This window comes from Eptesicus fuscus, chromosome 19 (genome assembly GCF_027574615.1).
Source record: "Eptesicus fuscus isolate TK198812 chromosome 19, DD_ASM_mEF_20220401, whole genome shotgun sequence".
Taxonomy (NCBI): Eukaryota; Metazoa; Chordata; class Mammalia; order Chiroptera; family Vespertilionidae; genus Eptesicus; species Eptesicus fuscus.
The window spans coordinates 12872902-13161259 of NC_072491.1; the positions used below are offsets into that span (position 1 = coordinate 12872902).

The window sequence follows — 288358 nt, forward strand, 5'->3', positions numbered from 1 at the left end:
GGAAATATGCTAATTGACCATCACGCCCTCACAAGGATGGCGGCACCTACAGCCAATAAGGAGGGAATATGTTAATTGACTGCCACGCCCTCAAAGATGGTGGCGCCCAGTCCCCTCAGCCCTGCTGGGGCGGCAGTCACATGGCACGGCCAGGCCTGCCCCCAGGCGGGTCTGGCCGCTCCACGCACCTGCCTCCGGAGTCCCCCAGTCCTCTCAACCCCCCAGCTGCCCAGGGCCAGCCCAAGGCACGGGCAAGCCTCGGATGGCGGCTGCCGAGCCACCCAGGGCCGCTTGAGGCTCAGGTAAGCAGGGCCGGCTGAGGCTTGCACTGCCGGCAGTGGCAGCAGCAGAGGTGTGATGGGGGCGTCACCTTCCCCTGATGACCAGGTCGCCTCCCGCCCCTGAGGGCTCCTGGACTGTGAGAGGTGGCAGGCCGGGCTGAGGGACCTCCCCCTCTAGTGCATGAATTGTCAGGCACTGGGCCTCTAGTAATTATGTAATAAAGACATCAAATTAAGCAATGGGAGGTCAATCTGCAGTCTTTCATGCACATAAAATGCTTCTGTAAAATCTTATTTTATTTTTTTAAAGGAAATACGTATTTTCCGTACAGCAACACTTTATTTATATGGCCTAATGGTGCCACCTTGTGGTCTACCTGGGCTTCAAGTGCAACTTGAGCATCTAGTAAAGGTATAGAGCAAGAAGAATGCCACTGAAGTTTCTCTAATTTCAGTTACTTATCATAATCCTCACTAATTCTGAATCTGTGAAAATTTAGAGTTGGGATGAAGTTAAATTTTCCTTTTAAAAAGTTTACCAAACAAATTAGTATCATAAATATGATTCCAGGCCGATTCCGAAATCTAAACCTCATTGACCCCACTTCAGCAGATTTCATTTACACAGAATTAAAGTGCTACAAAAATGGCATTCTTGCTTATTCATTTATTTGGTGTTATTTAAAAATATAGGAATTACAATGTTTGCAAAGAATTCCTTGCAAAGAATTCCTTATTTTCTAAATGGTCCACAAAATTTAAACCATGTTTCACCTACAATAGTTTGAAGGCACACAGGATTGTGCTCGTAGGCGAAACTTAAATATTTCCATGAAAATTCAGAGGTGGAATGGTCATCGAGGATCTTCTAACCCGATCCCCTTATTTTGCAGATAAGGATACCAAGAACCAGAAAGGCTGTAATTTTTTTTTTTTTAATCCTCACTGGAGGATATGTTTATTGATCTTTAGAGAGAGAGAGGAAGGGGAGTGGGGGAGGGACATGATGTGAGAGAGACATTGATTGGTTGCCTCCGGCACACGACCCCAACCCGGCTGGGGATTGAACCTACCTGCAACCCAGGTATGTGCCCCTGGGCGGGGGGGGGCGGGAATCAAACCCGACTGAGACCCTTCAGCACATGGGCCAGTGCTCTCATCACTGAGCCACACCAGCCAGGGTGCAGAGAGACGTTTCAATGAAAGAGGCAGTGCCACTTGGCGATAGGAAAAGCTGACTGATATTAGGACTAAAAATGCCACCAAAGTTAAAAAAAAAAAATGCCTAGATGACCTGTCCTAACAATGTCACGCTCAGGACTTAAAAAAAAAAAAAAAAAATCATGTAAGTTCCAGGTATACAACATGATTAATTTAACATCTGTATACTCTAAAAGCAATCACCCCTGGCCCTAGCTGGTGTGGCTCAGTGGCTGAGCGTGGACCTGTGAACCAGGAGGTCACAGTTCCATTCCGGTCAAGGGCACATGCCCAGGTGGAGGGCTCGATCCCCAGTGTGGGGCGTGCAGGAGGCAGCCGACCCATGATTCTCTCTCATCATTGATGTTTCTCTCTCTCTCCTCCTCCCTTGCTCTCTGAAATCCATATACATATACACACATACTATGTGCATATGTGTATATGTACCAGTATGTATATGTATGTATGCATGTGTGTGTGTGTGTGTGTGTGTGTGTTGTGTGTGTTGGAAAATCTGGGGAGTGAGCAACCTGCCTCTCAGCATCGCATGTTGATTACGGGGCAAACGCTGTGTTTTTAACCGGGGCACCGGGGCGAGGGGCCATTCCGGGCATCCACCCACCTACATCCCAGCGGCTACAGCGCTCGCGCGGCCCAGGCCCCGGACGGAGGCTGGCGCGGCTGCGGCTCGGCCCGGCCCTCGGGGTCCCCGCGCCCCCGCGGCCGGCGAACGCAGGCGGACTCCCTCCCGGAGCGCCACGGCCTCACCGCAAACGCAAACAGGACGCCACGGCCCCCGCAGGCCTTCCCCGGCCCCGACAGCCGCACGGCCGCCCCGGCCCCCGCACCGCCGGCCCGCGAGGACCGGTCCGATGCCCTGCGGCCGCCGCGTAGGTGCGGGAAGCCCGGGCGGCCTCGCCCCGCAGGCCCCGCGGCCAGGCCCTGGGCCGCCTCTCTCCGGCGCTTCGGGGCTGGCAGGGCAGGTGTCCGTGGCTTCCGCCCTGGGCGGTCCAGGGCCCCCTCCCGAGGTACCTGGGAATCGGCGAGCAGATGTGACAGCGGCGGCACCTTCCCGGCGGCGGCGAGGAGGACGGCGGGCGGAGGTGCGAGGCGGCCACCGAGACAAGCGGAGCCCGTCGGGGCCAGAGCGGCCTCACGCTGCGGCGGCCGCGCGCCCCCTGGCGGCGGACGGCGCGCACGGCGGCTCGGACGGCTCTCCATCAGAAACTCCTTCGGTCTCCTCTGAATTAAGCAAAGTACCCCCGAACTGCGGCTTGGGAGAAGGGGAAAGCGACCTAAAAAACGTGTCCTCCCATCTGAGCCCGGGAGCATTTTGCAGCTTTCACGTGCTTCCCTAAATATACATCCTACCCTCTCAGCTCAATGAAGGCCTCCAAGGCAAGGACAGTTGTATGAAGATCCATAGGCATCAATGAACAATTGCTGCCCGCTAGGTAAGTCGGCCCTATAACCCAAATAGATATATTAGTGTTAGCAACTAATGACGGAGTGCTCTACCTCTAAAATAGGACCTTGAATTTTTATTTTTTTCAAAAACGGTTTAAATATTTACATCCCATTTTTTAGGACTTCCAGACTAAATGCAACATACATGTGTACGGCCAAAACTAAAAATGGGGAGACTGGGGGGTGGGAGTTCATTAACTGAAAACAAGTCCTACCGCCAAGAAGACTTCCCTCTGCACAGTGGTCATCCCTCCCCTGAATTCTGGCGTCCTTGCCCACCCAGGCCACCCTCATGCCCACCCAGGCCACCCTCATGCCTACCCATTCAAGGACTGTTATTCAGTCTAACAGTTTGTTCTTGAAAATGTCATGTAACTCTTTTTAAAAAATATATATATTTTATTGATTTTTTCACAGAGAGAAAGGGAGAGGGATAGAGAGTTAGAAACATCGATGAGAGAGAAACATCGACCAGCTGCCTCCTGCACACCCCCCACCGGGGATGTGCCTGCAACCAAGGTACATGCCCTTGACCGGAATCGAACCTGGGACCTTTCAGTCCGCAGACCGACGCTCTATCCACTGAGCCAAACCGGTTTCGGCGTCATATAACTCTTTAGGATTATTGTCCAATTTGAGAAAACCTCTATCAAATTTCTTTCGTGTAAGAATTATAAGATTTCAGGGCATTCCACATTTTCTTGTGCAGTGAGTGACTAATCACAAATATTGTTCTTCTAATTGATGACACTTATAAATCAATTTGTCATGGGCATCTTTGTGATTGTGTGTTACGTCTATAATATTTTCATTGATGCCTGTTAATTATGTCAAATCAGCCAAGAATTTCAGCCTTTTTCCCAAAGTGTTCAAACAATTCACTCTTCTTCATTAATTGGTCTATTAAACAATCTTGAGTCTATTCACTACTTCTGTTTAAATGTACCTCTCCTCTCCTTCTTCATGAAGTACTGTTTTTGTTTGATCTGAAAAATGTAGGGACTATGCAGGCAGCTTTTTTTCCTTGATGAGACTAAGGGAATGAATTGCATGCTACACATAGGTTGTGACGCCTTCATATCACCACACCTGGGGACTTTAGCACGGCGGGATGGGCGTGAGGACTATTTAAGGAAGCCACTCCCACACCCCAGCAATAAGTTAGCACCTGGTGGAAGCGACCACGAACCACAGAATCTTATCCCACTAACCGCAAACCAAAGTACCCCAACTGCATGTATGCTCAGCCAGAGATCCAGGATGTTGGCAGCTACTCCACGCTACTCAACCGAAGGCGAGGAGAGTCTTTGAGCAGTCTGAGCGAAGAGACAGCCACCTTCATCAACTGCAGTAGAAAACATTTTAATTTTGCAATTTCATTGGACCCTGTGAACAAACTCCCAGGGCCCCTGTCAGGCTCTTGGAAGAGGGTTGCATAAGGGAGGCTGTCCTAGTTCCCTCGTGTCCCTGTAACAAACGACCACAAACTTAAAGACTGAAAACAACACCAATTGATCCTCTGACAGTTCAGGAGGTCAGAAGTCCAAAGGAGTCTCACCGGGATAAAACCGAAGTGAAGGCGGCGCGGCGCTCCTTCCGGAAGCTCCGGGGGCATCCGTGTCCTTGCCTTCTCCGGCTCCCGGAGGCTGCGCACACTCCCGGGCACAGGGCGCCTTCCTCCGTCTTCCAAGCCAGCAGCGTAGCCCTTTCTCTCTGACCTCTGCTTCTGGCCTTGCATCTTCCCTTAGTTTGACCCTCCTGCTTCCTTGTAAGTACCCCTGGGTTATGTCGGACACACCTGGATAATCCAGAATACTATTTCCATCTCAAGGCCTTTAACTTAATCACATCGGCAAAGTCCTTTTTATCGTGCAAGATAACACAGTCCCTGGCTCTGGGGGATTAGGACATGGACATCTTGGAGGGGATGTCATTCAGCCCATCACAAGGACCCTGGAGCTTCAACTCCATTCCCTTCAGGTAAATCTGCCTCTTCTTCCTCATCACCAAAATCTAGTTGGTGCTGAGTTCTGATTGCGAGAGTCCCAGTGGGAAGGAATACCTGTAACTACACCTGGGACGAGTGCTATGGAGGAAAAGAGAAGAGATGCTAGGGAGGTAAAGAATACTCCAAAATACGGGACCTAATTTAAATGGAAGGGCAGCAATGTCTCTGAGGAAGGAATACATCTGAGATGCAAAGGATGAGGAGTTCATTATGCAGTGGACAAGGGAAATGTTCCAGACAGAGGGGGCAAGCTGTGTGGCCTGGGAAAGGGTGATGTCAGAGGGTCAGTGCAGCGAAGCTGTATCCCGGCCATTAAATGCTTAGCACTTACCACAATGAATGGCACACAGTAGGTGATTAGTAGTTCTCAACTCCGGCAGCACATTCCAAGCAACACAGGAGCTTAAAAACACCAACACCCAGGCCCTAGTCAAGACCAAGTCAGAATCGTTTGAAAGTACAATACAGACCAGTATCTATATTTTTCAAAGCTTCTCGGGGAATTCTGGTGCACAGCCAGGGTTCAGGATCACTCTATTAGATACAAGTAAATGAGTGAATGGATGGATGAATGGATGGATAGATGGATGGATGGATGGATGACAGAAAGCATTTGCTTGGGGTAGGATTTTCTTTTAGGAGGTTTTCTTGTGCGTAAGGAAAAGAAGGATTTTGGCTATATTGGATTATATTTTCCGAAAATGCAGAAAAGACTTTCAAAAACATAATGAAATGCTCATCGGAAGAGACTCAGAATGATCTGGCAATCATCTCAGGGTAACCAGTTGTCGCTGCATAAAAGACCTGTGTTGGAATGGAAAGGTGTTTTTTTTTTAAAAGCATCATACCGGACGTGCAAAGGAAGGGGCACTTCTTGTTAAGCTCTGGTTACAGCCCAGAAGGCATTTTGGTTTTGGTAGTACTAACGAATGACCATCAGAGGGAGACATGCTCCGAAACGTGTTCTCCACGGGTGCCCCATCTCCCACAGAACTGGAGTGCATCAGGCGTTTCTTAAGGCGGTGGGATCTCAAGGCAGAACCATTCAGTGAGTAAGTCTCAGGGTATGAGGCCAGTGGCATATATTTATCTGCTCCAGAGTTAGATTCATTTCAGTTCTCCAACAGTTTAAACAAGTAAACCACTGAGGACAGGGGGTGGGGAGTGGGGGGAGGATGAAGTGTGTATGTGTGCCAGCACTGTATTGGCAAAACTAAGGGGAAACTTGGAAGACTTAGACTTAGAGAATCACATTTTCCTCCAGCAGCCAGCACAACTAGGAATTAAGTATTCAAGCAAAACCCCTCTCCCTTTGTTCATCTATCTATCTATATCTCTATCTCTATCTATATCTCTATCTCTATCTCTCTCTCTCTCTCTCTCTCTCTCTCTCTCTCTATATATATATATATATATATATATATATATATATATATATATAGAGAGAGAGAGAGAGAGAGAGAGAGAGGTAATAAGCAAATTAGGCCAGGACTCCGTTGCGGGTCACAACCAGACAGGAGGAGGTTGCGTGTGCAGGTGAGGCCCACAGCGGAGAGGGAGACAGAGGCAGGGGGGCCTGCCCGAGCTGGCGTGGCAGCTCACAGCCCCGGAGCGGACACAGGCAGGGGGGCTGGGGGACACTGCGAGTCAGGGGGGGTCCCGGCCCCCCCACGGGGTGCCTCCTCGCACGGCAGGAGGCGGGGCGCCTCCTCGCGTGATTTCAGTCACTCGCTGGGCCTCTAGTTGTAAAATAAGCATCTTAGATCGCCTTGCGTTTGTGGAGTTACCGAGACAACAGCTGGATCCCTGGAAAGAAGAAAAGAGCTTGGGTCCTCACTGCAACACCCAGTTGTTGTTTTTCTCTGCACTTGTCCACTTATGCCAGAACCGCACAGATTTTCACACGTATATTAGACAAAATGTTGTATATAAAGGACTAGCCTCGATTAACCTTCCATTCTAAAAGTTAACTGATCATTAGTAAAGGGATACTTTTTGCAAAGTTGGAAGCAAATACGTTGCTTCGCAAAGCCTTTACAGGTGACTAGTGAGAGGCTGGGTTCGGGCAGGGAAGCCTTTACAAAACTGTGATGCCTAAGGCAAGGTGAAGGCCAAGGCTATGCCACCCTGAAACTACTGTCTGCAAATACACGGGACTGATCCAACTTTTGAACCTAACACTCCCGGCCAACAAGTGCAGACATTTTTACATTTTTATGGGGCTGGAGAAGTGAGTAAGTAATGCAAATTGCTCTTAGTCTGTGCATTTGTTCTAAGGCACACAGAATGAGAAAAGACTTACAGATGATCATGTTTCTTGAAAAACCTGAGAAATGTATTTTACAGTCTTATCTTCTAAGCGTACAAGGTTCATTTTTTAAAAAATGGAGTTAGTTGCTTTTAGTTTTGTTTTTGTCTGTTTGTTTGTTTTGTCAATAATCCAGTAGGATTTATTTTTTCAAGTCCCAGGTAAGGGAGTTTGCAATAGAGCTGTAAGGTTTTAGGACTTTTCTACAGTTAATTCGCTGTCTAAGGTCTCAGCCCCTCTTCATTGTGACCCCCAGACTACATGTCACCAGCTTTAATTTTGACAAAGGGAAAAGAGGAGAGGAGGTAAGAAAAAGGGGAAACAACCCATAGTTCATTGCAAAAGACTAGCAGTACTTCTATACATAATTGATGGAAATCCAGTTACCTGCGAGAATCTTGGGTTTAACCACTGTCATGCGGTATTCAGTCGATACAAGAAAATAAACTCGGAAATACAATCTTCTTATTTTCTTCTGTAACCTGGTGCTATCCAGGGGCTGGGCCGGATCTGCTTTCCTTCTGCATAGGAGGTGGACTTGTTGGCCTGGTGCCTCCTGAAAGCATGATGCTCCACCATGGTGCAGGCTGGGCTGAGGGGACCCCCCCCCCCCGCTTCCCGGCCGCCTCCACCACCAGCTATTGTGGAGCAAAGTCTGGAAATCAGCTCTATAGTTAACTGAGTTTTGATTAGAACTTGTCCCCAAGTGGTTGCCTTTTGCAACGTTTATGTTGAGTAACTGCCATTTCACTCGTTCTACTCGTCATTTTTGTTCTGCTGAGAATCAATTTCTGCACTTCCCTTGACTGGGACCCAGAAACAGCAGATTTGCATCATCTCTTCCTCTGCACACTAGACCCTGTTCCAGAGGATTGGGGCACCCCAGAAATTCTGCAGGGCCCAGTTCCCGGTGAGAATCAGAGCGCGCATGTGCACAGCAAAGCCAACTCACACGTACCATTTTCAGCCTGCTGCTCCGGCGTCTCCACCCCAGACAACTGCTGCATCGCAGTGTGTGCTCATGGGGACAGATGGAAATCCCATTAGGAAACACAGCCAACTCTGTGTTCCCACATTTTTTAGGAGAGAAACCACATTCGGCGCAAGAACAGTGCAAAAGCCCTAGTGTCGGTGCCTTTAAATCAACTGAATGTCTAACCTCTTCCAAGATATTACACAAGCAAAGCCCATATGGTGAGCTAAAGACTTTGCCCTACAGAACAGGGCCTGGGCTAGGTAGGGCTAGACCAAAGACCCAAGTTCACCATGTACTTTTCCTAAAGCTCTAATTTTTCTTGCCTGGAAAATCATTATACAAATGACTTACTTCTTAAGAATACAACAACAACAATAACAAAGAATACAACAAATAACTATTATACAGTAACTTATATGCCAAGTGCAATTATACCTCAATAAAGTGTGTGATATGTAATACTTTAACAATAAAGATTTAAAAAATAATCTTATATAATAAATAGGTAATATGCAAATTAACCCTCACACCCTCACAAGATGGCTGCCTACGACCAGGACAGCAGGGGGGTTAGTGAGGGATGACCAAATGACTGAACAGGCTGCGTGGGAAGACCAGGCTGGCAGGTGGGGGCAGTTAGGGGCAACCAGGCCAGCAGAGGGGGGCAGTTGGGGGCAACCAGGCTGGCAGGGGGAGAAGTTAGGGGTGATTAGGCAGGCAGGCAGGTGAGCAGTTAGGAGCCAGTGGTCCCAGATTGTGAGAGGGATCTCCAACTGCCGGTTTAGGCCCGATCCCTGGGATCGGGCCTAAACCAGCAGTCTGACATCCTCCAAGGGGTCCCAGATTGGAGAGGGTGCAGGCTGGGCTGAGGGGACCCCCCCCCACCCTATGCATGAATTTCATGCACCGGGCCTCTAGTAAATAAATAAAACAATAAAAGATTAACAAAGAAAAAAAAATAAAGTGTGTGTGAGGGGGAGGGGGGACTACAAATATAAGGATTAAAAGCCATTTTATAAGGGATTATCAGTTACCCATCCCATATTTTTTGTAAATTAACTCAGCACATCTTATTTTGGGGTGATGAGAGCCATCAAAATACACCTAACTTCTGGTGTGGCTCAGTGGTTAAGTGTCAAACCTATGAACCAGGAGGTTACTGTTTCGATTCCCAGTCAGGGCACATGCCCAGGTTGTTGGCTTGATCTCCAGTAGGGGGTGTTCAGGAGGTAGCCAGTTAATGCTTCTCTCTCATCATAGATGTTTCTATCTCTTTCCCTCTCTCTGAAATCAATAAAAACATATTTAAGAAATTACACCTAATTTCTTAACTTTTTTTTTTCTGGGATCACTGATGATAGGATTGAGATCAGTCTAATAAAGGAGAGAAGTTCTTTTCATTCCATTTCCTGCCATCCCGAGTCCTCAGCAGCCCGGTGGACCACATTCCTCCTCCTGACCATACACTGCAGGAGGAGGAATGACCGAGAAGCATCCGGAAAAGCAGAGTGGTCTCCTTTGCTGAGTTTTGTATTTTAGGATCAATTTGGCCACTGTTTTCTCACCAAGGCTTGGAACCTATTTGGTTTTCCACAGATTAAGATCACTTAGCTCTTCTCAAATTTACTTTGAGGGTGAAATTAAGGTGATTTCTAACTTAGATATTTCACATAAAATTTTATCCCCCATCATCCGTGTGGGGATGTGTGCAAGCCATAAGCTTACAGCATACTGCCCTGGCTTTGGCGAGCACGTCAGATCCTCAGACAAAGCCTGCATGTGCCTCCTGCCACAGGACCCAAAGCGCTCAGGCCTTGGGCCTCACCACAGTTTAATCAGCTCTGCCCTTTATTCTCATTATGATTCTTGTGAAATTTCCGAACTCAAGTGTGTTTGTCCATGGGCAGAGAGCTTGTGCCAGTTTATTTTAGGAGTATGAGCAGCAGTAGAAATGAAGATGCATGTCTGGAAGATGTGAGAGAAGTGATACTGGTGCATGTAAATGTATCGAGAGAAAATCTGGCTGGCTGGGGACCATTTTGCAGGAATAATGAGGAGCGAATCTATAGACTTAAGGATATACTGGTAATTTCCCACGCCATGCCACACCCCTTAGAAGTGACTTGAAGGATTTCCAGAGTTACCTACGTTTTTATTATTACTACCAGTAGCCCTGCGCATGAATCTGTGCACCAGTAGCTCGCTGCCACCCTCCTGTAGCTCTCCGCTGCCCGCTTGTAGCTCACTGCCCCACCCTCCTGCTGATCCGTGATCTGGTCGTTATGCGGTCGGTCGTTACGCTTCACGGCGTAACGACCATTTGCATATTACATCTTTATTATATAGGATTTTAATTTTTTGTTGTTAAATTATTTTTCCACTGAGGATATTTTCCCATTGATTTTTAGGGAGAGTGGGAGAGAGAGGGAAAGAGAGAGAGAAACATCAATGTGAGAGAAACACATAGATTGGTTACCTCCTGCACGCACCAGGACCAAGGCCCGGGCCAGAGAGGAGCCTGCAACCAAGGTACGTGCCCTTGACCAGAATGGAACCTGGGACTCTTTGGTCCGCCGGCCGTTGCTCTACCCACTGAGCCAAATCGGCTAGGGCCAGAGTTGCCTACCTTTATAAAGGTCATGCGCTGCCTGATGTCTTCTGTGCCGTTGGGAAGGTCACGCCCCAGCGATACCACCTGGAGACTGAGGTCCTCGCCGGGAGGGGTGATGGGCGTCTTCTCCCAGGGCCTGCAGCGGGGAAGGCCACTCTGGCAGTTGGAGTTCAGACTTTTTCCCCAATAATGGTATGGGTTGGCCCAGAGGTGATCCCAACCCGACTTCTAAGTGAAAATAGGCCCAGTAATCCCGAAAGAGGCTAACGGCCCTTCTTCTCTCACAGAACTGTTAAGGAACGTGCCATTTTTGCAAAGTAAATTTTGAATTGTTTTCTACTATCCCAGATCCTGTATTCTTCACAGAATATACTGCGAATGCCCTTCATTACTTGTATTTTTCTTCTCATATTCTGATATATATTGATGATAACCTCTACGTGTTAAAAAAAAATTAACAAGTACCATGCTTCAGTGCTTGCCACCCTCAAATAAGGGATAAACTGCTTGACTTACGTGAGGAGGCTGCTGCATTCGTGCATGCACCCTGGTCCCTCTTCCTCTTAGCATCATCTCCGAACTGCTCCCTGAACCTAAAACTTGGCTAGCACGGAGCGGCTCATTCTCCCACTGGGGTCTACCTTTTCCCTTCCTGTGTGTGCCCCAACTCTGCCTCCACGTGGCTGCACTCTTTCTTCAAAGTCCCTGTTCCCCTTGGGCTTTCTTAACCGTCCCCAAACTCCCTTCACACACAGGCCCGTACTCCACGTTGGACCCCTACTTCGCGCTGCCTGGGGTTCCTCACTCTTATGTGTCAAGTTGAAACATAACAAACTGACAACATTCAACTATTTTTGATCTCCACAATAGCAAGTGCATATAGTTCAACCTAATATATGCATCTCCTCACCCCACATACAATTTGTCTTTACATTCCCAGTGTCTACAATAGTCCCTTACACAGAGTAGGTGTTTGCTTAGCTCAATGAATAGAGCGTCAGCCTGTGGACTGAAGGGTCCCAGGTTCGATTCCGGCCAAGGGCACATGCCTGGGTTGCGGGCCCAATCCCCAGTAGGGGGTGTGCAGGAGGCAGCCGATCAATGATTCTCTCTCATCATTGATGTTTCTATCTCTCTCTCCTTCTCCCTTCCTCCCTGAAATCAATAAAGAAATATATTATTTTTAAAAAAGAAGAAGAAACAGGCTTCAACTATTCTTAAGTTAGCCAAATGGTAGATAAGTTTCCATTTTCATCTAAAAATGCATTCTAACCCCGTAATACACTTACCACGGACCATGTGGGGTGTTTATGATGCCCCCTGCCAAAATTACCTACTAAAGTCTAAGACAGAAATATAAAACTTTATGGTACTAGAAGTTATGGCTAGAGGCATTGCTTTGTAAATACTATGGGCTTTAATAGATTCTATATTTCAAAATTATTATTCGGAGAATTTCCATCAGTAAATTCTATATTCACTGGAATATATTTCATATTTATTGCATAATTAAGTTACACAACCCAGTTAGAAAAGAACATCAGAATATGACACTTCATCTAATTACATTTCATAGATTCTTCTGTCCTTCTCCCTTATTGTGGTCATAATTCTCTATGTATTACATTAATTATCATCATAAACTGAAACTGGATAAGGAAAAAATCTAGTGAATAAGTATACATATTTGTAATGCTAAGAGACTTACAAGGTATCTGATACTGATACCCATTGCTTTCCAAAATAAAAATAATCAAAATAGCATGATGACCACTGAACTGGATTTAGTGTTCTAAGGGCAGAATACAATGACAAGAGTGGAGAAATGGAGAACTCTGTATTACTTTGAGTACATCCACAGCAGTAGGCTCAGAATTATGTAAGGAAATAAATCAATATTTCCTCCCCGCTCCTTGCTCTGCTGCTGTGGACACATCAGTAAAGTCCAAATTTCTTTTTCCATGATTCCATTTCCTAGAGCCACCTCTTCCTCAGCTGATGAGTCATCTTCCGAACTTAATTCCAAATGCGTTTATAGTGCTTAAGGCTGAGCCTTTCATTCGTGTCGTGTCAGAACATATAAAAGACGTCACGGAGCCAGGTAAACATCTCTTTTAGGGGAAGGGAGGGAAGAACAAGCTTCTTACTAATTGATTTGGATTTGCCACTTGTCATGTATGAGTCATTAAAACAAACAGGATAGCCGAAACCCTCTCTTCCTCTCTGTAAAAAATCAATAAAATATATTTTAAAAACAAAAAAACAAACAAACAGGATAGCTTTGGCTCGCATTTCTTTTTCATCTTGAGTTTAACAAAGTTCTGAAGTCGTCTTGATGAAGAGGGTCCATCTTAATGTCACAAAAATAGGAAGGGGTCAAATTTCTTTTACTGATGGTAGGAAGCTCATTTTCAACGCTTAAGCACTGTCAACACAGCCTTAGAGGACATTTTAAAAAGTGAGTGAGACTTTCTCTTCAAAGACCTTCTTCCTCTGTGGTCCCCGAAACACAGTCACCTTCTGCTACCTTCATCTTGCTTGTCCTTGGTAGAAAACTAGAATAGTCTTTCTGCTGTGAAGTAAACAGAGAGGTCAGAAATATATATGGGAGGAAATAACTTCCATAACAACAATAACAAAGTCAAGGATTCTCATATTTAAAAGGCAACAGAAAGTTACATCTGTTTAAGCAATGGTTATTCTAAAAGGTTTTAGAAGCCACACTTAGGGCTGAGAGCGCCCCCTGCTGGTATGCCCAGGTAGCCCTTTCCAGACCAACCCCAGGCATTGGGATGTCTCCAGGAAACACTTGAATCTGCCTCTCCTGTCTTTTCCCCGTCCCTTAGAGCCATGTGACTTTCCACGTTTAACTTCATCCCAAATCTTTACTATACATTTTAAGAGGTTCTGATTGCTATAAACCGATTGGGACTGGGAGAGAAGCCCTGATCAGCCCGATCACTGGCCAGGTCAAGGGACCCCACCCGTGCACAAAATTGTGCACCGGGCCTCTGGTTACGATAAAAGAGAAAGCTTTGCATTTCATCTGTTTTAAATTTTCTGGGCTTATTCACTCAAGAAAGGACCGTATATACTTATACATACCATCCCTATATACTAAGTATTTTTCAAAATATCTTTTTATTGATTTCAGTGAGGAAGGGAGAGGGAGAGATAGAAACATCAATGATGAGAGAGAATAATTGAATAATTGACTGGCTGCGTCCTGCACGCCCCCCACTGGGGATCGAGCCTGCAATTGGGCAGGGGAATCCAACTGTGACCTCCTGATTCATAGGTCGACACTCAACCACTGAGCCACGCCAGCCACGCTGTACTAAAATATTTTTTATATACACAGCAGACCTTGTGACAGGAGCTGGACCAATAATAAATTCCATTCAAATGCTACTAAGAGGTCACCTTTATTTCATTCATCTACTCCAGGATTTGAACTTAGAAAGAGTTAGCAAAAGTTACGGGCATAGCTCTGGAGTCAGATGCCTGCTTCCTTCCACCACTGATTACTGTGCAACCTGGGGCAAGCCATTTAACCTCTCTGATTTACAAGATGGTGGGGAGGATGAATGCGTTAATCCAGCAGTCGCCAACTGGTGGTCCATGAGGTCTGAAAGGTTGGCGACTGCTGGTTTAAGGAAACCTTTAGAGCAGCGGTCGCCAACAATAAACAGGCTACACTTCTTGGCCTAGCCTACATGGAAGAGCTTCTGAAAAGGAGAATTCTGGCTTATTATTAAAAGTAGAATGACTTTGGTTATTGAAAGGGGGGAAATGGCAGATGTATCAAAATGGTAATGTATCAGTTACATAATTTTACTCACAGACCTGGCTTTGTTGACTGTGGTATTTTCTACTTCTGCCTTGTTCCGGAACTTCAATCTGCTAAAGAGATTAGGAAAATGTCGGTCAGTGCAGCCTGGAGAAGCAAGCACACAAATAACCTATTTAACTAGCACATTCCCCCTCCCACAATAATCCTCTTAAAGGCCCCGAAGGCTGCCAGGCACGCCTACTTCTTATCTGCAAATTCCCCCTTTATTTGCAAGTGTCTAAGCGATACAGTAATTGAGTTGCCAAAAGTAAAGTGAAGCTTAATGTTTAACATGGGTAGTTGCCTACGGACATTGTGGTTTAACACAGATTCTCAAGGGTCTTCACCCAAAATAAAATGAACTTCTAATCCTGAAATAATTCACAGAGCTCCCATCCATATGCTGAATCAAAGCCAGAAGGGGCTCTGATTAATCCAAAGGCACCATGAGTCAAGGGAAGGATCAAACTGAAGTTCAAGACACTTGCATCTACCTCATCCTCATAAGGTAAACTTAACGTAACAGCCAGGATCCGAGCAGAATTCAGATGGCGCCCTCTTGGGGTGATTGAGGAGAGTTTTCAAAAGCAACTATTTAGTGGAGGTGTGGGCAGGATTAAAGTGCATCAATGAAGGGGTATTGGAGTCCCCCGGGACTAGGGTGTGGGGGTGATTCTTCTCCCCTCTAGGCCTGAAGGGACAATGAGAGCAGGTGGTACTGGAAGGGGAGTAGCAGAGAGGAGAGCCCCCCCCCCCAAACAGGAGCGTGACCCCTGTACAGGGCTGTGCCATCGGCGGAGACCCAGCGGGGACAGAGTGGAGAAATAAATCCCCCATCTCACTTTTCTCCCACCCTCCACGGCCCCTGGGCTTCCCCAGTGGTGAGCATGATCCAAGGTCGGAGATCGGAGGGCAAGGTCACAGTACACAAAGGTCAGTCTCCAGGGCATGGAGAGGTTGGAAGAGAGTGAAGAATGAACCTGGGAGGATAAAGAGACAGTCTGGCATAGCCAGTATACTTGACGTAGCCAGGGTTTGGGAGAAAGAGTTCTTTAGGCTCATAAGAAAAGAAGAGAATTGCTATGAAACAATGACATGCATGTCTCAGCTCATCACTCTGTAACTGTAAATGTCTCTCCACTAATTGCCTTTCTCCTCCAACAAATAAACTCCCTGGTGCTAAATCCCCAGTTTCTAACCACCGCATGGCAAACACAGGCATTCAGAAAGGATGGAATGAGGGGTGATTTAATTAAGTTGTTTGTTATTGCTTATTATTCATGAGAGTATAGAGCGGGACATTTCCAATTAAGTGGGATAAATAACATTGACACCACAAAAGAACATTATTTGTTAACTATGGTTAACTTAATTTTGTTATACAATATATTGCTTTGAAATACGCATAGGACTTAGATCAGTATTGCTAATAGAAAGTTCATATATTTGAGGCCTATTTCAGCAATTTAAAAAAGTCAGTTATTAAGTTTCAGTAATGAGAAATTAATGCTCTGATGTTGTATGTGTTTTACTATTATGATGATTATTCTTGTACAACATTACATCATAGCTTGTAAATAATCTTGTGCAAAGAACTACAGAGTTGGGGGGAAACTCAGAATTGTTCTCTCTCCTAGTCTCATTCCCCTCCCCCTCCCTAGGTAAAAATAAATAAAATAAAACCCACTACAGATGTTAAGCGATTTCTGATATAATCTATTTCCTTGTTTCAATAAGGCTTTAAATATCTTACATCCTAGAAGGAATAAAGTTGGGAGGAAAGCTAATTCTTTTTCATAAGGCAGTATTCCGGCACTTTCTCCTTCATCAACAGAGCAGTTTCTATTAACAATCTAGCCACTTCCTCCCGCAATCATTCTTCCCCCTGGCTCTCTAAAACTTTGTCCTCTGTATGTTCAGGCCCTTCTCATGACCACTGCAACATGTCTGTACTTCTGTTTTCTGAACTGGGCGAGCAATGCAAAGGCTGGCATTGCTGCGACATCAGACAGCACTGCCCCTGGTGCGTTCCCTCCTTACCACCTGCCAGGAACACACTTCAAAGCACCCAGCTCTGAGCCCGGCAGCCTTTTCCGTGGTCTGATCTTACCCAAGATGAAAGAGAAGTGGAGAGAAAAATAGTATATATGTGATGGTAGTCTGGGAGGGGGTGAGAAGTATGAGGCAAGCAGGAAGCAGAAGGCCATCTTATTCTCTGCCGTTTCTCAGAAAACCGATTTAGAGAGTCAGATGCACTTCAAAGTGAACAAACTAATAAAACAATCTAAGTATAGATTATTGCAAATGTAAAATGTTTTTCGGTATATTTTTAAAAGTTGATTTTAGAGAGAGAAAGGGAGAGATAGAGAGGAACATCCACGTGAGAGAAACATCCATCAGCTGCCTGCCACCCGGGCCACGACTGGGGATTTAACCCGTAACCCAGGTATGTGTCCGACCAGGAATCGAACCAGCTACCTTTCGTGGGTGTATAGGACGAGGCTCCAAACAACGGGGCCACATTGGCCAGGGCAATGTTTTTTATTTCTTTTTTTAAAATATATTTTTATTGATCTCAGAGAGGGAGAGAGAGATAGAAACATCAATGATGAGAGAGAATCATTGATTGGCTGCCTCCTGCACACCCCACACTGGGGATTGAGCTCGCACCCAGGCATGTGCCCTGGTCGGGAATTGAACTGGGACCTCCTGGTTCATAGGCTGATGCTCAACCAACCACAGAGCAATGCCAGCCGGGCCTGTTTTTTAATTCAGAAAATTATTCATCAGTGTATTCCTGATACCGCTCATGTATTCATTATGGTTCAATATACAAAATTGAGAAACTCTCAAACACATCTACTGCAAAAAATACATGTTTCCTTTTCTTGGTGTCTTTCATACATTTTATAAAGTTTTTTTTTTAAAAATATATTTCATTGATTTTTTACAGAGAGGAAGGGAGAGGTATAGAGAGTTAGAAACATCGATGAGAGAGAAACATCCATCAGCTGCCTCCTGCACACCTCCTACTGGGGATGTACCCGCAACCAAGGTACATGCCCTTGACCAGAATCGAACCTGGGACCCTTCCGTCCGCAGGCCAACGCTCTATCCACTGAGCCAAACCGGTTAGGGCATCATACATTTTATATTTGCTGGTAGCTTACTCCATTATCCATTCTGTCCTTCTTTCTTAGTAATGTGGGATTCAGAAGGAATATATCTGCTGAGAAGGACTCCTTGCGATTAATTGGGCTCACATTCATAATCAGAGTCTAGGAGTCATTGTTTACAGAAGCTAACACACATGCTGCACATTAGGGAAAAGCCACAGACTGAGCCGCCAAGTCTCCTCCTGCACTGCATTTTCTGCAGTCTGAGCCTACGCTTACAAAGGAGTTCCTGGAATCATATTTTGACCAATGAGCTGAGACCTGCCCTGTCCAATTGGAGCTGTGCAGCTATATCCTCATTTGCATCTTTAACAACCGACCAGAGAGGCTCCATAATAACCAATCTGTATGTCCAGTTCTGGCCAATCAGAACAGTGCTATTTGGACCAATCACACTGGGCAAATTTAGATCCCTCATTTGCATAAAAATGAACCAACAGGGACCAGGACTGGCCTCCCCTTTGCTTTGGTGGAGAGCACTTTCAGTTTCCACTGGAACCTGCATTTCCTTAGTTTGCGAACTGTTCATCTACATAAACTTCCTCCTCCTTCTGCACCCCAGGTTGGGAATTCCTGTTGGCACTCAATTGGTGACAGTGACCTTTTGTTGACAGTAATAACACCTGAATTTATTTTGAGAAACAACAACATACCCTACAAAATGCCTAAATAACCCAGCTCCCTTGCACCTAGATGTGGGCTGGTGGTGTGACTAACACTTGGCCAATGAGCTGTAAGCAGAATTTTGTGGGAGGCTTCTAAGATGAAGTCTTAAAGAGAAGAGATGGGTCCTGCTTCACACTTTCCTGACTTGCTGCCTAGAATGTGGAGGTGATGACTGGCGCTCAAGCAGCCATCTTGAGCATGAGGTGAAAGCCACTGAAGATGGCAGAGCAGAAAGGTCTCTGGTGAAATCATGGCGCCACCATGTCAGCCTGGACTGCCTACCTCTGAGCCTCTTTTGGATGAGAGAGAAGCAAACTTTTCTTTTGCTAATGACACTTGTTTGGTGTGTTGTGTGTGTGTGTGTGTGTGTGATATGTAGCCAAATCTATTCCTAATATACTCTATTTTCAAATAAAATAATCCTTGTAATTCTGTTCTAGCTAAAAGCAAATATTAACAACATTTCTTTAGGCATTAGTGTAATTGCATTTTTTATTCCTTCTGGTTTGCAGTTAATATTGCCTTTAAGAGTTTAACACGACTTTTATATTATTGACTGTTTCCATTTTTTTCTTTAGCACATTTGTTGGACTTCAAATTTTAATGATCTCTTCATAAATGTTTCAAATCTACCTTGGAAAGCACTGCCTAAAGCTAACTAAGCCAATTAACTTTAAGTTGGCACTAAATTTCTTCTTTTCCCCTTTCTTCTTACTGGGATAAAACAGTACCGTTTAATATGCATCCAGGGACCATCTGCTTTATTTACGGCTCGTTTGGTTATAGTTTCCTCAGTTTATCTGGCCCTCCCCAGATTCTTCATGATTATCAAACTCTTGGAATCACCCTGCCCAGGTGGCTCAGTTGGTTAGAGCGTCCCAAGCATGTCAAACTTGCCTGGCTGGCTGGCAGGTAGGCTGCCTGCCTCGTTTATTTGCCACCAAAAAGGTTTTGGTTCCATTCCCCTTGAGGGCACACACTTAGGTTTCCAGTTTGATCCCCCCGTTGGGGCACATATGGGTGGCAACCGATGGATGTTTCTTTCTCACATCAATGTCTCTCTCTCTCTCCCTCTCCCTCCCTCTCTTTCTCCAATCAATAAAAACATATCCTGGGGTGAGGATTTTTAAAAAAATCTTGGAATCTATTCTGCCTTGCAAAATAGAGACCTCTGTATCTTCGTCTATATCAGTGGTTCTCAACCTTTTTAATGCCGCGACCCCACAGGTTGAGAACCGCTAGCAGGGTCGCCTAAGACCATCGGAAAACACAGATATTCACATTACGATTCATAACAGTAGCAAAATTACAGTTATGAAGTAGCAACGAAAATAATTTTATGGTTGGGGGTCACCACAACATGAGGAACTGTATTAAAGGGTCGCGGCATTAGAAAGGTTGAGAACCACTGGTCTATATGAACCTTCTTTAGGTGATATGCATCAGTTTAAACTTTATGTGGAAGTGAATTTCACAGTCATACATTTATTGTTTTTTATTTATTTTTTATTGCTGACAATATTATAGCTGTCCCTCACTTCCCCCCACCTGTTTGCCCCCCTCCAACATGTCCCCACTCCACCCCAGCAGTCATACATTTATATGGCTCCTTTAAGCCACAACATGACTTGTTCTCATCAATTGTACTTTGAGAGGAGGCCCAGAGTCAGTTGAAGTTCAAACAGCTAATCTGATTTTTCCCCACCAGGGTCCCATTCTTCCCAGGGATTTGTAGCTGAAATTCCAGATTGAAATGTGGACTACCCCTACAACATCCTCTTGAAAACCCAATTTTCAAGAGGAAGGGTCTTAACCTGTCTTTTTAAGAACAAAAATAAGAAATAAATAAAAAAAGTCTGTGGAAATAAAACTTGAGTATTTGGATAAAGCAATATAAATACTGGCTAGTATGCCGATTTTGCCATTAGCCATAGGGATAAACTGTACCTTTTCATTTGTGTGCAGCTCTAAGGAATGTAGTTAGTATGGTTGCTTTTCTTGAAAACTTGAAATAGATGACTACCTTCTCCTATTGTTGAGCAAACTCTTCAGCTAGTCATTGTACAAGTATTTCCTTGGCATCAAGTAGCTTACATTTTATTCAACTACACTTGAGGGCACTTGTCCCTTTTAATGGGACTACTTCAGCTAATTACTTTTCTCTTTCTTCTTCTCCTTTTTACATACATAATAATTGGAGCCTAAAGGGCTCAATTTTATTACTCTTTGAAAAAGAGCATCCTTGGTTCTTTTATTCCTTTGCTTTGCTACTCTAGTACATTTTGAATTGTTTAAACACCAATAGGCAAGTACATTTTCTTTTCCCTGGGAAAACATTTTCAGTTCCAAAAGAGAAATAAAGATAAAATGAAACTATTTTCTTAGGAAAAAATCTGCAGTCAAGAACGAGCAAGATTAAACTGAAGGTGTCACCCACCCTCTCATAAAGGACTACATTGAAATGAAAACATTAGAAAACATTTCCAAATGCTCTCTGTTGTATTTTTAAAGGTCGGGGTAATATCCTGCAAAAGATTTTTCTTTTGTTTATAAATGTCAACCAGGCATTGGTATTTGTGAACACTTAAAAAAAATCAAACTATCCTGTCTTATTAGGGGCATCCTTATCTCATAATGTGACAAAGCAAGTAGAAGAGTAACTCTATCTCAGTAAGCCTTTTTACAGCCGGCCACCAGCCCTTGCAATGAGATGTCAGGCCTTTCATAAACTTGCAAAACCAAGTTTAATTTCACATCGAGAAATACGATGGGCTCGAGAGCTTGTTTACTCGATGTCTTCTCCCAACGGCTGCAGGCATTTGAACTTGGCGCCGTGGAAGTGTGGGGAGGATGGGGTTCTTTCTAGGGACACAACTGTAGAGCTCATTTAGGATCATTGCTGCCGTGTTATAGACTTCTCAAGACCCCGACTTTATCATGTAGCTTTTATGGAGAAGGCAGAAATGCAAGGGTTCGGCATAGAACAGGGATGGGGACTGTCCGGCCTGCATAAGCGCCATCAAATCATTTGGTCTGGCCCCGCCAAGGCATTAGGGGTGAGTTCATTAAGTGTTTGACCAAATATAGCAGGCTCATTTTTAAGCGGATAATTTTGTATGGCCCGTGAATGATGTTAAAAATATCCCAATGGCCCTTGGCTGAAAAAAAGGTTCCCCGCCCCTGGTGTAGAGGGTTAGAGAGTTCTCAGCAACCCAAGAATGATTCTTGTTGGGAAAACGGCTTGAATGCTAAAGCATGAGCCCCCCAGAAGGCAGAGGAAGGAGCTCACTGCTCAAGCCCTCTCTCCAGGCCCAGGGAGTTGATCAGCCTCGTTTAGAGTCAGCAGATGGTCGGAACTTAAAGTGAAAAATATACCCAGATCGGAGCACTTACCATTTCGGGATTCTCCGCGGCCAGCTTTACCATCTTTTCTGAGATCATTTTTTTCAAGCAGCTACTCAGCAAAAAAGCCTAAGAAATCCAGAGAGAAAGGAGTCTCTCAGTGAACGAGATCTTTCTCCTCTTCCTTCCCTCCTCACACCACTGGGCAGATTTTGAGCTCTGCCCTTCAATAGTACGAATTTATATTTCTTTCTTAACTTCCATGAATTTGCATAAGATGTAATTAACAAGTAACAAAACATTTTCTCAATATGTGGATATATTTAGAGTACATTTTTTTAATGAGGCCAGGATCTCATTACTAATCATTTTTCCTCTTAAAACTTACCCCTCACATCACATTTTTTTTCCCTATTACTTTGTAAGCATCTCATGTTTTTACAATCAACAAATAGTAAAAACTAGTACTTTTTATTGTAGCCAAATGAGCTGAAGTTGGGCGATCTTATAGTTAACTGTTTGCATAGTAGGAGGCATAAATAGCAACCTGTCTCTTTGAAAGAATACATTAACACCCTATGGCTTTTACTGAACTAAAAAAAATTAGTTGTTTTTCTTCACTTCCTTATTTTTCTGGTACCTTTCATTATTCACTTTCAACCCTGACAGCTGTCCCCAATATCACCTGGGGCTTTGCTGTTGGCTTATCATGATTAGTCCAAGACACACGTTACATATCGTATTGCACAAAAGCCAGGGTTTCCTGGTTACAGGATCCTCACCCCCATTTGCCAAATGCAAGGTTCCCTGTGATTTTCCCACTTGCTCCGTTCCCACTGACCTTTTTTCTCTCTTGTCCTGCTCTTAGTTCTCTGCTTGCTCTCTTTTCTTTTGGCCCTACCAATGTCTGAGACAAATGAAGCCCCAAGCTTGAGGTTATAGGACCTTAGTATAAGTTTGTGCTCAAGGATGGTCACTTTACTTGGGGGGTGCGTGTGGGGGGGGGGGTTGTGATAGAGAGGAGGAAAGAGAAAGAAAACTCAGGTTAGGGTAGCAGCCCCTGTAGAAAACTCTGAGAGGAGAGTTCATAGAAATACTTAGAAGGAGAGTGGGCTACTTAGAGGGAACAACCCAAAGTCTTGCAGGACTGTGGAGCATGATGGGAACTCATTTCATTTTAAAGGGAGAGAAATGTGGGAAGAGGGAAGAAAGGCACTGACACTAATAAGAAAACCACTCGTGGTTTGGTGAGGACTAACCCTGTTGATCTGTGCACATATGTAACCTACACAAAATCGGGGTATGGAATAGCTCAACAACACCCCGAGCTGATGCAGCCAGGAAGGATGCTTCATGGAGTCCCACAGGTCCGGACTGATTCCGTGTTACTATACAATGTACATAGATATGTAGGTTAGGACTCTGCTATACACCAGGTAAGGTTTATTACATATCAAGGGGCTGAGCTTTTGTGTAAGGACCTAAAGGAGGTTTGAACCGAAACCCTCACTTGTAGTTAGTTACAGGTGAGGCACACGAGCCACATTCCTGCCTTTTGCAAAAGCAGTCCCTGAGTGCACATCAATAAACCCACACTCCAAAGGAGGTAAGACCTCACTAGGAGTCCTTTAAATGGTTATTGCCCCTCTCTAGGGTGGTTTAAGCTCATTTGCTACAGCCTAGATTAAAAGACCATAAAAATATTTAACTATTGCACTTAGCATTCTAGGTGAGGAAGGGTGGTTTCCCTACCAGAATCTCTCTGTCTCTCCAAGTGACTGCAAATCTTGCCTCAGCAAACACCCTCTCTTTTCCCTGAGAGTGTTTCATATTATTGAGTAGTTGCAACAGAGACCAAAGGAACCTCAAAAACCTAAAATATTTACCATCTGGCCCTTTGAGAAAAAGCTCACTGACCCCTGCTTCAAGCCACTGTGAGGCAGGGGCGAGGCACGTCTGGTCTGCAGGCCGTCTGGCCCTGCCAAGGCACTGGAGGTGAGTTAATTAGATGTTTAACCAAATATAGCAGGCCAATTTTTAAGTGGATCATTTTGTATGGCCCGTGAATAACGTTAGAAATAGCCAAATGGCCCTTGGCAGGAAAAAGGTTCCCCACCCCTGTATGGCAACTCAATTCCTTTCGAATGGATACGAAGGCTGTGGTGACTAGCAAAAGAAAACAAAATTTTTAAAAAAAAGAGTGCTATAGCCCTAAGAGAGAGAGTGCACAGCCTACGCTGGTCATTAGCAAGGCTTAGGGTGATGTGCTGTGTCCACCCCAGCGTGCAAGAGGCATCTCAGCCCACATTTCACACGCCTCCCCGAGAACTCACCTGTTTGGTGTAAAGGACAAACCACTGCCAGCGACTGTCCTCGCTGTACTGGAATCGGAGCTCCAGGTTCTGGTTGAGGGTTCGCTGGGGCCCATCCATATCCAGCAGAGTCCCCTACGGAGGAAAAGACATTATTTGATACTAGAGGCCCCATGCACGAAATTCATGCACTTGGAGGGGTGGGTTCCCTCAGCCTGGACTGCACCCTCTCGCAGTCTGGGAGCCCTCAGGGGATGTCAGACTGATGGCTTAGGCCCGCTTCCCATAGGGAAGCATCCTTAGAGGCTCCCACCACTGCTGCTGTGCTCGCCAGCCATGAGCCCCACTTCTGGCTGAGCGGCGCTCCCCCTGTGGGAGCACACTGACCAACAGGGGACAGCTCCTGCATTGAGCATCTGCCCCCTGATGGTCAGTGCATGTCATAGCAACCGGTTGTTCTGCTGTTTGGTCAATTTGCTTATTAGCCTTTTATTATATAGGATTTGATAGAAGTTTAAGTGGCACAGGCTGCAAGGCATGCGGGGGTGAGAGAAGAGGCTTAGAGAGGAAGGTGAGGGCAGATCCTGAAAGCCCGGTACAACCTCATTTGTTATTATTCTCCCTGATTTTTGCTTTACAGCATCCATCCTTCTTTCTCCTAGTGATGGAGTCTCATATTCCCTTGGGAAAGCCATCTCTCATCCACTGTGGCTATGTAGATAGGATCATCAGGGAACGCTGCCTCCCTGAAGGGTATCACATGACCCAAACTCAGACCACTTGAACAAATACTCCCTGTGCCCCTCATTTAGTTCCACAGCAGAGCGACCCAAGGAGGAGGTCCTGATGAGGAATCCCTAGAAACCCTGAGCTCCTGTGGTTCCTGACTTTCCTAAGCCTCTGTTTCAACCTTCCCTTTATGTCAGTGGGTTCCCCATATCCCTCCAATAAATCCCTTTTTCACTGGAGCCACGGTGTTGTTTTCTATTGCTTGCCACCCAACAACCCTAAGTGGTACAGGTTTTATAAGCTAAATTAAGGAGCCTGGACTTGATCTTCAGGGCAATAGGCATTTATTAAAAGATTTTAAAAGCTATATAATAATACAATTATATTTATATTTTAGAAATATTGGTCTGACAGCATCAATGTAAAAACTGAACTTGGAAACAGCTGTTTTCTGACGTCGAATGACAGATGATATAGAACTGGTAAGTGAGGGAGAATAATAACAAGTGAGGAGAGCTCTACAATTACCCAGCTTACTACCTGGAGGACTTTCCAGGATGCGGCACAAGGAGGGGAACCCAAATAGAGCCCAGGGGTCATGCTGAGTTGAGGAGAAGAGAGAAGCATGTGAAGAAGTTCAGGTTAGCATTTGTGGAGCAGACAACCAAGGACAAGGGCTTTCTACAGAGGAAAAGCTCCAGAGAGCTCATGTCAAATCTTTGGCTGAATAATGATAACGTGCATGTATGGGATGTACAGATGTTCATGCACATCTGTGCATGAGAGGCTGGGGAGAGAACCACTGAAAAGCTGTAGGTTGAACAAATCCAGGAACTCACAAATTGGGCTGGAAATGGGTTTGTGTTTCTATCAACCAGAGTAGAGAGACCATAAAACACAAAATATTGGGAGAGTCCAAAGAGCGACGGCTAATGAATGACAGCTAATGAGTAAAGGATTAAATTAGCCCTCAAGACTGTTCTTGACTTACCTTAACAGAGCTTGAAAGCAAGCCTATAATGAATTAATTTAAAAACCAATCCCAAGGAACTTAATTGCATGCCAGAACAAAGTCTAATTACTCTTTAAAGGAATACCACAAAATCCAGCATTCAACAATGCAAATTCACAATGTTCAGCACACCAGAAAAAATTACCTGGCTTGCAAAATAGGAGAACGTGTGCTCTGCAAACAGGAGAAGAATCAATCAGTTAGAAACAGACTCCGAAATTACAGAAATAATGGAATTAGTAGACAACAATATTAAAACAGTTACTTTGAATATATTCCACACACTCAAGCATTTAGAGAAAAACATAGAATGACAAGGGAAAAAATGGAGATGTGAAAATGACCTATATGGAACTTTTAGAGATGAAAAATACAATAATAGAAATAAAAGATCAATAACCTTAAAACCATAGCAACAGAAGCTACTGAAAATGAAGCACAGAAAGAGCAAAGACTGAACTAAAACCACAATGAGATACCACTTTACTTACATTAGGCTGATTATTATTTTAAAAATCAGACAATAACAAGTATTGTCAAGGATGTGGAGAAACCAGAACCCTTATGTACTGCTGCTGGTGGGGATGTGAAATGGAGCAAATGTTTTGGAACTTCCTCAAAACCTAACCATAGAGTTACCACTAGGGCAAAGTTACCAGAACTTCCACTCCTAGGCATAAACCCAAGAGAGATGAAAACATATGTCCACATAAGAGTTGTACACACATGCTCATAGCAGCATAATTCATAACAACCACAAGGCAGAAACAACCCAGATGTTCCTCAGTGGATGAGTGGACAAACCGCATTTGTTATATTTATACAATGAAATATTATTTGACCATAAAGAGGAATAAAGTGCTGATGCACACTACAACAAGGATGAACCTCAGAAACATGTTAAGTGAAAGGATCCAGACACAAAAGACCTCATAGGATTCCATTAACATGAAATGTTCAGAAGAAGCAAATCTATAGATACAGAAAGTAAATTAATGGTCTCTCAGGGCTGGTGGGAATGGGGGGATAGAGAGGTAACAGGTAAAGGGTGTGGGGCTTCTTTTTGAGGGGATGAAAGTGGTCTAAAATTGATTGTGGTGATGGTTGTACAAGTCTGAGAATATGAGAAATGCCATTAAATTGCACATTTTATATGAGTGAACTGTATAGTGTGTGACTTACATCTCAATGAAGTTATTACAAAGGGAGAGAATGATGGTGTGGTATTGATGGAGGGAGAGAGACATAGGTCAGTGGAACAGAATAGAGAACCTAGAAATAGACCCACACAAATATGCCCAACTGTTTTTTGACAAGGATATGAAAGTAATTCAATTGAGGAAAGATAAATGGTCCTGGAGCAACTGGACTTCCAGCAGCAAGAAAAGGAACCTTGGCCGAAACCAGTTTGGCTCAGTGGATAGAGCATCGGTCTGCGGACTGAAAGGTCCCGGGTTTGATTCCGGTCAAAGGCATGTACCTTGGTTGCGGGCACATCCCCAGTAGGGGGTGTGCAGGAGGCAGCTGATTGATGTTTCTCTCTCATCGATGTTTCTAACTCTCTATCCCTCTCCCTTCCTCTCTGTAAAAAATCAATAAAATATATATTTTTTTAAAAAGGGAACCTTGTTCTATGATCTACACCCTATACAAAAATGAACTCAAAATGGATCACAGACTTAAATGTATAACCTATAATTACAACACTTTTAGGAATAAACTCCAGGAAAAAAACCTTCAGGATCTAGAGTGTGGCAGAGTTCTTAGACTTGACACTGAAAACACAATCTATAAAAAGAAAAACTGATGAATTAGACTTCATCAAAATTAAAAACTTTAGTTCCACTGAAGACCTGTTAAGAGGACAGAGAAGAACTATAGAGAAAGTATTTGTAAACCACATATATCCAACAAAGGAATAATAGCTAGAATTTATTAAGTGCTCTCAAAATTCAACAGTAAAACAATCCTATATAATAAAGGCCTAACATGCTAAGTGTCAGGTCATCCGGTTGGTCGTTCAACCAATCAAAGCGTAATATGCTAATTATATGCTAAGGCCACTCAACCGCTTGCAATGATGTGCACTGACCACCAGGGGGCAGACACTCCGACTGGTAGGTTAGCTTGCTCCTGGGGTCCTGCTGATCAGGACTGAGCAAGATGGGCTGGACACGCCCTGGAGCCCTCCCGAGGTCCCTCCCCAGCTGGCCAACCTCCCGCATCCCTCCCTGGCCCTGATCATGCACCGGTGGGGTCCCTCGGCCTGGCCTGCACCCTCTTGTAATCCGGGACCCCTCAGGGGATGTCAGAGAGCAGGTTTTGGCCCGATCCTGCAGGCCAGGCTGAGGGACCCCACTGGTGTACTGATTCATGCACCAGGCCTCTAGTCCAATTAGAAAATGGGAAAAAGATATGAAAAGAAGATAACACAGATGGCAAATAACCACATGAAGAGATGTTCAGCATCACTAGCCTTGAGGGAAATGCAAATTGAAACCACAATGAAATGCCATTACACACTTATCAGAATAATTAAAATAAACAATAGTGACTGTGCCAAATGTTGATGAGGATGCAGATAAACTACATTACTTACACATTGCTGGTGGGAATGTGAATTGGTACAACCAGCCACCCTTGAAAACAATTTGGCACTTTCTTAAAGAAACTAAACATGCAACTTCCATATGACACAGCAATTGCACTCCTGGGCATTTATATGAGAGAAATAAAGACTTGTGATCAGACAATAACCTGTACAGGAATATTTATAGGAGCTTTATCATAGCAGCTAAAAACTGGAAACAACCAATACCTTTCATTGGGTGAATGGCTAACCAAATTTTAGCCATTTCATACCATGGACTACTACTCAGCAATAAAAAGAAACAAACTACCGATATATCCCAACAACCTGGGTGAATTTCCAAAGAATTATGCTGAGTAAAGAAAAGCCAATCCCAAAAGGCTACACACTGTAGGATTCCATTCATCTAACATTCTTAGCTTTTATATACATTTTTACCTCCTAAGAATAGTCAATTTCTATTATTCACGGTAGTCATGTTCTATAAAGTCACTGTAAACTAAATACTGAATTGTGCATAGCCCCAGAGGAAATACAGGTTTAGGTTCCTGAGAACCTCGGATCCCATTTTCATCAACTGATCAAATACATAGCCTCTTTTTATGTGCAATTTTTTAAAAACAGTTTATTGATGCATAATATGCAAACGCTGCACATATTTAATGTATACAGTTTGATGAGTTTGGGCACATGCGTACATCCATGAAACCATCCCCACAATCAAGGTAATGAATATATCCATCACCTCCAAAAGTTTCATGTCCTGTTCTTGAAATGACACACTATGGAAATGGCAAACAGATTAGTGGTTGCAAAGGGTTAAGGAAGATGTAACTATAAAAGACCACTCGAGGTACTGATTCAAATGGCAGACCTGTCTCCATGTCAGCGGTGTCATCCAGAAACAATAGGATTTGGCCCTAGCTGGTTTGGCTCAGTGGATAGAGTGCTGGCCTGGGGACTGAGGGGTCTTGGGTTCAATTCCGGTCAAGGGCACATACCTCTAGCCCGGACGCGTGCAGGAGACAACCCATCGATGTGTCTCTCTCACATGGATGCTTCTCTGTCTCTGTCTCTCCCCTTCCCTACCATTCTCTCTCTAAAAATCAATGGAAAAATGTCCTCGGGTGAGGATTAACAATATATATAATGCACACACATACATACACACACACACACACACACACACACACACACACACACGCACAGAGTGGCCAGATTATTATTATCTCTGAACGCATAATAATCTGGCCACTCACTATATATATTAGAGGCCCAGTGCATGAATTCGTGCATGGGTGGGGTCCGGCCAGCCTGGCCAGGGGGAGGGGACATGGGCAGTTGGCCGGCCTGCCTGCTAGTCGAACTCCTGGTCGAGGGAACAATTTGCATATTAGCCTTTTATTATATAGGATATACACTGAGTGGCCAGATTATTATGCATTCAGAGATCATAATAATCTGGCCACTCAGTGTATGTGTGTGTGTGTGTGTGTGTGTGTGTGTGTGTGTGTGTGTGTTATATATATAAAACAATAGGGTATAGGGTCTTCAGTCATGAGTGGAAACGTTAAATCATGGGTGAGGCCATGCCAGATACTCACCAGGAAGGTGACCTGCCAGCACTTCACTCTGCTCAGCTGGAAGACGACCTGCTGGGTCTGGCTGTCGGGCAGGGTGACGCAGCAGCTGATCTCGTTGTTGCCAACAGAAAGCACAGCCCCGCAGCCCGGTTCCGGGTAGTCACAGGTACAAGGGTCCAGCTGCACGTAGCCGTAGTGCCGCACCTCCCGGGACAGCTCCAAAAACTGCTCCAGAGGGAGGTGTGGGGAGGGAGGAGGAAGCAAGAGACCACTTGAAACAGAGGCAAGCCTCATGTGAGAAGCGGCGGCCACCCTAGAAGGCCACGTGCCACTGAGGGGCGGGAGGGTGCCTTTTTCTTCTGCCCAATGGGAAGGAAGACAGTGCCCCGTGTGCTCGCTGACAGCGAGGCTGGGGAAGGTCAGGGGTGGGTCCTGCCGGGGCAGGGACCACTTCTGCCTCATCCACCATGTGTCCTGCTCCCGTCACAGTGCTCAGTAATAGTGGGAATGAAAATATTCGATGGCTGAATGGTGAGTGAGGAAGAGCGACTCGACTGAGAAGATATAATTCTATCTCAGCAAAATGAGCAAAAAATGTACATTTAAAATGTCGTCTTTTTGAGGGCGGGCTAGAAGGGGTCGAGTGGGGGAAGGATACATGTAATACTTTCAACAATAAAGATTTAGCTCCACTGGTGTGGCTCAGTTGAGCATCAATCCAGGAACCAAGAGGTCACTGGTTTGATTCCCAGTCAGGCCACATGCCTGGGTTTTGGATTCTAAATCCCCAGTAGGGGGCGTGCAAGAGGCAGCTGATGGATATTTCTCTCTCATCAATGTTTCTATCTCTCTGGCCCTCTCCCTCCCTCTCTCTAAAATCGATAAAAATATATTTTTTTAAATGTTGAGGGTCTGTATTAATTAACTTGATAAAGGACTCACTGCATATTATCTGTATTTTTCAAAATCTTTAAACAAAAAGCCTTTATTAACTTTATAATCAGAAAAATCAATAAAAGTGTTCTCATGCCCTAACCGGTTTGGCTCAGTAGATAGAGCATCGGCCTGCAGACTGAAGGGTCCCAGGTTCGATTCTGGTCAAGGGCATGTACCTTGGTTGCAGGCACATCCCCAGTGGGGGGCGTGCAAGAGGCAGCTGATCGATGTTTCTCTCTCATCGATGTTTCTAACTCTCTATCCCTCTCCCTTCCTCTCTGTAAAAAATTCAATAAAATATATTTTAAAAAGAAAAAGCAAATAAAAGTGTTCTCATTGTGTAAGACTGTTGTCAGTGCTGGTGGGTTTATAAATTATAGAAACAGCCCCACTCCACTCGGTTTCTTTACGTCCCTCCCAGGGGGGTTCCTTTGGTGCCACATTCGATCCACCTTTGTTTGCTTGTCTTCTTCCTGGAGAGCCTCTAGTTTCTGCCTCTGGGCCTGTGTGGGTTTGGCCCATCCTCTCTGAATGTCCTGGATGGCCTTAACACAACATAAATTGCAAAATTAGCAAACTTAGAAGAAATGAATTCATCCGACAAAAACATACTCATGGATGAAAGGCTAGAAAAACAGACCCAGCTATACCCAGTATGTTTTAAAAGTTACTTTTCAAATTAGTAGAAAGAGGTGGTTCAGTGGTTTGGGGACAACTGGCCACACTTGGGAAAGAAAGTAAAGTTAGCTCTTTCCCCACACCACCCATCAAATAAATCCAGGCACATTAAAGATCTAAGTGTAAAAACCAGAAAAGAACCAGGAAAAAAAAAAAAAAAGGTGACTATTTTCTATTTTGATTTTGAGGTAGGGAATAGCTTTTTAAGATACAAAGACAAAATGTCATAATGAAGGAATATATCATACAGAAAATATAAAACTTCTGCCTATAAAAACCATGTGAGCCAAAACCGGTTTGGCTCAGTGGATAGAGCGTCGGTCTGTGGATTGAAAGGTCCCAGGTTCGATTCCGGTCAAGGGCATGTACATTGGTTGCGGGCACATCCCCGGTGGGGGGTGTGCAGGAGGCAGCTGGTCGATGTTTCTAACTCTCTATCCCTCTCCCTTCCTTTCTGTAAAAAATCAATAAAATATATATTTTTTTAAAAAACCATGTGAAACAAAACCAACAAGTAAATGTCAAACCAGGGAAAGTGAGGGTACCATATGAGGCAAAGAGTTAATATTATTTATAAGAAAGCTGTAGAACAATGTAAACCTCCTTAGTAGGAAAATGGACAGGGACTATGGATCACCAATTGACAGAACGGAATTACAAATGGCAAATATGTATTTAACCTCACCAGTAATCAAATAATTTTTTTGCCTCTCAACTTGGCAAAGACTAAACTATATGTGATATTCAGGGTTGACAAGGATTAGGGGAAACAGTTAAAGAAAAGCTAGAGTGTGCCAGCTAAGAATCACACAGCGTAAGCGTCGCCTAGAGTAAGTATGGTTAAATTCCCTTTCTACATCTTCTATATCCAAGCCTACTCTAGCTTTTGTCTTTGTGTCTCTCCTTCTTACAAACGTGGAGGTTGTCAACTGCCTTGCAGAGTTATTGTGAAGCATCCATGAAACAACACATTTAAAACAATCACAGGGCTTCATGCCAATGTCATGCCAGGAACAGTTATAGTCTGGGGAGACAGCCGTGAGCCAACAAATGCCTGCTTTCATGGAGAAATCATTCTAGCCGGAAGAGAGATAGTAAACAAATATTTTTAAATACATATATAAACACGTATATACGTGTGTGCGCGCGCACGTGTGTGTGTGTGTGTGTGTGTGTGTGTGTGTGTGTGTGTGTGTGTGATGGTGGAAAAGCTAAGAAGAAAATAGATCAAGTATGGCAGGAATTGGGATTTGGTCTGAGTGAGAGGAAAAGAGTTGGGAGGGTTTGAACAGGGTGAGAATCAGGCCGGCCACCTGCTGCTGTGTGAGAGCAGACTGTGGGGTGTTGTCATGGAACTCCTGAAATGAAGCGACCTCTCTCCCCCTCCCAGAACCGGGAAGCCAGGCCTTGGGAAGGAACAGGCCTCCCATGATGCTGGCCTGGTGGCGGGAACACTCGCGGGGAGCTGGTGACGCGAGGGAGAGCTGAGATGGGGATATGGACGTGCATCCTGCAGGCAGTACCTGCTGACCGCTCCGCTGCTTAGCAGAGCCTTTGCCCTGTGAGTTGGGGAAAGAAAAAGAGGCCAGACTCTATTTTACTTTTCTGGGGGTTGAGGAGGAGGGATGGGCTGGACCAGCTTCATAGTTTGCAGGGCCCGGTGCAAAATGGGAATGTGGGGGCCCCTTGTTCAAACATTATTAAGAATGTTATGAGCCCTAGCTGGTTTGGCTCAATGGATAGAGCATTGACCTGCAGACTAAAGGGTCCCGGGTTCGATTCCAGGTTGCAGGCTCGATTCCCAGTGGGCGGTGTGCAGGAGGCAGCCGATCAATGATTCTCATCATTGATGTTTCTATCTCTCTCCCTCTCCCTTCCTCTCTGAAATCAATATATATATATATATATATATATATATATATATTTTTATATATTTATTTTTTTTTTAAAGAGTGTGTCACGATAGCAGAGCGTTAAACAAGACTGAGGCCTTCGGAGCCCAGGCCCCTGCAGCTCCTCAGGCCGCCTGCCCACGAAGCCGGTGCCGGGCAGCTATGCTACTTGTTGGCTCCGGGGAAAAGACAGTAAACGCCAAGATGTAGGAACCACTGACTGCACATGATCAGGGATACCCTTCCCAGGCTCGTGGAGATTAGTCTAGATCTGTGGTCGGCAAACTGCGGCTCGCGAGCCACATGCGGCTCTTTGGCCCCTTGAGTGTGGCTCTTCCACAAAATACCACGGCCTGGGCGAGTCTATTTTGAAGAAGTGGCGTTAGAAGAAGTTTAAATTTAAAAAATTTGGCTCTCAAAAGAAATTTCAATCGTTGTACTGTTGATATTGGGCTCTGTTGACTAATGAGTTTGCCGACCACTGGGCTAGAATGATGAGTGTCAGTTGCAAATTCGGACCGTGATGGTGGAAATGGAGGTAGGATTCTTTTTCCCCTATAAAGTCTCCCCCCGTCCCCCTGTGGTAAAATACACATAACACTTTTCACGTGGACCACTTGTAAGTGTACGATCCAGAGACACTAAGACATTCACAGTGCTGTGTCACCATCACTACTCTCTACACCTAAAATGTCATCATCCCCAGCAAAAATCCTGTACCCTCAAGCAGTCACTCCTCCCCTCCCATCCCCAGCCCTGTTCTACTTCCTGTCTGTGAATTTGCCTATTCTAGGTAGAGAGGTAGAATTCTTCTCTACAATTTTTTTTCTAATGGTTTACACCCAAAGGGCCTATACTATGTGGTGTTCTGATGGCTCCTGGTTACCCTCACCTGCATGTAGATCAGATTCACTGCTGCTCTGCAGTCCATCAGCATGGAGTCGAGGGATGGGTCCATGTACCTGCACGATTCAGGAGCATTTAGTTAATTCATAGGGCACGGCTCTCGGGCCTGCGGACTGAAGGGTGCCTGCGTGCTCTCCGCAGTAATGGCCCTCTTCCTTCTGAACCAAGGCCCCTTTTCTGGCAAAGCCCCACCCCTCTACTTGCCTGGCCTTTAGTTTGTCCCTCCACCTCTTCTGTCCCCTATTTTCTTTATTCTGTAAGCTCTTGCCTGGTGGGCACTGAGAGCGAAGGTGCAAAAATATAAAACGTCAGGGGAATGGTGCGCGTCCCTGTTCACACACAGCCCCACTGCGGGTCACCAAGTCCTGCGTGGGTGTTCCCCACCCCACAATACCCGGTGCTCTCACTTGCCGGTACCCACACTCGTATGACTCCCGGTGCCCAGGCCACCCTCCTCCCTTGCCTGAGCTGCTCTGGTAACCTCCTCCCCAGACCTTCTGCCTCAGTCGTGTTCCCTCATCTCACGCTCCACATTCTAACAGGAGTGGTCTCTCCTGGGTAACCTTTCAGACCCTCCTTGCCAGAAGTCAGGTCATCTGTCCTGCTCCCCTCCAAGGCCCTCCATAGGACCCCCACTTTCATTTCCAGCTCCAGCTCTTACCCCACTCCCCTCCCCGACCCTCTCCAGCCCAACCACCTTTTCTCTCCTCTCCCTCTGCCTGGAAGGCCACTCGCCTCACCAACCTCCATCCCTGACCTGTCTGCTCCTCTTGGTGAGCCATGCCCTCACGTCCCCTCCTCTGTGCTTTCTCAGCACCCCAAGTTCATCCTGAGCACTGCTCTGATCAAACTGATCTTGATACCAAGTGTGAGGACCCTTGAGCCCAGGGCCTGGGTCCTCTTCAGAGTTTCCCCTCTGGGCCTTGGCAAAGTGACTTGCAAATAGTAGGGCTCCATGTCTGACTAACGGATCCAGCGTCAGCAGGATGAACGGAAATGACAGTCACGGTATAAGCACAGTCGCATGCTAAGAATCAACAGAAAATCAGAAAAGGGTGAAGGCAGAGGTGAGCAGAACCACTCAGATTTGTAGGGTGAATAGATGATGGAATTGGCTTAGACTAGGAAAAGGATGACAATTCTAGTTGAAGACCAACTTCATTCTGGGGTGTGGGACAAGCAGCTGAAGCATTCCTACTTATAAGCTACTATTTCACTCATGCAACCCGGGGGCAACTGTTACATCAGAGAGTTAGAGAGCCCTCAGACCCTTCCCAAATTGGGGCTCAGAGAGGCCAGGGCGGGCATCCTCTGTTCTGGAAGGGACCATATCCTCCTTGGAGAGGGAATTCATGGGCAGAGGAAAATCCATAAGACTAAGGTGATTGTTGGGAATCCCCCAGCTCGTGGCAATGGAGCTCGCCTCCCTGCCCCCATCCTGCAAGACTTCACCCCCCAAGTGGACCAGGCACCTGCAGGATCCTGTGCCAGGCTCCCCCCGGCTGGTCACCTGATCCTCGCCTCTAACAACCGAAGTGAGACCTCCTTTCCTCCCAGTTCCCATGAGCCAAGGCAATCTGCCCGGATGTGAGATGCTGGCTTGTAGGTAGACATTTTATCTTGCACTTAGGATCGAGAATTTACCAGTTTCATGAAGACATAGGCAAAGAAGAGTGTTCTATTGAAGCTTCAAGGTGAGAAACAGAATCCTCAGCTCTCCTCTGATCTCATGCTCTCTGAAGAGCTCATGAGCAACAAGTCTAAGCCCCAGGGATTGTGGTGGTTGTTGTTGTTATCATCATTATTATGCTCAAGATAACAATAATAAACAAGGCCAATATGTATTGAGCACATGGGATCATTTTATTTAACCCTCACAATAATCCTGTGAGGTAGACTCTATTCTTCTTCTTCCCATTTTACAGATAGAGAAACGGAGTCTTAGAGAGCTTAAATAATTTGGCTAAGGTTATTTGGCTAAATCCTGAGAGAGCTGAGACTTAGATTCCCATACTGTGTTCAGGAATAACTGTGCTCAGCCACTCGTTATACTAAGCAGCTTCCAGAAGAACAGCTACTCTATAGACCCTTAGATGGAACTGCTAAGGGTTTTTCCTTTTCCCTTCTCAGCGTTCCAGATTTTGACCGTTTCTCAGAATACTTCTGAATAACCGTAAATGAACTTCTAGCCTTGCTGGGAATACGTTTCCAAAATTCAAAACCGCAGACCAGAGTTCTCACAGGGCATCACAAGGTCAAGATAACTGCTATTCCTAGATTTCAAAATGCCTTTCTTTCAAGCTTCTGTGCTCAGATTACAGAATAACTGAGCTGGGAGAGAGTGAACCAAAGATGCAATCCAATACAGCCTTGGTAATGACTACAGGTTATAGGTTATGTGTGGGGGTGGGTTAGGGGCGCGTCCTGCTTCTTTTTTTTTTTTTTTTTTTCTGTTTGTTCGCTCTCTGTAGGGCCCTCTGTTTCTGGGGGAAATGGTAGTATTTTCTGCCAGGTGCCCTATTGATCTTAGGAACATGGCTGGTCCTGGCATAGATGCGCTTATTGTTGAAATCCTTTAGGAATGAAAGCTGACCACTTAGAGTTCAGATGCACTGCAGGTTGGCTGAGTCCACCCTTTGCCTTCAGGGAATACCACAGTTCAACAGATGAAGTGATCTGCTTGCCCTCCTCAACAAATTCCTTCCATCAATACAGTCAGTAATGCTTACTCACCACTTCCGGAGTCCGACCTTGCAGTCTTCCAGTTCGGAACTTCGGAGACTCACATAAGGGAGTTCAAAGTCCGCTAATTTTTTCATGACTAGAGAGAGGGGAAGGGGCATCTCATTTGGTTAAGAGAGCACTGGTAGTCTGTTTTACATCCAGGGCTTTAAAATGAGAACATAAAGCATTACTATTGCAAAGAGTAAAGTATAATAATAATAAATATATTCTCTTGCATTTGTATGTAATTTTTAGCTTTCTAAAGTTAATTCGAAAAGTAACTTTTTATCTTCATAAAATACCAGCATCTTGAGTGAGCTATATGTTATACTGGGATGCAGATGGAGAGACCGGCACACCACCATCCCCTCGGCCAAGCCAGCTCACAAAGCCCTTAACTTCACCTGCAAGCACCTCCCACATGGTGGACAAATGTAAAAAACTCTGAGATAATCTACAGCATTTCACAACTAAAAAACTTGCAGTATCTAGAAATGCACTGTAGAGAAAGCAAAAGCTACGTGAGTGGGACTGTCATCTTTTACTATCTTGTTATATCTTTTTTAAAAACCTAAGAACTTAGTTATGTCAGCTGAACTTTTTAGCAAATATTCCTTAACAAGGAAAAGTGATGGTGTGATGAGACGTCCCGATGCCTGGAGTCCTGCACTCCATTCAGAAGGGGGTTCTGGGGTGTCTTGAGGTCAGCACAGGGCGCATGGGTAAAAGTGAGACAGACATCGGATTGGGACTGGGGCTGGCACAAGAGGAAGTACAGTCACTGGAAAGACCCGACTTCCTGCTCCTGTCCATGCCACCTCCCGAGGGCTACGTGACTCCAGCTCACCCTGAACACAGACACAACCTCTCGCCCCCAAACTTTCCATCCAGGAGTGGAGAACAGCAGTAGGACCACACACTGGGACTTCCCCTGAGGGGTGCCCGCCCCTCAGCTGCGCCCCTGCATCTCTGGGCCGAGCGCCTGCCCGCGTGGCATTCCCTCTGCCCTTACCAGAGAGCTTGCCCTCCTTGCAAAACCGAATGAGAAAGAGGCCGAAGTAGCCCAAGAGCTCCCGACACAGTCCAAGTTTGTGTGACACCACCTTTAACCAAAGACAAGAAAAAGGGGTAAAAGTTAGAAGTGTCCACCATGTCTCCTGTGATGTGCAGAATTTGAAATTGCCTGTAAACACAATAAAGAGCTCTTCAATGGGCTAGCAGACCTTAAAAGAAATGTTTCCTAAATCGAAAATGGTATATACTGGTTTTAGAAAATTTAGAAATTAAAAAAAAAATAGAGTGAAGAAGAAAACAATAAATCTGTCCCACCACAATGGACACCAGCTGGCCTCAGCTGAGGCTGGTTGTCCCATCTCAGACGTGGGCGTGCCTCCCGGATCATTTTTTGGACTTTATTGTCCACTGGAGGGCAGCACTCATTCTCCGTGGACATCTGTCCTGGGACATTTCCCTTCCTGTGGGCTGAATTACCAGATATTGGGAAAAGGGATAGTCCCCACTTCTTGGCTGTCACATGAAGGTCTATGAGCTATGAGTCTTTGATACCCCAGGCCTGCTTCTCCCTGATGTCTCCAGTGAAGTTCAAGTCTAATTTGCATGGTGCTTGCCCAGTGAAATCCTCGGATCCCAGGCAAGAGCTGCCCTCATTTCATATTCCTTTTTGACCTTAACATCAAAGGGTTTTCATGTCAACACCAATGGGTGCGTTTTTACCAATGGGTTGGTCACAAGGCCGCAACGTTCCCTTCACAGGAACTTCCATCCCCACCCACCCAGCCCGCCCGCTGCCTCCATAGGACTGGCTCCTGAGTGGTTTCCTTACACACCCCACCTGAATTCCCTAGGTCACCTCTAACCCCCCAGGAACATTCTCTAACACGCCTTCACAGCACCGTGCGTGAGCCAACACTTCAGCCACGGCTCCCGGTTCTCACGGTGGAAGTGGTAGATACCAGGCTCAAAGGAGGACTTTCCTCACCAAACATTCCCTCGTGCGGCACTCTTGTGAGGGGGACGGCCTGAGTGGGTGTTCTCCGTGTAGCCTTGCAAATAAAGAGCCTGGGCACTTTTCACAACTTCTCCCCAACACTTACCCCTTCTCCCATTCTCCTTTCTCCCTCACTGTCTTTCCCACGCCCTTGCAGAAAACAAAAACCAAAAACACACGACTCCTCTACTGGGGGAGAGTGTGCTGGTAACAGATGATATCTCCTCCTAAAGTAAATATGACCCATGTCCACTCGAATTAGTTTTCTCTCTTCTCTGACTCATTCGGTGAAAACACAAGCTTACATGCCAACGCAGAGGAGTGCGGTAGAACGGGGCAGCTTTTATAACTTAACGGAGACCTAAGTACAAGCATCTTTTTGAGCGGAGCAAGCATCTAGGGAAAAAAAAGACCGTAATATTTCTGTGGAGAGCGGCTACAGTGTTTGGACAGGTCCAAGCCTTGGACTGATGAGAGGGCACAGTCCTCTCGTGCCCACGTGCAAGTCCCAGCCTGGAGGGCAGAGCCCTCCCCGCACAGTGATAGCCAACAGCTGGAGTTGTCAGCTTGAACCTCTGGTCCGAACATGTGGCCCCACGTGCCTGAGTGATGTAGGCTGCAAGTAAACAAAGCTGGATCAGGTGCATGTAACTGAGTAGGATCGAAACCCACGAGAATGCTGAAAACATCTTGACCACGCCCTTACTTTGCCTCGTGGCATCTGCTATAAAATAAAGACACGGCTTGTAGTCCGTGATGCTGTCTCTCCACCAGAGAGGCAGCGTCCCACCGAGACCCAGCTTTCATTCTCTTGTCTGTCCTTTCTCAATCCTTCACTGCCCCCTCTCAGGGTCACCCTTGGCCGTGCTGGCGCGGCACATATTTCCATCTCAGCAAACGTTAACGATGCTCCAGAACACAAGCACCGGCTATAAAATGACAATAGCACAAATGCATAAACAACAACAAAAGATGCGTTAGCTTATTGCTGGTCCTTAAAGGGCCCAGGAGGACGGGGGCGAGGTGGTCGGCAACAGCAGAGCCAGAGTGGCGGCAAGTGCTCTTGAGAAGACACGGACTGTGATTTCTAATGACAACATTTAAATGGCTCTTTCATTCCAGCGAGAGAGTGTCCAGCCCCCAGAAGAGAAGACACATTCCTGCCTGGCCACGCGCTCACTTCCCTGTGGTGGGAGTTCCACCACCGTGAGGGTAGGCCCTCCTGGGGGACGTACCTGAGGCCGATCATGTCCGTGCCATGGGTTGCACTTCCTCCCAAGCCGATGTGATTGGAGAGAAAGTACGTTTTTCTGAGATCACAAATGTATCTAGTTAAACGTCTGCTATTCGTTACCAGGGGAACTGGACGAAACAGATGAGATTGTGGAATCCTAGTCTTACCGCCCAAGTCAATACGTATTCACAGTAGCTCTAATATCAGTAACAACACCAATGATCATCCGCAGCCAAAACCACCACTGTTGATGGAGCATGGGATATTTCTAGAATTACTCAGACACTGTCTTGAAAGGTTCAGTGACTTCCCCAAACTCACACAGCTCCGATGACATTCAAATGACACCACTGCCATTTGAATCCAGGACTTGTCCTCACCCCAGCACCTGGGAGACCCGGCAGGCCCCCCGGCAGCCAGCTCCAGCTGCAGGTGTGTCCAGCGTGGCCCGGGAGCCCAGCGTGTGAAAACATGTCCATAATGACGTTGGCAGGCAGGGCAGGAGCTCCCCAGGGCTCCAAAGGCCCAACCACGTCCAAATCATCTTACAGCCGAGGCTGGGCCTGAGTTACCGGCCCGTCCCCAGAGGTATCTGTATTCACGGTCCCCACCCTCGCCATTACCCCCCTTCATTTATGGATCTGTCTCCCATTTTGTAGGTCCTGGGAGAGCAAAGGAGGGAACTGTGGTTTGGGGTTGGTATCAATTCTCTCAAGCATTAAGTATCAAGTTCTTTGATGCTGTTTAGGAAGATCGTTCTGGAAATCTGTGCAGAAGATGAGCAGGGAGACTATTTGCGGGGGGAGGTGCTGTAGAATGATGAGGATGATGAGGACTTGAACTAGGGGTGCGGGGGTAGAAAGGAGAAAACAGGAGAGGGGGCTGACTAGGAGAAGCCGAGGGTCACTTCTCAATGGATGGCCTCAGCCACCAGGTGAGTGCCATGAGAAGGGTGGGGTGGGGTGTGTGCAGTGACTTTAGCAGGAAGAAATGTCCAAAATGATGGTGCCAGGCGGAGCCAAGATCTTCTGAGGCCAGGAGGACACGAGCAGGCTTAAATCTCTGGGCTAGAGTCACGATGTGGAGAATTTCACACACACACACACACACACACACTCACACACACACACACGCACACACGTGCTCCAGGTCTTAGGTGAAGGCCACCTGAGAGCTGGGGGCCCAGCAGGGAGCACTTCTGTCCACTTCAGCTCAGGAGGCATCAGATGCCGTGACCCCAGCACAAGAAGGTCCTGCCTTTGGCGGGTTGGTCCTAGAAACTTCCCGCTTCCCCCTGCTGATAACTTTATATTCTGTGTGTATGTTTCCCTGCGGGATTAGAACGAAAACCCTCCAAAGAAAAGGGGGGGGGGGCCTGGGACAGTGTGGGTGTGAGGAGATGGTGTCCCCGCCCCAGCCCAGCTCAGAGGGAGGACAGGCCCAGGGCGGAGCTGAGCGCGGCCACGCCTGGCGGAGGGGCCAGTGCTCTCTGGGTCTCACCCTGGAGTCCTCAACGAACTAGGACTCAGGTCCGGCTCAGAACCGGACCTGCTGGGCTGTTGGCTTCAGGGTTTTCGCTGTGAGGGAGGAGGGACGACTGGTTTTGCCTTTGAGAAACCCGAGTCACTCTCTCCCAGAACCTGTCGCAGCCCACCTGGGTGCGGCCTGTTCTGGGCCCCACTCTCCTTTCTGTCCCCCGCCACGGAGCACCCCGTAAGGAAGCGCTTGGCGTGTTCCCAGGGCACATCCCCGGCCCAGTGCCAGGGAACGGACAGCTGGCGTGGGAAGGCCTAGGAGACGCTGGAAAGTCGGTGCCCACGGGGAGGGTGAAAGCAGAGGCCTGGGGCGCAGGCTGGAGCTCGGGTTCCAGGCCAGTCTCCCAGAAAATCCCGGCATCTCTACAGGTGGATCACCCAGCGTGGAAGGGCAGCGGGAAGCTTCCAGAAGGTGACCGTATCCTGGTCCCTGCCTTCCAACAGTGCTCCCCGCCTCCCGTTCCTCCCGGGGCTGCAGTGTGGGTCGCGTTTACCTCCAGGACCCTTTCGGCGGTGTCCGAGGTGAGGATCTCGACTTCAATGCTCCTCCCGTCGGGCAGAAGTATGTCCAGGGAGGCTGTCTTGGCGGCGATGCCGAACGTGTCCTGCGAGCACAGGGAAGGCACGGTCAGCGCGCGGGTCCCCAGTGGGGCCCTCACAGGGGGACAGTCATCAGCGTCCTCTCCCGGCCCCGAGGGTCACACCCAGAGGCACACGAGATCCCAGGGCAGAAATTTGGGGCATGGAGTTTGGGGAGGGGGTGGGGGCGGGCAGAGCAGGGGTTGGGAGGGGTCTGGAGAGGTGCCAAGGCAATGCGATGACATGGAGCTGGAATAACTTCCAAATAAACAACACGGCATCCATTTTAGGGGAAAAAATCATCCACATGACCTTGGTGGTTTCAGATTTTAACTTGCTTTTAATATTCCCAAGCATCCCTGTCAGGAGCCAAGAGTTGGTCAAAGGATTAACTCTGACCTTACTTCAGTAAGTTACTGAAACAGAAACTCACGGGAACTAGGCCCACCTCCTCTTGCCTGAGGACAAAGCATTCTTTCCATAGTTGCCCCTCAACCGCCATATTCTTTATCTATAGTCAGCACCCTTTACGACCTTAGTCAATTATCTAAGTCCACATGACCCGTTCAGCCCCCATCTCTCCTAGACATCTCCCCTTCTAGAAACCACATATAAGGAACGATGTAAAAATAAAATTTCGAGGCTTGATCAGAAACCCCTTTGTCTTGCCTCCATTCTTTGCGTCCCTTGTCTGTCTCTCATTCTCTTAGGTGCGCCGCCTCGGTACCCCCATTAGAAGACCCCGCTGGCCGGGGCACATCCCGAAAAGTCCATAGAACGCAATAATGTAGGATTCTGCTACAGCAAAAGCCTACGTGTGTGAGCTGAGGCCTGGATGTGGAAGCAAGCTGCCATCTGTGTGTGGGCGCCCACTGAGGGCAGCGCCCCAGCTCGGCACAGCTCTGCCCGTGTGCACGATTCCCGAGGGCATGTGGGATGCTCGGGCGGAGTCAAACCAGGGGCCTGTGCGGCTCCTGGATGGAGCGCTCTAAACTATCAAGGTCACACCAGGGACACCGAGGCCCTCGGGGTTTATGGAAGTTCGAAGCTGAGAGTGACTGGTGTTCAGCTTCTATAGAGAGAGGCCCTGGGAGGAGGCACGGCCAGGGGCTGCCCCGACGGGCCCCACAGGGTGGCTGTACCCGGTGGGGTGCTGTTTCTAGCACCTCCCAAAGGGGGTCCTGTCAGTCACAGAGCGGCCTCATCTCTGGGGAGGCTGACCCAGGTCACGGACTCTCACCCCGGTCCTATGACAGGCTGAAGCCCTGATCCCTAAGCTCCACGCTGTGCAGCGGGTTCACGCTCTCCTGGGCGGTTAGAATGGCACTCGTCATGGCGCATCCTTGGTAGCACTGGGAGCCCCTCAAACCACGTTCTGTGTTCCGAGCCAGAGTATTAGTAACACAGTAATAGTAACCCGGGGGCGGAGTGGGTGGGGGGGAATCTCATTTTAGTGACTAACTTCTTTGCGTCCAGCCCAGGTCACCTTCCTGCTTGGCATCAGGAGAGGAGCCCAAAGGACCGTCTGAAGCTTGTTTGGAGACCACAGAGTTGGGGCTCAGGTAGGCTGACCAGGCGAAACCCTCCCCCCTTAACAGGCAAACTCCCCTTTCCTGCACCCGCCGCCCACCCCCACCCCACTCACAGACACAACAGGTGAGACAGCCGGCTTCGGAGGGAATGGAGGAGGGATCCAAAACTCAATCACATCGCCCAGTTACCTCCAAAGTCCAATCCCCCCACACTGGTGACAGGCTTATTTTTTCTAATTTTGTTATCAAAAGGCAAGCTTTGACTTTAAATTTTAACTCTCCCCCTTCACCCCAATACTTACAATTACTAAGTGTCTATGAGTCTGAGCCTAAGTGCTTTAGAAGACAGAATCTACTGTTTTCCAAATTCGAAGGATTGGTCCCCCCAAAAAAACAAGATGTATTTTTGTTTTGTTATCCTCACCTGAGGATATTTTTTCCATTGGTTTTTAGAGAGAGTGGAAGGGAGTGAGGAGAGAGGGAAGGGGAGGGGGGCGGGGGAAGAGAGAGAGAGAGAAGAGAGAGAGAGAGAGAGAGAGAGAGAGAGAGAGAGAGCAAAGGGGTAGGAGTTCCCCCAGGGCAGATAGTCCCTTTCTAGGTACACCTGGGTTCTTAAAGGCTCTTGGCCCATAACCACAAACATCTCTTACCTCAGGGGAAAACCACTCACGAAATGAATGGGGGAAAGTGTCACTGATTTTTGATAAGATTCTAAAGAAAAGCTAGTGTTCATTTAGGTTACCTCAAGGTAACTCCCAAGGCAAACCAGATGGCAGACCAGTAAGACATCTAAACTACAGGAACAGTTAAAATGATATGAATGCACGTCTTTGTTCAATTCTCCTGCAAAAGAAAAGCGAGGAAGCATTTGGATTGCTAGAGCGAGTCAGATTGTGGGTGGTCCTGACATCAGGCGATGGAGGGTTTTATTTAAAAGGCACCTGGTGGTTCTGGATAGGGAAGGGGAGGGCAGGGGGGAAGGGCAGTTACAGGAAGGTTTGGCTGGCAGCGGTGAGGATGGGCTGGAAGAGTCTGGAGGATGGGGGAGGCCAGGGAGGTTGGCTGCAGTACTCGGTGTGAGCGTCTGGGCCGGACCACCTGGTTCCGAAGCACCATCCGCACAGCGGACGGCTTGGGTTGCCAGCCTACCTCCCGCATGCGCTGCATGTGACCTGCGAAAAGCTGGACAGGGTACCTCCCTTGTGTCCCTCTTCTTCGCTCTAAAATAAAGTTGTGGGCTTGATTCCCAGAAGGGGGCGTGCAGGAGGCGGCCGGTCGATTATGTTTCTCTCTCATTGATGTTTCTCTCCCCCTCTCCCTTCCTCTCGCTCTTACAAAAAAAGCAATATGCCCTAGCCGGTTTGGCTCAGTGGATAGAGCGTCCGCCTGTGGACTGAAAGGTCCCAGGTTCTAGTCAGGTCAAGGGCACATGCCCAGGTCGCAGGCTCCATCCTCAGTAGGGGGCATGCAGGAGGCAGCAGATCAATGATTCTCATCATTGCTGTTTCTCTCTCTCTCCCTCTCCCTTCCTCTCTGAAATCAATAAAAATATATATTTTTAAAAAGCAATGAAAACATCTTTAAAATAATTAAAATGCTAGATCACGATATGAGGAACTGTAGTTGATGGTTTCACTGCTGCACACTGTTGGGCCCTGAGGGCAGAAATGAGACAGAGTCGGATGACTGAACTTCAGCTCCTCCCCAGCACTACGTGTCCGGGAACAGCTGGCTCACCAAGCACAGAACCTTCAAAATTGAGGGACTGCCCGGGAAGACCTGGCCAGGCACCTGGCCAAACCCTGAAATAAAGGAGGAAAGAAACATGACCAACTAAGGGTAAAACATATGCCTCCAAAAAATGATGCCACCGAGGCGATGAACATGATGGATGTATTAATAAGAATATGGCTTCTCTGAACTCAGATCTCTAAGAACAGATAAAAGCCTCAGGAAAGAGGCAAGATAGTCAAAGGCTATAAAAGCAAGCTGGCAAAGTTCACAGAAGAAATGAAAGGGGAAAATAAAACCATCGTGAAAATCTTATCGGAAGAAGCAAGAAGAGACGCTGTTGAACGCAGCTGTAGCACAAGGCGTGGGCAGAAAGGAATAGAGGGAAATACTGGAGCCAAATCAGGTAAAAATCTTTCACGTTACCTGGAAAAACAGGCATTCAGAGCTTCGATACCCTGGAATAGTTTTTAAAAACCATATTGCACACACAAAAAGATGATAGAATCAAGACCAAACATCCCTCTGTGTACTGACAGAGAATGATTAAAATATAAGGTTCAAACAGTGCGTAGGTGTGTGTGACTATTTGTAACACAAAAATGATATACATACATGTGAATGTTTGTATGTGTACAGACATGTGAAGAACATACATTAAACTGTAAACCAGAGTTGACTCTGAGGTGTGGGGTGGTTACTTTTATCCTGGACCCTTGTGTGCTGTTTGAATGTTACCACTATCATCACCTCCACAACTAACTTTTCAAAGAAAAGGAAAGTGTGTGTGTGTGTGTGCGTGTGTGCGCGCGCGCGCACGCACGCGTGCATGTGTATTTTTATCCTCACCCAAGGATACTTTTATTGACTTGAGAGAGAGAGAGAGAGAGAGAGAGAGAGAGAGATTGAGAGGTATAGGAAAGAGAAACATCAATCGGTTGTTTCCCGCACAGGCCTGAACTAGGGATCAAACCCACAACCTTTTGGTGTATGGAACAATGATTCAAACAACTGAGTCACCTGGCCAGGGCTGTGTATTTCTTAAACGATCAAGTATATGTGTAAATACAAATGACTACACAATAGAAGCTCTACGGTCATTTCTTACATTGAGTTGACCAGTATATACACTGAGTGGCCAGATTATTATGATCTCTGAACGCATAATAATCTGTCCACTCAGCAGTGTGTGTGTGTGTGTGTCTGTGTGTGCGTGTGTGTGTGTGTGTGTGTGTATATATATATATATTAGAGGCCCGGTGCATGAATTCGTGCATGGGTGGGGTCCGGCTAGCCTGGCCAGGGGGAGGGGACATGGACAGTTGGCCGGTCTGCCTGCTGGTCAAACTCCTGGTTGAGGGGACAATTTGCATATTAGCCTTTTATTATATAGGAGTATTATATAGGATATACACTGAGTGGCCAGATTATTATGCATTCTGAGATCATAATAATCTGGCCACTCAGTGTATATCAACACAGTTAAATGACTGAATAAATAAAATTTGCTTCCACGTTTTACAAATCAGATCAAGGTATCATTCTTCCCCGAACTAGGGACCCAGTTCAATGCCACCACATCATTGTGCAACTAAGCCTTTCGAAGTTTTTCCATTCAGTCAAGAACATACCGTCAGGCAGAAAGGTGTTCCCATATGTACAAACTAGAAGGAGTGGTGTGCTCAACAACGTACTTGGGAAAGTTTCAGCCTCTCTGTGTACTGACATGGAATGTGGTCACGTGGGCAGTGGTTTAGCCCAACAAAGGAAAGTGAGCTGCTGTATGTCACTCTGTTCAGATGGATTTTCTCTGTGATCCACTTATAATACAACTAGTGTCCCCGTGCACGGATTCGTGAACATTGGAAGGAAATTAATTAGAAGAAATATTTTAATATCGCTATTCACCCTTTCTCTATAATAGAAGTGTCAACCAAATTCACGATTGACAATGACATATCGAAACACACGTGTGCGATTGGCACCAGCGAGAGCTTTATATGTATCTCGCATGTGCGAGTCAACTTAGCCATATAGATAGATAGATAGATAGATAGATAGATAGATAGATAGATTAGGAGCAGAGAATGTACAAGTAATGGTGGCATGGCCATTACTGCTGCCCTGCTGGCTCCACCATAACACATTTGGGAATTTCAGCTACAGAAGTGGCATCCTGCCCGGCTGACAAGGCTCAGTGGCTGAGCATTGACCTATGAACCAGGAGGTCACATTTTGATTCCTGACAGAGCACATGTTCGGTTGCGGGCTCGATCCCCAGGAGGGGGCGTGTGGGAGGCAGCCGACCAATGATTCTCTCTCATCATTGATGTTTTTATCTCTCTCTCTCTCTCTCTCTCTCTCCCTCCCTCTCTCTCTGAAATCAACAAAAATTTTTAAAATCAAAAACAAAGAAGTGGAATTCCTGCATTATCATGGGGCCCTTCATGATACAAGGCTCTCGGACCAGTTTTGAAGTGTACAATACTTAAAAAGGTAGCTGCTTTATTAAATGAGCAAAGTCAAGTGACACACTTAATTTTCCATCCAGAATCTAAACGTCCAAAAGAACAAAATAGGAACCACCCTCCGAAGTGCTCCAAGTGAACGTGTGTTACCCGAGTCCAGGCTCCGTGGGGCCGGAAACACACGCGTGGTTCACGTAGAGACCTGTTCCGCAGCGAAACAATGACCTTAACAAAGAAGAGCAAGCTTACCAGCTGCACCCGCTTTAAAAAATCAACGAAGACATCACTTCTCAACATGTTTGGGTCCACGGTCACTGAAAAACATGGACATGGAGCCAGGTTAGCATGGGGCTGGGCTAACTTCCCTATTACCCTGCTCTGACCTTCGGGAACGCTCCAGGCCTTGCTGCCCCCTTGAAGGCAGTAGAGCTTGTGACCTCTCAAATACATCAAAATCTGCACAGCTTGCTTCCCCCAGGCAGCCCGGACGACAACACGAACCCATCACAGCAAGCCCAGGGGACCGTGTCCAGGAATCTCACTGTACTCGTGCAAACCCGAGTTGCTCACTATCCACCTGCCGAAGAGGAGGCACGGGTCACGCCGATGCCACGGGTAAAGGCCAGGCCTGGGCACTGACCCCGTAAGCGCTGTGAGCACCTCTGAAAGGGCCAGCGGTGAAAGGAGCATGTCTCTGAGATGTGAGGAAACAAACCGAGAGAGAATGAAAATTCAAAACTTATTACATTTTGAGCTTGAAAGGGCTTATCGAGCAGGTCTGAAAGAGAGAGGTATATTCTCCATTACAAAAGACAAATGGGAAATAGATGACTTCTAGAATTTTCATTGGCTATGCTTAAAAAAAATATGCAGCCATGAGAAATAAGGAAATAAACGGCTGACCTAGAATGATCTGTAAAATATATATTTTAAGAGGGAAAAAACAGCATACAAAAGAAAAAAACTTTTTTTCTTTTGCTATGAAGGACATCAGTGGGATAGTTGGTGAGGTTTGAATAAGGTCTCTACGTAACATTATTGTATCACTGTTAATTTCCTGATTTTGATAACTAACTGTACTGTGGTTATAGAAGGGAATGTCCTTGATCTTAGGAAGTACACACAGAACTATGTAAAGGCAAAGTGGCTTGTGTGTACAACACAAGTATCTCAATAAATTATAGACAATATATATGAATATGTAGACACACGTGCGGGGGAAGTGAGAGAGAATGATAAGGCATATGTAAAATGTTAACATTTGGGAAGTCTGGGTGAAGAGTTCACAGACATTTTTGCATTACTTTTTGCAACTTTTCTGTAAGTCAGAGAATCTTTCAGAATAAAAAGCTTTTAAAAATCAGATACAGACAAATGTATAGAGTAAGTTTCAATTAGTGTTGGACAAACAGAGGTGTACACACACAACAGTATACACACAGATGGTTTCTGAGGAATACACAAGCCACTTGTAATAGCATGTGCTTCTAAAAGTTTGGAGGCCTGGGGTGGGAGGGAATGTACCTTTCATTGTATACAGTTGACCCTTGAACAATGCAGGGGTTAGGGGTTCTGACCCCCATGCAGTCGAATATCACAGTATAACTTTTGACTCCCCCCAAAACTTAACTACTAATACCCTACTGTTGACCAGAAGCCTTACTGGTAAGATAAACAGTCGATTAACATGTATTTTGTATGTTATGTGTATTATGTACTATATTCTTTCTATAAAGGAATCTAGAGAAAAGAAAGGTATTTTTAAAATCAAATATAAATACATATTACATGATTCCATTTATCGGAAATGTGTCCAGAAGAAGCAAAGCTATAAAGACAGAAATGAGTGTAGTGGGTGACTGCCGGAAACCGAACATTGACACTTTGTAGTTAAATATGAAAAGGGAATCCGGAATGCTTTGGTCAACCTTAATCGCTCTGAATGGTCAGAGCTAGTCACTCATTGTTTAGTTGAGACATTGGTAGTTAAAGAATCTCTCACCTGTTAATCATATGTAAATTTTTGCTGATTGTCTTTTGTTGTAATTTCCTGCCTAAAGGATATGGGTGTATCTCAGAACCCCAATAAAAGGGATGGCAAAGGCCAGACCAGTGAGCAGTCCTCCCCCTAGAGATGGACTCCCGCCTGGCCCCCATTTTCCCAAATTGATTCTTTTCTAGCTTCTCTTCATTTTGATTGCAGCCTTCTCCAGAAACCGGACCTGAACGGGATCTCTGAAACACGCGGGACGTGACAAGGGATTCCCACAGGTGACAGGGGCTAGTAGGGGAGAGGACTAGGGGGTGACTTATAATAGGCATGAGTTTCTTTTTGGGGTGATAAAAATGTTCTCAAATTAGACCATGGTGACAGGTGCACAATCCTGTAAATATAACCACGGAATTGTACACTTTAAATGAGTGGATTTCATATTGTGCAACCTACATCTCATTAAAACAAACAAAAAAATCCAAATACCTACCATTTTGCAAATAATGTTCCAACTGGTCCCTCCTCTCATTAGCCATAGATGTGGTCATCGCGAGGTAGTACTTTGGTGGAAAGGGAGGCAGGCAATTTCCAAAGACCCGTCTCAGCTGAAAGATCCAGAAAACACACATTTATGGCAAAGAGCCTCCAATTCAAGGTTGGTGAGGTACCAAAGACGCCTCTTAGGGCACATCTCATTCCAGCACTTTACTTACAATTAACTCTTCCTAATGAAGCAAAAGCAAGCAAGCAAGCAAACAAACCTCCTAGGTCAGTGGTCGGCAAACTCATTAGTCAACAGAGCCAAATATCAACAGTACAACAATTGAAATTTCTTCTGAGAGCCAAAAACCGACTTCTGCGCATGGGCCACGAAGTTTCAATCACACTGTATGCGCGCGCCCGCATGTGGTATTTTGTGGAAGAGCCACACTCAAGGGGCCAAAGAGCCGCATGTGGCTCGCGAGCCGCGGTTTGCCGACCACTGTCCTAGATAATAGTATGGTGATTACCATATGGAAATGGGGAGATATAGGCAAAGGGTGCATGAATTCGTGCATGGGTGAGGTCTGGCCAGCCTGGCCACGGGGAGGGGACATGGGCGGTTGGCCGGCCTGCCTGCTGGTCGAACTCCTGGTCGAGGGGACAATTTGCATATTAGCCTTTTATTATATAGGATATACACTGAGTGGCCAGATTATTATGCGTTCAGAGAGCATAATAATCTGGCTACTCAGTGTAGCTGTGCTTTACACACATGTATTCCTTACTTTGTCAGCTGAGGGCCTAGAAACAACAACATGGCAGTGGCAAAAAACACAGGTAGTGCCCGGATCGGGGTTTCTAATACTGTTCTCCAATAAAAGCTACCAGTGCTCCATGGAGAAATGGCTGACCTGGGACTGAGGCAGGAAATATGCAAGATGAGTCTGAGGCATCTTGTAGCACCAGAAAATAGGGAAGTGCTCAGGAAAAAAAAAAAGAATCAGCAATAGGGATATAGCAAAGAGACACAGGAGCAAACTGAAAGAGTTCCCATGCGCTGGAGCTGGAACAAGCTGAGCAACAAAATAGTCATATTGAAGTACAGCCCAAAGGATAAAGTCACTATCCAGGAGTCCATACAAATATAAATGATTGAATAGATAGATAGATAGATAGATAGATAGATAAGAGAGAACAGACAAGTCTTCTGTGCAGAAGAATCTCAAATAATTTATGTAGACACTCATCCCACAAGGAGAAAGAGTATAACTCCCAACCCTAAGCGTGGGCTACACACAGTGACTTGCTTCCAAAAATACACTGTGGAAGGGGAGATAAGAGTCAGTTTATAGTGGCCAACCCCGCCAATCACGACCTCAGCCAGGAGATCCAAGTTCACACCCACAGTGATGAGTCCCGCTGATAGTGGCTGCCCTTTATAGGATCTGATGACAAGGGCCCTTGACCTCTGTGGTCTGCCTCCCAAAAACACATCACCGCAGTCTAGGCATGTGAAAACATCAGATTCCAATAGAGGAACAGTCCTCACAATACCTGACCAGCACGCCTCAAAACAGTCCAGGTCAGGCGTCCTCAAACTACGGCCCGCGGGCCACATGCAGGTGTTTTTGCCGTTTTGTTTTTTTTTTACTTCAAAATAAGATATGTGCAGTGTGCATAGGAATTTGTTCATAGTTTTTTTTTTTAAACTATAGTCCGGCCCTCCAACGGTCTGCGGGACAGTGAACTGGCCCCCTGTTTAAAAAGTTTGAGGTCCCCTGGTCCAGGTCATTCATAACAATGAAACCTAAGAAACTGTCACAGTGAAGAGAAGCCTTAGGGACGTGACAACTAAATGTAATGTGGTGTCCTGGTTGGGGTCGTGGAACAGAAATAGGACACCACGCCCTAACCGGTGTGGCTCAGTGGATAGAACGTCAGCCTGCGGACTGAAGGGTCCCAGGTTCGATTCTGGTCAAGGGCATGTACCTCGGTTGTGGGTACATCCCCAGTAGGGGGTGTGCAGGAGGCAGCTGTGTTTCTCTCTCATCGATGTTTCTAACTCTCTATCCCTCTCCCTTCCTCTCTGTAAAAAAATCAATAAAATACATTAAAAAAAAAAAAAGAAATAGGACACCAGGTAAACACTGAAGTCTGAATAAATTATAGACTCCAGTTAATAATATTATAGCAACACTGGTTCATTAACTGTAACAAATGCACCATTCTAACGGAAAACAAGAGGGAAAACCGGGTACAGGGTATCTAGAAATTCTGTACTATCTTTGCAATTCTTCTGTAAATCCACAGCTGGTCTGCAAAACTAACGTTTATTTTGAACAAACTGAATTCTGGCTTCTCTTGAAAAATCAGAAGGTCTGGAATCACTGGGTTCCCATTCTCTCAAGCAACCATCCCCTTCAGAGACCAGGCAGTTCCACCTCCCCCGTGCCTCTCACCTGAGCTGTGCCTCTCATTTAAATGACCAGTCTGACTCCTGTAGCCATTTAAGTTTGCAAACTTTCTTCTAAATCTGGCAGTATAAAGTTCTGTTTCTTTTCCATTCACGGACATGTTCCTGCCATGTCAGAGACTGTCCAAAGGCATCTGCCCCACAGGACAACTCAAACTTCCTGGGATTTATACACCCTCCCCTCCCCTCCCCCCAGCATCTCTGCTAACTCCATTAAATAGAAGCAGAACCCTGTCTTCTTTGCATGCAATTATTACTTTTTTATTAACTGATTAAGTGATCTTTAAAAGGTGATTGTCTTCCTTGGCACATGCTCATAAATGGCGCAGGTGCTCCCAAATTGCTTGGGATCACAGCAGGGCTGTCTGGGTTAAGCATCTCCAAGAGAGCATCTTGCAGCAGCCTCCACCCTCAGGCCAAGATCTGGGGAGAAAGTCAGCAAGAATTCAGGTTCCAATACCCATCACAGAGCAAAAACTCTCCCAGCAGGTTTTACAGCCTGAGCTGATTTCTCAAAGAATCCTTCCCCTCCCTTCTCTAATACTGCTGGAAGGGGGAAGATAAACATACAACAAGCTGTAGGTAAGTCTGCCAAAAGTCACTCACAAGTTCTTCAACTCTATGGAAATAGAGCATTTCCTACTGGCATCAGACAGCACACAGTTTAGGTATAAAGCCCAGCAGCATCCTGAGAAAGAATTACCTGGTATGATCGTTTAGCCTACTCTTTCAAAAAATTATTTCAAAAGAACAAAAGGAAAACACTTCTTCTGTTCTTGTATTATGACATGTTTTTGTTTGGACATTTTTTAAAGACAATGTTCAGATAATATGTACTTTAAAATATATATTTTTATGGATTTCAGAGAGGAAGGGAGAGGGAGAGTGAAACATCAATAATGAGAGAGAATCATCGATTGGCTGCATCCTGCAAGCCCCCTACTGGGGGATTGAGCCCGCAACCTGGGCATGTGCCTTTGGCAGGAATTGAATCTGGGACCCTTCAGTCTGCAGGCCGACGCTCTATCTACTGAGCCAAGCTAGCTAGAGCCAGGTAATATGTACTTTAATCCCAGCACAATCTCTTGCCCCAGTTTCTCCATTGTGCAGTTCTGCCTTTTAACAGGAAGACTTAACTGGCCAACTGTGAAATATCACCTCCCTCCCACTCTATGCACTCACAGCCCCATACCCACCCCAGAGCACTGACCTGGGACCAGTGAAATTACAGACACAAACAGTGGCCTTTCTACATCTTTATTTCTAATGTTGACTCATTCATACCACTACTCTGAGACCCCTTATAATAAAAATCCCAGATTCTTGGGATAAAGAGACAAAGCTCAAAGCAATCTGGGCTGTGGCATCTGATACCAAAGACCATCAGCCTGAAGCTTGTATATCATCCTATTTAGTCTTCAAACTGCCCCCTGAGTTAGATGATCATCATCACCATTAACACATCCTTCCACCTTGATGAGGGTACCTGACAACATTCCTCCACCTTGACATTACTTGACAAGAGGTAACCTGAAACTCGGGGAGATAAAGTGACTGAAACCAAGGTGCTACAAGCTAATGAGCGGCGAATTTGGACACTGTCTTTTCACTACGTTTTCCTTCTCCTCCCCCTCATTTTTTTTCTCCTTCCCCAAATCCCTAGTGAGAACCTACTAAAGTAGGATTCTGTGCTGGGTATGCATGCCTGCCGCCTTCATTCATTCCTTTATTTAAATACTAGAGGCCCGGTGCACAAATTAGTGCACCAGTGGGGTCCCTCTGCCTGGCCTGCAGGATCGGGCCTAAACCAGCTCTCCAACATCCCCCAAGGGGTCCCGGATTGCAAGAGGGCACAGGCCAGGCCGAGGGACCCCACCGGTGCACAATCAGGGCCGGTGAAGGATGTGGGAGGTTGGCCAGCTGGGGAGGGAACGTGGGAGGGCTCCAGGGTATGTCCGGCCCATCTCACTCAGTCCCGATTGGCCGGACCCCAGCAGCAAGCTAACCTACCAGTTGGAGTGTCTACCCCCTGGTGGTCAGTGCACATCATAGCAAGCGGTTGAGCATCCTTAGCATATCATTCGCATATTACACTTTGATTGGTTGAACAGCTGACCAGACAACCGGACACTTAACATATTAGGATTTTATTATATAGGATTTGGGTTTTGCAACTAAATAATGAGGGGAGACAAAATACACAAAAAGAGAAGCATGATAAGGTCTAAACATGAAGTAGCATAGGAAGCAGGGAAAGGTATATTATGCCCTCAAGGGGGACTTCCCAGAGAAGCTGAGGCCTGAGGTGGGCCTGAGAAAGGGCTGGTCCCTGACTAGTGGGCCAGAAGCAGAGGTCTTCTGAGGAGGGGGAAGTGGGCCGGGCAGAGGCCATGAATGGGCCAGCCTGCTGCGAATAGAAGGTCTGCATGGGAGAGGGGGAGAGAGAGCCAGGCTGGTTGGCACCAGGCAGGAGGAAGACTGAACCAGGGCATACCATCTTGCACAACCCTCCTCTCCCACTGAAGGATTTTTTGCAAGTGTCCACAGCTTGTCCCCACTGCCAGGTCTGATTCTGGCAGAAGGTTCGCAAAGAGGCAAGCATCCTTTCATAGAGCTCAGGATCACACAGATCGCCCTAACCCTTGGCAAAATGAATCAGCTACCTGTTTTCTTCACAGATTTCATTTGCAGGGGCACGGGCAGAGCCATACATCACACTGACTTTATTCATCTGAAGACACAGAAGTACAAAGGGGACATCTATAATACTTTCAACAACAAATATAATTTTTTTTAAAAGATGCATGTGGACAAAAGCGGCCACATGCTGACCTGACAAGCTCAGGGAAGGCCTGCATGGCCGTCTTGCAAACTCAAAGACCTAAAGTAACCACAAAGGATGGTCTGGGATTAAACTTTAAAAGCAGTTATGGTGGGTAGTCACCTCTCAGGCCGGTATCTTCACTGACAAGGTCAACCTTTACCTTAACTGAGCCTACCTGTCTTTTTGCATCTGTGATAACATATCCTTGAAATGTCTGGGTAACTTGTAACTTCCCTTTTTCCGGACCCCTTGGGGCACAACCTAATGTGCCTGGACGTCAGGACAGATACCACAAATTCCTTCATTGTTATCATGTTAATTGACTGTTGGCTATCCTGCACCCACCTAAGTATGTGTCTACCATTTTACTTTTTATCCATTCCCAGAGGGTTCCCCCAACCCCCCGCTTTGCTTTCTCCCGCCTCTCTAGTCTATCACCAGTGGATTTCATGTAACCCACCTACATCCTTTTCTTGGAATGCAATGTTTAAAAATAGATGCGAAACCGCCTTTCTCTGGAGCATTATCTTAATCTGTTGAGGTTCTGCTTCTCAGCAATTGTGGACAGTTTGGCTCAAATGAACTCACAAAAATTCTTTACAGGTTTGAATGTTTTTACGTTAACATACAGAAGAAGCCAGGCAGTTCACATGGCAGAGAGATGGGCAGCATTCATCAGCAGAGGGGCACGCTGCCAGGCCTCAAGGGAGCCACACTTGGGGACAGGGCTGTGATGGCTTAGGAGGGCTCAGTCACAACCGACCTCTTGGAAACACCACCATCTGCCCAGGTTCAGCTTATTGCATCAGCCTCCACATAGCTCAGCTGAGAAGGAGCAGGGGCCAGCTCACCTGAGCCAGGTGCTTCTCAACCTCAGAGTTATCCAGTTTGCAAAATAGAAACCCAATTATTCTTCTTTTCTGTTATTGTTGTTAATCCTCACCCAAGGATATATTTTCCATTGATTTTTAGAGAGAGTGGAAGGGTCGGGGAGAGACAGAGGGAGAGAAACATCGATGTGAGAGAGTCACATCGATTGGTTGCCTCTTGCATGTGTCCTGACCGGGGCCAGGGATTGAGCCTGCAACCGAGGTACATGCCCTTGACTGGAATAGAACCTGGGACCTTTCCATCCATGGGCCAATGCTCTAACCACTGAGAAAAATGGGTGAAACCTAGTTCTTAAAGCCAAAAATCTCATGTGCTCAAGTCAGAGTCTTCACTTAATCCAACACAGTTCATGGCATCTAATAGAACTCGGTAAACATTCTTAAGTACATGAATAAATCAGTTAATTCTTTTTTTAATATATTTTTATTGATTTTAGAAATGGAGAGGGAGAGAGAGAGAAACATCAATGATGAGAGAGAATCATTGACTGGCTGCCTCCTGCATGCCCCCAGCTGGGGATCGAGCCCACAACCCAGGCATGTGCCCTTGACCGGAATCGAACCTGGGACCATTCAGTCCGCAGGCTGACGCTCTCTATCCACCAAGCCAAATCAGCAAAGGCGAGTCGGTTAATTCTTAAGACAAAGTTTCTATTCTATGAGGATGCAGAACTTCCCAGGAAACCAACCGAAAATACTTATACTTAGCGCGCGCACGCACACACACACACACACACACACACACACACACGGATGGGGCTTTTATATTGTTTCCTTCTTTATAGTGCTTTGTATTAAATCAGATTAAAAACCCCGAGCTATTTCACATCTTCCATAGACTAGGAAGAATAAAATCTAGACGAGGCGCGGCTACGAGAGATCACCTTTTCAGGGTCAGACTCAGGGTTGCCAGATAAAATGCCCAGTGAAGCTAGTCCCAAATACTGCTTGGGACATACTTATTCTAAAAAAGTGTGTGCTGTTTATCTGACATGGACTGGGCGTCCTGTGTTTTTATGTGCCATGTCTGTCAGCCTTACTATCTGTAAAACGGGGGGGGATGCTGAGGATGCAAAATCAGCCTCACAAGGGCTTGCTGAGCAGCTGGAGTGAAATCAGAGAGAGAAAGCAGAGCCTGGTTGCCTGGGGCCAGAGGTGGAGGGAAGGGATCAAGGGCAAAGGAGACAAAGAACTTTTAGAATGCAGGGCCTGCTCTCTGTCTTAATTACGGGTGGTGGTCATTGTATACATTTACCGAAATCCATCATCCTGAACACTCCAGATTTTACTGGGCTATTCCAACATAGAGAAAAGCATGGCAGTTTAGAACTCAAGCATCTGACTCAATCCTTTTACTGATACAATTTATTTTGTCAACCTTGGTCAAGAAAGAAAAAAATCTAACGGGTCCAAGCAATGATAAAGGTAAAATTCTGCCTCTGACATTGACCAGCAGTATACCCCAGTGTTCTCATCTGCTAAGTGGGGCTAACTAGTCCTAGACTCTCCATTCCAATAATTACAGGCTGTTGTTGTTCCTTGTGATTAAGCCCCTAATCTAGCTCATAGGACTGTCACAAAAATTGTAAGCACACAATTCCATGCAAAGCTCGTGGGCATCAGTAACTGCCTAATTGTTATTGTTTTAAATTAATAATAAATACCAGCCCTAGCCAGTTTGGCTCAGTGGATAGAGCGTTGGCCTGTGGACTGAAGAGTCCCGGGTCCTAGGATCAATCCGGTCAAGGGCACATGCCCTGGTTGTGGGCTCGATCCCCAGTGGGGGACATGCAGGAGGCAGCCAATCAACGATTCTCTCTCACCATTGATGTCTCTATCTCTCTCCCTCTCCCTTCCTCTCTGAAATCAATAAAAACATATTTTAATAATAATAATAAATACCAATAGCCACCTAAGATCTAACGTTTCTTTAAAATGGAGTTGATTCTAAAGAAAAGGGAACAGTAAGTGCAAGGTGTGAGGGGCAGCGGCACCGTGGGCCCACTGAGTTCTGAGCCAAACCACCCACAGCTGGTCCTCCCCACCTCGCTGTTGGCCAGATCGGGCGCCTGAACCGCTTTAAGGGCCCAGAGCCCACGCGGCGCACGTTCCTCACCTGCGCGCGGTGACCGGGCTGGGCCCGCCTGGGACGCGCTCACCTGTTCGTTCCACCGGTGCAGCTGGCTGTAGCGCACCCTGCAGAACAGGAGCCCGTCCAGGTACACGGAGTACAGCTGCCAACGGAGACGCGGTCCGGGTTAGCCCTGCAGCAGGTGAGCCCCGCCCGGCACCCCCTCCCCTGCCCCAGCGGGAACCCGGCTCCCGCGCACCGTGTAGCGGCCGCCCAGCGCGTCGGGCCGCTGCTGGGACACCGGGATGCAGAAGTGCATTTTCATGGTCCGCGGTCCGGGTTGGGTCGCTGCGGGGAAGCCCGGCCTGCGGTCCTAGGCTCTGAGCCCCGAGCGGTGGGCGCAGCCGGGTGGCCACGCCGTCGGGGCGGAGCCCTGCTCCCGCTTCCCCCCAGGGCCCCGACGTCCGCAGGTGGGGCCGGGGCCGCCGCGCCTCCTCCTGGTCCCCGCCCGGCCCTGACGGCGCTGCTCAGGTCCCTGGACCGGTGGAGGGTGGAGCGTGTCTGTGGGCAGGAGCCGAGCCCCGCAACACCGCCCCGCCCCCGTGCCCCCCACCGCCGCGGGCAGCCAGCGCGGGAGGCAGGGCTCCCAGGTGCCGGGCAGGGCCTGGCACGGAATTCAGGGTGGAGAGACCGACATCCGAGAGGGTGCCAGAGCCTCTCTCCGGCCAGGGGTACCCCCTGGAGTCTGGAGGCTCCTGGGAGTGTGTGTGTGGGGGGGGGGGGGGGGGGGGGGGGTAACTGTGCGTAGATGAGTGGGTGGGGAGATAGAATTCCTCTGGGGAGCAGGTGCAGGGTTTCTATCCGACTTTCAGAAAGGGGGGAGAAGTTAGAAATCGTTGCTCCAGCAGCACAGATGTCCTGAACACTAACTGCTTCCCATCAGCCCCCAAATCTCAGCGTTGGCTACTTGCTGGAGGTTAGGGGTTCTGGGGTGCCCAGCCGGAGAGAAACCGCCTTCTCCAAGCGTACCCTTCAGGGCCCACTCTCATCTCAGGCTTGCAGAATGTCCAGCGCCCCCCCCCCCCATGCCCCCCGACGATGGGTCCACCCTGAAGGATAGAGACAGAGGTCACCTTCAGACCCACCCTCAGACTACAGATGTCGGGGCCTTGAAAAGAGTTTTCTCCCATCACCCGCCAACACTGCCTGCAGGGCACTAGGAATTACGATTTTCTCAAAAAAATGCATAATTCGAGTCATTCCTCTGTGACTGCCGCAGTTATATTAGGTTCAGTTGTTCGTGCTAACATTTGTTAATATAACTCAAGGATTTAAAACAACAACAACAACAACCATGTATACGTGAACCAATGCAGTTCAAACCCGCCTTGTTCAAGGGTCGCCTGTATTTTGGATGTGAGGTTGGGAATGCAAGTATTCAAAGGGCTGACCCTTTATACCTGAATTTTCAACTGTGAGGTGGGGCCGGTTGGCACCTCTCACCTCACCCCAAGCTCGCTGGTCAAAAGTCAACTGTATTTGTTATTACCCTGCTCTAGTATTTGTAAACTGCTAAATATTTTTCTTTTAAAAACAAACAAACACAACAACTTCTTTTTTAGAAATTAACGATGAAGATTTTTTTCAAGGGTCTTAGGGTTTGCAAAGTGAAAGCACAACTAGGCAACCCCCGGGGTGTTCCTAAGAAAAAAGAAACGCTGAGGTTTCCCCGGCCTGCGGGGTCTTCTAACGGGGGTACCGAGGCGGCGCACCTAAGAGAATGAGAGACAGACAAGGGACGCAAAGAATGGAGGCAAGACAAAAGGGGTTCTGATCAAGCCTCAAAACTTTATTTTTTACAGCGTTCTTTATATGTGATTTCTAGAAGGGTGGATGCCTAGGAGGGGTGGGGGCTGACCTAGATAATCGGCTAAAGTCGTAACTATAGATAAAGGGTGTGGCAGTTGAAGGGCGGCTACAGAAGAAATGCTTTGTCCTCGGGCAAGAGGAAGTGGGCCTAGTTTCAGTAACTTACTGAAGGTCAGAGTTAATCCTTTGACCAACTCTTGGTCCCTGACATCTCCTCCCTCTCTGTTTAAGAAACGGGAGTGGGCATTAATCGACCGAGGAGACATTGACCTGGTTCCTCCCGTGGGCTTTGCATACCCACCGTGTGTGGCTCTTGACATCTTTTGGGGAGGAGAGGCAGAGCCATTATTTTTATCGATGTCAACCTCTATGCAAACCAGGTATACTCTCAGGGAAATCCAGAGGAGGTTGGAAAAATATCCCAACCTTCCCTTGCAATGCTTTGCTCTGCACCCGGTTCGATACCCATACCTCTGGCTCTGGCTAGAGCATAGGTAAGCATCCCTCTGGTTAAGATGCTGTCCCCGTAGGGAAGGAGCGAGTCTGGGTCCGGAGGTGCTCGTGCTCTTGGTAAACTGAGTCCCACCTATCGGCCATTTCCAGGCGTTGATAATGAATCTGAATGGGTTTTGCTAAAGCTGAATCTATTTGCTGTTTTACGAGGTCGGTTATTTTTCTAAATGCCCAAAGGCCAAATGTAAGAATAAGGAGAAAACCAACAAGGGGACCAAGGATGGGGAGGAGGTAGGGGAGTCCATTAAGTCCACTCCAGAGAGGGTTCTTGTAGCTTCTTGATCTTGTCTCGGACGATGCCAGACTTGTTGGCGTAGAAGCAGCAGGGTTCCTGTAGAGCCAAACATATCCCTCCCTGTTCTGCCGTGAGCAAATCTAACCCTCAAATGCTTTCCTTGGGGGCCTTCCACACAGTGGAAGGGATTAAATCCTTTCATGTACTTATAAATTGCTGCCAAACATTCAAAGAATTAATTTGTAAGTTTGTGATAACTGTACAATATGCTGTTGTAAAATATCAAAAATTATAATGAAATTATAAAATATCATGTAAGAATATTCTTTGTTCTAGGCCATGGCAATTCAATCTCAAACTGGCTATCAATTTCTTTTTGTATAGAAAAGGTTTTAACCAGTTAAAGCCTCCTAATAATTTCTAAAAGTAATTTCTACACCTTCTGAGGCCTAATGCATTGGTTATCAATTACAATCTGTAAGATATTTGAAGGAAGCCTCTCTATTTCCTTCCAAAATAACTTTCAGGTTACAGAGTTTCATTTAAGATTCTTTGTCTTTCTTTTTATAACAAGCAATCAGTATGGTTACAGTTTGAAAGACAAGCCTCAGGCGACTAGCTAGCTACATTACAAGTACTCTTACAGTAAGGCTGACTACTAATTTACTTTCAGATTTAACATTTTAACAATAATCTTAGTTTACACTGTAAATACTAGTGAAAGAGAATTTAAAATTTTAAAATTTCTCCTTTTTATAAATTTATAATTTATATATTTTAAGGTATCCTCTTAAGCTTATTTGCATATACAGAGGGATCATGGGAAGGCTTCAGTAACTTTCTTAGAAGATTTATTTAAATTGCTTACAAAGACATTGGCTTATTTAAAGAAAGGGGTTGGCCTTTGTTATTTCAAGATGGCGGGCAGTAACCACGTGGCCAGAGGGGCAGGCAAGATGGCAGCTGTCTCACAAGCTGCAAATGTTGCTCCTCCTCTAGCTTAATTAAGAATGCAGGCGGCTACGAGTACTTTACATTCTTAAAAATGGCTATTGGCGGGAACTTGCCTCCCAGAATGCTGGGGGAAGGGCGACTACACCTTCCTGCATTAACAAGGGCATAGCCAGTCTTTATCTGGGCTACTTTATTTTTATATTTTTCAACAATTTTGAGTTTCAAATCCAATTACAATTGTTTTAAGGCATTTACTTTGAATAAATTTCGTCTTGAAGACCTTAAGGTTAAATTTTTATGGAAATGCCAATCTGCTGCTGGAACTAGCCTGTTTTTTCCTTTTGGTCAAATCTGCCATTTTTCTTAGGAAAAAAGGTTCTGGGTTTTTCATTTTTGTAGCCTTTTCATGGTTAGAAAAGAGACTTAAACTTTCAGAGCTTCAATTTTTCAGGTAGCAAATCAAATACTTAGCATTTCTCAAATCAGTAATACTTTTACATTTTTAAGGATACATTTCAAATAAAATATAAGGCATATTCAATTAATTAACTTATATCATCTAGACTTCATACTAGGCATACTCAGATCAACATTTCATTATTTTAAATTTCAATACATTTAGATCATTTGAACTTAAAAGTTTTAAATTTCCAGCCAATAGGCTTGGCACAGCCACTAAATTTTTTAAAGAATTTTTCCTGCTGAGGAAGTCAAGAAACAAACCCATAGCTATTCACATGTAAACTTGCTTTCTACTTCCTGGTGGTTACCTGCCTCTGGGCGGGAAATTTCAAGAGAGCCTTGGGAAGCCTGCCTATATCTCTTTCCCCGGTTCATCTCTTTCCCCGGTTCATCTCCGCCATTTTTAAGGCCAAAACAGTCTCGGGTTTTTATTCTGTACACAGCAAAGAGTTAAGTTCAGCTCAAAACTATGCGCACTCATTTTTAAACTGGCCTTTTCCCCTTACATGTGCACAGAAATCCCGGATGCATTTATGAATTCGTAAAAGCTTTAAGTCATTAGCTGGAAAATAAATAAAGATGGTGAAGAGGAGGCCTTTCAAAGTGGCTTTCTTGGGGAGTGGCGTCCATATTGGATCACCACGTGTCTCCCTTCCCCCACCTCCTTCTTAGGGGGAATATTCAGTAATGGTCTGGCATCTGTTTTTATTTTCTGATCTTCCGGGGAGAATTTATCATCTAAGGGGGTCTTTTTAAACCTTTAGGGATTTTCTCTGGGTCAAAAGTCTACTCTTTTCCATCGCTTTGAATCGATGGTGCCCACTAGTGGAAACCAGGGACATGCCTTTCTTTTTACCCTTACTCCTTGCGTCCTGAGGGACTCCTTGAGCCCACCGAGGAATACCTTGTGAGAACAGAGAGGTGCCCATGTTGATGTGGGAGCTTCTCAATTTTTTGCCTCCTCCGCGTAAGCCTCTGGGACGTATAAACCCCGTGCCAGGTCAGCCCTGAGTTTCCGATGCCTAGGACAGTTGTCTCGTCAATGATCTCTGTTTGCCCAAAGGCCCCTGCTCACGTATCATAGGTCGGGATGTATAAGCCCCATGCCAGGTTAGCGACCACTAAGACAAAATGAGCTCAGGGTTTGCGAGAGACGTGATGAGGAACCAACCAGAGACAAATTACTCCTCAGGGGTGATTCAGAGTTCTCGCTCAGCCAGATCGCAGTACCCTTAACTCTTCCCGGATAGGCGAGACGAGTGCTTATTAGCGGACTGGAGGTTGAATCGAGAAGCTCAAAGTGTAGGAAATCCGTCAAAGGGCACAAAAACTCATTCTCACAAGGAATTCACTCTTAAATCTTGTCTGAAAAAATCATCTGCAAAACTCAACTGCAATCAGATCATACTCACGGACGGGCAGCTCCGCGGCGATCAAGGGACAGAGTCTTCACTCGCGGCGTTCCGCGGCGACTCAAGAGGCGAGTCTTCACTCGCGGCGTTCCGCGGCAACTCAAGAGGCGAGTCTTCACTCACGGCGTTCCGCGGCGACTCAAGAGGCGAGTCTTCACTCACGGGAGTTCCGTGGCGACTCAAGAGGCGAGTCTTCACTCACGGTGCATTCCGAGGCGACTCAAGAGGCGAGTCTTCACTCACGGGAGTTCCGCGGTGACTCAAGAGGCAAGTCTTCACTCACGGGAGTTCCGTGGCGACTCAAGAGGCGAGTCTTCACTCACGGTGCATTCCGCGGCGACTCAAGGGTGTCCGGCCGGACCGATGTGCAGATGTTCCCCGGAGAGCCGACTCTCGTGCCCCACGTTGGGCGCCATTATTTCCCCGACCTGCGGGGTCTTCTAACGGGGGTACCGAGGCGGCGCACCTAAGAGAATGAGAGACAGACAAGGGACGCAAAGAATGGAGGCAAGACAAAAGGGGTTCTGATCAAGCCTCAAAACTTTATTTTTTACAGCGTTCTTTATATGTGATTTCTAGAAGGGTGGATGCCTAGGAGGGGTGGGGGCTGACCTAGATAATCGGCTAAAGTCATAACTATAGATAAAGGGTGTGGCAGTTGAAGGGCGGCTACAGAAGAAATGCTTTGTCCTCGGGCAAGAGGAAGTGGGCCTAGTTTCAGTAACTTACTGAAGGTCAGAGTTAATCCTTTGACCGACTCTTGGTTCCTGACACTGAGGGGTTCTTACAATAAAAAGTACGTTTTTGAGGAAAATGGGTCCTGCCTGCTTAGCCTCCAGGTTGGTCTGAGATGGCAATCCTTAAATGTCAGGTGGCCTGGCTACATGCGCATTCTTTCCTCAGGTCTTTGGGGGTAGCCAGGGGGTTATCTGGAGGTTTGATGTATAGCCAGGCATTGCTGCAGGACCGGAAAGTTCAAAAGTTGAAGTTCCCACGCTTGTTAAAGTAAGGATGGTCTCCTTGTGCCTTACGCTACAATATTTTTGCTAATTTAGCAGCTTGACTATAGTGACTCCATTTTATTTATCTCTTTCCTCACAGGCCAGGCCTTGCTTGGTTACATAACCAACGTTTGCTGTTTGAATTATTATTATTTAAAAAGTTTAATGTTGACGTTATTGTAGACTGCCCTCATCCGTCCCCTCTCCCTTTGCCCACCTCCCCCTCCCCCCACCTTCCCCTCCTTTGGCCTTTGTCACACTATCTTCCATGTCCATGGGGTATGCATATATGTTCTTTAGCTAATCCCTTCATTTATCCAGGCATCCCACTTCCCTCCAGTCTGTTCCATGTGTCCATGCTTCTGGTTCCATTTTTTTTCGTCAGTTTATTTTGTTCATTAGATTTCACATGTTAGTGAGATCATATGGTATTTGTCTTGCTTTGACGGGCTTATTTCGCTTAACATAATACTCTCCGGGTCCCTCCATGCTGTCGAAAAAAGAGTTCCTTCTTTTCCTATAGCACGTAGTATTTGATTGTGTAGATGTTCCTTTTTTTTCATTAATATACCAGGAACCTCATTAAATGGAAAAGGCTTAGGTCTCTCTTGATCCCCAAGAAGCCCTGGTTTTAAATAGATGTCAGCAGCCAGTTAGCTGGGGTCACAAAAACCCTTTGTTTTCTGGACTAAGCATCCCAAGTTCTCTCAACAGTCTCTCATTTTTTTAAATTGATTCTCTCTCTCTCTCTCTCTCTCTCTCTTTCTCTCTTTCTCTCTTTCTCTCTCTCTCTTTTAGAGAGAGGAGAGGAGAGGGAGAAAGAGCCACCTCCTGCTCTGTTTGAGGTTTTTTTGTGTGTGTTCTTTTTAAGATGTCACATATGAGATCATAGAGTATTCAACTTTCTCAGTCTGACTTATTTCACTTAGCATAACGCCCTCAAAATCCATCCATGTTGTTGAAAAATGGCAAGATTCGGGTGAGACCATGTGTCCCTGGATCCGGATGAGGCCTCGTGCTCCTAGGCCCGGGTGAGCCCAAGTGGCCCTGGGTCTGGGAGTGGCCAAACGTTCCTGGGTCTGGGTGAGACCATGTGTCCCTGGATCCGAGTGAGGCCTCATGAACCTAGGCCCGGGTGAGGCCACGTGCCCCTGGGTCTGGGAGAGGCCAAGCGTCCCTGGGTCCGGGTGAGACCATGCGTCCCTGGATCCGGATGAGGCCTCGTGCACCTAGGCCCGGGTGAGCCCAAGTGGCCCTGGGTCTGGGAGAGGCCAAGCGTCCCTGGGTCCGGGAGAGACCATGTGTCCCTGGATCCAGGTGAGGCCTTGTGCAACTAAGCCCGGGTGAGGCCACATGCCCCTGGGTCTGGGAGAGGCCAAGCGTCCCTGGGTACGGGTGAAGCCAGATCCTGGGTCCGGGTGAGGCCGTGCGCCCCTGGATCCATCCGGGTGAGGCTGGGTCCCAGGCCCGGGTGAGACCACGCGCCCCTTGGGTATGGGTGAGGCCACATGCCCCTTAGTCCGGGTGACGCCATGCCCCTGGGTTCGGCCGAGACCAAACCAGAGGGAGTCGGACCTCCATTACCACCATTTGTCCACCATCCAGAGCTGAGGGGTCAGTGCTGACATGTACACATAAGGAACTACTGGACATCGAAATTGGGTCTCAAAAGAACTGTTGGTCCAGGGGGAAGCTCGCTACAGATTGATTCATTTGCTTGTCAGCATAAATATTATTGCTCGTCTCACATTCAGTTCTTATTAGTATATATCTAGTGACATTTGATCTCGTTCATCTAGAGGAAATGATGAACAACATAGACTGAGGAACAAGAACAGAACCAGAAGCAAGGAGGCATCGATCGGACTATCGGGCCTCAGAGGGAGGATAGGGGAGGGTAGGGGGAGGGTGGGGGGAGGGGGAGAGTTCAACCAAAGGACCTGTATGCATGCATATAAGCCTATCCAACGGTTAAGTTCAACAGGGGATTGGGGCATGCGTGGGGAGAGGGGTGGGATGGGAATGGGGGGATGAGGACAAATATGTGACACCTTAATCAATAAAGAAATTTAAAAAAAAAAAAGAAAAGAAAAATGGCAAGATTTCCTTCTTTTTATGGCCGAATAATATTCCATTGCATGTATGTATAGACCACATTTTCTTATCCGTTCATTCTCTGATGAACATTAAGGTCGCTTCCATGTATTGGCTACTGCAAACAGTGCTGCAGTGAACATGGGGGTGCATAGATCCTTTGGAGTTAGTGTTATCTCCTTTGAATAAATATCCAGAGGTGGAATTGCCAGATCATATGGCGGTTCTATATTTTGTCTTTATTTTTTAGGACACACAGTATCTCGCCCTAGGTTACCCAGGCTGAACCCCACAGCCGGGATTTGCAATTTGACTCCTTGGGTTCTGCAGGGGACACGGCAGAAGCCATGAGGCAGGACAGCGGGGCACGGCCAAGTGGACCTTTGTGTGAGCACACGTGGGAGCTTCTGGGAGTCCCCACACTTCTCAGAGGTTCTCTGCAGTGGGTCCGGGTTTCCGCTGAGCAGAGAGGGCGTGAACCAGTGACAGCTGCATCATCACCCACTGGCTGATAGGTTTGGGGGGCTCAGGATACAACACAATTGCTTTCGAGCTGAGCGGTACAGGCAGAAAACATGTCGATTTAACAATTTATATTCATGTACGGATTACAGAGCGAGATCTGGCGATACAGGACATAAAGAGGCTTGGGGACGTCACTGCCCTCTCATTGTGTGTCAAGGGGCACAGCAGGGGCTCCCTGAAACCACCCCGTGGCACAGCTCTCCCAGACAGATGTCTGAGCTGGCAGGTCACACGGGGGCTCGAGGCATTTTATTTCTCTGTTTGTTTGCAGCTGATGATTATCATTATTGGTTAGAGGTAGCATGAATGTTTCTTACTTTCTGGAACAAAGGTAGCAATTCCAAACCAGAAACACTGTGGTTTTGGTTTTTAGTTGTTGTTGTTTTGCTTTTGTTTTCTTATTGCAAAAAAAAAAAAAACACACAAACAAACAAAAAAAACCAATAGCCACTCATTGTAGAAAATACAGGTAAGCCAAGAGAAGAAAGCGAAAAGCTTCCCCAACTCCAGGTCTAAAAATAACCATGGTTAGTGATTTGGTTTGTACCCTTGTACATCTGATACAATTTTAGTTTGTATCTTCCTAGTCTTTTTCACTCTGGGTTTATGAACTCCCTCCAACCTCCACAATAAGGCCTATTACGTTGTTTCCTGCAACCGCCCTTGCAGGCTCTCTCCAATGAGACTAAATCCTTTTCACACAAGAGGTTAAGCCAGGCCCAGCCAGCCACCCAGCACCGGGCTTTAACTCATGGAAGTTAAAGGAAGGAAGAAGCATCCACAGGTGGCAGGCTTTCTGCCTGGGAAATGCCTTTACACAGCAACCCCTGCTAACCCTGGCTGGCCTCTCCAAGTGCCCTGGCCTGCATCCCCCTCAGACTCAATAACCCTAAATCCCTTCCCTCCACAGACCTGGATGATAAATCGCAAAAATGAGCTAACAATGGTGTTCATACAAAAATCATAAATCTGAGTCAGATTTATAAAGGTGCTGCTTTAAGAGGTACTTAGTATCAAGTTCAGCTGGCAGACTAATTCCTGGAACACACATTGAATACTTGAACTCCTACATCATGTATCATCCCCTTACGTTTGCCCAACACCAGACAGTGTTTTAAAGCACTTTGACGAACAGTCAAGCATTCAACCTTCACAACACTCTAGAAATGCAGGTTGATATTATAATTTCTATGTTACTGGTGAAAAACATTGAGGCTCAGAGAGTTTCAGAGACTTGCCTAAGGTCAGAAGACTAGTCAGTTATAGAATCACTAGAGGCCCGGTGCATGAAAATTCATGCAGTGGAGGGGGGGTCCCTCAGCCCGGCCTGCCCCCTCTCACAATCCAGGCCCTCAGGGGCGGGAGGCAACCCAGCGATCAGGGGAAGGCGACGCCCCATCAAACCTTTGCTGCTGCCACTGCCAGCAGCACAAGCCTCGGCCGGCCCTGGTTACCTGAGCCTCAGTCAGCCCTGGGTGGCTGGGCAGCCGCCATCCAAGGCTTGCCTGTGCCTCGGGCCGGCCATGGGCAGCTGGGGGGCTGAAGGGACTGGGGGACTTTGAAGGCAGGTACGCGCACCTGCCGCCCCGGCGGGGCTGAGAGGACTGGGTGCCTCCATCTTGTGGCTGTGGGCGCCGCCATCTTTGAGGGTGTGGCAGTCAATTAGCATATTCCCTCCTTATTGGCTGTGGGCGCTGCCATCTTTGCGATGGCGTGAGGGTCAATTAACATATTCCCTCTTTATTAGATAGGATAAGTTTTCATAAGTGGGAGAGAATCAAGAGATTTATCTGATCAGGGAACACCAATAGGACTAGAGTTGTGTTGACTCTGATGCAGTAGGGATCACCTGGGGCAGTGTGTTAACAAGGATGGGTAATAGTAATGGCTAATATTTCTTTTTATCCTCAACAGTTTTATTGAGACATAATTGATATACATACAACAACTCGCCCATATTTAAAGTGTACAATTTGATAAGTTTGACATATGTGCACACTCATAAAACCATCACCACAACCAAGGTAGTAAACATATCCATCACCCACAAAAGCTTCCTCCTGCCCCTACATAAGCCTTCCCTCCGGCCTCTCCCTGCCTCCCAGTCACGATGTGCCTTCTGTCACTATGGGTGAGTTTGCACTTTCAAGAGTTGTATGTAAATGGAATCATGCCCTAGGTACTTTTTTGGTCTAGCTTTTTTTTCTTTTCCCCACTCATTTATTTTGAGATTCATCCAGGTTGTTGTGTATGTTAACAGTTTTTTTCTTTTCATTGCTGAGTAGTATTCCATTGTATGGATACACCACAATTTATCTGTCTTCTTATTGATGGGCACTTGGTTTGTGTCTAGTTTTTGGCTTAAGAGTTTACTATTTCTTGTATTTACTTTGGGCCAACACACCTCTAAGTGCTTTATATATGAAATCATTTAGTCACTTGGCCAATGTTATGACCTTAGGTAGTTAATCTTCTGCTTCTTTATTAATGAGCTAACTGAAGCACTGCCTGGTTGAATAAACTACCCAAGGTCATGCAGCTGTTAAATGGCAGAGCCAGGATTCAAACCCAGGCGGTGTGATTTTAGAGCCGACATTCTCAACTGTCCTGCTAAACTGCTATGTTTAGCAATGCCTATTATGGGCGGGGCTGGGAAGATGGCAGTTGTGCCATGTGTTTGCAGTACCCAAGCTCTTTTCTTTCTTTCAATCCTCACCTGAGGATATTTTTCCATTGCTTTTTTGTTTTTGTTTTTAGATAGAGTGGAAGGGAAGGAGAGAGGAGAAGAGGGAAGAGAAAGAGAGAAACATTGATGAGAGACACATTGATTGATTGCCTTCCACAACATGCCCCAACTGTGCTGGGAAGTAACTTGCAACTCAGGTACATGCCCTTGACTGGGAATTGAACCTGTGATCCTTCGGTGCAAGGGCTGATGTTCTAACCACTGACCCATACCATCCAGGGCTGCAGTACCCAAGCTCTTAATAACTGTCACCATTTGACATCTAAACTGCCCTACCACAAATCTAATTAACAAAATAAACTGATGAACGGAGTGGATCCAGAGACATGGAAGCATGGAACAGAGGGGGAAATCTCAGAGGGAAGGCAGGAGAGGGTGTGTGGGAGGTAATCAACCAAAGACTTTGTATGCATATACGCATAGCCCATGGACACAGACAATAGGGTGGTGAAGGCCTGGGGTGGGGGATAGGGTGGGGTGGGGGCAGGCTGAAGGGTGTCAACAGGGGAAAAAGGGGGGACATATGTAATACTTTCAACCATAAAAAATTATTTAAAAATGAATACATAAACTGTCCTACCATATGTTTAAGTCCCCTTAAACATCTATTTCAGCTGTACATAGAATAGAGAACATTTCTAGGTATGAATTTATTCAGCACTAGAACTTTCTATCCCAACAACAAAGTTGGCCTTATTTCTTTAAAAAAAAAAAATCTATTTTTTTACTTTTGAAAATAAGTCAGTGTAAGTTAGGGACATGTGTTTGTCACTAAGGAGTATCTTGGTATTTGAAAGTTTTAAAAGAGAACTCACTGCACAGTACTACTGGGAATGACTCAGCCGCCCCTTTTCTGCGTGCCCAGGGCTTTTGAGGAATGCTTTTCAGAAAAGTTGTTCTGTTTGATTTTGGTTCTTTTTTTGTCTCCCCTTCCTCTTTCTCAGCTGTGAGGATGCTGTGTGAATTGCAGCCACACCTCACCGCTCTGAAACAGAGCCGGGCTTTCTCTGCCATTTGTAACCCTATTGTGTAACGGTTTATAGAAAGACTTTGTTCCTTTAACAGAAATGAGAGCCACAGATCTATATATAGCCGGGGATAAAGGAAGGGCATTCCTAGCCATGCCAGCACACACCATCCTATATAATAAAAGCGTAATGTGCAAATTGTCCCCTCGATCGGGAGTTCGTCTGGGAGTTCGACCAGGGGGCAGAGCTGGCCGGGGGAAGGGAGGGAGTACCCCTGCTAGGGACCCTATCAGTGCATGAATTTCGTGCACTGGGCCTCTGGTAAATAATGACACGCCTGGGTTTGTCCCACCTGCTGAGCCTGTCCTACTGTTCAGCTATCAGACTTTGATTTCAGTAAATCAACATGAACCTGGGGACAACCAGCTTCTCTGCATCTCTGGTTAGGGAGTTGTAGGAACAAGGTTGAGCTGGCAGTTCCGGCAGTGAGCTTGTCAGGCAAGGTGGACTGGTATTCAGCCGAGAGGGGAAAGAGTGGTTAGGGATATCTGCTGTGTGTCTGGCCCTGGGCCTGGGCTGTGGGCACTGTGGTGGACAAGCCAGAGGTCCCTGTGCTCAGACAGCCTCATGGGGAAGCCAGGTATTCAGCGAGAAAGAGTACAACTGGAACAGACTCCAAGTGTGAGCCGTTCTGTGGAGGACAAGCATGGAGGGCAGAGCACAAAGCATGTGCTGGATTGGGTTGTGAGTCAGGGGAGCTACTCTGAGTCGGGGCACAAGGAAGGCTTATCTGGATCAGGGCCATTTAACTAACACCTTATTCCTAGAGGTATTCTAGTTCTCTCCTCACATCAAATTAGATCACCGGGAAGCCACCCAACAGGGTGAGGGTGGGGGTGAGGGGGTGGGCCATCCCCTGCAGAATCACCTCCGGGGTCTGGGACTGGGAGTGCAGAGGTCATGTGTAGCACTTGGCTTTAATCAGAGCTCACGCAAGAAAGGACTCCAGGTTTTCGTATTCAAACGGGCTCTGACCCTCATCGGCTGTGTCTTTTTAGTTATATTTGTAGCTTCTTTCTCTCGCCATGAGAAGCCTAGCACCAAACAAGATCAATATATTTACTCCTCTGTTTAATTCTACAATACACATAAATTTGTTTCAGAATAACTATACCCAAACCACTAGTAACAATAAACCTACTAATGTGGTAAGTCAAATTCAAGTTTTCTTTGCAGTTCTTTCTGTCCTTTTATCTTCAGGCTGAGGGTGAAAGTACTGTAGCTAAAAGTTATTTGGATTCCTTTCTATATATTTTTTTTAATATGGTTGTTTCCTATTTGATATATAGCTAACTTCATTTGCTTCTGTTGGTTTCCAACTTTGAAGTTAAAAAATTCTTGTTGGTTTAACTTTTTACATATCAATTATGATGTGTCTTGGTGTGGGCCTCTTTGGGTTCTTCTTCTTTGGGACTCTGTACTTCCTGGACTTGGATGTCTTATTTCCTTCACCAGATTGGGCAGGTTTTCAGCCATTATTTCTTTAAATCTGTTTTCTGTTCCTTTCGGTCTCTCTTCTCCTTATGGGACCCCTAATTATTCAAATGTTGGTACTCTTGATGTTGTCCCAGAGGCCTCTTAAACTATCCTAATTTTTTAAAGTACTTTTCTATTTTTTTGCTCTTTTGATGGGGAGATTTTCACTACCTTGTCTTTTAGCTTGCTGACTCATTCTTCTGCATCAACAAATCTGCTGTTGATTCCCTCCAATGTGTTTTTCATTTCAGTTATTGTAGTCTTCAGTTGTGATGGGTTCTTTTTGATATGTTCTCTTTGTTGAAGTTCTCACTGAGCTCATCTATTCTTCTCCCATGTTATTGAGCATCCTTATAACCAATGTTTTAAACTCCTTATCTGATAGATTGCTTGTCTCTGTTATATTTAGTTCCTTTTTCAGGTTTTGTCCTGGCCTTTCATTTGGAACACACTTCTCCATCTCCTCATTTTGGCTGTCTCTCTGTGTTTGTTTCTATAAATTAGGTGAAACAGCAACCAGGCTTGAAGGAGTGGCCTTGTGTAGGAGCTTCCGCTATGCAAGCTGCATGTGCCAGGTGTCGTTGGCAGGCCAGCTGGAGCTAGAGCATGTGAGGCAGTGGGAAGTCACAGGGGTTAAGACCCACTGTGACCTGGAGCTGGAGTTGAAGTGAGCACAGGCCAAGGGAAGTCCCAGGGAAAAGCCACTCTAGGGAAGCCAGTTGGAGTTGTAGCTAGTGTGTGCTCGGGCCTCTGGTAGTCCTGGGGGCCAGCCATACCAGGGCCTAGAGCTGAAGCTGGAGTGGTCCAAGCTGCAGGGAGCCCCAGGGGTAAGCCACGGGAGCTGGAGCTGAAGTGAGTGTGGTTTTCAGGAAGTCCTGGGGACAAGTTGTGCATGGACTGGAGCTATAGCTAATGTGGGTGCAAGCTGAGGGGAGTCCTGGGAAATAAACCACCAAGCTGCGATAAGCCTGGGGCCCAAGCCGCACTGGGACAGCCTTGGCTTGTGGTTGGAGTGCCTGGATAAGCTCCTGCCCATGAAATCATTGGGGATGGGAGGACCATCAATGGTGCTCTGGGGCTTCTGACATGACACTAGAGAGCATGGCAGAGGGAGAATGCTAAGATTGCATCCACCCTCTGAGTCTCTAGAGAAGATCACCGCGGCCTTAGATGTGTGTTTACCTAGCCTTCCCATAGGTTTGCAGCTAAGAAGATAAGCTAATAGGCCTCTTTCACAGAACGCCTGGGCTCCTCAGTATGTCGTCTCTCTGCTGCTCTCGACGGGTGTGGCAGCTAGAAAAGAACACGTTCTCTATTTGTTCTAGTCCTGTGGACACACAAGTATTAGCCCCACTGGCCGCCAGAGCCAGGTGATCTAGAGGTGTTCTCTAGGGGGCAAACACAAAAATTGGGGGGCCAGGCAAGTGTACAAACTCCTCTCCAAGAGATACCGGAGACCTGGAGCAAAGCAGATGGACAATGCAAAGTTGGGCATCCCCCTCCTTTGTCCCCAGAGAAAACCTCAGTAGGCCCCTAGATGTGTTGCTTAATTGTAATGTACATTGAATTCTTCATGAATACTGCCATGTGTAAAGTGCGGGGAAATTGTACTCTCTTTCACTTCAAATTTTAACAAGGGCTGTTCACTATTTCAGATATCACATCACCAATGGTCACGAATGGTATTAGAGGGACCATACAGCTCACCTACACACACCACCGTCTGCCACTGCCACCTCATGGTGATTCAACATGTTTGGGGCAAGCATCTGGCTATGTTATTATATAAAGTGTAGGTGGGCCCATGCATTTATATATTGATGCATTATTCATTTATTATGAACTACTTTTGTTGTGCTCTTTTTACAAGCTATTTTTATTTCTCTTTGGTATTAGAGTTAGGAGAGCCTATTGTTTTTTTAATGACATATCTCTGAATTCCCTTTTAGTATATTAAAGGGATAATAAAGTAATTGCTTATAAAAAGCAAGTATTCATTCTAAGAACCACCGTCTTGGAGGGAGAGGGCAGTGTGCTCCCTCGTAGTGAGCATTGATTTGTCAGCTCATAGGGAGGAAAGACCCTGATGGTCTAGGATGGGTCAGGACCCACCTCTGAACCCAGGCTCACTGTGACCTAGGGAAGGAAGTGCTCTTCTTGGCTAGCCTGGTAAGCTGAGCACCAGGGACAAGGAGGGCAGGAGGCAGGTGAGGCAAGACTCCAAGTTCCCCAGCCCCACTAGGGCCACCTGGAGATGGGGAGGGGGTCCCACAGTAAAAGTGGAGAGCGCTTACTGCATGGAAGCAGAAGGGAGGTTTAACTGGCTAATGTGACAGTTACCCGCCAAGACCAATACACACCGACTTAGCACCCAAGTAATGGAAAAGGGCTTACGGAACCTTCCCTACCACGGCCTGCAGAGCTTACAAAGCAAACCCACAACAAACCAGACTGCTATGGAAAAAGAGAAAAGAAAGCTGTCCTTAGGATGCGAGAAAAACTGCAAAAGAAAGCCACGAGCCACTCGCAATAACAGCGATGATGCAATGATAACAAAGCTCCCACCTAACCTTGGCAGGAATCCCGACTGTGCCGCGCACACGCACAGCGGGGGATGGCAACACCGGGAGCAGTGTTTGACAGCCTGCTCCTTGGCTGAATGTTAAATCAGACCCCAGGAGACACTAGCAAAGCACTAATTTTGGAAAAACCCTTGACGGCATATAAGCAGTTGTACATAATAACGGCACTCCAGTAAGAGCCACTTACTTGTAAGCACCAAGAAAAAGACTTGCATTGTTCTGATCCATTGGTGGCCCATCTGACGTTCCTTCTCATGGGCTGCAGACTATATTTTCACAAAACAAAGCCTCGGGAGAGCTCCATAAATGTCACATCTCCCCGTTGGGTTTTGCATGGAACTAGGGAGTGAAAGATTAAGCCCAGAATACTGATATTCTAATTTGCTGGTGGAGGAGCGATACTTAGTTAATGATTAATTTTCCTTTATTTAAGAAATGCTTTTGAACATATTCGATGGCCTGACGCAGTGCCTAGGGATACAAAGACGTGAGCCTCAAACTCTAGTGGGAGATCACAGTCCACACGCATATGTGCTGGGCTACTCCTCCGAACCCCCCTTCACTCCACCCCGTGCATCCTCGTCCTCTTCTTCCTGGACCAAGCAGTCTTCTGCCTCAGAATCTTGTGTTTTGCTGTTCTCTCATGCCCAGATATTTGATGGATCCATCCCTCTCTTCATTCAGGTCTCTGTACAAATGTCACCTTCTTGGACCGCCTGACCACCTCAGCTAAAATAACAACCCTCACTTTTCCATCCAGTCTTGTATTCTCTCACTCATGCCTCTTTTCTCTCCCAGCTCAGTTTGGTTTGTCTTCATAATAGTATCGGTATTTGATGTTAAAATAATGGTTAAAGTTATTGCTTTCCGATCTTTTAACCAAATACCCCAATTCTTTCATGTTATTGTCAGGCTACCTCTCTTAGATATTAGATACAGAGCACAACTTAGGCCTTAGTTCAAGAAGGCCCTGCCACCTCCTCTCTCTCACTTCTTACCCCAGACCCGTGGTCGGCAAACAGCGGCTCGCGAGCCACATGCGGCCCTTTGGCCCCTTGAGTGTGGCTCTTCCACAAAATAACACGGCCTGGGCAAGTCTATTTTGAAGAAGTGGCGTTAGAAGAAGTTTAAGTTTAAAAAATTTGGCTCTCACCCTAACCAGTTTGGCTCAGTGGATGGAGCGTTGGCCTGCGGACTCAAGGGTCCCAGGTTCAATTCTGGTCAAGGGTGTGTGCCTTGGTTGCAGGCATGTCCCCGGTGGGGAGTGTGCAGGAGGCAGCTGATTGATGTTTCTCTCTCACTGATGTTTCTGACTCTCTATCCCTCTCCCTTCCTCTCTGTAAAAAAATCAATAAAATGTATTTTTTTAAAAATTGGCTCTCAAAAGAAATTTCAATCATTGTACTGTTGATATTTGGCTCTGTTGACTAATGAGTTTGCCGACCACTGCCCAGACCTATTGAATCACATTCTCCAAGGGTCAGGCCCTGAGAATTGGGCAGGTGTCAAAAGCTCCCCAGGTGATCCTGATGCAACTGGCAGCTTCTCCAGTATTTGAGAATCTCCACCAACCCCATTATTCTCCCCAAATCTCAGGCTGAGTGACAGACCTTTTTATTTTATTTTTATTTATTTTTATTTTTTACAGAGAGGAAGGGAGAGGGATAGAGAGTTAGAAACATCAATGAAAGAGAAACATCGATCAGCTGCCTCCTGCACACCTCCTACTGGGGATGTGCCCGCAACCAAGGTACATGCCCTTGACCAGAAGCGAACCCCTGGGACCTTTCAGTCCACAGGCCGATGCTCTATCCACTGAGCCAAACCGGTTAGGGCAGGCGTCCTCAAACTACGGCCCGCGGGCCACATGCGGGTGTTTTTGCCGTTTTGTTTTTTTACTTCAAAATAAGATATGTGCAGTGTGCATAGGAATTTGTTCATAGTTTTTTTTTAAACTATAGTCCGGCCCTCCAATGGTCTGAGGGACAGTGAACTGGCCCCCCGTTTAAAAAGTTTGAGGACCCCTAGGTTAGGGCATGACAGACCTTTTTAAAAAAAAATTAATATATATTTATATCGTTATATAATTGTCATATCAGTTTTAGGTATACAACATAATGATTCAATATTTGTAAATATTGCACAATGGTCACCACAATAAGTTTAGTTAACATCTATCATACATAGTTACAAAAATGTTTTGTTTATGATAAGAACTCTTAGCAACATTCAAGTAAACTATATAGTATTATTAACTACACTTACAATGCTGTAATTTGGCATGCTCATGACATTTATTTTGTGGCTGGAAGTTAGTACTTTTTAACCCCTTTCACTCATTCCCCCCACCCCACACCTCCTTACCTCCGGCAACCACCAGTCTGTTCTTTGTATCCAGGAGGTCGGGTTTTGTTTGACTTGGTTTGGTTTCTTTGGATTCCACAACATCTAAGTTGTGATTGCCCACTAGGAATCCGATTGAGACCGTGGCTTTGATTTGCATTTCCATGATGATTAGTGACGTTGAGCACCTTTTCATGCACCTGTAGGCGAGCGTCAGCCTGCGGACTGAAAGGTCCCAGGTTCGGTTCAGGTCAAGGGCACGTACCTTGGTTGGGGGCACATCCCCAGTAGAAGATGTGCAGGTGGCAGCTGATCGATGTTTCTCTCTCATCGACATTTCTAACTCTCTATCCCTCTCCCTTCCTCTCTGTAAAAACAACAACAAAACAAAAAAAAGATTTGTATTCAGCTCTTCTGTGCATTTTGTTAATTGGATTGTTTGCTTTTTTGCTACTGGGTTGCATGAGTTCTTTATATATTTTGCATGGTAACCCTTTATCAGACATATCATTTACAAATACTTTCTCCATTTTGGTAGGCTGCCTTTTTATTGTGTTGATGGTTTCCTTTGCTGTGCAGAAGCTTTTTAGTTTGATATAGTGCCACTTGTTTGTTTTGCTTTTGTTGCCTTTGACCTTTTCAAAAAGATCAACTCTAACCTTCCAGTCAGAAGAGGGGTATACATTACTAAAGACCAGAAAGGATCCCCATTGAGATAACAGAGTTGTCATTTGTCTGTGGATAGTTGTTTGTGATTTTCAGGTGATGGAATAGAAAAGTCCACAAATTGTGATTTGGCGTGTAATGTTCCCCTGTAGAGTATTGCAACAAAAAATCTCAGTGTTTACATTGCTTTCCAATCTTTTAACCAAATAGCTCAATTCTTTCATGTTATTGTCAGGCTACCTGTCTTAGACATTAGATACAGAGCACATGTTAGGCCTCAGTTCAAGAAGAGAGAACACTCCTTCAAAGGTAAGATTTACAGAACTGGTGCAAGTTCAAGGACAAAATTCCTCGAGGTAAAAGAAATCTGGTCACATCTTCTTTTGGAGGGAGGGGGTGCCACCATGAAAGGATCCAGCTGCATCCTTCATTGGCCGTTTTCAGTTGGTGATAACAAATGTTGATGAGGATGTGGTCTGGTGAATATGGCGGGTGGATTAATACTTCCCAGGCAAGATCATTTAATGTGTCTTTAACTGGTTTTGAAGTGTGTGATGGTGCGTCATCATGAAGCAAAATTACTTTGCCGTGTCTTCTGGCCCTTTCTGGTGGTTTTACGATCAAAGCGTGGTTCAAATTGATTATTTGTTGTCGGTAGCGATCAGTATTAACGGTTTCACCTGGTTTTAGAAGCTTATAATACACCACACCTTCCTGATCCCACCAAACGCAGAGCATTGTCTTCTTTCTGAAGTGATTTGGCCTTGCAGTCGATGTTGATGGTTGACCTGGATCAACCCATGATTTTGTGCGTTTGGGATTCTCAAAGTAAATCCACTTTTCATTGCCAGTCACAATTTGATGCAAAAAAGACTTTCTTTCATGCCATTGAAGCAACATTTTACTGATGACTTTTCCGTTTTCCATTTGTCAATTGATGTGGCACCCATTTTCCTTCCTTTCAAATCTTTCCCATTGCTTGTAAACAATCGGAAATTATTTGCTGAGCAATGTTTAATCTTTCTGCAAGTTGTTTTTGAGTTTGACAAGCATCTTCATCCAATAATGCTTGTAATTGTTGGTCTTCAAACTTTTTTGGTTGACGTTCTTTGTCTTTCACATCGAAATCGTCACTTTTAAAGCATTTAAACCAGTGTTCACAAGTATCTTGAGATGGAGCATGTTCACCATAAGCTTCCCGAAGTATACGATAACTTTCAGCAGCACTTTTCTTCCAAATAAAGTAATGAATTAAAACTTCTTGCAAATGCTCTTTTTTTGGCACAAAATTCGACATTTTTAAGCGTAAAAATATCTGTGATGTTAACACCTTCAGAAAATTTGACATATGAAGTTTTGAAGCTTGCTGTCAATACAACAAAATAGCATGCATATCCAATTGCATATACATTAACATACGTGTAACTCCATCTATTGAAAAAATCCGCCTTATTAACCGGTACACCTAGTATACAGTTGTTCAGGAGACGGATGAAAGCAGCAGGAATTAGGGTGATAGGAGAGATGGATAGGAAGGAAATCTAGGAGTTCCCTGGGAGCCCCTGACAGACTGGATATGGCAGGTAAGGGAGAGGTTGGTGTCCAGGATGACCTCCGGCTTTCTAGCTTACTCAACACGGATGCAGCACTAAAACTGACCTGGTTGGATCATAATATCGCCTCGCACGACAGGATCAAATTCTGTGGCTTGTCAAACCCACTGGATTCACCTGGAGTGGAGGAGAAATTTCCTGAAGGAAAAGGGGTCCCGGTAGCAGGAAAAGAGAAATGGGAAAACCAGCTGAACAGACCCAGCTGTAGCTCCCACAGGCCACTGCAGAGATAACACAGAGGGTCTGGTCTCTGACCTTCATGAGATACTGGCAATAAGCGTCAGGTTATGTTCACCATTAATCACCAGTTTGCATATATCACCAGGCCAGACCCTGGGGGACACCATCCTGCTGCTCAGAAGGTCCCCGAGATGGTCAAATTCACTGCCATCGGCACACACCTGTAGGGGGCACTGTTACTCTTCTCACTCACTTCCCTGCAGTAGCCAACCAGGTGTCATTTTACCTTAAATCAGAGGTTTAAAGGGCAGAAGGATTCGTTCCAACAGCCTCAGCCAAACTGGGAAGTGGCAGAAGGAGCTAAGGTAGTGTTGCTGCACGGAACATTTAGTCCTAGTTTCGCATAAACACGCACAAAGACACACGCTCACGTGCTCCTTGGCATTCCTTCAAGCTTTCCCATCGTGTCAAGGGGATATGGATCTCAGGAAGAAAAAAAAATGCTCTTTGTTTATCCTAGGTATTTCTTTCAGTGGTACCTGGAAGCCTTTGGCAAATACGTTAGAATTATAAACCAGGATGATAAGCCAGTGAGGAGGTTAAAATAACAACAACTAGTCTTTCAAGGTCCCCTAAGGTACTCAGCAAACCGGTTGTATTCATGGCAAAGTAGAAGAAGCCAAATTGCCCAGGATGTTTGTCTAAGAAAATGATAGTGTGGCCTTTAGCGTATCCAGTGACGGATGTGGACTTGCCAAGGTTTGCTCAGTCCTTGTACAGGGACCGCGGTGGCTGCAGGCTTTATGGTAGAGAGGAAGCGGGCAAAACGCTGTCACTAGCCCGCTGGCTCTTTTGGTTTGTTTTTCTTTTTTCTAAGTGCTGTTTTTAAAAATGTGTTGGAAGCATTTCAAGTAGTCAAGAAGGGAAACCAAACTCGGGGAAAGAGAAGACACTGTGCCACAAAACAACAGCAGACAAACCCTGGGTATTTGTCACAAGGGTACTGAACAGTAAACAAAGCTAGTTGCAATCTTCTCTAAACCGGTGGGACTATTGGGCTGAAAGTATTAAGTAAATCAATGTTGCTTCCAAGTTGGTAGCTTCTGTGCTTCTTGTGCTTCTCTGGGCCCAAGTCCACGGTCAGGGTTGCAGCCATCTCCAGGGAGGTGGTACCTTTGTTCTTGGCAGCTCTGCGCCGTGATAAGAACCACCGTGTATGGAGAGCTCTGGATGGGCCGGTGCTCCAAGAACTTCTCCTGTGTTATTTCCACTACATCTTCACAGCAGCCTGGGAGGTAGCCCTGTACTTGAACATGAAGACATGGAGGTCGAGTGAGGCCTTTCATCAGTAGGTTCACTTACTGAAAGTTCAAGTGGCCACGATGAACTGAAAATCCAAAGCTAGTAAGTGATGGCACTACGACTGAAACCTGGGAAGTCTGTGTCTAGACTCTGCCAGCTCCCCTAAGCTGGCAGGCGGACATCCCCAAGGGGTCCCAGACTGTGAGAGGGCGCAGGCCGGGCTGAGGGGTCCCCCCACCCCGCAGTGCACGAATGTTGTGCACCGGACCTCTAGTTTTGTTATAAATCTAAAACTGCTCTAAAACAGTCTTTTTGAAAACGAGCAAATGTGGCAAATTGTTAAATCCTGGCGAATATAAATATGTGAAAATTCTCAATATTTGCAACTTTTCTGTATGTTGGGAATTACTTCAATGAAAAGTAAAAAAACAAAACAAAAGCATGCCATCTTTCAAGTAATTAGTTTCTAATTTTAGAAATTCATAACCTGAGAAAAAATGGTATTTGATGTTTGAACCACTCATCCAACAAGCGTTTATTGAACCGCCCACCGTGTGCCAAGCATCAAAGCTAGAGAGAATACTCAGTTGGGACCCTACCCTCCATGCCCGTGCAGAGAGATAAGTCTGATTCTAGTACCTGCTTTTTCCACTCTGCTGAGCCACCTCCTCTCTGGGATCCTGAGGTAGATTCCCATGCAGACCCCCGAATTGTTATCACTGTCACGTTGTTGTCACTCTCCTTGTAATCCGCTTCTTCAAATAGCAAAAGTCCTTCCTGACACTGGAGAAAAGGTGAATAAAGAGGAAAAGGTTACATGTAGGTTTGCTGAGAGTCATCAGTAATAGTAATAGCGTATACTTCAAGACATCTCATTGTATTGATACACAAATAGTCCACATTGTGAGACTCCCGGCTCCTGCAGAGCTTTTGAAGACGTTTCCCTTCGTTTGGCGAATCAATATGAAAACATCTGTTGGACTGCAGTTTTCCATGTTAAATTGCATCTGAGGTTTTGGCCTGTTCCAAAGCACTGAATCAAGTTGTAGATTGCTCGTGGCCTTAGCAGAGCAATTGTCACCGCGGCATGTGATACCCCAACTTGCCACCTTTTCTGCGGTGCAGGGCCTAGACACAAGCCTGTTTTTTCCTAACAGTCAGATTGAACACCCGAATTTCCATCACCAACAGAATGGGCACACTGTGGTGTATTCGTACAATGGGATAGTACACTGCAACAGAAAGGGCAAACTACTGCTACACGCGGCAAGGATAGACCTCACAGACTAATGTTGGACAGAGACAAGCACAAGAGTCCATGTTGAGTGAATTCATTTCTATGAAGCTCAGAACCAGCGAACACCGTCTATGCTGACAGACGCAGGGAAAGTGCTCACCCCTGGAGAGGGGTGAATATTAACCGAGTGCAGGCACCAGGGAGCCTCCTGGGGTGCTGAAGATAGTCTGTATCTTGATCTGGTAGTGATTACATGGCGATTATAAACACTGGCTAAAATTCACAAAGCTGCACTCTTTAGATTTTTGTACCCAACTGTATGTAAATACCTCAATTTTAAAATTAAATAGAATTGCCCTAGCCCAGTGATGGCGAACCTATGACACGCGTGTCAGCACTGACACGCGTAGCCATTTCTGATGACACGCGGCTGCTGAGGCGGCCGCATGCCGAGGATGAAACATTTGCTGCTCCTGAGGATGAAACATTTGCGAAATAATGTTTTTTCCTCAAAGTGACACACTACCCGAGTTATGCTCAGTTGTTTGGCGAAGTTTGACACACCAAGCTCAAAAGGTTGCCCATCACTGCCCTAGCCGATCTGGTTCAGTGGATAGAGCGTCAGCCCGTGGACTGAAGGGTCCTGGGTTCGATTCCGGTCAAGGGCACATACCTCGGTTGCAGGCTCAATCCCTGGCCCTGGTCCAATGATATTGGGACCAATATTTTCCTATTGCTGTAAAAAAATGTCATTGGAATTTTAGTAGGGGTTGCATTGAATCTATAGATTGCTCTGGGTTGTGTATTTTTTTAATCCTCATCCAAGGATGTGTTTTTTATTGATTTTTATAAAGAGAGAGAGAAACATTGATGTGAGCGAGAAACATCGATCAGTTGCCTCCTACATGCACCTCGACCGGGGATCAAACCCACAACCTAGGTATGTGCCCTGACCAGAAACTGAGTAACTTTCCTGCCCCTTTCTCTTTTTCTTCTTTTGATACCCCTAGAATGGGGAAGTTTATTGGCTTGATGTTATCCCATAAGTCCCTTAAGCTATCTTAACTTTTTTTCTTCTTCTCTGATTGTGTAAGTTCCACTGCCTTGTCTTTGATCTCGCTGGTCCTTTCTTCTGCTTCATCTAGTCTATTGTTGAACCCCTTTGGTGTGCTTTCCCCTTTAATTACTGTATTCTTCAGCCCTGTGACTTCTATTTTGTACTTTTTTGTATTTTATATCTCTTTGTTGATGTTCTCACTGTGTTTATCCATTCTTTTGAATTCAGTGAGCATCTTTATGACCATTATCTTGAACGCTTTATCAGGTAAATCATGTATTCTCATTTCATTAAGGACATTCTCTTAAGTTTTATCTTGTTCTTTCTTTTGGAACATATTCCTTTGTTTCTTTATTTTCTTTGACTATGTTTGTGTCTATATATTAGATAAATAATACTTCATTGTGTGTGTATATAATCACATTTTCTTTATTCATTCATCTGTTGGTAGGCACTCCTAGAAGAAGAAATAGAAAAGAGGTCCATTTGTTGATTGTTTTTTTTGCTATTCAGGCTGTATTCATATGATGGCTGTTAACATGTGAATGCATTTATCTTTTAGATATCCTGTTTTCAGTTCTGTTGGGTATATGCCCAGTCATAAAATTGCTGGATCATATGATAAATCTATTTTTAATTTTTTTATAAATCTCCGTGTTATTTTCCACAGTGGCTAAAAACAACTTTATTCCCATCAACAGTGTACAGGCTTCCCATTTCTCCACATCCTCACCAACACTTGTTATCTCTTCTCTATTTTATAATAGCCATTCTAACCAGAATGAGGTGATACCTCATTTTGGTTTTGATTTGTATGTCCTGATGATTACTGATGTTGAGCATCTGTTCATATAACTGTTGGCCATATAAATGTCTTCTTGAGAAAATTTTCTATTTTTGTTGCTCTGCCCATTTTTCAGTTGGATCAGGTTTTTTGTTGTTGTTATTGAATTACCTGAGTATCTTATAGATTTTGAATATTAACCCCTTATTCAATATATGATTTGATATTTTTTTCTCCTGTTCTATAACTTACCTTTTCTTTATTACAAATATTTTTTAAAATATATTTTTATTGACTTCAGAGAGGAAAGGAAAGCGAGAGAGAAACAGAAACCTCAATGATGATAATCATTGATCAACTGCCTCCTGCAGGCCCCCCTCCAACTGGGATTGAACCTGCTACCTAGGCATGTACCCTGACCAGGAATTGAACCATGACCTCTTGGTTCATAGGTCAACATTCAACCGTTGAGCCACCCTGGCCAAGCTACAGGTTACCTTTTCATTTGTTGGTTGATTCTCTTGCTGTACAGAAACTTTTAAGTTTGATGTAGTTTTATTTACTGAGTTTTACATTTTTGTTCATGCTTTTGGTATCTATACTAATAAAAGCCTTGGGGGTAATCAGGCCAGCAGGGGAGGGTATTTGGGGGCAATTAGGCCCACAGAGGAGCAGTTAGGGGGCAATCAGGCCAGCAAGGGAGCAGTTAGGGAGCAATCAGGCAGGTAGGTGAGTGGTTAGAAGCCAGCGGTCCCGGATTGTGAGAGGGATGTCCAACTGCAGGATTAGGCCCGATTCCACAGGGATCGGGCCTAAACCTGCAGTTGGACATCCCCCGAGGGGTCCCATATTAGAGAGGGTGCAAGCTGGGCTAAGGGACACCCTCCCCAGTGCACGAATTTCGTGCACCGGGCCTCTAGTCCTATTATAAAAAGCATTGCCAAGACCAATGCCAAGGACCACTTTTCTATGTTTTCTTCTAGGAGTTTTCTGGCACCAGATCTTAAGTCCTTGATCGATGTTGAGTTGATTTTTGTGTATGGTGTAAGATAGGGGTCCAATTTCGTCTTTTTGGCATGTGTTATCCAGTTTTCCCAGCACCACTTGTTGAAGAGGTGTTCTTGGCTCCCTGGTTAAATATTAGTTGACTGTATATGCAGGCTCTCTATTCCATTCTGTTGGTCTATGTGTCTATTTTTATGAAAGACCACACTGTTTTAATTACTGTAGCTTTGTAGTATACAGTTAACCCTTAAACGAAGTGGTCTTGGACTACAAGGGTCCTCTTATACACAGATTTTAAAAATCAACTGTGTTTTATAATACATGTTTTTATTGATTTCAGAGAGAGGGAGAGATAGAAAAAATGATGAGAGAAACATCCATCAGCCAACCCCGGCTCACCCCTACAGGGGATCAAGTTCCCAAACCAGGCATGTGCCCTGACCAGGAATCAAACGGACAACCTCCTGGTGCACTGGACGGCACTCAACCAACTGACCCACACCAGCTGAGCATCAGCTGTATTTGAATCCACAATTGGGAATCAGTGAGTGCAGAGGGCTGCTACATGAAGTTTTTTTAAAATATATTTTATTGCCCTAACCGGTTTGGCTCAGTGGATAGAGCATCGGCCTGCAGACTCAAGGGTCTCAGGTTCGATTCTGGTCAAGGGCATGTACCTTGGTTGCGGGCACATCCTCGATGGGGGGTGTGCAGGAGGCAGCTGATCGATGTTTCTCTCTCATCGATGTTTCTAACTCTCTATCCCTCTCCCTTCCTCTCTGTAAAAAATCAATAAAATATATATATTTAAAAAAAAAAATATATATATATATATATTTTATTGATTTTTTTACAGAGAGGAGCAGAGAGCTAGAAACATCGATGAGAGAGAAACATCAACCAGCTGCCTCCTGCACACCCCCCACGGGGGATGTGCCCGCAACCAATGTACATGCCCCTGACCGGAATCGAACCTGGGACCCCTCAGTCCGCAGACCGACGTTCTATCCACTGAGCCAAACCGGTTTCGGCTACATGAAGTTTTTATTGTGCGCCCTAACCCCTGCGGTGTTTAAGGGTCAACTATAGTCTGAAGTCAGCAAGTGTGATGCCTCCAATTTGTTCTTCCTCAGGATTGCTTTGGCTATTGTACTTCCATAGACATTTTAGGATTTTTTTTCTTTCTATTTCTGTGAAGAATGCCATTGGAATTTTGATAGGGATTGAATCTATAGATAGCTTTGGGTAATAAAAACATTTTAATAATATTAATTCTTCTGACCCATAAACACAGAATGTCTTTTTGTGTCTTCTTCAATTTCTTAAAAAAAAAAAAAGTCTTACAGTTTTTGTTATACAGTCTTAGTCCTAGGTTTTTATTTTCATTATGAATGGGATAGTTTTATTTTTCAGATGTTTCATTATTAATATACAGAAATACAACTGATTTCTGTAGGTTAATTTTATATCTGCAACTTTAGTGTTTTTGATCTTAGAGGAAAAGTTTTCAATTTCCCACCATTGGGTATGAAGTTAGCTGTGACCTTGTCATATATGGCCTTTCTGTTGAGGTATGTTCCTTCAATACTCAATCTGAGGATTTTTATCATAAAGGGATGTCATCCATAACCCCACTGCCCCACCCTCTGACAACTATTAGTTTTTCTGTATCTCTGAGTCTATTTGTTTTACTTGTCACTTGTTTAGTTTTTTTAAATCCCATACATAAAAAAGTGAAATACAGTATTTATCTTTTTCTGAATTAAGTTACTTAGCATAATACCCTCCAGGTCTATCCATGTTGTCATAAATGGCAGGATTTCATTCTTTTTCATGGCTGAGTAATACTCCTGTGTGTGTATGTGAATGTGTATGTGTGTCCTTCTTTATCCATTCATTTATTAGTGAACACCTAGGTTGTTTCCATATCTTGGCTATTGCAAATATGCTGCAGTGAACATACGGTTGCATATATCTTTTAGAATTAGTGTTTCATTTTCTTCAGATAAGTACCCAAAGTGGAATTACTGGGTCCCTCTTTGTCTCTTGTTATAGCCTTTGTTTTAAAGTCTATGTTGTCTGATATAAGTTTTGCTATTCCAGCTTCTTTTTTATTTTCATGAAATATCTTTTCCATCCCTTTATTTTCACTCTGTGTGTATATTTCAATCTGGAGTCTCATGTAGGCAGCATATGTGTGGGTCTTGTTTTTTATCCATTCAGTTACCCTGTTTTTCTAAGGGAGCACTTAGTCAATTAACATTTAAAGTAATTAGTGAGCCCTGGCCGGTTTGGTTCAGTGGTTAGAGCGTTGACCCATGAACCAAAAGGTTTCACGTTCGATTCCCAGTCAAGGGCCCGTACCTCAGTTGCAGGCTTGATCCTGGGCCTGTCGGGGTGCACGTGAGAGGCAACCAATCGGTGTGTCTCACATTGATGTTTCTCTCTCCCCTCCTCCTTCCTTCCTTCTCACTTATTGCCATTTTAATTGTTTTCATACTAGATTTATATGTGGTTGGTCTTTAATATAGGGTGTCCCCCAAAAATGTATACATACTTTAATAGCTGTTATCTCAATTTTGAAAATGAACTGTATTTTAATAAATGCTGCCTTTATAATTATTCAAAGTGTGTGTATACATTTTTTGGGGGATACTCTAAATATGTTTACCTTTGCTAGTGACATTTTCCCCCAATATATATATTTTTAATATATCTTTATTGATTTCAGAGCAGAAGGGAGAGAGAAACATCAATGATGAGAATCGTTGATTGGCTGCCTCCTGCACGCCCCCTACTGGGGGTCAAGTCCACAACCCTGGCATGTGCCCCTGACTGGAATCGAACCTGGGACTCTTCAGTCCGCAGGCCGATGCTCTATACACTGAGCCAAATCAGCTATGGCTCCCCATATATTTTTTTATTTCTAGTTTTTGCCTTTTCTTTTCCACTTAAAGAATTCCTTTTAACATTTCGTGTAATGCCAATTTAATGGTAATGAACTCCTTTACCTTTTGCTTATCTGAGAAAATCTTGATCTCTCCTTTAATTCTGAATGATCCTTGCTGGGTAGAGTATTCTTGGTTGTAGGTTTTATCCCTTTTATCATGTTCAGGTCCCACAGGCTAGGGCTCAGACCCCTCACTCTTCAGAGATAACCTCCACATCATTTGTGATATCCCTCCCACTTGTGAGTCACCACCTGGGAAATGGGGGTAGGATAGGTCCTGACTAGACTTAGTCTCTACCCCTCCTACCTGTCCCAATGTGGCTTTTTCTTTATATCCATAGTTGTAGAAAATCTGTTCTGCTAGTCTTCAGGTCATCCTCAGAGAGCTGTTCTCCATATAGTTGTAGTTTTGGTGTCAATGAGAGGAGGTGAACTCGGGATCTTCCTACTCTGCCATCTTGAACTCAGAGCCAGGAGCCTTGCTCTTGAATGTCAATATAGCTTGTCCATGAAATGTCGTTCCTTGTTGTTGGTGCACTGCCCCTGCAACAAAGGTGTCTCAGGATAGGATTGGAGTCACTCAGGAAATATTCTGATTTAGAATTTTAAGCTTAGCCTGGTTAAAGACCTCCTTTTTCTTCTAAAGAATGACTTTCTCTTAGATTTTGACTGCCATAAAGTGTTACACCAGAAAGGCATTTTTATGTTTTGACTTACTATTGTATGCTTTTAAATACCAGTCCACCTCCCACCCCCGAGACTGAAGGTAGCCCATGTACCTGAGATTTCATGAGACTTCACTTTTTTCTTGTCGTATGTTACATAGAGCCTAAGAGCCTGAAGGTCTGGATTCAAATGCCCATCTTCACCACCACTTACTATGTGATTTGGGGCAAGTCACTACACTTGTTGAATAGATCATTGAACCAATCTCACAGGGTGATTATATGGTGCATGTTAAGTAAACATGTAGTACATGATCAATATTAGCATTTACAATTATTGATTCAAATACAGGCTTTCTTTCATTGTGAAGAAAAAAAGATTCTGTGATTTCTAAACCAACACATGCCCCCACCTTCAGAATCACTGCTCTATACAGGTGCATACGTACTGTGTCACTTTTTAGTAAACATGAGCTTTGTTCCTCAGATGCTTATTTCACAATTTTCATTGTTGACCAGAGTTAAGGTGCCACCAAATTATCAGTGCATCATAGTTGGTATTGTAAATAATAGTCACCAACACCTGAGATTAGTTTAAACATTAGATCTATTCAACAAATAAGTTTAAAGGTAGAAAAGACAGGTCCAGCATACAGTTTAGCATTTGCCTCATTTTACATTATAACTTTTTATGCTGTTACTTTAGAAATTAGTCAAAATGTCTTACATTAATTTCAATGTTTGCAAGATATTAACATTTGGGGACTGAGCTGGGGGAGAGGTGAAGGGTATAGGGGGATAAATGGTGATGGAAGGAGATTTGACTTGGGGTGGTAAACAACATGGAGTACAGATGATGGGTTGTGGAATTGTGCCCTTGAAACATGTATAATTTTGTTAACCAGTATCACCCTAATGCATTCAATAAAAAAGGGGGAAAAACTACTTGGGGACTGATAAAGTACTTTTGTATGTCAGACTGGCACATGCACTTGGCAATTTGAAAATAATCACAAAATATTTCAAGTACCATACTTTTTCACTTGGAGGGGGGTTGATAAGTAAAAACAAAACTCCATCACCAACCATAAATCCCTCTGCTCATATATACCTTATCAATGGTTAGTATATATCTTAATGGGATCTTTAAAAAATACAAATATTTTTACTTCCAATATGAAGAGCCTTTCCTTTACAGGAAAAAATAACAAATATCCCACATTGCTTCAAATTTTCTGGGAATATTATTATAACAAAATCAATAATTACATGTTTTTCTACCTTTGTAGATAAGACCATCTTTCCTGCTTCCCCAACTTGCCATGATTATGATGGACAGATAAAAAGCTGAATAAGACACCACCTAAAATTTGAAATTGGCTTACCCTTTAAATTCTTGCCATGTATGTATGTACACTTGAAACAAGGTGATTGAGAAGATCTGAGATGTTATCAAAGTGGTAACTAAGAACCCTTAAATCTAACCAATTAGATTGTCGAACTTTATAGAAGAAAGTGAGTCAGTATGAAGTCTGGATTGATATAGGAATTCATTAATGTAGCTTTGGCCTTGTCCTCATTGGAAGACTCCAGAGTGTCTTCATGATGGTTTGGTTTCCTAGCACAGCAGTGCATCAGACTATCATGCTTGATGGTATTGACTAGTAGATTGACCAGTTCCACCCATTTACTTCTAGCTTGAATCCAACTTGATTTTACTATTTCCACGAGAACTGTTTTACTGTAGTCCCCCTTATCTGCAGTGTCTCTTTCCATGGTTTCAGTTACCTGCAGCCAACCAGTCTGAAAGTATTAAATGAAAAATCCCAAAGAGAAATTAGCAATTCATCTTTAAAGCAAAAGAAACCATCAACAAAACAACAAGAAAGCCCACCGCATGGGAAAACATATTTGCAAATGCTATCACTGATAAAGGTTTAATCTCCAACATCTACAGGCAGCTTATGCAACTTAATAAGAGGAAGATAAATGATCCAATAAAAAAATGGGCAACAGACCTAAACAGAATATTTTCAAAAGAAGACAGAAGGAAGGCCAAGAGACACATGAAAACATGTTCAAAGTCACTTATTATCCGAGAGATGCAAATCAAAACAACAATGAGGTACCATCTCACACCTGTCAGAATGGCTATCATCAACAAATCAACAAACAACAAGTGTTGGCGAGGATGCGGAGAAAAAGGAACCCTCGTGCACTGCTGGTGGGAATGCAGACTGGTGCAGCCACTGTGGAGAACAGTATGGAGTTTCCTCAAAAAACTGAAAATGGAACTCCCATTTGACCCAGTAATCCCACTCCTGGGAATATATCCGAAGAAACTAGAAACACCAATCAGAAAGGATATATGCACCACTATGTTCATAGCAGCACAATTTACAATAGCTAAGATTTGGAAACAGCCTAGGTGCCCATCAGCAGATGACTGGATCGGAAAACTGTGGTACATCTACACAATGGAATACTATGCTGCCATAAAAAAGAAGGAATTCTCATCATTTGCAGCAACCTGGATGGAATTGGAGAACATTATGCTAAGTGAAATAAGCCAGTCAATGAAAGAAAAATACCACATGATCTCACTCATTTAGGGATAGTAAAGAACATTATAAAGTGGTGAACAAAAAGATAGATACAGAGTCAGTAAAGCATCAAACAGACTTTCAAAGTACAGGGGGAAAGTTTGGAAAGGTGGGGGAGTTATGAAATCAAACGAAGGACTTGTATGCATGCATATAAGCATAAACAATGGACGCAAAACTCTGGGGGGGGAGGGCATGTGTGGGTGTGGGGTGGGGGGTAATAGTAAGATATGTACACATATAATACCTCAATAAAAATATTTAAAAAAAAAAAAAAAAAAAAAAAGAGAAATTAGCAATTCATCTTTAAAATTGTGTGCCATTCTGAGTAGTGTGATGAAATCTCATGCTGTCCTGCTTACGTGGAGTCAACCCTTTATCTAGTTCTTCCCACTTGCTGGTTAATAGCCATCTCTGTTATCAAATTGACTGTCATAGTATCACTGTGTTTGTGTCAAGTAACCCTTATTTTACTTAATAATGGTCCCAAAGCACAAGAGTAGTAATGCTGGCAATTAGGATATGCCAAAAAAGAAGCTGTCAAGTGCTTCCTTTAAGTGAAAATATGAAAATTCAATGTTATCCATGGTTTCAGGAATCCACTGGCGGTATTGTAATATATCCCATGGATAAGAGGGGACTCATGAATAGAGAGAATGTACTCATTAAACACAAGTATCCAGGTCCTCTTCAAAGTCATTTACTCATTGCAAATGCATAATCTGGGGCCATGATTTTACATCAAAAGAACAAAAAAGTTTCAAAGTATTCTCTAAAACAGCAGTTGCCAACCTTCCGGGCCTCATGGACCACTGGTTGGAGACCGCTACTGTCATGGGCTGCATAACGACAGACTCCATATACAACAGTGGTTCCATAAGATTATAATGAAGCTGAAAAATTCCTACCGCCTAGTAACATCATAGACATTGCAACATCACAACATAATGCATTACTAATGTGTTTGTGGTAATGCTGGTGTAAACACTTATGATGCCAGTCATATAAAAGTATAGCACATACAATTATACAGTACATTAATACTTGATAATAAGTGTTACTGGTCCATGTATTTACTATGTTATATCATTATTTTTAGAGTATAGTCTATTTATTAAAAAGTTTGCTTGTAAAACAGTATGCTATTATGTCAGCAGCAGCCTCATACATCTTGTTTACCATGTCTCTTGGTGAAATCAAGCACAAAATGATTCAGTCTCATGTTTTCTTCATCATGGCCCCTTAGTGTACAAAATTTACTAATAATGTTGCCAGTGAGAGGGCATGTCTAGTGACTGACCTGAAAAGAAAAATAGTGATTAAGGACTACGAAGGTAGAAAATCAGTCATGGTTATTACTCTCCTGCCCAGTATGTCCCATTCCATCTTGAAGCAAAAGAATGAAGTGATGGAAACTCAAAGGACCTGCTTCTTGAAGGCATGGAGACTAACAAAAACTCAAGAAGGGCCTACACGAGACATGGAGAAACTTGCAATGACCTGACTGAAGACCAGACACAGAAGCTAGACTGGACCATGATGCTGAATTCACTGCTAGCTTCAGGGAATTTAAACAACTTGAGAATTGTTATTACATAATGCAAAAGTGGTGAATCTGCCAGTGCTGACGTGAAGGCAGAAAAAAATTTGTACACTCTAGAGAAGCTGTGGAAAATTACTTGGCAGAGCAAATATTCAATCTAGATGAAAACTCCCTATTCTGGAAATGGATGCCTCAAAGGACTTTCATCCATGAGGGGAGGAGTAACCACCACTGATTTTCCACCTTCTAGTCCAGAGTCACTTTTACTTTTGTTTCAAGGCTTTTAAAGGACCGGATAACAATCTTGCTTCGGGGCAGTGTTGCAGGCTACAAATGTAAACCCTTTGTGATCTGGCACAGTGGCAACCCCAGGGCCTTCAGGCATATCAACAAACACACACTGCCAGTGTACGACAGAAGCAATAATGTCATGGATGACCCAGCTCCTCTTCCAAGATGGCCTTCTGAATTGCTATGCCAAGCAAAATCAAGTACCGTTCGGAGAGTAACATACCTTTCAAGATTTTGCTTATTGTTGATAAAGCTCCTGGGAATTCTCGTTTTATTGGTGATGCAATTCTGAAAGGATTACATCTGACTGCATTGAGAACCTTGCTTAGGCTTGGGGCGATGTCACCAGGAAGTGTATAACTGTCGTCTGGAAGACACTTAAAAGGTCGGTCTAGGACTTCAAAGGAGTTGCTGAGGATGAGGTTGCAAAAATCAACAAGGCTGTAGTTGAGCCCAGGCCGGTTTGGCTCAGTGGATAGTGTAGGCCTGTGTGCTGAAGGGTCCTGGGTTTGATTCCAGTCGAGGGCACATGCCTGGGTTGTGGGCTTGATTCCCAGTATGGGGCATGCAGGAGGCAGTCGATCAATGATTCTCTCTGATCATTGATGTTTCTCTCTCTCTGAAATCAGTAAAAATATAAAACAAAAAGACAAAAACAAACAAGGCTGTGGTTGAAATGGCAAGCAACTCTAACTGGGTGTGGATGAGGGTGACACTGCTCCTAGAGGTGGTTCCTGAGGAACTGACTAATGAGTTGTTAGGGCTGGAATAGGAACACATAGCTGAAGAGGAAAAAGGAAACTGCAGAACAAGAACCCCCAAGAAAACTCAGTCAGATTAGCAGCTTTTGCAGATCTCAGTAAGGTCCTTAAAAAGTTTGAAAACATGGTCACCAACACCTAATAGGTTTTCATCAATAGAGAGGAATGTTCATGATGCACTACGTGCTTACAATTCTTACAATAGAAAAACAAGCCCAGCAAAACACCATGGACCCATTTTTGAAGAGTAACAGCCTCAGGAATAGCCTTAAGGCAGGTCCTCCAGGAAGCACTCAGGAGGCAGTGTTGTCATAGGAGATGACAGCTCCATGTGTTATGGCCCCTGAAGACCTTTCAGTGGAACAAGATATGGAGGTAGAAGGCAGCAATACTGATGATCCTGCAGGCCTGGGCTAATTGTGTTTGTCTTAATTATTAATAAAGTCTACTTTTTTTAAAATTTTAACAGGAAAAAATTTTTAACAGGAAAAATGTGTATTGAATAAGGATATAAAGAAAACATTTTTGTACAGATGCACAATGTGTTCGTTTTAAGCTTAGTGTTATTATAAAAGATTAAAAAAAATAAGACAAAGGTAAAAAGTTACAGTAAGCTAAGTTTAATTATTGAAAAAAGCTTATAAATTTCATGTAGCCCAAGCGTTGTCAGTCTACTGTAATGTCCTAGGCCTTCCATTCACTAAGCACTCACTGACTCACCCAGAGCAACTACCAGCCCTGCAAGCTCCATTTATGATTAAGTGCCCTGTACAGGTAATTCCATTTTCTTTTATGCCCTATTTTTACTGTACCTTTTCTGTTTAGATACACAAATACCATTGTGTTACAATAGCCTACAGTATTCAGTACAGTAAAATCCTGTTTGTTGTAGCCTAGGAGCAACGGGTTATACCATATAGCCATGTGTAGTGGGCTATACCATCTAGGTTTGTATAGTGCACACTATGATGTTCACACCAATTGCTATTGATGCATTTCTCAGAACATATCCCCAACACGTATTCCCATTGTTAAGCCAGCCACATAACTATAGTTTGATGGGAGGCAAAGTACAGTCATGTACTGAATGACATTTTAGTCATTAACAGATCCCACATATACGTATAAAAGCCTAAGCGATGAGCTGGCCGACTGGCCAGTAGCTATGATGCGCACCGACTACCAGGGGGCAGACACTCAGTGCAGGAGCTGCAGAGCTGTGGTCAATTGGCAGTTCTCCAGTGACACACCCGGAACCAGAGAGGGAGCCAGATTCCAGGGTGCATCACCAGAGACCTGCCCTCTCGCAATTGGGAACCCTTGGGGGATGTCAGACAGCTGGTTTCTGCCTGATCCCCGCAGGCCAGGCTGAGGGGCCCCCACCGGTGCACAAATCTGTGCACTGGGCCTCTGTAAGATTATAATGGAGCTGAAAACTTCCTACTGCCTAGTGATGTCATAGCCACCCTAATCTAAGCACCACAAATTACTCGTCTTTGTGATGCTGGTATAAACAAACCCACCAGGCTGCCAGTTCTATAAAAGTGCCATGTAGGTTTGTGTTAAGGGCATTCTATGATGTTTACATAAGGAAGACATTGCCTAACGATATATTTTCTCAGAATGTATCCCCATTGTTAAGGAGTACATGACTTGTATAATCAATGACAAAATACTGTAAACAAGATACATTCCTTTAGCCGACCTTACCCAAGCACGTCTCAGTATAAATGCAGAAATGGAGAAAAACTTGAAATGGCTAAAAAAGCAATTTCAATTAGCCAGTCTACACCTAGTACCCACAAAAAAAATGTCACCTATCAACTTAGTCTTAAAACTTCCAATAGAAGCAGCCATACTTTTGTGAAATGAATTTGCAAATACAGAATCAAACAATGAGAATGGAGTAATGGAGTGCAAGTTTTTTTTTCCTAAATCAATTCCTGCCAGATCACAAACTTTTAGTTTGTTGGTTCCAATCCAAGCAGGAGTTTGCTTCACTAGAAAATGAAGGTATTTGCAGAACAGATGGAGATGATTTATCTGCAGCACATAAAACCATATAAAGCTACTGTCTGCAAACTCGTATCTGCAACTCTAGATTTTAGAATAGTTTTAAACTTCAACTGTGGGAAGTTTATAGATATAACTTCTAAGGTGCCTCAAACTCAAATCTGTTCCTTTAAAACCTCAAAGTTTGAACCACTTTCTTCTCAAATTTTGAAAAATAGGATATATACTTCTCTACTTAAACTGCCCCTTAGAGGGTAAGTCTATGGTTAGGCAAAATACAAAATAGTCATTAGAAGGCCTTTGGGGCGAGGGGATACACTGATTTAACATTTTGCACTCGGATGTAGAGTGTGACTCAACACTTAGCATTAGAATAAAGGAATCGAGAAAAAAGTGAGTGCAAAGGGTTAAACCATGGGATAGAGGTGGCGTTTTGCTGTTGTTTCAAAACAGGAAGCCAAATGAAAAGCATTCCAAGTACAGAGCATTATAAGGCTTCATCTTGCAGAGAGGGCTGATATAGGAATGGTTTTATTCGGATTTATTTATTTGCTCCCAAAGGCAACAGAGCTGGTATTAAAACCATTCTCAAAAGTACATTTAAGTTGCCAGGGGAATTGTTTCACACAGATGTCTTGGGCCTTGGCCCCGATCTTCTAAAACTCATTCTCTAGCCTGACTGGTGTGGCTCAGTCAGTGGTTGAACGTCAACCTATGAATCAGGAGTCATGGTTCAATTCTGGTCAAGGACACATGCCCAGGTTGTGGGTTCGATCCCCAGCAGGGGGTGTGCAGGAGGCCACTGATCAATGATGTGAATCATTGATGTTTCTATTTCTCTCTTTCCCTCTCCCTTCCTCTTTGAAGTCAATGTTTTAAATATATATTTTAAAAAAATAAGGCTTAAAATGAATTCTTGTTGACATTTAATATAAAAACCATACCCAAAACACATTCCTCTATACAGAGTAACTGTTTACTTGTCTTCCACCATATAAATGAAGGCTTAAGCTAATTATCTCTCAGCCTAGAAACCTTAATAGTCAAACTGGCATCATCTCAAAAATAAAAAATAAAAATGTTAAGATCATTTCAACTATAACTTTGTCACAAGAGGTTCTTATGCTAGTTCCAACTGATCACCTACTTACACAAGCCAAGAGAAATAAAACAGCATAACATCACTGTTTACTGTTTAAGGAATTTTTATTAAAGCAAGAATTTTATAATCCAAATTACGTTTCCTTGCTCAGTTATCAATTCTGTTATTTAAAACAGAAGTGACATTCTGAGCTATTCCACAGTAAAGAATTACAAAATTAAAGAAAGGAATGCTTTAAATTTTTGTACTTTGCTGAAAATTCTTTTTCCCAGGGTCTATAAAACATTAATTTGTTTTTATATTTTACTATTTTTTTGTAGTTTTTTTTGTTTTTGTTTTTAAATCAATAAGTAATCTAGGACTAGCATTATTTTTGCTAGACCTGGCATTTGCTCGGTACATAAGGTCCAAAGTTTCCTTTCCTTTTTTTATTTATTTTATATTTTGCAATGTTTTTTTTTTCCGTAATATTGTTTTTCGATGTTTAGATATTTTTCTTCGGTGAAGCACGAGTTTCTTTTCGTGGTCCCTGATCAATCTGTAAATGTGGGGGGGGGGAAAAAGATTATAATCATAAAACTTGCTCTGAGACTAGATCTTAATTATTCCAACCACCAAAAAAAAAGTCTCATTACATAAAGTGATGGAGGTACTAACCATCGCTACAGTGGCAATCATATCACAATATAGACATGAGTCAAATTAACATGGTGTGCTTTAAATTTTACCATTATGTATCAAATATACTTGAATAAAACCAAAGCCAACAAAACAAGGAAGATAAGACCAATACTAGTACTGTCAGTAGCAAATTAAAGCTGTGTACCAAATTCAGTCAACCACACTCATTTGTTTACATATTGTCTATGACTGCTTTCACACTGTAAGATAGTTGAGTTACTGCCAACAGACACAACAAGGGCCACTAAGCCCAAAATGTTTCCTATCTGGTCCTTTTCAGAAAAGCTTTTCCAACCTCTGGTCCTGGCTGAACAGCTACATTATAATACTATTTCTTGGGAGTAATAAAGGGCAATAGTAGAGGCCTAAGGGCAACTGTTATTACTGCCACCCATGAAAAAGCATAAGCTAGGAAAGCCCCGAGAGTAAAGCATACAAAGGGCCAACCCCTGTTAAAGGCCATTTAACAAAACTCACTATATAAAATGTTTAATCATGCTTTGATTTTGAAAATTCAAGTTAATATCAGGGTAACAGGTAAAAATTAATTCTTACATTTCATTTCTCTGAAAAACTATCAATACACTTGGATTTAATGGTAAAATTAATTTTTGCTATGTTTCAAAATTTGCTCCAACTATTATAAAAGATTGAGGAAACAAGCTTAAAACGACCATGAGGGAAAGCTCACTTTAAACAGTTGGAACACCGGTGGCACTGTTAACTGCTTTCTGGGCAGCCTCTTTAGCTTGGTGGGCTTGTAGTACAGCTACAGCTTCATCAACCTAAAAAAGGAGAACAAATTGGCTCTGAAAAGAAATAACTACAAGAATCTCAACTTGACCATACACAAATGTCAAAGGTAAAGTGTAAAGAACTCATAGTTCCAAAAAACATTCCAACTATTATCCATATCTTTTTGAGTTCCATTCCACCACTATTCCAGAATTATGAACTCTCTTGTACTTCTTACTCTCACCAAAAATCCTCCAAAATAGAAAAATATTAGCAAATATCACTCTCTTTTTCCAATAAAGAAGTAGCAGTTAGACGAGCATGGACACTAGAGTTAAACTGACTGATGTGAAGCCACACTCGGCACTTCCTAGCTTTCTGAGCATTGGGGAATTATTTAACCTCTCCATGCTCGTCTCCCCATTTATAAAATGGGAATAATAGCACAGGTTATTATCAGAACTTACAATTACTACTTGTAGAACTCTTAGAACAGTGCATAGTTTGGAGAATGATCTGTTTCAGGTACTTACAACTGTAAACCTACTTTTGCCCACCCTGTATCTATGAAATTAAACTCCTACAAAAAGCCCTAAAATATTCGTAGTCTAAGTTGTTAGATATATGACAAATTTAAATTACTTTAGAACGAAGAGATTCTGGAGACTCAAGCATATGAAGAAGTTCTGAATTATCGATCTCCAACAGCATGCCAGTGATTTTACCAGCAAGAGTAGGGTGCATGGCTTGAATGAGAGGAAACAGCCGTTCACCTAGGGACAAAAACATTTCAAAGACTTCAATAAAAAAAAAAAAAAAATCCTGAAAGCATCTACCATATTAAAACTGGGATTTAAGAACCTTGTGTATATAGCAAATAAATGGGCGTAAGCTATATTGCTATATTCAATTGTTAAATCTATGCTCAGGCAAAAATCAAACAAAATTTGTCCCTCATTTGGTTCAAATTCCTTCTTCCAACAATGTGGTGGGAATGCATGGCAAGTAGGGGTGTAATGCCCTATTACCCTATCCATCAAAAGCAACATATTGATAACTTTCTGGGCTTTAAATTAGTTAGGCAGACAAACTGTGCCATCATAATCATTCATGCCAATTCAGATAAATCTAGCTGTATTATTAGGTGCAAAAGAGGGTTTTGTGTCTATTTTCTAGTCTCTAACTGACTAGGTAATAAGACAAAGGTACTTACCCAACATTTGCTTTTGCTCTTGAGGAGGGGCAGATGCCAACATGGAAGCAGTCAAAGGCTCCTGACCTTGTACATGAACAGCAGGCTAGATATAAAATAGGAAAATTCCTAAGTTTAAAGTGCAGAAGTAATGGCAAGTATAAGCGACAGTCACCACTGGAAAATCAGTGAAGTGATGGACTGCAATCTGAACAAACAGAAGCTGAGTAAACCAGAAACACACTTATTTGTTCAAGTATTAGGACCACATGGGATATTTCACTTTTTTTTTTAACCTAGAGTATTCTGTGGAACCAGATTTCTATTATAAGCAATGACAGTCTTGATCCAGCGTTAAAAAAAAAAGGGGGGGGGGGGGCGGGACGGGGGTAAGCTACATCTCACAAACTAAACTTGATTTTACCCTTTCTTCCTTACAGCTATGCCAAACAAAACTCAAGTCACCCAATTAAATTAAGAATAGGAAATGCAGAACGCTTGTCTAATTCCTATAGCACATGCAGATAAGACATTTTTACATACTATCAATTAATGGGACAATTAACAAGATATTCTAGACAGCCTAAGTTCTCCTATATCATACAGTTGTCTTCAACTTCTCTGATTGCAACCAAGGTTGTGTCGCCTTCATGAAGAAATCCTAAGTCCATACCTGCTGCATGGTAACTTGTGGCTGTGCATTAAGATGTTGTTGAGGATTGCGAACTCCTGCAGCGTATTTATACTGTGGAACGGTGCGGACAGCAGGAGTAGCTGCAGCAGCAGCCGCTGCAGGACGAGGACCCATTGTCTGTGTTGACGTGTTAGCTAAAAATAAAAACATACATTTTGTACATTTACCTTGCTACTTCAAACTGGAGACCAATTTTTACAGGCAGGATTAAGACTCACCAACACGCTGTGTGGACATGACTCGTGGAACCTGTGAAGAAGCTGGTCTCATAGTACTAAATGGTGGTCTAGGAGCGGCTGGGCGGATAGCACCGGGCATATTTTGGAATGCTGCATTTAAAGATATGAACACACATTACCTTGGCAAAACTCACTAAAGTGTTCATGCTGCCTTTTTAGAGCTGTGAGATTTGAACAAAAGGCTAAAAATAAATACCATTTTTTAGTCTCACACCTGCAATTTCCCCAGACTTATCAGAGCATTAGTAAATAAACATTCATTCATACAACAAATACTTATTAATATCTGAACATCGTATACATAAACCTCATTCCAAGTGCTCCTACAATACAGCACTATTCTACAGACAGGATAAGGCCAAAGATGCCAGGACCTGGTCCTCATACAAGTAACAAAATCTTTAAAACTACTGCCCAACCAAATATGCAATTATGAAATTAAGAAAGATCCTGCCCTACCAGTGTGGCTCAGCTGGTTGAGCATTGTCTGGTGCACTGAATGGTCACCAGTTTGCCTTCTGGTCAGGGAACATACCCAGGTTACAGGCTCAATCCCTGGTTGGAGTGTTCAATCCCTGGTTGGAGTGTGTGTGGAAGGCAACCGATCAATGTTTCTCTCTCACATCAATGTTTCTCTTTCTCTCCCTTCCTCGCTCTCTCTCTAAAAAAAAATAATAAAATAAAATTTAAAAATCAATAAAACATTATTAAAATAAGTTAAAAAAGAATAAAGAGTTGGATCCATTCCCAAACTTACCATAAAGGAAAAAAAAATCAAACCAGCACAGAAATCACTGTCTCAGAGTGGTGAAGCATTTTACAATTTTTTTAAAAGGGAAAAAAAAAACCAATAGGAGAAAAAAGGGGACACACGTAATACTTTTAACAATAGACTTAGAATCCCCAAATGAACACTGATAACCATAAATTATGAAAAGCAAGTTAATATATCACTGAAATGTAACAGATAATTGGCCCATGTATATTTTTATTCCAAATAATTCATCCCCTTAAGAGAAAAAAAGAAAAGCTTACGATGAGGTCTGGCACCCTGAGCAGTCCAGCGAGGACTTGGTCTTAGTTGAGCAATTTGGCTAGGAGGATAGTATGCAGCACGGTTCTGAGTCTGTAGAAAGCAAACAAAGACTTCGGCAAAAGAAAAAAAGCAAATAATGCAACTAGCTATATACTCTAAATATATACCTACTATATACTAAATGCAGGTTCTCAAACAGAAAAACGTACCTGTGGGATAGCTGCCATGAAGTAACCTGAAGGAGGTGCTGGCTGGTAGGGGTTGATTACGGGGTTGGGCACAGCTCTCACACTTGCCATTCTCTGCATATACTGGTTAGTGAGGTGAGCCTGGCGCTCTTCTTTGCGCTGAGCTAAAGCTACGTACAATGGTTTGGTAGCCACAATTCTACCATTCATTTCTGTAACTGCTTTAGTGGCTTCTTCTGGGGAGGAGAAACATACAAAACCAAACCCTTTGCTGCGACCACCCTCCATCATAACCTATTGAAAGAAAAAAAAAACATTAAACAAGGTTAATGCAGTGGTAGAATGAGGCACAAATGGAGAGCATTATTCAATGATAGCTACTGACTCAACTAAACCCTGTTAACAATGAAAGGATTTCCGCCCCCCACAATTTTTCCTTAGTACCTGAATATTAAGGGCAAGCTACACACATGCATTATCCTAGCCAAGCAAAAGAGGAAGTAAAGGGGCAAAGGTACAACAGCAACTTTTTAAAGATATTCAGTTAGATATTAAGATTTTCACTATTAAGGTTTAAATAGCTAAATAAATTCAAGGCTTACTAAATTTAAAACTCTTAGCACCACTGGAAATACCCAATTAAAATCACTCTCTAAGCCACTGAAGCTGACAAAATGCTTTACTACTCTTTAAAGAGGAAAGAGGGGGAGGGAAAGCAGTTGAATCTTATAATACGCATATCCTATCTAATAAAGAGGGAATATGCTAATTGACCATCACACCCTCACAAAGATGGTGGTGCCCACATCCAATAAGGAGGGAATATGCTAATTACTGCCACGCCCTCAAAGATGGTGGCGCCCAGTCCCCTCAGCCCCACTGGGGGGTCAGGCGCGCTGCATGGCCAGGCCCACCCCCAGGCGGGTCCGGCCACTCTGCACACCTGCCTCCAGAGTCCCTCAGTCCCCTCAGTGCCCCCAGCCGCCCAGGGCCAGTTCGAGGCACAGGCAAGCCTTGGATGGCGGCTGCCCGGCTGCCCAGCTGCCCAGGGCCACCCAAGGCTCAGGTAACCAGGGTCGGCTGAGACTTGCACTGTTGGCAGTGGCAGCAGCAGAGATGTGATGGGGGCATGGCCTTCCCCTGATCACCGGACCGGGTTGCCTCTTGCCCCTGAGGGCTCCCAGACTATGAGGGGGCAGGCTGGGCTAAGGGGACCCCCCTCCAGTGCATGAATTTTCATGCACCGGGCTTCTAGTTTTAAAATAAAAACTTCACACTTGCCGAAACTGGTTTGGCTCAGTGGATAGAGCGTCAGCCTATGGACTCAAGGGTCCCATGTTCGATTCCGGTCAAGGGCATGTACCTTGGTTGCGGGCACATCCCCAGTAGGGGGTGTGCAAGAGGCAGGTGATCGATGTTTCTCTCTCATCGATGTTTCTAACTATCTCTCTCCCTTCCTCTCTGTAAAAAATCAATTAAAAAAAACAACAACCTTCACACTCAAGACCAGAAGGGCCATGAATATTGGGGTATAAACAATATTCAGGAAACTTTCACTGACTGCAAAGATCTTTGCAACAAGCAATGAGGAAATGCAAAGAACCCCTCACTAGCCCAGATATATGCATAAGCGTGCTATCCAGCTACATTAAACAGGAATAATCAAAATGGCAATGAAACAGACGCCAATCTTACTTTTATGAGGAATCAAAAACAAAAACAAATTAAAAAGAAACAAACAACTCTTCAGTTCCTGGATATAGAAAATAGATGAGTGGGTACCAGAGGGGCAAAGGGTGGGAAAACTGGGTAAAGGGGGTTAAACAGTACAAACTCCCAGCTACAAAATAAATCATGGAAATGGAATGTACAGCATCTATCTATAATAATAAAAGCGTAATATGCTAATTAGACTGGATGACCTGCCAGACAAAGCCGGGGCTGCAAAGAAAGGCCAGGTCCCGGGTGCCAGAGAGAAGCCGGTGCCAGCAGCTGGGGGAAGGAAGGCCTACTCTTGCACAAATTTCGTGAATCAGGCCTCTAGTAGTTAATAATACTGTACTGTATACTTGAAGGTTGCTGCTAGCAGAGATCTTACAAGTTTTTTCATTACAAGAAAAATATTTTTTTGTGACTGTACGGTGATGAATTGTCATCTCTTCACAATATATACAAATACTGAGTCACTGTGTTGTAAACATGAAATTAATGATATAAATCAATTATATATAAATTTAAGAGTCCACAAACATACCCATGCAATTATGGGAATTTAGTATGTTAAAGTGAACATTTTAAAAATAGGGGGCAAAGGATGGACTTTGAACTATGTAGTATATGGCACATTGGAATAACTGGAAAGAATTGTTAGACCTCTTCTTCACATCACATTAAAAAATAAAATTGCCAGATTCTCAATCTGAACATAAGATGCAAAAATGTAGGAAAAATGTAAACTGACACAAGATCCTAAAGTACAAAGTGAAAGGCTGAAAGAAAATATTTGCAATATAAAACGAAGGGCTGACATACATTGTCCCTAAATAAAGACAACCAATGCAATATACACTGAGTGGCCAGATTATTATGATCTCTGAACGCATAATAATCTGGCCACTCAGTGTATATCCTATATAATAAAAGGCTAATATGCAAATTGTCCCCTCAACCAGGAGTTCGACCAGCAGGCAGGCCAGCCAACTGCCCATGTCCCCTCCCCCTGACCAGACCCCACCCATGCACGAATTCATGCACCGGGCCTCTAATACACACACATACACACAGTGGCCAGATTATTATGCGTTCAGAGATCATAATAATCTGGCCACTCAGTGTAAAAGTATGCAAAGAAAAGCAAAAAAAGTAAACACATGAAAAACATGTCACCATTTGAAAAGATATATATATATATATACTGCTTTCTACTAATTTGATAAGACTAATAGAAATTTGTTCAGCCCTTTTGGACAATTTTCTTGTATCAATTTTAAATACACACCCACAAACCAGCAATATCAATTCTAGAAATACTGGCATGTGTACAAATATATATATATATGAATAAAAAGTTTTTAGAAAGGTGGATTTAACTTTGGAAACATGCAAAACAACTTAAATGCTTATCAATACAGGTACAGTAAAATAATTTATGATATATCCATACCATGAATATTTAGCTCTTAGCAAAAAAAAAAGTGTAAATGCCTGAAATAAGTATGTATTTAGATATATTGTTAAATAAAATAGCAAACTGAGAATACGCAGGGCATAATCCTGTTTTCTAAAAACTATGCATACAGACTGTTTGTACAAGCATGAAAAATGATCAACACCACTCAATCTTTTTGGAGACTAAAAATGGGGGATGCAAGAGTTGCCTTTCACTTTTTGTCTTTCTCCTTGATATATGTTTTTTCAGCAAGCATTATTAAATCAACATAATGCCCTCCTCCCTCCAAAATAAATTCTTGCCAAACTTTTCACCTCCTTACAAATAGTGATATTATAATCCACAAAGGACTTTAAGAACTCTCCTTTGTAAAACATGCATGTGAAATACATTTAAAATAAATGGATGTATATTCAGTTACAGCTTTCAAGGAATACACTGAGGATAAAGACACTCCAGGTACTCTTACAAAAGCACAGGCTGTAACACAAGACAACCACAGCCCTTGCTTTATTTGTATTCATCTACTGCAGTAGTCGGCAAACTGCGGCTCTCGAGCCACATGTGGCTCTCTGGCCCCTTGAGTGTAGCTCTTCCACAAAATACCACGTGCGGGTGCGCATATAGGGTGTGATTGAAACTTCGTGGCCCATGCGCAGAAGTCGGTTTTTGGCTCTCAAAAAAATTTCAATTGTTGTATTGTTGATATTTGGCTCTGTTGACTAATGAGTTTGCCGACCACTGATCTACTGTGTTCCTAACATTTCCTCACTTTCACAGAAGCTTCCTTGATCAATGGGTTTGCCAGGAAAAGCTGAGAAAGATGAGCCACAGATCATTCCAGAGCACTGAGCTTTAATTTTTCCTACACTCCAAAATTCCAGAATTTAGTATAGAATACTGTTTTTAGAGTTTGACTCTCTCAGAATGACTAAGTGAATAGATTAGCCCAATTGTTAACAGGTATAGTCCCCTAATAAACTGACACCTTAACCAGTAAAAGTACTAGTTTAACGAAGTGTAGAACAGTGCACATCACTGAGGATCAATCAATGTAACTATGGTCGGTCATCAACTGCAACCTTCCTCAGGAAAGAATGCAGAACTCTCCATCTGCAAAAATAAACCAAGGGGCTACAATTCCACATCAAATTTGAATGTTTTGTTGTGTGTTTTTTAAGCAATGAAGCAAAAACTTGATTTCCAGGAAAAGGAAAAAAAATTAGGGGGTGGGGGAGGGCACCTTATTTGACTATTCGTTTGCAAAGTGGAAAAAAAACCTGAAGTAAATTGATGTGAAAATTAAGTACATATAACCATGGAATTTTCCAAAATCTTTAAAAAAAAAATCATATGCTTACCTTTGCGCTAGTGATTGTACCAAATGGAGAGAACTCTTTCCGGAGACGTTCATCGTCAATACCATCATCAAGATTTTTCACATAAAGGTTAACACCCTAAAAAAAGAAAAAAGGAATACTAGAAAAATAAAGAAAACCATGGTGGTACTTAAGCACACTTCCTACTGTTTTATCCCATGTTTCCCCCCCCCCCCCCGCCCCAAATCCCCCGATTACCTGTAAGTAAAGTGAACATAAAATAGGTTTCCTTATCCCTGTCCTATTTAGCTTGTTCAATTAAAAATGAACCAGACAGCCCTAACTGGTTTGGCTCAGTGGATAGTGTCAGCCTATGGACTCAAGGATCCCAGGTTCGATTCCGGTCAAGGGCATGTACCTTGGTTGCGGGCACATCCCCAGTGAGGGGTGTGCAGGAGGCAGCTGATCCATGTTTCTCTCTATCCCTCTCCCTAGAAGAATCAATATGTTAAAAAAAATAAAAATGAACCAGGCAGCCCAGCCGGTGTGGCTCAGTGGTTGAGCGTAGACCTATGGTTCGATTCCTGGTCAGGGCACATACCTGGATTGCAGGCTTGAACCCCAGTAGGGGCTGCTCAGGAGGTAGCCAACCAATGGTTCTCTCTCTCATTGAAGTTTCTGTTTGTCTCTCTCTCACCCTTCCTCTGAAATCAATAAAAATTTATTAAAACACAAAAAACAAACCTGGTATCTGGTGATCCTATCTTGCTTCATCTGTTCAAATTTGCGCTTAAGTTCCGTCTGCCGTTCCACTTTTTTCTGAGCTCGGCCAACGTAAATTTGTTTTCCATTGAGCTCCTTTCCATTCATCTCATCCACAGCCTTACAGAAATAACAAAAACTTTAATTACTTGAAATATGGAAATTCATTTCTTTAACAACAAAGAAAGTTGGTTACGTTGTGAATGCTAAAGGTAGACCAATAACAAAAATTAAATTTTGCGGTTTGGGGAAAATGTAGGTTTCCAATTTATAATGTCAAAATATATAAAATCCAAATAATTTAAAAACAACATGTAAAGATGAACATGTAAAACAGCCATTGGTATGCATGTAAATTTCAACGTAAGAGCAACCCAGTTTTGTATCTCTTTGCAGTAAAACACAGAACACCTAAGTGCCTTTAGTTAATATATTTAAGTCTTACTTTCTGTGCATCTTCATGCCTTTCGAAGCTTACAAATCCAAAACCTTTGGATTTTCCACTTTCATCTGTCATTACTTTCACACTTAAGGCAGGTCCTAAAAGAAAATTTAATGACTCAGATATTCCATACAATATTTAGTTTATACATTTTAAGTTTCAACGCACAAAAACAAAGCCATGCATGGGGCATTAAATAGTCTCTTCAAAGACCCTTTATTTCTACTAAGAAGTAAACTGAAAACATTCCTACTTCCATTTATGGAGGTATATTTTAGACAACTGTAAAAAATGAAGTTTTATTCTTAGCAGTAGTACAGAACAGATTTGCTTTTTTTTTAACCCAACAATTTGGTTTTCTTGACATCAGAATTAACAAATAAGAATTTCTTAAGCCCTGGCCCACTTGATTTCAACAGTCAGTGCCTGACATTTGGGAAGACAAAGAATCACCTGGAGGTGGCATGTTTCTGAATTCACACATGCCCAATCCCATCCACTCAAGTAAAAATGACGCTTAACTGAGGCGGGTATTATCTCAGGTAGGTGGGACAAAAAGGCTAAAAAAATCACATTTAATTAGAGAATTTGCAAGATGTATGAGCATAGATTACTTCTGAATGTGCTTTAGTCCTAAGGTTATACTTTCAATCTCTGCTATGCAAAGCTATCCAGAATATAACTGGCAAATTTACAAATTGGTGGTCAACTGACAGCATTATTCATTTGAAATAAGTGGTTAACAATATCCAGCCAAACTTTAGAAATAGCGTCTAATCTAAAAAGAGATGAAATATACAACTCCGACAGGAACAATTTGCATATTAGGCTTTTATATAAATAGATTACTTTGCAGTACAATAGATGATCAGCAGCTTAATCCAAAAAACTACAAATTATTGTAAGTCTCATTTATTTTGGTAAAATTAGCCAAAACTAATATTGAGCAACTAGAGGCCCGGTGCATGAAGTTTGTGGGTAGGGATTGGGGGGGTGGGGGGGGCCCGGTGTGTTCCTCAGCCCTCTCTGCTCCTTAGCAATGCTGCAGAGGTGGGAGAGGCTCCCACCACCACCATCGCTGCACTCCCCAGCTGTGAGCCTGGCTTTGAAGGCTGAGCAGTGCTCCCCCTGTGGGAGCACACTGACCACCAGGGGGCAGCTCCTGCATTGAGCGTGTGCCCCCTGGTGGTCAGTGTGCATCATAGTGACCTGTCCTTCTGGTTGTTCACCATTAAGAGTCACGTAGGCTTTTAATATAAAGGTTACTCAGAACTTTGTAAAAATTTAATTCAGACACATTACCAAACTTGCCAAAGAGATCCTTAAGGCGCTCATCATCCATGTCTTCTCCAAAATTCTTGATGTAAACATTGGTGAACTCTTTTGCCCTAGCTCCAAGTTCTGCTTCTCGTTCTTTACGAGACTTAAATCGCCCAACAAACCTAAAAGAAAAAAATACATAGACCATAAAATTTAGTTTCCATTTTGTGAAGTTCAGATTAAGCCTGATGGTTGATTTTGTAAATGCTACTCATAATTTCAGAATCTCTAATAACGAGCACACTGTAAAACGGAAATAGAGCCTCAATGAAAAAATAAAAGTCTAAAATATAAAAAAATTCACAATTACAATCACACACACACAAAAAAAAAACCCACTTTTTTTCTTTCAATTTATTCACTTTTAGTGAGGGGGGAGGCAAAAAGGGAGATAAAAAACACTTTTGATTTGTTGTTCCGCTAATTCTTTGGTTCTTGTATGTGCCCTGAGCAGGGGTTGAACCTACAACCTTGGTGTATTGGGATGACACTAACCAACTGAGCAACTTACCCAGCTAGGGCAAAAACAACCCACATTTTTCTTAATACACACTTCTCTCACACCTACAGATGACTGGAATGCCAATGAAAAGACTTAAAAACCCTGGCCAGGTGGCTCAATTGGTTGGAGTGTTGTCCTGTACACCAAACGGTTGCAGGTTCAATTCCAAGTCAGGGCACATAACTAGGTAGCAGGTTAGATCCCAGGTTAGGGTGCATACAGGAAGCTACCAACCCTTGTTTTGATGTTTCTCTCTCCCGCTCGCTAACCTTTTGCACTCGGATGTCGAGACTCCACACGGTTAGCATCGGTAGCAGCTCTTTTTATACTCTTTGGTATCAATAATTTGAAATATAAAAAAATCCAAATAAATAAGTTTGTATGAAAAGAAACTCCAGTTTTTTATTCTACTGCCGCACTTTGTAAAATCTGGGGTATTTAAAAAATTAAATCCCAAGCAGAATAAAGGAATCGAGAAAAAAGCGAGTGCAAAGGGCTAAAACGTATACTCCAGTGAGGATTTAGAAAAAAGACAAAAGCTTTCATAGCAGCTGTTTCAAAGTGGTTCCTGTACTTTGTAACTTAAAATATAACTTAATTCTATACTCTTAACACATAATAGCCCTGCATAATTTTTTATATTATCAACAAAATGTTTTTAAATTTAGTTTTCCCCTAATATAAAAGTAGTATATGTGCCATTGAAAAATAAATATCAAACATTTCCTGCCCTAACCGGTTTGGCTCAGTGGATAAGAGCGTCGGCCTGCGGACTGAAGGGTCCCAGGTTAGATTCCAGCCAAGGGCATGTACCTTGGTTGTGGGCACATCCCCAGTAGGAGGTGTGCAAGAGGCAGCTGATCGATTTTTCTCTCTCATCTATCTTTCTAACTCTGTCCCTCTTCCTCTCCCTTCCTCTCTAAAAAAAATCAATAAAATATATTTTAAAAAAACCCAAAACATTTCCTATAATACTAATCAAAAATCTACCCCACCAGTGATGAGCACTTTGCCCCCCTTGAAGCACTGCTGACAGGCAAATTATGTTTCCATCTGAGAATACTAATAATGCTAAATATTTCTCATTTAAATGTACTCAAAATTCAAACAGGTAATACCATGTGCGTAACTTCATGTACAGACTGATCACACCACTTGATGCACTGGTTTATGAGCACCACACCTTAAGAGTGATGCAGTTGACTTATAACCAAACCCAATTTGTATACCATCATTAACTACACAACAACATAAACTCAAAGGTCATTTACACTATGACCTCACAGCTGAATTTACCCAGACCCACTGACTGAGGAGAGAATAAGATTTGTCATTTCTTTGGGCTCATAAAATCTGTATTCTTACAACCTATAACAGAAATAATCTTACACAGGTTTTATCAGTGTTATTTATTATTTTTAAAAATGTTTTTAATGATTTTAGAGAGAGGAAGGGAAAGCACTGATGTGAGAAACATAAATTGGCTGCCTCCTGCATATCCCACCCCCTACTGGGGATGGAGTCCAAAACCCAGGCACATGCCCTGACCAGGAATCCAACCACTGACCTTTTGGTGCATAGAAGATGCACAACCAGCTAAGCCACACCCCTCAGGCCATCAGTGTATTTAATTTTTAAGAACAAGTTTATTTCAGAAAGATTAATCATAAAGACTTCTGGTTTAATTCAGCTTTTTCTTTAAAGAGGTGGATGGGTTCAAAAGGTTGGGGGAAAACTTTATAATCCATCAATAAATTGCAGCAGTATAACCAAGTAAAGGGTCACCCTGGGCTCAGAACTTAGACCAGTGGGCTTGTATTCTAGCCCATCTGTCATGCCAGCATTTAATTACAGGCAAATTATTTTAGCCTCAGTTTCCTCAAATAGAAAATGGGCTAATTACTACCTCAGAAATTACAATTAAGCTTCTGTCCGGCTTCTAGTTGTTCAACTATGCACTTACTTTGAGAAAGCTTTATATCCCAGTATACCCATTTTTTTCTTTTTGGTTCACTGACCATTTTATTTTATTTTTTAAAAAATATATTTTATTGACTTTTTACAGAGAGGAAGGGAAAGGGATAGAAAGTTAGAAACATTGATGAGAGAGAAACATTGATCAGCTGAGCTGCCCCCTGCACACTCCCTACTGGGTATGTGCCCGCAACCAAGGTACATGCCCCTGACCGGAATCGAACGTGGAACCCTTGAGTCTGCAGGCCGATGCTCTATCCACTGAGCCAAACCAGTTAGGGCTGACCATTTTATTGATTCACTGTTATTTTAATGTTACATTGAGTGTGGAGAAAAGACAATTATAAAAATCTACCCCAAGATGTACGTTTGTTAATTTTCATTCAAATTTATCTCTTTATTAAGAGCACAAATACAAATTAATGTATTGATTGGAACTATTAAAGAGATCTGAAGTTTAACTAAATTTTTATACTTACACTTTACGATCATTTAGAAGCATCCCGTTCATTTTTTCAATAGCTCTTTCAGCTGCTTCCTGTGTCTCAAAATGTACAAACCCATAACCCTTGGAGCCATTTTCATCACAAACCACCTAGGGGAAAATGTATAGCAGTTTTTCATTATATACTATTAATTCAGCATTTTCCCAATGTTCAAAAGTACCATACTGCTGACCAATGCTGAGAGGATGGAGGGAGGCTTAAGGGGAGCTGACACCCAGCAGTCAAAATCTACATATAACTTTTGACTCCCCAAATAAGAATGTATCCCTCAGTATCCCCGCAGATACCAAAATCTGTGGCTATATAGAACAGTGTAGAACAATGCATAGTTGGCCCTCTGCATACAAGGATTCCCAAACAGACAGAAAAAACATATAGATATTTACTGAAAAAAAATCTGCATTTAAGTGGGCACACTGTTCAAATGTCAACTGTAAATTGTCACCTAGCCTGGGTATTTGGGAAATAAAGATACCCATTTATAGACAGTATTATAATCACACTGTTGCTTACCTTACATGAAAGGATGTTACCAAAAGCAGAAAATGTATCATACAGTGCTTTATTATCAATGGATTTGTCCAAATTTTTAATGAATATGTTGCCCACTCCACTTTTGCGAAGTGATGGATCACGCTGAGACCACATGATGCGAACTGGCTTGCCCTTTATAACATCAAAATTCATGGTGTCTAAAGCACGCTCCGCTGTAGGAAGGATATTTTGATAGAATTATTACTTTAAAACTTTTACAGGCCACTTAAAATTTTATGAACTGTGTGGGAGGAGTGATTGGGCCCACAATCTCTCTATTTCTTCAAACTTCAGGAAGGCTGGACCTTACCTCAACCTAGCCGAGATTTAAATTGTGTAACACATGAAGAGGCTATCAGAAGCCCCAAATTTCCTACCTGTTAATTAATGAAATATCACTGATAATGTATTTCTAAAACAATCTTTCCCTTTAATTGCCATTATATTTAAAAGCACCTTTTTGTTCCCGGTCAATGTAAAATCAAGATCCCTTTTCACATAAAATCTGCTTAATGAGCAATATAAAAGACATTAGGCAATTAAAGATTATCCACAGGCTAAACATAGTTTATGAATTTTTTAAGCATTTCTGCTCCTTCCCTATTGCTTGCCAAAATTGGTTCTTTCATTGGCAGCTTATCAGTACCAATATTAAGCAAAAACCAGTCCATTTTCTTAAAAAATAATAAATCCCTGAATTATTGGGGGGGATTTCAGTGATTCATGGCACAACTTCATATTGCCATGTAAACAAAAAAGAAAAAAAGAAAAGGCTATTATCTATTCAGATCAAGATTTGAATCAGGAAAAAGATTTGAATCAGGCCTTCAAAAACTAATGTGAAGTTGGGCATACTTAGCTGGATAATACATAATTTGGTCTACAATACTCACAATTAACCCTTTCTTGAGTTATAAAACCAATTTTATCTTAGATCACTTTTGTACTTAATAACTGATAATTTAACCAATTATTTCTGGATAGTGCTAGAAAATTTCAAAATCTACCCTGTGATTTCAGGACCTATGAAGAATTATGCACATTAAAGAAACACTTCTTAGAGAAGTTGAGACTAAATTAAAAAAAAATCCTTAAGTGAAAAAGACTAGATCCTTAAGAGGAGAAAAACAGTCCACTTTAAGTTCTACACCGTTTCACAAATTCCATGCCAACATAACTGTAAAGTTATTGAGAGGACAAATTTTCTAGCCACTTTTTATAAACGAAAGCTTCATTTTCTAGAAGGTAGTGATGATAGATAAGCTGTCAATTCATTATCAATTGACCACACCTACTCAGCTCCCCTAGTTTTTTAGCTGACTTTGCTCAAGCTTCTTTTGAATGAGTCACCTCTTCCTGCTCAATTAGAAACTGGTCACTTTCAGAAGTTATTCTACAAGTCCATCCATATAGCAATAAATAGGAAAAAAAAAAAAGAAAAAAGAAAACCACTGAAAAAACTATTAGGGAGGATAGTAATTTGTACATTTAGAAAACAAATAAATGGAAGATGGAAAAATGCTATCTTCTTTTTAGTCCTAGCACTGTTCTATTGATATATTGATAATACATAGGGTATATTTTAACATGGTAATTCAATTTTTTTTCAAATCCCAAGAAATTAAAAAAGTTGTTCCTTTGGACTGCAAATGGTTAAGCTTAGAAAAAACAAAAGCCACTTTTCAAGTCACCATTTTCTGGTCTCTCGAATTTGTTCAAGTTTTCTCTATCAACTCTTTAGATTGTGATTACCTGACCCAAACTTATGTTCCCTAGTATTACTTTATCTTCTCTTCAGTGATGAATCGTGCCCAGAGTTGGGAAGAACTGGTATGAAGTGACATTTGGAGGTACGGCTCACAGAGCAAAAGGGCAGGAAACCTGCAGTGCAGTTTTACAACTTCTGGTTCAGTGTCACAATAGTCTGCCTACCCAAAATCTCCATTATTAACTTTAGCCAGTGAAAAGCTGACCAAGTGAATTTAATAAAATAAAGGTTTAAATTCTACCCTTTAGGCCTTTTCTACAAAATCAAATCGACTGAAGCTGACGTGGAATTCAATTGATCCAGATATAAAGAAAAAACCCTGGCCACATGCATCAGGCCACATATCCTATCTACCAAATTTTGGTTTTTTTGTGAGCTTCAAAATAAAAACCCAAGGTTAGCAATATACTTCCCCGTAAGTCTCAAGCTAATTAGAATCTGCTATTCAAAACTCAGTCATTCTTCATGACTTACGGATATCCTAGGCTACTTTTTAAAAAAGAAACCTGAACTAGACTCCAATGCCACATAAGTAATGATGATCCACTCCACACTGCGTTCACCCAAGTAACACTTTACAGCCCACATTTGTGAATACATTTTTTAAGTAAAGCCCCTCAAAATCACAGGAACTATTTCAGAAGAGAAAAAAAAACCAATATTCTGAACAAATTACCACTATTACGAAACTAACCTGATTACAAAATTTAAATGATCTAAATTCCTGAGACAACGATAGCCTTCCATCAAGGGGGTCCTCCTCCACCTCCCCTCCTCCAACCCTGCTGTTCAGGTGAGAAGTGCTTGAACTTGGGGAAAACCCCAACTGCAAGGCCCCCTGGTAATGTAATTTCTAGGGCCACCAAGGCCCGGCCGGTTGTGAGGAATGCCATCAGAAGCCCGGGGACCACCGCGGCATGGCCGCCTCAACCTGACCCCAGCAGACGGGGCCAGTTAGAGAGGCAGGCCGCGGGCCCGCGGGGTTACGGGGGCTCAACACGTGGTCTTTTCCCGGCACTTCCTCCCGGGGCTGGGGCGCCGGCGAGAGACTGGGCGGTAGCAGCGCCTCTACCTGTTCCCGTAAAAAAAAGGGGGGGCTGCGCGCTCGGCTCCCCGGCATCCCGCGGCTACGGGCGGAAGCGCCCCGGAGAGCCCAATCTCAACCCCCCCCTCCCCGCCCCCGGCGCGTCATCACCCTAAAGTTTGAGCGGCTGAGGCCGAGAAAATGGTTGCAAAGGAGGAAGTGGCCAGGCGTGAGAGAGGCGTGCGGCTGCCGGCTGCGCGTGTTCGCGCCGGTCAGCGGAGCCGGGGTCCGGGCGCCCCAGCCTCTCCCCGCCGACCCTCGGGGGAAAGGGGGTGTGACAGGCCCTGCCGCCCCCTCCCCCTGGGACCGCCGGCCTAGCCCGCCCGCCCGCCCGCCCGCCTGCCCGCCGCCGCCGCCGGAGCCTCATGGCCGCTGCCCGCCCGCCCGGCGCTCACCGTCCGCCGGCTGCTGGAAGTTCACATACGCGTAGCCCAAGGAGCGGCGGGTGATCATGTCCCTGCAGACCCGGATGGAGAGGATGGGCCCGGCCGGGCTGAACTTCTCGTAGAGCATCGCCTCGGTCACGTCGGGGTGGAGGTCCCCCACGTAGAGCGAGGCCATAGGGTAGCTGGGGGCGCTGGGGTTCATCTCGGCACGGCTGCCCGCGGGGCCACAGGCCGCGACCTTTCCCGTGAGAGGAGGGGAGCGAGTGCGGGGCCGGGGGCCGGGGGCGGCGCCGGGGGAGGGGAGCGGGGGCGAGCGCAGAGGGACAAAAATCAAGCGGAATCGACAACTACTCAACAGCCGCAGGACGGGTCGGTCCGCTGCCGCTGGCCGCTGGCTGCCGGCTGGGAGCGAGGTGCGGTGTCGGGTCCGGGCAGCGAGAAGGCCTCGGTCTCTGGGTTCCTTCTTGGAGCTGCTTGCGGGGCCGCGGGCGGGTCGGTCTCGGCTGCTTCACCGGGTTATTTTATAAAAAAGGAAGAAAAAAAAATAAAAGTCTCCGGCGGGGGGGGAGACGCGGACTTTTTTGTAAATTTTTTTTTGGGTTTTTTAAAAGGTTTTTTTAGATTTTTTTTGGGTTTTTTTAATAATAAATGTGTGTTCCGAGCCCGGAGCACACACTCCGCACTCTCAGCACTAACCGCCGGGGAGAAGGGGAAGCACCGCCTCCTGCACCCTCTACTTATACCGCACGCGGCCCTCGCCCCGCCCCGGCGCGTCTGACGCCAGGACCCGACGTGAGCGTCGGCGCCGGAGGAGGAGGAGAAAAGCGGGCGAGAGGGCGGAGGGAAGAGAAAAACAGGAGGAGGAAAGAGCAGAGAGGAAGGGAGAGGCGGCGGCGGCAGCGGGTACGGGGGTGGGGCTGGGGCGGCGGGGCGGGGGTTCTGCGCACGCGCGGCGGCCGGGGGCGGGGCCCACGCTGCGTAGGCCCGCGCGGGGGGGGAGGGGCGGGCCGGCCCGCGGCGGCTCCCGGAGTCGTCGGCTGGGACCGCCCCGCCTGCCGCACTCCCCGCCCCCACCTCCACCCGGGAGAGGCGTTAACCCGTCACCGCCGCGGTGGGCGGTGCGCGAGGCTTCCGGGTTCCTCGGCACCAACCACCCCCCACGTGCACGGTCGCCCCGGCCTCTCCCCGCCTCGGCCAGCCCAGTGTCGTTCGCCCCCGTCCCCGAGGGACGCCGGGCACCAGGGGGCCGGCGTGATCCCTTCCAGACCCAGTTTCCGAAACGTGCGTGAAAGGAGCCGGGGCTGGCTTCCCCCTTCTCCTACCCGGACCGCACTACCAATCCCAGCGGGCACCGCCGCCCCGCGCCTCGGCCGCAGGAGCGGTGCCTGCCGGGAGCTGGAGTCCCCAACGGCCGCGGCGCCCGCTGACCCCCCCAACTGGCCGCGGGTCCCGGCGCCCCAACCGTCCAGGCGCTGGACCCCGGTGGCCGCCCCCCGCGGTGCGTTCAGCGGACGGGGGGAGGGGCCCTCGGGCTCCCTGGTCCTGGGGTTTTCCGAGCCGTAGACGCTCCTCAGTCTTCATTAGCCTGGTCGTTGGTCCGTGGCTTTAATTTGGGAAAGCTGTTTTGGGGGGTCTTTGTCCCCCTTCCCTTGTTAGAGGATGGTGGTCAGTATCAACTTAAGATGCTCGATTGGAGTCATCGATTGGTGCTCTTTCTGCCAGAAATTTCCTTGGGGCCGAAGACAGGACTCGAGAAAAACGTTCTGCCTTAAAAGTATGAGCCTTAAAAAAAAAAAAAAGTATGAGCCTTCTCACACTTTTTCCATGGCACCACACACCTGCAAATCTGGCAAATTTAGGAATCGTCTAAAACGCAGCAGCACGTGCTTTTAGAACAATTTCGTGCATCCGTTACGGCCTTTAATAGGAATGCTAAATGTAATGAGTTATGAGCCACGGAGAATGCCAGTGACTGTATCAACACACAAATTCCCCACTTTAAACTACTAATGTATTTAATAGTTTTCCAAGGACTTGCATCAACATTCGACCATCTGTTCCCCACAGCAATCTTGTGTGGGACGTGGAGCAAGTAGTAATCATTTTTATTTTACTGTTAAGCGAACGGCCTCAAATGATTGCCCAGTGCATTCTTCATTTCAGTCAACTTCAGTGCATGCCAAACGTATTGGCAGGTATGCACCGGGTGCTGCATTGTCATTTAATTAAACATGTAAGCCAGCGGAGGCCCACGTAAGTGCTCTTTCACCCCTATCTTGGTAGGAAGAAAGATGGTATTTCTGAAAAACATGTTGCTTCATGTGCTTTATTAGGCAAAAGAGCAAAAAAACTTAGGACTGTGCCTTAAGAAGACACATCTATTCCTAAATGGTACATCACACTCCATCTATTAGAACTCTGGTTAAAATCGATCCACCAATATATAGAGTGCCTATCAAGGGGAGAGTACTATTTTCGTAAGTAAGGAAGATGGATGGCAGACAAAAAACAAATTCCTGTCCTCAAGAGGGTTATGATGAGTTCCTCTGGTAGTCATAGATTATGGCATTGAATTCAGTACAGTAAACATCCAATCCCAGCATTTTATCTATGACAGTTTTCTATTAGATTCTAAATTTGTTTTCTTTAAAAAGAGGGTGAAAGTTCCATTATTGTACTTTAAAAGACAACATGACTTTATTTTAGTATTTCAATGAAATCACTGGACAGGGACAATATATAAAATCAAAGAGGGATAAAAAAAGAGCTGTACTCAATAAAGCAGTGAAGGAAGATCACCCCAATAACTTGTAAATTAAACTACACCAAGTCTAAACTACCCAAACCATGCATAATTACCAGGATTATCTATCCTGGGGATTTTACATATACACTGAGTGGCCAGATTATTATGATCTCTGAACGCATAATAATCTGGCCATTCAGTGTGTGTGTGTGTGTGTGTGTGTGTGTGTGTGTGTGTGTGTGTTAGAGGCCCGGTGCATGAATTCGTGCATGGGTGGGGTCCGGCCAGCCTGGCCAGGGGAGGGACATGGGCAGTTGGCTGGCCTGCCTGCTGGTCAAACTCGTGGTCGAGGGGACAATTTGCATATTAGCCTTTTATTATATAAGATATACACTGGTGGCCAAATTATAATAGTTCAGAGATCATAATAATCTGGCCACTCAGTGTACTTCTGGTACAGGAAGATGAGGGTACATTTTCTGGTGGACCTCACTAAAACATGATTATAAATACCAAAGGTGGAAAAAAAAAAATGGTCTGCTTGGAGTCTAGAAAATTTTGTCAAGAGAACAAGAGTTTGGCCAGCACTATCTAGGGAGGGTTTGAGCACTCTCCGTCATTAGAAAGGACTTCCTACTCAGGTTTCACTAGAGCTTGCATTAAATAACTCTCAAAAGACTTCTCTTTGTTATGAATCCATTTTGAACCAGCAACTTCCCGATTAATAAGTCCAATTAATTAGCTGAGCTTCCAGGGCACCTTGACGCAGGAAATGAAAGCCCTGAATGGTAGAAGTATTCTAGTCACTGGAAAGTTATACCAGTTCTTTGTAGATTAGTAAATACTTTGAGAAGGAAAGTGGTCATCAGGATTCTTAGGCATCTGTAGTTGTTGGCATGCCGGGCATGTCCTTGTCATATTTGAGGGAGGTACAGTTGAGTACGTACAGGGAAGACTAGAAGCAAAGCCCGTCCCTGAGGAGAGGGAGCTAGTTGACTCAGGAGAGGGAGTCAGAGCTCATCTCAGGAGGAAATTGGAGTGGGATCTGAAACGAACCAAGAACCTGTTCCGTTGGTCCATGAAGCAAGTCACCTCTTTCTCGTTATCTCCACCAAGCTCATTTCTCTCAGGAACCTTTCTGATAAAAAAATCAAACAAAAAAACAAACTCTCCCTTAATCACATATTCTCTGATTTACTCTCTTTTTCAAAGCCAAACTTTTTATTTCCACTTCTTGTCTCCCCTTAATTCCTCAACCCCTCTATGATACAATTTCTCCCACCTCCACTCAGACTGCCTTCTCAACAGTCGTCAATATTTCCTCTTCTGTCTGACAAATCCAATGCACTTTCTTCTGGTTAATTTTGTTTGACATCTGTAGAATCTGACCCTGTTTTTCTCTCTCTTTTTTTTTTTTTTTAATACACTCTCTTGGCTTCTGGACTACAAGTCTCCTGGTTCTGCCCAGCTTTCAGACTATTCCCAGCCTTCTTGTCACCCTCCCTGACCACTCGATTGGGCTTTATCCTGACCACCCCTCTGCCTCTACATTTACCACATTGTTTTAAAATAGTCTGCTTATGAAATAACTCGTAAGCTCTAAAATAGAGCCAATGTTCTATTTATCTGTATTTCTACTACCGATCATAAAGCCTGGCACATTGGAGGGGTTTTTTTGGTTTGTTTGTTTTTTAACCGGAGGGAGAAGGCCAGTCAGGCTTATTACGTACTGACCACACAAGGATGGGGCTTAATCGGAGATCTCAACCTGAAGTTCACCTGGGCACCTAGAGCTGTGTATAAGTCCAGGCCGCCGGGCAGCCTGCTGCCCTGTACTACTGCTAAACCCCACAGGCTCCTGGAGGGAGTATTTCCTAACATACTGGCTGGGCACTCATTTTCAGTGATGTGCTTGGAGGTAATAGGTTTCTAGTACCCAGAGTCGGGCAAGGAGGGACAGACAAGGACTGCTGGATAAAAGGAGTTTCTGGACCTCCAAAGCCGAGGACACCATGCAGTGGTGAAACCATTAACGTTCTGTCAGCCTTCAGGGTCCATCAGACAGCCTCCCTCTTTGACCTTAGCAGTATGATAACTTCTGATAGAGGTAGTTAAGATTACAAATAAAAGTCAGAAGATGTAATATTTGTCTATTCCCTTTGGCTTTTTGATTGACTACTCTCATTTTTCTCGTTTCTTTTTGGTCTTAAAAAATGTGCTGTCTGTGTTTATCTGGTTTGCCTGTGTACATCTAATTTTAGATCACGAAGCTGTAGGACAGAATTATATATATATATAAAAGCCAAGCGACCGGAACACTGGAACAACCAGAACAACCGGTCGCTATGACGTGCACTGCAGCCCCGATCAGCCCTCCCCCACCCTGATCGGGGGCGGGGCCTCTTCCCCCAGTAGGCCCCGCCCTCTGTTGCCCCCCCCAACCCAGATCTGGGGCGGTGCCAGCCCGCTGACCTCCCGCAGCCCCCACCCTGGCCGGATCGGCCCCAATCGGGGCAGGTCAGCCGGACCCCACCCATGCACAAATTCATGCACCAGGCCTCTAGTGTCTTTATATGTGCAGCATCTCACTGTCAGTGCCTAAGAATGTTTAATGACATCAACAACATTCAATTAACTTGTTTTAGCAAATAAAAGGTAGAATTATCTAGAGAACTTGTTCGTTTGAACTTCACTAGAGGTTTATAAGTAATTTTCAGGCTATATTCAGAATATATCCAGACTGTAGTGTTTCATGTAATGTATAACAAAGTTGACTGGGCTTATGAGATCTTAGGTATTATTGAGATATTTGAGATGAATAGTAAGAGAATATAGCGGTCTCCTCCCATCTGAAAGGATACACTTTATGTAGATCCTTAACATAGAAAAATATTAGATAATGTTCATGATCCAATCTACACCGTGCTTGAGAAGAATAGCTATTTGCTTCATTAGATTTGTGGGTTGGTGAGGAACACAACACCTATACAAACTTGTAAATTGTCATGCCATGATCAGAAGGGTTTCCTATAATAAGGGTCCCCTTCAGATGTTATGTTTTCTTCCATATGTATTACAAACATATTTTCCTCCTACCAACCAGGAACAAAGAAAGGAATTTATAAAAGAGTTTTAGATCGGTTCTGACATTGTATGTCAGATGATGTAACATAACAGTTCTGAGAAAATGACTGCCAAGTAAGATCTTGAAGCAGAAACCTACTTAGGATCATAAACACAGAAACAATATTGGAAGAAAAGGGTAATTAAAGGCTTTGTTGTAGAAGAGAATAAAAAACTCAGAGAAATCTTAGAACACTTAGGTTTCTTACAAAGTGCTCTTTTAAAAAAAAAATTTTTTAAATTGATTTTAAAGAGAAGGAGAAAGAAACATGAATTTGTTGTTCCACTTACTTATGCATTCATTGGTTGCTTCTTGTATGTGCCCTGACCAGGATCAAACCCGCAACCTTGGCATGTTGGGACATCGCTCCAACCAACTGAGCTACCCTGCCAGGGCATAAAGTGCTCTTCCAATGTCATAGCCATCTGTGTATGTTTGTTACAATAACAATAGGGTATACTATAGGTACTATACAGGAATACTATAACAGGCATACCACTACTTACCTAATAGAATTATTGTGAGACCTGAATAGGAAACTATATGTAAACTGACATTACTTCATGTGCAGTGTGCTACCATTTATTGGATAACTCATTTCTGTAAATATAACTGCACATCGATTTGGCAGATAGTAAATTCAAATTCATGGCAGAAGTACTAAACAGATACTACACAGACAGCCGTTAAAAAAAAAAAAATACCAGTTACTGCCCTAAACTAACTTGGGGGACAGAAAAATACAATGGCTACATTGAGAGAATGCAAATATTAGATGAATAACAAAAAAAAGAAAAAAAACTAATTTAAAATATTTTTATTGATCTTTTAGAGCAGGCGTCCTCAAACTACAGCCCGCGGGCCACATGCGGGTGTTTTTGCCGTTTTGTTTTTTTCACTTCAAAATAAGATATGTGCAGTGTGCGTAGGAATTTGTTCATAGTTGTTTTTAAACTATAGTCCGGCCCTCCAACAGTCTGAGGGACAGTGAACTGGCCCCCTGTTTAAAAAGTTTGAGGACCCCTGTTTTAGAGAGAGACATAGAGAGAGAGAGAGAGAGAGAGAGAGAGAGAGAGAGAGAGACATAGATCAGCTGCCTCCTACATGCCCCCTACTGGGGATGAAGCCTGCAACCCAGGCATGTGCTCTGACCTGGAATAGAACCGGCAACCTTTTGGTGCACGGGACAACACTCAACCAACAGAGCCACACTGGCCAGGGCAGAAAAGCCTAATTTAAATCAATTGCCTTTCTAGGGTGTGAAAAATGTAGGAGGGGTCAGTGTGAGAACTTTGAAATGTATTATACTCTAGGACCATGGCACCTAAGGCACAAATAAGTACATAAGTATAAAGAATAACAATACATTTAAGGTAAATAGAATAAATTTTATAAGCTGTTCAATTCACTTCTATGTGTGGGGTTTTATTTTTTAATTTTAGTGAATGGATTGCAAAGTTTTCTAGAATAAATGTAGAGATTTATAAATAACTTACAAACAAATTTTAAGTTACTTCTCTTTAGGATATACCTTAAATAATATACCTTATTATGTAGGCTAAATCAGAGTTGTCTGGTTTCATGAGGTATTTAAGTTTAACATTAAGAGGCCTATCTAATGTGAAAAATGAGAGAATATTGCAACTCCCAACTGAAGGGGTAAACTTTCCAGAGACCTCTATAATGATAAAATATGACATGAAGTACAGTCTAATGGGGTGACAGACATGATTACCAACAATTACACACAATATCAGTGGTATAGTAGGAGGTGCTCTGGGTACAAAGGCCAGGTGTACTGAACTCACCTTTGGGTGTTTGGGACTGGGGGCATGAGAGGAGCAATCAGGCTGAGTTTCCTAATTTAATAACAGCCACCATTTAGCAAGCTGCTCCGGAGAAGGTCAGCACACAGCTGGGCCCCGGGTGCACACCCCTCGCAATGCCCTCGGGGATGCGCCCCCTCCTCTGGGTTAGGCCCCATGGAGCACTGCAGCAGCTCGCGTGAGGCGTACGTGACCTACCTGCTAGATTACATGAGGGAAATCAGTTCTGGTTCAGCAAGAAACTGTATGTATGCTAAATGGCAGATAACTGCCCTCTGTCCTCACAAGTGCACGTTGAGTGGTTTTAGTGACAAAATTATATGTTTAAGTACCTGTCCGATGTGTCTCTGACTTGGGAAATCTAGAGTTATATAGTCTAGAGTTTTTTAAATTTATCTTTATTGTTGAAAGTATTGCAGATGTCCCCTACCCACCTCTCCCCTCCACCCCCCGCCCGTATTGGCCCCTTCCACCTCTCCACCCCTTCACCTCACTATTGTCTGTGTCCATGGGTTTTGCATATTCACGTAAATTTTTTGGTTAATCTCTTCCCGCCCTCCCCCACTTAGTCTAAATTTTTTAAAATTTTTATTTATTGATTAGAGAGAGAGAGAGAGAGAAGAGAGAAAGAGAGAGAAACATTGACTTGTTGTTTCACTTGTCCACACATTCAATGGTTGTTTCTTGTATGTGCCCTGACTGGAGATTGAACCCCCAACCTTGGCTTATGGGGATGATGCTCCAACCAACTGAGCTACCTAGCCAGGGCTATTGTCTAGATTTTTTTTTTTTTAATCTATTAGAATTACTTAAGGTTTACCCAGTAATACCATTTTCTTTTCACTAATAATTTTGACCGTTGTCCATTTCGTTCCATGAGAGAGAATCATCCATCAGCTGCCTCTTGCACATTCCCTACTGGGGATGTGCCCGCAACCAAGGTACACGCCCTTGACCGGAATCGAACCTGGGACCTTTCAGTCTGCAGGCCGACACTCTATCCACTGAGCCAAACCGGTTTCGGCCATTTTTAAAGGATCATGTGAAGATAGCTTATTGGCCATTTAACTATTGATGAGTAATTTGCATTTGAAAAACAAAGTCCTGATTTCTCAGAAGGTAAAAGTGAGGAGCTGAAAGACACTACATCCAAAAATCAGAAGGTCCAGTTGTCTCTCTGCTGATGCCTCACATGGACGAAGACAGGAGGAGTGAACCATATGCTTGTAAGTATTAGATAAGCTGCAAAATGAAGATTTATTACAAGTAGCAAATTAGTTGACTGGACAGTCTTAGCGAGATGCATTCTAAGAGAAAAAAGCAATTTCACTATTAGTATTAATATTTGTAGTAATATTTTATGCTTTTATTATCAGATCAAAGAAATGTCATAGTATGCTGTGTTAAGAATTAAACATTTTTATTTAGTGTGATAATTGAGTGTTTCATTGAGTTATAAAAAGGGAAATATAATTTAGATGAAGAATTAAAAAATTGAAGAACCATACTGTAGTGTGAGAACTAAGTTGGAAATAATAATATAAACTAATATCATTTAATAAAATATGTCTTTTCTAGCTCTGTTCAATGAAATGGCTAAGGAACAATATTACTCCATGAACCTGATTATATGCACACCTAATGCCTAAATTATGGAGCCAAATACTATTTTTCTCTTAAAGGAAACAATATACCTTAGAAAAATGGTTGATTCACATCTGGGTCTGGGAAGGTACAGGTGAATCTTAGGATATTTTACTGGGCCAGAAAGCAATACTTTTTTCCAAAAGTAATGCTTTTGCATGGAAGAACACAGAAGCCAGTTTAAGGGAAAACCCATTGGCTAAATTCTGTCAATTTGAGTATCAAAAGGAAAATAATGACTATGGTTAGTTGAAATGTATTAATATGTAAAGAAGCTGAGTTCATAATGATAGCCAAAATGAAAAAGTTGGCAAATTGTACTAAAGAAGTTGAATATAATTGAACCTCATTACTTATACTTAATGAGAAGCTGAAAGTACTATTTGACTCATATTATCATGTTAGTACTATTTGACTCACTGAATTGGTACAGAATATCAAATTCAGGAAATATCAAGTATGTTAGTTTTACTTAATTTAAGTTTACATTTAGAAGAATAATTGTTAACTCTTAGTCCATAACTGCCAGTGTCTATACTAGTGCAAACTATTTTTTTGTAGTGACAAAATCACATCCTTAACTGCCTTAGAAATGTAATGTTCGCAGTTTTGATTGCACCTCAAAGTGCCATTCTAGTGAGTCATTTTGGAAAAATTAGTTTTGGAATATTTGAATTTTTGTACTCCCGAGTCTCTATGTATTGATCAGCTAAACTTTGTTGTTGTTGTTAATCCTCACCGAGGATATTTTTTCCCCATTGCTTTTCAGAGAGAGTGGAAGGGAGAGAGAAAGAGGGTGAGAGGGAGGGAGGGAAAGAGGAAGAGAGGGAGGGAGAGAAACAACCATGTGAGAGAGACACATCTACTGGTTGCTTCCTGCACACACCCCGACTGGGGCAGGTAGTGAACCTGCAACCCAGGTACGTGCCCTTGACCCGGAATCAAACCTGAGACCCTTTGGTGCTAGGGCCAATGCTCTAGCTACTGAGAAACATTGGCCAGGGCTCAGCTAAGTTTTAAACTAGTTCATAACCCTGGTTCTATTCTGCAGAAGACTCTAGCAGGCTGTCCGGTAGGACTTTCTGTGATGGGGAAATGTTCTATATCTGTGTTGTCCAATAGGTAGCCATTAGTCACATACAGCTAATGGCTATTGACGCTAATGGCGTATTTTCCGACGTATAAGACGACTGGGCGTATAAGGTTTTCCTGGGTTAAAAAGTCGTCTTATACACCGGAAAATATGGTACTTGAAATGTGGCTAGTGAACTGAATGTTAAATTTGATTTATTTAAGTTCATTTAAAGTTAAATAGACATCTGGCTCATTGGACAACATAGATCTTAATCTTAAACCTCCTTTTAATTATATGGAATAACTTTAGGTTTACCCAGCAATACAAGTTCCTTCTCTCCAATTCTGGAATATTGTCCATTTCCTTTAAGATAAGGATCTATACTGAAAAAATTGGATTTTAATTTTTTTGAATAGGTAATACATTAGCGTTGTTTAAAATATTAAAACAATATTAAAAAGTAGACAGCAGGAATTCTGTCCCTCCCTATTCCCCAGCTACTCCTAGGTGTGACTCATGTTACCAGTTTCTTATGCATATGTGAGTCCTGATAGCACGCCTTCATTGTGTGCAAGCGTTTTTCCTCTCAACTTATTTTTGGGATCCCTTCATATCAGCACATCAACAGTCTCCTTCTTCCTTATGTCTTGAGAACCTATTTAAAGGATACCTGAAGGTGTCCTGTCTGCCCTCTTTTTTTTTTTTTTAAAATATATTTTTATTGATTTCAGAGAGGAAGGAAGAGGGAGAGAGAAAGGGAGAAACATCAATGATGAGAGAGAATCACTGATTGGCTGCCTCCTTCAAACCCTCCACTGGGGATCGAGCCCACAACCCGGGCATGTGCCCTTGACCGGAATCGAACATGTGACCTTTCAGTTCGCAGGCCGACACTCTATTCACTGAGGCAAACTGGCTAGGGCCTGTCTGCCCTCTTGACAACTGATGAGAGAGCTTGCATTTGAAGGTAAGAACAGCAGCAGGTAGAACCTACTGTTACAGCTCCTCCTCATGCACCCCACCCCTGTGGAGGATGCCCAAATTTAAAAACACCGAGTTCTTTTCTTTTAAATTTAGATTTTGAACTAAATCATGCTAAGCTTTGTGAAGTGACCCAAGATACTATATTATGGTAACACTGATTTTTTAAAGTATAATTATAATCTCAATAATATGTAAGCCCATTTAGCCCCATTTCAACATAGAATAAAATCCAAACTTCTCCCCAAGGCCTGCCAGGCTTTGCATGATCTGGCTCCAGCCTGCTCTTTAATCACTAGGCTCCAACCACACAGGCCCCTTATCACAGCCAGCCCTTTCCTGCCTCAGGGCGTATGCCCTCACTCCTCTCAGGCTGGCATGCTTTTTCCTGGGCTTTCTGTGGCTCTTCCTCCTCCAACCTCAGCTTAAATGTCATCTCGGCCTTGATGTCTTTCCTGAATGTGCCATCTCTAGTGTGCTCTCACCCCAGCCCACACTCCTACTATCTTCATAGCATTTATTATAATCTGTCGTCATTTTGTTTGCATATGTCTAAGCCACCATTGGAATGGAAGATCCCTGACAAAAAGGACTTTAACTATCTTTACCAGGACCTAAGACAGTGTTTACCCTTTCAGAAGCCCCTCATAATTAAATAAACATAGTAAATTACTCTAAAAAATACTATTTTTATATGAGGTTTTTTAAAACTGAAGTCCTATTTACTTCTATAAATAAGTAAGGGACATTCAGTGTGTGTGAATCACTAAAGCGACTTGCGTTGGCTATGAAATGCCATCTATGAAGTGATGCTGCTTATGCCACAGTGGTATGTACTCTCCATCTTATAATCTTTTTGAATCACTAAGGCAACATGTATTGGTCATTATGTCAACATTTATTAGCCCAGTGCTTACCTTGTCATTACTGGACAATATACACTTATATGATGCTTTAAAGTTTGTAAAAAGTTTTTATTTATGTCAATTTCATTGCTTTTCAAAACCCCCTCTAGATCCTATAAGGCATCTTAAGGCCATTTTACTGGTGAGGCTACTGGAACTCAGGGAGGATTAAATTTTGCTTATAAAAATATAACTGGTAAAAGATAGAATTAGTAAGGGAACTTAGCTCTTCCAAGTCAAACTTCTAAGTCCAAATCCTTGGCTTTTCAGCCACACCAGTGCTATTCCAACACAGTATTTGAATAAAAACTTGGTAGTTTACAAAGTACTTCTACATAAACTATTTCTTTTGTGGTTGACAAGGCTGGTAAAATTCCTCCCCTGAAGAATTTCCATAGTCTCTTTAAGGAAATAATACATGTCTAAAACTGAAGACATTGTTACAGAGTAATATAAACACATGGAAATTAATTATGGAAATGTATACAGATGCTAAAGAGACTGTGTATTGTATATAGCATTGAATCTAGCCAAAGGAGATCTATTATAAAGCCTGGGGATAGGTGAGTGCTAACAGGATTTGCAAGGAGAGGAGGAAACCAGACTCAAGGGGTCAGAAACGAGGGATCCTGCCTTCCATATACAGGCAACGGGCTATGCAAAGATATAGGTGCATGTGGGCACAGTGTCATACGTGGAGAACATGGCCAACAAATCAGCTTGATAACAGAGTGGCTTCAAGATAACACAGAGGATGCTAAGATGAGGATTTCTAGTTCGCAGAAGACCTTAGGTGTCAAGGGGAGTTGGATTTTATTTTACAGACATTGGGGAGTTGTTTAAGACTTATGCAAACAAAAGAGATGAAAGCAAAGTCTGATGTAGCTATCTGTAGAATGAATCACAGCAGGGGAGACTGACCACAGGCTAGGGCAGTAATGCTGGTGTAAGGTGACATAATCATAAACTGTGGTGGTGACGGAGGGAAGTGGGCTTTTCAGAGAAAGGCTCAGCAGGACTGGATGATGGATTTAGGGTAGGGGAGAAAGGAAAGAGGGTAAAATGACCAGGTTTCCAGCCTGTTGAACTGGGCTGATTGTGGTGCAATAAACATGTTAATTCTGAAGGGAAGCATTTTGGCTGAGGCCTAGAGGAGAGAGGTGGGGATAAAGAAGTGATGAACTAGGTTTTTGAAATGCAAAGTGGAAGGTGGTGAAAGGATGTTTAGGTGAAGGCCTGTAGACAACCAGAGAAACAAGTCTGGAAAGAAGGCGAAAAGTCAGAGTTTATATTGTGTCATTTTTTTAAACCTCTGACTCTCTTTCCCAAACTGCACATTCACTGCCTACTCACATAGCCTCAAATGCTCTTTTGTTGGCAATTCACTATTGAGAAGAATTCACATTTATAGATTTGATATTTCCTTGTGACTTTCTCTGTGGTAGTATAAAAAAAATATTTTAAAAATGTATTAAGATTTTTTACCCAGAAATTATTATTTAGAAGCTAATTCGGTTTTTAAAAATTAATATTCATTACCTTCAAAATTTGTGCTTAAGCTTTTATATTAAATATATCCATTTTAAAATTCCATTTATAAATCTAGCAAATTAATGTCTATCCACCTGGTTAGTCATTTTAAACTGTACTTATTAATTTAATCATTTGAATATCTTTTTAAACATCAATTTCCTGTTTAATAAACACTTCTAAATTCTTAAGTAATTCTCATAAAACTAATAAATTAAACAAATACCTGTGGCAAGTGGCTGGGCCCTTCCATGCATTTTGAAATGCAGACAGCTTGATTTGCTGAAGATGCTGGACACCTGGGTCAAGGACAAATCCCATTAATGTGACCTTATTCTCTAGACTGCCTGCCGGTCAGGAGGTTGATCTTGGTTGGACTTGGCACCATACAGTGAGTTGCTTGTCTTTAAAGTGATCAATTTGATTTGTATTCTATATTCCTAAATCTTTGACAGTTGTGCGTCAGGGTGCTTTAAGATAGCTGAATCCTATGGCAGCTTTCAGCCTCCTGCTACTGGTGAGTGTTTTTGCTTGTTAGAAGGACTTGCCAGCTACAGGCAGACTCCCACCATCCACCAAAGAGCTCATTGTCAATCCATAGCCGAGTGCTGACTGCAAAGTGACCCCAGGTTTTTGCATATCTTGTGAGATTGCTATGGGAACGCAGTCATTATGATACAGCGGTTCTTGTCTTAAGTACTTTAGATGGTTTTATTTTTTATGGCTTCATTTCCTATTGATATGACAGAGACTTTTGATAACCAAAAATAAATATATCCACAAATGCCAGGTTCCCTGTTTCACATGTGAGCATGACTTCATACTCTAAACTGAATAAACTCAAATCTGTTATGAAGGTGTGTACTCTCGAAACAGGTGAGTCAGACAGGACTCCACCAACTCTGGCACATTGGATGACCTTGAGAATGTAGTGACTTCCTATGACATAGAACAGACCAGGTTAGTAACTGCCAGCAGAAACAGACGTAAATACTACTACTGATTCTAAAATACATACTGAATAGGTTCACACTTCACTTTCTGCCGCTGCCACTGAAGTCTAAGCCATCGCGACACGATCACTAACCTGGACTATTAACAAATCTACCTGCTTTCATTCTGACCATCTCCATTCATTTTTCACACGGAAGCTGGATTCATCTTGTAAGTAAATCAGATCATGGCACTCATCTGCCTCCCTCTCATCTCACAATAAAATCCAAGCGCATCCTCATGGTCTGTGAGACCCTATGTGATCTGGCCCCTGCCTGACTCTCCCATTTCTGATCTAGTCACGCTGCTTTTCTGTTTCTCGCACACAGGGCCACCACGTGCAGGCGGGCACAGCTTCACTCCAGGAAGGGCATTCGGCAGGCTCCAGGGGGAACGATGACCCCGGAATTGTGCAGCACGGCAGCCCAGCTCACACACGCCAAGCCCGTTCCCAGGGCAGACCTTGGCGCTGCCGATCCTCTGCCTGGTACATCCATCTGCGGCTCTGTGCACTGGCTCCTCGTCATCCACAGGAGCACCGCTGTGTTTCACAAAGCACTGCTCTGTGCCGGGCGGAACTGACTACCTCATTGGTAGGACCCCAGGTAAAATGAAAACCAGGACCTCTTATTCAAAAAGTATTAAGACTTTCAAGATGGTAACAGCAGAGTATTAAACTAAGCACTGGCCCTTCTGAGTGTGGGGTCCTGTCTGACCACACAGTTACCCCCAGGAACTTGGCCCTGACCTCAGACTCAGCTTAAATATCACCTCCCCAACTATCCAGACCAGTGTGTGAAGGCGAGCTAAGGACTCACTTTTCTTTCCAGGTAAAATTGTGGCATTTGAAATTACAGATGAAACAAGGATTTTTGGTTCCACTAGCACTGTTTTTAAGGATGACCATCCAGTCAACATAACAGGTTTTGTGTTTCTTTTAAATGAGGTCTTGGATAGATTCTCATTTTTCAATAAATTGGCCTGAAGGCAGGGACAGGCCTAGTAAGCTGAGAACTTCGGTGTGCAAAGATCAAAAAAGACCCATTACAGTATTATCAATTTGAAAAGAATACTATGGTTGGATTTAAAAAAAAATAAAAACCATTTTATTTTTATGGAGCTAAGGATTTTATATCTAACTAGAGGCCCGGCGTCCCTCAGCCTGGCCCACAACCTCTCACAGTCTGGGACCCCTTGGGGGATGTCCGCCTGCTGGCTTAGGCCCGCTTCCCGTTGGAGCTAAGGATTTTATATGTAATAATGAATTTAGTTGTATTTTAAAGTTTAGTAGAAATTGCAGTTACTAATTGGCTAGCTTATATTTCCCTGTGCCTATGGAAGTTCAAGTTTTTGCTTTGATGAACTAAAACAAAATGATTTAAGGATAATTTCATCCTTGAAAAGTCAAAGTTTTGTTGTGTTGTAACACTGTGAAGTTTCTTATTTAAAATACAGTTGGTTCAAAATATATTTATTGCTTTCATTCATAAGTTATTTATAAAAATTGTATTATAAAGTTCCACATAAGGTATTTGACTCAGAAAGCAGAGATGCATAACACAGCTTCTTTAAATATAAGATCTCACCTTGTTATGGGTTTCTCTCCTACACCCAGGAATCCAATATTCTCATTCTAAATAACAGGGGTAGCAAAAAGTTCAAGAATCTGCAAGAGGCAGATAAGACAAGAACATGTCATTTCTAGAGTGACAGCCATTCCTGCCACCATCCTCTGGCTAGGCAACGCTATCTGGGGGCTTCAGATATGGGTTCTGTAGTGGATTACCCTTGGGTTACTGCCAGGAGCAAAGAGGTTGTAAAAATGCAACTTTCTAAAAGCACTTGTAACCAAGGGAGAAAACAAGTTTCTGCCCCAATTTTTGCTCATTTTGTAAACAATCCTTAGGAAGGAAAGGAAGGAAGGAAGGAAGGAAGGAAGGAAGGAAGGAAGGAAGGAAGGAAGGAAGGAAGGAAGGGAGGAAGGAAATAAACAGGACTAAGAATGATATGAGTTTACTCTAGTGTAATGTAAAGATTGAAAGCAAAACTAAACAGGCATAACTATCTCACTGAAGGAGTCTAGTCCTAGTCTACTAGTAAATTATGAAAAAAGCAACCCTGACTTCCTCCTGTCCTGTCCCAGTTGCTCTCAGAAAACTAGTGGATAAACTTTTTACAGTACAGTACTAAGGTATAAGTGACTAAAGGGATTAAGGAATTATCTTCTACAGGAGTATTTGCTTTAGAGCAGGGAAAAAAATGTCTCTTTTCAAAGAGCTGAAAGTTTTAGTGGTAGAATTTCAGCAAAGCCCAAAAGTCACCCACAGACAAATTATTCTCTCTCCCTCTCTCTCTCCATCCCTCAGTCCCTCCCTCTCTCTGTCCTTTCTGTTTTGGAATACTTTTAGATTTACAGAAAAGTTGCAAAGATAAACAGGTGCTCCCATACATCTCTCACCTGTTTATTCCTAATGTTAACATTTTATGTTACTACTAGAGGCCCAGTGAATGAAATTCGTGCACAGGGGGGCGGGAGCACGGGATCCCCTCAGCCCAGCCTACACCTTTTCCAATCCGGGACCCCTTGGGGGATGTCCGACTGCCAGTTTAGGCCTGATCCCCTAAATGGGCAGTCAGACATCCCTCTCACAATCCGGGACTGCTGGCTCCTAACTGCTCACCTGCCTGCCTGCCTGATCACCCCTAACTGCCTCTGCCTGCCAGCCTGATTGCTCCCAACTGCCCTCCCCCCTGCCGGCCTGGTTTCCCTCAACCCCCTCCCTGGCCTGATCACCCCCAACTGCCCCCCCACTGGCCTGGTTGCCCCACGCAGCCTGCTGTTCAGTCATTTGGTTGTCCCTCACTAACACCCCTGCTGGCCTGGTTGTCCCACACAGCCTGCTGTTGAGTCATGTGGTTGTCCCTCACTAACACCCCTGCCAGCCTTGTCACCCCAGGCAGCCTGCTGGTCATTACCGTTACTATGATGGCATCCTGGACAATTTGCATATTCCTCTATTATTAGATAGATGGCATATTGGTGAAGACCAAGAAACTAACATTGGTACATTCAGTGAACACCAGACTTAATTCAGGTTTTACCAATTTCCCCATTAATGTGCTTTTTCTGTTTGATCCAGTCCAGAATACCACATTGCATTTAGCCCTTTCTCTTTTCCACCCAACTAATCAGGCTTTCATCCTGAGAACGCCATAAAAAAAGCTCCCACCAGTCATCAGTGGCCACCACGCTGCCAAAGCCAGCATGTCACTGGCTCCTTCTGAGAACCCTTCGCAGCTCTCTGAGACACCCCTTCCTCCCAGCTCCTCTCCCTCAACGGGTCTCTCTTGATGGTTCCCCCTATTCTTCCCTAGTGCTGAGTAGTGAGAGACCCGAGGCCCAGTCCTATCGACACTCCCCAGGTGTGCTCATTGAGTCACATGGTGAAAAAGTTACCAGTGATGACTCTGGATTTATGTCTCACCCTGATTCCTCTGCAGAACCTGGGACTGATATATCTAAAGCTGCCTGTTCAACATTTCACTTGGTTTCCTATAGGCGTCTCACACTCGATACTTCCCACACCGAACTCTTGACTTGTGCCCTTAAACCTGCTCCTCGTCAGGTTTTCTCCATCTCAGAAAACCGCAGCTCCATTCCACCAATCGCTCAGGCCAGAAACCTTAGAACCTCCCGCGACTCCTCTCTTTCTTTTATACTCCACATTCAATCGGTCAGCAGGTCCGACCAGCTCTACTTGTGGAGCTATCCTGAGTCTAACCACTTTTCACTGTTTCCACGGCCATAATCCTGGTTTAAGTCACTATCTGTCAACCTGGATGACTGCAGTAGCCTTCAAACTGTTCATCCTGCTTCTGTCCTTATGCTGCCCCTGCCTCCCCACCACCCAGTTTATTCTCAACACGGGGATACTTTTAAAATGCAAGTCTGATCATGTTACTCAAAACCCTCCAGTGGCTTCCATTCTCAAAGCACACAGAATCCAAAGTACATAGAATTACGAGGACTGCAAGGTACTATGTGACCTGCCCCTCCCCCAACTCTATCTTAATTTCCCACCACACTTTGATTTACCCACTCCAGCCGCACTTGCCTTTTTGCTCTGACTTTGACTTACCAAGCACGGTTGGCCTCAAGGCCTTGCACCTGCTATTGCCTCATCTTGGAACGCCTTGTCCCTAGATAGCTTCCTGCTTTGCAGGGAAGAGAGATAAGGTAGGTTGAGCAAGGGAGGGTGACCAATTCCTTCATGTTTTCCAGGGACTATCCTTACTTTAAAACTAAAAAGCCCTCTATTCCAGGAACCCCTTGAGTTCCTGGCAAATCAGGACACTTGATACCTAGCAGGGGTAGGTGAGTGTAAGGGTGCTGCAAACATTTAACATGGAGGTCAGAGCAGGCCTCGTGGACAAGGAGACATTTGAGCAAAGGCGTGTCGGAGGTGAGGAGTTGAGTTTGCCACTCCTTGTTGCTGTGTGATTCCTGGGCGCCTGTCTACAGAACCTGATGATACAGATACAGGAAACCCCAGTGGTTATCAAAAAACACACTTACACCCTGGCTGGGGTGGTTTAGCTGGTGGAGCATTGTCCTATGCACCAGGAAGTTCAATCCCCAGTCAGGGTGTGTGCAACTGATTGATGTACCTCTCTCTCTAATTGATGATTTTCTCTCTCTCTCCTCCCTCCCTCTCTAATATATATATATATTTTAAATGTTGTTTTTAATAATTGAGTTCTACAAAGAATAGTGGCCAAGGAAGCTTTGGAGCCTTGCACATTTGGAGTCTTGGCTCTGCTGTGTGACTTGAACAAGTTGCCTGTTTGGTCTCATTTGTAAAATGAAGATTATAAAAATCTTAAGGGTCATGTGAAGATTAAAGGAGTTATTTTATATATATGTTTTGAACCACTCTGGCACATGCTAACTCATTTAATCCTCACAACAACCTATAGCGTAGGTATTATTAGCCCCACTTTACAAAGGAAATTTTTTAAAAATATATTTTATTGATTTTTACAGAGAAGAAGGGAGAGGGATAGAGTTAGAAACATCAATGAGAGAGAAACATCGATCAGCTGCCTCCTGCACACCCCCTATTGGGGTTGTGCCCGCAACCAAGGTACATGCCCTTGACCGGAATCGAACCTGGGACCCTTCAGTCTACAGGCCGATGCTCTATCCACTGAGCCAAACTGGTCGGGGCTACAAAGGAAATTTTGAGGCACAGAGAGGTCACTCAGTAAGATCTAGGATCTGGAAGGAAACAGTTGAGTTTAGACCCCCCACTTTTGAGCTCTGTGCTCTGATGTAATTTTTGTTTTCCAGCACATACATCTTTGTAGAGGCCCCGCTCTCTACTTTGTGACCCCTTTTCACACATCTCTATTGACAAAATCTCATTCAATAAAACTCAAGCTAAATAGCACAATAGCAGTCGCCATAAGAGAAGCCAGCACTTTCTGAACAACAACCTTCGGTGATTGGCCCTGGGCCTAGTGATTCAAATTTCATTTTCACAACAATTATGCAAGGTTTTTATAAATAAGGAAATGGAATCTCAGACACATTAAGTAACTTGCTCAAAGACTGAGATTCCCACCCAAAATCTATGCCCTCCCCTGTAGCTCATGTCTCAAACCCCTCCTCACTGAAGTCTTCCTCTCCCCCTCACCCCCAGTAGCCACCCATCAGTCCCTGCTCTGCGCTGGCCACGTGCGTCCTGCACCGATTTAGGAATGTGCACACATGGCCTTGATGGTCCTCTCAGTCACATGCCTCTCCAGCCACGGGTAGCTGCAAAGGTCAGGAGCCACGGGACACACTCCGTAGGGCTTATAAAATCTTAAAATTCTTGAGCTGGAATGCACCCAGAGATAACCAGGCCTACTAACTGTCCCAGGCAGGGTTTCCTTCTACAGGGATCCCCGATCACTCATTCAGCAATGGCTATCTAAGCAGGTCTTAAGCCACAGATATAGCAACAAACAGAGCAGGGACAGCCCTTCGTCTCCAGGAGGGAGGCTGACAATAAACAAGATCTAGTAAATATATAGGATGGCAGGTATTGATATATGAGAGGTGGGGGAGAAACAGAGAGAGAGAGAGAGAGAGAGAGAGAGAGAGAGAGAGAGAGAGAATATCTTAGGTTGGCCCAGGGTGGCATCTCTGAAAGGGCTTCTCCCTCAAAGTCTGTCACTCACCACTTGCTTGTCCAGCTACAGAAAGGTCATCCCTTAAAGCAGTGGTCAGCAAACTCCTTAGTCAACAGAGCCAAATATCGACGATTGAAATTTCTTTTGAGAGCCAAATTTTTTAAACTTAAACTTTTTCTAACGCCACTTCTTCAAAATAGACTCGCCCAGGCCGTGGTATTTTGTGGAAGAGCCACACTCAAGAGGTCAAAGAGCCGCATGTGGCTTGCGAGCCGCTGTTTGCCGACCACTGCCTTAAAGGCACTCATTCCATTTTTAACAAGCTGATTGTTCCGAAGTTCAACAGATCTCCTTCCAGGACTTGTACCCTCCCTCCCAAGTTCTGCTTTCAGTTGGGGCACCCAGTATGCCTGACCCACTCTCCTAGGACAGACAGCCCTTCACCTGGTTTGAGGACAATTATGTTTCCTTCTAGTAAGTTTTCCCCAAACCCTAACATCCTCAGTTCCTTCAACTATTTCCTGAAAGACCTGGTTGCAATACCTGTCACCCTGCTGGCTGCCCTCCTTTCAGGACACTGTCCTTTATCAAAGAACAGAACATTTTATTCCACAGTGGCTTGACTGGCACAGAATATTCCAGATTATTGCTTCCTGGTTATGGACGCAGTACTATATATATATATAATATATATATATATATAAACATGTTTTAACCCTTCCTAATCAGCACTCAGTCCTCACTTCAGGGAGCCAGTCTAGAATCTTCAAACCTGGAAGCCAGGGGAAATACTGGGGTCAGTGGAGGGGCAAGCCTTTCCTTCCTTGGGGGTTCCTAGAAGAAGGCAAGAGAGGGAGCCCAGGTGAAGAGGCAGCATGAGGGACATCCTGCCCTTGACAGTGCACCAGGGTCCTGGCAAGAGGACACGGCCCTGCATTGAGGAAGGGTCCAGAAGCCAAAGAGCTGACTGTAGTTTTGACTTCTCTCCTCACTTCATTTCTTTTTTTTTTTTAATACATATTTTATTGATCTTCTTACAGAGAGGAAGGGAGAGGGACAGAGAGCCAGAAACATCGATGAGAGAGAAACATCGATCAGCTGCCTCCTGCGCACCCCCCACCGGGGATGTGCCTACAACCAAGGTACATGCCCCCGACTGGAATCGAACCTGGGACCCTTCAGTCCGCAGGCCGATGCTCTATCCACTGAGCCAAACCAGTCAGGGCCTCACTTCATTTCTTATGAAAGAGACTAAACATCTTTTCATATATTCAAAAGCAATTTATATTTCTTTTATATATCCTTTGCAAAACTGTCAATTAGTTAAGCTTCTTTTTCTTGTTGATTTATAGATCTTTATATATTAAGGAAACTAACCCTTTGTGTTATATGATACAACTACTTTTTTTCCAGTTTGTCATTTGCCCATTCACTTTGTTTATATATATTTTTTATTTCTATGTAGAAAAGTTTTTTATTTTTTAAGTAGTCAAATGTATCAATCTTTTCATTTGGGGCTTTCCCCCTCCTCCTTCTTCACATATATCATATGTAGAAAAGCCTTCTCCATTCTTATATTATAAAAATAATCTTCCATGTCATCTTCAACTGTTTTTATTATTTCACCTCTTACATTTAAAGCTTTGATCCATCTGAAATTCATTCTTGTGCACCACTTATTGTGTATTTACTGTATGTGCCAGACATGTTGTTCAGCATTTTACATAGATTACCTTACTTAGTAGCAATAATTATGGCAACCTCTATTTTACCGACGGGGACATTGAAGGCCCAGCAAGGCAAACTCAGCCAAGACCTTACATCCAGTAAGCGTCAGAATGGAAACCAAGTCAGCCTGAGTTCACTTTTTATACCCTTCCCTGTAGTATTTATAAGAGAGGTAGCCAATGTTTGGAAATCCCCGACTTAGTTACCATGCATTTCAGGGAAGACTGTGGTTGAGTGTGTGATGACTACTGCTCATGCCATGAGGCGTGAAGAACTAGATGGCACATTGAGGTGGGGCTACTGTTAGCCAAAGCCACTCTCCAGCTCGGTGACTGACTCCTACCCCTGCCTGGAATCTGAGGATTCGAATTCTTCTCTTGCCAAATTATGGGCGAGTAGATTAAGTTACACCAGAGTAGGCAGGATTGTGACTATTAAATCCTTGAACGTAAGAGTCTTGAACTCTCTTGTCATGGGACAGCATATATCCCAAAGTTTGGATGGGGTTCAACATGCAAGTAGAGCATAATTACTGAATTTTTTTATTCTTAGATACATATCTTTTCACATTTAACTTTTCTGAAATTGGGATGCTTGTTCTAATTAATGGTGCTTTATAATTGCTGTTGGCCATTTGACAGATGAGATGTAGCAGTGGCTCTCTGCAGTGTGCCAAATTGCTTTATATTTCTGATGGCACAATGGACAATGGCAACCCATCAATGTTTCATTCAGCAAATAATCTAAGGACCATTTCAGGAGGTAATATAATCTTGGTTGTGTTCTGAAACCTTCTTTGACACCAGAAAAAGTAATAAGTGACCTGCACTGGAACTTGTGGATGGGGGGAGGGGAAATGAGTCACTGGCTTAGAAGAAAATGGTTGAAAAAACTGTTTAAAGCAGTAATTGCATAACTGACATTCCTGGAGGATGATTGTGTTGGGAAAAACAGAACATGTATGCCCACTTCTGAAGTGAAACACATTTTATAAGACTGAACTCTGAATAAGAAGTTTGGGGAAATACTTTAACCTATTTATTTCTCTTATATTATCAGCATTTCTTGGAGGAGGCAGAGCTTGTGAAAATGCACATTCCCAGCCTTCTCTCAGGGACTGAGGCTTCGTAAATTTGAGATGGGACCCGGGAATATACATTCTAACCAACACTCGAGGTGATTCTGATGTACCACCCTGTGAGAAACACCCAAAACAGCGGAAAACAATGGGAAATAACTGGGTAATTATTTCTTTCTTATAATCTGTTAGCATTACATATCTCTCCCAAGAAATGTATCCTAGTTCTACTTGATGGGTCTTTTTGGGCATCCAAACATAGCTTGTAAAAATCCCTTTTGTTGAGCATTTCACAAACCTCAGACCTTCCTGACACTACTCACAATGCTTACGCCTTTTAAAAATAATTGCTCTGATTATGGGCCATTCCTGTCCTTGTTAGTGTGTGCGAGCCCTGCATTGGCTCCTTCAGATGCCCACACATACCCGTGGCATTCAGCGAGGACTCATTAATAATGAAATGAGCCGAAACCGGTTTGGCTCGGTGGATAGAGCGTCGGCCTGCGGACTCAAGGGTCCCAGGTTCGATTCCGGTTAGGGGCATGTACCTTGGTTGCGGGCACATCCCCTGTAGGCAGCTCATCGATGTTTCTCTCTCATCGATGTTTCTAACTCTCTGTCCCTCTCTCTTCCTCTCTGTAAAAAATCAATAAAATATATTAAAAAAAAAATAATGAAATGAAGCCCTGGCCGGTTTGGCTCAGTGGATAGAGCGTCGGCCTGCGGATTCAAGGGTCCCAGGTTCGATTCCGGTCAGGGGCATGTACCTTGGTTGCAGGCACATCCCCAGTAGGGGGTGTGCAGAAGGCAGCTAATCAATGTTTCTCTCTCATCAATGTTTCTAACTCTCTATCCCTCTCCTTTCCTCTCTGTAAAAAAATCAATAAAATAAATTAAAAAAAAATAATAATGAAATGAAGACTAGAGGACAGAGAGAAGAGCAATATGGGCCACTTCTTAGGATGCCTTTAAGAAATCACAAACAAAAAGCCTGCACTTGGCTTGTAATAGGCTTTCAATAAATATTTGTTGCACTTAGCCCAGGATAACAAATATTTGACAGGCCGCAACACTGCCTCTCCTGTTTCCTCATAACAGGACTTTCCATCAAGTCAACCAGAATTGGCTTGCAAAATGAAACTTATTTGCCAGTTCTAAACAAAACGAAAGCCCTTTCCTCCTACAGCTCAGTTGTTAACTCCACTTGTTAAGAAAAAAAATTACAAATGTACACTAATACTTTAAAAGTCAAGTCGGTATGATCAACACACTAATACTTTAAAAGACAAGTCGGTATGATCAACACTAAGGGAAAAATACAGGGAATTACACTAAGTATATGAAGTAGCCAGCATCTCACATTAAGCAGGTGTCTGGATTTTCCCAGCAGTTGAGACTGTAGAATGGTACTAACAATATAATAATGAAAATGATACTAAATCCCATCATCTCATCTCCTGAGATTAGCAAAGTCTGTAACCTTTCAGATAATGATCCCAATACCACAGAAACAGGGCCCACATTTCAGCTGGATCCAAAATCAATGGGTAAGTTGAGAGTCCTGCCTTCTAACTCCTACCAGGAGGCAGGGATGGCACTATTTGACCTGAAAAGGAGATAAATAAAAACCGGGCTCTCTGGGGAGCATTTTTTCCCCTCCCACTCCCTTTACCGCTCCTTCCCCAGGCACCCTTGGAACCCCGATCCTTATCTATCACTTCATGATCCTGACATTTCTGTTTGCGCTGATAAAGTTCTCTTTTGTGTATCTGCATAAGCTGTCTGAAGTAGGCTGCTCTGAAGTAAAGCCAGACCCTTCTGACTCTTTCAAATATGGCCAATCTAGTTGTTATCTCCTATTTTAACTCCTAGACTGAAAGCTAGAAGACTAGAGGTATATTTAGGGCATTTATAAGCTCTGAATTTTCTGGAGTCAGTCTCAAAGGGAAATAGAATGTTAGAGGCTCTAGTATAGAAATGTGTATTATTTGGACCCTGCTAATGAATGAGATTCTCTAAATGAGAAATTTTTTTTACCATACATTCATGTTTAATTTTACTTATAAATATAGGAAATGGATGAAAGGCATTACATACCTCCCTGCCTTCAGAAACAGCCTCACTGGTGTGAAGCTGCCACAAGATCAGCACCGAGAGCACAGCTGTTTGTCCCCTGAGCTGCAATGTGTTGGCCTAAATGTCTCCCATGTGCCTCTTCTTGAGTTTTCAGGCAGATTGTTACCGAGTCCTTTCCACTCTCGCCTTGGGAAGCTTTCAGACGCCACCCCTGGCTCTTATAATGAACCCGCCTTTCCACATGCATGTCTTCTTTCCAGTTATTGTTTCTAAAGGTTTACGGGCTAGAGACCAGAGAATGAGGTTTCTTTGAATTGTGTATGAAATAATAGTTAATAAGCTCTGAATGAGGCCTTGGGGACTTTCTGATGAATAAAGTACATTAAATGAGATGAGGAACCTTTTGCCATCTACAGTAGTTAGACTACGTAGAGTCATTTTATACTTAACTCTTGGATTCTTGGGTAGTTGAGTTTGTTGGAAAAGTCATTTCTGGATAATGTGCTGTAATTTTAACAGAATTTAGTAGTGGTTAGAAAATTAAAATATTTTGGAAAACATTTCCTAGAAAAATTCAGATAGATTCCTGAAAAGGTTTTCAACTTTTTGTAGTATATTTAAGGGAGCCTTGCAATAATCCTTTTCCTTTAAAAACACGTGCTTGCTTTTCATATGATAACTTGCTCAGAGCAAAAGGTCATGTTGGTTTTTTCGTTTCTAAGTGTGCAGTTTGACCAAACCTAAGAAGATCAGGGAAGAGCCTCCATTTCTAGGAAGAAGGCAGGATAGGGATCAGACCAACCTCTCACTAGAAACAACCAAAAATGCTGGCTAACAATTTTTTTTGACGTCTTAACAGCATCGAAGAGCTGTCAAGATAGTAAGAAACGAAAGTCCAAAATCAAAGGAAAACAAGATCTCTTTTAGTGGCATCCTAAAGCTGTTTTTGAACTAAGAGCATTTGCCAATTTGGGCAAACTTGACTTTTGGTTCTGAGGGCTTCTCAGGACAGGGGGACAGAATCAAAGCCCCGGGCACACCCCTCCCATCACTAATAAGGGTCAAACCCTCAGGGCAAGGGTGAGACAAAGTAAATGCGCCTCTACCCTCAGGCTCAGGAGGCCAGGGGGAAAGTTGCCATTATAATGCGCAGAGCAGGAGAGGGGGAAATGGTAGGGAACTGCCCTGAAAAGTTACCACTGCAAATTGGTACTTTCACAGCTTCCAAATCTATATTGCTTTGGTGATCAAATAAATAACATTAACAAAACTATAAAACCATAAAAACCTGTCAAGTTGTGAATTTAGTTTAAAGTAAAGGGAAGTTCTTTCTGGAGGAAATGAGTGTCATCCTGGGCTTCAAAAGAATCCCCCTAAATAAAATTTCAACAACAGTGAGCAGCTGAGCTCTCTCCCCAGGGAACTTGCCTGTGCCTTTCCCCGCCCACTCTCCTCCCCCGAGGCCCATCACCTTTACCTTTCTCTCTCCTAAGCTGCAAGGGCCCTTCTTTTGCCTGCGTAACTTGTTTCCTGAGCCCATTTCTTCTGCAGCTCATTCTTCTATCTCTGTGACTTTCTAAATAAACTTTCTCTTACAGTTTAGAGAAAAGAACAATGAGCAGCATACAGTAAAGACAAAAAAACTAAGCCTACAATGACATAAACCATCAAGAATAAGTACTAGAAAAGAGACCTTCAAAGACTTAAGGTTTTGAAATTATTAGACAGAGTGTATAAAAGCAACTATGCTTACTTAGAAAATATATGTACATAAAAGGAAATGATAAAAGCGACCTAGGAAGTTGGAAAAAGAACCAAATAGAACGTCTCAAAATAAAAATAACCAAAATTTAAAACTCAGTAGGCATGTTTAAGTGGTTTAGACACAACTAAAGAGAGAATTGGGAACTAAAATATAGATCAGAGTAAATTATTCAGCATATAACACAGCAAATATAAAAGAGAGGCTAAGAGACATGGAAAACAGTGAAAATTTCTAGCATTCATTTAATCAGACTCTCAGAAGGAGAGAAGAGAAGTGCTTGGATAAAGATAATATTTGAAGAGATAATTACTACGAATTTTCAGAAGTGATCATCTTATTTATTAAAAACAGGTTTTCACGTTTACATTATGTTTATATGCTGTTTGAATTTTTTTAAAAAAATCTTTTTATTGATTTTTAGAGAGGAAGAGAGAAATAGAAACATCAATGATGAGAGAGCATTATCCTGACCTCCTGGTTCATAGGTCGACACTCAACCACCAAGCCACACCGGCCAGGCTGTTTTAATTTCATTTATCCATCCCCCCACCCTGCCCAAATAATGTTTATGGAGCATTTGCCTTATACCAGGGCCTTTGCTAGGCTCTAGGAATGCAAAGACAAATAAACCATGGCCCTATCTTCAAAGAGTTATTAACTTAATAGAGGAAATGGGTGAAAAATATATACTTTTCATGCAATGTGTTAGCAGCACAATTAAGGTATAAACAATGAGCTGAGGCATTTCAGGGGAAGGAGTCATAACTGGGCATGTGGTAGAGTAAGGGGACTCGACAGAGAAGCCTGCCCAGAGATGACACTTGAACGAAGTCTTGAAGGATGAGTAGAAATCTGCCAGCTGGAAAAAATGAGGGAGAGATATTTCTGTAAAGGGATTAGCATAGGCAAGCTGTTGGGTGTTAGAGTATTGAGAAGGGAGATAAAATTGGAGCAATCAGCTGTGGTCAGAAATGAAAAGGCCATATTCACCATGTGAAAGAGTTTGGACTTTCTCTAGACAGTGGAGGGCTATTGTAAGCAAAGGTTAGGATGCTCTAGGCCGTATTTTAGAAATATTGCTCTGTCTCTGCAGATGGGTGGGAAAGATTCTGAAGACCACTGCAGTAGTCCAGGTGAGAGGGCTTGAACTAAGGCAGTGGCCTTAGAATGAATAAAGGGGACAGATTCAAGAGACATTCAGGAGGTAGAGCTGAGTGGACTTGGTAACCTGTTGGTTCAAGGTTGAGGTAATTACCAGGTTTCTAGCACCTGCTAATAATGATGGTGGATAATAATAGCATTAGCCAAGTTTAAGGAGACCAATAGAGCAGGTTATGAGGTAAAGATATTGGGAGTTTTATTTTGATTTACTGAATTTGAGGTGCCTTTGGTACATCTAGGTGGAGATTTCTAGTGGTGAGATGGAAATTTGGTTCTGAAACTCAGAAGAGAAATGAGATGAGGGCATGGGGATTGTGGAAGCCATAAAAATATAAATGGAGGTTGAAGCCAGAGGAGTGTGTGGGATGGCCCAATAGATGAATATGTTTGTTGAATCTACTTGAAAGGAATGAGTAGTATGCTCACCAAAGTGCCATTTTTCTTAGCATATATTTTGGGCCTACATTAAAAATGTTTCCATAAAATATCTTCCTTTATCCAAAATGATATTGATCTCAGAGTAACCATTAATGACTTGAGTCCATGTAATAGCTTCAATTTAGAATGTCGGATTTTACCAAAGTCATTTAAGAATGAGAGACATGTGGAAAATTTATTAGAGTATTCTGACAAGCAAATCTTGTACCTGATACCAATTAAGTAAAAAGTTTGCAGCAAATATTTAATGCAATGGCAAGAGTTCTGAGGATGTCAAAACGCACTCTTCTCATATAGAAATTCAGTAAGCAACTTATTAAAATTATCAGCATAAATAAAAATTTCTGATGTTTAAATTTTTTTAAATATCTTTTTTATTGATTTCAGAGAGGAAGAAAGAGGGAGAGAGAGATAGAAATAACAATGATGAGAGAAAAATCATTGATCGGCTGCCTCCTGCACCCCCCCCCCCCCCCCCCACTGGGGACTGAGTCTGCAAACCAGGCATGTGCCCTTGACTGGAATCGACCTGGGACCCTTCAGTCCACAGGCTGACACTCCATCCACTGAGCCAAACCCGCTAGGGCTGATGTTTAAATTTTTTATCTAATATTGTGATTTTCAAAACATACCTTGGAGGTTTAAGACCCTTTGAAGCTAGAATTATAGAATTTTTAGCCCTAGAAGAAACCCTAGAGGAAATTTAATCTAAACCTTTACATTTTCAATTAAAGACTGAAGAGAATGCCATGCCATGGCCACTTAACTTGGAAGAAGTGGCCAGGTCTCTCGATCCCTAGAGCATTCTTTTCTCTTCACATCCTTCCACCAATCTTGCTGAAGTTTCAGAATAAAAATGACCTAAACTTCAGCTGTCTAAATGAAAGCTTTTAATTTACTTATGAATTTAATGCCTATCTGTGTCACTTGGAGCTAGATAAGAATAAAAAGCCAAGTCTGATTAAAATTCTTCCTTTGTTTCATTCTGTCTCAGGCTTCTTGGCAGAATGCATTATCCATGTCCCACAAGGACAGACGTGGGGGATAGGACAATGACAAGACTTTGATCTCAAGTAGTGTTGCCAGATTTAGCAAATAAAACTAAGATGATGCCCAGTTAAATTTGAATTTCAGATAAATAATGAATAATTTTTTAGCGTAGGTATGTCCCATACAATATTTAGGACATACTTACTAAAAAAATTATTCATGCCTTAACCGGTTTGGCTCAGTGGATAGAGCATGGGCCTGTGGACTCAAGGGTCCCAAGTTCGATTCTGGTCAAGGGCATGTATCTTGGTTGCAGGCACATCCCCAGTAAGGGGTTTGCAGGAGGCAGCTGATCGATGTTTCTCTCTCATCATTGTTTCTAACTCTCTATCCCTCTCCCTTTCTCTCTGTAAAAAAATCAATAAAATATATTAAAAAATTATTCATTGTTTATCTGCAATTGAAATTTAATTGGGAGTCATGTTTTATCTGATAACCTTAAAGTCAAGAACACAGACTTTCACGCACTTAGATATGAGTGAGGCAGATGAAATTAGACCCACTACAAATAGCTGATGTTTTACAAAATTGCAAATTTCAAGTCATCGTAAAACCTTTGGCTAGATTCACCAAGAAAAAGAGACAGCTCAAATAAATGAAGTCAGAAATGAAGGAGAAGTTACAGCTGATACCACAGAAGTACAAAGGACCATGAAAGACTGCCATAATCAATTATACACCAACAAATTGGACAACCCAAAAGAAATGGATAAATTCCTAAAACATACACTCTTCCAAGATTGAGCCATGAAATAATAGAAAATCTAAATAGATCAATTACTAGCAGGGAGATTGAATCAGTAACCAAAAACCTCCCAAAAAAGCAAAAGTTCAGGATCAGACAGCTTCACTGGTGAATTCTACCAAACACTTAAAGAAAATTTAATACACATCCTTCTCAAACTCTTCCAAAAAACTGAAGAGGTGGGAATCCTTCCAAACTCATTTTATAAGGCCAATATTATCCTGATATCAAAACCATACAATAACACACACACACACACACACACACACACACACACACACACACAAATATCCTTAATGAACCAGAGTCAAAAATATTCAACAAAATGTTAGCAAACTGAATTCAACAATATAGTGAATGGATCATACACCATAATCAAGTGTGATTTATTATAGGGAATGCAAGTATGGTTCAATATTTGCAAATCAATCAACATGAGGCACTAACAAAATGAAGGCTAAGAATATGATTCTCTCTATAGATGCAGGAAAAGCATTTGACAAAATTCAACATCTATTTATGATAAAAACATTCGTCACAGTAGGTACTGCAACATAATAAAGGCCATATATAACAAACTCATAGCTAACATCAAATTCAACAGTGAAAACCTGAAACTTCTCTAAGATCAGGAACAAGACAAGCATGACCATTCTTTACACTTTTATTGAACATAATATTGGAGGTCCTAGCCAGAGCAATTAGGAAAAAAACAGAAGTAAAAGGCATCATTAAAAAGAGAACTACCATATAACCTAGCAATTCTAACAATTCCATTTCTGGGTGTTTACGGAAAGACAACAAAAAAATAATTTTAGATAGACCACTATGTTCATTGCAGCATTATTTATAATAGCCAAGATATAGAAACAACCTAAGTGTCCATTGATGAATGAATGGATATACATATATATCATATAAAATGGACATGTATGTATATACATACAATGGAAATATATGTGTATATATATATATATATATATGAATATTACTCAGCCATTAAAAAGGAAGAAATCTTGCCATTTGTGACACATGGATGGATCTTGAGAGTATTATGCTAAGTTGGATAAGTCAGACAGAGATATAAGTGAAATCTAACAAAACAAACAAACAAAAGTGTAGATACAGACTGGTGGTTACCAGAGGGGAATGGGGTAGGGGGTGGGAAATATGGGTTAAAGGGGTCAATTGTATAGTTATCGATGGTAACTAGACTTACTGTGGTGATCACTTAGTGTGTATACATATTGAATTATGTTGTATACCTGAAACTAATATAATATTATAGGCCAATATTAACTCAAACTATTCCTCAAATCATCCTCGGATCTGCTACTGTTTTTGCAGAAGTGAGGTGGTGTCCTGCTGTGCCATTGCCAACCCCACACTGTGCAGTATAATGCGACACGGCTATTCCACGAGCTTAGCGGGAATGGTGGTGAAGGGGGTGGGAGGTACGGACACAGTCTCCATCGCTGCGTTCTAAAGCAGCTGTGCCCTCTCCTGTGTTCTTAATAGTGTAGACTGATTTTGCAGGCACAGAATCACAATTCATTATGTAATCAGTGATTACAAAACCAAAGCTAAAATGTAGAACAATACAATGTTTCATTACAGAAAACCATGGAAAAGAAGCCTTCTGCCGAAGCCGGTTTGGCTCAGTGGATAGAGCATCGGCCTGCGGACTCAAGGGTCCCAGGTTCGATTCCGGTCAGGGGCATGTACCTGGGTTGCGGGCACATCCCCAGTAGGGGGTGTGCAGGAGGCAGCTGATCGATGTTTCTAACTCTCTATCCCTCTCTCTTCATCTCTGTAAAAAAAATCAAGAAAAATTAAAAAAAAAAAGAAGCCTTCTGCAAGACAGTGTCTCGCCCTCACGTCCAAGATGATGGCCTGCATGTAAGCCTCATTAAACAAAAAGGCTGAGCATGAAAGTCTCACCAGGCAGCGAGGAGACTCCTCACAAAACCAGGGCTGATAAGGGTTTTGGTCACACGGTCAGCGGCAGCAAAATGTCATAACACCAACTCTATGAGGAAATTTCAAGTCCAGCCACAGTGGCCATACAGCAATGCCCAAACCAGGCTGCGTCCAGGTATGAAATGACCTCCCCACGTGTCCTCGGTGGGAAGTGGTGGGAGTGATGGCAGCAGTGGCAGTGGGAGTCAAACACTGGATTCAGGGTGTGAATGAGCCTTACTGACATCTGTGTATTCACAAGTCACCCTGTAATCCTGACCTGACGTTGTGCATGTCTGATCCTTTGAATCATACATGGGGTCCTAAAAGCAGCCCAGGTGAGAGGAACACAGGCTCCCCTCCTGCCACTGTGGGCTTTGAGCTCTTCACTGACAGAGAGCCCTTCTACATGGCTTCTTGGCCTCTGGCCTTTTCTGCAGGAAAATAAGGCATAAAGTTTCCCTCTGGGGAGCCCGTGTCCATTTAGGGCGAGGCAGAACTGTATTTGGTAGTCACTCAGCATACTGGTGTGTACATGTGTCTGTTGGCTTGTCCCTGGTTGAGTGCCTTCTATGTACCAGGCCCCATGCAGCATGCACATCACCACGATGGCAAAACGTTCAGGCAAGAAGCTGAGAGCCAGTAATTCCCACCAGGGAGGGTGGAGCTAGGACTGAGGGAGGCCTCTCTGGCTCCGAAGTTGAGCCCTCTTCCGTCAGGCCTCCCCACCTTCGGGTGGGAGTCTGTCCAACTTCAGACCTTCCATTCCCCATCCTTGTGACGCTGTACGTTCAGAACATGTTTCTCGGCTTTAGTCTCTGGGTTTCAGCTCCACAGTGCCAGCAGCAACATGGCGCAGAACCTTCCTACCAGGACTGGGCGGGGGGAGGAGGGCGCGGGGAGGAGCTGCGAAGTTGGACACTTTCCCTGGGTGAATGCCAAGGTGACAAGAGCAAGAGCAGAACCACGCCTGTCGGTGTAAGAAGGTCCAAGCCTGTAGAGAATTGTTAGAAGAGTGTATTTGAGCCAAACTGACAATATAGGCCAGGGCGCAAGATCTCAGATGCTACAGAGACGAACAGTTTTGTAGTTTCTGGGATGCATGTGAAGTGAAGGAGGGGATATAAGGATATTACCTGAAGGTGGGAGAGAGCGAGGCAGGCATTGGATTCCAGGATAAGGAGGGGTCTGAAAAAAAGGCACTCAAAGGCGGTTAATCCAGATGCACAGGAAGAATGGACGGGGCCTGCTATAGGCCTGGGGTGTGACTACCCACATGACCTGCCTACTTAGGAATTTACGACCAGATCGCCCTGTGATGTTACTTTCTACAGAACCCCCTTTTCGTCCACACTCCTTATTCAAGTGTTTTTAGTTATAAATTCTAGTTTGAGTTTCCTGAGCATTTACAAAGTGCCAGGCATTGTTGCAAGCACCGCACACACTTGATCTGCCTTAGCGCTTCCAGCAACCCCCAAAGGCACAGGTCCCGGATCCCTCACCAGATTTCACCCAGGTCCTGGTAGGCTTCAGAATGGTCCACAATTCTGAGACAGTTCTGTGCACATACTGCTTTATTCATATCCCCCCACCCCCAGCAAGGTCTGGGACAGCATCCGTCATCAAATATGTTGATATTTCTGAGGCAAATATATGAGTAATCAGGCTTAATGAGATAAATAAAACCATATAAAATTTCGCATCAGGTCAAGTCAGGTTTTGCCATCAAATGAATTTCCTGCAAGCTTAAAAACCATTCATTTTGCAGAGCTCTTTGGGTTTCAGAATTGCCAGTACAGGATTATGGATCTGGAATGTTGTTATTCCCATTGTACAGATGAGAAGATTGAGGTTTAGAGATATTAAGAACCTAGCCAAGGTCAACCTGTAAGGGGTGGGACCAGAATTTAGACCCAATTTGATTTTGCTCAAACCATTATATGCTTTAACTCCTGCTTTCACTCCAAACCTCCACCGGCAGGAGGTAAAAAGACTCAGATCGATCTAGTTCATTTCCATGAAAAACCATTCACTGCTGACATTCAAATACATTTACACTGGAAGTGATTAATAGCTTCTCTTATAAACCGAAGGCTAGAGAGGTTTGTCAAAGAGGTTAACAAAACCCCAGTCGTGTTGGGGAGGGGAGGTGAAGGGTGTGTGGCTTTCTCCTCACGAAGCAAAGACACTGTACTTTTCTATTCTTCCAGGCTCATGTGCTTCCTTCTGTGGTCCCACATCTGCTCTAATGAATCCGCTTTCTGCTCACGTGGGCTCAGGAGCGGTTGGCGTCTCCCATGCTGGCTTCTCCCGGGCCTGCTGTGCTTTCTAGCCGCCTCCTCTTTCCTCAGCCCAGTCTCTCCTTACCATGCCATCGGCCCCACTGTTCAAGGTTCTCACCAACCCTGTCACCCACTGATTTCCTTATGTGATCCCAGTGCAAGAGCCACCTGCTAAGTGAATTGCAAGAAATAGGATCATTTCACTTGAACATCCTCAGTCTCATTCTAGAACTTAGAAGTTTGTCATTCCAGTTGAAGTCAAAGAGCCTGATGCAGGGGATTGCAGAGGACTGAAGTGAGGTGTGTCTGTCAGTGTGTGTGTGTGTGTGTGTGTGTGTGTGTGTGTGTGATTGCTGCTTTGCCATAGCTCCTGCCTCCTCCTAGTCACCAAGAATGTGAATACCTGGCCAGCTACTCAGCAAGACATCAGATTCCAGGGATCTGAGCAGAAAAACAGGAGCAAGTGACTTTTGGCCCTGGAATCTCTGCCATTTCAGCTGGGGCTGGGCCTTGACTAAATTATCGTCACTGGCCACCCGCTCTGGATAATGAGGTGTGAGATTGTGAGGCAATGACATGGGCTTGGTTGAGTTTGTCTTTATAATTTTTCAGTTAAGTACATTGTCCTCCTTTGGATATATTTGAAGCATATCAAACTTCGGTGGGCAGAGCAATTGCTGGTATTTGTTTAGGTTATGTGGAGTCTGGGCCTGCAGGGAGGTGGGGTGGCGGTGTGTGGGAAGGCAACACAGAAAACTGAATAGAAAGTGGATCTGTCCTGTTTTAAAATTTTGTTTTTTCTCAGAGTTCTCTCTGCTTGTGAAATCCTGTTACTCCTGATGTTCTTATGAAAGATACTCTTTTGTTCTTCAAGTTATAAGAAAACAACCCATGGAGAGTGACGGAACGCCACTGATTTTCATTAAGGGCTGATGAACACTTGGGCCAAATCTCTTAGAGATCAAAGGAGAATAATGCATTTAAAACTCAAAGTTCTTTTTTTCCTTCAAAAGGGCAGACCTCAGTGAAAACATGTATTTCCTAACCCAATAAAGAAATCTGACAATCTGTCCTACTAGCTAATTTACCAAATTTCATGTTTGTTTAAATCACAGATGCTGTGGCGAGTCTTGCCCTCCTTGTATTTTTTAGAACTCAAGCCAGTGAAATACCAACAAGGGTGCCCGTGGGCATGATTGCTCCTGACAGGGAAGCAGCCCCTTATTTCTTCTTCGTGTTTCGAGGTAACGCGTACCCCCACACTCACACCTCCCCACACTCACACCTCCCCTCAGCGCCTCTCTTCCTTGCCTTTGATTCCAGCTCATGTTTTCTGCCCTTGACATTGCCGACTCGGTGACTCATGGTTTCATTCTCAGTTTCCCTGTTTTCTTACTCTGGACACTGTCACTCTGTGCTTACCTATTGTTATGACTTGACTGCTCGCCAGGGACCTGGAGACCCCCATGTATACCCTGCCCCGCTGAGCTCCAGAGCTAAGAACTCAACTGCCTCCTCTTGCCTTCTCTATTGGAATATTCCACAGGCACCTCAAACTCAACATGTCCCAAGTGCACTTACCATCCATGTCCATCCTTCTTCCTGCCATCACTGCCACCCCCTCCTCCTCTGCCTCAGACCGATTCATTCTTCAAGCTCCATTGGTGAGCCTACCATTTACCCACCTTCCCAGCCAGTCATCCTCAGGTCACCCTCTGTGACTTCATCTCCCCAGGCCAGTCAGGCATGCTGTTCTGTCAACTCTGCTTCCTCTTCTCCACCCCCCCACCACTGTGTTAGTGTGGGTCCTCTTCCTTTCTCACCTGCATTAACTCCTTCAGCCCTGGGTTCGCCGCACTCCCATCCACACTAACCCTCACACCCAGCCAGCCCTCACACTGTGCTCTCCGCTGGAGCTAGCTTTCTCAAATGCAAATCTGATATTTTCACTTCCCTAAAACTCTTCAAGTGCTCCCCTTCATTTACAAAAGAAACTCCTGCCCCCTTCGTGCTCTATTCAAGCCCCACTCCCCAACTCCATCCCCATCTCCGCCCATATTCTGGTCCCACTGTCTACCTTTTCTCTTTCCATGTTTTACCTTACATGTTTAAATAATCTGATCCTTGAACATAGCACGTAGCTTTAAATCTTTGGGCCTCCATACATGAAATTCCTTCTATCTAGGACAGTCTTTACCCTGCTCCACTTACAAGGCACCTACAGGGTTATTCATGTCAACAAACATTAATCAAGGGTCTACTAGGTCCCTTAAGACTGGGCCAGATAGTGGAGACAAAAATGAGAAGGCGTAGTTCTTTCCCTCACCATCCAATTGAGACATAAGTTCTTGAAGCTCCATTTAAACATCCCCTCCGCATCTCCACCACTCAAGCATAATAGACCATTTTTTTTTCTTTCTACTTTGTACATACTTTTTTTATTGCACTTACATGATATAACTGTTAACCAATGCCCATAATCTTGAAGAGGAAGTGAATAATTTAAGGACTATGTGGATACTGACGTCTGTGTGGTAGGCAGACTTCTAAAATGGTCTCCCAAGATTCCTGTCCCATGCATGCCCTCCTCATGAATGCAGGCAGGACTTGTGAATATGATGGGGTTTTACTCCACTGGACAGGGAGAGATTTGAAGCAGCACCGATGATCTCCTGTTGGCCATGAAATAAAACTGCTGTGCTGTGGAGAGAGCCACAGGGCAGGGAGAGATGGGAGCCTCCAGGAGCCGAGGGCCTCAGCCTTACAACAACGACAACATGGAAACTTGGAAGAGGACCCCAGACCTCATATGCAATCCTGGCTGACGTCTTGATTTTAGCCTCATGAGACCCTGAGCAGAGAGCCCAGCTAAATTATGCCCAAACTTCTGACCTAAAGAGACTGTGAAACAATAAGTGGGTATGGTTTTAAGCCACTAAGTTTGTGGTAATTTGTTATGCAGCAAGAAAAAAACAAATATAATCTGATAGGCAAATGCTGAATTCCTGCTTTCTGGTTCCTATCCACGTGGTATTGGACTTAACCTCTCTAAGCCTCATCTTCCTCAGCTATAAAATGGGCATAGTGATACCTTCCTGATGGCATATCTTTGAGGGTTAAATGTGCTGGAAACACTGTGGTACCCCCCAAAAAACTCAGTTTTTTTAAGGTAGGGGTCATGTCTCTCCCTTGTCTTTGACACCTGCCAACATGCCTGCACATGGAAGGTGTTCAATGCATTTCAGTTGAATAAATGAACAGTGCTCAGACTCTTTAGAGAACAAGCATAAATCTAAGCCTTTCCTTTGGGATTTTTTTTCTAATTTAGTGCTGACACAGTCCTCGTTCACGCATATATGCAATCCGGAACCATCTAGAGGATGGTTGCCTTCTAGTTGCAAATTCTGAGATGCTGATGAATCTTGAGATAGAGTCCTGGAATAACAATCTGAAAGTTACAAAATCATTAGCATTCTTAGAAAGTAGTTCAAAGGAGGTATTTGTTAATAAGCTGTTCTCCTCTCTCAAGCCTCTCTCCTGAGCCAGTCACTATCCCCACCACAATCAAGTATTAATATCCAGATGTCTGCATTGAGGATTGATAGTATTCATATCATGTTTTGCTAGCTGTAAGTGTAAAATATTTTTTGATCAAGTGATAAAGACAAATTTGAGTTTCTTACTTGAATATTAACATATTAACTCAATCAACCATTTTAAATTCCAAGTACTAAGAGGGCTATTATGACCTAAAAGTAGAAATAAAATACTTATACTTAACAGGTAATGACATTTTGTTTTATGGTTGGTTTTTTTTTTAATCCTCACCTGAGAATATGCTTACTGATTTTAGAGAGAAGGGAAGGAAGAGAGAAACATGGATATGAGAGAGAAGCATCGATCGGTTGACTTCCATACGAGCCCTGATTGGGGATCGAACCCGCAACCTAGGTATGTGCCCTGACCAGGGATGGGACCCGCAACCTTTTGGTGTACAGGACAATGTTCCAACCAACTGAGCCACTCGGCTAGGGCTATTTATGTTTTGCTCTGAAATGGCATGAGAAATTTGGTCACTGATTTTTGGCCAAGGGAGGCAATAAAGGATCCTGCTGTCACTGTTGCTATTATAGTTATTGCTATAATTTGTATAAGAATATATATATTCTACATATTTAATTACAAATATGATAATAAATATTGACTTACCACTGGGATGTTTGGCAACTGTGTTTTGACTAAGATCCCAGAGGGCATGCTTGATTACTATCTAGGGATCTAATAGAATGTTTTTTGTTTGTTTGTTTTTAATATATTTCTTTATTGATTTCAGAGAGGAAGGGAGAGAGAGAGAGAGAGATAGAGAGAATCATTGATTGGCTGCCTCCTGCACGGCTCCTACTAGGGATCAAGCCCGTATGTGTCCTTGGCCAGAATCGAACCTGGGACCCTTCAGTCCGTAGGCCAACGCTCTATCCACTGGGCCAAACTGGCTAGGGCAAAATGTTTAACCTCAGAGCTACATTTCAACATCAAGGGATGTCCCTGGCTAATGTCACTTAACAAGAGGAAACAATAAAATGCCTTCTTAAAGAAGTAAGGGGCCACGGGCAGTCTGTGTGCACAGCACTGTCTCTGCGCCATAATCTTACATTCTACTTCTTACTTCAGAGCAGAAGACTGTGTTCCTTCCCCAAGAATCCTCTGAAAACCATACCATCAGAGCAACAGGCTGTGCGGAATGAGATCCAGAAAGAGTGACTAGTTAATTTGTGTGTGTGAGAGTGTGTGTGTGTGTGTGTGTGTGTGTGTGTGTGTTGTGTTTCTGTGCCTCTGGGTGGGAAGGAGCGTAGGTTAAGAAGTTTACCAACTCTTACTGACCCACCCCTGCTCCCAGCAAACACATGCCTGGTTCACTTTGGCTGTTCTAGGGTGGAGCTGGGGTGACAGGGTTTTGCTAGGATTAGAAGGATTGTACAGGAGGAAAGGCCCTATGTCAGTCACAATGGCACAGCCTGGTTTCTTGTAAGGGATAGAAACTGATGGGCCTGCACAGGTAGTAGAGAGAGGTGTTTGTGATCACCAAGGGAGAGAAGGGAGAGGCTGAGTGGTCTTAGGTCCCTAAAGATTTAGGGGCCTCTGAGAGGCTGCAAACCCCATGCTTCCCCAGGGGTGACCACGGCAGAACAGACCAGGAAACTGTAGCCCTCCATCACCTATTGTTCCAACCACCGGATCAGAAACCAGACCCAGGCAAATGGCAGGTCCTGGGATAGCCTTGGTTTGTGAAAGGTGTACCCTTTCCCCTTCACAAAGGGGTGCATCGTGGAGTAGAAAAGGCCCGTGCCCCAGGCTCTGGGAACTGAGTCACTTGTAGAGTGCTTTACTGTCCGGAAGAGCCTTCGTGTGCCTGGTCTCATTGAGTTAGCACCATAACCCCATTAGATAGAAATTGTATTCTTGCTGTGATTATTGTGCTTTAGAGGAGAATACGAAGTCTTAACAAAATTGAAGCGTTTCACCAGGACCGGTTTTCAGAGGATTCTTGGGGAAGGAACACAGTCTTCTGCTCTGAAGTAAGAAGTAGAATGTAAGATTATGGCTCAGAGACAGTGCCCGTCTTAACTAACGCAGCATCCTTCACCATGTGCTTCTGAAAAATTAAAATGCTTTTTTTCATTCATTCATTAAATAGCAATTGAACAGCTACTCTGTACCCGGCACCTAAATAATAAATTTAATGACCTAGATCAACAAGAATAATGAGGAAAGAGGCTTGAGAGCACCGGGGAGAGAGTGAGAGGAAGAGAGTGAACACCGACATGGCTCTTATGCGCATGCCAATAATTCAGTCTTTCCCTAAGACATGCCTCCCTGTCCCTCAATGCCGCATTCCAGATGAAAGTAGAATAGAAACCTCACCACTCTACTTGGATAAAGCCGAACACTTGGCTACCCCACCCATCAATAAGTCCCAAATATATTTCCCAAAGTGTCCTGTGATAACAGACAGATGTCACACACCTCATTTCAGTGTTTATTCCTGAACCCGCCCTCCTCCATACCGCAGCCATCTCTTATTGGTCAGCCGATTGAACACTACTGAAAGCACGCACCTGCCAACATTTTGGCTCCTCACCAATGTCAGCTCGACTCTCTGACCCATCCTTTCAGAATATGGCACAGTACCCATGCCCAAGCACCTTCCATCTTAGTCCATTAGAGCTTAAAGCTCAGAATCCCCTGGCTTACCCTTCTGCTGGCTGCCACTGTGTTTATAACTCATGGACACATGCTGCCCTAGAACTGACTTAGGAGCGGTTTGACTAGGCTACATTTTTAGACTTACTTTCTGTATTTTTAAGGCATAGATTTGGCAGGAATGTGCCTGCACACGCATGCGCACACACACACACATGCATGCACACACATGCACACATGCCACTCCAGCATGAATTACATTTGGAGCCAGTCTCCTAGATCACCCGGAACATGCCCCAATTCACAGCTCCATGGACAGACCACCTTGAGAAGCGGGGCTCTAGGATGAAGGACAATGTTAGCTGGAAGTGTGGTCACAGAGGCTCTTTGGTCCTTGGGAGGACTGAGTCTGAGCTTTCTTGAATGCTTGTCCTACCAAAGAATTCTGACGATCTTTCCTTAGATCCTGATATGCCTCATTTACTATTGTAAACAGGTATATGACATCATGACCCTATGGCAGATCCTATTTATAGCCACCTCAGGCCTAATAACTAAGAGAAATAAACTCCCTTGCCCTTTTGAAGAACCTTTCAGCAAAAGATGTCAGGGAATTTTACCAAACAAACAGCCCCACCCCCTCCTCCCATTTGACGGGTGGAGGAGCTGAGGCACAGGAAAGCCTGGAGAGCAGAGTCAGAAGGTGAGTCAGCGCGGAGCAGGGCTGGGCCTGGTTCTACCTGCTCTCTCACCTGTGGCTTAACCCCGGCCACCCCAGAGCTGTGGGGCGGCGTAGCTTCTTTATGGCTTCTCTGTGGAGTAAACCTTGCTATGAGCCTTCACTGCTTCCCCAGGGCGCACAAGGTTGCCTCCGAGAAGGAATTAAGCTTTGCACTATTCAAAGCTCTGTCCTTGGTCAGCACTGGTTTCCCTGTGCAGGTGTATTCACCGTCCTCAGAATCCAGCCTCTTCCTATGGTGACCGGTTGCAACATAGTTCCTTGGGGAGGTAGAAAGTCCCACCAGGCCACATCCCTTTCCCCGCCCGTCTCCTACCCCAGTTTGTTGCAGAAAACGACTTGGGGTGGTGGAGTCATCCGTTTCCCCTGCTGTCGAGTCATCCCACCTCCGTGAAGATGAGCTCTGGTGAACTTCCACTGGCCACGCTGCCACCAGTTCGACGTCCGGGTTCTTTCTCCCGGTGGGGCTGTCTGTTGTGCGCTCGCATGAAGGGAGCATTTGGAGCAGTGACACGCCCCCCTCTACCAAGAATGAGACCTAGTACTTGTCAAGAGCTCACAGAATGAAGGGTTTTGTAGCGAAAGAAAGGAGAAATGCTCCCAAGAACAGGGCAACGGAGGGACTGCCTATTCCACCACGGCGACCATTTCTTTAGACTCCAAAACAGCAGCTCCTGCTGCCAAACCGGCGGCCACGCCTCCCCATCTTCACTGTAAGAAACTACGGGTGTGTTTTTAAAAGGCAGGTGTGAGTGAAAGCAGGTTTGGTTTCCATTTTTCCTTTGGTAGATAGTAAGCCATGAATGCTTTCTTTAAAAATAGTTGTAAATGCGCCCAGAGGTTCGTGACAAACGAGAACACTTGATACAGCAAATAATGCCAGCTTTGTGTGTTCCTCCGGAAGCTCCGGAGGTTGGATCCTAAGGTGGAATCATGTTCTCCAGCCGCTTAAAGGGCTGCAGAAAATAAAAGGCAGAAAAACTTGGTATAACCTGCAAAAGTCATGTTTACAAACAAATAAAGGAACCACTCAATTAGCTGCAGATAGATGAACCTTCAGAGAAAATCATATTCAGGAAAAAACAGTTGTGACAAAGGCCAAGCGCTTACGCATGCACCTAAAAGGCCTTCTGATCATTCTTTGGGGGCTTATTGATGCTTAGTTCACACACATCTCTACAAGCACAGTGATCTGACTTTTCAGACCTCAGTCCATAGAAATAGAATATTTGAAAAGGGAGATTGGAGCAAGCCGGGATCAGATAACAGAACTGACAGCCAGGGGTGAGAGCTAGGGGAGAGACAAAAACAATAATGTTAAAGCATACTTAAGAAGTATTAGCCATAACCATAAGCATGATTCATTAAGAAAAAGTTAGGTCATGTTCGTCATCCTCCGTGTCGTAATCCCTTTTAGGTCTTCTATCCAAGGTGGTTCCGAGAGGAGCGGCAAGCATGCGAAACAGTCCTTAAAGGTGGCATGGACCTTGCTCAACAAGGAAAGAGTCAGGGCTACCCCACCTCCTTCCTGCCGTGCTATTGACGCGGGCAAGGTGCTGGCTTCCCCCTGACTCACTGTCTGTTTACAGGCAGCCGCGGGCTTCTCAGGCGCTTCCCCTCCAGTAAAAAGGGGGAAGAAGCTCAAGAGTAGCTGGTGGGGAGCCTTGGAGACCTTTGATGACAGGTTTTAAAACAAGGCCCACCTTCATAATAGCGCAATTACGCTCAGGCCGATTGGTGCACAGATGCTGTAAAAGCATCTTTTTGGAATACAGACAATACGTAGCACGAGATGTTTGTGTTCAGCAGTAACGTTACAACACCGAGGAAGCCCACAGGAAGACTGGAGATGGGCACGAGAGAGGACTTTGGGCGCCCACCCCTCCACAGCATCCTGGCGGGGGGTTGGGGGGGGGAGGGGCACTGAGACAGGGCAGCTTCCAGGTGACCCCTTCTGAACTTGTTTGTCCACTGACTCCCCCTTCCAAGGAACTGGCAGAGTCCAAGCACCCTGCCAGACACTGTGGGGCAAGCATCTTAGATGGAGTCAAAGCAAAAGACTAAAGTGCAAAGCGCGGCCAATTCCCTCCACACTCCACCCCTGCCGCTCACATCCTGACCACCCTTCCGCCTCCTTCCTGGGGCCATACTACTATCTCCTGAGCCAAGTGTCAGATGCTGGAGATGCCAACGTGGGGGTGGGAGGTGCCATTTTTAATCACCAATGGAAGTGTTTCTTTCATTTCCTTGCTCTAGCCTGCGCTGTCCAATAGGAAGCCACCTGCCACCTGGTGGCTACTGAGCACTTGCAATGTGGCTAATGCAACTGATATGCTGTGACCATAAAATATGCACCAAAATTCGAAGATTTGGTGCAAAAAAAATGATCTCATTATAACTTTTTCATACAGATTGCATTTTGAAATAATATTTTGGCTATATCGTGTTAAGTAAAATATTAAAATTAATGTCACCTGTTTCTTTTTATATTTTTAAATTAGAGGCCTGGTGCATGAAATCCGTGCAATGGTGGAGGGGTCCCTCAGCCTGGCCTGCACCCTCTTGCAGTCTGGGACCCCTTGGAGAGGCTCCCGCCCCCGCCGCTATGCTCACCAGCCATGAGCCCGGCATCTGGCTGAACAGCACTCTCCCTGTGGGAGCGCACTGACCACCAGGGGGCAGCTCCTGCATTGAGCGTCTTCCCCCTGGTGGTCAGTGCACATCACAGTGACTGGTCATTCTGGTCGTTCCACCATAAAGGTCACTTAGGCTTTTATTATATAGAAAGATAAAGGCTTTTATTATATAGAAAGATAAAGGCTTTTATTATATAGACTAATGGCCTCGTGCACGAAATTCATGCACAGGATGGGGGGTGTCCCTCAGCCCAGCCTGCACCCTCTCCAAGCTTGGACCCTGCGGGATCAGGCCTAAACCGGCAGTCAGACATCCCTCTCACAATCCGGGACTGTTGGCTCCTAACTGCTTGCCTGCCTGCCTGCCTGCCTGCCTGATCGCCCCCTAACTGCCAGCCTGATTGACACCTAAATGCTCCCCTGCCAGCCTGATCACCCCCAACTGCCCTCCCCTGCTGGCCTGATCACCCCCAAGGCTTTTATTAGTATAGATATAAGGCTACTAAAAATGGAAAATGATACATGTATGTGGCTTGCATCTGTGGCTCACATGAAGTTTTTACTGGCATACGGCTGAAGATGGCTCCTCCCCATACAGGCAGCTCAGCCCGGCAGTCCTTGGCTGACTGCCTCCCAGAGGGGAGGGACCTAGAGGGAAAGGGTCTTTTATGGTCTTGCCGTTTCAATAGTTTGGGCTTATGGGAACAGGCAGATGTAGGAGAATCATCCATGATGATATAGGGGGAAGGCTCTCCAGCGGCCACCCTCCACTTGCTCTCCCAGGTCAGGTATGCTTGCCTCAGACTGGTGAGGAAGAGAGAAGAACTTGGCTTCTGGTGTGCCCCTGAGGAGTGGTAAGGGGGTAAGCCACACCAGAAAGGTATATTAAGCACCTGGCATGTATACCTAAGGCACTGTTCTAGGTACTGGGGTTCCTACAATGAAGAGTAGAGTCCCTGTCCCCAGGGCATGTGAAGCAAAAATAAACATGTGAACAAATAATTAACAACATTCCAGGTATTGCTAAGGGGTACAAAGACTTATGATGGGTTGCTGGGACTAGAGAGCATGTACCACTTGGGCCCCTTTCTGTTAATGAACTTTCTAAGAATGCCTGTTCCTCCTCATTTTAGACCTTTGCATTTATTTTTAATATATTTTTATTGATTTCAGAGAGGAAGGGAGAGGGAGAGAGAGATAGAAACATCAATGATGAGAGAGAATCATTGATTGGCTGCCTCCTACATGCCCCACATCGGGGATCAAGCCCAAAGCCCAGGCATGTGCCCTTGACCAGAATCAAACCCGGGACCCTTCAGTCCGCAGGCCGACACTTTATCCACTGAGCCAAACCAGCTAGGGCCCTTTGCATTTTTTAAATAGATTTTTCTTTTTAAAGAAAACAGTTTTAGGTTCACAGCAAAAGTGAGTGGAAGGTATAGAGATTTCTCATATACTCCCTTTCCCCCACTACATGTACAGCCTCCCCCATTATCAACGCCCCCCACCAGAGTGGTACATTTGTTACAATTGTGAACCTCCGTGGACACATCATCGTCACCCACAGTCCATAGTTTACATTAGGTTTCACGCTTTGTTTTGGACAAACATGTAATGGCATGTAGCCACCATTAGAGTATCATATGGAGTCATTTCACTGCCCTAAAAATCCTCTGTGCTCTGCCTATTCACCCTTCTATGCCCCCAACCCCTGGCAATCACGGATCTTTTCACTGCCTCCATAGTTTTGCCTTTCCTAGAACGTCATATAGTTTGAAACTTGAGCCTTTCACATTGGTGTCTTTCACTTCAAGATATAAGGTTCCTCCATGTCTCTTTAGGGCTTGATGGCTCGGTTCTTTTTAACATTGAATGCTATTTCGTTGTCTGGATGTACCACAGCTTATCTATTCCTTTACCGAAGAGCAGTTTGGTTGCTTTCAAACTTTGGCAATTATAAATAAAGCTGCTATAAATATCTATATACCGGTTTTTGTGCGAATATAAGTTTTTAACTCTTCCACAGTGACTGCACCATTTTGTATCCCACCAGCAATGGGTGAGAGTCCCTGTTGTTCCATATCCTCACCAGTATTTGGTGTTGTCAGTGTTCCAGATTTTTGCCTTTCTGATAGGTGTGCAGTGGTATCTCATTTTAATTTGCATTTCCCTGATGATATATGACATAGAGAATCTTTTCATGTGCTTAGTGTCATCTGTATATCTTTGTTGGGGTGTCGGTTAAGGTCTTTGGCCCCTTTTTAATCAGTTTGTTTTCTTATTGTGTTTGAAGACTTCTTTGTATATTTTGGTAACAGTCCTTTATCAGATACTCTTTTGAAAATATTTTTTACCTAGTCTGTGGCTCGTCTTGACAGTGTCTTTCACAGAACAGAAGTTTCTAACTTTAATGAAGTCCAGCTTATTAATTATTATTTTCATGGATCGTGCCTTTCATGTTACATCCAAAAAGACATCACCATACCCTATGTTATCTTTTAGGAATTTAATAGCTTTGCATTTAAAAAACATGTTTCATTGATTTGTAAATATTTATTTATAGTTTTCCATTTGTGCCGCTGCATGCAATTTCTCCTTGGGGGTTTTTGCGAACGTGCCAACTGAGGGAATCTACCTCGTACGCTTTATCCAACATCTAGGTTTTCTTGCTATAATTAAAATAAAAAAATGTGTTGTTTAATCTGCCTTGCAGAGAAGCAGGAACACCACTGGAATTCTTAAAATGTGTTGTAATCACCTCGTTAGCTTGATATGCGAGTTTTTCCTTGTGTTTATACTTTAGATTTCCCCCCCTGAACTTTATTTCATTATGTCTGATTATATCTGCTATACAATACTAATTAATTTCTTGGCCTTTCTTTGTTTTGAACTAATACATATCTAACCACTGTACAATTATTATTCATTCCTCAGAATGATGTTACACTGCCCCAGCTTCTCCTGCTTCAAAGCCAGTAGGGGCATCTGTGAGGAAGAACAGGTCTTTAGGGCTTTGCTGGTGGGAAGTGGGGCCTGTCCTCCATCGCTCACACAGTGAGCATGTCCCCAAGCGCAGTGCGGGTTACAGTGCTTGGTCCTCGGTTTCCACCTGCCAAGCATGACCGTCCCCTGTAGTTAGACAAGCCCTGAAGAGACATATAACTTAGTATCTTTATTGCAGGAGAGTGAGGGCCAGAGGAATGACCTGTGGTCTTTCCACCTCTCGCTTCTACTTCTAGGGAAGTAGGAAATGTACCTCATTGAGCGTGTACCTAATGGTTTTAAGAGAGACCTCTGTGCATGGGCTCATGGGAGGAACTTAGGCATGTGGCCACTTAGCTGCATGGGAGACTGGGTAATGTAGTCTTTGTCCGGGCGGCTATATACTCAGCTAAACCCTGTCATTGTGAAAAGAAGGAGAGGATGGATAGCGGGACAACTAGCAGTCCGGCACAGGTATTAAGAACCATTCTCAAGCAGAACTAAAAACCCAAAGTCCAGGAGGCAGGAACCCAAAATGATAGCTGAGAACAGACAATTCTCTGAACACCTGCTGCTGTCTCCACCACATTGCCCAGCGTCATCTTAAAGACAATGCGTGGCCTCCGACACTGTGGCCACTGGAGGGCCACTGGAGTCTATGGGGGCCATGAACATGCTTCTCACTGAGGTTGTTGGAGGGTTTACATTCTCAGCATATCTTAGGCTTTCAGCACACTCGATGGATTTCAGGTGGTCTTCCTCTGCCTGCAGTGACCTCGTTTTTAGAAAAACCAAGGACATGAATGTGCCACGTGGCTTGATAATAAAATACCCAAAAAAAACTAGCACATATGGTCACCCTGCCCATGCTCACATACTGTGTCCTGCTCCTGTGACAGGCCAATGGAGGGGCCTTGGGGAATCTTCTTTCCCAGTCGAGTTAGTATGACATAGCTTCACACTCCTCCGCAAGCCGCTCTTGTACAAAAACACATGGCATGAAAGCACAGAAGAAACAATGGCTGCTTAAAATAGATTGCTTCCCAATGAAAACTTTCACAAGTCAACCTAGAACGCATCCTTTCCAATACAAAGAGAAAAGGAAAACGTTTGCAGACCTATCTCCACCATAGTCATTCAACAACACTGTCTGGAATAGGACAAAGTCAGAAACATTCGGCAATAAAGAGCAGAGAAGAAACCCAGACAACTAACCAAAGATAAATTCTTATTAGTAGACTGCCCATGATAACATTTTCACAGATGGTAAAACAATCAAACCTTCATTGTTTCCAGCCTTCTGTAGCCAAAAAAAAAAATAAAAAAAATCCAGACTTCTTAAATTGGTCTTAAAGGGCCTTCAGCCCTAACCAGTTTGGCTCAGTGGATAGAGCGTCGGCCTGCGGACTGAAAGGCCCCAGGTTTGATTCCGGTCAAGGGCATGTACCTTGGTTGCGGGCACATCCCCAGTAGGGAGGTGTGCAAGAGGCAGCTGATGGATGTTTCTCTCTCATCGATATTTCTAACTCTCTATCCCTTTCTCTTCCTCTCTGTAAAAAATCAATAAAATATATTTTTTTAAAAAGGGGGGCCTTCAAAGTTAAGATCCTAATGTCATTTGTGAGCATAGATGCAAAAATACGAAATAAAATACTTCACAAATAATGCATATGACCAAGTAAGTTCAATTTTAGGGATGTAATAGTGGTTCAATATCAGGAACTCTATTAATACAATTGGATATGTTAATAGGTTAAAGGAAGAAACCTCAGTAGATGTTGAAAAGCTTTTGATTAAATTCAATGCCACTGCTAGGAAAACTCCTAGTAAGTGCAATAGACAGAAACTTAGCTACTGGAACACACAGCAGACATGCTACTCAGCGGTGTAAAGTAGTATTCCCACAAATACACGGAAAAGATGTTATCTTCTACCTCTGCTATTGTTCTGGAGCCTGCTAAAAGTCTTACTAAACCAATAAAATTGGTACAAGAAAAGTAGTACAAGGATTGAAAGGAAAGGTTAACCGTCATTATTTGTAAACAATATCATCATCCAGATAGAAAATAAAGTCAAATGAGAAATCATTTGACTTATAAGAAAGCTACAAAATCAACAACCAAAATTCCATTCATTACTGCCACACACTAAAAAATACTAAAATATCTAGGCATAAATATTTCCAGAAGCATGTAAGATATGAATAAAACTGTCAGTTTATTGAAGGACATAAAAGACCTAAAGAAGTGAGACATTCTAGCTGCTGAACGAGGTTTGTAGTTATAAACATGTGAATTTTCCCTCAAATGAATCTATAAATTCAACGCAATCTTAATCTAAATGTTGATTGTATTTTGGGGGTTGAACCTGATAAACTTATTTTAAAGTCATATGCATGGACTATTTCTAGGAAAACGGATAAGAAACTGGTTACATCAGTTGCCTCTGAGGGAAAGTTGAATGATAGCATACAGGGGAGGGCGATTTCTTTACACTGTTTACCCTCCTGTGTCTTTCATATATAGTACCATGTGTGTTTATTCTCTAGAATAAACTAAAATTAAAATATAGACTTCAGCCCTAACCGGTTTGCCTCAGTGGATAAAGCGTCAGCCTTTGGACTGAAGGGTCCCAGATTCGATTCCAGTCAAGGGCATGTACCTTGGTTGTGGGCACATCCCCAGTAGGGGGTGTGCAGGAGGCGGCTGATCGATGTTTCTCTCTCATCGATGTTTCTAATTCTCTATCTCTCTCCCTTCCTCTAAGAAATCAATAAAATATATTTAAAATATATATATATATAGACTTCAGGTGGGAAAATCTATTTTAAAAAAAACAAGATTTTTTTTGGGGGGGGGGAAGGTGTAATGAAATCATATAGGAAAATGTGCAATAAATAAAGCCATAATAAAAGGCTTTGGCATTGAAATAGAAATAGTTGAGCAAAAATCAGTGGAGCAGAAGAGACAAAGAGTCGTGTATATGTGGCAATTCACTGTGTGATAAAGGTGGCGTTTTAAATCAGTGGGTAAGAGAGTGGACTAGAAAATAAATAATGAGCCTCTCAGTTTCTTCTCAGTAAATAGGTATAGTGACTTCATAGGATTCTTAGGAGGGTTAATTGAATTGATGTGTGTAAAGTGTTAGGCAGAGTGTCTGACTTAAGACAAGCTACTAGTAGTGGTAGTCATAGTAAAGGTGTGATTGGAACGATCAATACAAGATAAAACGGTTTAAAAACACGGGGCACATTATTTTATAGTATTTATAACTCTAGGCTGTTGGAAGATTTCAACAAGCTCAGAATATTTAATGTGGTCTTGCATTTCTACAGTGATTTTTGCTTTTATAAGGCACTTTCCTATAGGTGATCTCAGTTAGTCCTCTCAACACCTGAGCAATTTTTTTTTTTTTAATCCTGTAGAGGATCATAAACAGTGCATGGATGGCAAATGCTCAGGTTTAGCAGGGCATAGATTTAACGATGGCATCTAGTATGATAACATAAATTCCTTTACCGTTTTTGCTTAAAGACTTTGCCAGGAAGTCTCTGAAATTGCTTTTTTAAAGGTGGAGAAAGGGCCTACGTGGTTATCATTTTGAGCAGCGTTTGAGCTGCCTCCATAAGAAAGCAATGACCAGAGCTGGGCAGAGACCGGCCCAGGTGAGGGGGTTGGTGGCAAAAACAGCCGTGCGAGTGGGTGGGTGGGTGGGCAGCAGCTCCAGGCCACCCCTCTAAGCAAGGCTGTGATGATACATTCACACGTGGGGCAGGGGAAGGGGGGGGGAAGAGCAGGTTTTTCTCAGGAAGGCTCCTTTCCTGTCCCTTGTTGGTATCATCACCTTCCCCACAAGTCAGTTTCCCCTGGACACAGAGTTTCTTTGCCAGGGTGTCTAGGAATGGGCGAGGGACAGAGGACAGGCAGTCTCATGCCTGCACTGACCTTTCTCCTGGTGGAGGGCTGTGTCCACTTCGTGCCTCTGGCCTCCTTCTCCATGCTAAGTGTCAGCTTTCCCAAAGCCCACCTCCCACCTCCCAAGCTTTCTCACCCTTGGCCAACTCACACGCAAGGGCCCATCGACCCTGGTGTCCCTCCCGCCTCTGGGAGGAGGAGGGTATAAGCTCACAAAGGCTCTCTGGCCACGCGTGTTCCGGGGCTCCGGAGCGTGTCGGCATTGCTTCAGTGCTCGTGAATCCACAAGCCATCAGCTGTACTCAATTTACGGCGGGGCGGGGAGTCACAAAATGAGTTAAAACATAATTGCCCTGGCATCTTTTCTTCCACTAAGTGACATTCTCAGCCTCAGCAGGGAGTTGAACTAAACCCAAAATAGGAAACTGATATTTTAATTTGAATTGAAACTGAACTCAAATAACAATATTGTTCTGTCTTTGAAGTTTAAACTGGATCTGACCTGGACAGAATCCAGAAAATTCCTTACCCTATCCCTGCTCTCCAAAAACAACCCCCAAGACTAGCCTAGATGATTCTGAATTCTGAACCTGCCTCATGTCTTGTTATGTTTTTCCAACTGGATAGAGTAATGTGTGACATAATTTTTTTAATACTGTTTTATTAACATGATAGAAATATGGCCTTCTAAATACAGATTTTATTTTTGCTTTTGAAAAAATAATAAACTGAGTTGGTAAGACTGAAGAGATTTTTAATTATAAAATTTTAAAAAATAGTTATGAAATTTTATTTGACGCTCTATACTGTATCCCTATCCAGGGCATGTGATCTGACCGGAATTGAACCATGACCTCCTGGTTCAGAGGTCGACACTCAACCACTGAGCCACATCAGCCAGGTGATTTCTAACTTTTGTGGGGGTTTTTTTCCCCAGTAATGAATTCAAGCAGCTACACAGAAAAAAAAATTTTTTTTAACTTGGTGAACATCATGCTGCCATATTTTTTGCTAGGTCTCTAAAGAATTCCAGTAGGAGCGGGTAGAATGGTAGTAAATGTAGATTCCCTGAATCACGTGATACCTCCTCAACACCCGTGCTGAAGATTGTGACAGACTGGAGCTCAGCGCCTACTTGAATGAAGGCATCAGGAGAGGCCCTCCGCCTTCCATTCAAGGACAGATTTGCTTCGGTTGCTTTGTAGACCTTTGGTCTGGATTTCAGGCTTGTTTCTCAGTTCATCCTTCCAGTCTTCTATAGGTTCATTGCACCTACGGGTCCGTCTTTCAGCACTGCGATCACCTCCTTCATCCCTGTGAATATCTGTTACTCATTTTCCCCCTGACTTGTTAATTTATCGTGTGTGTGTGTGTGTGTGTGTGTGTGTGTGATTTTTCTAAATATTTTATCTCTAATATGATCTTATTTTTTAAATAACTCTTTATCAGAAGCTTCCATTTTATTTTCTCTTTCTGTGGCGTTGTGTACTTTACAAATGTGCACAAGAATAAAGGGACTAATGTACAATTGAAGGAAGACATGTTTTTTCTTTAGACAACGAAACAGAGGCTAGCACTTAGGCTTTGGCTCGAAGTTCGGCTTTCCCCATTTATTTCTTCCATATTTATCTTTGATTTGTGGGTAGCACCAGCAGCTTCCATTGGGCATCGCTAATCGGGGGCATCGTTCCCAAATTGTACAGGAAAACCCTGCAGAGCGGTGACTCGGGAGAGAGGAACGTCCTCCTTCTCTCACACATACCCTCAGGTTGCTCTTTTTGTCCTTGCCTCCCGAATAGCTTCTCCATTTCTATTATTTTCGATCTCGGTTCTAACGACCGAGCCTGAATCAAACTCACTCCGGTGGGAGCCTGCCTGTGTCTCTCTAGGGAAAGCCCAGGTGAGTGAATCCTCATGCGCACATCCCTCGCCCAGCGCCGTGTCTCTGCACCTTCCCACCCAGACACCGCCGACCACCCGCTGATGCAGGCCTGGCGGAGTCACTGAAGGTGCCCCGCTCCCAACCCAAGGGGAACGCAAGATTCAATCTCAGCGAATGGGAACCTTGCCCTGTCGAAGTTAGACCGTGAGTCATGTGACACCAGGACCCAAACTGGCAACACAAACTCATCTCAAAGGACAGAGCTGCCCATCCATCTTGCTCCCTGGATCCCAGGAGCCACCATGTCCCTGCCAGGCCTTTTCCTGCGATTCTCTAGGCCCGTGGTCGGCAAACCGCGGCTCGCGAGCCACATGCGGCTCTTTGGCTCCGTGAGTGTGGCTCTTCCACAAAATACCACGGCCTGGGCGAGTCTATTTTGAAGAAGTGGCGTTAGAAGAAGTTTAAGTTTGAAAAATTTGGTTCTCAAAAGAAATTTCAATCGTTGTGCTGTTGATATTTGGCTCTGTTGACTAATGAGTTTGCCGACCACTGCTCTAGGCTGTTCCAACACACTTTGGAAAACATTTGGTGTGTGTGTGTGTGTGTGTGTGTGTATGTGTGTGTGTGTGTGTGTCTTCAGTTCCCTAGAGCTTATCTCTGTTGTTTGCAACCCGATCGCCCTGAGTGGCACCGCTTGTTTCTGTGGCTCTCAGGGATCCGGGAAACTCCTCTGCTTCTCCGTGGTTGTGCTTCACCCAGGACTCCGTGCTGCGGCCACCTAGACCCGTGTGCATCCTTCCTCCTCGGACAGGGCCTGTGGGACTCTTAGGTTCACTTGCCCCAGCCCCGTTCCCGACGCTGAGCACCCACCTCTGCCTTGGGAAGATGTGGCACTGTCCTATTGGTCCTGAAGCCTGCTCTGGCTTCGGGATGACAGGGTTCAATTCCCTGCCATTTGGAGACCAGTCGGGACTCCGGCCCTCTTCTGCTTAAATAAACAGAAACCAGCTGAACCAGAATGAAACCAGCCTCCCGGAGTCCCTCCCGCCTCCCTTCCCACCTGGGCTCTCTGACAGCAGGTGACCTTTGGGTGAAGTTGATGCACAACGTGGGGAGACAGGACTCCTCGCTGGATGCCAGTTTTGGCACAGAGCACGTCTCTGTGAGGCAGCATCGCACGGAGCTTTCGCCGGGAATGTCAGGCATCTTGTCTGCGGCGGCACTCTGCCAGCCTCCCCCTCCCTCTCGCCTCCTTCCCGCTCCGTCTCTATTGCGGCCTCTCTGCACTTCAGCTCCCGCTGCGGTGCAATCCCTGGAGGTGAGGGGCGGGGAGGGGGGCGCCTGGGACTCCTCAGAGGTGTCCAGTCACAGCCTTTCTCCTCGGCTCTTAGCTGGGCCTGCCTGATGCGCTTGGTGGCCCTGGTCAGACAGCATCCTCTCTGGCAGCTCAGGCGTTCAGAGCAAACAGCACAGCTCGGCGGGAGCTTCTGGAGGCAGGTCTGGGTCTGGGTCCTCTCTCCGCCCGGCTGATGGGAGGAACAGTTGACTGCCGAGCGGCAGAGTCCACACAACCACTTCGTTCTGACCCCCGACCACCAGGACACAAGAGTCATCTAAGCCACGTGGAGAGAGAGGGTTTCCCTGCTCCCAGAGGAGGAGGGGTCACAGCCAGGGGTGACCGGCAGGACCTGGGCTCAGACAGATCTGAGCCTAAGGGCAGCTCTGCTATTTCGCTGTTAATTTAGGCAAATTCCTTCTGTCCTCGGAGCCTGTGTGTCAAGTGGAGATAATATTAATACCTAGTTCCTAGGATCCTGCGGCAATGAAATGAGACAAAAATGTAAAAGCCTCTAGGATGGAGACTGGCCTGTTAGCAAGAGTGCCATAAACATTACCTATGTTTTAATTAGTAGTAAGACCATTAGTAATTAGCAACGGGGAGAGGAACAACCCTTCAGCCAGCCCTGGGACCTTCTAGAAGCAAAGGCTCCGGGAGGGCCTTTCAGGGACTCAGAACTAGAGACCACAGTGGGGGCACGCCCACCCCACCCCACCCGGCCCGGCACAGAACAGTGGAGGCCAGCACAGGCCAGACCAACACCACGGGAGTTTGCTCTTCCCACCAACATCAGGCTATTGCATAAGCCCCGAGGTGCAGACCTCCTCTTGGGGAGGAGGAGGAGGGCAGGGTGAGCGCTGTAGTGATGTAAGTTTGTGGGTGGGAAGTAGTCTTATTTGCTTCACCTGAAAGGTCTGTCCTGGCAGAACTGAACAGATGCCTGTGGAGCCGTGGTCGGCAAACTGCGGCTCTCGAGCCACATGCGGCTCTTTGGCCCCTTGAGTGTGGCTCTTCCACAAAATACCACGGCCTGGGCGAGTCTATTTTGAAGAAGTGGCGTTAGAAGAAGTTTAAGTTTAAAAAATTTGGCTCTCAAAAGGAATTTCAATCGTTGTCCTGTTGATATTTGGCTCTGCTGACTAATGAGTTTGCCGACCACTGCTGTGGAGTGAGGCAGCCCACCTCCACCTGCACCCTCCTTCCCTCAACATCAGCCCTTGCCTTCACACCCTCGTCAACGTAAGAAACGTTCAAACCGGTGGAGAATTTTTTTATGAGGTTATTTAAACCAAACTGACGACAACTGCCAGGAAGCAAAATCTCAATGGTTGAGAAAATGCTCTGGAAAATGGCAGCCTTACCACTTATTTTAAATATACATATATATATTTAATTGATTTTAGAGAGAAAGGAAGGGAGAGGGATAGAGAGAGAGAAACATCGATGAGAGAGAATCATGGATTGGCTGCCTCCTGTATGCCCCCTACTGGGGATCGAGCCCACCACCGGGACCTGTGCTCAGACCAGGAATCAAACTGGCGACCTCCTGGTTCACAGGTTGATGTTCAACCACTGAGCCACACCAGCCGGGCTCCACTTATTTTATATATCAGAATCAAAGGGGAAGATGTAAGGGGTTACATGAAATTCATTGGTGATAGGTTACAGAGGCAGCAAAAAGCAAATCGGGAGATCTCTGGGATTGGATAAAAAGCAAAGTGAATAGACATGCTTCTTTTACATTTGTGGATATAGCACAGTTAGCAGTCAACAACTGACATGATAACAGTAGCAAGGAGAGGATTTGTCCTCTCTGCTCTGGTGCAGCGCTTGTGCCCTGAGGGGTGGTGGTAGGGGGGGGGGGGGGCAGGAAATTACCCTGACATTCCAAAGGTATCCTAGATGCAAAAAGATGTCAAGATTGACCTTTGTCAGGGAAGATACTGGCCTAAAACATGACGACCTGCCATGACCTGCTTTTAGTTGGGAAGTTTTCATTTCAGACCATCCTGTGTGGTCACTTTTGGTCTCCGAGTTTGTGAGGCCGCCACACAGGCCTCCCCTGAGTCAGGCTTACATATGGCCCCCTGATGTCCACACCTTTCTCTCCTAGATGGAGGAACGGAAGTCCGCTCAGAGGCTCGGCGGGGCGCTGCCATTCAGGCGCGGAGCACTAGAACTCTGCCCTGGGTCCTGCAGGTCCTGGACTCCACCGAAGGCACTTGAGCAAAGCCTGGCGCGGCGGTGCTGGGCAGATGGCCGGCTTGCTGGCAGAGCTCAGAGTAGCTTGGTAAGAGAGGGCAGGGCAGTGAAGATAAAAGGCCAGTGAGTGGGGATGAAAAGGGATAAATGGCTTCTGCAGACATTCCTGAGTAAAAGCTGCAGAGGATGCACAGAGGAGAGAAGGGAGGGAGGATGGGGGTTTTGTGCTGGCTGGCTGAGAACGAGGATGCAGAAATGGAGGTGTCAAGAGGAGGAATGACTTGAGGGTGAGCAGGACTGATGAATACCCTTTTAGTCAAGTTGAGTTAAGGTGATGATGGGATGTCCAAGTGCCAGTATCAGGAACACGATTGGAAAGTGCCTATAGGTCTAGGGAAGTGGTGCTCAAACTTTTGGTCTCAGGACGTTTTTACACTCTAAACAACTATTGAGGACCTGAAGCACTTCTGATTGAGTTTATCTATTAATGTTTACCATGATAGAAATTAGAATTGAGACCTAGAAAATATTTAGTCATTTGTTTAAAAGTTACTATAACAGCCCAGCCAGCGTGGCTCAGTGGTGGAGCAATGACCTATGAACCAGGAGGTCACAGTTCGATTCCTGGTCAGGGCACATGCCCGGGTTGCGGACTTAATCCCCATTGTGGGGTGTGCAAGAGGCAGCCCATTGATGATTCTCTCTCATCATTGATGTTTCTATCTCTCTCTCCTCCTCCCTTCTTCTCTGAAATCAATAAAAAAAAATATTTTTAAAAAGTCACAATAACAAACCCATTATACATTAACATAAATAACACTACCATATTTTCCAAAGCAAAACAAAATCTTAGTGATTATTGGACATTTTTGCAAATCTATTTTGTTTTATTTTATTTTTTTTAATCCTCACCCAGGATATTTTTCCATTGATTTTTAGAGAGAGTAGAAGAGAGAAGGAAAGACAGAGAGAAATATCGATGTGAGAGATACACATCGATTGGTTGCCTCCTGCATGAGCCCCGACCAGGGCCCAGGCCAGGGAGAACCCTGCAACCGAGGTAAGTGCCCTTGACCAGAATTGAACCTGGAACCCTTCGGTCCGCAGGCCGATGCTCTATCCACTGAGCCAAACCGGCTAGGGCACAAACCTCTTTAATGTCTGGCTGGATTCTCAAATCTGCTTCTACGTTGTTTGTTATGACAAATTGTTTAGTTGAAGCATATGAAGAAAATTCACACAGATATGCGGTTGCAAAGGGAGGATCCTATGGCCCCCGCCCCACAGGGATCCTGGAACCATACGTTGAGAGCTGCTGGCCTAGGGAAAGGGCAGGGCTTCGCATGCGTGTTTTGAAGGAATCTGTCTGATGGTGTGGGCGAGATGAGCTCTTGTTGGGAGAAGAGAGAGAGAAAAGGGCAGAGGGCCGAGATCTGAGCTTCGCTACGTTTGTGTGGTTGATCCTCATTCTTCATCAATTCCGTATTTGCAAATTTGCCTACTTGCAAAAATTCATTTGTAACCCCCAAGTCAGATTTTGGGGTCATTCCCAGACCTGGTGCAGATCGGTGGAAAATTTGAGTTGCCTGGTACACATGTTCGCCGCTGAGGTCACACAAGGTGATCCTCTGCCCTCAGGTTCCAGTTCTCATCCTGAAAAGGGTCTTTTCTGCCGTGTACTTAGTGTCACTTTTTCCACACTTTGCGCTTTGTGTTGGCGATTTCACCGTTGACATGGCCCCGAGTGCGGTGCCGAGGGGCTGTCCAGCCATCCTAAGTGCGGGAAGACTGTGATGTGCCTCAGGGAGGAGATACTTGCGTTGGATAAGCTTCCTCAGACCTGAGTTATAGTGCTGTTGGCCACGAGTTCAGTGTTAATCAATACATTAAATATAAGTAAAGCAATGTATAAAATCCTATAAAACAACATAAATCAATACATTAAATAGTGTCTTTAGACAGAAACACGCATAAAACACGGTCCTATATTGATCAATTGATGAAAACGCTCACAGAAACCTACTTGCATTTCCCCAGGTTGCAAGGGTTCAGTATCCATGGCAACTGGATGGAACATAAACACTGAATAATCTATTGCACTTAGAGGGGACGGGAAATCAGTGAAGAAATACAGAGCCCAAGTAAAGACATTCCCAGCGAGAAAAGTTTCCAAATACAGGTCCTGGCCCACCTGTCAGATCCAGCAAGGAAAGGAGGACATGGCTGATGTCCTGTCTCCATCACACCCTGGCCAGGTCCCCATCACCTCCTGCTGGACAGGTTTCTCCGCACCTTTTGCAGGCCTCTCTAAGTAAAGAAAGCCTGGAGGCTTGCCCCAAGCAGAGCATGCATGCCTTCCGAGGACAGTCAGGAGAGGGCAAGGGCTCCTCTCTTCTGCTGTAAAAGAGGGGGAAGGAAAATATCAGGTGGAAGATGACAACGATGAGTTGATTGAAAAAGGAGGGTTCTGAGGGCTCTGCGTTTTCCAAGGACAGGCGTTGCTAGAAGAGCAAACATCTTTCCGTGAACTCCAGGTCGAGTCTGGCTGAAAGGAAAGGAAGTCATAACTCTCCCCGTTTCCCCCCCTTTTATGAAATTTATTGGGGGTGACAACTGGCTGATTGGATGCAAGGTGAACGCAACTTCTCTGCCCGCGGCAGCTGTGCTCGTGGCACACTTCCGCCACCTGGTGACCACACACTGAAATGGCAAGGCCTGCCTGCTTCGAGAAGCCAGGGGAAAATCCTTTGGGTAAATGAGGAAAACTACTTCAGTGAACTGACCAGCAAACAATGGCCATTTTTTAACTAGAAATAGTAAATTGATAAGTCTAGATCAACCTAGAGTGACCACTCTTCTCTGGATTGTTGTACATTTTTCTGGTGTGTTTTATCACCAATCCCTGGTGGACAGTGAACTGATCTTGATTTGACAATGGATGTTGGATAAGACTCAAATGACCACTTGACGGCAGGAGCTAGAAGCGTTTTTTCTTCATGGGTCCCGGCCTCCCAAGAAGAATTGGATTTGTCTCCACTGGTGTGATCTGAAAAGCCAAGGAGGTCTGTCCTCTGAAGTGTCCAAAACCACAAAATTCCTGCATGAGTAACTAATCCTGTTTCCTTTACTGAATGCTCTCTTTGAAGAGGTAGGCACCATTGTGAAGGGTGCGCTGTCCAATCATTAACACTTCAGTGCGAATAGCTGTCTTAGCCACGTTCCTAGAGGGTCCTGGGAGTGGAGGGTTAAGAAAAGGGCCCCGAGTGGAGAGGAGGCTTTAGATAAGGTCTTTCTGATTATTGTGGGGCCAACAGGATGGGGGCGGGGGAGGGGGGAGCTGGTGAGAGCCTTGCACGAGGTAACTTGCTTTACTCCAACCTGAGGAGCTTGACAAAACCCACATGGCCAGCCTGCAGAGGAAGGAGTGTGTGGTGTGCCTGGGAGGGCCCTGGGGGAAATGCTAAGGAAGACTGAAAACCACGGGATCCCAAGGGGGGAGCTGGGTTCTGGGGGCGGCGTGGCGGGGGGGGGCAGTGGGGGGGGGGAGGACACTTGTTTCTTTAAAGCAAGGCTTGTAGACCCAATCCTCTCCACAGACATAAATTGTTTTGATGCCAGAGGCGTCCCAAGAAGGCTCTTGGCTCTGCCCAGGAAAGAATTCAAGAAGCAAGCCAGGCCAAAGGTTAAAGCGGAAAAGCAGGTCTTATTGAGCAGAGACCACAAGCAAGAAGAGCCACTCCATAGACAAAGGCGGACTCTCCCGGAGAGAGAAGGAAGACGTTGAGCTTCTATCTGTTTGTGGTTTCTATGGGAAGTTGCTGGTATAGGGAAACAGAGAGTGAAAAAGGGCTGGGACCCACTTTAACCTTTCCAGCGTACGTGTCATGGTCTGTTGTCCTTTTATGGGATGGGTAACGCTCAGGCACGGGTGAGGAGCTATTCATCAATCTTGGAGGAATTTTCTCTGCCCGGAGGCCCCTCGTGGCCCGCATCTCCGGTCAGCTGAGGTCATCCGCTGAGCTCCGGGTCAGGCTGCTCGGAGCGGGCCCCGGACTGAGCTCTGACTTCAGTGGATTTGTGTCGTTCTCATGCCCCTCTCCTAGTTAGTTTGGTCCTCGGTATTTAAACCAAAGATTTCACATAAAAATCTGGATTCCCAGCTTTTCCCGAAGGAAAAAAAAAGAATGAAGATACCGATGAGGAGACCTGCCTTTTCCTGTGGTGGGACTTGCTAGAACTGCATGGGGTGCTCCACTGATAAAAAGGTTTTCTTTTTATCAGTTTAATTTTTATCAAAGTTATCCATGATCATAGAGTCACATACAAGGCTTGTTACAAAAAGTAAGCAGATCTCTCTCACTCCATTTCCTGATCCCAAAATATAACCACTTTCAAATCTCCAAATAACGATCTTAGACTATAGATCTTATTTATCAACTTCCTACCATGAAAGATAAGGATTAAGCTCTTCTCTCTCTCTCTCTCTCTCTCTCTCTCTCTCTCTCTCTCTCTCCTCCCCATCCTCCCAAAATAATCACATCAATTTTGTTTAGCTCAGCATTCCGTGTTGAGTTGATCAAGGTCTACTCAGGAGAGAGAAACCACAAGTAATTAGTAAAGGGAAAGTTTAATATAAATGACCAACGACAATATAAGGTTATCTCGCAGGAGAAAGAGAACTCTAAAGAATACCCTAGAGATGAACAAAGCTGCTCAAGGAAGGACTGTCCCTCCCTGGGGCTGGGATGGCAGAGAAGGTACTGAATTGCTCAGGGCCAGAGCGCGGCCACAGTCACCGGACAAGCAGGAGACCTGCTCCAGGGCGCGGGTGGGTAGAAAAACCATGGCCAGGATGGGCAAGCAGTAACCCCCTTTCTGGAGAGCTGAGAAGCCAACCTCCGGGGTGCCAGCGCGAGTCACTGGAAATCCAGTCGTGAGAGTGCTACGGACTCTCAGAGACGCTATCTATGAGGCGCTGCTGTAACTTAATGGGGGTGAATGGCACTGGATGTCCCCCCAACCTACCCACTGCTGACACCCCAACAGTAGGAGCAAGAAGAAGCAAAACAGAAAACAGTGGAACCAGGGAAAGCCCCTTCCCCGGGCAGTCACCCTCCAATGCCCTCTACTGGCCATCTAACATCATGCCAGCTGCCAAGGAAAAATACTTAAAGGACCCTGGATCCATTTTCACAGGTCAGGCAATGATGGATGAATTTGGAGCCTAAAAGCAATGAATTGCTAATGGAGACAATTGTTTATCTTTTATGGTTGTAAAAATTGTATTGACAGTTGAACCATGTAGTATACTATAATCACTTCCCCCTCCCAACTTGACTTTTTGTTTTCTCTCGAATTAATAATTGGACTTAGTTGTTTTTGTGTAATTATTATCAGTTCCAAAACTCTTCCCTAGTTATGTAAATCTCCCTTCCTATGGGGGAGCAATGGTCTCAGTCCTAATTCTAGAAACATTTGGAGCCAGGACCACCAGTTAGGTGAGGGAGACATGGCAGCAGGGACCTATGAACCAGGAGGTCACAGTTCGATTCCCGGTCAGAGCACATGCCCGGGGTTGTGGGCTTGATCCACAGTGTGGGGCGTGCAGGAGGCAGCCAATCAATGATTCTCTCTCATCATTGATGTTTCTATCTCTCTCTCCCTCTCACTTCTTCCTGAAATCAATCTATAATAATAAAAGTGTAATATGCTAATTAGACCGGACAGCCGAATGACCTTCCGGATGTCATTCTGGACATCCTTCCGGACGAAGCTGCAGCAGCGGGGGCCGAGGCAGAGGTGGTTAGGGGTGATCAGGCAGGTGAGCAGTTAGGGTCGATCAGGCAGGCAGGCAGAGTGGTTAGGGGCGAGCAGGCAGGCAAGTGAGCGGTTAGGAGCCAGTGGTCCTGGATTGCGAGAGAGATGTCCTACTGCCAGATTAGGCCCGATGTGGGATTGGGCCTAAACCGGCAGTTGGACATCCCCTGAAGGGTCCTGGATTGCAAGAGCGTGCAGGCTGGGCTGAGGGACCCCCACACCCATGCACAAATTTTGTGCACTGGGCCTCTAGTAAAAATATATTTTAAAAATAATAATAAAGCATTAACAGTGATCTCTCTGGGTCAGGGGTGGGGGATGTCATGTGGTCTGACAGGCATTAGGTGTGAGTTAATTAAATGTTTGACCAATACAGCCAGCTAATTTTTAAGTTGATAATTTTAACTTATGTTAAAATGTTATGTTATAAACATCCAAATAGCCCTTGGCAGAAAGAAGGTTCCCCACCTGCTCTGGGTGATGGAATTAGATGAGTTTTACTTTGGTCTTTACACTTTCATTTTTTTTAAATGAATACATATTATTTTTTATTTTCATATTCAGAAAAAAATCTGGTTATACCTTGAATAATGAGCAACAAATGAATGAATGGCTAGAATGTGGGGGAAGGGAGAAAGTGAAAGAAGGATTGTTGGATAGGAGTAGGCAGAGAGGGGGAGGGCGAGAGGGAGGTGGTGGCATGACATAGAAGCAGATATCTTAGATGAAAAAGCTTGAACAAAGCCATTAGTGTTGGATAGCTTCCATTTGCCCAGCTAATGCCTATCTCTCCCCTTCTCTTCTGCTCTGTGCAAAAGTATGTTTACAGTGGTAAGTACATGAAGCACAGAGTTAATTCCTGTATTATTATTTATTAACTAGAGGCCTGGTGCATGGATTCGTGCACATTGAAAGGAAATTAATTAGAAGAAATATTTTAGAGGCTGGGGAGGGACCAGGGGAGGGCTCCAGGGTGTGTCTGGCCCATCTCACCCAGTCCAGATCAGCCAGACCCCAGCAGCAAGCTAACCTACTGGTCAGAGTGTCTGCCCCCTGGTGGTCAGTGCGCATCATAGCGACTGGTCGAACGACGAACAAATGGTCAGACGCTTAGCATATTAGGCTTTTATTACACAGGATTATTGTATTCTTTTCCATGAGAACAACTGTATACAGCCTCTTCTTTAGGTCTTGCTATGTCCTTAGTTAGGGTTCTGCCAGGATCCTGGCACAGGTCCCATGGCCACTCCCACTTTGACCTTCCACAGCATATCTGACAGTCTGCAGGCTACGGTGTCTCACACTCTGAGGCCCACCAAGACCCACCCTGAGGCCATTGCCCGGTAGCTCTATTTCCCCCAGCCAGGAAAGTTTACTTTCTAGTCTGTGTTGTGGGGACATTTTCTCATTATGTATTATCCCAAGTGTTTGGTTCTGTAGTCGCTCAATCTAAATAAGTTCATCTTTAAGGCAAATTTGATAGCAAAATTATGAAATAGGAGCAAAACCGAATCACATCAAAGAAGTCCAGCATCATGACAGGTGGCTGTAGAGAGGCTATTCATAGAGTCATTATATCCTAACTAGAGGCCTGGTGCACAAATTCGTCACCAGTGGGGTCCCTTGGCCTGGCCTGCGGGATAGGGCTGAAACCAGCTCTCTGACATCCCCCAAGGGTCCCGGATTGCCAGAGGGTGCAGGCCAGGCCGAGGGACCCCACTGGTGCATGATCGGGGCTGGGGAGGGACACAGGAGGTTGGCCAGCCAGGGAGGGACCACGGGAGGGGTCCAGGGCATGTCCGGCCTGTCTTGCTCAGTCCCCACTGGCCAGACCCCAGCAGCAAGCTAACCTACCACTTGCAGTGTCTGCCCCTGGTGGTCAGTGCACATCATAGCGAACGGTTGAGTGGCCTTAGCATATCATTAGCATATTACGCTTTGATTGGTTGAACAGACGACCAGACACTTAGCATATTAGGCTTTTATTATATAGGATTTTCTCTTTCAGCCACTAAATTGTGTACATTTAACACTTTGGGGAGAACAGGCTTACAGTAGGTTTATGGTACTTTTTTTTATTAAAGACAATACTGCACTCCTACAAATTAAAAATGTGTACATTCCTTTACTTTCAAAATAACTTAACCCAAAGCTTCCCAATGTGGGCATGTAAAGTTTCACAAGTTAGAACTTTCAAAAGTCACTTAATGGGAGAGGATGGGCCAGGCCTGCGGTATAATCTTCTGCCACTAGATGTCTCCGAGTCTTACAGTAGCACCCGAAGAAGGTTTCTGTCTATTTATAACACAGATCTCCTACCTCCCTGTGACAGTTTCATAATCCTCTTATGTAATGCTGGGTCGTCCGCTGCAGTTAATCATCAAGTTGGGAAATGGGCAGGCGGGGACCCCAAGGGCTCCATGTCCCAAATACAAGGCTGGCATCGTGGAGAGAAGGCTCTGTTCCAGGGTGACCCCGAAGAGCCCCACAGCTCTGAAATGTGTCCATGCCTCGGGCAGCGAGGGCCTGGGCGGGGAAAACAAGGAGCTGCCTTGGCATGTGACCAGGTGGATGCAGAGACCAAACCACCCTTCTTCTGGCAGTTTGGAACCGGCGGAGGAGCTCGTGGGCCTCGGTAACCTGTCTAATCTCTCAGCTCCGAGTTTCTGCCCTGGCTGCAGGCACCACGTAAAACCCTGATGCCATTACACCACCTTCCTACCCCCCACCCCCTGCCCCCCCCCCCCACACACACAGGGAACCTAACAGCCATCAAGAGCCACAGAATTCTCCCAGAATTCTCTGCTGCAGCACATCCTCAGGGCATGTCACCCGTCTGTTCTCTGTGATGTCTTCATATCTGTGTCTGTCTACCAGCCCAGACAGGGGACTCCCCGAGGGCACAGACCACTGTAGTTCAGCTCTGCACCCCCTCGGGCCCTGGGTCCAGTGCTTTCCACACAGGGGGTTTACTGTGAGTGTCTGCTGAAACCAATGCGTGGTCATGGAAGGTGTGAGGAGACTGACGAAATTATTCATCACTCGTGAGTTTTTGAATCTAAAAAAAAAAAAAAAGCTCAAATCCTCCAATAACATAAATCACCTTGAAAAATGTTATATGGAGGCTGCTTTATGCAGCTGCTTAAAAAGCCTGTCATTTCAGTGCAAGGGTTCAGTGTGTGAACGCGAATAAAGATTGTTGGGGACGAAATTCAGCTCCAGTATTTATTAGTTCTGTGACCTTGTGGCCGAAGATAGGCAAGCTCTAGATCAGTTTTGGCCTCTGTAAAATGGGAACCATCATACTTCTCATTTCACAGATTTGTTGTGAAGATCCCACAAGTTAGTACTCGTAGCATGCTCAGCACAGCTCCTGGCACAGAATAGTTCCTCACTAGTGGTTATGAGTTAGAGCCAAAGCGAGGATGCCCCTGGTTCAAATCTTTCTCTATAATTTGGACAAGTTACTTAAACTCTCTAGGCCTCAGTTTCCTCATCTGTAAAGTGGGGATAACACCACGTAACCGCACAGTGTTAGTATGGGGAACAAGTGAGAGAGGAAGCTACCAGCGCACATTGGCTATCGTTACTAGTACCTTTGAGCACTTACAGCATTAAGTAACAGCTTGTGGGTAGGTTGTTCAAGAGATGGGGAATCAGTTATTACATTAACATTCACTGTACTGGCAAACTCCTAATTTTTCTTTAAACCCTTACTTTTGTAAAATATTTTTACATGTATTGTTTCATTTGGTTCATACAACTCCTTGAGCTCATTTTAATCCAGAGGTTGGTGGTGATTAGTGAAACACGTGGCTGTAGTCTAGTCGCTCACCGGATCCACCTGGGGAAGCCAAGGATGAAGATAGGTGGGCAGAGGGAAGGAGGGGAGGAAGGAGAGGTCAGGAATGACTTGTGAGCTTTGTCTAAGCCTGTGGTTCCCACCCTTTCCCAGTTGGTGGGGTTGTTCGTGGCTCTTTTGAAAATGCAATGAAAACTGTGACTGCTCACCCAGAAAATTGTACATACACACAGCATTTTCATAGAGTTTACACAGGGTCCGATTGAGATCTGTTGCAAGCAAGCTATACTTTAGCATTTCCTTCAAGTAAGTTTTTAAAAACCCACACGGATATTACGTAATATTTATGAGCAGTGGCAGAGAAGAACTAATTTTTTTTTCTTAATTTATTTTTTTGTAATCCTCCCCCGAGGATATTTTTCCATTGATTTTTAGAGAGAGTGGAAAAGAGAGGGAAAGACAGAGAGAAATATCGATGTGAGAGAAACACATCGATTGGTTGCCTCCTGCACGAGTCCCTGACCAGGGCCCAGGTTGGGAAGGAGCCTGCAACCGAGGTATGTGCCTGTGCCCTTGACCAGAATCGAACCTAGGACCCTTCGGTCCACAGGCTGACATTCTATCTACTGAGCCAAACCGGCTAGGACTAGAGAGGAACTAATTTGATATTAGGGAGACTCATGCACCTCTTTGAGTTTGAGATTAGAATTTATCATATACATACAGTTCTCTGAACTTCTTGAACCCATTGAGTAGAGCCCAGCAGCGTGACTCAATGGTCAAGCATTGACCTATGAACCAGGAGGTCACAGTTGGATTCCTGGTCAGGGCACATGCCCTGGTTGTGGGCTCAGTCCCCAGTGTAAGCCATGCAGGAGGCAGCTGATCAATGCTTCTCTCATTATTGATGTTTCTATCTCTTCCCTTCTATCTCTGAAATTAATAACAATATATATTAAGAAAAAAGTTAGTTGAATAAATGACTAGTTTCTTCTGTTTGTTTGTTAATCCTCACCCGAGGATATTTTTCCATTGATTTTTAGAGAGAGTGGAAGGGAGGGAGGAGGGGTAGAGAGAGAGAAACATTAATGTGAGAGAGAGAAACATCAATGAGGTTGCCTCCTGCACACGCCCTGACCAGAGCTGGGGATGGAGCCTACAACCAAGGTATGTGCCCTTGCCCAGAATCAAACTCAAGACCCTTCAGTCCACAGGCCCACGCTCTATCCACTGAGCCAAACCGGCTAGGGCATAAATGACTAATTTCTACAGTCAGCATACGAACAAGGGCAACCGAAGTGTTTCCACTTAAGCAATTGCTGCCTGTGGGAACCTTCGTTAACAGGCACCGTTCTTCCAAATGACTCCTGTGCTGCTGGGGGCACTTTGTACTTTTTTTTTTTATATATAGTTTATTGATTTTTTACAGAGAGGAAGGGAGAGGGATAGAAAGCTAGAAACATCAATGAGAGAGAAACATCGACCAGCTGCCTCCTGCACACCCCCTACTGGGGATGTGCCCGCAACCAAGGTACATGCCCTTGACCGGAATCGAACCTGGGACCTTTCGGTCTGCAGGCTGACGCTCTATCCACTGAGCCAAACCGGTCTTGGCTGGGGGCACTTTGTAGATGGCGACCTCAGCACCTGCCGACCTACCCACCCTGTGAGCCACGGTCGGGTTCAGGGCAAAGACCAGACTGTCCAGGGGTTTGAGCAAGGCCATGAGCCTCTGCTTTTTTATTCATGGAGAAATGCTTCCTAGAAACCTCCCTTCGGTCCTCAGAACAGACCAAACGCTGGCAGTCGCCCTGGAGCAAAGCCTTGGAGGTTCCCTCCTCTACCAGAGGTAACCTTGCAGCTGCTGCATCGTGGGGAGATGCAGGGGGTCCGGTTCAAGGTGGGAGGAGGCCAGGGAAGCAGTATATTCCACCTCGTACAGAAGTATTTCAATAATTCAACAACCAGTACCACCATTCTGGTGTGTCCCAGCTAAGCATCAGTCCCGCTCTCCTGTCTCATTGACCAGAACTGGGCCATACACCCCACTCCTCGCCAGTCACTGCTCAGGGAAACAGAGTTGCCATACGTGGTTTGGACTAATCATGATTCATTCCCAGGGATAACAGAAATGTCTACCTGCTAACCCCATACAATTGAGTATGATTTCGTTGTTCATCTGGTCAACATTGATTGAGCACAGTACCTCATGCTGGCAATGAGGAAGGATGGGGGAGTGTGGCCGAGGGAACATGAATGGTGGGTAAGTTGTTTTTTTAATCCGTCAAAGTCCATCATTTACCTTAGAGTTCACTCTTGAGTTGTACATCCTGTGGGTTTCTATAAATGGGTAATGGCATGTACGCACCATTGTAGGATCCTACAGAGCCGTTTCCCTTCCCAAAAAGCCCTCTGTGCTCTACTGACTCGTCCATTCTTTTTTTTTTTTTTAAATATATATTTTATTGATTTTTTACAGAGAGGAAGAGAGAGGGATAGAGAGTTAGAAACATCGATGAGAGAGAAACATCGATCAGCTGCCTCCTGCACACCCCCTAATGGGGATGTGCCCGCAACCAAGGTACATGCCCTTGACCGGAATCGAACCTGGGACCCTTGAGTCCGCAGGCCGACGCTCTATCCACTGAGCCAAACCAGTTTCGGCTGACTCGTCCATTCTTACCCACTAACACCTGGAAACCACTGATCTTTTCTACTTTTTTATTGATTTTTTACAGAGAGGACAGGAGAGGGATAGAGAGTTATGAGAAACATCGATCAGCTGCCTCCTGCACACCCCCTACTGGGGATGTGCCCGCAACCAAGGTACATGCCCTTGAACGGAACCGAACCTGGGACCCTTGAGTCCGCAGGCCGACGCTCTATCCACTGAGCCAAACCGGGTTAGGGCCCCACTGATCTTTTTATTGCCCTCATCGTTTTGCCTTTTCCAGAATGTCTCGTAGTTGGAATTATACCGTGGGCAGCCTTCTCACAGTGGCTCCTTCCACTTAATAAGTATTTCCGTTTCCACCATATCCTTTTGCGGCTTGAAAGCTCACTTCTTTGTCGTGCTGAGTAATATTCCATTGTCTGCATGCACCACGATGGTCTCTCCTCTCGCCTACGGAAGGACTTGGCCACAGCTTTTGCACCTGCGCGACTGAGAAAATGGTAAACATTTATACCTGGCGGAGTTACTAATCCTAGCTGAACATCAGTCCTGCTCTTACGTCTCATTGACCAGAACTGATGTTGGTGCTTAATAAATGGTTTAGATCAGTGGTCGGCAAACTGCGTCTCGCGAGCCACATGCAGCTCTTTGGCCCCTTGAGTGTGGCTCTGCCACAAAATACCACGGCCTGGGCGAGTCTATTTTGAAGAAGTGGAGTTAGAAGACGTTTAAGTTTAAAAAATTTGGCTCTCAAAAGAAATTTCAATCGTTGTACTGTTGATCTTTGGCTCTGTGGACTAATGAGTTTGCCGACCACTGGTTTAGATGATTTCAAACAAGATTCCCAGCCAAAGATGCCATCGCTTGCCCCATAGGATTTGCCTTTTGTTCATTTTGTCCAGTTGCTTCAGGCAGAGAACATACTTAAAGGAAACCCCTGTTTCCGAGCGGCCGGTTCTGTGTCTCGGCCTCCGCTCGGAACCCGGGTTTTTATAGACGTCGTCACTGGAAATGTGAGCTGCTGGCCTTTCCTTCCTGGGTGAATGCTTATTTTTCAGTAAGTTGTTTCTTTCAGAACAAGGCTTGGATCGGACTGTTTAGTTGCTTTATTCCAAAGTGGATACAATAGTTTACCTTAACTCACCCCAGGCCTTGTGGGTGCTAACCACAGCCCTGCGGCCGGGCCTCCCTCCGGCGCTGGCCTGGCGCCCCTCCCCCGGGGCAGGGCAGTGGTGTCACCGTGCCCACCGACGGCACAGGCCCACGGGGAGGGTAAGGATTGAATAACCCTTCTGAGACCCGCTCCCCCGTCACCTGATCTCACCCGGACTTGCCACGCTGTCACGGGAGTCCAGACGGAGCATTTCTAATTCAAATCACTTCTCCGGGAGGGAGATGCTTATTTGATCCCAACATGGAACTCGTGATTCTGCTAAGAGCCAGTTCTGCTTTGGGAATGTTTCCAGAAGCCCTGAGCTTGGTTTTACTCGGTTAGGCAGCCTGCCCTCCTCTCCTCCTCGGGAAGACGGCCTGGGGTCCAGGCCCACGTGTTCAGGACGTGGTCAAGTGCAGCTTTGATGCAGTGACAAGACAGCTCCCACCCCCTCTCCCTAGGCCTCTGGGCCCTCGGGAAAGGGCAGGGCGGGCCTGCAGCCTACTGTGTCCTCCGGCCAGAAAACACGTTCTCTGTGCCCTGGCTGTGTGTGCGCGCGCACACACACACACACTACACACACATACACATACACACACACACACACACACACACACATACACACACACACACACTACACACACTACACACACACATACACACACACACACACACACACACACACATATACACACACCCCAGGCCACTGGCCGGGCTGCCTGGGTGTTCCCCACAGACAAAGCTACTTCCCCAAGGTGACCTTATAGGAAGAAAGGCCCAGCAGCCTGGCCCGAGCCCACTTCTCAGGCTGATGGAGAATCCGGGAGCTGAGATTCCTCTTCCCTGCTCACCCGTTCCCCTCTGCAAGTTGTTCCTTTTTCTGATAAAGCGTATTCCTTAGTCTATGTCATGTGACTTGTGAAATTCATCCCAACCCCTGGTGCAGGACAGAGGGGGGGGGACCAGGAAGGGACCCAGCGTGCTTAGCATTACAGCGTGAGGCCTGCCAGTGTTGTGCCCTGGGAGGGGCCCTCACCCCTTCTGCTCTTCCTGCTGATAGGGACTCTGGCGGGGACAGAATAGCTCTGGTGAGCAAGTAACACCTGGGTCTCTGCGGCCACGAGAGTGGGCTTGCCCGCAGAGAAAGGTGGCTTGGAGTTGATCCTAATGCGGCCAGCGCCAGGCCCCCGCAGGAGGCTGAGGCCCCGCACAGCCCGTCACGGAGGAGGGGAAGCCCCCATCCCAGCCACCTCAGTGCCAAGCAACCTGGATTCACACCTGGCCACTCAGCAGGAAACGCTGTCTCTTTCCATACATCTTGTAAGCACTGCCGTCTCCAAGGCAGGTCTCATTACCCTGACTTATCCCAGTAGAGGAGGGAGCGGAGGGACAGACACTTAAAAGGCTTGTCTCAGGTCACTTGGCTACAAATGACAAGACTGGAATTTAAATAAGACTGTACAGTCTTATACCCTTTTTCTTTATTCTTTATTCAATCATGTGTTTAGCTTTACTAAACACGTGATTGAATAACTGTCAAGAATGCATTTCTGCCGAAACCGGTTTGGCTCAGTGGATAGAGCATCGGCCTGCGGACTCAAAGGTCCCAGGTTTGATTCCGGTCAAGGGCATGTACCTTGGTTGCGGGCACATCCCCAGTAGGGGGTGTGCAAGAGGCAGCTGATGGATGTTTCTCTCTCATTGATGTTTCTAACTCTCTATCCCTCTCTCTTCCTCTCTAAAAAAAATAAAAAATAAAAAAAAAAAATCAATAAAATAAGAATGCATTTCTCCTCAGAAATCAGGGAGGAATATGTCCTCTGGAACTAGAAAGTTAGTGAATGAATGAATGAATGAACGAATGAATGAATGATCCTACTTCATTTTTTACAAATAGAATCATCACCCACAGCCTCCTTGTGCTTTCTGTCTCCTCTTACCCGGCTCATGAGGAGTTCTGGCAGTCTCCATCCTTGCCGGGGGGGGGGGCCATGGGCCATGGGGTCAGCCTCTCCCTCTCTTGGGCAGTACAGTGGGGGAGCCCTGAAGAGGGAGCTAGAAACCTGGGCTTTGAGTCCCAAGACTTGAAGAGCTCAGCTGCCTCCACTCTAGGAGCGAGCGAGAGGCGCACCTCCAGAGGTGTTGTGGGGTGCAGAGGAGGTGGCGTGTCTGCCAGCAGCTTGAGAAGCACGCGGTGTGGCCGCAGGGGTCGGCTTTGGAGCAATATGGTCCCACACCTCCCCGCAGCCAGGGACCCTGCCCTCCAATAGGGATGGACATCAGGAGGATGGACCCGGGCCCTACCCTCCGGGTGTAGAAGCCTCCACAGTTTGACCCGCGTGTACCTTCCTCTCCTCTGGCCCCACACGTCCATTCTCATCCTGACCCATGACCCCCAGCAACTGTGATGCATTTTACAAAGAATTCAGAAATACAACAGTGGAAGTTTGCCCCTGGAACGAAACATGACTGGGCTTGTATCCTCACTAGGGGGTTCAGGGAGAAATTCATCAGAACCCCCAAGATTTGCTACTTTTCCACCAGCTGGTAGGACACTCATCTTCTTAGAGACGGGGAAACGGTTTTTCCACCACCCAACCCCTTCTCCCCATTTTTCTCACTCTATCTCAGGCGTCCTCAAACTACGGCCCGCGGGCCACATGCGGGTGTTTTTGCCGTTTTGTTTTTTTACTTCAAAATAAGATATGTGCAGTGTGCATAGGAATTTGTTCATAGTTTTTTTTTTTAAACTATAGTCCGGTCCTCCAACGGTCTGAGGGACAGTGAACTGGCCCCCCGTTTAAAAAGTTTGAGGACCCCTGCTCCATGGTATGACAGAGGTTCGCAAATCCTTTCGGATAGCGAACATTGTGGGTTTTGTGGAACGTTCTGTCTCCGTGGCAACCGCTCCCATCTGCGGTAGCAGGAAAGCAGCCCATGCCGTGTGTGAATGACGGGGTGGCCGTGTTCCGACAACTTAGCCTACAAAAACAGGTGTGTTCGCTGCCCCTTGATGGACGGTGGAAACCCTACGATCTCAGGCTCGAGACCTCAGCTTGCGATGCTGAGGGCCAAGCTTTGAGAATCCATGACACACTTCTCTCCCTCCAGCCCTGCTCCTGGCATGAGTAAGTCATGGCTTTGAAGATTTGTTGCTTTTCTGAGAGGGACTTATGAAAATCTCCTGAAAGGCCAGAAGACAAGAATTGGACGACTTGCTCTTTAAGTTTCTATTCTCCATCCCCTGAAATCTGCTGCGTGCGTGGTGGCAGGAAGGCGCTGCTATAAGGATGCGGCCAGGAAACAATAATTCGTAGCCTCTCAGATCTTACCCCACGACAGCCGTGGTTCTCACAGGGTGGTCCCCAGGCCAGCAGCGCCCGCATCCCCTGGGAGCTCGCTAGACACGCCAGTGCTGGGTGAGAAACCAGCTGAGGCTGGTAGTCCGTGTTCACAGTCCCTCCGGAAAAGCCCGCTGCGCACTAAGGTTGGAGAGCCCTGCCCCGGCTCTGTCCCCGGCACCTGGTTCTTGCCTTCCTAACGTTGTTCATGCTATTTGCTCCTCCTCGGTGCTTCGCACGGGTCTCTGCCGCCCTTCCTCAAACCATTCTACCCCTAAAACTCATCCAAAGAGTGTGTAGTGCCTGGTGACATGTCCCACCGTATCGTCATTGTTATCTATTTCTTCACCTTCCAACGTTCTGCATGTCAATGTGTGGCCTCTGTCAGGGACCAAGAAGCATTTCACAAATCAGAATCGTGTCTGAAACGTCACCTAGCCAACTTTCCTGTCTCCTGTCAGTTTCCTAGGAGGGATTCTAAGAAGGGTCTCAGAGCCTGGGGCGTGCCGAGGGAGAGCCCTAAGCGAGTGGGGGGAGCAGGGGACAGAGAAGGGGACATGCTAAGCAAGACGGTGGCTCAGGACAATGTCTGCCAGGAATTTGAGGAGCGTAAACCACACCCCTTTTGAGGCAAAGCGTTGGCACCGTGTTCTCCCCGTCAATCAGACATGGGCTGAGGGGCACCACTTCCTGGGTGAGGAGGTGCCCATTAGCCAAGGCCACTTGTCCAGAGAGGGTGGCAGCTGTGAGCCATCTACGCCTTCAAGCATAGCGGTCTGACCAGGCAAGGGGAGCTGGGCAGGGCTCTAACACCATTTCTGTCGTATACAGAACAAGTGTTCAATGCATATTTGTGATCAATTGACTCCTACTGGTCCCATTGATATAAGAAAATACTACTGTAAAAGAATACAACGCTCACCCTGGACGGGTGGCTCAGTTGATTGGAATACTGTCCAATATACCAAAAGGGTTTAAGGTTTGGTTTCTGGTCAGGGAATGTACTAGAGACTGGTCTCTCTCTCTTTCTCTCTCTCTCTATCTCTCTCTCTCTCTCTGTATCTCTTTGTATCTCTCTCTCTAAAAATACTTAAAAAAACATATGTCTCTAGTCCCCATGAAGTGTTTTACAGACACCGTTGTTGAAGGAACACCAAATTCACAGTGTAGTGTAGCACAGGAGTGGCCTGGAGACCCAGGCCTCCCTCTATACGGAGGTAAGTGTGAACATGGGGGTGCAGAAAGAGAAAATGGACCATCTGGAACCATTGAGAAGCAGAAGGAAAAGTTACAGCCCCAAGCATCACAGCCCTCCTTGAATAAGTGCGATTTCTGTGTTTCATCTGGACTGTGAGTCATTTCCCACTTGCTTCCCCTCAGCCTCCCCAAAGTCCAAGTCAACCAAAAAGGATCTCCAGATGGCTCACCCACGATTAGGTCCTCTTTGATTATTCCAGGAGGATTAATTAGTCACCACCACCAGGATGAAGACCAAATCAAGAGGCAACGTGGCAGAGAAGGAGAGAGGGAGGGAGGTACGCCTGCCGATGAGGTGAGCACAGACGGGCCTGTGGATTTCACAGATGGCGTGTCATTCAAGAGCTCCTTTGAGAAATGCCAACGTAGGTTGGACCAAGTGTGTTAAACAGTCCAACTCCGTGATTCACAGTCCTGGCCGCACGCTAGAACCACCTGGGAAGCCTTAGACATGCTGATGCCCAGGCCCTGCCCCCGAGATGCCCTGTGAGTGGGCATCAAAGCCCGGGACCAACACTTCTTTCTGTAAAGCTCCCTGGATGATGTCAACGTGCACTGGGTGTTGTGGACGCTGTTGTAGCACTTGCTACTCATTTGAACTGCAGTTCAGGTTTATTGCATCTCCCCAAGTATTTCTCACGTGTCTCCACTTGACACTACGAAGCGACCAAAGAAACGTGGCGCTGAAAGGAGCAAAGGATTTGGGACGTCAAAAGGGTGGGGTTCCAAATCCAACTCTGCCTCTTCCCAGCTGTGTGACGTTGAGGAAGTCACCCAAGTTATTTGGTCCTCAGTTTTCTCACCTCTCACATACTGGGCCCAGCTGGGGAGAGCGGCTACAGCGTTCAGACAGGTTCAAGCCTGGGACACCTGAGAGGGCACGATCCTCTCGTGGCAAAGCCACGTGCAAGTCCCAGCACAATTACAGCCAAAGGCTGTGGTTGTAAGCTTGACCTTATGGTCTGAACCTGTGGTCCCACGTGGCTGAGTGATATGGGCTGTGGGAGGTGCAGCAAGTAAACAAAGCTTGATCAGGTGCATGTAATTGGGTAGATTCAAAACCCGCGAGAACGTTGTAAACATCTTGACCACACCCTTACTTTGCCACGTGGAAACTGGCTATAAAATAAAGACTCGGGTTGCAGGCCGCCGTGCTGTCTCTCCATCAGAGAGGGCAGTGTCCTGCTCAGACCCAGCTTTCTTCTCTTGTCTGTCTTTTCTAAATCCTTCACCGCCCCCCACCCCTCTCAGGTTCACCCTTGGCTGTGCTGGCACGGCACACCCAACAATATGAAAATGAGAAAACCTGGGGTTAACTCCTTCCTCAGCTCTTAAACCAACTCAGAGTTCACACCAAGGACAACTATTTCCAGGATCCACTGTCTTGAACTTCACAGAATGTTTCTTCATGTTGGAGCTGAAAACATCTACCGAGTGACATTGGTTTCTAAAGCCTCTGACACTCCAGGGATTTACCTCCTATGAACCCGCTGCTCCTAGAGTTCACTTCCACAGCTCAGTGACCCTGATTCTTATTCCTTCTTTGCTCATGTGATCATCCTCTCAAATACCCGCTCCTCCACCTCTTCATCCCACTACCTATCCCTGAAGTTTCAAGGCCAGTCCCTCTTCCCCTAAAAATCTTTGGAGATTAATGCTGCTCACACCTATTTCTCCCTCTTCCATTTCTTAACTCTTTGCCAATTATGAGGCACCTACTGTGTGCCGAGCACTGGTTAGGTGGTTAACATATCATTTTTAATCCTCAAAGCAACCTATCAAGTAGGGCTCTTCACACTTTACAGATGAGGAAATTGAGGCTCCAAAAGATCATGTAAACTCATCTGAGGTCCTGGTACAAGAGTCAGGGCTCAACCCAATTTGTCTGGCTCCAAAACCCATACAGTTTCCACCGCTCTGTGTTGCCTCTGAAGTAGAACATTTGTCAAATGATGGATTTAAATATCCATGAATAAATACAAGTACTATATGTTAAATGGAAGCTTGAGGGGAAAGCAGGGAAATCTCTTTGGTCCTACCTTCTCTGAACAGGAAACTGACACATCTGTACAACCTCAGCTGAACATCTGCTTGATGTGGTTAATTTATCATTCAGTTGGATGGTTTATGTCCAATTTGACATAGTCACTAAGATGACCTAAAAATTATAAATTCCCTGAGGGGGTGGCGTTATGAAACAGAACAGGATTAAGGCCAAGGGTCCGAAGTTCTAATTGTATCACTTTTGCTGTTAACTTGCTGCATGACTATGATTGAGTCACACAATCTCTCTGGGCTTCCATTTCTTGTTAGATAAAAGGAAGGACTGAGACTACATTAGTGGTTTTCAGATTTGACCTTGAGAAGCAGAACCCTTATATATGTTAGAGGTGTTTTGTTGAAGTGTGGGAAGACAAGGAGACCCATATCCTGAGGGACCCCCAATTCCCCTTCTAGGAAATCCCAGAGGTAACTTCAGGGGACCTTTTTGAAGTCCACTGGGCTAGAAGCTGTTCTCCCAGGACCCCTGCTGTGAAGTCCTGTGGTCCTGTCTCTCACTGGCGCTGGACAACCCCTCCAAGCAGTGCTTTCTGCACTGAGGTGCTTACTGTGGAGAGCGGCTACAGCGTTTGGACAGGTTCAAGCCTGGGACTAATGAGAGGGCACGATCCTCTCCTGGCAAAGCCACGTGCAAGTCCCAGCACAATTACAGCCAAAGGCTACACTTGTAAGCTTGAACCTATGGCCCGAACCTCTGGTCCCACGTGGCTGAGTGATATGGGCTGCGGGAGGTGCAGCAAGTAAACAAAGCTTGATCAGGTGCATGTAATTGAGTAGATTCAAAGCCCAGGAGAACATTGTAAACATCTTGATCACACCCTTACTTTGCCTTGTGGAATCTGGCTATAAAATAAAGTCTTGGCTTGAAGGCCATGGCGCTGTCTCTCCACCAGAGAAGGCAGCATTCCACCCAGCCCCAGCTTTCTTCTCTTGTCTGTCTTTTCTTAATCCTTCACCGTCCCCCGCGCCTCCCTCTCCCCACCAGGCTCACCGAACCTGGCTGTGCTGGTTCAGCACATATGGTGCCCAACGTGGGGCTGAGTATGGGGAACAGGGGCCTGAGTTTGGGGGAACTGCAGGCTCACCCATGGCCCTGCCGGCTCACCACACTTACTGAATACTTTCGGATGACTAGTGGGACTTTTCTCGGATCTTGTCCACCAGGCACATCCTCCTAAGTGCATGCCTGCATCCTCCTCCCTGACTTCCTCTTGCATCCTATCATTGATTAGTTCTATTTGGCAAGTTTGTCTTTAATTTCCAATCCTCTCTGCCAAGTTCTTAGCTTGTCGGATGAGCTGGCCGTGAGGACGATGATGCATACATCCACTGGGGATTCTGGGAAAGAGGGGACTTCCCAGAGGATGTGTTTCTGTGATCGCTACAGCCTTTCTCTACGAGGGGCTGTTGGGCGGCTGGTCTCAGCCCTGAACTGGGAGAGTCACATCTACTCCATCCGTTAAGCCTGCTCCGACCCCATTAAAGGAGGAGGAGACAGGGTACTTCCTAATCGATGATGCCTCTATTAAAAATTTATACCTTGTAAGCTGTTACAGGGCTTAAATCAAAACCAGGATGCTATGGTTACAGGGAGAAATGAAGAGCTGTCTCCAACTCTTGCATGTCAGTTTGAGTCTTCCGAGAAACAGTTAGCAAGAGAAGCAAAGAAAGAAGCCGAAGCAAAGAGGCAGAGCAAAATGCGGTTAGATGTGCCAGAGAAATGGGGGCAATCCCTATACCGGATAAAGGGGAGGAGTCGGGATTGGGCAGGGTGAGGCTTCCGACCACAGTGCTGGTCTGCCTCCTGGAAAGGACAGCGGGAAGGGGTGCTAGAGAGAGGAGCCTCTGACTGCAGCGCAGCTCTGAGGGAGTCTTGGCTGGCAACTGAGGAGTCCCCAGGCAAAGGTTGCCCACTTGGGGAGTCCCGCTCGGGGCAGGCACACCCAGCTCCCTTGTCTCTGGTGCTCAATCATTGGCTGGGAAGAGTCCTGCAGAATGCTCAGGCTCTCTCTCCAAACCAAGGTCATAACCTTGGCTCTCATGGCAATCATTTGGAGAGTTTTACGAACTATACGTAAGCCTAGACCCTGTTCTTAGTGATTCTGACTTAATTGACCTTGGTTGAGAAACTGAAGATACAGTTGGCCAATGGCCAGACTACATATGACAACAGAACTCTGACCCATCACCTGCAGCAGCCAGCCCAGGAAACCCAACTTGCAACCTTTGTAGCAACTGGCCCCAAACACACAGGACTGCATCAGATCTGCCAGCTTCCCTGATTTTATCCCCTGCCTCAAAGTTAGGGCCAACCAGGGAAAGTCCAATGTGCACCCCTAACCAACCACACAGGATGCCCCAGAGCTCGTTAGCCTACCTCTAGCTTCCCCGTGCCAACAACCCACAATCTAGGCACACCTAGATTTCATTTCATTCCCTTTCATTTCTCCATAAAGCTTCCCCCTCCTCTGCCTGCCTTTGAATCTCTCGCCAAACGCAAGTGACGCCTGCTAGTTCTCCTTCTAGAGCAAGCTCTGAATAAGCAGACGTTTATCTTATTTGGGTGTCATTCATTTATCTCCACAGGGTGCAGCTCAGGAGCTGGGCGTTTTAACAGTCCCCTGAGTGCACAGCCAAGGCTGGGAATCACGGCTGTAAGTCAGTGGTTCTCAAAGTGTAGTCCCCGGAGCAGCAGCAGCAGCATCGCCTGCTGGAAGAGCAAGTCCAGTATTGCCTAGGTCAGTGGTCGGCAAACTCCTTAGTCCACAGAGCCAAATATCAACAGGACAACGATTGACATTTCTTTTGAGAGCCAAATTTTTTTTAACTTAAACTTCTTCTAACGCCACTTCTTCAAAATAGATTCACCCAGGCCGTGGTATTTTGTGGAAGAGCCACACTCAAGGGGCCAAAGAGCCGCATGTGGCTCGCGAGCTGCAGTTTGCTGACCCTGGGCCTATGTTATTTTCAGCTAACTTCCTTCTCTTTCTATTACATAGAGAGCTTTTATCATGAAAGGATATTGGATTATGTCAAGCACTTTTTATGCATCTATTGAGACAATCATGCAATTTTTATCATTTATTCTGTTAATGCGATGTATCGTATTAATTGATTTCTATATGTTGAAATCAATCTTGCACGCCAGGAATAAGTCCCACTCGATCCTGGTGTATTATTCTTTTAATATGTGGTTGAATTCACTTTGCTAGCGTTTTATGGAGGATTTTGCATCTATAGTCACCAGAGCTCATGTAATATTCAGTGGTGAAAAACTAAAAGCTTTTCCTCTACGATAAGGAACAAGGCAAGAATGCCCACGCTCACCACTTCTATTAGGAGTCCTGGCCAGGACAGTTAAGCATTTTAAAGGTTGAAACAATAGGACTTGGAGGCTGATTGAAAGTGGGGCTGATTTCCTGGTTTCCTGCTAGTGAAACAGGGAAGATGGTGGTGCTGCTAAGTGGGACAGGAGGGGAAGAAAAGGGGAGAACTGAGAAGAGACATAAAATACGGTGTGTTGTGAAGAGCGGCTACAGTGTTTGGAAAGGTTCAAGTCTGGGGCTAATGAGAAGGCACGATCCTCTCGTGGCAAAGCCACGTGCAAGTCCCAGCACAATTACAGCCAAAGGCTGTGGTTGTAAGCTTGACCTTATGGTCCGAACCTGTGGTCCCACGTGCTGAGTGATACGGCTGCGGGAGGTGCAGCAAGTAAACAAAGCTTGATCAGGTGCATGTAATTGAGTAGATTCGAAACCCACAAGAATGTCGTAAACTTCTTGACCACGCCCTTACTTTGCCTCGAGGAAACTGGCTATCGAATAAAGACTCAGCTTGAAGGCCGGGGTGCTGTCTCTCCATCAGAGAAGGCACCATCCCACCCAGCCCCAGCTTTCTTCTCTTGTCTGTCTTTTCTTAATCCTTCACCGCCCCCTCTCAGGCTCACCGAACCTGTCTATGCTGGCGCAGCACATATGGAGCCCAACATGGGGCTGAGTATGGGGAACAGGGGCCTGAGTCAGGGGGAACTGCAGGTTCGCCCATGGCCGTGCCGGCTCAGCACTGTGTGTGGGAACTTGAGGCTCACTTAGAGCACAATGAATTGGACCAGATGAACAAATTGGTGGATCCGGCCCCCTCTTTCTTTCCCCAGACCCTTTTGAAACAAGCTGTATTGCTCATAAGACCAAATTAAGAGGCATCGTAAAACGATTCTCATCTTCTTAGCGGGCATTGTGAAACCAGGAGGAAGCTGAGTCTAGAATACAGGGCACGGGCTTTGGTGTCAGTCAGTTTGTGTAATCATCAGCTGTGTGACCTTGAGGAAATTACTCAGCCTCTCTGATTCTCAATTTTCCCATCTGTGAAATGGTGTATCAGGCTGATCTTCGAGGACTGGTGTGAAGAATGTGATGGTGTCTGTGGCGGCCTTACCGTGTAGAAGCCCCTCAGCCAGTGGCCACTGAGATCAGTACTGTTTTTCTCCATCACGTGAAGGGGGTCTCCGCCCTGTGCCGGGCAGAAATACTCCCCTGCCTCCGGCCTGATGCTGGGTTTCCCTGAGAAGCAAGCCCATCCATCCCCTGCCACACGTGCCTCCTGAAACAAGGAACCAAGCCTACATATTATTTAATGGAACTCTTCTCTGCCATAGCAATGAAATTCTAAAAGGATCCAATAATGGGGGTGTGAACTAGCAATCAAACTAACTGAGCTAACGGATGAATTTGACTGAGTAGTGGGTCAAATTGATGGTGAGGACCGTTCCAGTAGCCATCTGTTGGCAGTTTACTGCATGTTGGGCACGGTTCTGGGGCTTTCCAAAGCATTAAACCCCATAAACAACCCTACAAAGTCAGCCCTATTGTTATTATTTCATCCCTAATTTACAGATGAGGAAACTGAGGCCCGGGGATGTGAAGTAACCTGGCAAGATTTCTGGACTGCAGCAGGGCCAGGATTTACTCCCAGGGAGTCTGCCCCAAGCTCACCGCTCCTCCAGTCACCAACTCTGCACAACCCACATTCTTGCTTTTCACTGCTTTTCCAGAGCACACCTCACTGTCCAACGGAGCATTGATCCTCAGGTCTGCCTCAGCTCAAAGTGCGGCATGCTGGGAATAATTTCATTTAAGATCGATTTTCTCTTTAAAATCAATAGAGCAGTTAGCTCTGTCACTCACCCGGATGTGCATTAAATATTATATATTTTTGCTCTTATTTTCCATTTTTTAAATCTTTATTGTTGAAAGTATTATAGATACCCCTTCCCCCTCCATTGACTCCCCTTCTCCTTCCCCGCCCCCCTCACTGCCCCAGGCCTTCACCACACTATTGTCTGTGTCCATGGGTTATGCATATATGCATACAAGGTCTTTGGTTGATCTCTTCCCACCCACCCATCCCTCCCCGCCTTCCCTCTGAGATTCCACAGTCTGTTCCTTGCTTCCGTGTCTCTGGATCTATTTTGTTCATCAGTTTATTTTGTTCATTAGATTCCACGTATGAGCGAGATCATGTGGTACTTGCCTTTCTCTGACTGGCTTATTTCACTTAGCGTCATGCTCTCCAGGCCCCTCCATGCTGTCTCAAAGGGTAATCTTTTGAGGAGGATAGTGCCTCCCACTAAGGGAGCAGATAGTTATGGCACTTTGGGCCATCCTGGTGCTCTGTGATGTCCCAGCTGGAGGTGGGGCGGGGTGTCAAAATCTGAACACACCCGTGGAGAGTAACCTTCAGGGAAGGCCACCTGTGCTGGTTGTCTCAGAAAATGTTCGATCAGATCAAGATTCTTAACCTTTGAGGGGTCAAGGACCCCTTTGAGAATCTAAAGAAAGCTGCTGCCTCTCTCCTCATAAAAATGGACAAGCAACACTCTGTATAAAACCCCATATAACTTGGGGGAGGAGGGGAGGCATGGGTCCCCTGAAGCCCATCCCTGAACTCCAAGTGTCAACCAGGAGACAGACTGGTCAGGCACTTTAATCATCCCTCCAAATTCGGTCTCAGCTTATTAATATGTAATGCAACTCCCTGGAAATCTCTCCATTATATTGAAATTCCTTATGCTTGCTTACTGTGCTCTGCCCTTGAGACACCTGTGGAATTGGCTGCAGAGACCAATTTGGATGGGTAGGCACCGTTTCTCACCTGACGTGCGTGGCATTCGGTCACGAGGTATGCTCTGCCTTGCCAGCCTGGGGTACAGCATAAGGTGGTATTTCTTCAAAAATTCAAATCAAGTGACTCTCAGCCCTCATCTTGATTATAATGGAAACTCTATTCTTATTACCAGATTCTCTTCCTCTAAATAAATTTCTGAGAAATGGTTAGTCTGTGATGAATCCTTCCAGTTGCTTCTGGAACCCACCCCACCACCTTTGGGGCAGCTGCTGTGCTGGTCAAGACATGAAATGCTCCAGGCACCCAGGCAAGTCAGCAGATCAATAAGGAGTTCTCTCCAAATTCCTTAAGTGGGAGAGTCACCAACAGCTCGCCCTGTGCTGGTGGCAGCAGTCGTGCGTGGAGGGTCTTGCTATCGTCTCCACTGGCCACTTCTAGCTAACACATTGCTTCATGTGTTGCTCAAGGGGTGGATAGTAAATGTATTCATTGCATCAGGAGCTACAGGAATGCAATTGCTCATAAACTCGCCAGTTCAGTAATGTAAGTGTACACTCTCCATGTATTTATTATGCATTAAACTGTGCAAGTGGCAGATAAAGAACCATCCGTAACTCATTACAAGCAGCATCCATTACGTGCATGTCCTCCAGCCTTTCCCAGCAGGGCAATTCTAGCCTCCAGATCAGGTAGGCAGAGGTCAGGCGTCAGGCAGAACAGGAAGGGCTTGGTCCAAAGATATCTCCCTTCCACTCGTCCCCAGAGCCCGAGTTTAACAAGTGTAGTACACATGTACCCCAGGGGAGGGTACCTAACTAGCTGGATAATAGCCTCACTCTCAGCTGTGAATTTAACTAGACAGCTCTCTCCCCAAGGGCTCACACAGGTCACTCATAGCTGAGAGACTGGGGAGATGAATGGAGGGCTGGGAGGAGGACCTATGCAGAGCTGGGAAACCGTGGCAGGATTTTCTGGGTGGTCAGAGGTCAGTGAGTATCTGGGGAGTGAGATTCCCATCAGATGGGAATGAGGGAGAAAGGAGAAAGACAGGATGTCTAAGACAAACCTCACCTTATTTGTGATTAATTAGGCCCAGGGCCAGTGCCACTCTGCCCAGACTCACCCAAGAGGCGCCTAAGCGAATGAATGCCTATTTGTGCCTGGGTCGGATGAAACTTCTCCCCCCACAGCTGGCTGTCATTAGGTCCTGCCTGAGTTGTTCTTTTGCACATTGGGCTGTGATTACATGCTAATTTGCAGAGTCATTCTACAATCCTTTGCAAAACAAACCACCCCAAAACTTAGTAGCTTAAAACAGCAACCATAACTCTGTGGGGTCACTTTTGAACAAAGTATTTGGGCCATTTACCTTGAGGACAGAGACAAAAACTATCTGTAAATATTGAACTCAGGTCCATATTTTTGTTTTCCTGCAGAGGTAAGGGTTAACAATTTGGAAACTACTTCCTGCATATTCTAGAATGAATAAGACAATATATCATGAATAATAGGAGCTAGATTTTTTTTACTGTTGGAAAAGGGAGTTATAAATATGAATAAGGGAAGAGAATGCAGCCCAATGATATTGGATTGGAATTGGATGTATCAGTATGATTTGAACTAATGATTTTTAAGATAGATAGATATGAGATAAAGTATACATACAAAATTTTCTATGTCTGTCTACTAAGAAGGTAAAAAAAGCAACGACACCCAGTAGCAAGGAACATGCCCAGCACCCAGATCTTAGTTTCCAAATACCCTTCTCCACTAACAAAAACCAGGGCCCCTTAGGAAAATGGTTGATTCCCAGGCTGGTGCAGGGATAGTGCAAGATGAGCCTGGAATAGCATGTGCTAAAGAAATACAGACGTGCTAGAGAATGATGGGAAACTAGGGCAGGTACTAAGAGCCAGTTAGAAGAGGCTCCCAAAGGCCAAATCTGGGGCATTTTAAGCACCAGAATAAGTCACGATAGTAACATCCTATCTAATAAAAGGGTAATATGTAAATTAACCATCACTCCGCCACAAAGATGGCCGTGCCCATAGCCACAAGATGGCAGCACCTAGTCCCCTCATCCTTGCCGGAGTCCCCAAGTCCTGGGGGGGCTGCCACTGAGAGCAGGCAGCATGAGTGGCCTGGTGGAATGTTTGCTTCGTCACTGGTGACGAAGGGCCTCTGGGCAGTGGGGCGTGGACGGCCGGGGAGGGACGTTTCATTGCCTCGGTTCCCGCGGGCTCCTGTGGAAGCTGCGGGCGGCCTACTGCGCGTGATATTGCGTGATGGGCTACTAGTCAGATCATAACCCATTGAATCAAATAAGAATTAATTAGTTAAAACTGATATAAATTAATGAGAGAGAAGAAAAGCTATAAAATACTAACTAATAAATGCAGGAGACAAAATTAGAAAATCATCATTTGGCAATTATGATGGTAACTGATTTATCAATGGATAATTGATTTGCCAGTATCATCAATGGATGCTGAAACTAGTGATAAAGTGTTATGAGAAACAGGATATTTACATGGCCTCAATGAATCACTTTGTAAGATACTCAGTAATCACACACACAAAAAAATAGTAACTTTACATGGAGAGAACTGTCAGACACCATCATAACCAAGTTCAAATTCAACATCACCAGGAACAGGACAAAATCAGCATGGTGTGCCTCTTGATAAGATGATCTAAAAACACCTCATCCCTTCTGTCGTACTTCTGCCCCTTAAAAGGTATAATCTGACTCTAATCATAAGGAAACATGAGATAAACCCAAACTGAGGGACAGTCTACAACTCACCCAAGTGTCGACGTCATGAAAAGCAAAGAAAGCCAGGGGAACGGGTCCAGGTTAAAGAAGATCATAGAGACGTGACAAGTGAAGGCAATGTGTGATCCAGGGTTTTCTTTTGCGATAAAGGATGTTTGGGGATAATTGGCAAAACATGAACAAAAGGTCTGTAGATTAGATGAGAGTATTATAAAAACGTAATTTTCTGATTTTTAATTATACTTTGTTTCTGGAAGAGAACTTTGTTTTTGGAGGTACAGATTGAATTATATAGGCATCATGTCTTACTTTCAAGCAGTTGAGAGTAGCAGGGGTGGTAGGGTGAGGGGGAATGTTAATATTTGGGTGAAAGGCATATGAGATTTTTGGGGATACTATTTTTACATCTTTTCTCAAGTCTGTAATTATGTCAAAATAAAAAGGGCTTTGAAGCGAGGATTTGGTTATTCCCCCTGTGTCTGTGTGTTGGGTCTCAGCTGGTCAGTTTTTCGTCTGGTCTTCCTTGGGAGGCTGGGGCAGGCCTGTCCAAGATGACTCCACTCACATCTCCTCCCCTTCCCCTCCCCTCCCCTCCCCTCCCCTCCCCTCCCCTCCCCTCCCCGGAGACAGGAAGGCTGGGCTGGAGGGCACTGGCCAGGGGCCCTCTCTCTCAGGCAGGCCCAGGCTTCTCGCTCTCCAGGCTTTTCCACCTGGTCCCTCCAGCAGGGTAGCTGGACTTCTTACACGGCGGCCCGGGGCTCCTAAAAGTGCCAAAGCAGCCGTGGCCAGGCCCCCCTGAGGCGTAGGGCCAGTGTGACTCCACTGCGCTCTGCGGATTTCAGAGAATCACAGGGCCCGCCGCGTTCAGTGCTGGGCGCCTTCACGAAGGTGTGACCAGGGGGCGACTACTGAGCGGCCAGGTCCGGAAGCCAGCTCTGTGACAGTAATCATAACGGAGTTCCACGAGGGAAGCAGACCCAGTCTGGGTGGTACAGAATAAGGTAGTTGTTGATGAGCAAAACCTTGCACCGTCGTGGGAGAAACGGAGGGACGGGGGTTTGAAGGAGAGGCTGGGAGACCTGCCAGAGCACTGGCGTGGCAAGTTAAGTTGGAGGGAACCCGGGAAGCCAGGTCCAGCCGGAGGGACCCAGGAGGCTGGAGGAGAAGTCCAGGGGAGGCTGTTGCCTCTATGTCTGAGGGATGGGGAGGGGGGGGGGGTGCTGCAGGTACCACTGGTCCACAGCACCTCTGCATCGGTCCCTCTCTGCATCTAAAACAGCACGACTTTCAGAGACTATTGGCCACGATTCCTTCTGCCTTTGACACCTCGTGCAAATTTCTCTCTGGCCAAGTCTAAGCTGGAACCACATAGGTGAGGAGATGGTGACAAACCTAGTTGCCGCTGAGCCACACGACATGGTGTGAAACCATCATGAGAGGGAACAGAACCATAATTGAGGGTTTAGAACGTGGCAGGATCCTGTTAGCACATTTCCTGTAGCCAGGAAAGCACCCCCGTGGAAAGGTCGTGAGGACTCTCATTAAGCCCGTCAGTGTGATGGCACTGTGATGGAGAGCATCACTTGGCTACGGATTGGGTTAAAGTGTTATCTCCATGGTACCCACCGTCTTCAATAACACCTCAGTGAACCGGGAACATCGGTGAAAGGGAAAGCTTAGGCTAAATTCTTTAAAAAGGGCAAGAGCAATGCAAACTCAGGTCAGAGGTTTATCCAGAACAGCTCTCTGGCTTGAATGAATAATGACGATGGGGAAAGCCACCAGCTTTATCCTCACTGGTACTTACCAGGCACTGTACGAAGAGCTCCGCGTGTGTTAACCCATGTAAGCCTCGCCACAGCCCTATAAAATAAGCATTCTTATTAGTGCCCCCATTTTACGGGTGAGGACACGGAGGCTCTGAGAGGTTAGAAGTCTGCAGGCTGGTAAGTAGCAAGGCTGGAACTGGAGCCCCAGCACATGCTGAGGGTTACTCGGAACCAGTCGGCGAACTTGCCTGCCATACTCTGCCTCCCATACCATCCACACCCAAGGACCGGGCAACAAGAACCCGGGTTCAGAGTAACAGCCGTGTGCCTCGTCAGAGGCTTCTGTTTGTAATAAATCTGTGTCCTATTCAGTCAGCCAAGATGGACTGAAAGCCCGCCCTGCGCCAGGCATCGGGTTAGGCTCTGGGGTTACCACAGCAAGTGCAAGGAAACCTGACCCAGACCTTGTTCATGGGGTGTCCAGTCCAGTGGGGGCAGCAGCCGTTATTCCAGTGAGCTCACAACGAAGCGTCTAATCACAGGCTGATGTGGGTCCTCTGAGGATGAGTCAGCCATCATTGGTACCGTTACGTTCCCCACGAATGCAGGAAAGTACACATTTTCTCGAGAACGTTTTGCTGAAAGGGTTAAATTCCTTTCTAAACCTCTTGTACCCAGAAAGCCAGTGACTAAAAAACATCCCTGCTCCCAGACTGCCTCACGCCTGAGCCCCAAGGGGTGGGCAGCATGGAGCTCCCACCTTCGCTCCCAATCCCTCCCCCATCCCCCCACCTCTCTGACTCACTCTGATTGGCTAATTTGCCCTTCTCTTCTTAACACTACTTTCACCTGTTGGGTTTGTTTGGCCACCAGACCTCCTCCAGCCTCAGTTAACAAAACGTTAATTATAGAGATTAAAGAGAAAATTAGTAGTTAGCTAATGATTAAGTAGCCTTTTCTCAAGAACACTGAAGACATTTTAAAATTATACGTAGCTACCTCCCCATTAGGTCATGCGGGCCTGGAAAATAATGAGTGGTTTTAGATCTCCCCAACGGGGAGCATGAGTGGAAAATATACTGTTTAAACCAAAACAACCTCTCTCGTGCCCTAAAAGCTTCCTGTGGTTGGAATGTGCCTTCCTCACAACCAACACCCTTCCTGGGGAAAATGGAAGCTAGGTGGACAGCCCCTGCAAAGGCCTGAAACACACAAAAAGGGGCTTTTTGTGAGTGCCTACGGCCTTACTTTAAGAGAACAGTGCTTTGTTTGGGTCATTGTTTGCCTTGGGGGTTGCACTTGGAGGGGGTGAAAATATAAGGAAGCAAAAACTTCATTTTACTTATTTATTTTTTAAATTCTCACCTGAGGGTATTTTTTCCATTGCTTTCTAGAGAGAGAGGGAGGGAGGGGAGGAGGGGGGGGAGTGAGAGAGAGAGAGAGAGAAACATCGATGTGAGAGAGACACATCGATCGGTTGCTTCCCGAACTTGCCCCTACCAGGGCTGGGGGACCTGCAACCGAGGTACGTGCCCTTGACTTCGAATCAAACCAGAGACCCTTCAGTCTGCAGGCTGACACTCTAACCGTGGAATCAAACCGGCCAGGGCAAAAACACCATTTTAATAGATTATTTGAGTTGTTAGAAGTCATTGTTGTCTATTCATTCATATAAACAGAATTTTTGTATTCTCAAATTTAATACTTAAGAATCTAAAATTACTTTTAAAAATAAACATGTGCTCTGAATGTGTCCCTGCAAAATCTGTATGTTTGAAATCCTAACCCCCAAGGTGATGGAATTAGGAGGTGGAGCCTTTGGGAGGTGATTAGCTCATGAGGGTGGTGCCCTTATGAATGGGATTAGTGCCCTTATGACAGAGACTCCAGGGTGCTCACTGGCCACTTTGGCCATGTGAGTTTACAGTGAGAATACAACCAGCCCTGTGTGAGGGGACAGGCTCTTGCCAGACACTGAATCTTCCAGCACCTTGATCCAGGACTTCCTGGCCCCGGGAACTATGAGAAATAAATTTCTGTTTATAAGCCACCCAGTCTACGGTATTTTGTTATGGCAACCTGAATGTACTAAGACATGAAATTTTCAAAACCTGCATTCAAGACTCACCAGTTAAAAGTTGTGTCCCCGAGGTTGGTGGGCCAGAGTTAATCACTTAATGTTAAGTGGGGCGAATTAGCCTCCCAGAAATCCTTTCTCGATGTGGCGGCGTGGTTCTTAACTATGACTGGGTCTACCCTCTGGAGTAGTGCAGTGACATCGCCCATCTGCCAGGTCCTGCTGTCTTCCCGGGGGGGATGGTTTTGCTCCCTTGCCCCTTGAAATTAGGCTTGGCTACTTCACTTGCTTTGGGTCAATGTGGCTGCTGTCTCAGCCACCAGTTCCCGGCCTGTCAGAGCAATGCATGATGAACCCAGAGCCTCACAAAGTCCCCGATCAACTCGGTTCCTTCAGCTCTGGTCCTCACCTCCTCACCACGGCTTCTGTCCTGCTCCAGGTGTGATGGGAAAGCCAGCACACAGCGGATCCCATCGCCCCTGATCCCATTCTCCTGGCCCCCCCTCTTCTCTAGTGGCTGCTACACAGGCCCTCCCACCCGTTCCTCTCCTCTCCTGCTCACAGAGTCAACACTCCCAGGCAATCAGTGGGTGCCAAGGAGCCATCAGACCGAGTGCTGCTGGCGGCCTGGACAAGATGCCCGGTGTGAACAAATCAGAAGGATCCTGGAAAAAAAATAAGCGACAAATAAAACCTGATATAAAAGTTCCGATACATCAACGGAACCTGTTAAAATAGTGGAGAACTAGAAGAATTCTTAACTATGTCTTTCCTCTTAGACTGTTGCATCTCTGCTTGTGGTGGACGGTAGGATTATAGGTGTAGGAAATTCTACAAAATTATGGAAAGATCCACAGCTAGCGACAGGGAGCAACCTGGAGAACGTGGGAAACGATGAAAATGACGGGCAGAGAGAGGAAGGGAGAAGGAGTAATGGGAAGGCATCCAGCCTGGAGGCAGGATTCCCAGGGGCGAGGCTTCAAGCGCCCGCTTAATAATGAATGGAGCTGCTCCGCTCCCCGGGGACCCCCTGGAGCCCCTACTCCTGAGATGGTTGAATTATTGATGGAAAGTGTATGATGCTCGGGCCAAAGCGGGCAGCTGGAAGACAAGCTGACGGCATTTTAAATGGATTCTGCCCCCAATAACGCGAAGGCCACCCTCTGGTCTTTGGAGGTGCGCCAGGCCCCTGCGGGCAGACGGCGAGGAGGTCCGGGTTCTCAGTCCACGACGCTCCCTTAGTTCCGGGAGCATCCTGAGCTTACCCAGCTTTTCTGGGACAAAGCTTGTCTTCAGGTTCCTCAGACACCCTTCCCAGCTTCCGCTCGCTCATTCTTGTGTGAACACACCCACTCTCTGCGGTTGACTCTGTGGCTGAACCACGTGCAAGTCTAGCATTTAACCACGGCCCCACCCCAGGGAATTTTCCCCAAAAAGGGGAAGGCCCCTGAGGACAGCACTGGGGTGGTGTGCTGTTGGGGGAGGGTGTGTGTGTGTGTGTGTGTGTGTGTGTGTGTTGGGGTGCGGGGCGTTCCAAGAGAACAAAAAAATGTCTCGGGGTAAAAAAATGTAAGATTTTGTTCCTCCCTCTACAACTTCTTCTTGTCCCCCTCACACCCTCCAACATGGTCCCCCTTCCCCACCCAGGGGTAGAAACATGAGAAGATGAAATACGTACTGAACAGATAGAGGCGAAGGGAAACGAATGGCCCCCGAATTTAACAGGGTTCTGGAGACATTGCTTCCTTACCAGAAAAAGGAGAAAATCTCAGCAAAAGAGAACTGGAAAACGCGAACCTCCCCACTCTGCTAAGCCTTGCACAACTGCCCCAGACTCTGTGCCTTTCAGAGTTGCTTCATCTGGCCCTGGGCTCCATGACCTCCCTGCTTGCCTGGATAACTGCCCCCCCCCGCACCCTCCCCTTCCCCGGGGCAGGGATGGGGTGGGAGGGTGCAGCTTCATTTCAGGAGCAGGTTTGCAGGCTAAGGGCCAGGTGTGCTGCTGCTCAGGGCTAGAGATGCAAAAATGGGAAGGCAGGGGCCCTGGCCAGCAGCAAAGGCTGTCACAGGCAGCGCAGGAATGAGTCCTGATGTCTACAGGGGGGAATCGGGATGCCTTCACAGAGCGCTAAGCCTGGAAGGATCAACAGGTGTTTGTCAAAAAGAAAAATAAGGACAGTCCAGGGAAAGGGAGGAGCGTGTGCCAAGCCACAGAGGCTCTCGGATCCTGACTATCTTGCCAACCAGAAGTGGTTCGTCATTGGTGGACGGCATGGCTCAGGGTGAGAAGGCGAGGGGGTGAGGTCAGGCTGAGGTGCGGATTGTTACTTAAGGTGCTGAATGAGCACACCGGGTAGGGACACAGTGAGATCCCTCGTCTAGACAGGGCCCAAGATTATACAGCCAGGAAGAGGAGGAGCTGCCGTGGTCTAAATGTGTGTGTCATTCCCCACATCCCCCTCCTGCGTGGGATCCTAATGGCTAATGTAATGGTATTAGAAGGTGCTTAGGGCATGAGGGGAGAGCCCTTAGGAATGGGGTTAGTACAAAAGAGACCCCCCACAGAGCTCCCTTTGCCCAGGTGAAGATACCAGGAGAAGTACAAGGAGAAAAGAGGGCCCTCACCTGACCAGGCTGGCACCCTGGTCTTGGACTTGCAGCCTCCAGAACTCTGACAAATAGAGGATCCGTTGTTTGTGAACTACGCAGTCTTTGGTATGTTACAGCAACCCCAATGGACTAAGACAGGAGCCAGGAAGAGAATGCAGATCTAGAAGAAGAATGATAAGTGGAGGTCAGGGGCTTGGTGGTAGAAAACACTGGCCATTGGACCAGTTCCTTGATTTCTCTGAGTCTCTCCTGTGAAATGGGCATAGTAGAATCTTCAAGGTGATGTAATGATGAGAAATAATGCTGGTGCCTGGCTTTACAGGAGACCCTCCGTGCACAGAAGCCCTGAGGAGCAGAGCACTGGAGACCCACTTAGTCACACTGAGCCTGTTAAATGAAACTGCTGTATTCAGCACCACGCCCCCCCCCCCCCCACCCCCCCCCAAGAAAAAGTGCAAGAGCAGAAAAGGATTTCGTTTTACTTACTGTGGTGCTTTTTTTTTTTTTTTTGCTAGTAATGGTCTATTTGTTGACCCGAATCAAATAGCTGTATTTACTTTGTGAACTTTCTTTTCTTACTGTAGTGCTTTAAGGATGGCCACAGATTCTTTGACGTAGTTAGGTGGGATCTGGGTCCCCTCCCTTTGAGTTTAGGCAGGCTCTGTATATCCATGACATGCAATATTAGGCAGCTACAAAAAGGAGTGGAGTGCTGACACATGCCACAACATGGACGGACCTTGAAAACACGATGCTAAGTGAAAAAAGCCAGACACAAAAGGTCACATAGTCCACGATCTCATGAGAACGAATATGCAGAACAGGTAAATCCATGGAGACAAAGCAGGTTGGCGGTTGCAGGAGCTGGAGGGAGAGGGTGTGCAGGAGGCAGCTGATTGATGTTTCTCTCTCATCGATGTCTCTAACTATCCCTCTCCCTTCCTCTCTGTAAACAATCAATATATATATATATATATATATATATATATAATATATATACATATATATTATTATATATATATATTATATATATTTATGAAAAAGAAAGTAAGCAGCCTGGAAATGGGAAAGATCATGGCTCAATGGAGGCACCTTGAGAGGTTCATGAAAGCACACCTTCACCCACAGGTACTATTTAAGTAACAACGATTAACTGGGATGGCATGGGCACCCGCCAATCAGAACAGGCCACCGCTATGAACAGCCTGACGGGCAGAAATGCCTGAACGTAAGGCCTTTCTTATGAACGCTCCTTGTGTGTGTGTGCATTTCTACTGAAGGGTGTGGCCCTCTCATAGTCGCCTTCTGTGACGTCACTTCCGCCACCGAACGAACTGGTCTAAGACACAGGGGAAAGTACTGGATTGTGGGGCTTGGCCCTTCTGGTGGCTGCTTGGGTTGGAGACTTGATCTGCCCGAGGGGGTTAGTCAGAAGCCGTTCTTCCCTTTCCCAGCCTTTCTGAGAATGAGGAGGAGGAGGAGGAGGAGGAGGAGGAGGAGGAGGTGTTTGAGCCCCACTGGAGGCTGCGGAGAGTTGTAGATGAGTAAGCACTAAAACCATGGGAAGTTTCTGAGAAGTGTTTCTCAGCTGGCAACACTTGGGCCTGGCTGGGCAAGTCACTGCCATGCTGTGTGTAGAGATGAGTCATCCGAGGGACTGTCCCTGGAGGGAGGAGCTGGCCTAGGCCGCAGGGTGCAGGCAGGTGGGGGACAGGAACTGATCTGGAGCATTTCCTGTGTGCCAGACGCGGTGCTCTGTCACGTACATCGTCCTATTTAATCATTCTAAAGACCTGCGGGGCTGCGTCCTGATGCTCTAGCTCGGCAGTCCCCATTGGGGTTCAGCAGGAGTGATATGTCGACTGATATAATTTGATTTTCTGGAGCAGCATTGTTGAATAGAAATACAATGTGAGCCACATATGTCATTTAAAACTTCCTACTAGCAACATTACAAAAAGGCAAAAAGGTAAAATTAATTTTAATCATATATTTTATTTAACCCAATATACCCCAAACATTATCATTACAAATATAACCAATAACAAAATTGTCAAGATTTTTTTTACGTTCGTTTTCTTTAACCAGGTCTTCATAATTCGCATGCATTTTATTAATGCACATCTCCGTTCAGCCTGAGAGTGCCACGCTGCCCGTGGCCGGTGGCTACTGTATGGACTGCGCAGTCCTACAGCTCCTAATCTCTGACCTGCTGTCAGCTCTGGTTCTCAGCCTGGACTGCACACTGGAGTCCCCAGGGGAGCCTAAAGGAACGATGCCAGGCAGTGATACACCGGAGGCCTGAGTGCCGCCAGGGTATTAGGAGTTCTAAGTTCCAGGTGATTCTGACGGGCAGCCAAGTGTAGGAACCACTGCTCTGGAGTTCTTTCTCGAGCCTCGTTATCAGTGTGGGAACAGCTGGATGTTGTTTTGTTCAGGAGCTGCTCTTTCCAAATCAAAGCTGGCAAACTTGTAGTGGGTCTGTCTCTGTTTCTCCGTCACACACATGTACACTCACACATACACACACCGCGCCCCCCGGGGCCCTGGAAGTTTGACATGTATTGCTGCAAGTTACCAGGCAAATGTGACTCCAGTCCCAGCCTGACCGTATCATAGTGGAAAGATGAGCTCTACATTCCCAAAGAGGACGTAAGACCATGGGACCATGAGCAAGCAAGCAGGCCTATTTCTGGTAAGTGAAGGCAGATATGACACTCTGATTGTAGGTTCAGAAGAGCAAAACAGATCTCGTTGCGATCAGGGAGCAGAAAAGGCCATAATCCAGAGCTGACAGGTGTGAACAAGAGCAGCCCCACCGATCCTCAGGACAGACATCTACAATAATGTGAGAGCGGCTACAGCGTTCGGACAGGTTCAAGCCTGGGACTGATGAGAGGGCACGATCCTCTCGTGGCAAAGCCACGTGCAAGTCCCAGCACAATTACAGCCAAAGGCTATAGTTGTAAGCTTGAACCTATGGCCCGAACCTCTGGTCCCACGTGGCTGAGTGATATGGGCTGCGGGAGGTGCAGCAAGTAAACAAAGCTTGATCAGGTGCATGTAATTGAGTAGATTCAAAACCCAGGAGAACATTGTAAACATCTTGATCACACCCTTACTTTGCCTCGTGGAAACTGGCTATAAAATAAAGACTCGGCTTGCAGGCCGTGGCGCTGTCGCTATTTCTCCATCAGAGGACAGCGTCCCACCCAGACCCAGCTTTTTTCTCTTGTCTTTTCTCAATCCTTCACCGCCCCCTCTCAGACTCACCAAACCTGGCTGTGGTGGCGCGGCACACAATACTGCTGACCTTGGGCTAGTCTAGAACCTTAGAAGCTAGGTACATCTACCTTTAAAGTCCCTTCCAAATTAACCGATAATGCAAAGGGATACTGCTGTTATCAATAGTTCTTGATACTTTTTGTAATATTAAAAAACAAGCAATTGTTAAATGCAAAACAAAATTTATTCTGGAAATAAGAATGAGAGCAAATGACCACAAGTGAGACATTCTCTCTGACCCAACATTTTTTGAGCACCTATTCTAAGTCACTATAGTAGGTGTTTGCAAAGTCAAAAAGGGGCATCTTTTTGTTAGCAAAGATGCCAGAAGGTTGGGGTCAAAGTTTATTCACAAATATTTGCTACCACTGTGTGCTACCAAAAGTTCTTGAAGACTGACCTGCTCCTTCATTTGAGAGAGCTGTACTTTTCACTTGTTTCAGGGTTTCATGCTACAGCCCACCCCGGTCAGTCCAGATCAGTCCGTCCTTTGACTAAACCTCCAGGTCCTGCTCCCCGCTCCTTCATTTAAATGGAAAGGAAGTGGGACAATGGTAAGGTGCACTGAACAGAATAGCAATTTTAAAATTGAATAGAAAACTCCATTTTATTGAGTTTTGAGTGCTGTTTGGTGACCATTTTTCTTATTTTATCTGCCAGTCCTATTTTTACCATTCAAGCAAGACTTTGACTAATGAATGTATTGGCTCACCATACTTTTTTTTCTTTCTGTGGTCTCTAAAGCCCAGAACTGATCATAATTCAACTTCATCCCTTTCTAATGAGTATTTGTGAATCCACCACCTCAGTCCCAAACTGATATAACATTAGCAATCTTACATTGACTTTTGTCCTCCTGCTCTAGCCTGTTATAATTTTTAATATATTTTTATTTCAGAGAGGAAGCGAGAGGGAGAGATAGAAACATCAATGATAAGAGAGAATCATTGATTGGCTGCCTCCTGCACATTGGACCAAGCCCACAACCCAGGCATGTGCCCTTGACCAGAATCAAACCTGGGACCCTTGGGTCCACAGGCTGATGCTCTATCCACTGAACCAAACCAGTTAGGGCCTAGCCTGTTACAATTTTGACTTGTCATTCAGATTCTTGGTAGAGGAAAAAGAAATTTTATCATGTATACAACTCCCTAAGCAAAAGATTTAATTGTTGAACTTTATAAGGATATCATATGGTATTATGTAGTCTACTGGGGCTTTATAAAAATCAACCTTTTTAAAAAATATTTTTATTGATTTCAGAGAGAAAGGGAGAGGGAGATAGAAACATCAACAATGAAAATCATTGATCAGCTGCCTCCTGCATGCCCCACATTGGGGATTGAGCCCACAACCAGGGCTTGTGCCCTGACCAGGAATTGAACCGTGACCTCCTGGTTCACAGGTCAATGCTCAACCATTGAGCCATGCCAGCCGGGCAAAAATCAATATTGTTATTAAAATTCACCCATGTTACCAATTAGGCTGTCGTTGATTCATTTTCACTAATACTGTCACTGGATAAATGTCCATTTTTCTTTCAATGGACATTTGGATTGTCTTTTTTGCTAAAAACAATTCAAATAGTGCAGCTGTGAATACTCATTTCATGCAAGTGTCCTAGGATACACACCCAGGAAAGAATTGCTCAGATGTAGATATAAATGTTCAACTTTACAAGATAATGCCAAATTGTTTTCCAAAGGGGTGTATTAATTTACACTCCCATCAGCAATGTGCAAGACATCTCAGTCCACATCATAGCCAACATTTGGTCTGACAATTTTCAAGTTATACTAATCAATAGGATAAAGTTGTGGAACCGAATTGTGATCTTGGCTTTTGCATTTCCTTGGTTAAGCCTCTTTGTATATTGGTCACATACTTGCTCTATGAAATTGACTGTTCAAAATCGTTACCTTCTTTCATCTCCTTTTCTTGTAATATTTTATGTTATCTTGTTTCAGTTGCTTATCTTTTCACTTCCAGATATGGTACCTCCTTTCAAACTAAACCAGAGTCATTAATGTGAAAAACCTGTTGTAATAGGTAACCTTTAACCTTAACCTTTTTGCTTGGGAAACAAGATTTGCTGAGCAGATCCACAAATTTTGTTTTGCAAACTGTAGTTTTAGAAATAGCTTTTGGCTTGAAATAAGTCTTGTACACCCATTTTCCCATGCATTGTATATGCTCACCCTACCCGTGAAGACTTCAGCAGTGCAGACACCGAATCATACAGCCCAGGGGATTCCCAAAAATGCTTATTCCTGGGTTCCAATCTAAGAAATTATAATCCTTGAGACCTGGTGCTGGAAACAGGCATTTAAAACAAGTTACCCTCAGATGACCAAAAGCATTAAGAGAAAGCCATAGCTTGTTCAGATAGCAGAACATAACCTATTCTATCTACACTGAGCCCCTCACTTGCACGTTCAGGGAAGTTGTCTTTTAAGTTCTTTCGATGCCTTTGCACATGCTGTGACCTCCATCTGGATCCCATTCATTCGCCAAATCTTGACTCAAACACAAATCTTCTGAGAAAATCCTCTTAAATATAACAGTGCTGGCCCAAACCAACACCCAATAACAAAAAATGTAAGCATCTAGTGAAAATATTGGTAGGTTTTGAAGTTCGGGAATTGGAAATTGATTTCATATGGACAAATCTTTAATGTTAGACAAGTGTGGGCTTTCACGAAATGGACTCAAGTAATCAACTGAGTCTCTGCCATCACCAAGGGTATTAGCTCTGCCTAAATATATCCATTCTCTTAACTTGGTTTCTGCTCCAAAAGACACACTTGCTTGTCCAACATGATGGCTGCACATTCTTATAAATTGGTTATGGTAGTAGTGCAGGGCAGAGGCAGATGTCTTCCAAATAGTTGGCTTATCAAGTTTTGCTGTTGCAGTAACTTTCAAGTTCTGAAATATGTGGGGGTTGACAGTCACGTGTCTTCAAAGGATCCAAGGGAGCAGGCATTAGCAGATTTGGATGTACACAAGCAATATTTTAAGGTCAGTTTTCGAGTTTTTAAAGCACATCTACTGTGATGAGTTATTGAACACTATTTTGTCATCCAAGAGTACCATCCTTTTTAGAGGGCTGTTGTGAAGTTTATTTACTCACCCGGACCCAGAAATACTTTTAGGTCACTAGTCTTTCCAAAGGAGAGCCAGAGTTAACCAAGATTATAATTTCACATTTAGAAAAGATCCAAATCTAGCTATTTTACAAATCCCCAGGCTCAGCCACCAACTTTAGATATTTTTCTTCCACTACAGTAATTTCCTATGTGGTATGACAAAATATAATAAAGCTATGAAAGATGTCACCTTTCCCTTACAGGGGGCATGTGAAACTCTCTCTGAGCATATAGCATCAGTTAGAAACTCTGTAATATTGCAGGCTCTCATGCAGTGACTCTACTGATATATTTGCATCCAGATAAAGTACTATTCTCCCCTCAAGATGATATAAACCATTTAAATGCTGCTGCCACTGCTGGAAAGTCTCCAAACTCCTTGTATCTGCATTCAGTCTGCAAGTTTTTTAAACATCAAAATCCTTGTATCTGCATTCAAAGTCAATGAGACTTTTAAACATCTCACCACAGATAGAATCCTAAGTTATTTAATCAAGGTTACACTCTCAAGATGAGATATGGTTATAAATGATCTAAGATTGCAGGCTCCAAATTGGCCTTGACTAATTTTAAAATATGCTTTGGGCCGTGGCAGCATTGATTATTTTTCAGGAAAGGCAGGAAGGGGGAAAAAATTGAGCCCCTATAGTTAAAGCCACTTGACATACATTTCCATGATCCTTGTAGCACAAAGTAACAGCTATTTTAAAAAGCCAGGGCCGCCGAACCGGTTTGGCTCAGTGGATAGAGCATCGGCCTGGGGACTGAAAGGTCCCAGGTTCGATTCAGGTCAAGGGCATGTACATTGGTTGCGGGCACATCCCCGGTGGGGGGTGTGCAGGAGGCAGCTGGTTGATGTTTCTCTCTCATCGATGTTTCTAGCTCTCTATCCCTCTCCCCTTCCTCTCTGTAAAAAAATCAATAATAAAAAAAAAAAAAGCCAGGGCCATAGGCCAGAACTGCAGAGAAGTCCACACTTCCAACTGACCCCACTGCTGCTCTCCTCTCAAAGCACAACTCTAAAGTGGACATACATTATTCCTCAGCAATTCCAGTACCACACACACAAAATATGCTGAATCCTCCAAATTCCTGGAACTACATATCGACAAAAACAGACATGAAGCCTGGATTTGGAACAATTAAATAAATAAATTACAAAAATTTTATTTTTCAAATCCAAGGCAAAAAAATTCCAGGTTGGAAAGTATTACAATTTACTTCAGAATTAAACTAGCTTAGTAGATGACTGACACATATAAATAGGCAAATGTGACAAGCTTTAGATTTTACTTATACTTCAATGAGATACATCTTCATCTTCTCAGTCTAGCTAAATTCTCCTAAGCTATGGATTATTTCATGTCCTTGGCCTGAGAGTCAGGAGAAATTTAAAAAAAAAGAGCTGTGAGTGAAAATGCATTGTTGTTCCAAATTCATTAAATCTTTTTTCCTTGGAAAGACCCCAAGGGCTCCATTGAACTTTTATTTGAATGTAATATTTGGGCCAACTGTCCAAAGGGCTGATAGTTCCCGATTAATCTGAGGTCATAATAAAACAAGCAACAAAACACTATTTGGGATTTCAGTTTCTCCCCCTTATCATCAAGACTCACTGCCTCCCATCATCAATATTTATTGAGCATTTACAGTGTACTAGGCACAATAGAACATACAAGAAAACATTGTCCCTGCTCTTGAGGAGCTTACATTCTAAAAGAAAAAATACACCTCTTTTAAAATGGTATTTTTATTTGGTGTTTGCAAGGTACTTAGGAAATAGTCTGTAGGGCGAGCTTTGGGTATAACTTAGCCCCATTATTTAAAGAGAGGAAGAAAGATTTGAAAGGCAGCCAATGACAGACCATTCCAGATAGGTAGAGTTTCACAGGGAGATAAAACAAGGAGACATTTGCTGCAGTAAATAGGATGAGGGAAATAGTTTATGGGATGCAAGCAAAGGAAGCAGGGTATCCTTAGACATTGAGTGGAGCCAGAAAGATCATGCGGCCTTTTTTCCAAGTACATGGCCACCAAGTAATAATGGTTGGTGACAGACAGAAGGCTGAAAAAGATAATCCTGTGTGCACCTGACAAATAGAAAGAATAAAGGATCAAAGGTGAAGGCAGGTTGTAAGAGTATCAAGAAATTCTTACAAACAAAAGCAATTTGGAAGCACAAAACTTACAGTTAATGCTACCCAATGTCATGATGGGCCAAGAACATTGTGGCTTCCAAGTTAGAAAATGCCATATACTAAAATTTTAAATGGAACATATTATTTTTTCCAATCAATCCCCACACCTCTGAAAACAAACAAACAAACCCAACACCTTTTTTTCAGGGAGTTTGGGGGGCTGGAAGGATGGGGAGTATGGGACGTGGTTGGGAACAGTAGTTCTGTTAGTAGTATTTTGTTATGATAAACTTTGTATTTAAACTTGGTAAAAGCCCATTAGCTGCCAAGAGGGAATAAGGAATAAATTTCCAAAAATGTACAATTTCCTTTAGAGAAATTTCAGAACCAAAAGACTAATTTACATGAAAAGCTGTAGAGAAGTAGTTGAAAAGTCCATTCATAAAACTTTTATTCCACTTACATGAACTTAATACACGTGTTCTTAACAATTATGCTTAGATTGTTCATGAAAATTTCATAAGACATTAAACAAAGCTAGCCATCATCTCAAGTTATTTCCCTGTTAACTATTTTTACAGCACATGCATGTTAGGCAAGTATCAAAAAAAAAAAAAAAAAAAAAAAAATCACAAAAGCAAAAAAAAAAAAAAAACCTAAAAAAAGTTAAATACATGGGTTTTTTGTTTTACTGCTATGCTTGATATACATGAAGTAATGGATACCAAGCAATTCATTTTACTGCATCTTTACTTGTACATTTGTTCTTAGGTTGCCTAAAACATTTAAATACAAATAAAATGAGTGTAGCAAAAATAATGAAAGCAAACAGCAGGTAACTTTACAAATAATGGAATGTGAACCGTTTCTGCCCTTATCCAGAGTTAATTGGGTCACAACTAAAGGAACACTCTGCAGCTGTAGTCGAAGGTGTGCGCACTGAGACTGAGTATTCCACAGATACACACATGGTTCAACATGGACTACCCATGGGATATCCACTTCTAACACAGCACTCTAAGTGCTCCAAAACTTAAAAGTACCCACAACAACTACACCTGTGACTGGAACCAATTATCCCTTTTATTCCCCACCAGGACAAACCAATATGTAGGCAGTTTTCTTTGCTTAGACATGGAAGCAATTTTAACACTGGCCCTGTGAAGCCACAATGTACCAAAAGTACTATACCAAACATTTATAACTCGTATAAAAATTCCACATCCCCATATTGGCCACCTCAAGATGAAAACGTAACTCCCTAAATGTTAACTGGCTCTACTCCCCTAATATTAAACATAAAAACCACATGGGAAATATAGAAATTCAAATAGAAGTAACATAAACCTGTCATAAATCGTAAACAAAAAACTATTTGTGGGACAGCATGGATGACAAATGGTCTACTGTGTAAATTTTAGAATGAGGCAGACAAAAGTTTGAAGGCCGGTTAATTTTCTCCTCCTTCTCCTGCTTCAGCTTCATCTCCTTGGGTATCCGATGTCCACAACTGGTAAAAGAAGGAAAGATTTTTAGCATGTTTCAGTCTGAAAAAAGTATTAACAGATATGTCTTCAAGTAAAGTCAAATGTAAGAAATTCATGGTTATTCATAGAAAGTAAAGAGAAAGTAGAAGAAATCATAGAAATGCTAAGTATCAATAATTATCAGAATATTAGATTGTCCTGAATAGCTCCAATGGTAGATGGATGTATACATTTAGTGCAACTAAATCAGAATAATCTAATTTGGCTTATGCACAAGGCACTTTCCCCCTTTAAAACTTACACTCCCACTCCAAAGAGAATCCCACACCCCATGAAATTCAAGAGCCAGGATACTAAGTAAAAATACAAATTTAGCTTTTCTAGTATTTTTAGCTTATAAAAACATACCTTTATGAATTTGTTTAATTCAAAATAAATAGCTGAACACAAACCAGCATAGTCAGAACCAAATCTTCTAAGAGGAAAAAATTGAATTGTCCCATAGTGGTAAGAATTATGGATTCTATTAATTTTTTCATCAGTGTTACAGTTTTTCAGCAGATGAAAAAATTATTTCAGGTGCTTGAAATATTAGTAATTTTTTAAAAGTCTTATTACTATGCTATAATTTTAGAAGAGTCACTGACCAGCTGCCTCCTGCATGCCCTAAACTGGGGATCAAGCACACAACCAGAAATCAAACCCTGGTTCATAGGTTGACACTCAACCACTAAGCCACACTAGCTGGGCAGCTTAGTTGGTTGGAGCATTCCATGCACCAAAGGGTGACGGCTGAATTCTCGGTCAGGGTACATATCCAGGTTGAGTTCAATTCCCGGCCAGGGAGTGGTGGGAGAGGCAATCAATTGATGTCTGTCTCCCTCTCTCTTAAAAAAAAAAAAAAAAAAAAAGTGATGACAATACAACATAGTAACTAGGTCTCAGTGTCTACCTTTCCTAATGACAAGTTCTCATCACTTCAAACAGAAAAAATATAAAAAATTATATTAAAATTAGCTAGCAAATTCCACTTTTATCCTATCCTAAATAATAAAAACCCAATATGCTAAGTGTCTGTTCACCTGTTCGGCCGTTCAACCAATCAAAGTGTAATCCTATCTAATAAAAGAGTAATATGCAAATTGACCATCACTCTAACACACAAGAGGGCTGCCCCCATGTGGTCAAAGATGGCTGCCCCATGTGGACACAAGATGACTGCCACAAGATGGCCAGCAGGGGAGGGCAGTTGGGAGGGACCAGGCCTGCAAGGGAGGGCAGTTGTGGGTGATCAGGCTAGCAGGGGAGAGCAGTTGGGAGGGACCAGGCCTGCAGGGGAGGGCAGTTGGGGGGGACCGGGCCTGCAGGGGAGGGCAGTTAGGGGCAATCAGGAAGGCAGGCAGGCAAGCAGTTGGGAGCCAGCAGTCCTGGATTGTGAGAGGGATGTCCAACTGCCCGTTTAGGCCTGATCCCGGCAGTTGGGACATCCCTCAAGGGGTCCCAGACTGGAAAGGGTGCAGACTGGGCTGAGGGACACACACCCCATGCACGAATTTTGTGCACCAGGCCTCTAGTATGCTAATGATACACTAAGGCCGCTCACCCGCTTGCTATGACGTGCACTGACCACCAGGGGCCAGACGCTCCAACTGGTAGGTTAGCTTGCTGCTGGGGTCTGGCTGATTGGGACTGAGCAAGACAGGACAGACATGCCCCGGAACCCTCCTATGGTTCCTTGGCTTGGCCTGCACCCTCTCACAATGCAGGACCCCTGGGGGATGTCAGAGAGCTGGTTTTGGCCCGATCCCACAGGCCAGGCCGAGGGACCCCACTGGTGCACAAACTTCTCGTTTGATATAAAAAAGATTTATTCTGCAAGAAACCGCAGCTTATTCTCTTGATTAAAATAAAAACCTCACAAGTTTGCATGTAGCCCCCTAATTACACTTTCTAAAATAATGTTAAGTGCCTGGCTGATTTGGCTCAGTGGATAGTGTGTCAGCCTGCGTACTGAAGGGTCCCAGGTTCAATTCCAGACAAGGGCACATGCCTGGGTTGCAGGCTGGATCCCCAGTTGGGGGCATGCAGGAGGCAGCCGATCAATGATTCTCTCTCATCATTGATGTTTCTATCCCTGTCTCCCTCTCCTTTCCTCTCTGAAATCAATAAAAATGTATTTAAAAAAATAATAATTTTACGTGTTTAGTAACAATAAGCAAGTACACAAGACTGCTTAAAAAACTCTCTGTGAAGAAATTCAACACTAAAATGTAGAACTGGTTCAGGAAATTAGCAGTGGACTAGAAATGAAATGTATAAAATGATTTAGTCCACAAGAGAAAAGGCCCTAAAGCAAACAAAAACTAGTAGCACTAGTCTATATATAATCTTCCTCCCTAGCTCTTTACCTGGCACACCAGCAGATAGTTGATAATTTTTCACCTAACTTCAAATTTAATATTTATCTGAAGGAGAATGGGAAAACCTATGGGACCAAAGAGACATATTAAAAAATCGCAATATGTAGACTTTATTTGGATCCCAATTCTTAAAAAAAAGAAAAACTTAAAAGAAAAATAGAGACAATGAGAATTTGACACTCCTCCACTACTGAGATATTTAACATAATTAAGAAATTATTGTCAATTTTTTTCAGTGATAATGGCATGTGGGCTTTTTTTTTGGGGGGGGGGGTGTCTGGCATATTCCAAGGATAACCATGACCTTTTAAACTAAGAGACTAGGCAAAATAGATGAAAAGAAAAAAAAAAAAAAAAGGCATCACCCAGGTTAGAATGGAAAATAAAATGGCCTACTTGTTTGAAATGCAAAAATCATGGATTACAAAATTATTTTAACAATAGATATATAACTAATGAAACTCAACTTTTTGTTGTTGTTAATCCTCAAGCTGATGACATTTTCCATTGATGATTATTATTAGAGTGGAAGTGGGGATGGGAGGAGCGAGACTTCGATGTGAGAGACACATTGATTGGTTGCCCCCTGCACACACCCCGACTGGGCCAGGGAATGAACCTGCAACCCAGGTACATGCCCTAGACTAGGAACTGAATCCACAACCCTTTGGTCTGCAGGCTGATGCTTTAACCACTGAGAAACACTGGTGAGGGTGAAACAACATTTTTTTAAGTCTTTGGTTTAATATTTCGGTTTTAACAGTGTTTTTTTCTTCAGTTTTAACAGTGGTTTTCTTCAGTTTTAACAGCAGATAGGATCTTTTCCTTAATATTAAAAAAAAAGGACAGAAATATTCCTTGTAGTAATCTATAAAACAATCTCTTCAACCACATTAACTATTAACTATGTACTTACTGTCAAGTTGTCTCTCAGTAACTGCATTATTAGTGTGCTGTCTTTGTATGACTCTTCACTTAATGTATCAAGTTCAGCAATGGCTTCATCAAAAGCCTATGATTTAAAAAAGTACATTTCAGTGCTCAAATAATAAAGATCACAATATTTCCACATAACAGGTAAAATACATACTGTCTTTGCAAGAGAGCAGGCTTTCTCCGGAGAGTTCAGAATCTCATAATAGAACACAGAGAAGTTAAGGGCCAGACCCAATCTGATAGGATGTGTTGGCTGCATTTCCTTTTTGCTGATTTCAAAAGCTTCTTGGTATGCTTGTTGTGACTGGTCCACAATCCCTGGGTAATAAAACACACAGAAATATATTGATAAAACTTGTACTTCATCTTCATCCCTCAATATCCAACGAAATATCCTATGAAATATCAACTTGTAGCAACCTTAATTGAATGAGGTTCTTTAATTTAAAAAATAAGCTTCTCCTGGGATACCACACTAGCTATTGGTCAATGTCAAGACAAAACCGACTCTAATCATCTCAGTATTATATTTTATTAGTTTACAATGCTCTACAGTTATGCTGTGATCACTATTTCTTAAAACTGAGGAAACACTCCTATGCACAAAATTGGCTTTTCAGCCAGCTGCAATTTTAGAATACCAGTATTAGGCAGTATATATTCTCAGGACTAAAAAAAAAAGAGAGAAAAAAAAAAGTGCATTACTGTCCTTCATTTAATGCTCTAAGCCAGTGGTCGGCAAACAGTGGCTCACGAGCCACATGTGGCTCTTTGGCCCCTTGAGTGTGGCTCTTCCACAAAATACCATGTGCGGGCGCGCACGTACAGTGCAATTGAAACTTCGTGGCCCATGCGCAGAAGTTGGTTTTCGGCCTAGGCGAGTCTATTTTGAAGAAGTGGCATTAGAACAAGGGGCCAAAGAGCCGCATGTGGCTTGCGAGAGGTTTGCCGACCACTGCTCTAAGCAATTAAAAAAATAAAAACAGCCCTAGCTGGTTTGGCTCAGTGGATAGAGCATCAGCCTGTGGACTGAAGGGTCCCATGTTCGATTCCGGTCAAGGGCACATGCCTGGGTTGCGGGCTTGATCCCCATTGGGGGATGTGCAGGAGACAGCCAATCAATGATTCTCTCTCATCATTGATGTTTCTATCTCTCTCTCTCTCCCTTCCTCTCTGAAATCAATGAAGCTATATTTCAAAATAACAAAAACAACAAAAAACTGCTTGCACTTTAGAAAAAGACCACTTCCACAATTTTTTTATACAGGTTGAAAAATACAGCATACCTTTCTTGTCATCCCCAGCAGCAACCTCAGCCAAGTAACGGTAGTAGTCGCCTTTCATTTTCAAATAGAAGACTTTGCTCTCTGCTTGTGAAGCATTGGGGATCAAGAACTTTTCCAAGAGAGACTTGGGGAAGAAAAGAAAGTCATAATAAGAATAAAACATTTACAAAACTGAAGGAACCTGCATTTCTTAAGAGCACACTATAGCCTAAGTTATAAAACTTTAATACAGTCATCGCCAATAATACAATTGTTGAATGCAGTAGGCTCATGAATTTGTGGCTTTAAAAGCAGAATGCTTTAGAAAGCAACTCTTGAAATTTGAAGTTAGTGTACAGTTTATTATTTAAGTTTTATACATTTGAATACCTTCCCCCTCTCCCATAGTGCTATTTACATGCTAAAATAGACTGCATGTTTTAGTGATAGTCCACATTTCAAACAAGCTGGCAAAACTTCCATTTTCAAGGTAGTCATGATAGAATGGGGAAAAAACACATAAGAGATGAATTTTTGGGGACTCTGAAGGAATTATAACTTACGCAGAAACTAATAATGTAATAGAAACTACCAGAGTTCATGACAGAGGAATCAGAACAAAATTAACTTCATTTACAAGAATACACTCAAGTAATACTTCACACAACAGGTAAAAATGTTCAAAGTAAAAGTTTTAGTTTTCCTAACTAAATTAAGAGAGTAGAATTATGAAAATTACAGTTCTGAAGAGTAAACCTTTGATTTTTAGCTAATAAGATACATGAAGTAGGTAATGGCCAAGTTGGCAGTGGGACTAAACTGCACTGTATTATAAAAACAGGAATGAAGGTAACCTAAGTCAACTTGAAATGTCCTCTGTGATTATTAACCAATATTTAAAACCACTGGCCTGGCCCTGGCCCGTGTAGCTTAGTTGGTTGGAGCTTAGTCCTGTACACCAAAAGGTGGCAGGTTTGATCCTTGGTCGGGGGGTGCTTATGGGAGGCAACCGATTGATGTTTTTCTCTCACATCAATGTTTCATCTCTTTCTCTCCCTCTCCCCCCATCCTCTCTCTCTCAAAACAGTGAAAACATACCCTTTGGTATGTTATAATAAAAAAAGAAAACCACTGGCCTGAAACAAAGAGCACTTTGATTAGAATAGCAAAATTGTTACTACACCACACCCAGACCTTCATATTCCAAGATCTCTCAGCTGCAAAAGTGTTTAGCCCTTTGAACAACATGCTCTTTGGAAATGTTCCTCAAACAGCAGAAGATAGTGAGTGGATTTTTTTTCACTTAAGAAGCAAATGACCAGGCCTTTTCAGGTAACGCATTTCTCATTCAACTATGAGACATGGTATACGGCTTTGGAGTCATTCTAGCTTTAAACTGTGACAACTCCACATGTTTAAGGGTAAATTCTATTTCTGATTGGCTAAACTAAAGGTTAGACTATTTAGTATAACTAAAGAAATAGTGTAATGTGATTAACTAGAATTCAAAAACAACCTCAAATTAAACAATTAGAGAAAAGATAAACTTAAAGAAGGCTTCATATACAATTCAATTGTGAACTGCTCTCTGGCTCATTTACATATATCTAAGGTATTAAGATACTAAGACTGTTTTAAAATAAAGGAAGTAGTAATAACTAGGCTCAGCCTTGAAATCAATTCTCTACCTAGGCATTCCTATTTCACATTTTACATTCACTTCTTCTCCAAATACATTTTAAATGACACTGTGCTAGGCACTGAGAATATAATGGTGAGCAAGCAAGGCAGTCTCTAGTTTGTGGAGAAGTGGTCTAGCAGGAAAGACAACTGAAACTAAGAATAACACTGCCTAGTCATGTCCTTCACTTTTCAATTACTTTATCTAACCAACTCGACATATGTACAGATGCAGGCCACAATCGTGCAGTTAGATAATGGTGAATCACTTAAGATGTAAAACGTTAACATAAACATCAGAAAACTTGTATAAGTTATTTAGAAAAATTGCCAATAAATGTTATGAGAATTAGTAATTCACCTCTTTAGTAACTTCTGTATCCCTAAAAAATGTTACTTTACACAAAGATAAACTCATACAGAGAATTTTAAAAATAGTAGGTAAGCACCTCTCCCCCCCAAGGTGAACACTAAATTAGTTATTACATCTGATGAAAACAGTAACAACAAAAATAACTTTAAACTATTAACTGGAACGTAGAAGTAACAGGAAGATTTGATAACAATAGTCAGGCTGCTTATTGGCCTAATGATGGAGCAAAAGGACCAAGTATCAATGGTGGAAATGCTGACTACACTAAGTTGATGGGATTGACGGGGGGGGGGAGAGGATGGGTGTGTGGGGCAGGGGAGAACAGGACTCCACTTTGTCTAACCACTATACTATACATCTGAAACTAATACAAAATAATACTGAGTATAAACTGTAATTGAAAAAAAAATCTAAAAAAACAAAATCAAGAAAGCAAACATCAAATTGCATACATTAAATATGTGCAGTTCTGTCCCTGCCAGTGTTGCTCAGCTGGTTGGGCAACTTCCCATGCACCTAATGGTTGTGGGTTTGATTCCCAATCAAGGCACCTGCCTGAGTTGCAGGCTTGATCCCCCAGTGGGGGGCATGCAGGAGGCAGCCAACTGATGTTTCACTGTCACATCGCTGTTTCTCTCTCTCCCTTTCCCTTCCTCTCTACTTCAAAATCAATTTTAAAAAGTCTTAAAAAATATGTGCAGTTCTTAATATATCTCAGGCATCCTCAAACTACGGCCCGCGGGCCACATGCGGGTGATTTTGCCGTTTTGTTTTTTTACTTCAAAATAAGATATGTGCAGTGTGCATAGGAATTTGTTCATAGTTTTTTTTTAAACTATAGTCCGGCCCTCCAACGATCTGAGGGACAGTGAACTGGCCCCCTGTTTAAAAAGTTTGAGGACCCCTGGTATATCTGTTATCTCAATAAAGCTGTTAAAAAAATAAAAGAAGCCAAGGATAAATGGCATACTTTTGTCTATCAAATCTTCTGATTACATAAAGCTAAGAGAACTATTAAGATTTAAAAAATAAAAAGCAAGAAAGACTGGACTAAAGATTAAATTTAAAGGGACTAACACATTGGTTCAGAAAACTAGTTACGAAAGAACAAAACTGTGGTTGACTGTCTCCAAAGATGGCCTCCACCAATTCCCGTCAACCTGTTCACATATGCCACTCATTCACCTGTCAAGAGGTAACATTTCTTTCCTTTCCCCAGAGTCTAGGCTTATTTTGTTGACTTGCTCAGACCAATAGAATGTGGTGGAAATGACTGCTATTCCAGTTCCGGGCCTAACCCTTGAGGACTGGCAACTTCCCCCACTTTGCTCTCTTGGAGCCCTGGGCCAGCATGGAAAAGTACCCTTCTGGAGAGAAAGGCCATGTCAGCTCCAGTCAGGATAGATGTTAAATGAAGCCACTCAGTTATTTCGCCCTAGCTGAATGCAGAGCAATAAGTGACCTCAGCCAATACAATGTGAAGAACTGGCCAAGAGTCTAGGCAAGCCAAAGAATCACAAGAACATATCATTGTTTTAAGTCACTAAGTTTTGACTGGTTTGTTATACAATAAGCAAATGAAGAAAATAATCATAACATTATTTCAATAATAAACATGACATTTTTGACACCTCAATTAAGCATTTTATATGGATTATTTGATCCTTCCATAACTTTACCTATAAGGTACAAACTACAATGATCCCCATCTTATAAAAGACAATGTAATGTGTTTAAAACCACAGCTAACTTGTGAAGATACAACTCCAACTAGGCAATCTGACCTGTGCACCATGTTACATTTTCTGTTTCAATAGGGTGATGTGTCTACTAAAAAGGCTAATGTGACTCCAAGATATTAATAAAATTAGAAAGTTAAGGAAAATGATTAAGTTTCACACTGGGCTAATGAGAACTAATCTAGAGTATATTGTTATTGTTTTTATAATGTACCAAGACAGGCATTTTCAAACTGGAGAGTTCCTAAGGAAAGCAAGCAAGAATAATGAGGAAACTAGAAACTATCATAAAGACTACATTTATATGAATGGCTCCAGAAGACAAGACTAGTTAAGTTCAGCAAGAGGCAAGATATCTTTTCAATATGCGAAAAATTGTACGAATGGTCCAAGCTTGGAATAGGCCACCCAGTCAGAAAGTGTGTTTCACTCCTTATACAGATTTTAAGGAGAAATGGAATCTCCCTGGGCCCAGGGTTCTCATCTGTAAAAGGGAGATAGTAGTCATACATATAATACACAAAGTGATTGTGAAGATTAAATGAGTTAATATATAGAAAGCATTTAGAACAGAAAAAGAAGTGTTATCAACAGTCCAATCTGAACCAAATTCCTGAACCAACTATTTACTTTCCTGCAAAAAAACTTAGTAACAACAAATGCTCCATGTTTATGGTTTAAAAGTTTTTGGTCCTAAGATCACTTTATACTCATAAATTTTTTTTAGAAAGCTGACAAGATCAAGGTTTTCCAAAATTCTTATTTTTGTTTCAAAGCTTAAATCTTATCATTAATCACAAATACCATTTCTCTTCCTTAAAGTGACATGACAGGATAGCCTGTCTATGATCCTACTCATGTACATTCTTCAAAGATAGGATGCAAATTTCCAGGATATAAAAAGGCCTGAGAGAGATTACCTCTGAGGTGGTGAAATGTCAAGAGAGTTTTAATTTTTTACTTTATATCCTATGTTATATTACTACTATTCAGATGAAGTATAACTTAAAATAATGATTTTGCACCTTTAACTTTTCACATACATATGCATTCTTTTTTAAAAAAATATATTTTATTGATTTTTTACAGAGAGGAAGGGAGAGGGATAGAGAGTTAGAAACATCGATGAGAGAGAAACATCTATCAGCTGCCTCTTGCACACCCCCTACTGGGGATGTGCCCACAACCAAGGTACATGCCCTTGAATGGAATCGAACCTGGGACCCTTTCAGTCTGCAGGCTGACGCTCTATCCACTGAGCCAAACCGGTTTCGGCAACATATGCATTCTTAATCTATTTACTGGCTCCTTAAAGACACATTTTGCACATATTAGGCATTCAAATATTAAGTCCAAGGTTGAATTATAATAGATGTATAATTTGAACTGCTTCATTTAAATATAACAGAAAACTTAGAATAATCTTAAGAGTGTGAGGATGAAAATCTTAGGTCAGCATGCTCAAGACTATCAAGCGTTCATCATCTTACCAAACTTCGAAATAGTTAAGACGAAACATAATACTGAAATTGATACTGTATGTTAATGAAAAATATTCAATATTCTGCTTCTCAGAAGACTTAAGAAATTGCTCAAAGCACATATTCAGAAACAGCAGCCAAAGGAGCAGGCTAGGTACATGCTAATAGGCTTTCAAAATCCTTGGATAAGGCTCCAGGTTTCTACATAATAACCCTGGAGAAGGAAGCTAAGGGAGACAAAACATCCATTAGAGATAGGGTGGGAGGGTAGTTTGAGGCAGCAAAACAGTAAATTTGTTTGCATGTCAGGAGCCTTGGACTTTGGAACTAACTCTATTACCAAGAGGAGTGATAGGAGCAAAATCACAACCTGCACCCTCATCAATCTTCTTTTCACTATAGCATTAATTTCAAAATCCCCATTCCAATTTTATTCCAAGAAACCTTCTCTAATACACTGAACATTTGCCACCCCACCACTTAGATTTTTTTTTTTAAATTCAAGGTCACACCCTGGAGCGTCATCCCATACACCAAAAGGTTGTGGGTTCGATCCAGGTCGGGGTACATATGGAAGGCAACTGATGTGTGAGTGTGTCTCCCTAAAAATCAATAAAAATACATATTCCCAGATGAGGATTAAAAAATAAAATAAAATTCAAGGTCACTTTTTCTTTCTTAATAGGAATCAGAATTTATAGACTAAGGGTCCTCAGATTAAACTCAAAGAAACTACATACTTATTATAGTGTTCATACAGATGCTCCCTAACACAATGGAGTTACACCCTAATAAACCCAATATAAGTTGAAAGATAGAGTTAAGTTCAAAATGCACTTAATATATTTAACCTACCGAAAATCAGTTTAGCCTAGCCTATCAGAACGCAATATCCAAAAAACGTTGGCGATAGTACATCCTGTAGAGTATTGGTTGTTCACTCTCGTGTCCTTGTGCCTGACTGGGAGCTGTGGCTCGCTGCTGCCCAGCATTATTACAGAGTATTGCACATCACTAGCCTGGGAAAAGATCAAAATTCAAAATTCGAAGTGTGGTTTCTACGGAATGCATATCACTTTTACACCACCATGAAGTTAAAAAATCATTAACTAGAACCATTGTTAAGTTTGGGGACTGTCCATACATTTATTTAAAGAATGGTCACTTGCAACTGTGCACTCAAATAACTGGGCTGTGTGCTGTCATTTGGGCTTGCCAATTAGAATATACATAAAAACCAACTAATGAAAAATATATTTCAAAGAAAATTGCAAGTTATGGAGTTGGGATACCTAATGTACTATCTAAATGGTTAAGTAACAAGAATATATCATGTGTCTCCTAATATGATGCACCAAGGAGGGCTCAATATCATTTCCAGGAATTCTTCCCCACTATGTACCATCTGAATTTAATTATGAAGAATCGCCATACATTTAGGGACATTCTACAAAATAACTGGCCAGTACCGTTTTAAAAAGTATCAAAATCGTGAATGGCAAAGACTGAAAAACTGATCCAGAATAAAAGAGAGCAAGGAGATAGGGCAATGAAATGCAAAGTGTGATTCTGGATTGAATTCTGAACCATAATTAAAGTGGTATAATTTGTGAATAAATTCCATAGGTTATATAGCTTATTTTATAAATTAACTCATTAACCTCCATTTAAAATTTTTTAAATTATTTCAAAATGAAAAGTAGTATTAAATTTAATTTTCACAAAGATAAATATACATAAAATGTCATGAGCAATAGTTAATTAATAGCCCTGGAATATCAAAGCAATCAACCACTAATGAGACATTTATGGACTGCAATTTAAAAATATGGCTGAGGTAACAGTCTCCTTTAATTTGACCTCACCAAATATGAGTTGGAAAGACCAAAGCCTCCATAACCCATTCCTGTTTTAGATTGTACTATCATGGCCCCTCTTCCATGAACACAACAGATGAAGAGTAAGTAGTTAGGAAACCGATATTCTTTCATACAAACCATGCATAAAAAATGCTGGTGGTTAAAAGTTGGCAAGAAACACAAGGGGCCTCAACTGTAAATCTTGTTTTCATTCAAGAACCCTAAAATATAGTCTAAAACCGTGTCATGCCTTTTAATTAAAGTCCAGTTATTCTGACAGCCCCTAATCCATCACTCCTAAAACCCATACATCATAGCAGAGTAAATACCTTGTTTTAATTTATAACCATAGGGACAGAAATTATTAGGCTTACAGCATGACCTAATGGAAATCACTGAATTTCTGAGCTTCAGTTTCCTGACCTATAAAAATGAAAAAGCTAGGCTGGATGCTCTTTCAAACCTAAAATTCAATGATTCTATAAAGTTCAACCCTCAACTTATTTTATTATCCAAGTAAGAAACTCAAAAACTGCCCCACAGATGGCATTTTTAATAGCATCCTAAATAGGAAATTTAATTCCAATTCTATTGCACAATTCCCTTGTGCACAAAGAGAAATTTCCCAGAACTTCCACTTTATTTTGTAAAGCCACTGGGCCTTTTATCTTTCTTAGATTTCTTAAAATTCTAAAACAAATGCAAACTAGTATTTTTGTTGCAATAGGGGCCCACCAATTTGGAAATTAGTCTCTTACTCCCCCTTGTGGCTAGAATGGCTTCCTTTCCTTCAACTGTAACCATCCTTCGCTTTCAACCAATTAGAAAAATGCTCCATCAAAATTGCTGAAACTCAGGTGATGTAAAGAACTAATTTAGTGGGTATTGGCAGACATTTTGACTCCAAACTCACCTTCTTGTGCAATGTTTGCATAAGAAAGTAAAGTATTTAATTATTCTCTGAGTGATAAGATCATATAGATATGAAGAAACAGTGCTGCTTAACTTCATCTGCTTAACTTCATAGATGAAATCATAAAAGACTGACCAATCACTTAACTACTGCATTTCCCATTAATAACAGATGGCAGATCTTCATCATTTAACTTTTTAAAAAATCAAACAAGAAATATGATAAAGCCAAGATATATTATCCCTGGTGTTTAAGGAATTTGTTAAAGCCAGTCTAAAATTTCATTATAATTCTCATTTGCTCCTTGGTGTTAGCATTTTTTTTTTTTGTTAGAAACATCATTCTTGATAGTTTTGTAACTTGCACATTGTCTATTATGTATAAACTCCCTAATGGGACTAGATTTTATCAGCCGTTTTTTAAAAAAAGGTTGAAGAGCAGCTCGTCCATATTTGACCAACATGTAGTAGTACTTTCCCTCTTATTCTGTTACTAGAGGCCTGGTGCATGAAAATTTGTGCACTCGGTTGGGGGGGGGGGGGGGTCCCCTCAGTCTGGCCTGCGCCCTCTTGTAGTCTTGGACCCCTTGGGGGATGTCTACCTGCCAGCTTAGGCTCGATCCTGGGGGGATTGGGCCTAAGCTGGAAGTCAGACATCCCTCTGGCAGCCCGGGAGCCCTTGGGGGATATCCGACTACGGCTTAGGCCCACTCCCCTGCGGCTGCCTCTGCGGAAGGCGCGGTGCCAGGACCAGGACCGGGCCGGGCCGGGCCAGCACCGCTGCCTCTCCCGCCACCTCTGCGGGGGGGGGCGGCGGCACCGGGACCACCATGGCTGGTCTGGTGGCACAGGCTCACTGGCCCTGCCCACTGGTCATTCAGGCAGGTCTTTCCACCATCAGGTCTAATTAGCATATTAGCTCCTTATTATATAGGATATTATTTGTGTACATGCCTATTTTCCTCTCTAGGTTGTGAAGATGTTTTTAAAGGATTTTTTTTTAAAAAAATATTTATTTTATTTACTTTTTACAGCACAGGGCCCATAAAATAGGTGATCAATAAATGTTAAAATTAAGTACAGATTTAAACGGTTTATTAAAATTCTTAAATATCAAAATTAATAAATAAGTTACACTGAAGTGATATTGCAAAGGTATAAAAAGAAAGGTATATATTTACTACTTAATATCACCAGGAGTGTGTTAATTCAATAATACTCAAAACATCCTAAACCATTTGCATTTTGAAGTGGAAGATGCAATAACTTGTCCAAAGTCACAAAATGAATTAAAATTTCAAACCCAAAATGTCTCCATAGCCTGTGGTAGGTTTTATCACCCTCTAAAGCAGTACTACACACTCTAGTTTTTTTTTAATTAGTCGTATCCCTGTGACACAATTAACAGTCTGATGATAATCCCCTTTTAATCAGATGAAAACCACCAAAGGTGAAACTGGAAGGAAAAGTCACTACTCTTAACAAAAAGCATGATCACTTTGGGATGTTATATTTCCAAACATGGTAGTAAAATATTCAATAATTTACTGAATTGAGAACTTGCCTGTTCTAAGCATACTACATCCTTCATATATAATACTGTCCTCAACTGTCAACTTTAAAAAGTAATGTGTTTTGGCCCAGCTGGTGTGCTCAGTGGTTAAGTGTTGACCCATGAACCAAGAGGTCTTACTGGTTTGATTCCCAGTCAGGGCACATGCCCAGGATGCAGGCTGGATTCCCAGTAGGGGGTGTGCAAAAGGCTGCCAAATGATGTTTCTTTCTCATTGATGTTTCCATCTCTCCCCCTTCCTCTCTAAAAAATCAATAAAACATATTTTTTAAAAATAATAAAAATAAATAAATATAATAATGTGTTTTGGATAGGATTTTCATCAAGTGTCCCTGGGATGAATGTGGTCCAAGTAGGTCCCTTCTACACCTTTGGCAAAAATTTGAGCTGACAGTTCATAAATCTTGGATCAACAAGAGATATAGGTCTTTCTCAGAAAACATTTGTAATCGCTGAGATGAGAAACATTCAACTCATCACTGGGTTCTCCTTGGTAATATTGCTAATTTAAAAAACTCCTAGATCCCAAAACTTGTTTGCAAGATGGAAATTAACCTCCACTAAAAAATGTTTCTAACTTTTCTAATTATGTCCAAGTCAATTAATAATTCAGGTAAATAGCATTCAAATATATCAAAAATTGAGCACACTGAGTGAATGTACTTATACTACCTTGCCATCCTACCTATGCTAATACCACTGTAAGTATATTTTTATTTGGGGGTGGAGGGAAGAAGGCTCACAACAAATTCTGTCAAAGAAACTCACAAATGTTTATATGTGGAAAGCTTTAGCAATCTAGTCCAATGTAAACAAACACTGCCCATGCCATATAGGATCATACTGATAAACCAGCTATTCTCAGCCATGCTTTGCTGCCTCCAAAATCCACACTATAGCAAAAGAATGTCAATAGCAAGGAATTAGTCGACTCTGCCAAGATATGACTATTTTATAGCATGTTACAACTTATATCACATTATACCTTAACAGAAAATGCAAATCTAATAAATCAATGACAACTGCTACTGTACAGCAATTTTCACAAAGGTATCAGCTGTTCATCATTTCAGGGAATTATTCACTAAAGAACAAATGGAAATTGACCGTTACACAGAAATGTACCTAGTACAATGGGAACTATTGAGATATGATGGCTAAACACACTATTCCTCCCAAGCCTAATTCAAATTTGTACTACCTAAAAAATATTAAGCATATCCTATTCCTTCAGTGTACTTTACAAATTCAATATCAAATGTTAATGATCCTGTTTTCGAGGAGAATGAAGCCATCCTCTACAGTTGAAAACAACTTAAGACATCAAGATTAAAGTAAGTTCTAAGAGTAATAAAGCAGAAACCCTCATGCCATAAAGATGGGAATTAGCTATGGCTTGTGTGGACATTGAGAACACAAACCTAGAGCCAAAGGCTTTGTCTGTAGGGAATTTGGGAGAAGACTGAGCAGATGGGAAAGCAGTTATTTAATGAAAGATAAGAATTAAGAGCTGTATGCAGCATAGAGCATATCAAGCCTGAGTGAATGAGCAACCAGAAGCAGTAAAAGACTTATAATGTAGCTTTTGTCCAATAAATTAGATCATATTTATTCTGACAATATTACTTTCTTACCAATATGCTTTTGAGTGGGAAAGGAAGGGTTGTAGAAGTACTATTGCCCTACAATGGGAATGACAAATAATCATGGTACTGCCCATGGGAGTCTATCATACACATGAGTTATCAACATGAATGTAAAAAGTTGAGAACCAATGATCTAGTCAATACAGCAATAACTTGCAATCAGAAAATGAAGTCCAAGTTGAGTCCAAGATGTCATTTTAATTAAGTCTAGAAAATGTGCTAAAATTAGGTAGTTAGAAAGGACAGGTATTTTCAAAAGGAAGATGAACCCAGGCTTTCAGCATACTGAAATTGACAGCAATTCTAAATCCTCTAAAGAGCAGTGTTTATTTGCAATGTAAAACCAGCATAATGGGAACCAATATGAAACCACAACAAGGATCTCAGGAATTCTAGAAAAGCAAAGCAAAGAACAGAAAACAACATTCTAAAACATTAGAATTTTAATGGACAAGTTTTTTAACTTACTGATCAGAAAACACATTTTGACTTTTAAAAAACTTACTTCACACACACACACACACTTCAATATTAAATGTGCTAAAGAACACCTATTTTGAAATAAAAAACATGCGATCAAATTTATCTCAGTACCCCAATAACATTTAATTCCATATTATAAACGCAGAACTACCTCCTATACTGGGCACTTTATGTGCTAGGACCACTTACCAGATTTGAAAATCGGTATTATATTCATGGGTTAAAAAAAAATAACCCTAAGTCTTTCATAGGTTAAAACCCAAATTCCAAGTAACAACAAAATGCAGTAAATCTTTTATAAAACCTTCACTTAATTTGTTGAAATAACAAAATTTCATTTGAGAGCCTGGCTTACACTAGTTTCTTCATTCCTAGGTAAACACTGATGACCATTACTTGGGCTAAGTGCTTGAGGATAGATTTCCCAGCTCCTCTCTATAACCCCCTCCAGCTTCTATTAACAGTAACATCCTTATTTAAGAGTCTGATGATTTGTTTCCAAAACTATGCCATTATACAGGCTATAACAACATTAAATGCTGTTACTTAAATGCTGTAAGTTGAATGCTTTACAAAGAATACATTTTTAAAAAGGAGAATCACACACAAATCACTTGGGTTGGACAAATAACTAAAGGATTAGAATAAACTACACATTTCTAGGATTTTGAACTGACTACTTATTAAGTATACAAGTTCTCACTCCACCCTGCAAACTCAAATGGCCTTTTAGAAAATTTTACGAAAGACATACTTATGAGGTGGCTTAGCAAATTATTTCCAAACTATATATCTATACATATTCAAAGAACAGGTCTTTAAAAATGGGCTTACAATGTCTTTCTCTTTTTTGGGTAGATTAAAAGTTGAATCATTATTTCAAAAATGTCCTTGTTCTTTATATACTTGAGTCATTAGTCAAGTTTTTCACTCTAATTCCAATTTCTAATCCTTAAACTCTTCCTCCTAGTTCACTTTGAACTACCTTCACAGCCCATCTAATAATCACCAAGCATTTCCAGGTCATCTGCACCTCTCGCTAGAACAGGTCGGAAGAACACTAACACATTAAGCGCCCAGCCTGTTTTGTCTTCCAGACGGAAAGTACAGTCAGTCACCGGTGACTGACATGGTGCTTAACGTGTTAAGTACTAGATGCCCGATGCACGAAATTCGTGCAAGAGTAGGCCTTCCTTCCCCTGGCTGCTGGCATCAGCTTCCCTCTGACACCCGGGACCCGGGCTTCCCTTGCAGCCAGAAGGTCATCTGGTCTAATTAGGAGTTATTACGCTTTTATTATTATAAATTGTTACACTGAAAAAAAGGATAACCAACTTGTTGGTTCTTCTTCCCCTTCCCACCAATAGCAAACATCTACCTTTCCATTCTCATTCCTTTATTTTCTTTCATTTCCACTTCCTATACCTCAGACTTCTCAACTGTACAAAACACACCAGTGGAATACTTAGTAATTACTGTGAAAATGCTTTAGTCACAAAGGTAAGTCTAACACTACAGCATTCTTTTGAGAAGCCCTTAATCCAACAAATGAGCTAATGATTTTTGGCTTACAACTCCATACAGTAGTTTTTAAAGTCCAAGATACATTTTAATATATCCAGACTAGGAAGGTCCTAAAAGCTGCCTGGTTCCCTAGCTTGTTCCTGCTTAATGGTAGTTCTGTGGGCTGGAGGTAAAAACAATTGTCCAGCAACATCTTAAAACGGCCTGGGCAAATAAAAACGCAGAGAAGCATGATAAAATGGGAATCACCATTACTATTACTCAACTATTGTTGCTGAATATTAAAATATCAGACTATTTTACTGCTTCACCTCCTAGAAAGGAGATCTCCGGAAACCATTCTTTGCCTTATATTGGTTTTAATTTTTAAATGAAATTTTGAAAACTTGTTGGCCAGTAATGAACCCTCTGCCCCAGAAAGTTTTTTAAGGCTTCTACGATCTTTTAAATCTCATGCTTGGATTTGAGTTAAGAGACCCCTATACTATTATAGGCAGGCTCATATTGCTGTCACTGCTTTTAAACAAAATCCCCAACCTGAGATAAACAGGGCCAAGAAGGTAGTCAAGGGCTTTCTTTACCTGATTATTATTCTCCACAACAATCCTATGGGGGGGGGGGGGGTGGATATTAGTTGCATTTAATTGAGTTCAGTTTTCTCAGAGGACTGAGGGATTTACTTAGGCCAAGAAGCTATTACATGGTAAAAGATTGGTCTGACTCAAAATATGGAACTCTTTTTACACCACTAAATTCTTCTTTGTGAATCAGGTTTCCTAATATGTCTTTCCTCATTTTGTTTTTCATCTCATCAGTCAAGACAAAACTACCCAAACTTTGGCTTTTTTTGTGTGGATTTATGCAGAAAAGCTATTAGGGATCACTAGTTTAAGTTCCTCCCCTACTACCAAGACTCCCCCCAATCGGTCTATGATCTGGCAGGAAAGGCAGATTGCATTAGTTCACATAATGCAATTTCAAATTAACAATGCAAAAGAACCCCAAGTTCTTTTACAAGAAGAAAAGTCCATGCTGGAAGAATATGCCAGTGACCATTTCTCCCAGTAATGTTCTTCAACTCTTGTACAAAGTAACATAGTTCCTACTTTGTCTGCTTAGTATATTAAACACTTGACAAATGCACATGAACAGAATGGTAGTAACCATTAATAACGGACTAAAGAGTTCTTCATTTCAGAAAAACTTAAAACTCTGGAGATTAGCTCCTTTTTATGGGAAGAAAGAGGATATTTTCTTAGCTAGGTGCTCAACAGTACAATGAACTCTGGTTCATCACTGACACTATCAGCCAATAACATTAATTCTGAAAGAGGATTTACCTGCTTATTTTTCTCATATATAAATAAATAAGTTCAGAAAAAGTGAGTAATACAATAATTGATTATATGTAAGATTTTAAAATATAATTAAAGCAGCCCTGGCCCGTGTGGCTCAGTTGGTTGAGCATTGTTCTGTGCACCAAAAGGTTGCCAATTGCATTCCTGGTTAGGGCACATGCCGGGGGGTTTTGGGTTCAATCCCCAGGAAGGGGGCATGCAGTATATAATTAAAGCACATTTTTACTAAACATCAAGTTCATCAGTTCAAAGATGTTTTTTTTTCTGGGAGAAATATCGGTTCTGCTATATTTTATTATTCCATTTTACTAGAAAGGGGGCAAGAATTTTATGTGTTTCCAGAGTCAACATTACCTGTCAAGAAGTCTGCTTGTAAAAACCCACATTATCTGTAAATATCAAATTTTCCTAAGTTGAAAAATTAGCAGTGCTGCTGACCTAGTTCTACTACCCTCTTTTCCAAAAGAAGCCCTTTGCTCATTTACTTAAAAGTTTGAGTGTCTCTACTATAGGTGAGGAGGCACGAGCTATACAAAGATCACTTAAGAGTTTTTCTCATGAAAAGACCAGGGCTGGAAGCAAAAGCTTGTTTAGCATTTTCAGAGCCTTTTGTATGGTAAAGGAATTAAACTTTCCTTTATCTAAACTTTCAAAGCGCAAATTTCAGTTAAACTTGGGGAGAAGTCAGTGCTATTCTGAAGAATAAGGGTAGTGACCAGTACCAAAGCCTCTTAATCTCACCAACAAAGAGCTATTTAGAAATTGTCTTATTCTCACCCACTGATCCTATGCAATACTTTTCTTGATAAGGAAACTAAAGGAAAACATAATTAAAACTGCTACAGGCTTTTCCTAGGAAAATCCTCACACCGACAAGAGCTTTTTATACTTTCAGTGTGGAAAATATGCAAATACCTAGGTACCTGGAATAGCAAATAAGCTTGTTAGAAGGTAAATGTTACCACATCCCCCTTTAATCCTAAACTGACTTGTTTTAAGGGAAATTATAACTTGTAACAAACCCTTTGAAACCAAAATAAAAATGACTTAATCTAGCAGATGTAATAATCGGAGGAAAACCACCAGAATGAACAAAATTCAGTAACATGTACACAGGTACTAACTAGTTAGTAGTAAAGAGAGCAAGGGAGAGAATGCCCAACACATTTTTTATTATAGAAAACCATGATTATTATTAAATTTTAAATATTATTACCTTTGCAATAAGATAAATCAATCATAAGAAAAGCATTGTCATTTAGCCTTGATAAATCATGGAATTTTCTCATCTCAGAAATGACAGCTATCAATGTAAAGATTTCAAATAAAAGCAATAAAAAATGCACCCAAGGCAGATACCATATGAGCCCATGTTAATTAAGATAAAAAATATTGTTCTTTAAAAAGACCATTTGAGAAAAGTACTCATAATTTAGGAAGTGAAGCTATTCCATTAGCAACTAAAGACTAGTATAAAATCATAATACCATCACAACTTTAACAAAAGCCTAGTGTTCATTATAGTAGTTCTTCCATGAATAAGATACAAATAGTAAGTACTGCATCTGGATTTCCATACTGAGTCCCAGATTCAGTAACCTGTCCCGAGAAATTGAGATCCGACATCTCTCTATATACCAGAGCCCTACCATACTGAGAGCCAATGTGTAACCTAAAGTCCTGCTATATAAGGGTAATCATTTAGTAAAACCACTTTAACCTTTTATTGTGGTTTGGAATTCAAAGTTGAATTCCAACACAAATTCAGCAAGAGGCAAAACCAACTGAAGCTAGTGTTTTCTGCATGGCTGACTCATATTAACATTATGGTGGCCAACCCAGGGAAGGGTAGGTAATATGTCTACATTGAGTCTACTATTACATATCTTTTATATAAAAACAAGATATGTAGCCCTGGCCAAGTGGCTCAGTTGGTTAGAGCATCGTCCCATAGAGCCAAAGGTTGTGGGTTCAATTTCTGGTCAGAGCACATACCTAGGTTTGGAGTTCAATCCCCAGTGGGGGCATGTACAGGAGGCAACCAATCCATGTTTCTCTATCACATATATGTTCCCCCCTCTCTCTCTCTAATAAAAAAAAATATCCTCTGGTGAGAATTAAACAAACACCAAGATATGTAAAGCTATTATGTCCACATGTACATTTTTTAAAATTAGCTCTAGAAATACTACAAATATTCCAACCATAACTGAAATGGTAATACTAGTCAACTTTTCAATTAGTGAAAAAAACACTACCACAGTCTATTTTATAGTCTCTCTGGAGGGACTGAAATTATTGCATTTATTTTATGCAAACTTAACTACACTTGTTTTAACATCTTTTAGTGTGACACTCAGAAGACTTCAAATTTAGAACACTCCATTTTTAAAAGAAAAAAATTAACAGTGTCATAATCGATAGGAACCCTATAGTACAGTGAGGCTAGAGTGAATGTTTGATTCTCACCAGTACATCATTGCAGATATCTCTTAGCTCGGTCTCAATTTTTTCTCTGTATTCTCGAGCCATCTGCTGTTTTTTCTCAGCACCTTCTGTCTTTTGCTCAATACTTGAGACGACCCTCCAAGATGACCTACGGGCTCCTACAACATTTTTATAAGCAACTGAGAGAAGATTCCTCTCCTCATTGGATAATTCAGCTCCTTGCTCAGTTACAGACTTCATGCAGGCTGCCATGTCATCATATCGCTCAGCCTGCTCGGCCAGTTTGGCCTTCTGCACCAGCTCATTTTTATCCATGACTGGATGTTCTGCAGAAAGAAAAAAAAAAAAGAGAGAGAAGCATTTAGATGTTTTTTTCCATCAAAATTATACCTTTTGTTTTAAAAAATAATCTGTACTTAACACCTCAAATTTAACTGACTATGGAAGATTAATTGCCTGTGGAAGATTCTTCACTGGAGGAATTTAATGCAGACACCCACACCACACATACTGATCAAAATAGAAAAATAAAAAATGGCACACAAAGGGAAATTTAAAGCCATTAACATCAGTTCAGCAAAATTAAAATTACCGTATTTTTGTTCAGAAGATCCTAATTTCACGTAAGATCAAAGCACAGAGGCCACCTTAAAAACCAACCCTTATCTTGGCCAAAATTTCAACTCCAGTCTCCAATATCACTAAAGTAATCAAAAATTAAGCAGCTTTTCTTTAGTGAAAACACTGCCTATGAAGAACAATACATTTCTCCTACTTATCAGTTTAATGTGTAATTCATGTCTTTTTACTTTCATAATAGTAATTTCTTTTCAGGAGGTTTTAAGTTTAAATTTTAGTTGGTATTACTCCTACCTCAGAATAGCTAATCTCAGAATGACCATTTTCTGGAAGAAATGACCAAGTTGCTTGTTTTAGTATATTTTAAATACAAAACAATCAATAACTGATCCTAAAGTCTCATTTAGCTGTACCTTGTTATATGCATATATGCTTAAAAAAATATATACCCACGAGTCCTCAAACTTCCACTCTTACTGTGAACACTAAAATTTACATATTAAGTGCTTCCAGGGTGACCAGGGCTTCTGATGTCATTGTTCCAGTTTAAATATAGAATTACTTCATTCTGTTTCTAGTAGTCAAAATTAATTATCACTTAAGCTGCCCTTACCATGACTTCCCATCTAATTCTTTCTCATTTTAAAGCTCCCTAGCCTTTTCAATTTACACTCGTTACACTTTTCCTTAAAGAAGTCCTTTTGAAAAGTGCCAAAACACAAAAAGATACTAAAACATAGTGATCCCACAGAAGAAATGATTTTAGATAAAATTGTACGGTCCGAAGTACAATTATTAAAAGCCACTGTCACTCACTATGGGAACTGATTCCCCAATACCGTATTTTTATCTTCCCAGGAAAATCCTACAATACTTAAAAATTAAGTAAAATAGGGAACAGGTCCCCAGTATTCATACAAGTAATCAGCTTGGATGCAAGGTATAGAGGTTCAATTTGAAAACTATTTAAAACTGGTGATCGCATAACCCCTTCACCCCCACCCACGTTTCTCGAAATCACGAATTTCCCCCCCCTAGGAACTCAAAAACGCTCTCAGACGAATGCTGCTTCTAGCGAAGGATGACCTAAAACCCGCCTAGAGGTTTCTCTCCCCAGCCGCTCGGTACAAGGGGAAGTGGGCCGGGCTCCTCCCAGAATCACTAGTGCTCCGGCGCCTCGCCGCACCCATTTAACCCTTAACCGACGCAAAACGTCCAGTGGGGTGAACGGAAAACCGGCGGACCGTGGCCTCACCGCGCAAACCCGCGGGGTCCGCGCTCTCTGCAACCTCCCCCTCCGTGGCTCCGCCCAAGCTGGTGCCTCCGCACAAGTCCCCGACTCTCCCTTTGTCATGGCGGATCTGTGTCAAGGAGCCCAACCTACTGCCGAGTGTTAATTTCCCCCGCCGGAGCAGGAGGGAGGGGCGGCGCCCTCGCCCTCGCCCTCGCCCGGGTACCGGGGAGCCGCCGCCCACCCCGGGGGCAGAGGCCACCAGGCCGACGCCGCCCGCAGCGGCAGGACCGCGGCCCGCCGGCCCCGGACACACCCCACTCTCCCACCGGCGTCCCCTGCGCCACCCGACACCGCGGGGCTCCCTCCGGTCGGTGGGGCCCGACAGCTGCGGCCGGTGGGGGAGGGGGCAGGAGCCACACCCAGGCGGCCCGGCCACCGCCGGCTGTTACGCTCCGGCTTCCCCGCCCCGCAGAGCAGGGGACCCTCCAGCGCCAGCCCGCCCGAGGCCCGGTAGGCGAGCGAGGAGGGCCGCCCGCCGTCCTGCCCATCCTCCCCCCCCTACCTGGCCTCCGAGCCCCCATCCGCCAGAAGAAAGGGCCAGTCCCATCCCCCACCCCGGAATATTCGAGGGCCCCCCCCCCCCTCGGAACCCAGGAAATTCGGCTCTAGGTGTCAGGCGAGCCCCAGCCGGGGCCCGCTCACCCCCGCTCGACGCGCGGCCTCACCTCGTCTACCTGGCGGGCGCCCCCGGGCGGCCTCAGCTCGGGACCCGGTCCCCAGGCCCGGCCCAGCCGCCGCCCGGGTGGGGGAGGGCGGGGTGCCGCCGCCGCCGCCGCAGCGCGGGGCGCAGAGACTGCGCCGAGGGGCGGGCGGGGGGCAAGGGCGGGAGGCCGGGGAGGGGGCGGCCTCACCTGCGCCACTGCAACACGCTGCGCCTCCCGGCGGAAGGGGGAGCGGGCGCGAGGGGGAAGGGACTCCGGAGGCCCGGGGCGGCGGGGGGAACGGATCGCGGCTGGGGGTGCCTCCGCCACCCCGGGAGCAGCGGCCGGGCAGGTCCCCGGGGACCTCGCGTGTAGGCGCCTTTCCCACCCCCCCCGGAAGGGACCCAGGAACGGGCGCCGATCGGGGCCGAGGCGCCGATCCGGAAGCGAGTAGCCCGAGGCAGCCGCTCGCCGCCCGCCCGAGTCCAGCGGAAGGAAAGCCGCCGCCCGTCTCCGCCTGGAGACTCCGCCTCAGCCCAGCGCCGCTGCCTCCGCGCGAGCGGGGCCGAGGGGATGGTGGAGCGGGGCGGGTCCCCGCGCTCTCCGCAGAGGGTCCGGGGCCCGAGGCGTGGGGCGAGGGCACGGCGGCCGGTCCCTTACCTGTGGCCGGAGTGGGTGGCGGCGGGCGGGCGGACGGACGGGGACTCAGCAGTCTCTGGGCGGCAGCGCGGCGAGGCTGAGACTCTGTCCCTAGATCTCGCTGCTCACAGGCTACAGCCGCTCCGCAGACACGGGGTTTCCTCCAATCACCAGCCCCGGCAGCAGGGGCACCACACGCACGATGACGTCAAACGCTGCTATGGCAACCGTTGATTGGTGCCCACAGTCCTGGGGGCCCAGCGCAACCGCCGCTCCCCGCGCTAGAGGGCGAGCCGAGGAGCACGGGTCCTCGCCCGCTTCCAGCCCTCCTTCCACCCTGCTCAGCCTCCGACTTCTCCAGCCCCAAGTGCGCCGGGGCAGGGCACTCCTCCCCCCGCTGCCCCACCACTTCCCCCCCTAATTCGTCTTCCCCTCGAGCCCCAGCAGCCTCCGCCGGCTCACTGAGTCTCAACCTGCGAGAAGGAAACTTCTCCCCACCCCCACCCCAGCTTCCCGGGCCGGCCTGCGCCTGCGCCAGTCACTCGCTCTCGAAGGGGCTCTGGTTCAGCAACATCCGGGACCTTTCGCATCCCCCAACCCCCCCCCTCCCCACGGCCTGGCCCGCCCAGCCCTCGGTGCTTCGCGACGGTAACTGACCCCCAGGACGTCCCCCGGGGGTTGGATAACGAGTGGCTCCGCAGCTGGGCATTATGATCGGGACTTGGGGAGGGGGGTGGGTGCCAGGGTGCGGTCCTGTCCAGGGAGGGAGGGGCCATGTGGCAAGCTCTCTCCCCCCCCCCCCCCCCCCCCCCCCCCCGGCCCGCTGCTGCCCGCGCCCCTCCCCGCGCCGGGCGGACCGACCTGCGCGCGCGGCCCCGCCCTTCCTCCCTTCCGCCGCGCGGCTTTACCTGCTGCTCCCGGAACTCGGTCTCAGACCATTTAAGGCTGGGAAGAGGGAGTGTGGCGGCCGGCCCCGGAGTGTGGGCTGAGTGACGGGAAGGCTTTCCAATCGGGAGCTCGGGATCTGCGCGCAGTGACAGCTGCGAGGGGACAATGGGTGGGCGCGAAGTGGGGGTGAGCTGGATCCGGGGGGGCGGAGGGGCCGGGAGGTGAGCCAGGGAGGCGACGCCGCCCCTTTCGGAAAGCCTGCTCCTGGCGAGCGGAAAAGGACCGCTTTCTTGATGGAGGGTTTGGGGTGATCATCGAGGCCCCACGGACTGACTCATTTCTCGTCGGTTAGATTTTAATACCCAAAGAAAACGTGCACTGGAAGACCTCATGTCCAGTGATTTAAAACATACAGATCGTTACCTATTTTCAAACAAGGTTTGAAGCACGTGGTCGTTCCCCGGGCCCCTGCCGATCCAGCCGTCGGGGGGTGGAGTGGGGTGGGGTGGCCTCTGGCCGGGCTAGGACCGGACCCAGACCCAGGAAGAAGGGGAAAGAGAAGGGCGGAAATTGCAGGTGCAAACCTGCCAACCTAAACCGGCAGTGCCTCCACCCAGTCTGCTTGGGGAAGTTCAAAGCACTACACTCACAGGGTCACATGGCTCTGCCCCTGCTCCCCCGGACGGTGTCAGAGCTCCGACCAGAGGAGTGCTCGGATGACCTGCGACACCAGTCGCAAGAGTCATTGAGAGTTCGCAGTTGGAAGTGGGAGAACCCAAAACTCTCCTCCTACCCCTGAGTGCATTCTATCTGGGCCTCATTGGTCTTCCTGAAGCATCTTTACTGAACACCTACGAGGGGCCCGCTTTAGGCGAATGGGACGAAGGAGCCTCAAAAGATGCAGCCTCAAGCTCTGCAGAGGATTGCATTTGTCAGGGGCAGGCGCGCAATGGTTCCTCCCTCTCCTAGCGCTTTGGTTGATGGATGCACTGTGCCGCAAGACTTGCACCAATTACATTTTGCCTTAAGTTCCAGCTGGCGTTTAGATAGTAAAGTATAAACCAGGAGGAGCGTTTCCAGTGACCAGTTCAGAGTTTTTTATTTCCCCCCAAGTGTCCACCTCAGCCCGTTCATAGTAGACTGAATGGATGGACAAACTGACCAGGGTTTAATTTCTGAGATAGTAAAGTCACCTTTCTTTGACCTCCCCAAATAATTTCTTTTAGAGAGTGAGTCACTTAAAATGACTAATATTTCAAGAGCTTTCTTATTTTTTAAAGTTGTCTCCAGTTTTGTGTTAGGCATCAAAAATTTGACAGAAGATATTAAGTTAAATCTTTCTTAGAACGGAAATTGATGTGCCTTTAATATCTCAAATATGTGAAAGTATGGAATGCATGCCTTTTTGTTTTTTAAGGGGAAGTGAAGAATTCCTCTCCATAACTTGTGGATTTACCTTAGGAAACAGTTAGGTGGGGTTTTTTTTGTTTTTGTTTTTTTTTGCTTCATGCTTTCAATAGCAAGGCACTTTTTAGTGAAATAGTAGGAGCTGTTAGGTTTACATACTCAAATCAATATGTCCATGGAATAAAGGTGTAATGAATGAAGTTGCCAAGTAGCAAAAATAAAGAATGTCGCCCTATCCGGTTTGGCTCAGTGGCTAGAGCATTGGCCTGCGGACTGAAGGGTCCCAGGTTCAATTCCGGTCAAGGGCATGTACCTTGGTTGTGGGCACATCCCAGTAGGGAGTGTGCAGGAGGCAGCTGATCGATGTTTCTCTCTCATGTTTCTCATCGATGTTTCTAACTCTCTATCCTTCTCCCTTCCTCTCTGTAAATAATCAATAAAATATATATTTTTTTAAATAGAAAATGTCATGAGAGCCCCAAGTGATAAGTATTTTGAGGAAGAGGAATAATACATGACAAGGATAATGGCAAAACAAACAATAAATAGAACCTATGAACTTGAACTTTGTGAAAATTTATTTTTTTAATGCTTACCCAAGGATATGTTTTTTCCCCCACTGATTCTAGAGAGAGAAAAACATCAATCGGTTGCCTCCTATACACGCTCTCAGGGGATCTAACCCAAAAACCTGGATATGTGCCCTGACCCCAAGGTGCATGGGATAATGCTCTAACCACTGCACAGTGCAATACCGGCCTGGCCAACTTTGAGAAAATTACAGGGGACTTTCACTAGTAGCCTGCCCTGATTTATTTTCTTTACTGTTCATCTCTGGTGCCTCAGTTAAATTGCTTAACCTGTTCTTTGGTTTCCATATCAATAAAATACTGGTAATAAAAACACTTCACTCATTAAATGACATTGAGAATTAAATGAAGTTATATATACACATATATTACTTTATCATTTATACCTATATATATAATGTATAGATATATATGTAATGCTTACACAAAGTAACAGCTAATATTCATTTGTAAGTGGATTTATTGGATGTCTACTTTTCAAAGGGTTGTGAAAATAAAATGAAACTACATAGAAAATGTATTTTTAAAGTGTGAGGTATACCTATGTTCACTCTGGAAATGCAAATTGGTGGTAGTCTGTTAGCACTAATGAGACCTAAATGATGAGACAATGTGTATCACTCCTGTCCTATACCAGGGGCTGCCGTGATCCCTTCAGATCTGTGCTAAACGTAGAATGGGAAAGAGTTTAGGTGAATTAGCATAAACCCATCATTCCAACTGGAAAAACATCACAAAGGATGGACACTACTGGTGTGTGGCAGTTACGTGATCTTTTAAGTTTAATCACAATTCAGTCAGGTTATAATCTCACTTAAACATGATTTAATTGAAGAAATACAGCATAGTACAGTGGGCTTTTGGGGTCAGAATGGGGTACAAATCTTGCATTGTTATTCAGAGCTACGTGACCTTAGGTTACTACATTGGATGTACTATATTAACATCCAAGTCCATCAGATCATTGCAAGGATAAATGAGAAAGTAAGGAGAGGGCTACTTACAGCGCTCTAGATCATGACGATCTATTGTTGGAATAATTTGGAGTTCGTGTCAGGGGCAGACTAGTTATTCACCAAACCCCATTTTCCCTATCAGAGCCTCAGCTCCCTTGCTATTAGGTGAAGTTGTGTGGCTGAGCTAACTACTAGGATATAATCAAAGTAATGTGCACCACCTGTGGCCCTGGTCCACAAAAATCTCTCCGTACCTCTATGGGGTCCCTGGATGAACCCTGTGTGCCAAGTGAATGGAGATGATTTCAAGGTTTTATAGGAGGGTAGGACCATAAAATTAAAGGAGCCCAGGCTTCTGAAAGCCTATGAAAGCCAGTCCCAATCATTTTAGACTTTATTGAGGAATAACATCTGTTTCTTTTAAATCCTCACCCGAGGATATTTTTTCCATTGATTTTCAGAGAGAGTAGAAGGGAGGGGGAGAGACAGAGAAACATTGATGTGAGAGAGACACATCGATTGGTTGCCTCCCATCTGGGTTGGACCAGGGCTGGGGATTGAGCCTGTAACCGAGGTACCTGCCCTTGATGGGAATCAAACCTGAGACCCTTCAGTCCGAGGGCAGATGCTCTATCCACTGAGCCAAACTGGCTAAGGCTAACTTCCATTTTGAAGCCACTGAGATTTAGGGTTTATCTGTTATGATACGTAGCACTGTGATTTCCATAGATGTCATTGGCAAGTCCAACACATGGTACAGATTTTTTTTTTTAAGAAGAAAATGGGACAGAAAAATAAAAGAGGAAAAAAATAAAAGAAATTAAGGTAATCTGATCTTATGATAAAAGGCAATTTAAGTATTCTTAGCTAACCTGTTGACTTCTAGAATTACCTTAGGAAAGTAATTTTTTCCTCACTTAATTCTACAATTTGTTTACTTTTAAAATTTATTATTTACTTGATGCCATCTTCGTTTCTTTGTCTACTACTTGAGCCTTATTTAAAAGATTTTTTTGTTTTGTTTTCATTCCATACCTTTAAACTCTATTCCCTCACTCCAGACCTTAGCCTCTGTTCTATGATACTTTTGTGACAGACTGGGTTTCTGCATGCTGATTGAAAAAACAAAAACAAAAATGTAAACCAATAAGAAAGCCAAACTGACTGAACCCTCATTTCATACACCCATCAAGCACTTAATGAGGGCCAACTGGTTAGATTATGGGCTAAAAGTGCAAAGATCATGGTCCCTCCCTGAAGGAGCCCGAAAGTCTAGGGACAGAGAAAGACACCAAATGCAATTACAGGGCAGCACAGTGAAGTAAGGGCTAATAAAGGTGAGAAAATTGTGTTTTTGGAAATCTGAACTGTGAGCACTGTCCATAGAGAGGTGGGGAAGATTCCCTGAAATAACTCATTCATCCTATACACGATATGATTATCAATGAGTCAATTTTCCTTTCTTGCGTCCAATGGCATTTCTAATTCCAAAGTGAATTTTTTTAGTTTCTTTACATTCTTAACTTCTGGGTCGTTTTTTTTTTTTTTTTTTTTTTTTTCTTTTTGTGAGGGGCAAGGGGGGGGTCACTATATTTCCTCACATGCTTTATTTATTTATTTTTTAAGGACACAGCCATTTTCTAAAGTTTTCCTTTCCTATAGTAAAGCATCTTCTAGTCTATGCTCTTCCTTGGAGTCTTCGGAGAGCGTTGTTTCCTTGTACTTAGAATTTTGGGTAGGTCTTAGGTTGTGGTAGTGTTCCTTTTCCTAATACATGTCAATGAGGGAAGTTCCTTCCAGTCTCAGAGTCGGCTAACTGACAGATGACATTTCCTCTGCTTTCCTGCCATCCTCTTGAGAAAGGATAGGTCTCAAGTTTCAGGAGAGTGCAAATGCATGCTCCCTTGCCTAAATTCTGGCATCCTGCAGACATTTACATTTATCACCTGTTGAGCAGCCGCCATGACACCATCTTCCCCTGACCCATTGTCCAGTTGTCTGCCATGAAGAGAATTAATGTTGTCAAGAATCACAGGCTGTCTGATTCTTTTTTAATCAGCTGTGATAAATGGAGAAACTACAAACTTGACCATGCTGGGCTGGTCAGCACGCTTCCGCACGCTGCTGTATCTGCAGCTCCTTCTCCCACGGATTTAGCCATCCCATTTTGTAACCAGCCACCTCTGCCTCCCTGGCCCTCTGTACTCTTGTGCCTTCTCCTGGGATTTGTAGGTTTTGATTGAATAACACTTTGAGGGATCGATTTCTTCCTACCAACTTTGCTCTTCTTTTTCAGAGGATAAAGTATTTGTGATAAAGTTTCTTGGTTTAGCCTCCTCTTGCTCTTTAGTCAGTGGAAATTCCTCTCACAAATGGTTGAGTCTTAATTTTCAAAAACTCATGATATTGTAATGGGAAGATGAGAAAGGTTGTAACAAGAATCTTAGTTTGCCATCATTTTAATATCTTAACCCTTAAGCACCAGTATAAATACATACATACATACATACATACATACATACGTACATATGTCAAATTTATTTTTTAGAGCAGTTTTAGGTTCACAGTAAAATTGAGGGGAAGATACAGAGATTTCTATCTACCCCTTGCCCACACTCATGAATAGCCTCTCCTATTTTTAATATCTACCACCAGAGTGGTATATATGTTAAAACTGATAACATTTATTTGTTAAAATTGACTGGTATATTTTATTAAAATACATTCACAAATCATTATATCATCCTAAGTAAAAGTTTACATTAGGGTTCACTCTTGATGTTGTACCCTCTATGGCAGGCGTCCTCCAACTACGGCCCGCGGGGCCACATGCGGGTGTTTTTGCCGTTTTGTTTTTTTACTTCAAAATAAGATATGTGCAGTGTGCATAGGAATTTGTTCATAGTTTTTTTTAAACTATAGTCCGGCCCTCCAACGGTCTGAGGGACAGTGAACTGGCCCCCTGTTTGAAAAGTTTGAGGACCCCTGCTCTATGGGTTTGAACAATTATGTAATGACATATATCCATCATTATAGTATCATACAGAGTCATTTCACTGTTCTAAAAATCCTCTGCTCCACTATTTGTTTCTGCATCTACTTATCTTTTTACTGTCTCCATAATGTTGCCTTTTCCAGAAAGTCACAGAGTTATGATCATTTAGTATGTGGCCTTCTCACATAGGCTTCTCTGACTTAGTAATGTGTGTTTAAGGTTTCTCCATGTTTTTCATGGTTTTCCTCCATTTCTTTTTAGTGCTGAATTGTATTTCATTGTCTCGATATATTACAGTTTATTTATCCATTGACCTACTGAAGGACATATTGGTTGTGTCCCAGTTTTGGCAATAATGAATAAACATTGGTGTGAAAGTTTTTGTGTGGATATAAGTTTTCAACTCCTTTGGGTAAACACCAAGGAGCATGATTGGTGGATTTTATGTGAAGAGAATGTTTAGTTTTGTAAGAAACTGCCAAACTGTCTTCCACAGTGGCTGTATCGTTTTGCTCTAAGACTTCCTATTGCTCCACATCCTCTCCAGCATTTGGTGTCAGGGTTCTGGATTCGGGCCATTCTAATAGGCGTGTAGGGGTATCTCTTTGTTGTTTGAATTTCCATTTCCTTGATGACAATGATGTGAAGCATCTTTTCATGTGCTTATTTGCCATTTGTGTGTCTTCTCTGGTGAAGTGTCTGTTAGGGTCTTTGGCCCACTTTTTAATCTGGTTGTTTGTTTTCCCATTGTTGAGTTTTAAGAGTTTTTTTGTACATTTTTGGATACTAGTCCTTTATCGGATGTGTCTTTTGCAAATATTTTCTTCCAGTCTGTGGTCTGTTTCATCATTTTCTTGATCAATTATATCTTTAATGTATTGTATCTTTACATTTTGCGAGCAAAGAAAAGACTTTAATTTGCTGTTAAGCATTGGAATAGCTTTTGGACGTGTGAAAATTAATAAACAGAAACCTAATTAATTGATTTGGGAGGCTAAAAGAGAGAACTCTGAAGCATGTGTCACTCAACACACACTACTGACCCAAACAGGAAGAGATGTACCTTGCATCTCCCACAGGAAGTGATACTACTTCACTGTCTCAGCGGGAGGAAGGAAAGATCCCTCCTTGCTCAGTGCCCGCTCAGTCTGTGGGAGCCGGCCATAACTCAGCCAGTGAAAAGTCACTGTGCTTCCAACTTTCAGTTTCCTCCACCGGACTCCTCCTTTACAAGAGCCCCTCCCACGTTCATAAAAGAGCATTTCCCCCCTTTGTTTCTCCTGATTTGCTGGTGATTTGCCATTAGGCCCACATGTCCCAAATTGCAATTCGTTGTTGTTTCCAAATAAACCCATGTTGCTAGAAAAATATGTTACTGTCTGTTTGTTGAAGGTCAACAGAAGTTAACATGGAGATTAGTGACACAGACTTGAAAAGGCTGGTTTCTAATACCAGAAATTTTGTTTGACTTCAGGAATAATTTTACATGAGAAATATTCATACATACAAAGAAAAATGAGAAAAGGTGCAAGGTACCGCCGAGTCTGCTCATCCCGCGGAGCTTGCGAGCCACGTGATGATGGCTGAGGCAGGTAAGGGCAGCTGGGAGCTCGCAATTTCAAAAGTACATCATTTACAATTCAGAAGTGACCAGTGGCAGTCATGGAGTGGAAAGGTTAGAGGAAGAATGTGTCCCTTTCGGGCCTGCGTTTCAGTCTTGAGTACCCACGAATAAGCAAAAAGAACATTTGGAATTCATTAAGTGTTTAAAATATAATAAGAATGCATATATATATCAGAAGACATTAAAAAAAATTCCCCCCTCTAGCAAAACAAGCATCTGGAAAAGGAATCAAGGGCAATGTGAATTTCTGGCAGTTTTCCTGGGACTTGACATAAAATTTTTCCTAGACCGACGAGCAGAATTTCTGTACTCTAGCGTCCCTGGTCCTTCCTCAGGGGCAACTGCTCTCAATGTGAAATTATTTTTTAGGAAGAATTCACACACTTTCTTAGTTCTGAAACCCTCAGAAATCCCTGAAATATTTCAATATTTCAGCAACTTGATAAGAAATTTAAACCAAACCCACTCACTCTCATAGGACATGAGATGGTTATTCTGGGCAAGTCAGATGTGTGTTTTTTTTGATATGATTAACTTTCATACAGTTAATGCCTTACTTCTTTGTTAAACATTGATTTTTTCAGTCAGGCTAATATAGTCAGTAGGCTTCAAGCTTGGACAATTAAAAATGAATAAACAACAACTGTCGGAACATTTTCAATTGGTACGTGGCCAATAGAAGTAAAGGACACATGTGCTGAACTGTTTCTCTAAACCACCATTTGTCAAAAGATCTTTCTAAGCAATTTATAAGATGAGGTCACTTTCCTTTTGTGACTTTCCTATCACAGCAGCGCAGCTAGCAATAGCTTATGCACGCAAGTGGCATAAATAAGTTAAAATATATCAGCTATGCAGCATCTGTAGATATGAGAGTGTGGGGATTAGAAGCAGTACGAAGGTCAAGCTTTAGAAGGAACAATTAACCCTGTGCTGCTAACAAACAAGGCTTGGTTGTTTCATTAGAGTACGTTGAGAATCAGAGGTCAGTGGGTGTTGCACTTGACCAAGAGTGAAGGGGACACTAAATGGGGGGAAAGCATCTAATGTCTGCTGCAGAGACATGGAATGAACAGCGCCTTCTATGACGACGCCTTGGTTATGGTCGCCTACTGCTCTTCGCTGAAACATCTCAAGGGCCTTTCTAGAAGGGAAAATAAATACCACCAGGACCAGGGGATTCCAGAATGTCAGTGAAAAGTTCAACATCACCATGTACTGTTTTCATTGTCTTTAGGAAAACAGAACACCATCGATGGATTTGGGTTCTGGAAAAACCACATTTATTCTTTCATTCATTCCTTTTTTAAAATTGTTGACATTATTACAGATGTCCCCCATCCCTCCCCCTTTGACCCCTTCCACCCGCATTCATTCTTGAACAGATGTCTATGGAATAGCTATTTATATACCAGATGTAACAGGTGCCAAGAGCGGAAAGAAGGAAACGAAAAAGACACTTCTGGACCACAAATGTGGCCTGTGGAAGCGTCTGCAAGTTTTCTCTAATACATCTTCTTTCCTTTTTCTTAGGAATATGAATAGGATTTTCTGATATTCAGGTGGGTACAATGGTATCTGGGATAAAGACCACATTTCTCCCTGCCCACCCAGCTAGGTGGGCCTTGTAAGTAAGTGATGGCCAAAACGTGTAAGGAGATGTTTCATGTACGCGTTCTGGGAAGAGTCCATGGAGAGAAAGGACCACTGCTTTGTCCCTTCCCCTTCCTGCTGGCCAGAATGTGGACGCAGTGAGGACTTGGACAGCCAATCTGGACTGAGGAGGCATACCAAGGAAAGTGGAATAGCAAAGCGGAAGGAGCCTAGTAGTTTTACAACTTCTGGAAACTGCTGTACTTGCCCCAAATGGCATTCTTATTGTTGTTTTTAATAAATAGGACTTTATGTAATTAAGTTCTTGATAATTTGGGGTTTCTGTCATTTGCATCAGACCTAACCCTAACCAATAGTGGCATACAATAGCCCTAAAATTGTTATTACTCTAGGTTGAGGTTCTTTTTTTTTTTTTTGCCTATGGATGTCCAATTGCTCTAGCACCATTTTTTGGAAAAGCTATCCTTCCTCTACTGAATTACTTTTGCACCTTTACCAAGAAGCCAATTGGGCATATTTGTGAGGGTCTGTTTAATTTGTTCCTTTTCATTACGAAATATTCCATTATATGGGTATATCACAATGTCTTTATCCATTCACCTGAAGTTGACATTTGGCTATTTCTTTGCTTTTGGCTATCTATACTAATAAAAGAGTAAGATGCAAATTGACCATACATTTGCAATACCCACCAACCAATCAGGAGTGAGTATGCAAATTAACCCAACAAAGATGGCGGGTTAATTTGCATACACAGGTGCTGAGTGGCTCGGGGGCTGGGGCAACGACGCAGGTGTTCCGCACCACCCCAGGTGCTCCGGGCCTCTGGGCAGCGTGGGAAGGCGGAAAGGAGGCTCTGGCCGGAGCGAAGTCGGTGCCGGCAGTCAGGGGAAGGAAGGCCTATTCTTGCATGAATCTTCATGGACTGGGCCTCTAGTTATGAATAAGATTGCTGTGAACACTTACATACCAGTTTCTGTGTGGACTTATGCTTTCATTTCTCTTGGGTAAATATCTAGGAGTGAGATTAAGGGATTGTATAGTAAGGGTAGTTTAATTTTAAAAGAAACTGCTAAACTGTTTTCCAAATTGGCTGTTTTGCATCCCCACAAGCAATGTACAGGAGTTCCAGTTGTTCTACAGCCTTGTCAACACTTAGTATGGTCAGTCTCTTTGATGATAGCCACTCATAATGGGGTGTTAAAATGCATTTCCCTAGTGACAGATGATGTTAAACACCTTTTCATGTGCTTACTTGCCATCTTTTTTTTTTTTTTTTTTTTGGTCTTATTAGTTGTGTGTTTAAAAACTACCAAATACGTATTTTGAGGGAGTTTATCTCCAAAGGAATCCTGAAGTGGCTCTTCCCGGCTTCAAAGGTTCTTAGGTCATCAAGAAAACAAAAGTCACTCCTCATTGAGAAGTGATCATTGTGATAAGGTTTTTATTTTAACATTACATTTTGTTATACAATGTTTTCATTAATTGGGCACTTTCTATGGGCCAAGCTGTGTGCTACGTGCTTTACATATGAATCCTCAGAAAACTAAAATGAGGTAGGTTTCCTTATTTTTATTTTACAGAAAACAGAGACACACAAAGGTGAGGCAACTAGCTCAAGATGCTTCAGTTAGTGAAAGGCAGAGCTTGATTTCAAACCAAAGCCAGACTCTGACACGGGTACTTTAACCACTACACTCTCCTGCCTACCACCTTTATGTTTATTTGCATTCTAAGCTTTACCTAATCTAAAACTCACCTTGTCTTAAACCTGCCCTCAGCTACGCCTGCAGGAGCCATTGAAGATATTATTCATCTAAATGTTGAAATTGTAACACATATAAACTTGAACCACATCTAGGTTTTTCTCCCCGACAGGGCCTAGAATTTAGAAGCTGACTTGTTTCAATTGGTGATATTCCATTCAATTAAAAAGTATCCAAAAATTCCCAAGGACCAGTGTAGAGAATGGATATTGATATATGTTAAAATATCTCTCATTTTTAAGTTAACATGTTGAAAGGAAATGAATAAGTCTGAGTGTTAGCCTTGTAACTTTATTTTTTCTTTACTCTTGTACCTTCGAACTCTTAAAATTCTTAATTTTCAAACTACAATTTTGATTGCTGTTTCAAAAATCAAAATTCCCTGTGTCACACAACCTTTTTCCTTTTAATCTGGCCTCTACCTGCCTCAAGGAAATAGAGGATTCTTATGCCATGATCTGAACATCAAAGGATTCTAAACCTGCTGTAGAAGGAGGGAATTAAAGACAAGGGCCACCTGCTTCTAATTTGTGAGTGTGTGAGTGTGTGTGTGTGTGTGTGTGTGTGTGTGTAGCTCAGTTCTTAAAGTATGCCTTTAAGACTTCCCATATTGGGTGAGTATACGACTTTACTATTGCATGGATGGTGTTACAAACAGTTTTACTCATACAGGACATAACTTTAAATGAGGTCTACTTGAGACAGGGTCCCGCTAATTAGATTGTGAACTATTAGAGTCAAAGGCAGCTTTCTTTGTATCACCTGCAGTAAGTAAAGAATGCTGTAATCTCATTAGAATCATAGAACCGGGACTTTAGAATTCATGCAGCCCAATTATTCAACGAATGCAGCTTTTTGACTAGCCCAGTGACTAGAGTTTCCGAATTCAGGCGGCAACTAATTCTATTGCTGAATATTTCTAATGGTTATTAAGAAGTGAAAGAAAAAAGAAATGCCAATATTGAACCAAAACCTGGTCATTTGTATCCATTTTTCTTTTTTTTTTCCCTCCACGTAATGGCTATTCAAGTTTTAAGCACATCATTTGTGTGTCCCTTTATACCTCTCCTATCTAGATAAAGAGTCCCTAGGAGGAAATATCAGAGTCTCTGGAATGTCTGCAGGATTTTGGGAGACTTTTTGAAACTACACAACTGTCTAGCAATGAAATTGTCTAGCTGTGGAGTCCTACAGACCCTAAGGGTAAGGAAAGAGACCCACTGCTGCAGGTTAGGTTCTCCCAGCAGAGGATCCTGAGAGCTGAAAGTACATCAGGGTTATTGGAAGGTAAAGGAAAAGGGCAGGAAGCGGACCTGGGCAGGCAGAGCAGTCGGAAGGCGATCAGGCTTGACAACGTCTGCCAGCCCCCTGAGGAGCTCTGCCCAGAGACCACCAGTAGGAAGAGTCTTGCCTGAGGGGAAATGGCTGGGCCTTTGCAATGCCACCTTGTTCCATCCCCAAGATGCGGGTGACCTTGGCGTGAAAAGCTGGGGCAGATCCTGGAAGAGCTGGCAGCTGGAGGCTCCTGGACATTTCCCACAGCTGGCCAGGGAGCCCTTTGTTGAAGAGGGCTCTGAGCAACACACGCGTGTCTGCCCCCAGAGGGGAAGAAGGGAGGAATCTGGCAGGCATTGCAGAGAAGTCTTGACAAGTCTTCGTAATTGGCCAGGTATGAAGAGGAGAGGCTAAAGATAACTCTGATGACTAGGATAGCACTGCCATCAATAGACATAGTTCGGTTGGGATGCAATCTCTTCCCACCAAACCCACAGCTGCCTTCTACTAGGCCAATGACTTTCTGCATAAGTTGCCAATGGCTTGTGCCTGTTTTGTTGAGTGACTAACCAAGCTCCTTAGCTGCCACTGATAGGGCCAGCCAGGGGATGACCACAGCCCAAGGCGCAGGTGGCTGATGTAAACTGTACCCTTTTGGTTGGGGACAAACAAACTCAGTACACCCGCTTTGAAAGACTCAAGTGTTCAATATACAGGAGAGGGTGAAGCCTGCTCAGGCTGTGTCCCAAAGGACGCTGAGCTATTGTTGTCCTTCTCTCCGACCGCACCGAGCTATCTAGAGAGCAGTGGGACCCAGAGGCCCTGTGCCTGCCCGAAGAGGCAATATGTTCTTTGCTACCCAATATCCGTGCAGGAAATCCAATCGTCACAGGTGACCTAGCCACGTTCATTCCTCAAAGAGCCCGTCCTTTGAATTTCAAAAGGACAATGCTGATGGTTATATCTTCTTTCTAAAAGCGGGTAAGAAGATCAGGATGGACCCTGAACCTCGAAGACCTGCCCCTTAGTTCCTGGTGTGGGCAACTTCGGGAAACCCTGAACACGTTCAGCTTCTTTTTCCCACAGCAGGAGCTGTCACACCCCGCAGGCTGATCTGTCTGCCTGCCGCCCTTTTAAGACATTCCAAAAGGCTATGCGGCTACCCAAAGTCGCCTACGGTGAGTGTCTTCTGCAGCCTTTTGCTCCCTTGCACCGAGTCCCAAAAGATGGAGTGACCTGTGCAGTGAACTTCTTTGCTTTGCCATAAAGCAGTCCTACCGTCTTGTTCTTCCAATTATGTGTTTGTTTGCTTAAAATCAGCAACAACCAGGTTCATTTTAGCATGTGGTAACAGCAAGGACTCCCACGAAACAGGCAAAAGAACCTAGTGAGAGCCCTCAGGTTTATCTTGTGGGTCCAAAGTTCCATCTAGTGCTCAAGCTGGCCAAGCAGGGAAGCTAGGGATCCAGACACCAAGCCTGACCAGGGGACCCCATTTCTTTCAGAGGTCCTTCTCCACAGGTGCAAACCCACCCCCCCCCCCCGGAAGTCCAGGTAGACCCAGAGGACCCCGCTGGCTTTCCTACTTCCTAGCCCCTTGCTTCTTTCTCTTTCATGTGTTCCTTCTTATTCCCTTCCTCTCCCCTAGAGAAAAGGTGTTTTCTGCAATATGTTAAAAAATATGTTCTCATGCATTCAGGAAAGGAAATAATGTTCAAATGGCAGCTTGTAGAATTGTAGATTAGCTTTTTCTACTAAAAGCTTTTTAGCAGAAGTAATGGGAGGTAAGAAAGGAGTGTGTGTGAAGAGGAGGGAGGAACACTATAATGACTTAGTCACCCAGGTAACCATCGCTGAGGGGAAGAAAATTATCACGGCTCCTCAGTAGTAGGAGAAAAAAGAGGCGATGATCTCTCTTTTTTCAGCTCCCTAGGTTTGGGAAAGGTTGGGAACAGGAGAGGGTATTAATATTGATTGGTGCCTAATTTATGTTGTGTTCAGTGCCAATTTGTATAGGAATAGAAGGCTGAGGAAATTAGTTTAGACCTTACCTTCAATTACATGCATGCCCTTTGCAATGCGGCATCCCCGCTTTTTAGCAACATGCAGGAGCTTTGTCTTTTGCTCCTGTGACCTTACTCTGAGATTCGCTACCTTTTTATTGTGGGCTTAACAGTCAGGCACTGTGTTCAACATTCTGCATTCATTTTCTTATTTAAATCTTTAAAAACATTTAAAAACATTTTTTTAAAATAAATTTTTATTGAGTTCAGAGAGGAAGGGAGAAGGAGAGAGAAAAATAGAAACATCAGTGATGAAAGGGAATCATTTGATCGGCTGCCTCCTGCACGCCCCCTACTGGGGATTCAGTCTGAAACCAGGGCATGTGCCCTGACCGGAAATGGAACCCTGACCTCCTGGTTCATAGGTGGATGCTCAATCACCTAGCCACACCGGTCAAGCTCTTATTCAATTCTTAAGACAACCCTACAAGGCCTGTATTATTATATTCCGGGGAAGCAGGACTCAGAGAGGTAAGGTAACATGCTCAAAGTCACACTGCAGAGACTGGAGAGAAACCTGAACTCCCCACACCTGAATTCTAAGCCCCTCCTGCCTGCCTCTCTGACTGCTGTGACCTGGATTTCCTTTTGTGTTCTAAGGAAGCGCTGAGCATGCTCCTCATTCCCTCTTCTTCCAAATGAAGTGTAAGCGTTTTTGATACAACTCAATAAAGGAATAGGCAATTTAATGAGCATGAAGGGTGGCAATGTCACATCTTCCCCTCCTTTTCAGATCTCCAACCCAGCACCAGATGACCAAGCCTCTCCTGAACTCTTTGGTATTTTACTTACATCACTCCAAAAGCATCAAATTTCTCTTTGAATCTGATCTTCACACACACACACACACACACACACACACACACACACACACACACACAGAGTTTCTTGTGGATTCCTGTAATTCCTTAGCATTTTATCCACATTTCTGATCTTGTACCCATCATATTGCATGTCCTTCACTCAGCCTATGTGTCTGAACCCTTCATAAGCCGCGCAATGTTCAGTACTAGGGATTCAGCCAGAAGTCAAGAAATGAAAATCTCTTTGCCATGAAGCTTGCATTCTAGTTGGGGGAAAACTGACAAGGACATGGTAAAAACATAGGGCACGTCATATGGCGATAAGCGATATGGATACAAATGATGCAGGAAAGGGGGTGGGAAGAGTGGGAGAAAGGGAGTCAGTGATGGGCCTTTTCATTACTTGTTTACTCAGGTGGCTTCTCAAGAACAGACACCAAGCCAGTTGAAGTCTTGAACTCATCACTTTTCATACTGCCTGGCCTTGTGAGACTCGAGAAATGCTTGTGGATGGAACATTGGAGGCCAGCTTCATGGTACTCGACTGGTATGAAAGTAGTTTGCCTTTCCTAGCTTTTCATGAAAGAAGCATTGGTTGTACTACTAATGGCCCTTCCAAGAAGGAAGTGACTGTTTATTTTTGGGGTGGATTCTCCACTTTCTATGGTTTTATCAGGGCCCAGTGTACACTGGCAGTTCTAAACAGAGCTTCAGCATGAGCCCACAGAGAACAAAAAATAGACAGACTTGGTCAGGGACAATGAAGCTTATTCCTTTTATGGAAGCGATGAGAAATTAGAAGGCAAGACATAATGCCAGTGTCAGGAAAGGAGACAAGTTAAAAGCAATGAAAGGAAATTACAAAGAAACAACAACAGAAGAATGTAAAGGAGAATGGGTTGGTAGTAAAAGCCAAAGCCATGACAGGAGAAACCCAGAAACCATAACTCTGATAAAACCCAGAAAACTAGAAGGAAGATGGTGGAGCAGGGAGAAGAGGAAGCATCCAGTATTGAACCCAAGGCAGAGAACCCGAATTCATTTCTACTTTTTGACTGATTGTGACTATCTCTGAACGTCTAGTAAAAGCTTATATCTCCTCCCCCCCCACCCCCCCCAGCACAACTATCCTTATTAATCTTCACAGGCCTTCGCATCAGAGGATGGACTTCGGAAAGGAGCACCTCATGGACAAGCCTTTCATGTGGCAGATGGGTCAGGAAGCACCGTGGATGTGGGTGTGTGGGCGTGGCACAGTGGGTGCTGGATAAAGTCAAAACAGGTCCTCTCTCGTGAAAGTCAGCCGTGGAAAGCATAAATAGGCAAATGTGAAATTTTACTAGGTCTGTAAGGAAAGCTTTGCTCATTCCACAGGAAAATACTTCTCAAAAATAGTCAAAGGCAAGGGTGAGGTTGCTTTTGAAGACCATTTCATGATCATTTGAGTGTATCCAGTGTCTCCCACAGGGCGAGGGTTCCTGCCTATTTCTAGAGGGGGGCACCAGACACACCTGTCTTTTGACCCCTCGTCATACTGGGGAGAGGGGAAGGTGAGCATGTCAAGTGACGGCCCCTCAGGTGGCAGTGGGCAGTCAGGTTGAGGGACGAGAAGATGAGAATGGGAGGGCACTGGTCAGGGTCCACATTCCTCACACAAAATGCCACGGGTTCCTTCTTATGGGAGTGCTTATGTCCTCCCCTGAAGATATTACGTCAACCTGAGACCTTACTTTCACCATCTCAGAGGGATGGGGATGAGCATTGTCGACTATAAACTTATTCTGGTAAAACCAGGTATTTTTTCCTTTTCACAAAAGCGCCGGAGTAAATGGAGTCACAATGTAGTCAAGTAACTTCCTCTGGTTTCCCCGACCTGCGGGGTCTTCTAACGGGGGTACCGAGGCGGCGCACCTAAGAGAATGAGAGACAGACAAGGGACGCAAAGAATGGAGGCAAGACAAAGGGGATTCTGATCAAGCCTCAAAACTTTATTTTTTACAGCGTTCTTTATATGTGATTTCTAGAAGGGTGGATGCCTAGGAGGGGTGGGGGCTGACCTAGATAATCGGCTAAAGTCGTAACTATAGATAAAGGGTGTGGCAGTTGAAGGGCGGCTACAGAAGAAATGCTTTGTCCTCAGGCAAGAGGAAGTGGGCCTAGTTTCAGTAACTTACTGAAGTAAGGTCAGAGTTAATCCTTTGACCAACTCATGGCTCCTGACACTCTGGGTCTCGCTGCTAGTAATCGCTGGAGTCGGAATTGGAACCCCGCTGTGACTTGCTGTTTGTACACTTCTCAGTACACCTGGCTGCTCGGAGGTCTCACACCGGGGTCACTGCAGAGCACCAAGAGGGTGAGGCCCTGGGTGTAACAGAGAGGGGCAGGGTTGTTTGCCCCATACATGTCTGAAGACGTCCTCCCGAAATTAAAAAAAAGAACATGATTGTGTTGGCATAGTTTAACAAATCATAAATACAATTTAAGGTGAGACATTCATAAAGCTTTTCAACTGTATCTTCATCAGAATAAAATTTTGAATGTGGTTATAAGATTCTTATAGTGAATATTAGTCTACATCTGTCCATTGATCTCTTCCATGTGTACTTGATCTAACATGCCCACTGCTGCTTCTTTGTTTTTTTTTATTATTATTTTTTAATATATTTTATTGATTCTTCACAGAGAGGAAGAGAGAGGGACAGAGAGCCAGAAACATCGATGAGAGAGAAACATCGATCAGCTGCCTCCTGCACACCCCCTACCAGGGATGTGCCCGCAACCAAGGTACATGCCCTTGACCGGAATCGAACCCTGGGACCTTTCAGTCCGCAGGCCGACGCTCTATCCACTGAGCCAAACCGGTTTCGGCTTCTTTGTTTTTTTTTAAAGCATCATTGCAAGGAGCATCTAATTCAGGCATCCTCAAACTATGGCCCGCGGGCCACATGTGGGTGTTTTTGCCGTTTTGTTTTCTTACTTCAAAATAAGATATGTGCAGTGTGCATAGGAATTTGTTCATAGTTTTTTTTAAACTATAGTCCGGCCCTCCAATTGTCTGAGAGACAGTGAACTGGCCCCCTGTTTAAAAAGTTTGAGGACCCCTGATCTAATCATTAACCTCGAGAAATCAAATATTTGGAGCTATCCAATAAAAAAATGTTCCTGGCTTCATGTCCGATCCAGGGGCGGGGGCAGGGTAATGACTAGAGCAATCTATATTTTCTGGAACACTTACAATCTACAACAAAAAGTGCATCCTGGCAGGAAGTGCTTCAATTATTAAGATCAGCACAGTGTTTGCCCTGAAGACAGGCTCTGAGAATATGACCCAGGAAGGGAGTCTGCTTAAGCAGCAATCAGTCGAGCATTATCTTTCAAAATGTTTACAGGTTAATGGATAGAGGGGTAACAGGCTTATGTGATGCCAACACCCCAAGGACTTTTCGGTTAGTTTGTTTCATGGAGAGTAGAAGACAACGAACAGAGTGCAGATACGTTATCAACGTGGGAGGTCCCACAGACCATGGAGGTGACTCTGGCTTGCTGACTCTGCAGGAAACAAGGACACAGTGGGGGAGAGCTGGATGGACTTGCAGATGACCACAATGGGATGCTGTTTTCGTGGCCCTAACTTGCTTCTTCGTGACATCATCAGTTGGGTGCTTTCCAGAGAGCTACAGGAGATCCAAGCAAGGGATAGGGAATAGAAAACGCTATTCCTAGGAGAGCTGCTGTCTTCAAAAGAAAAGAATGCACAGGATAAAACAGTGCCACTCAAAATCCCAGAAAAATGATAGAAAAGGTGTGGTCAATACCACTCCTAGGGTTTTCTAAAAAATAAAGAGGCTATTTAAAAAACAAACCACTTTTTCGTGCCTTAGTTTTAAGGATCACTGTAGCTGATGAGGATGTTGTCAGCGGGTGGCCCTGAGGACTTTAAGGCCAGTTTCATGACACATCCCCACGGTGGGGGGAGAGGGGAGGATTGGGCTTGGGTCTCAAGGTTGTTTAAGAGCTTCGCCTTTATCTTCAGATTAAATTAAATATATAGTCACAAAATGCCCGATGGGATTACAATAAAATGATCCTCATATAGTAACTTGACTAATAAGTCACACCAATAATTGTGTGTTATGAATTAATATTTTAATAAATTCTGCAATGATTTAGTTTTATTTTTGTTGCATTATTATTATTATTATTATTTATCATTAATTATTATATTATTACTGATTGCATTGTATTTTGTATGTGTTTACATGTTAAGAGTTTCAAATGATTGCCTAGCTGATTTGGCTCAGTGGACAGAACTTCTGCCTGTGGACCAAAGGGTCCCAGGTTTGATTCTGGTCAAGGGCACAAATCTTGGTTGCAGGCTCCTTCCTGGCAGGCCCTGGTCGGGGCTCGTGCAGGAAGCAACCAATCAATGTGTCTCTCTTATGTACTCTCTGTCTTTCCCTCTCTCTTATACTTTCTCTAAAAATCAGTGGAAAAATATCCTCGGGTGAGGATTAAAAAAAAAAAAAAGATTTTCGACTTATTAAAACTAATCATTTAAAAGAAATGCTACATATGTTCACCCTATTTTGAATAGTCTCCAATGAAAGAAAATTAGACCTGGAGCTTCAAAGGATGGCAGTGACTCCAGCCTTTTTTAACCTCCCAGAGGCCTTGTCTAAAACCAAGTGCCTCTTTGCTAGCTACCCTTCAGGCCATGACCTTGATAAACACACACACACACACACACACACACACACACACACACACACACACACACAAAGACTTCAAGTTCATTTCCACTTGGAAGGATGGAAGGAAGCAAATGAAAATGCTTCTTAAGACGCAGGAAGTTGTCGGCGTGCTGAAAAGCCCTTGAATTAGAAGGCATACATTACAGTGTTCCTGAACTTGTTAGAATTACAAAGCACACTTGGCCACTGATGTTGGAGATATGGTTTTATATTTTGCAGGACACGAAGATTTTCAGGCGTTTTGCCCAGATGTTTGGTCCAGGATTCTGGGGACCACATCCCTCCCACCCTGGGGTGAGAGGTCCTTGCCCAGCTCTGCCGCTGACACCTCTCACATCTACCCTCACACACGGGCAGGAATTTGGCCCTGTCTGTTGATACTTAAGCGGAAAGACACAACAATTTGTCCTTTAAAAAGGCAAAGATGTATCTCAAGAGAAATCCTCAGTGTATCGAGAAATCATCTTCTGTGATGATTAAAATGAAGCGATGGGTATGAAGACTTCCTGGAACAGTTTAGAAAGATGAGGAATAGGAGAAAGTTGTTTATGTGACAAAATAGTATTTGGCAAGGCTTTCTCCCCTTCTTTCTCAGCCTTTTTCTGATAATGGGGGGGGTACCACTTGTATTCACGAACACTTAGTGGACACACAAGCCTTTTTCTAGTGTTGATAGTTTATTCTTAACTTGGCTCCATTCCTCATAAACCTTAAAAGATGCTATTAGTAACTTGGACTCTCTGTGTGTTAAAAAGTGCAAACAATTTAGAACAAATATCCATCAGCATATTTATAATGAACAATGATTAATTTTAAAGAGAAAGTATACCAAGCACAATCATTTTGTGGCTAAACTAAATCACACATAATACCTTTCATATTCTTAAATATGTTCCTTTTGACCTGTAGAGTATTAAAATGAAAACTTCATTTAAAAAATCTCTCTCCCCCTCTACTCTAAAGGACTGACACAATCTTATTTTTCTAAAAGTAGATAAACTCCTTTTCTCATGAATGCCGCTTTTTCCTCCTGTGCCTTTGGTTCTTTATCCCGGCAAGGAGTTTCAGCTTCTGGTGATCTTGGAAAAACTTGGAACCCACGGGCAGTGGGGACAAACAAGTGTCTAAGTCTCCCCCTTAGGTCTGAAGACTCCACAGGAGCGACAGGGGCCTGGCTCTGATTCGTCCCCCACAGCAGCCACATGCTGAGTGGACGCCAAGTCAATATTTGTTGACCCAAGTGTCCAAACGCAAGTCATTCTTGAGGTTCTGGGGCCGTGTGCTGGTTATTTATTAAGCGCCCACAATGGGTCAGGGAGTCAATGAATTTCAGAGCTGGAAGGGTTTTTAAAGGTGACCCGGTCCAACCTCCTCATTTTATAAACAAGGAAATGGAGATGCGGAAAGAAGGGTCCTGCCCAAGGTCAAACACCTAGTAGAGGTGGGGGGTGGGGAGGGGGGAGCTGGAAGTGACACTTTCGCTGGCTCCTACCTCCCACGGCCTAGCGCTTTGCCAGTCAGACCCGATCCCTGGTCAGACCTGATCCCTGCTCGCTGGAAATTTATAATCAAATGACACCAAGTGTTCGTAATTGAAGATATTGTGTGCAATCAGATCGTGGAGTTGGGATCCCCTTTTGGATGCAGGGGGAAACTGTGATAAGAAGACGGAAATAAGCAGAAAAAGAAACACACCATCACACATATTTTTTTTTAAAAAAATTGATTGACTTTATTTATATTCTACTTTGTTCCAGAAAAGATGTTAAGAAGCTTTAAAGTAGACACACAATATAAAATGAATAAGAACAATACTAAAAAACAAAAAAAAAAAACAAGTAAGAAAAATGACAAAAAGGAAAACAAAGGTAGTAAATTGGGAACCAGAGTGAGGTTAGTGCAAAATACATGCCCTAATGCCCTAGGTCCTTGCTGCAGAGACGCTAGAAATGTGTGGCTAGGTCTCCGAGCAAGAGGTAGGAACTGGGACAAGATCCACGATTCCCAGATACAAACAAACCACCTGGAGAAGCACAGAGAGAAGGCTCTCGCACATGTCCTCAGTTACCCGGAAGCATATTAGTCTACACTGGAATTGGAATCACAGCCCTTTTGAGGTGTTGGGGGTCATCGAGTTCAACTCCCTCTCCAGGAACAAACAGAAACTTCTCAAGGTCACATCTCACCACTGGGTCTTCTGGACTTGGAGGAGGAAGGGATCTGGGAATCTTTTCCATAGCAGACCTCAGGAGAAAGTCGGGGTGCATCTTGATGAAAACACAGGTACCCTTTGACCTGACAGAGGAGTCATGCTCCCCCTTTTTGAGTGTAGGACACCAAGGGCTGGCTGGATAGCAGTCACCCCACTTTGCCCCCCCCCCCTCCTACGTGTAGAAGACTTCTCCAGGGATTGGTCTGAGGCCCAGAGGGAGGGCCAACCAGCCTGCCCACCCGGAGGGAAGAATCTGGGGCCAACTTCTAAAAAGGTTGTTTATCTTGACTGGCTGGCAGGACTGGTTAAAACATGCAGAAATGCCCACTTACAGTTCTAAATACTCAGTATCTGAAGGTGGGAGGCTTAATGACTTGTGATGAGAGGGAGAGGGGAGCAGAGGTTACTGAAGGGACAATGGATTCTCACCTACCTTTTACCTCTTAGGGAAGACAAGGAAGAGAACAACTGGCTCCTTTGCCTTTAAGAGAGTTGAGAGTAAAGGTGTATTAGGATTGCTTTGCAGTAAAGGGGGTGGGAAATCTATGTTACAAAAAGGTAATTTGTATTTTAGTTTTTATTTCTCATGTGGTTTCCTAGTCTACCTAGGAAATTGTTGTTGAGAACAATAAAATGGAACTTGGACAAGCTCAAAAATGTTTAGGATTAGATTGCACCACACGGTGGGGGAGGGGAATATATATATATATACAGATAGATAGAGAATTTTTTTTCAATTTTAAACTTTTCCCTTTGATCTTGATTACCAAAGTATTACCTAATCATTGTGGGAAAAATGCAAGAAGTAAATTTTACAGGAATAGAGGATAAAATTGTCTTTAATCTGATTCATCTTAAGGTTCTGGTAAATCTTCCATTTTTGTTCTTATGCATTCTTTTTACACATAATTATGATTCAATTGGAAAATAAACTAATTTGAAAATCAGTTTCAAGATATAGTTCTTGAATTTGTTTCTTGTCATCATTCTTGCAGCCTGGAAGATGGGATTTCCTGAGCAATAAGTCTATAAAGGTTTGACTATAAAAGTAATGATGCTGATTTATAACAAATCGCTCAGAACAGAAGCATCTAAAGGAACAAGTCCCGCCCTAACCGGTTTGGCTCAGTGGATAGAGCAGTCGGCCTGCGGACTCAAGGGTCCCAGGTTCAATTCCGGTCAAGGGCATGTACCTTGGTTGCGGGTACATCCCCAGAGCGGGGTGTGCAGGAGGCAGCTGATCGATGTTTCTCTCTCATCGATGTTTCTAACTCTCTATCCCTCTCCCTTCCTCGCTGTAAAAAATCAATAAAATATATTAAAAAAATAAATAAATAAAGGAACAAGTCCCCTTCAAAGTAAGTTGGGAGGCAATGACCTCATACCACCACACATTAATTTGAACACTGCTGACTTAGCGCACAACGTTCCTGGAATTCCTTCTGTGGCTTTAATTTCTGACTCTATGGCTTTTTCTTTTGAACATTATCAGATTGAAAAATCCTCCTGCTTCCAGGGTGGGTTTGATATTTAGAAACTGCCAAAAGTTATCAGGGGTCAGGGCTGAGGAAGAGGTATGTGATTTTTCAAGCTGTGGAGTACTGTTTTGGGTTAAGAACATGTTGAATCCAACATATAATGACACTTCTTTTCTCATATGGTAAAAGGTTTTGAAGAGGACATGTTGTAGTTGAAGGGAGCTATGCCCTCTCTCTATGAATCTCGAGGAATTCTATAGTGTCAAGAGGAAAATTGTCTCTGTAGGACTAATTCACATTGGGTTCTCTGACTCGTAATTACACCTTTGGGGGCCAAAAGCTATTTGTTTTACAAGCTCCATGATCATTCTATTCTCAGTTGCTAGCAGCTTCATGTTCAAATGTAAGATAGTCACTGAGGCAAATTGTTCTTAACCATTTAATTAGTTAAAACCACACACAGCCTTGCCATTATTATCTCAAGATGTAGAAGCCTTCATGCTTTAATTATCCTGTTACTCATGTACAATGTTCTTTCTATTCATTTCAGCCCGAACATTCTTTCCCTAGCTTTCACATCAATCTGGTAGCATAAAAGAGAAAATTAGATGCCCCTGTTTGTCAGTACAGATTGTTAATATTTCTGAAGGTCGCATAGAGTCATGTGTTGCCTTCTGAATTCTCAAGCTTGCATAATATTTTAAGTACAAAGTAGAACTCTTCTCAGTGTTCTTTTTATCATGTTTCTTATATTTGACAGCAAGAGATTGTAAGGGTGTCAGGGATCTTCTGAAGTTAGAGTTTCTGCTTCTTAACACCTTTCAGAATAGGTGAACACCCCAAAAATGTGAGCCAGTTTCTGTCTAGCTACTCACAGGGTTAAAATGGGGTATATTTGCAAGCGTATTGCTTTTTTAGTGTATGAAGTGTTTCCTTCCTTAGTAGCTACAATTAATGAGACTTCCAAAGGGTCCTTAGGCACTCAGATAATTGGGCCTATCCATTGCTCTTCTTCCCTTCAGACAATGTTTGCCATAACAATAGCCCTTCCCTCTTTTCCTCGTCCAAGTTCATCCTAGCAACCAAACTGGGCCTTGGTTTCTCATCCTTTTTATCACTTACCGCAACACACTGGGGCATTAGGTGACTTGATTCTGGGTAGGACCCAGATTTCAATGAGTTCAGGGGACTTGTACGACCCTTCCCATTTTTCCCAACAAAAGGGGAGTCTGAGATGCTCCCTGCATAGTTATGCAATCAGCCCGGCTGAGAGATGATCACAGAGTCCTGTGCAAAGAACAAAGACCGATGTATGACACCTGAAGGTGGAATTTTCCGATTTCTATTGCTACTGTCTCTTTTTAGACTTGCAGCATCAGGTAAAATCTGCTAGATATTTCAGTCGGTCTGATTCGATAGCCAGACCTGTACCTTTATCTGGTGACTCAAAATCACTTTAATATTTAGAACAATATCAGACTTCTTGATTCCTAGTTTGGTATTTAGTGGTCCCTGTTGGTGGTACTTTGAAATAAATTTGATATACGGGAAGTTGGTATCATATATACATGCCCATCCATTTATAATGTCAGAACAGACAAAATGTAATAAAAAGTCAAGTCATGGTTTTGAGGCGACGAGTCACACGGCAGCCAGAGTACTGATCATGCTGTAAATTTGAAGGATTTATGGCATTATACAGCCTTGATCTAAAATCTTCTACTAAGAGTTCTTTTAAAAGTTAAAATAATCCACATATTTTAACAATGTTCAAATATCATAGGAGAAAAAAAATTATAACCCATTGAATGACATTGGGCTAAAATGTCTATTTCAAAGGCAATCTAGAGTTTTATAAGTAAGTCCCAAATTGGACTAAGAGTAGAATAAGCACGGTTTTTGCAAAAGCATATGGTGTGGTCCCACAGAGCCAGTAGTGCTAATTTCCATTAGCCATCTCACACTTCCATGCACATTTATTCGGGGCCTCAAAAATAAATTTAAAAAGTACTTTTAAAGACATTCATAGGGAGACAGCAAATAAAGTCAGCATATGAGACCTCTAAGATTTAACTTTGTAACACACACACACACACACACACACACACGCACACACACACACTACTCTTTCCTTCTCTGCGACCCCCTTCTTTAAAGTGAACCACCAGACCACATCATTCTCTTAAGAAAAGCAAAGGGAGTAACCTCTTAAAGCAGAATTGTTTTATTTATTGTTCGGATCAAATCCTTTAGAAGGCTTTTTTTTGGTGAATACCTTTAATATGAGAGAGGTGATAAAAACCACCATAACCAAATACCTACAAAAGATGAAGTGTGTCAAGTGATCAGGACAGGAATCTTTTACTTCCTGTTTGGCCTCCCCTTGTGTTGCTTTGGACCAATCAGATTCCACTTTGTTTCGGTTTCACCAACTCGAAGGGGAAAGCCATCCCTGCTTCCAGAAGATACAAACACAAGTGCATTATTGTCTTGACTTGAACTCCATCCTCATCACCATAAATATGAGAATAAAACCATTCTGGGCCTTAATAGCTCAGTTATTTCAACACAACAAAATCCCAGTGGAACAAAAGAATTGGGAACATACACTTATGCTTACAATAAAGTAACATTCACTTATGTTTACCCTGTAGTACGTTACCACAAGGACCAAATCTAGTTTAAATGAGATGCTTAGAACATTCTCCAGCTTGAAAAACTTCACTTACAGGAGTGTGCTGACAAAGAGGTATTTCATTTCTCTTCTGCCCCTACAGAAGGCCGATTACTCATTCCCAGCCTTTCCACTCCCAGGTGACTCCACCCAACATGACCAAATAAAGCAGCCCTGCAAGTGAGTTTTCCTCCTATTTACTGGAACTGTTTAGTGAACAGGAGGATTTTTTTTTTTCTTAAAGGACTAGCTGGTTCTATTTCCTTTTGACACTCCTGACTCATCAGTTAAGGAGAGAATTGGAAGCATATAGGACAGTGATTCTCAAAGTTGGTGCACAACAGAATCAGGAGGGAAAATGACAAAATAAAGGTGTCCCGTTAATTGGCCTGGGCATGAGGGTTTAAAAGTTCCCCAGCTGAGTATCATGAGTGTGTGTTGCGGTGGGGGGAGTTGTTGAAGACCACTGTTGGGACCTGAAATTTGTGCTCCCTTAATTCCAGAGGCCACAGCTGGTAGTAAAATTCGCTGTCACTAATGGAGCAATCCCTGGACCAAGCCCTCTGTAAGTGCTTTACATTCTTGATCTCATTGCTATCCTTCCCACAACTGTGTCAAGAGGTAGTGAGCATCTTCATCATTGGTCTAATGCAGCAAGTATTTATTGAACATCATTATTGTTCTAGGCACCACTGTGAATAATTCATTATTGTTCTAGGCACCACTGTGAATAATTCATAGCTGAGCAATACACTGTTCATGTTCTTAAGAAGTTAATGAAAATGCTAATAGGAATTCATTATAACCATAATGTAATGGAGACGACTTTTCACGAGGGAGTAAAAATGACTAACAAAGTTCAGAGGAAGAAAAGCATTCTACAGATTGGGGTTGTCAAGAAAGGCGAAACTGTAGGACTCAGTGGTGGGAGAGCCGGCTCACTCTGGTCCCTAAGAGCTCAATGTTCAGAGACCGTTGATGTCAGGTTGGTAGCTTGAAATGGGCAACAGTGAGAGTATTTACACTATGAAAATTGGCGAACTCTACAAATCAGGACTCTTTCTATCTGCAGAGCTGGTTGTTCAATACAAACCAGCACACCCCTGATAAACCTTAAAAGATGGTAGGATTTCACCCTGGAGAGGTGGTATATGCCAGGTAGAAAGAAGAGTATGATCAAAGACAAAAAATAAAATAAAAAAATAGGAGCACATTCAAGCTTGCTCAAGTAAGAAAGAATAAAGTCTAGTTTGCCCAGAGTAAAATACAAGTAGGAGAATAATAGCAATTAGGAGTGAAAGCTGAGGGAGGGATATTGTAATTAAGTCTAAAGCTTCAATGTGAAATGTCTAATAGAGGCTGACACATAGTGCTTAGAAAAGTTAACACCCTTCTCTCCCCCCCTCCCCCAACCTTTGTTTCCCAAATAAAATTCAAACTCCTGGCATCTGAGGCTCTCTATAGGTAGGCATTTTTAAAAAAATAGCTGATGAGACTGGAGCTCAGAGAAATTAAGAAACCAGGAATATACAGTTTATTATTGAGTCTTCCGGCAGTAAAGTGAGTTGAATAATGACTCTAAGTTGGTGACTGCGACAATGCCACCTTGAAGAACAAGGAAGTAGAAGAATTAGGGGAAACCTGTTGAGTCTGAGTGCTGGCTGTGCACATGTGTGGCAATACCTGGCAGCAAAGGTGGACTGTGGGAGAGAAGCAGGCGCTAGAGAAAGGTATGGTTTGCAAGTTGCTACCTGGGTTATGGTGAACATGATACTCTCTTCCATTTCACAGGACCCACAGGGCTTGAAGGGCCCTGGTTTCTCCATTTCTCGTCTACCCTTGGAGTTAGGAAGGTCTGCTTCGATGAGCAGCAATCGGAGACTGAGGATCAGCGGTAGTTCACCAAAGTACTAAGAATTCTGGGGACTGTACTTGATGTTCCTGGACAGGCAGTCCGGAGTCTGGAAGTTGAGATGCTTCTTGGTAGTATCAAACCCTGCCAGACCCTTGAACTTGCAGTGGCTACTTTACTTCTCAGGGTGGAGGAACTCAGAAACGGCCCGGTCTTTCTGCCTCTCAGAGCCAGGAAAACTTGACCTTTGGCAGGTTTCCTGAGTGCATCCCAGGTTAGGCATGACTACCTCATGAGAATGGATTGAATGCCCTTCAAGTCCCGAGAGCTGGCCCAGGATAGACAGCTCACCCCCCACCCCCAAAGAGCTCGGTGAGCCACTTAAGGAATGGGTTTGAGGGTCAGAATAGTCTTTTTTTTTGGACGTAGCCATTCTGTCCCCTCTCATCACTGATGGAAGTCCCAACCTGAGGATTCTGTCACCACACCTTGAAGGGACTCCTGAAGGACAGAGACTAGCCAGGTGTGGAAAGCCCCGCTTTCTTCTTAAACCCTGCACAGGCCGGAAAACATCTCATCCTAGACGGCGTTAAAACATTTCTGGGTACAGATCGTTCCAATTAAATCCTTAAATGTCAAAAGTTTCTTAAAATAAACCTCCTTAAAATAAACCCAATCAGCTGTTCTGGATCACAGCCAGCATCAATCAGAGTACCTAACCAGATGGGGACTCTGTAAACCAAAGGTAACAGCAGTGGTTTACAGTGTGGGGCCTGATGAGAAAAGCAAAAGGCACCGGCTAGGGCCGTTTTCCCTTTTCAAATGGTTTTTCAAAACACAGGGTGACACCCTACTAAACAAATGCCTCGTGCTTCCTGCCGCACCTGTTCGCCTGCCCCCCAAATATGCCTGGGACGTTCTGAAAAAAAGAAGCCGTGGTCCCGTTAGCAAAACAACTGAATTTATTCGGAGCGAGAGAGGAATCCAGCAGCTGCTTGTGGGAAGGAAACATGTGGGAAGCATCACTCACGCCAGTCGCCATCAGCCTGGAGGAGGGCACCGGCAAGATGCAACGTGACTTGACCCGGCAAGCACGGCTCTCCTGCTCACCACCCCACCCACCGAGCCCTAGCGGGCGCCGGGCACCCAGAAGATGCAGCTGTGTTAGAGGTGGTTTCCTGCACAACCGCTGACCACACCACAAACATAAACCCTGCATTGAGCCTGTTATTGTCCTGAGAGCAAAGAATAACTCTGTTTGGGGAAAAAAAGTGCTTTCTAATAAACGAAGAGGAAAGGGATGCCATCACATATCTTGCTGCCGGCTGGGTGGTGATCCTGTGAGCTGTCAGCACCCATGTGGGAGAAGTGGGCAGAAAACGGCCCAGGCCAAGGTCAGATACAGACAAGGACAGAGGCAAGTGTCCAAGCCTGGGCTGGGGAGCTGTCAGCAGCGCAGGGCATTAGGCAAGGTCAGCGTGGAGTCAACAGCCAGAGACGCCAAGTGGGAGCAGGGGTTCCTCGTTGGGGGGGGGGGGGGTGGGCAAAGAGGCCAACCAGGAGGCAAGGAGACCCCTCTTCTTCCTTTGCCTGGCTCACCACTATTCATCGCTTGGGCTTCAGCTCAGACATCATTTTCTTTTTTTTTTTTTTTAAATATATTTTATTGATTTTTTACAGAGAGGAAGAGAGAGGGATAGAGAGTAGAAACATCGATGAGAGAGAAACATCGATCAGCTGCCTCTTGCACACCCCCTACTGGGGGTGTGCCCGCAACCAAGGTACATGCCCTTGACCGGAATCGAACCTGGGACCCTTGAGTCCGCAGGCCGATGCTCCATCCACTGAGCCAAACCGCTTTCAGCTAGACATCATTTTCTTAAGGCAGCCCCCAGACCTTAAGTCACGTCCCCTCTTAGACATTCTCTTATCACCCCGAAATTCTCCTACACAGCACTCATAATTGAACTGATGTAATCGATGACTGATTTCACAGGCCTCCCTGCCGGAAAACTCCACGAAGTGGGCCTGTGCCAGTCTGTCTTCGTTACGGCTACTTGTCCAGTGCCTACACCACAGTGTGTGGACCATCGATACATCCGATTGGGAGGAAGGAAAGAGGAGTAAAGAGCACAAAAGAGAAAAGAGAGATGGAGGGATGGCAGGAAGAAACAAAAATCAGAGGTGGGTGCACACAGAGCTTCATCCAGTTCCAGATCCCCTTTCTGAGGACCTGCTGGCAGGCTTGCAAATGTAGGTGGGCATGGCTGGCCCGGAAGGCATGGGACCCCCAGCCCAGCCACTGACCCATGAAGTAGACACTTGAGGGCTTCTGGTTTAGAAACCAGAAACGTGGATCTTTCCTAGAAAAAATGGTCTCATTTTATTTCTTGTTGTTTCGTCTCTTGATGAGGTTTTTCTTTCTCCGGTGTCTTGAGCTGAGAACAAGCTATAACCTGAAACTATAGATACTTCTCAAGGATGACAGCATGTTGAAAGAATGTAGTTAAAATGCTCGTTAGGGATCATCTACAGTAAAGAACAGGGGAGACGAACAGATTTTCTCAGTCCTTGGATTTACTCAACAGGATTTTACCAAAACAGGGTGAACCTCTGAAAAAAAGATAAGCATTTACAATACCATTGCAAACCAAATCTAATGAAAGACATCTGAAGCAAAGGAACAGCTTTAAGAAGCCTGCATTTTTCAGACGGAGGCTTTTGCCAATAGTTTTAATATCCATCGAATTGTTGATGTTGGCTATCAACTCAGCAGATGGGAGCCCAGCAGTGACAAGGTGATTGGGACAATGGCTTTGGGACTATTGGCTGGGGGGGACACAGTCAGTGCTCCTCAAACTTCAATGTTCCTACAGTTTGCTTGGGGCTGAGCAGGTCTGGGCTGAGGCGATTCTGCCTTTTCAAGGACCTCCTAGGCCCGTGGTAGGCAAACTGCGGCTCGCAAGCCACATGCGGCTCTTTGGCCCCTTGAGTGTGGCTCTTCCACAAAATACCACGGCCTGGACGAGTCTATTTTGAAGAAGTGGCATTAGAAGAAGTTTAAGTTTAAAAAATTTGGCTCTCCAAAGAAATTTCAATCGTTGTACTGTTGATATTTGGCTCTGTTGACTAATGAGTTTGCCAACCGCTGTCCTAGGCGATGTCCATGAAGGTGGGTTTGGGGCTGCGGGTGGGTTTGGGGCCGCACGTGGAGTAGAAAGGCTGTAGAGCACCGAGAGAGGGTGTGCTGCTGTGGAGAGAAGCACAGGTGAAAGCAAAAAGCTCCTCCAGCGTAGGCACCATCTCCAGGAATGTTGTCTTGCCCTGCAGTCTCTCGAACACAGCAAACGCTCGTGTGTCTCTATTTTTACTTAGCTTCCTTGGGATGCAAGAAATAAAGGGTCACTCAGTGCAGTTCTAGTGAAGAGGTTTGTGGTGAAGAAACTGCAAAGCAGGGAGGGTGATGGAAGCTTCTGGAAAACAGGATCTGTGGACTAGGCAGGCCTTGCAGAGTGAAGCCAGATATGGTCCTGGATCCAGGGCAGCTCCAGGGACCTTTGGGGAAAGGATCTGGGGAATTCTTCACCCTCTTTCTATTTTCCAAAGCGCTTTCCTCCGTCTCATAGCTTTAACTACCCTGTGCTTCCTCAGAGCTTCCGCGGGCTCACAGCCCTTCTCACACCACCTGACCCAAGCCTCTGTGCTGCTTCCTTCAGTGTCTCTGCTGATGGGGGGACCCCCTCTACTTCCGACTTCAGGTTCACCCAGCTTTCCCCCCAGCAGGTCAGCTGTGTCCAGGACTAGGGTGGATGATGGGCCACGTGGTCCAACCTGGCCGGGGGGCAGCTGCGGCATTGTGTTCCCCGGGGGCCTTTAAGGATATGTGGGTGTGGTATTTGTCTCCAGCAGGAAATCCAGGGTGGCAGAGCTCTAGGCCTTTGAGGTCCTTGGAGAGCCACTTGCTCTTGGATGCTCTCTGAGGCAAAAAATATCTTTCTTCAGAAAAGTATGAGAAGACTTCCTATTTGGAAAGCTCCAGTCTGTTCTACTGAAGGTAGGGGTGGGGGTGTTCATTTTGCAGTTTTTAATGGTTTTCCCAGGATGCACACCCCCCACATATCCATGTGCGCACCATCCAGTCAACCCTTCTAGGCGTAGTCATTGCGCACTCGACATGCCAGGCACTATAATGGGGCCTGGGGATACAGCCTTCATAGAGCTTATGTTCTAGTGGGGGAGGCAATTGTAAACATAACAAACACATATATTATACATCACATCATTAGGTGATACATGCTTTGGGGAAAAATACAGCAGAGTAAGATAAGTTGGGGAGTACTGGTAAAAGGGGGAGATGGGTTGACATTTTTAATAGTCTGGGGAGGGTAGATATCATTGAAAAGTTCACCTCTGAGCCAAGCCTTTAAGGGGGTCAGGGACATTTTGAGAACTTTGCAGTATCCCTCAGGACCAGACACTAAAGGCACCTTGGTCTTGTGAAATCAGCCCTGAAAACTTCAGGGAATAAATCACGAAGGAGTAAGAGTGTGACAAGTCAGGAATATTCCATGGCTGGGCACCAAGAATGGCCCAAAGATTTGAGAAAGAAGGGTCAAAATAGCAATATGGGAAATGGTGGCAAAGTCAAGGTTCTCTTCAGTATGTTATTCTTTCAACGTTTCTGTAGTTTTAAAAATTTCAAAATAAAATTGGAAGTCTTCATTATAATAATGGTATTGTGGTTATGTAGGAGAATGGTCTTATTATTAGGAGGTGAAATATTTGGGGTAATCTGTCATGATGTCTGGAACTTTCTATTAAATGGAGGGCATGCAGGAGTCAGCTGATCAATGATTCTCTCTTATCACTGATGTTTCCATCTCTCTCCCCTTCTCCCTTCCTCTTCCTGAAATAAATGAAAACATATTTTAAAAAGAGAGAAATAAAAATATATGACTATACAAAGACCTGTATGTGAATGTTTATAGCAACATTATCCATAATAGCCCCAAACTGGAACCAATCCGAATGTCCATCAATTACTAATGGATAAACGATGCCGTATCCATGCAACAGAATATAACTCAGCAATAAGGAATGAACTACTGATATATGCTAAAATGTGAACCAATCTCAAAAACATTATGCTGTGTGAAAAAAGCTAGAAGCAAAAAAACTACATATTACATAATTGTATTCATGGGAACCATCCAGAAAGGGAAAGATCTATAGACAGAAGGCAGGTCAGTGGTTGCCTGGGGCTGGGGGGGAGGAAAGTGGGCATTGATTGCAAACAAATATGAGAGAACTTTTTGGGGTGATGGAAATATTCTAAAACTGGTTTGTGGTGATAATTAAGTTGCACAGCTCTATACATTTGCTAAAAATATCGCATTGTATACTTACAGGAGGTGTATTTTGTGGTAGGCAAATGATACCTCAATAAAGCTGCTGGGAAAAAAGCTAAGAAGTTCATGTGTCTACCTGGGAATCTGATGGTGAGGCTTTATTCATTCAATAAAAGTTTTTTTTGAGTCCTACTATGTGCCAGGCACCATGTGCTAAGCCCTGGGGATACAGTGCTGCATCAAACAAGCATTGAGGGTTGAAAAGATGTATGAGCTATTTGTTTGGTACGTTTACTATGAGACATGCCCGGTGGTAGAGGTATGGACTAGACAACCTGTTTTTCTTTTGCTGCTTGCCTTGCTTGGACTCCACTAAAAGCAAAGCCTGAGACGAGTGGAAGTTGCTTGCTTGGCAGGTAGAGGAGGTTGAATGATGGCCCTCAAAAAAATCCGTTCATGTCCGGATGCTCCCACATTGTGACTGTGACTTTATTTGGAAAAAGAGTCTTTGCCAATGTGACTGTTAAAAGATGTGAAATCGCCCTAACCGGTTTGGCTCAGTGGATAGAGCGTCAGCCTGTGGACTGAAGGGTCCCAGGTTCGATTCCGGTCTAGGGCATATACCTTGGTTGCGGGCACATCCCCAGTAGGGAGTGTGCAGGAGGCAGCTGAATCGATGTTTCTAACTCTCTATCCCTCTCCTTCTCCCTTCCTCTCTGTAAAAAAATCAATAAAATATATTAATAATAATAAAAAAAAGATGTGAAATCATTCTGGATTACCTTTGTAAGTCCTAAACCCAAAGACAAACGCCCTGAGAAGAGACAGAGGGAAGACGCAGATGCAGAGGAGGAGAAGGCCTTGTGGAGATGAGGACAGAGAGCAGAGTGAGGCAGCCACAGGCCAGGCACACCGGGAGCCCCAGCAGCCAGAAGAGGCAAGGGGGGAACCTCCGCCAGCACCCTCGTTCAGAGTCAGGGCAACCCTGCCACCACCTCGATTGCGGACTTCTGGTCTCTAGAACTGGGAGAAATAAATTTCTATCCTTTTCAGCCACCAAGTTTGTCATAATTTCTAACGGCAGCCTAGGAAACACATCCAGGAGGCGATCCTTGGTACAGGAGTGGGGAAATGAGACACAGGAGGAAGGCAAGCCATGAGGGAATGTAAAGGAGTTGCCTTTCTACCCTGGGGACCTGAGAGAGAGTGACGAAGAGGTAAAAGGCTTGGCTATCCACAAGCCCACTCCTTACTTGTTTGTGTTTTTTTTTTCCAATTTTTTTATTAAGGTATTATATGTGTACATGTACCTTACCATTGCCACCCCCCACCCCACTCCCATATATGCCCTCACCCCCCAGAGTTTTGCATCCGTTGGGTATGCTTATATGCATGCATACAAGTCCTTTGATTGATCTTTTATCTCCCCCACCTCTCCCTAACTTTCCCCCTGTAATTTGACAGTCTGTTTGATGCTTTACTGTCTCTGTATCTGTCTTTTTGTTCAAGTTTATAATGTTCTTTATTATCCATAAATGAGTGAGATCATGTGGTATTTTTCTTTCATTGACTGGCTTATTTCACTTAACATAATGTTCTCCAATTCCATCCAGGTTGCTGCAAATGATGAGAATTCCTTCTTTTTTATGGCAGCATAGTATTCCATTGTGTAGATGTACCACAGTTTTCTGATCCAGTCATCTGCTGACGGGCACCTAGGCTGTTTCCAAATCTTAGCTATGGTGAATTGTGCTGCTATGAACATAGTGGTGCATATATCCTTTCTGATTGGTGTTTCTAGTTTCTTCGGATATATTCCCAGGTCACTCCTTACTTGTTGAGGGTAACTCCTGTTTATTAATATTTAATGAAAGGGTCTCATGTTTCCGTTACGTTTGTCTTACCTGTGAGCTCTATAGTCATGCATTACATCCACCATCTCCGTGTAACATACATGCTAGAACTGCTGCCAGGCATGGTGTGGGGCTGGCTCTCCCATGGCCCTGATCGCCCGGCACCTCGCCTAGCGTGGACGCACAGCAGGGGAGCAATAAAGGTTTCTGTGAGGTTTCTCACTCCCCTCCCGATCCCTCCTCCTGCCCCCTGGTCCCCCTCACACCTCATCACACCTTCCCACAGCTCTCATTTCTTGTCTGTCTGTTCTGTTTTGCTCCCAGCCGGTCATGTTCTTTTCTTATTTCTTCTCTTCTGGTCTCTCTGGGTAAAAGCCTGCAGTGCTTTTTTGCCAAAACTGGGTGGGGAGCTCTCAGGGACTGTGCCTATCTCTTTAGAAAGCACCCGATATCGGACTTGGCGTTTTTTACATTCAGCTTCAAACACCGGTCCTCTACACCCGCAACGAGGACGCCAAGGTACCACGTAGCGCAGAGTTAATGTGCATACCTGAGATTAAACATTAAAATGCCGCTGCCCCCACACAAAGCAGCTGGCGGCATTTTAAAACTCAGCTTCTCCTTCTGAGGTTGGGGAATGTCTTGGAAATGGCACGTCTTTGCCTGTGGGTTCTCACCAGGGGCCCGTGGGTATGGTCCTGGCTGTGGCCTCTCTTTTCTTAGCTGTTTACTTCTCCTCTGAGCTGCAATCAGGAGAGAGGAGCATCCAGATGACTAAGGCAATTTCGTTGCTAGCCACCTTTGGCTGAAATCCCTCTGGCACCCTCTGACAAGCAGAAATAGCCTCCTGTATCTGCACTAATGGCATTATCTTAGCTGAAAGAAGTGATTTTTTTTCTTCCCAAAACTCTAATAATAATAGCTCATATCTACTGACACGCTAGGCCCCGTGCTAACTGCTTGGCATGCTTTGTCCATTTCAATCCTCACAACAAACGTATAATGTCACTCCTTTATCATCCCCATTTCACAGACGAGGAAACTGAGACATAGGGAGTTCAAGCACATGTCTGGAGCCACACGGGTGGTATATCTAGGATTCAAGCTAAGGTCTGTCTAACTTCAGAACACGTGTGTTGAGCCTTCAGGTTACGTGGCCTTCTGCTCCTTTTCAGAAAGAGTTAAGTGGAGAAGTAGAATAAAAAAACAACAGCTTCTGAAAATGTCCTTAGAAAACCCCACTGCTAGGAGCCAGGTCTATGCGAGTCAGTGCAAGTAAAGCAAGGGTTGCTGGCCAGCAGAGAGGGGACGTCTGTTCAGAAAGACAGGACTGCCTCTGAAAGGAGCTTTATGGACATGAGGAGAGAGTGAGCAGTGTGGACCACGGACACGCAGGAGGATCAAAGGCCATTTGGGGCAACAAAGGAGAATGAAGCTTAAACACTAGAGCCAGGATTCATGGGGGGCTTGGAAGAGGGGGCAAGCGTTCTCACTGCTGGGCACCCAAGGCTCACCTGGGAGCTGACAGCAGGAATGATATGGGGTCCGTGAGGCACGGGGGTCAGTGAGCCAGTGGTTACCCGGCCCCCCGGCCAGGCAGATGGGAAGATTCAGCGGTGAGAATCCTGGCCCGGCCTGGCCTTGGCCTGACACTTGGCCTGGCCTCCTGCCTCTCCTGGCTGCCTGGCCTTTATCACAGGAGCAGAGGAGAAAAACAAATTGGGGATATGGATAACATTTAAGTGACTCTGAAAAGTTTGGTGGCAACATGGACCTGTGTCAAGAATTATTTTTAACTGCAGACATTTAGTCCCAGTGGGAAAGAAAACTTAAAAGGACAGTTATAATTAGGTCACATTTTGAGAAACTTATTATATTTTGCTGTCTGTCCCAGGAGTAGTCTAGCTCGGATGATTTCAGTATTCAGATTCGATCAGAGCTGTGGGAAGCTCTGCCTGGCAGCGACGGGGATGGGGACCAGGGGGCAGGAGGAGCCATTAGGAAGGGGAGCGCAGAAGTCCTCCTGCTCACCTGCTGAGTTTCCACCATGCTGGGCATAGGACTCCATTTTCCCCATGGGAAGCAGCCAAGAGAAGCTATAACAGCAGTATTAGGTAAAAGCAAAGGCAGGAATAAACCTAATTTGGGATAGAAGAAAGAGAAATAACATATAACTCATCTCCTCACTCCCATCTCTTTCTTTTCTCCTTGGCTGCACCCCGAAATATTCTCTTTGGAGGAAGCCTGGGTCCTTCCACCTATATTCTCCGTTCAATGACTCTATTTTTTGTTCAAGATGAACATTTGACCAAAGACAACCCTTTCGTTTCTCAACGACAATAGAGTGAAGCAATTTAGTGGAGGAAAGGCTGGCATCTCACTGGGAACAGGAACATAAACAGTAACAGTGGCTGTTGTGCTATTTCTATGATCTCTGTACAGGCTTCAGAGCTGAGGGCCAACTGGGGACTCTTACAGCACCCTGGGGAGTGAGGCTGGTGGGAATGGGGGAGAAAGGTTGGAGGTGGGGTAAGGAGATGGCAGTGGCCAAAACGGGGGTCACACTGCCCTTCTGTGAAAAATGTCCCATGAGACCTTTGCTCAACTGGAGACTGGCAGAAGCCAAGGCCCTTTGCTATGTGTTCTGTAGACATGTGATGAAGTCTGAACACTCTTCCCTCCCCACCCCCCCACGCCCCAGCCATCTCCTACACCTGTGCAATTAAAAAAGAAACACGGAAATGTATCCATATAGCCATGCATTAAAAAGGGCCGGGACTGTACTCTCCTGCTGACAAATATATATTTTTAAAGCTAAGTACCTCCCCACAGAAATGATTTTACTAGGTTCTCCCTAACCCTTCTACAATAATAAAAATGTAATATGCTAATTAGACTGACAGCCAAACGACCTTCCGGAAGTCCTTCCGGATGAAGCCGGGGTGGTGGGGCCGAGGCAGAGGCGGTTAGGGGCGATTAGGCAGGCAGGCGAGCAGTTAGGGTCTATGAGGCAGGCAGGCGAGTGGTTAGGAGCCAGCGGTCCTGGATTGTGAGAGGGATCAGGCCTAAACTGGCAGTTGGACATCCCCCGAGCCCTGAGGGTTCCCAGATTGTGAGAGGGTGCAGACTAGGCTGAGGGACATTCTCCCTGCCCCCATCCCCGTGCACGAATCCGTGCACTGGGCCTCTAGTTGTAATATAAAAGAATTCATAAAACCTGTATTATGTAAAGCATTCATCTGGGATTCAATCATGATTTGCCTTGGATGAGTGGGTATGTGAGTACTTACTGGGTTAAATAAGATAGGAGGATTGTGTAGCGAGAGTAAAGCTACACCAAAAGCCCACTTGCATTTGATGTACGGCGATGATGTGGAGGAGGAAATGGCACAGTGGGTCCCCTCCCCCCAACTGGAGAAAGTGTGAGGAGTCAGCCTCGGTAATCAGCTGTGTGAGGGTGAGTGGCAGCCTTCTGTGACTGGTGGTGGCCACGGTGACAGACAGCTCATACTACATGTCCTCTCCTCTTGGTAGGTCAATATCTCTGCTGCTTCCCGCCTCATTTGTCCTTCAGCCTGTACCCATTCTTCTGTTTAGAAGTCAGAAAGTGTGTTTTGCTGCCATGGATACTGTATTGGAAGATCAGTGGAAGAAAGACTTCTCAGGGATCAGCAGTTAGTGAGCCATCCTACCTTCTAGACCCAATAGTCCCATTGGCCCAGGTGCAGTCCACCCCCGCCCACCCTTTTTCATGCCATTCTAATAGGAGGCCTTTTCCCTCTGTGTTTTCCTGTTTGACAGGCCTTCCTATTGTCTGGGAGATGAATCTGTTAGTTAGTGATGGATGTGTTTCAACTTTCAGAGCTCACACCAGTATCTTACCTTAGGTGTCACCAACGTCAGTGCTTACAGGAGGCAGGCACGTATGACGAGTGAGCACAGGTCAAGTGGGGGATAGGAGAACTATAGGAAAAAGGCCCCTTAATATATGGGTATACGAGTCCAGTGTTGCCAGACTTCTCAATTTTTTATAGAGCGTTTGGGAATCTGAATTTTTATGTGATCTCCTAATTTTCAAATGTTCGGTAATACATTTAAAAATTAAAGAACTCTCATAGAGCAAACAAAACATACACACAAATGGACAGACACGGTCTGGATCTTTTATGAAGCCCATTTTATTATGCCTGCATGAACTCAGAAGGAACTAGACTGTGTGGTGGCAGACACCTTGGCATACCAGACTGTTGTCAGTAGTTACCTCTGGGAACAGGAGTGGGAGGATGTGGGGACTTTTACATTTTTCTCAGTGCACTTTTGTATTGTTTGAATGTTTGGCAATGATGGGAATACATTTATGTGTTACTTATGTAGTTATTTTTTAAAAGTCAACAGTCTGAAAAATACTGGATTTACAAGTTGGAAGACTCCAACATTTAAGTATGGCTAGAGACTTACCTTTAATGTGGGAGATTGATTGCATAAAAAACAAAAAAAACAAACAAACAAACAAAAAAACAAAAAAACCCCACCAGAAACCGAAAGAAAAAAGGAAACTTGGAGGAAGCAGGGAAAAAGTCAGGGAGCAGGAAAAAAAAAAAAAACAAAAAATCCACACCAAAAACCCCCACTATCGTATGAAATAAGAATAGGATCCTGGAAAACCAAGAGAACAAGAAAGAACTCTTAGAAATTAAAAGTGCAACAATGAAATAACATTCAGTAGGAAAGTTAGAAGATGAAACTGATGAAATATCACAGAAAGTAGGAAATAAGAGATACAAATTTGGAAAGTAGGAGAGAAACAGCATGAAGTTGAGAGGATTGATTCTGGAGTTTCACATTCAACTTATAGCCTATTCAGAAAGAGAGAACAGAGAAAATGGAGGAAAGAAAATTATCAAAGAAATAATACAAGAAATCCCATGAAGTGACCAAACAATAAATAATATCCATAAAATAGACCTCACATCAAGACACATTATTATGACATTTCAGAACCCCAGGAATCAAGAGAATATTCTAGAGAGATTTCCTGAGAGAACAAGCTATACAAAGGGATAGGATGGCATCTGACTTTTCAACAGCAACACTAAATGCTGAAAGGAAATGGAACATTGGGGAAAATATCTTACTGAACTGTATATTCAGCCAAACTTACACCAAGTGTGAATGTGTAATGAAGACATGTTTAGACAAGCAGGGTCTCAATTTTTTTTTTCTATGTACGCTTTCTTAAGAACCTACTAGGGGATGAATTTTACTAAAATGAGTGAACAAATCTAGGACACTCACTGTAAGTGTGAATTGGTTGCCAGACCCTGGGAGGGATGATAGCAACAAATTTCCTGTCAAAGGATGACTCAATTCTGTCTTCCTGCATGACGGCAGTTAGGATTCTAGAAAATTTGATTGGTCCTACTTAGTCACTTGCTCATCCCCTGTCAGCAGAGATCCAAGCCCTAGGATTAGCTGGACACCAGGACCAAGTGGGTAGAGTGGGGAGTGGAAGAGATGCCATGCAATGAAACCAAGCAAAGCCCCGCCCCCTTCCCACCCATGTGGCTGTCCACAACATTTGTACAAATAATTACAATAAAAATCGCTGCTGTTTGTGGAGGACTTGTACAGGCCAGGAACCGAGCTAAGTGTTGTATCTTATTTACCTCTCACCCGCTGTGTGAGGTTGAGCGGTGAGGAAACTGAGGTTGAGGACAGGCTAAGAGGCTTCTGACACTGCCAGCCAATTGCATAACCAGGATACGAACCTGGATGTGCCTAACCCACCCGGCCTCTGCCTTATCCGGGCATACTGCCCTGCGAGTAAAAAGAAGTGTTTTTGGCCCTGGCTGGTGTGGCTCAGTTGGTTGGGCGTCCGTGCACCAAACTGGTTCCATTTCTGATCAGGGCACATGCCTGGGTTGCAGGCTCATCCCTGGTGGGGGGCATGCAGGAGGCAGCCAATAGATGTGCTCTCATATAGATGTTTCTCTCTTCTCCCTTCCACTCTCTCTAAAAATCAATAAACTGTATAAATACATACATACATACATACATAAATAAATAAATAAATAAATAAACAAATAAATAAATGTTCTTGGTGTAGCCCCTTGTCCTGGCTGTAGAGGATTGTTCGGATACACCCAGGGGACTCCTACTTGCCTCCTTCCCTCATCCTGGTGCTCTCATAGGGAGCACCCCGTGACGAAAGCATCTCCAGGGGCAAAGCTTTCTCCTTCGTTCTCTCCTCACAGCCATCTTTGGGCTGGGTCCTCCGGGCTGGGCCGGACGGCCCTATCAGGGAACCATCTCTTGCTACATGCACAGGCCTCCCTCAGACCCTGGATCAACGCTTGGGCCCCCTTGTCCGCCTCTCCTCTCTTCCCTTGGGATGGGGTCCCTCTCCTTTGGATATGCCGCATGGGAGATTGAGGGGCGGCCTACGTCCCAGGAATGTTAATCACTACGCTCTCTGGTCAGGAACTGGCCCTTGAATAAGGTTCACACATCTCTGTGCAAACATCCCTGCCCCGGCACCTGCCCTGCGAGCCCTCCCCCCCCACACCCCCCCAGCCTGCCTGACAGCTGTATTAGAGCCGGGCGCCCCACCGAATCCTCCGGCACCTGCCCTCGCTCCTCCAGCCCCAGGCAGGCAGCTGGTCAGCCAGGGTCTACATGGCCAGCAGTGTACTGACCCCTTTTTAGCTACACCCAAGCCTGGAATGTCTTCCAGCTCCCTCCCTTCATGATTCAGAAAGCTTCCAAATTCTCCTGTTCCCTGGGCTGGGTGTGGTCTGGAGCTTGCCTCCAGTGGTAGAAACACCACGATTGGATTTGAACACTGAGATTACACACTGGGCTTTGCAAAAGTGCTGCTCCCTCAGATGCCATGTCTTCAGGACTGAATGCCTCACGTCCTCCCCCTCGGGCACGCTGTGTTGTACACACAGGCTGCCTGCAGCGTATCCCAGGGCAGCACACCCTTCTGGGCAGTCCCAGAGGTCACGCCCAGCTGGAGGGCCCCAGGGAAGTCTAGGGGTGGGGGTCCTGGCAGCTCTCATGGGCTGCAGAGAAACTTCTCTCCCCATCTGCACCCAGGAAGGAGCATGGACACAACCACCAGGGCTCACAGGGGCTGGGCTCCGTGGTCACATGCTGGCCTCGCTGAGCCATGGCCTGCCCCACTCCTCTTTCTCGGGGAGGTCAAGTCTAGGACCCCATTTACAATGTAACCTGACACCAGGATTCTGGAGCCCTCTTCCCCAAATGCTGTCTCCCCATCCTGTCCTCCCCTTCCCCCTTCCCCCCCAGCCCTTAACCCTGTAGCCTACTATAAAATGTACTTATTATGCTTATTGTTATTTTTTGTCTCTCTCTACCAGAATTTAACTCAACAAGGGCAGGCAGGGTTTCTGGTCTGTTTTGTCCAGGACAGGGGTCCTCAAACTTTTTAAACAGGGGGCCAGTTCACTGTCCCTCAGACCGTTGGAGGGCCGAACTATAGTTTAAAAAAAACTATGAACAAATTCCTATGCACACTGCACATATCTTATTTTGAAGTAAAAAAACAAAACGGCAAAAACACCCGCATGTGGCCCGCGGGCCGTAGTTTGAGGACACCTGGTCCAGGATGTATTCCTAGCATCTAAAACAGTGTGGACACTTCCCTGCCTGGTGTTCCTCTGTGGTTAAAATGTTGGCCTACACACTGAAGGATCGTAGGTTCGATTCCCGGTCAAGGGCATATTACTGGGTTGCAGGTTCACTCCCTGCCCTTAGTTGGGCGCTGCGGGAGGTAACCAGTTGATGTCTCTCTCTCTCTCATATTAATGTCTCTCTCTCTCTCTCTCTCTCTCTCTCTCTCTCTCTCTCTCTCTCTCTCTCTCCCTCTCCCTCTCTCTCTCCCTTCAACTCTCTCTGAAAAGCAATGGACAACATATCCTCAGGTGAGGATTAACAACAACAACAACAAGAATTAAAACAGTGCAGACACACAGTAGGTCCTCAATAAATATTTGTTAAGTGAATGAGTGCCTCACCCTTAAATGTCTGTGATAGTTTTACACGGA

The 288358-nt window shown here is 44.3% G+C and overlaps 4 protein-coding genes and 2 long non-coding RNA genes across 10 annotated transcripts in view; 2 read left to right on the plus strand and 4 right to left on the minus strand.

Annotated features, from left to right (window-relative positions):
• ANKRD46 (ankyrin repeat domain 46) overlaps window positions 1-2614 on the minus strand; it is a 17955-nt gene extending 15341 nt beyond the window's left edge. Inside the window, exon 1 of the mRNA XM_008148502.3 lies at window positions 2514-2614. The gene's annotated coding sequence lies outside the window, so the exon portion shown is untranslated. The remainder of the gene's footprint in view (window positions 1-2513) is intronic.
• Window positions 2615-13122: 10508 nt separating this feature from the next.
• On the minus strand, window positions 13123-91525 carry SNX31 (sorting nexin 31). Its single transcript, XM_054708744.1, has 14 exons — window positions 91469-91525; window positions 82691-82834; window positions 50800-50914; window positions 48566-48630; window positions 42501-42611; window positions 38242-38332; window positions 37239-37326; window positions 34492-34561; window positions 31482-31574; window positions 30115-30318; window positions 24201-24314; window positions 21919-21996; window positions 14698-14754; window positions 13123-13423 (listed from the first exon to the last, which is right to left on the minus strand). The coding sequence occupies exons 1-14, from the start codon at window positions 91523-91525 to the stop codon at window positions 13328-13330; spliced, it is 1383 nt and encodes a 460-aa protein (XP_054564719.1). The 3' UTR covers window positions 13123-13327.
• A 6622-nt stretch (window positions 91526-98147) lies between these two features.
• Window positions 98148-117310, minus strand: PABPC1 (poly(A) binding protein cytoplasmic 1). 2 transcript variants are annotated; one of them, XM_054708250.1, is made up of 15 exons: window positions 116603-117310; window positions 113335-113528; window positions 112795-112910; window positions 109831-109961; window positions 108523-108617; window positions 108060-108197; window positions 107358-107453; window positions 102849-103121; window positions 102639-102729; window positions 101583-101693; window positions 101344-101498; window positions 100692-100776; window positions 100121-100251; window positions 99435-99528; window positions 98148-98600 (listed from the first exon to the last, which is right to left on the minus strand). In XM_054708250.1, exons 1-14 carry the CDS (start codon window positions 116793-116795, stop codon window positions 99436-99438), a joined length of 1902 nt encoding a protein of 633 aa, XP_054564225.1. In that variant the 5' UTR covers window positions 116796-117310; the 3' UTR covers window positions 98148-98600; window position 99435. The 2 variants fall into 2 exon arrangements, with proteins under 2 accessions (XP_054564225.1, XP_054564224.1); XM_054708249.1 differs by having other exon boundaries at window positions 109822-109961.
• An 8089-nt stretch (window positions 117311-125399) lies between these two features.
• On the plus strand, window positions 125400-140557 carry LOC129147256 (uncharacterized). Its single transcript, XR_008554631.1, has 3 exons — window positions 125400-125515; window positions 131747-132022; window positions 140382-140557. It is a non-coding gene; the product is annotated as an uncharacterized LOC129147256 (long non-coding RNA).
• A 35737-nt stretch (window positions 140558-176294) lies between these two features.
• LOC129147253 (uncharacterized) lies at window positions 176295-177640 on the plus strand. The gene is made up of 2 exons (XR_008554624.1): window positions 176295-176919; window positions 177368-177640. It is a non-coding gene; the product is annotated as an uncharacterized LOC129147253 (long non-coding RNA).
• A 39645-nt stretch (window positions 177641-217285) lies between these two features.
• Window positions 217286-244499, minus strand: YWHAZ (tyrosine 3-monooxygenase/tryptophan 5-monooxygenase activation protein zeta). 4 transcript variants are annotated; one of them, XM_008148499.3, is made up of 6 exons: window positions 244162-244492; window positions 241009-241313; window positions 223933-224056; window positions 222801-222964; window positions 222627-222722; window positions 217286-219313 (listed from the first exon to the last, which is right to left on the minus strand). In XM_008148499.3, exons 2-6 carry the CDS (start codon window positions 241300-241302, stop codon window positions 219254-219256), a joined length of 738 nt encoding a protein of 245 aa, XP_008146721.1. In that variant the 5' UTR covers window positions 241303-241313; window positions 244162-244492; the 3' UTR covers window positions 217286-219253. The 4 variants fall into 4 exon arrangements, with proteins under 4 accessions (XP_008146721.1, XP_054564190.1, XP_054564191.1 ...); XM_054708215.1 differs by lacking the exon at window positions 244162-244492 and adding an exon at window positions 243526-243595; XM_054708216.1 differs by lacking the exon at window positions 217286-219313 and adding an exon at window positions 222191-222535 and having other exon boundaries at window positions 244162-244499.
• Between the last annotated feature and the right edge of the window lie 43859 nt (window positions 244500-288358).

Bases quoted from the DNA above. Each gene is read 5' to 3' on its own strand.
- SNX31 (XM_054708744.1), bottom strand. From the start codon at position 91,525: ATGGAAAGAGACACTGCAGATAAGGGGGACTACAGTAAAACAGTTCTC. The intron at 37,327-38,241 runs GTAAGGGCAGAG...CCCTCTCTCTAG, and splicing joins CAAGGAGGGCAAGCTCTCTG to TCATGAAAAAATTAGCGGAC. The intron at 14,755-21,918 runs GTAAGTGCTCCG...TAATCTCTTTAG, and splicing joins CCGCGGAGAATCCCGAAATG to CAGATTGAAGTTCCGGAACA.
- PABPC1 (XM_054708249.1), bottom strand. From the start codon at position 116,795: ATGAACCCCAGCGCCCCCAGCTACCCTATGGCCTCGCTCTACGTGGGG. The intron at 102,730-102,848 runs GTACGTTTTTCT...TGCTTTCTACAG, and splicing joins TCATGGCAGCTATCCCACAG to ACTCAGAACCGTGCTGCATA. The intron at 100,777-101,343 runs GTATGGACTTAG...TTTTATATCTAG, and splicing joins CACAAGTTACCATGCAGCAG to CCTGCTGTTCATGTACAAGG.
- YWHAZ (XM_008148499.3), bottom strand. From the start codon at position 241,302: ATGGATAAAAATGAGCTGGTGCAGAAGGCCAAACTGGCCGAGCAGGCT. The intron at 224,057-241,008 runs GTGAGAATCAAA...TTCTTCCCCAAG, and splicing joins ATATCTGCAATGATGTACTG to TCTCTCTTGGAAAAGTTCTT. The intron at 222,723-222,800 runs GTATGTATTTTA...TTTAAATCATAG, and splicing joins CCTGCTCTCTTGCAAAGACA to GCTTTTGATGAAGCCATTGC.